Consider the following 242316-nt stretch of genomic DNA (forward strand, 5'->3'; position numbering starts at 1 on the left):
TATTTCCTTTTTATGTATAATATGCTAATTAACATTGATTGTTGTTGTTGTTTAGTCGTGTCTGACTCTTCGTGACCCAATGGACCAGAGCATGCCAGGCACTCCTGTCTTCCACTGCCTCCCGCAGTTTGGTCAGACTCATGTTTGTAGCTTCGAGAACACTGTCCAACCATCTTGTCCTCTGTCGTCCCCTTCTCCTTGTGCACTCAATCTTTCCCAACATCAGGGTCTTTTCAAGGGAGTCTTCTCTTCTCATGAGGTGGCCAAAGTATTGGAGCCTCAGCTTCATGATCTGTCCTTCCAGTGAGCATAGAATCATAGAATCATAGAATCATAGAGTTGGAAGAGACCACAAGGGCCATCGAGTCCAACCCCCTGCCAAGCAGGAAACACCATCAGAGCACTCCTGACATATGGTTGTCAAGCCTCTGCTTAAAGACCTCCAAAGAAGGAGACTCCACCACACTCCTTGGCAGCAAATTCCACTGTCGAACAGCTCTTACTGTCAGGGAGTTCTTCCTAATGTTTAGGTGGAATCTTTTTTCTTGTAGTTTGGAACCATTGCTCCGTGTCCGCTTCTCTGGAGCAGCAGAAAACAACCTTTCTCCCTCCTCTATGTGATATCCTTTTATATATTTGAACATGGCTATCATATCACCCCTTAACCTCCTCTTCTCCAGGCTAAACATGCCCAACTCCCTTAGCCGTTCTTCATAAGGCATCGTTTCCAGGCCTTTGACCATTTTGGTTGCCCTCCTCTGGACACGTTCCAGTTTGTCAGTGTCCTTCTTGAACTGTGGTGCCCAGAACTGGACACAGTACTCCAGGTGAGGTCTGACCAGAGCAGAATACAGTGGCACTATTACTTCCCTTGATCTAGATGCAAGAGCACTCAGATCTAGATCTAGAGCACTCAGGACTGATATCCTTAAGAATGGATAGGTTTGATCTTCTTGCAGTCCATAGGACTCTCAAGAGTCTCCTCCAGCACCATAATTCAAAAGCATCAATTCTTTGGCGATCAGCCATCTTTATGGTCCAACTCTCACTTCCATACATCACTACTGGGAAAACCATGGCTTTAACATTGATATTGATGCTAATTAACAAGAACAAGATAAAACTAGAATGACTACCCAGTCTTCTGTCCACCCTGTTTTTAATTTTTTTTCCTGTTCAGAGAGTTGTAGTGAACACATAGCAGGTTTCCCCCACTTTTTCATTTTCTGAAGAGCATCGCTTATTCTTCCCCCCCCCCCCATGTTTCTTTTGCTAGTTCTGTTTTAATTCTGGGGAAATTGAAAAGCAATGTGCAATGCAGCACATTCAGGGGGGAGCTGTTTTGCTCATAAAAGAAAACAAGTGTTCATCCTGTCTTTGCATTTCCTTAGATCAAAGTTCATATTTCTTATAAAGCATTTTCTGATGGCCTTTATTGTCAGTCAACAGCTACCATTTAGGGATGGCATGGCACTGGTGACATTTTTGTCTCCCGTCTAGTGCAGGATATTTACCAAAATAAACAAACAAAACCAAAAATTCCTAACTCATTACAGCAGGACCTCTGATGCGTTGGATGGTATTAATTATATCTTTACAACTTTCTGCCTGCCTAGCATAAACGGTATCTAAACATTGATCATCTTGTGTAATTGATCTCAGACTGCCTTTTCCACTCACATAGCAAGCTTGACTGATCAGATTGGACCTGTGGAGCCACAATGTCTGTTCTGTGAAGTATTATGGATCCGAAATGTTTTGAAATTAAAAAACAAACAAACCAAAAAACCAGTCTGTAATGCTATAAAAGGAATAAAGAAGGGTCCTTTAAATAATGTCCTTTGCTTCAGGGAATATGCGGCAATCTTAAGCAATAAATGAATGTGCCATTGCCACCCAAATATTTTTAGCCATTCCAAACACCTGCTTGTCTTTATACAGGTGATGCACCTGCTGTTCACCTGCTCCTTCGAATGGAATTATCTCCGCTGCAGTCAGCATCACTGCAGGAAACAGCAGCCCTATAGGGTCAAACCTGGCCCATGCTTCAGAGGCAGAGAACAGACTTCCAGGCAAAAAATAGCAAGTTTGCAAGAAGGTGCCATTTGCGATTCATTAAAAATAAGATTTCTTTCATTCTCATGTGGCTTCACAGAACCTTCCTGGCGTCACTGCCACAAAAGAAAGCTTTTATAATGACCTCAAGGCTGAGATGTGCCTGGAACCTGCCCTCTTGAAAGCATTCTACACGCTTTCTAATCAAAACCTGATTTGAACCTTGCCTAGCTACCCAGTGAGTGGGACTGAGCATATCTCACTTCATGCGCTGAGCTGATCATTACTACATGAAAATTGGAAAGCCCTTTTCTGTAGGAAATAATAAGCACCAAATATTGTCAGCTGTGTGTTTTTAAAATGGAATTTATTCATCCTATCGTATTATTTTATATTGTTGTCCTTCTTTTCCACAGATGATATCCAATTTTATTTCATTATGTTTGTGGGCTGCTGCGGTTTTTGGGGGGATGGGAGGGGTTGAACATGCGCAAAAAGCTGCATAGAAAGATGTATCTATAGTAAGAACATAAAAAGAGCCTACTGGATCAGGTCAATGGCCCATCAAGTCCAGCATCCTGTTCTCACAGTGGCTGAACAGATGGCTCTGAGAAGTCCACAAGAAGGACCTGAAAGGAATAGCACTCTGTTGTTGTTGTTGTTGTTGTTGTTGTTTAGTCATCTAGTCATGTCCGACTCTTTGTAACCCCATGGACCAGAGCATGCCAGGCACTCCTGTCTTCCACTGCCTCCCGCAGTTTGGTCAAACTCATGCTGGTAGCTTCGAGAACACTGTCCAACCATCTGGTCCTCTGTCGTCCCCTTCTCCTTGTGCCCTCCATCTTTCCCAACATCAGGGTCTTTTCCAGGGAGTCTTCTCTTCTCATGAGGTGGCCAAAGTATTGGAGCCTCAGCTTCACGATCTGTCCTTCCAGTGAGCACTCAGGGCTGATTTCCTTCAGAATGGAGAGGTTTGATCTTCTTGCAGTCCATGGGACTCTCAAGAGTCTCCTCCAGCACCAGAATTCAAAAGCATCAATTCTTCGGCGATCAGCCTTCTTTATGGTCCAGCTCCCACTTCCATACATCACTACTGGGAAAACCATAGCTTTAACTATACGGACCTTTGTTGGCAAGGTGATGTCTCGGCTTTTTAAGATGCTGTCTAGGTTTGCCATTGCCTTTCTCCCAAGGAGCAGGCATCTTTTAATTTTGTGACTGCTGTCACCATCTGCAATGATCATGGAGCCCAAGAAAGTAAAATCTCTCACTGCCTCCATTTCTTCCCCTTCTATGTGCCAGGAGGTGATACTGAGCTTCAGCCCATATTTTGCGCTCTCCTCTTTCACCCTCAATAAAAGGTTCTTTAATTCCTCCTCACTTTCTGCCATCAAGGTTGTGTCATCTGCATATCTGCATAGCACTCTCCTCTCCTGTAAATTCCAGCCATTCAGAAGCATACTGTCTCCAGCATGGAGGCAGAACAAAGCTGTTTTGGCTAGTAACTATTGGCAGCCTTGTCTTCAGTGGTTTTGTCTAATCCTCTTTCAGAGCCATCCAAATTGGTGGCCATGACTGCCTCCTGCAGGAATAAATTCCATAGTTTTAATTCTTCACTGACTGAAGAAGTACTTTCTTCAGCCTCTCTTGAATCCTCCAACATTCAGCTTCATTTGAAGCCCACAAGTTGTAGTGTTATTTGAGGGCGGTTTATTTTATTTTTTTGCATGGAATTGTGTGGCAAGAAAGGGTTTTGCATATCAAGCTGTACATTTGAATCATCCAGAATCCCAATATGCTGTAGTTTCGCCAGTGATGTATAGGGATTTTCTCAGCAGCTTGAGAACAAAGGTGAGTGAAGTTATTCTTGTTAAGTATTCCTCTCATATTTCTCAGACTGCTACTTCTGAAATCAGCAACTTAAAAAACAACAACACAGCCATATGATGTGCTGCGACGCTCTTCCACGGAGCCTTGATTAAACCTAAAGTTGCTCAGAAAGTTTTCCGCTGTGCAAATGCTTCTGTAATTTTCATTTACTCCTGTACGCGACTTTGCATATATTTGCCTGGTCAGAGATGTCGAGTTTATAGAACAAAGGCAGTCTCAGAAGGGATCCTAAAAGTGTTGCTACAGGCATGTTACATTTCTACCAATAATTCATTTCTCCACAAATATAACACAAGGAGAATCTGCACCAAAGTTGTAGTGTGGAGCCCTCCTGTTCAGGGTCCCAGCTAGCTGCACCCTCTCCCAGGATACTCCATTCTATTTCCCTCCCCTGGTTTTTATTTCCCTCCCAAAGCAGTTCTCCAGCTTCTCAGGAGGTTGTCCTTCCCGTCTCTTGCTAGCTGCTTGCTTCTATTTAAATGTCAGAGGGATAATGTATGGAGATGTCTGGGGTATTGCAGATGGGACTGGCAAAGGGGGCAAAGAGAGGAATATTCTACCTAGAGGAAATACTTGGCTTGAACAACGGCTGGAAGCACTCCTTTTCTGGAGGGAGGATATACTGCAACATTTTGATGAAGGCTTCACTTGCTATGGGCTAATTTCAAAGGTTTGTGCATGCATGAGCCATCCCGTTTACTGGAGCCTACTGGAGTTGTCCTTTGCTTGATAGGTAAAAAGGTAAAGGACCCCTGGACGGTTAAGTCCAGTCAAAGGCGACTATGGGGTTGCGGCGCTCATCTCGCTTTCAGGCCAAGGGAGCCAGTGTTCGCTCACAGAGAGCTTTCTGAGTCATTTGGCCAGTATGACTAAACCGCTTCTGGCACAACAGGACACCATGACTGAAGCCAGAGCACACAGAAACGCCGTTTACCTTCCTGCCGCAGCAGTACCTATTTATCTATGTGCACTTATTCGGAATGCGTTATTTCGAACTGCTAGGTTGGCAGGAGCTGGGACAGAGCAACAGGAGCTCACTCCGTCACTGGGATTCGAACCGCCGACCTTCCGATCGGCAAGCCCAAGAAGCTCAGTGGTTTAGACCACAGCGCCACTCTCTGTGTGGTGGCATCACACTGCCCCTGGTTGCTGTCTCACGGGAGCATATGATCACTAGGGATCACTTATTTGCCATGTTCATTTGTTTGAAAGAAAGGCAATGTAGTTTGCTGTAGTCAAGGTAAAGTTATCAATGGAGTAGGATCCGTTTACTCCCTAAGAGCAGGAGGAGAAGAAACAACTTTTAAGACAGAGGGGAAAAGATCCAATCTTAGGATTAATCAGACAGTGGAGCAAATGAGCAAAGCAAGTTACAGTGTTCTGCACAGTGGGTGTTCAAGCAACCAAACCAAAGCTGGATTAGATGTAATATCATAAATTCTGCCTCATGGCAGATGACCTTTAAAGATCATTTGAAGGTCTGGAGATCTATACTTCTAGGAAGATAATGCAGATACATAATATTTTTTGTGTTTTGTTTTTAAGGGGCGGGATCAGGGCTGCCTGGGAGTGGGGCCCCAGCCAACACGATGGCTGGGACAAGTTCCACAGGGGGGGAAGCACTGGGACATCCGATCTCGGTGATCATGGGCAAGAGGCGGAGTTACGCTAAGACCAGACCATGTCATTACCGAGGAGGCAGGTTTAGTCGTTGTTTGAAGACTATCCCTGCCTCCGGGTCTGGCCTTGACCGGATGGATACTGGAATCAACAGGGAAAACCCACATGACCTGAAGGTGTTGCTGTGTAATGCCAGGTCAGTGATGAATAAAACCACTGCCATCCACGACCTGATTGTGGATGGAGGATTTGACCTGGCATGTGTGACAGAGACCTGGTTGGAGGAAGCAGATGGGCCTGTCCTTGCCGCTGCTTGTCCACCAGTTTTCTCTTACGCACAGCAACCCAGGTCATGTGGGCGGGGAGGGGGGGTTGAAGTGATTTTTAGGAAGTCATTAGTTTGCACCAGGCGTCCTACTGGGAAGATCCAGTTTTCTGAGTGCATGTTCTGGAAGTTGGGCAATAGGGGCAGTACAGGATTCCTTTTGGTGTACCGACCTCCCCGCTACACCAAGAATTCCCTGTCCGAGCTGCTTCAGGTCGTGGCGGATTTTCTCCTGGAGACACCTAGTTTGGTTGTCCTAGGGGATTTTAACATCCATGCCGACACGACCTTACAAGGGGTTGCTCGGGACTTCGTGGAAAGCATGGCCTCCATGGGGCTGTCCCTGAATAAGTCTGGCCCAACCCATAGCCGCGGACATGCCTTGGACCTGGTGTTTACCTCTATGGATGTTGGTGATCTGACACTAACTAAAAGCGAAACGAAAGAAGTGCCATGGTCAGATCACTTCCTGGTGCAACTGGACTTCTCTGCGACCCATCCCCTCTGCAGGGAGGTGGGACCAATTCGGATGGTCCGCCCCCGCCACTTAATGGATCCAAATGGTTTCCAGAGAGTGGTAGGGGATGCTTTATCCCATGTTGATGGCCTTTCAGCTGATTCCCTGGTGGCCCGCTGGAATGTGGAGTTAACCAGGGCTATTGACTGTTTGGCTCCGAAGCGTCCTCTCCGATTGCATGGAGCCCGGACAGCCCCGTGGTTTTCCACGGATCTGAGGGCAATGAAACAATCGTTGAGACGGCTAGAGCGCCGGTGGCGGATAACTCATTCCGAATCTGACCAGACACAGGTTAGAGCTCAACGTCGAGCCTACCAAGTGGCGATAGCGACGGCGAAGAAGACTTTCTTCACCGCCTCTATTGCATCTGCAGAAAATAGTAGCAGGAGACTCTTTCAGGTGGTTCACAATTTAACGGAACCACCTTTACCACCGGGGCCTTGTAAAGACCCCAAGATCTCCTGCAACGATTTTGCAAAGTTTTTTGCAGATAAAATCACTCATATTCGAAAGGAGCTAGACACCACCGTGGGAGCAGGGCTGGGGCAGGAGAGTGCTAGAGCTCTGTCTGGTCAAGTTGCATGGAATCAGTTTCAATCCATTACCCCCGAGGATGTGGACAGGTTGCTTGGACGCGTGAAACCAACCACCTGTCTCCTGGATCCTTGCCCATCCTGGCTAATAAAAGCAAGCCGGGAAGGGCTGGGCAATGGGCTCTGCGGGGTGGTGAATGCTTCCCTCTGTGAGGGAACATTCCCAGATCCGCTGAAAGAGGCGGTCATTAAACCGCTTCTTAAAAAAAACATCTTTAGACCCGGCCAGTATGGCCAACTATCGTCCAGTCTCAAATCTTCCATTCTTGGGCAAGGTGATTGAGCGCGTGGTTGCTGAACAACTCCAGGCACACCTGGAGGATGCGGACCATTTGGATCCCTTCCAGTCGGGATTCTGGCCTCATCATGGGACTGAAACTGCCTTGGTCACGCTGGTTGATGATCTCTGGCAAGCTAGGGACAAAGGTGAGAGTTGTTTCCTAGTTCTGCTGGATCTCTCAGCGGCCTTTGATACAATCAACCATAACATCCTTCTGGACCGTCTAGAAGGGCTGGGAGCTGGGGGCACTGTTATACAGTGGTTTCGCTCCTTCCTCCTGGGCCGTGTTCAGAAAGTGGTGGTGGGGGATGAGTGTTCAGACTCCTGGGCCCTCACTTGTAGGGTGCCTCAGGGTTCCGTCCTCTCCCCCATGCTTTTCAACAACTATATGAAGCCGCTGGGAGAGATCATCAGGGGGTTTGGACTGGGTGTCCATCAATATGCAGATGATACTCAGCTCTACCTCTCTTTCAAATCAGAACCAGTGAAGGCAGTGAAGGTCCTGTGTGAGTGCCTGGAGGCGGTTGGAGGATGGATGGCGGCTAATGGATTGAAGTTGAATCCTGACAAGACAGAAGTACTGTTTTTGGGGGACAGGGGGCGGGCTGGTGTGGAGGACTCCCTGGTCCTGAATAGGGTAACTGTGCCCCTGAAGGACCAGGTGCGCAGCCTGGGAGTCATTTTGGACTCACAGCTGTCCATGGAGGCGCAGGTCAATTCTGTATCCAGGGCAGCTGTCTACCAACTCCACCTGGTACGCAGGCTGAGACCCTATCTGCCTGTGGACTGTCTCGCCAGAGTGGTGCATGCTCTAGTTATCTCCCGCTTGGACTACTGCAATGCGCTCTACGTGGGGCTACCTTTGAAAGTGACTCGGAAGCTACAACTAATCCAGAATGCGGCAGCTAGACTGGTGACTGGGGGCGGCCGCCGAGACCACATAACACCGGTCTTGAAAGACCTACATTGGCTCCCAGTACGTTTCCGAGCACAATTCAAAGTGTTGGTGCTGACCTTTAAAGCCCTAAACGGCCTCGGCCCAGTATACCTGAAGGAGCGTCTCCACCCCCATCGTTCTGCCCGGATGCTGAGGTCCAGCGCCGAGGGCCTTCTGGCGGTTCCCTCATTGCGAGAAGCAAAGCTACAGGGAACCAGGCAGAGGGCCTTCTCGGTAGTGGCACCCGCCCTGTGGAACGCCCTCCCATCAGATGTCAAAGCGATAAATAACTACCTGACATTCAGAAGACATCTTAAGGCAGCCCGGTTCAGGGAAGTTTTTAATGTATAGACCCAGCCAGATGGGTGAGGTATAAATTATTATTATTATTATTATTATTATTATTATTATTATTATTATTGCTACAGAGCTTGTTTCAAACAATAACACAAATTCACTGAGGGAAATGCACAACCATCAAATATTGTTGTTGCCTAGGATGTAACTAGGACAAACATTTCATTTGTGTTTGAGCTGCCTTCTCTTAAACCAGCGATGGGGAACCTCCTGCCAATTTTGCCCAGCTGTCAACCGTCTGATGCCACTGGTGAAGTTTAGTCCTGCTGGCTGCTGTTTCACCAGCGTGATCCCTGTGGGGAATGTACATGCAAGCCTCACTGTCCAAACACAATGCCTTCTCCGGAAATAGTTTGTTAGGCGAGTGTTTGTATAACAAGTCCATGATTTCTATTGATTCCTATGGGGATTTTTCTAATGTGTTTCTAAGCACTGAATTTTGACTCCACAAAATCTTCACCCTGTCTTAAACTGAGAAGCACACTTCTAAAACATTCCTATATATAGGACATAGTCATTTTGTAAGTATTATTTTGGTCCTCTATCCAGCTCATGGGGAGGGGGTTGTCTTCCATTATACAGATCTTTTCAGATTGGTGGTTTTCCAAACGTCTTTCCTCTATCCCACCCCACTTTGGCAGCTTCAAGTTGCCACACATATCCTCCCTCAGACTCAGAGCTCAAAGTCTGCCATTTGCTATACCTTAAAAAACTTCTTCAGAATAAATACATTTTACAAAATGTGTGAGCTGATGGGGACTGGCCAGGCTCTTGTAGGACTGACCAGGCTGACTCAATACTTTTCCTCTTTTACCTTTTTAATAAATGAGGATCATATGCTTTCAACTGAGATGGAAAAAAACCTCACAATTGTTTTCATCTTAGGGGAAAACAAGAAAGAAAGCGAAGATGATTCTTTTGTACTGTCAAAACAATGCTGATTATTCCACAAACCGTTTTTGCTGTTTATTCGTTTAGTCGTGTCCGACTCTTCGTGACCCCATGGACCAGAGCACTGCCTCCCACAGTTTGGTCAAACTCATGCTGGTAGCTTTGAGAACACTGTCCAACCATCTCGTCCTCTGTCGTCCCCTTCTCCTTGTGCCCTCCATCTTTCCCAACATCAGGGTCTTTTCCAGGGAGTCTTCTCTTCTCATGAGGTGGCCAAAGTATTTTGCAAAATGTGTTTGTGAAATGCTTGCACTTGAAAGCATTAATACTACTTGGAAACTTTATCCTTCTGCATTACTTAGAAATTCTTATCACATTCATCATCTTCTATCCTGACTACGGGGAAATGAGATTGACAGCAGCTTGCCCAGTACTGTACAGTGGTACCTCGGGTTAAGTACTTAATTCGTTCCGGAGGTCCGTACGTAACCTGAAACTGTTAACTGTTAGCACCACTTTAGCTAATGGGGCCTCCCGCTGCCGCCGCACCGCCAGAGCATGATTTCTGTTCTAACATATCCCACATACCCTATCAAAGAAAAGGGAAAAGATAAGAGGCAGCAGGAACCAACCATGTGCACATACTATTTGTGGAGCTTTCAAGGACTCAGTTGCTTCATAAACGTATTTTGCACCTCAATGTAAGCTTTTTATACTATTCTTAGGCCCCATCTGCACTATGCGCTGAAAGCAGTATCATGCCACTTTAAACAGCCATGGGTTCCCCCAATGAATCCTGGGAACAGTTAAGGGTGTTGAGAGTTGTTAGGACACCCCTGTTCCACTCTCAGAGCTACAATTCCCCAAGTTACTTGACTCAGAAAATTGTAGCTCAGTGAAGCTGCCCCCTCATTTCCCCACTGCATGTTGTATACAACAGACAGCCTTGCAACAGACAGCCTTGCAATAAGGAACCTAACTAACGCAGACCCTGAAATTTTAGTTACAGATAGGTAGCCGTGTTGGTCTGCCATAGTCAAAACAAAATAAAAAAATTCCTTCCAGTAGCACGAAAGCTCATACCAAGAACTAACTTAGTTGGTCTTTAAGGTGCTACTGGAAGGAATTTTTTTATTTTGTCCTGAAATGTTATTTTACCAGAAGTAATAGTGCCATCTACAGGGTACTTTTGGCATAATCCTTTGCAGCCAAGCTGTGGCTAGTGCAGACATAGCTTGTGTGCCAGAGGAGGTTAAAGCCCTCAAGCAACTCTTTATGTTTTGATTCCAGTGAGTCCAACCTGCAGCAAGACTGACTGGAGGCAGGGATCATAGTAACAAGCAGGCTCATCGAGAAGTGGGTACAGAGAGTACTGCTGTATCAGGGCCAGCGAGGAGTTCAGGCATTTGTTTATTTTGTTTTTAAAGTATTTAGTCTGCCTTGCAGGACTTAAGAGTTATGAAACAAGAGGTGCAGGCACCGTTCACATCAGCTGCTTTGTGAGAAATGAGCCTGCTCCCCCTTGTCAGTGTTTTTTAAACCCATGACTGCGATCGATGAAATTACAGTGGTGCCTCGGGTTACATACGCTTCAGGTTACATACGCTTCAGGTTACAGACTCTGTTAACCCAGAAATAGTGCTTCAGGTTAAGCACTTTGCTTCAGGATGAGAACAGAAATTGTGCTCCGGCGGCGCAGCAGCACCAGGAGGCCCAATTAACTAAAGTGGTGCTTCAGGTTAAGAACAGTTTCAGGTTAAGTACAGACCTCCGGAACGAATTAAGTACTTAATCTGAGGTACCAATGTATAGAGAATTTTAGGAGCACCCACCAACATGTCTTTGTGACTTCTTGCTGGTTACTTGGCGATTCATATCTGCTGGCTCAGGTAGGTTGTTCATTTGGTCAGTGTCATTTGGCTCTGTGCCTCTTTCTTGAGGTGTAAAATTTTCCACTAGAGTCAGAAGTAGCCCATTTGTTAGAAATTTTTTCATGCTGGAGAGGTCCGGCATATCAAGTGGAACTGGTCCTGAAGATAGCCGTCTCTCTCTGTTTGAGTACATTTGGAAGTAACCTGTTGACTTTGAAAGTTTTTTCCAAGCTCAGAAGGTGGCCTCTGGGTTGTTATATCAGTTATACAGTGGTACCTCGGGTTAAGTACTTAATTCGTTCCGGAGGTCTGTTCTTAACCTGAAACTGTTCTTAACCTGAAGCACCACTTTAGCTAATGGGGCCTCCTGCTGCCGCCGTGCCACCGGAGCACGATTTCTGTTCTCATCCTGAAGCAAAGTTCTTAACCCGAGGTAATACGTCTATTCAGGCCTATTTGCAATGACATCTAGAATCTCCATGTTGGTCCGATCCATCAAGACAACCCCTATACCCTGCCCTTCAGCATTTTTACCCTGCCCTTCAGCCAAAAAGATTTCCAGAGCGGCTTACAAAATGTCAGTAAATACAAGGCACTTTCCAATGGCATGTTCTGCAGTCATTTCCTTTACTGAAGAAAAAAAGGAATTGAGGGGTAAAGAGAAAAACAAGCAAACACAGGCACCACTTTTTAGAAGTCACTTTCAAGTACTTAGTTTATTCTTTCCCCGTAATCCCAATTCATTACTTGTCTCGAAACATCATTAATCTGCCAGATGGATATGACACCTGGCATCTTGCCTAGTGTATATTTTTTTAACTTGCACATAATAAACAAATAAAGCAAATACGATGGTTCCTCTTTGAATCCTCTTTTTCTTTTCTTGTGCTGCCAGCATCGTTTTGACCAGGAGGTGGCAGTAGGGCTACTAATTGCACCAATATTACAGCATTTCCAGCGTCCCTGCCAAACATGCAAGCACACGCACACTTAAAATGTCATCCACACAACATATGGCTGTCAGGTTTATTTTGTGTGATGTACAAGCAAGACAAAGAGCTGAAAAAAAGAGCTGCAAAGCACAAGGGAAGAAAAAAACCATCTTCAAAGAAGGCCGTTGGTTTTCAGAATTCCACCCCATCCTTACCACTGTAGCTGTTTTTAGAATGTTTTTAACTGTTTGAGAATGCTTCTTAATATTGTTCACTGTTGATGTGTCTGCTGCCCTGGGTACTGTTGGAAGGAAGGACCGGATATAAATTCAATATAATAATAATAATAATAATAATAATAATAATAATAACAACGGTGTTATGTGAACTGCAGCTCTTGCTGTGCCATGGATTACTTCCATGTAGTATTTAAGTCCAAAGGAACAAAATTATAACGTTCTCTTTGAAGCACCCTAAACCATCTTTCATCCCAACCACACTACATTTCTGACGTGATTATACCATGGGCAGCCAACCTGTGCCTTCCAGATATTGTGGGCCACAACTTCCATGAGCCCAAGCCAGGTTGAGTTGTAGTTCATAACATGGAGGACACTGACCAGACTGGCTGAACCAAGGGAGGCAGAACTTGAGGCCTGGAGCCAGGTCCCATATATTCTGAGCCATATATCCTTCATCAGCACTGCTTGTGTGTTTTTGCCTGACTGGAATGTGCCCTTGAACTGCAATCATGCTTCTTGCTTGCCTGGGTAGGGTATGTGAGAGTGAAGAACATAGCCTACTGCACAATAGGTAATATTCACATATATTGTTTTGCTCCACACACTTGTGCCTATGACATATTCTCCAACATGTCCAGGCCAAAAACTGGGACCGTGTTTCTCCCAGGTCATGCTCCTGGGGCAAGTCATGAGACAGCAGCCCCCCAAAAGCACTTTTTCCAGCGAAAGAACACAGCACGAGACCACAATGTCCAAAAAGGAGGCAGTGCTCTCACATGGGGGGCAGGGATATGACTCAGTTTTCCCGGGACAGTTGAGGGATATGCTCTGACCTCGCTCCCCTCTGTCATGTGGCCCTCAGAAGGTTGTCCAGAAAAGAATGTGGCCCTCAGAATGAAAACGTTCCCCATTCCATTAAGATTCCATACCCTCCAACATTTCTCCAACGAAAACAGAGCCATCCGATTGAATAAGAATAAGAATACCCTGTCCATCTGACTGGGTTGCCCCAGCCACTCTGGACAGCTTCCAACATATATAAAAACATAATAAAACAACATCAAAAAAGCTTCCCTATACAGGGTTGCCTTCAGATGTCTTCTAAAGTATAAATTACTTATCTCCATGGCTTGGGGCGGGGGGTCACATAACTCCATGCCCTCCAACATTTCTCTGGTGAAAATAGGAATATCCTAAGGAAAAGCAGGACATTCCAGGATCAAATCAGAAACCAGGATGCCTTCTGTAAATCTGGGACTTTCTCTAGAAAATAGGGACACTTGGAAGGTCTGGCATTCATGTGAAATAAGGAAGCTGTGGCACAAAGATTGTAACCCTAAGATAATTAGCCATTGGAAGTCAGAATTATTAACATTTAGGTCTATAAGCAGGGCTTTTTTTTCAGCCGGAACTGAGTTCCACGACCTCTTTGGTGCGTTCCGACACCTCAACTTAGGGTTATCCATCAAAAGAAGTGTGAGTTCCTGCACCTCTTTTTCTAGGGAAAAAAACCCACTGGCTGTAAGTAACTCTGAGTCCCTGGGATAGATATAAATCAGATAAATAAAATCCAGACCAAACAAAGCTGCTCTGGTGATAGAAAAGTGTCAGAGTTATTCTAATCAATTTAGAATCACAGATTTGGAAGGGAGTTGGAAGGGACCACAAGGATCATCTAGTCCAACTCCCGGCAGTGCAGGAATCTTTCACCCAACATGGGGCTCAAACTCACAACCTTGAGATTAAGAGTCTCATGCTCTACCAACTAAGCTATCCCTCAGGGCTCACTGCAGACTTGTGACCACAGTTCTGAAAACAGCAACGATGGACTCTTCCTAGTCTACCACCAAAACAGTAGTTTCTCTTAATCCAGGCAGTCAGCAGGGGTAGGCAATATGGTCCCCTCCAGATGAATAACAGAACTGTAGAGCTGGAAGAGAACCCAGCGGTGATCTAATCAGACCCTGCTGCAATGCATGAATCACAGCTAAAGGTGTTCTCCTTAGGAATGTGGTTGTTATGGGGTCTCTCACAACATGCTCCTCCACTTTGAAATTCCCTACTGCACGGCTGACATGACAGCAGCTTTCCTGAAATATTCATAGAGCAGAATTCAGTACTCAAGGCATGGGCGTGCTTGTTTGGAGACACAATCTTTTACGGTGTCCAAAAATGTAAACTCCTCAGCATTCCTAGAGATAACAGTTACACAATCAATATGAAGAGAACTGCAGTCAGACACTTTGACTCCACATACCGCTCTTGTAGTTTCTCAATATGGCTTTGGGGGCCATTGCATAAGTATCCTTGAGGAGGCTTCATTGCTAACATGGTCTGTTGAGAACATTAAGCCCATTTGACTCTGTGCCATCTTTCACACATAATCTCATATTCTCTTGAGCCTGCCCAACTCTCCTCTGTTGTGACCTGTCCCTTGCTGTTGCAGCGTCAGGTTTCAAAGATTTCAGGTCTGTCAATATTTTCTTTGAATATCAGACCATCAGGTTTTCTACTTGGGGGAGGTCTGCAGCGCAGTGATAAGAGCATCTACATCAATTCCCAGCATCCCGACTCCCGAGGCAGGGCTGGAAGAGACCCTTGTCTGAAAGGACAAGGAGACTTGAAAGCATTTTCAGCTGAATGCCTTTACAAGCCCTTTTCCTACTCAATGCAGGATGTTCTCCAGCAGGGAGAGGGCTTGTGTGTACAGCCCTGCGACTCTCTTCATACATTTGCACTGAACACCTGAAGAAGGCTGCAACCATCGCTTTTCAAAAGATGGATGTCTTATGCTTGTTGTTTTAAAGTAATGATTCCATGGCTGAAGGCAGTTCCTTCACTGTTCTGGTTGAAATAATTATCTGTATATTCATATACACTGGTACCTCAGGTTACAGATGCTTCAGGTTACAGACTCCGCCAACCCAGAAATAGTACCTTGGGTTAAGAACTTTGCTTCAGGATGAGAACAGAAATCGTGTGGTGGTGGTGTGGCGGCAGTGGGAGGCCCCATTATTTAAAGTGGTACCTCAGGTTAAGAACAGTTTCAGGTTAAGAACGGACCTCCAGAACGAATTAAGTTCTTAAACCGAGGTACCACTGTACCTAAGTGGAGACCCAAATGCATTCTGTTTGCTTGAGCCTTGTAGAGTTTTATTATCAATGTGAGCACATCAGCTGGTTCTCAAATTTTGTTTGTTCACAACACTTACAAACCACTTTTGAATCAAAGAATGTTCAAATCGGTATTCAAAAAGGAATATAAAATAGCACTTGTTTTCCAGTGGCAGCACCAGGGGGGGAAATTGGCGGGGGTGGGGGGGAGGCACAGAAGGGACAAAGTATATTTCTTGGTGGGCTAGTTGTCTCCCAAATTAAAATCGCTGAAGCAAGGGGGGAGGGGCTGAGCTTTTGGTTTTGGAGAATGCATGCCCTTCCTGTCCCCCCATTGGTGCCACCCAATATTGTAGCAGAATAAACACTGTTATGTACTGGGTTGAATAGGATCCAAACTGCAGCAGTCTGATTGGCCCTAGAACAATAGGATCCAAAAGGCAGCAGCCTGATTGGTCCTAGAACAATAGGATTCAGAATGCAGCAGTCTGATTGGTCCTAGAACAATGCAGCAGTATGATTGGTTGGCAGGAACTACCCAATCATGCTCCAGATAGAAGTGAATCCACAACCTGATTGGCTTACAGTAGAATTCCGGAATTAGCCAATCATGTTCAGCCCATTGTGTAAATAATGTATATAAAGCAGATACCTTGAGGGGACTTTCATTCATTCCTCCTCACCACTATGAGCTGAATAAAGAGCATGAAATCACTTGCGACTCTGAGTATATTTCACTGGCGACGAGGATGGGATCCCGCTGAGCTGACTGCCACACACAGCACCGCAGCACCGCCACCTGCCGCACCGCTGCCTCGCACCGTGTATCCAGGCTTCAGCTCCGGGACACAAGGAACTCAGAATGGCAACCGACAGCAGCTTCTCACCGTTCAACCCAGCATCCGGAGACTGGGAAGCGTACGCCTCCCGTTTCACCTTCCTCCTAGAAGCCAAAGGGGTCACCGATGAAGAAGACGCCAAGAAGAGGGCAATATTCTTCAGCGTTTGCGGAGAGGAGACATTTGAAATTGCCCGGGCTCTCCTTGCGCCTGAAGACGTTGCTACTGTTCCATACAAAACAATAATGGAACAGCTGAAGGGGCACTTTTCGCCACAGCCCTCAGTGGTGGCTCGTCGAAATGCCTTCTATGCAAAGCGGCAAGCCCCTGGGGAAACCATAACTGGGTTTGTGACCTCTCTCCGCCAAGCCGCCCGGTTCTGCAACTTCTCAGAGCTGGAGAACATGCTTCGTGACCGCCTCGTCGGTGGCCTGAGGGATGAGAAGCTGCAACGACGCCTCTACGCTAAGAAGGACCTAACGTTCCAGGTCGCTCTGGAGGAGGCCCTGGCAACGGAAGCTGCCGAGAGGTCGACGCAAGAGGCACGGCCGAGCCAGCCATCCCAACCGAGGGTCCACCATGAAGACCTCACCGACGACTCAGGATCCAACAGGGAGGAGGTGCACCGAGTACAGCAGCGCACTCAAGCAGCCCACATACCACAGCTGCCTCGACGAGAAGGAGGGAACTGCGCAAGTTGCGGAGAAAGTCACGAGAGGAGGACCTGCCGTTTCCGCAACGCAGAGTGCAGGCAGTGCAGAAAATCGGGACACATCGCCCGGGTGTGTCGGGCTCGGCCCACCCGACGCCAGGCATCAGATGACCAATCCAAGAGCCCCAGGTCCCGGGGCCCAACGCACCAAGGCAACTCGACGGAGCTCACGGACTTCCAGGTATACCAGTTGCCCCACCCCAACGTAGAGAAAATTTATGTTGACGTACAGATAGAGGGGGCCCCATGCCGCATGGAGCTTGACACGGGTTCAACTCTATCCATAATCTCGGCAAGGACCTTAAGGAAACTGTGTCCTACTGGGGGTCCCAAACTCAGGCCGGCCCCATTCACCCTCCGGGACTTCCAGAAACGTAAGGTCCCCACAATGGGGGTGGGGACCTTCAGGGTGCAATACCGAGGGCGGACGCGGCAACTGGAATTGCTGGTGGTCAAGGGCCCCTACATTAGCTTACTGGGATTGGCATGGTTTGGACCACTGGGGCTAGCCGTCACCGGGGTGAACCACACTAGCTTACAAGTGGACGTGGACGCCATATGCAAGGAATTTCCGGGGGTTTTTGATGGGAAATTGGGACAGTATACGGGCCCCCCAATTGCTCTACAGCTTGACCCCGCAGTACGACCGGTCAGGCTCAAGGCCCGCCGGGTCCCGTTTGCCCTGAAACCCCGTATAGACGAGGAATTGGACCGGCTTGTGGAGCAAGGAGTGCTGGAGCCGGTGCCTAATGCCCCCTGGGAAACCCCAATTGTCACACCCGTCAAGCCTAATGGTTCGGTCCGCATCTGCGCAGACTACAAATGTACCATAAACAAGGCCCTTACGGCCCATGCATACCCAGTGCCAGTGGTCAGCCATGTTCTTGCCACCCTGGCTGGGTCGAAAATTTTTGGCAAGCTGGACTTGGCCCAAGCATATCAACAGCTGCCAGTAGATGAGGCCACAGCAGAGGCACAGACGATTGTGACGCACAGAGGAGCATTCAGGGTAAAGCGGCTGCAATTCGGTATCAGCGTGGCACCAGGCATATTCCAGAATCTAATGGACTCTCTACTTAAAGGGATTCCTGGCGTCACCCCCTTCTTCGATGATGTGTTGATTGCCGGGCCCACACCAGAGGAGTTTGAGGACCGCCTCCGCACCGTTCTGCACCGTTTCCAGACGGCGGGTCTCAAGGTGAAGCGGGAAAAATGTCTACTAGGAGTGCCTCAGGTGGACTTTCTTGGATTTATGGTGGACGCAGAAGGGGTCCACCCGACTGGAGACAAGGTACGGGCCATTTGTGATGCCCCAGCGCCCAAGAACAAGACTGAACTTCAGGCCTTCTTGGGACTATTGAACTTTTACCATTCCTTCCTTCCCCACAAGGCGGCGGTAGCGGAGCCCCTACACAGACTCCTGGACAAGCGGGCCCCTTGGGTGTGGGGCCAGCGCCAGGAGGCCGCATTCCAGGCAGTCAAGGACTTGCTTGTCTCAAACTCGGTCTTGGCACACTTCGACGAGAGGCTGCCGGTGGTGCTAGCATGCGACGCCTCGCCCTATGGCATTGGCGCTGTCCTGGGACACCAACTCCCGGATGGAAGAGAGGTACCAGTGGCATACTTTTCCCAGACACTCAACGCAACCGAGCGGAACTACTCGCAAATCGACAAGGAGGGTCTGGCAATCGTGAAGGGAGTAAAAAAATTCCATGATTTCTTGTACGGGCGGCCCTTCACCGTGGTGACTGACCACAAGCCGTTGCTTGGCTTGTTTGCCCCTGAAAAGCAGACCCCCCAAGTGCTGTCTCCTCGCGTCCTCAGGTGGTCAATTTTCCTTGCCAGCTACCAGTATGCACTGATTCACCGTCCGGGGAAGGCGATGGGCCATGCGGACGCCCTCAGCAGGCTACCACTACCGGAAACAGGCCCCGACCCAGCACCTGCACAAGAGGTTATGAGCCTGGAGCTGCTTCCTGACCGCCCCATTCAGGCACAAGAAGTTGCACACCATTCCAAGAAAGATTGGGTCATCTCCCGGGTCCTGGACTGGGTGTGGAGGGGATGGCCCAGCAGCAGCCCCGGGCCAGAATTCGCCGGCTACACAACCCGCAAACATGAACTGTCAGCCCACAAGGGGTGCCTGTTATGGGGAAGCAGGGTCGTTGTTCCCCAGCCCCTCCGCAAAAGGGTCCTCACAGCCCTACACGAGACACACCCAGGGGTAGTAAGAATGAAGGCCCTTGCCAGGAGTTATGTGTGGTGGCCGGGGATCGACGGAGAGATAGAGGCCTGGGTCAAACACTGCCAGGCCTGCCAAGAATCCCGCCCAGATCCCCCAAGGGCCCCAGTCCAGTCCTGGGAGTCCGCCCGAGCACCATGGTCACGCCTGCATGTGGACTTCGCTGGCCCCTTTCAGGGGAAAACATTCTTCATAGTGGTGGACTCCTACACCAAATGGCTGGAAGTCGCACTGGTACCGTCCACTTCTACGTCCGCAGCCATCCGGGTACTACGCAGGCTGTTTGCAACCCACGGGCTCCCTGACACTCTCGTCTCAGACAACGGGACTGCATTTACGTCAGGAGAATTCCAAACCTTCACAACGCAGAACGCCATCCGCCACATCCGTTCGGCGCCATTCCACCCTGCCACCAATGGCCAAGCAGAACGCATGGTGCGGACCACCAAGGACACCCTTCGCCGTATGACACAAGGGGATTGGGAGTACCGCCTTGCCACATTCCTTCTAGCACAGCACAGCACCCCCAGCTCAACGACTGGCCGGAGCCCCGCTGAACTACTAATGGGTCGGCGCCTTGCAATCAGATTGGACCGCCTTCACCCCGATAGAGCTCAGGATGAGGCAGTGGTGGGGGAAGGCAAGAACCCCCGGACCTTCGAGGCTCAGGACCCAGTGTACGCAAAGAATTTTGGGGCAGGCCCAGCATGGGTACCCGCCACAGTCACCAGGGTCACTGGCCCCGTGTCGTATGAGGTGCTAACGGATGGGGGGCAATGCTGGCGCCGCCACTGCGACCAGATACGGCGACGATTCCCAGGAGAAAACCAGGAGGAGGAAAGGGCAGAGGAGTCCCAAGGGAACAGAGGGGCAGTGAGGCCCATAGAGCACGAGGGGCCAGCAGGAGAGGCAGAATCAGTAAATACAGAGAGGACCTGCGAGGCCGAAAGGACACCGGAACCAGAACCACGACTGAGTGAGCCGGTTGCGCCAGACCAAACAGCCCCATCACAGCCAGCATCCTTGGAACACGAGCCAGAACCTGAACCCCGGACCAGGGAACACCCCAGGCCGCAACGCACACGTAGGCCGCCAGCGTACCTTGAGGACTATGAATGCGACCTCCCGGGCAGGACTGGAACTTAGAGGGGAGGGGTGTTATGTACTGGGTTGAATAGGATCCAAACTGCAGCAGTCTGATTGGCCCTAGAACAATAGGATCCAAAAGGCAGCAGCCTGATTGGTCCTAGAACAATAGGATTCAGAATGCAGCAGTCTGATTGGTCCTAGAACAATGCAGCAGTATGATTGGTTGGCAGGAACTACCCAATCATGCTCCAGATAGAAGTGAATCCACAACCTGATTGGCTTACAGTAGAATTCCGGAATTAGCCAATCATGTTCAGCCCATTGTGTAAATAATGTATATAAAGCAGATACCTTGAGGGGACTTTCATTCATTCCTCCTCACCACTATGAGCTGAATAAAGAGCATGAAATCACTTGCGACTCTGAGTATATTTCAAACACACATATATATATCATGTTCTAAAACACCAATGCTTCTTTGCAAAGTATCGCTAATCTAAATTCTTTGCAATGTTGCAAGCTCATTTTGTGAGTCACTCTGGGAGAAAATAAGCAAGTCTCCATGGTGACTAACTCCTGCAGGATGGAGGCAACATGAGTAAAACCAGCTTTCCCTCCACTTCCAATCATTTTTTGCCTCCTGTTTTGACAAAGCTTAGTTCTGGAGAATTTCTCCACTTTCCCCATCCCTGTGGTTTGAATGTTTGGTGTAAATAATCTTACCCTTCCCTGCTATAACATCATTCTTCTTACTCAACATCTGCCATAAACCACAATCAAGGATCTGCCTGATGAGCATTCATTTAAATGACAGGTCTCCAAGTAGGTTAAACTAACATAAGCTCTAGCAGACTCGCCCCATGCAAGAATTTCCATGGTGGAAAAAAACCAGGTTGTTGTCTTAAACTTTTCTCAGACAGAATTTCTACTGAAGAGGATGGGCTCCCTTGTGATCCAGCGTTGCAGCGTTAGAAAGCTCCTTATAAACTTAACGGAGTACTAGTACAAGTGAAAACAAACCTTGTGTGACAGAAGACATCAATTCTGCAGCAACTTTCATTCCAAGGAAACCAAACCTAAGATGTGTACTGAGACCCCTAAAATCTCTCACAGCTGAGATTGTGGTGGGTGTAACAATACAAGGATGATATAATGTAGTGATCTACACACACACACACACAGAGAGAGAGAGAGAGAGAGAGAGAGAGAGAGAGAGAGAGAGTCTTCCTCATGGCTTCTTGTTGTTTTGATGTGTGAGAAGGAGTTATTAATTGGAGAAAGCTTTCTCCAATGAGATGCTACAGTAGGACAAAGCCAACAAAATCATCTGGCCCTTAGTGTGCACTGAAACTCTGAGATCGCAGCATCAGTAGGATGCCAGAAAAGTAAGAACATTGTTTGTACAGTATATTTTAAGCCCATGGCATATATTTCACCTTAATTTGAGTGGAATTTTATTTGCCTTCCATTGCCACAAGGCAGTTCAGCCATGTGCCACAATAAATGTGTGCTACAAGACTCTATTTATTTATTTTTATCTTAGGATATTTTTCTCTGTACAGGTCTGGATTCTGTATGTGAAGCGGCTTCAGAATTCTGCATTTTCATTGAACACTTGCTTCCACTTCCAGATGGCGACAACATTCTGTTAGGTAAAGGTAAAGGTAAAGGTAAAGGGACCCCTGACCATTAGATTCAGTCGTGACTGACTCTGGGGTTGCGGTGCTCATCTCGCTTTATTAGCCGAGGGAGCCGGCGTACAGCTTCCGGGTCATGTGGCCACATGACTAAGCCGCTTCTGGCGAACCAGAGCAGCGCACGGATATGCCATTTACCTTCCCCGTAGCAGTACCTATTTATCTACTTGCACATTGACGTGCTTTCGAACTGCTAGGTTGGCAGGAGCAGGGACCGAGCAACGGGAGCTCACCCCGTCGCAGGGATTCGAACCGCCGACCTTCTGATCGGCAAGTCCTAGGCTCTGTGGTTTAACCCACAGCGCCACCCGCGTCCCTCGTAACATTCTGTTACAGATGCACAATTAGATGCATGTAAGACAGGCACATCGCGTCAGTGCTTGTGTTTTCTCTGCCTTGTTTTAAAGCAAATTGATAGGACTTGGACTGAATATTCCTATTTCAAATGCACGCACAAAAAATTAGAGAGATCAAATCTGTACCACAGATCTAGGATTTCTAGGCTTTCTCAAGGTTTCTGCCTTTGGAGACCGTTATCTCAAATGGAAAGTATTTCAGTTCTTGAATGTACAGCTCCCTCATCCCCACCTAGCAGCACACACTCATTCTCCTTCATTCACACAATTTGGTCACATAGGTGAATGTTTCGTCCATAAATGGATCTCAGCCAAGAAGATGAGATCAGTTCTGCTGCAAATGTATCTGTGGTAATTCATATCAGAGAGAGCATGTGCACAAATTTCTATAGCTATAATACCAAAAGGGCCACTCATTTCTGGACATGCTATTCCAATTTGCAGTAACTGAAGACAAGCTGAGGTTTCACTAAAATAAACTTCTTATTCTGCACCCTGAGAGTTTTGCAACAAATGTTCTACAAACTGTCAAAACAACTCTGGAAACGTAGCAAGTCATTTCATAAAACTCCCGTGATACAAATGTTTGACACAGTGATTCCTGTAATGATTGTGAAATTTTTGTTTAGTCTATTTTTATCCAGCCCTTTCTTTTCCCCTTTTTGGTTGAATTTCTTTTACTAAGATACTGGAAGAACTAGTTTATCCAAGCCCCTTTTTTCAAGGAGCTCACGAAAGCATTCAGGGTTCTTCCCTTCTATCTACAATTTTATTATAGAATGGATCGGGCTCTTATACATAAAAAATGCTTTTATTAAAACATTTATATGCAATGTGGATTTCTGGGTGACATGCAACGTATGATGAATACACTAAAATAGAAGCAGCTTTTGGATTTGATATCCCACCTTTCACTCCCTTTAAGGAGTCTCAAAGCGGCTAACATTCTCCTTTCTCTTCCTCCCCCACAACAAACACTCTGTGAGGTGAGTGGGGCTGAGAGACTTCAAAGAAATGTGACTGGCCCAAGGTCACCCAGCAGCTGCATGTGGAGGAGCGGAGACGCGAACCCGGTTCCCCAGATTATGAGACTACCGCTCTTAACCACTACACCACACTGGCTTTTTTAAAAAGCAGATTTTAATTTAGAGTATAGGAGGTGGGTCTGGTGCAAAAGCGTGCACACACACACACACATACTGAAGAGTGTTAAAGAGCAGCTATTCCATCAGGTTGCAGCGAGGGTTAGAAGGGAAGCAGCAGAAGGCAAGCTAACAACTCTGCTGAGAAGTCAGCTCCAGCAGGTTTCTCCCTCTCTTTCACCTAGCAATTTCCATTCTATCAGGCTACAGCTGCAAACTCTCTGTGGGCAGTTTGCAGGTGGGACATAAGGACATAAGTTGCTTGTCCCATCTGGAACTCAGAAAGAGCATGGCTGTTGTGCTATAATCTCTTAGCCTTTTTAAAGAAAACATGTTAACATCTATTAAGTTGTACATTCCCAGCTAATAGACAGATTTTTTTTTGGAATATCTTCTGTATGCTTAATATAATTAGGGTGCCCATGTGCCCTACTTTACAGAGGACAGAACTCTGTTTGAAGGTGTCCTCTCTTTGAAAGAGCTGCTGTCCAGTCTCAGTCCACTTTTAAGATGAAGAACCTAAACATAGCAATAGCAGCACGAAGGGACTTAAATTCCCCATCAATGGTTAGTACCTGAACAGCAAAGGAAGCAGGCACCTGGTTAACTTTGCCCCTATGGGGCAATTACTGGTAATCTTATTTCTATTAATGTTATTGCAAATATTTCCAAACAAACTTCTATGCATAAAAAGTAGCACGTGCAGATTGTAAATAAATCTGTGTCCTGTTTTGGGTGAGGCATTTCCTCTTTTTCAACAAACCAAAAGTGGTGGCTTGGCCAGCTTTCTGGAGTTATTTGATTTGTGCATGGGGCATTTCCCTGCTTTCCAGTTGTGGCATTGGTTGTATTGATCTCTGGTTGCTGGATATCATGGGTGGATACTATTGACTGGTGAAAAGGGACTTGTAGATCAGCATATAATCAAAGTTTGTGCAGATTTGTGTCAACAGGCTTTTGGGAACCAACTGCTTTTAATGGAAGGCGCTGTGCTGTTTTTATTGTAATTCTTTGTGTGGTTTTAAAAGATGTTGTATGTTATACGGTTTGAATTCTACCACTGTTCTTTTCCCCCCCAAGCTGCCTTGAGTCCTGTTAGGGGGAAAGAGGCAGGGTATAAATAAATATATTTGGCACCTATCTGTCTCAGGAGCAGGGCTGGATTTAGGTTTGATGAGGCCCTAAACTAATGAAGGTAATGTGGCCCTTTATATGTCCAGGTGTCCTTTGTCAAAAACAAATTATCACTTTTTTGTGTTGAATATATGCTATATGGCAATTTATGGACCTAATAGGTATCTAAAGCCATTTGCCACTGTTGCTGTATGCTTGTTTTATTTTATTTGTTTTTTATCTTATATTTTGGAAATGTACATCCCGGTTTTTTTTTCTTTAAATTTTTTGGGGGGCTCCAAGAGAGTGGGGCCCTAAGCTACAGCTTGTTTCGGAGGCAATGGAGGAGTGCGCCAACAAGGCCTGCTGTTGCTGCAGAGCCCCACAGAGGAGAGACAGGTTTTATTGCAGCCGGGGGCTGGGGCAAAGGAAGGCGTCCAGTTGTGCTGCTGCAGACAATAATAACCCCCCCATAAGAAGCGCGCCGCTGGCGGCTTCCAAAGGCCACATTGGAGTCCGTGACTCCCAGAGGGGAAAGAGACGGAGAGGGCGGACAGCCGATTGCTCACCGCTGCTTTGCTCGGCCAAGTTTGCAGGCCAAGGCCGCCTAAACTCTGCAGATTTTGCCCCCAGGCGGGGAGGCGCCTGCCGCTGCCGTCGGCCCTTCGCTCCGCCTCCCTTTCGCTCCCCGGCGGCTCGGAGGCGGAGCTGCACCGAAGGAAGCGCTTTTCTCGCCCGCGCGGACGCCGCTCGCTAGCAGTGCCTTGCAGAGTCCGTCGCTGCTGCGTTCGCCCCCGCCGCCCGTTTGCTGCTCCTCAGCCGCCATGGCCGTCTGGAGCGGGTCCGACTCGTGCAACTCGGTCCGGCCCAGCTTGACCTCGGTCTCGTCGGGGGAGCTGCAGAGCCTGCGGACGTGCAACTGCGAGATGGCTGTGCTGCCTCTGCAACAGCTGGCGCTGCTGCAGCCGGAGTCCTTCCAGCTGTCGGGGGGCGCCTGGACCGTGCGGAGCCCGCCGAGCCGGCGGCTGGGAGGCGGCTTCACGGTGATCAGCGACGGCTCCGTCCACGTGGACGGGCAGTACCATTGCAAGCTCACCGACTACTTCAAGAGGTAATAATAATAATAATAATAAATTTTATTTATATCCCGCCCTCCCCAGCCGAAGCCGGGCTCAGGGCGGCTAACAACACTAAAACAGTATGACATTATAAAACATTATAAAAATGAATTAAAATCAAAATTGATGGCAACCATAAACTAAAGTTTTGTAAAGATTGCCAGAGGAGGGGGTCAGGCTGGCCCTGACCAAATGCCAGGTGGAACAGCTCTGTCTTGCAGGCCCTGCGGAAAGATGTCAAGTCCTGCAGGGCACTTGTCTCTTGTGACAGAGTGTTCCACCAGATCGGAGCCACAGCCGAAAAAGCCCTGGCTCTAGTTGAGGCCAGCCTAACCTCTCTGAGGCCTGGGACCCTCAAGGTGTTTTTATTTGAAGATCGTAAGTTCCTCTGTGGGGCATACCAGGAGAGACGGTCCCGTAGGTACGAGGGCCCTAGGCCGTATAGGGCTTTGAAGGTTAAAACCAGCACCTTAAACCTGATCCTGTACTCCACCGGGAGCCAGTGCAGCTGGTATAGCACCGGATGAATGTGATCTCTAAGCGAAGACCCCGTAAGGAGTCTCGCTGCGGCATTCTGCACCCGCTGGAGTTTCTGGGTCAGTCTCAAGGGCAGCCCCACGTAGAGCGAGTTACAATAATCCAGTCTGGAGGTGACCGTCGCGTGGATCACAGTGGCTAGGTCAGGGCGAGAGAGATAAGGAGCTCACCTCCTTCTCGTTCCCGGATGAGGGGGGAGGGAGGCACCCACTATCTTCTCCTAGCATCATTTTGGGGCAGTGGGTGTGATGCCTCCAGCGAGTCTAGCAGATCTAGGCTTCCGCCCTGCTAGCTAGGAAACTACACCTGTTGAATTGTTACATGCCATGCAGGCTTGTGGGGAGGGAGCGAGAATAAAGAGAGACTTATTTGCAGGTCCAACCCCCTATAGCTCATCTTAGACCAGAAGCAGGATTGGTACTTTGTGAGGTTGCCGGAACCTAGATGAAAAGTATAAAAGCTCTGGATTTATGGCGGGTGGTATGAAACTATTGCAGTATAGTAAGTAGTCTTTGGGGGGTGTTTGTGCTGATCTGGTTGGTTTGTTGTGAAAATGGGCTGGAAAGAGATGAAATAGGGTGGGTTCGTAGGAAGCTGCCTTATACCAAGTCAAACCATTTGTCCATCTAGCTCCCTGTTGTCTACACTGACTGGTAGCTGCTCCCCAGGGTTTCAGGCAGGGGTCTTCTGCATGGAAAGCAAATACTCTTATCATTTAGCTGGGAGGGCCATTCCCCATTAAGCCCTAGCCCAGGGGTTATGGAAACTGCTTAGAGGGTTTTATATAGATAGCTATCTTCTACTGCCTGCTCTTTCAAACAGCAATAGTATCTTACTCCTATACCAACTTCATTTTCCATCTTGTTCTTATTGTCACCTAACTGGGTATTTGAAGCTCCTTTGCTCTCTTTTCTCTGGATGGAAATTTTTCAGCACTATGGCTTAGCTCTGGAACATGTGAAATGTTAATGAATGAGTGCACCTGAGCATGAGGAATATGCCTTTCCCTTTCCTGCTCCCAGCCTGAACATATGAAGACTGATACAGTAATGGCAATTACTAAAGGTGTGTCATCATACAAAGGTCGGAAGGTCAATTCGTAAAAAATGAAGTATTGAGAAGGTCATTGGGTATTGGATAAGCGTGAATGCCAGGCAGCGTCTTGGAAAAGAGTATCCAAGGGACTTAAGGCTTTGGGGATCCAAAGGGTCCATTAGTGGTTAACTGGGCGCCACCACTTTTCCACTGTGGGGTGCATTAGAAAAGACATCAGGCTTGGTTTTTCATACTAGAACTCTCAAGGTTCACCAACCGGAACCAGATGGGAAATTTCAGGAGGACATAAACTTAGGCCCCATTCATCCCATGCATATGTGCATTTTGCTACCACTTTAAACAGTCATGCCTTTCCCCCAAAGAATCCTGGGAGCTGTAGTTTGTTAAAGGTGCTGAGAGTTGTTAGGAGACCCATGTTCCTTCACAGCCAGGATTCTCAGAGTAATTTATCAATCAATTCCTCTTTGCAGGGAACTCAGGGAGAGGACTTTAGTAGGGGTCTTCTAACAACTCTTAGCAACAGGGCCCATAATTATTTATGGGGAGCCATGACCATTTAAAGTGGTATCATAGTGGTTTAAACGTAGGTGGGTCGAATGTGGCCTTAGAACTGAGGGAAAGGGGCATTTCCCCTGAGTTTTCGGGAGAGACCAAGGTCTGATACTATCATCGGCTGTCTCCCAGGACCTAGAGATCCCTTCAGCCACCCACAACCCCTCCAAGGCTACAGTGCTTCACTCCCTTTAAGTTTTTCCTTTTTAACTTGGTTTCTGCTGAACATTAAAAAGAAAATCTAAGGAACAGGATGCCTCTGAACACATGTTGAGCCCAGGGATTTCTTTCCTTGATCTGAAAATGCCAAAGCAGACAGAGAAGGGATTAGCACAAGGCCAGTTATTGTAGAGGACCCTTTTCCCCCCTCTTTGTTGTTTCAGCTGTTTCTGTTAAGCTGCTGAGTCAAAAACACTTGCTGAGCCACTACAGACCACCAGAGGTCTTGCAGAACTCAGTCTGCATGGTTCTCTGCCCCCTACTGCTTCGGGAATTTCCAGTGCTAACTTGACAACAGGGTTCAGAAGGCCAACCCTACAGTAATAGTAATATCTTTCATGCCTTGTTTCTGAACTTCTTGGCAGCATCTAAGCTGGTCATCACCATGGAAGCCTAGTTACCAAGGCCGGAGTGGGGGGGAAAGTCGTAGCCTGGCACCTAAAAAACTGATATAATGACACCAGGCATATTACCCTGGGAAGAGCTGTTTGCATTTGGGGGGTGGGCGGTGAATGCACCCTAAAGAAAAGGCCCTTTCTTGTTTAGTCACCCTCAGGTGAGGTACATGGAAGAAGGCCTCTGATGAAGACCACAAGGTCTGGGTTGGTTCATATGGGGAGAGATGGTCCTTTAGGTATCGTGAGCCACATAAGACTTTATAGGTTGAAACCAGCTTTTTGAATTGAGTCCAGAAACTAGTCAGTAGCCAGTGCTGTCAGGCCAGGATTGATGTCATGTGCTCAGACTTTCTAGTCCCAGTTCATAATCTGGCTGCTAAATTCTGCCCTAGTTATAGTTTCCAAGCTGTCATCAAAGGAAGCCTCATGTCTAAGAGACATGACACATAAGGAGAAAGGGAATGAGGAGGCAAGAGGAAAAACATGGGACATTTCAGGGACCAGCTTTTTCCTTCTGTTACGTAGAGTGTGGTGCTGATAACGCCAAATTTGCAGGTTCGATCCCCGTTTGGGACAGCTGCATATTCCTGCATTGCAGGGGGTGATCGTCGGGTTCCCTTCCAACTCTGCTGTACAATTCTTATGATCATTTCAGGGTAGCAACTCTCAAATGGGAGACTCCATATCAGACTTCCTCCCAACTCTACAATTCTATGAGCCTAGGACACTTTGTCCCATCCGAGCAGATGGAGAGGGCCTTGCAGCCTGGAGAAATAGGCATATGAACAGCGGAAGCTGCCCTATACAGAGTCGTACCATCTTGCTCAGTATTGCATACACTGACTGGCAGGGGCTCCCAGTGTTTCAGATTGATGTCTGAAAGGGATTAAACCTTGGGCCTTTCTGCTTATGAAGCCCCCGTTCTACCAAATAACTACAGCCCCTTCCTCAAGAGCATGCAGTGGTGGGCATGCTGCCACATAGGCTAAGTTCATAATTTTTTCATATTGTTGCTTTCCTCAATTAGAGGCTTAAAAAAAATTATTTCCTTATTGTGGGGCAACTACCTTCTCTTATGTGTAACCTCTTTGTTATTTAGACTTGTTCTCTTTCAATGAAAACTACAGGGTGTGGCAGCTTATCCTTTTATTCTTATTTACTCTGGTTGTTTGTTTAAAAGAACAAGTTGAAATCCTGTTTGGTTCTTTTGTTTTGTCAGGCCTACAATGCAATGATTTGGCCTCTCTAAAACCAATGTTGTGGGGATGAAACTCTTCCTTTGCTAAAACCTGGCTCTGTGAAGCTGTTCTTGCTGAAAATCCGGACGGCAAAGAAAAGAATGCATCATAGCCTTTGGGAATCTTCAGCTGCAACTTTTGCCTTGTGATCTGAGCACTTGGGCACTCTGCAGTGTTACTGTATACAAGAACAGAAAAAGACTGGCTGGGTGTGAGACACTATTTGGAATGTCTCTAGAGGGTCTGGCTCAGTTAACATTACATTATTGAGAAAACGAATCTGAGCGGTTATTTAAAACTGATGGTTGCTAGGCCTGGCTAACACTCTTTGAATTTGTGGCAGTGAGTTTAAATGACAGTTTTCCAGTATTTAGAATCTAAAGGTGAAATAGTTATGCATTTCTTTATTATCCCAAATTTGGTTATTCATTCCATGTTTAGGAATCCCAAAGCTTTCTGTAGGGATTGCTATCCAGTTTGAGTGCCCTAAATTCCTTTTACAGAGGAGGAGGCAAGTACCAGTATGGTACAATTCTTTCTGTCCCCCCCCCCCATCTGCCCCCAGCTCAGTACTAAAAAAATCCCAGGGGCTTTTCCAGATGACCTGTTTGTTGGCATTCAAACTCAAAGCTTTTAGTCTTTATCGTCCAGACTTCATTGAGCATTCATTCCAACTTGCTTGTGGAGTGTTTGCAGGTCTTTCCATTGACAATTTGTTCATCCCACAATTTTCAGTGGATTTCAACTTTCCAAACCACACAAAGTTCCATTTTAAAAAATTACTGTAAGTGGTTTTGTTGCACTAGGACAATAAAGCACTTTAATCGTGCCAAGCTTAAAGTTGCAATATGCTCTTGAGTCCCCTGTCCCAGAGGTGCCCCAAATTTAATCTTTCTAGCCATTTCTGGAAGATGTCAGGAATGTGTATATTGACACCTAAAAGCAGCCATTTATCCTTTTTCTCAGTGGCTATAACTGCTGTGTGTCCCACAGCTCTTTGATATTTGTACCTCCCAAGATCTTCCACTGGTCTACATGGGTGATATACAGTAATGCCCCTCCTGTCTTTGCACCAATTTAAATACTAGCACTGGTGCACTGGGAAGAGGGGCAGAATAATTAGGTGTGGAGAAGGGCCAATCTGTCAAAATCCTTTAAAAATATACATAAAACAATCAGAGTAATAATAATTTTTTTATTTATTTATACCCCGCCCTTCCCGATTCAGAAAACCGGGCTCAGGGTGGCTAACAACAGATTTAAAACATTTAATTGTGATACAACAAAAAAAGCATAAAATACAGTATAAAAGCGTGAATAACAATAAATTCACAGTTCAAGGGATGGTGTGGGCATGAAAAGCGACACTTTATAAATATGCATTTTATGGCAGAATTTGCTATAAGTTCTTCTTTACAAAATCCAACTAGACATGAGCTACCAACTCTGAAAGGGACACGCGTGGTGCTGTGGTCTAAACCACTGAGCCTAGGGCTTGTCGATCAGAAGGTAGGCGGTTCGAATCCCCGTGACGGGGTGAGCTCCCGTTGCTCAGTCCCAGCTCCTGCCAACATAGCAGTTCGAAAGCACATCAAAGTGCAAATAGATAAATAGGTACCGCTGTGGTGGAAAGGTAAATGGTGTTTCCGTGCGCTGCTCTGGTTTTGCCAGAAGCGGCTTAGTCGTGCTGGCCACATGACCCGGAAAAACTGTCTGCGGACAAACATTGGCTCCCTCGGCCAGTAAAGCGAGATGAGCGCCACAACCCCAGAGTCATTTGCGACTAGACTTAACTGTCAGGGGGCCCTTTACCTTTTTACCAACTCTGAAAGATTTAAGATTCTGGTATATGTATATTATATGGGCAAATATTTGTGAAAACGAGCATAAATTAAAATGAAATAGTGGTTAGAAACATCTGCTTGGTTACCAGCTACGCTGATTTTCAGCGGTGGAAAATTAGGCCCATTTGTCTTGGTAGATGATGTTTTCAAAAGGATGTAGTGACTTGCGTCTTTTCCAGTGCCTTGCAATTGGCATTTAAGAAATGGAGTACAATTTTTGCACGGACTAACTTGTATCTAGCACATTTCAAATTAATCACTTTCAGGGGGATAAACAGCATGACTGTGGTTCAGCCAGAACACTGACTCATGGGAGCATGTGTATTTCCTTACTGTACCACCCATCCAACTTTTCCTGTGTCTGACTGGTATCATGCATTACCACCTTACACAGTCCAACAACCACATTATAAGCTGAAGTGGGGAAATGAATCTGGCTTGTCTATTGTACAGTCTCTGTACTTCCAATGCATTAACAATTTTAGTTTTAAACTGTAGCTGGGGAGATACAAGCTGGGAAGATGTGTCTATATCGTATGGCGAGCCATTAAGAGGAATATATTCCTCCAAATAGCTGAACCCATGCAGGATTAGCGGTTTATATGGTGTAAAATCGAGTAAAATTGGCCTGCCTGGGGAAAAACAAACCACTTTGCCTTAACAAATGTGATGATGTGTTTACAGAAGCAGCAGTAATGGTGTACTGTATTCCGTATTTAACTGGTCTAGTAATATAAAGCAGAAAAAGTTTGCTTTTTGTTTTTGTTACCATATCCCCCTCTGCCTCCCACATCTCTCTCTCTCTCTCTCTCTCTCTCTCTCTCTCTCTCTCTCTCTCGCCCCCCCCCCTCCCCAGTCTACACTATCTTTATTCCTGTTTGGGGACTTATTAAATAATAAAATGACTCTAAACCACAGTTTCCATAGAAGGCAACCACATGGATCTATCCAAGCATTTGACTGAAATAAAGCTGAGCCCCAGGGTATTGGAATTTTAAATAGTTCTGCTTGACTTCTGTGGGGCTAATGCATTTTCCCCTATGGGGCTTCCATGGTTTGTGCTTAATAATGTACAGACTGATCACTAAGCATTCTAGCGAAAGCTAACATGTCCTTACATCCAGCTGCTCCCTGCCCTGTGAGCACAGTGGAATGCAAGAGGCTTAAATGTGTTTATCTCTTTTAGAAAGAAAGAAAGGATTCCTTCTAACCAAATAACTCTGGTTAAACTAGTTTGGTCAGGCTCATCAAACTTCAACTTGGTGCACAAACAGATCAATCGATCAATCAAACCTCCTTTGATGTCTGTAACCTAAAAGTGTTTGTTTGTTTTTAAAGTTTAAAACCATGAAAGGGACTTCGTATCTGCTTCATGCACGAGTTGCAAACCTTTTTGCATCAGTTTCAAATTCTGAGGAAGTGCTTTGGGCACCTGTCACACAATGGCTGTCATGGAGCTTGTGGTATATAACACAAAATGGCTGCAGTGGGTAGCATGGTAGAATGTAACATGGCTGCCATGGGGCTGTGACATTAGGGAGAGGACAGTCGTTGCAGCTCCCTACATCCTGGACAACCTCAAACTTGCTGTAGGAAGCCAGTTGTTACGTGCTGGTCCTGACTGTGGAAATCACACAATATTGGTTTTCTCCTGCTCCCCACCCCAAATACTGTTTCTGTCTAACAACCGGGGCAATTCCCCAGTACCAGAAAAATATATATAATGTGTTCACAGACACACATACTTCACATAAACACAACCACACATACCTCTTTCTCTGAAACTTGCACACACATCAAATACATCTCTCTCCCTCCCTCCCTCTTCCCAAGTGCATCTCTCTCAATCACACATGCAGAACAAGTTTTAACCACAACCCCCTTCAGAAAAACCCGTCAAGGGCAATCGAAGTGTCTGCCACCCCCCAATCCTATTAAGAATAATAATAGTTTCAGAAAATACACAAGTGTCAGCAAACCAGCATCCAGGGCCCCTGGTGCCCAGGGGTGATGCACAAGGCCCCAGAGGGTGGCTGTGGTGCCCTCATGTTCTGGGTTGGTCATCCCTGATGTGTGATTAATGGATGCCAACTCTCATAGCTTCAGAAACCAGCATCTTAGTCCTGGCATGTAGGCACTAGATCCAATTTCCAGAGATGTTTAAACCTGTGCTTTTTAAAGGGTTTTTTGTTTTTTTTACTTATCCTTCTTTTTACTTCACTGGACCTACGCCAGAGTACGTGGTTTGAAGACTGTGGTCTAAGTAAAGTTCCAATTCAACTCTCTCATGGTTGAAGAGGAAGGTTAAAAACGCCAGAAGCCTGGCTTCATAAAGGGAAAAGGTGACACATCCTTAACCACATGTCCTACTCTCTCCTTTTTATGATGCTGTTTTTGCTTTAACAAACAGTCACATTGAAAGGATAGCCTTCAAAACAGGAGATGTGGTAATTCCTGCCTAATTAAGTATACTGGGTGCTTCAAAAATAATAGTTTCCTAACCAAGAGTGGTTCTACTTCACAGTCACTTTAAATTTGTTTGTGGGGTGGGGTCCTTCTGTACAGCTCCATTTTCTCCTCTCGGTCTACATAAATGGTCTTTGGTGGCATAGCTGTCACCGTTTCCCTTTTTTAAAGGGAAATTCCCTTATTCTAAATAGGATCCCTCGCAAGAAAAGGGAAAAGTTGACAGCTATGTTTGGTGGCTGAATAACAGAAACATTTTATCGTGACTTGTTTCATTTTATTTCTATGCTTCCTGCAAAGTTTGCTTTAATCCTTTACCTTAACTGGAACTTTCTGTATCCTGCTTTTCAATTAAGTTGCGTTAATGCAGCTTTCTTCTCCCAACAGATATGTAGAACTCAACACCCACTATGACTATAAAAACTACAGAGAAACTATACTGGGTCGCCCATTGGTATTCTTCTTCAACGTCAGAACAAAATATAATTCTTCGAAAGGTAAACCTATGAGTGAACCTTTTTTTTTAAAGGGCATATTTTGGATCTAAATAAACTCTGTGTGAAGAGCCATGGTTGAATTTGAATCCAGTATGTTTAAATTCAGTTCAGCGATGCCTTTTTAAAAATGAAACTGTCACTGCGCTGCGACATCCCTGTAAGATTGGCAACTTTGATTTATAACGTAGTCTTAAGCATGTAAAAATATTGTTTGGTTTTATATCAGTGAAACATGCCTCCTGCTGTGGCACAGTTATGCTTGCACAGTGGCAGAACCGGTTTTGGTCGCTGCTGGTTTCCCAAATTGCTATTTGGTTGGATAAGGATGTTTCTGCTGGACCTTCCATGGATGAGTACTCTGATTAATTTGAAAACTTGATCACAATTAGGTCCACCTCTCTGTGGACTACAAGAACTGCAAAACTTACTGAAATACCTTAAAAGCACATAAAGCTGGATCTGGGGCTTTTTGCCTGTTAAAATGTTTAAAGAGTACCAAAATTAAATAGATCATGGGCTGAGCTTGTTGTGCCAGCAAGGATGTGGTTTCAGAGTGGCTACCTTAGGATAAGGAAAGTGATTGGGGCTGGCCTTTAATCTCTGAAAACCAGCGACATAGATTCCAAGAAGATACTGCTAAATAAGTCATGATTAATAAATCAGATTGGAACAAAGCATAATCAGAGGACTACTCTTGTACATTTCATGGGGTTTTGAGAATCTCAACTTTCACTTAAATAAGCTGGACCAGGCGGCTTTACTTTAAAGAGGAAGTTGAGGTTCACAGAGCCTGTCAAATGCATAAATGCTTTAGAGGACACAAGCAGCCCACTGGTTTTGCTTCCAGTCTAGTATTTAATCATGGCAAGTTTAGCAGTGTTCTCTTCAGATCTATGGAATCTGAATTTAATACTTATATCTCTCCTCCCTAAAACATAAGGCAGTTTAACCTCAAATGGCAATAAAACGTTTTAAAAGAGGAATAGGAACTCAGATTTTTTCAGTGAACCAAAATAAATTTAGAGACTATGGGGAACAGCTCAAAATGGTGTTGAACTAGGCTCTCCTGTGAGCAGAGACCTTCTGGAAGGTGTAATTTCAAGTGGCTTAATTCCTGTATACAGCCACTGGAGGTCCATGTGCAGTACTCTTTTAATTAACGATAAGAGACTATGGGATCTATAACAGCAGCAGCGGTTATACATCCACTCAAATGTAACTATCAAAGGATTGCTTTGCATCCTACAAGATTAGCAGGCAAACAAGACGTATGTTTGATGCACTTAGTAATGTGAGAAAATGACACACGTTAGATGGTGTATAATACATACTGTGTGATCCATAACAGTGCCTCCCTAAAGCAAATTCACAGATTCAAAAAATATTCCCTTTACATATTAAGATGTGTGCCATGCTCACACATGTTGCTAACTTAGTAGTGTGTGGGTGTGCAGCAGCAGTCTACAGAAGAGAAGAGAACTCTAGCAAAACTTTGTGTATAGGTTTCAGAGCAACATCTGTAATACAAGTAAGGCCTGGCTTTAATAAATAACAATAATTTCTAATCTATCCTTAGAAAAAACATATGCTTTGCTTGTGAACACCCGCCACCCGAAGATGAGAAGACAGATTGAGAATGGAATGAACAATATAATATCTTCAGTGATTGGAGAAAGTTACAAACTTCAGGTGAGTTAGACAGAGAGGTTGCCCTACATATGGCTGTTATCTTTCTGTCTGTACCTGTGTGATTGCTCTGTGACTGGTACAAATGTAACTTTTTATGACGGGTAAAAGGCAAGTTCCTTGAACAATCTTGGAATCTCGTCTGACACATAAATTCCAAAGGATATTGACACTGAATATTATATATCACATTTGTCCCTCTTGGCTATTGCTTTCTTGACCTGGTGTTGTGTACAAAGATTACTTGGTTCTCAGTGGTGTAGCTAAGGGCTGTTTAGCTAAAGGGGCTCCCAAATGACTACCCAGAGTGCAGGTGATGATGGATATAGCAGCAAACGGGTTCCACGTTGGGTCATCACAGCATCCTTTCTTATTTTTTCAAAATATTGTACAGTCGAGTGGCCTACTGGGCACATACATGGTTACAGATGCTTTCTTATTTTTACTGTAAAATCTAGTGTAATTACTTTTCTACAACAAAATGGTGCATATTACCAAGTAAATGTGGTTAGCATCAGAGCAGCAGAAGCAAATTCCATTTTATTTCTATAGCTGTGCTGGTGCTGTGCTTTTAAGGAAGTTTAAAATGCAAAGCTGCACGTGCTTAGAGGTTTCCCCCCTCCAGGGCTCTTCCTTTGTTTTTGCTCTAACATTTCAGGAATGTGGAAGCAATTATAAAGTATAAAACATGGTTGTTTAAAGGGCTCTCCCAGTTAGACTACTAAGTCCAGGGTCTAAAATGACCTAGCTGCACCACTGTTTGCTTTTGGGGTAGGATTAATCTTAACCTGATTCTAAAACTTTTATATAAGTGGATTTTATAACTAGAGGTTTAAGAGGTACAAAATTTGGTAATATGCCTTCTTTTTCTTTGTACAGTTTGATTTCCAAGATGTTGTAAAGAAATTTTTTCCTCCTGGAGCCCATTTGGTCAATAAAGAGAGCCTGAGTTTTTCCTACGAGTTCAAATGCGACGCCTTATTTGACTTCTTTTATTGGTTTGGGATCAGCAAACGGACAGTTATGGTGAATGGGAAAGTTCTGAATTTGTCCAGTACCAATCCACAGAAGAAAGAGATGATAACAAAGTTTCTGGATAAAATGAGTGAACCAAACATGCGGTCAAACAGCTTTTCAGACAGAAAGTTTAGTGTTACATCCAGGGGTAAGTAGGTGTCGTGTTTTTAAGTGAGATTTTTAAAATCTGTATCTCCACATACAGTGGTACCTCGGGTTAAGTACTTAATTCGTTCTGGAGATCCATTCTTAACCTGAAACTGTACTTAACCTGAAGCACCACTTTAGCTAATGGGGCCTCCTGCTGCTGCTGCTGCGCCGCCGGAGCATGATTTCTGTTCTCATCCTGAAGCAAAGTTCTTAACCTGAAGCACTATTTCTGGGTTAGCGGAGTCTGTAACCTGGAGTGTATGTAACCTGAAGCGTATGTAACCTGAGGTACCACTGTACTGTTCACAGGTCACAATGATTGAACTGCTCCTGGATCCTTTGATTTGAAGAAACCCAAACCTTGAGTACTAAAATGGAGGTTTGGTTTGAGTCCCAAATACTAATCTGGGGTACTCTGGGAAGTGTGAGGGAAGTAGGAATCACCTCACAACTCTCAGCACCCTTAACAAACAACTGATTCCATGATAATAGTGTCCACATCAAGGGAAGTAATAGTACTGCTGTATTCTGCCTTGGTCAGACCCCACCTGGACTACTGTGTCCAGTTCTAGGAACTACAGTTTAAGAAGGATATTGACAACTGGAATGTGTGTGCAGAGGAGGGCGACCAAGAGGATAAAGGGTCTGGAAACCAAGCCTTATGAGGAACGGTTGAGGGTATTGGGTATGCTTAGTCTGGAGAAGAGAAGACTGAGAGGTGAAAAGATAGTCATCTTTAACTATCTGAAGGGCTGTCACATGGAAAATAGAGCAAGCTTGTTTTCTGCTGCTCCAGAGGGTAGGACCCAAACCAATTGATTCAAATTACAATAAAGGAGATTCCAACCAAAAATTAGGAAGAACTTTCTGACAGTAAGAGCTGCCCAACAGTGGAACAGACTCCTTCAGAAGCCGGTGGACTCTCTTTCAGTGGAGGCTTTTAAAGAGAGGTTGGAGGGCCCTGTCAAGGATTCTTTAGTTGTGATTCCCGCATTTCAGGAGGTTGGACTAGGCAACCCTTGGGGTCCCTTCCAGCTCTACAGAGCTATGATTTTATGAGCCTTTGGGAGAAGTCCTGACTGTTTAAAGTGGTGTGATACTGCTTTTAAGGCAGAGTGCAGATGAGGCCTAAAAATAAGTTTTGACTCTTCCAGAATTACCAGACTAAGATATTTTTTTGCCTACTGGGTTATATGCATTAGAAAGTTTCTCAGTTTTGTAGGCAAAAGGATTACAGTGGCCTATTTCCTTAGATGTGTTGTAATTCTCCTTCTTGTGCTTTCTTGCAGCTTCAGTAGATGATGTGTTTAATGGCAACCTCACACCACAATCACCTTGGATGGAGTCACCTTTTGTAGTTTGGACACTTCCAGGGGCTCAGGAATCGGAAGAAGGATCAAATACATTAATCAGGTTTTCATGAAGGAAGAAATCCACCAAAGTGGAATTGTCTTAATTACAGAATGAAAGAAGTTAATGTAAGAAGACTTCTGTTTTCATTTGCATTTTGCCCAGAAGAATAGGGAACTCTTTCATTCCTGCTGCGTTTGTTGGTTCAGGAAAAGCCACTTTTGGTTCTTAAAATAGTACTTGCCGAGTTTGTCTTTCAACATTATGAGCTTTCTGGAGGATAGGGTTTTCTTGTAATTGCAGTCAGAATGCATATAGCTAGAGTCATTTCAGTGATTTTAAATCTAGATTATCCAAGTGGTTTGAAATTACAAGTTTTTTAAACACCACTAAAATCCTGTGTAGTATGTTGCTAGCTTCATTATTGCTCCAGCTTAGCACTGTTTCCAGTGGAAAAAATTAATGGGATACAGAACGGCTTTTGAGGCTCATAAAATGCAGCTACACTTCCTGCAGTTTAAAAAAAAATGGCTAATGGTGACCTTAAAGAACTAGCAGAGGGAATACTTGAACCCAAAAGCTTTTAGATGATGATCAAAAGTCAATGGGTGCCCAGATTTGTAGTTCTGTTCTGGCTTGGAAAGATGAAACACCCTAGATAAATGTGACTGCAATTCGGAATGCTTGAGAGACTATTCTCAGCTCCATTACACGCTTCCTAGATCTCCCCAAGTCAAAATAGCTTATTTTGTCCTTCATCTTCCCGTAGGCCAAAAGGAGAGCTAATCTACACCATAAACTGTTCATTTCTTTTCTTCCAAAGCACTTAAAGGAATCCACTGGGAAAATCTGGCACTATGTTTTTTAAATTACTTTTTTTTTCTTGCATTCCCTCAAGTAATGATCACGGAAGTCTCTGAAGTTCTGATGCAGCCTCTGTAAAATGCCATATTCCTTTGATACTGCTATTTTGTATTAAATGCTGCATTTTATCACTAGCATGCCAATCATGGTAGGTTTTAAAGGTTGTGCTTTTTAAAAACGCTGCATCAGTTCTGAAGATAAATGCATTACCGGTTTTTTTAAGTAACTTGTAAGAAAATCGTCACACGTGGAGGCAGATGGAATGTGCATTGCTTTCTACATTAAAGCCTAGTTCGGTCATTCAACCTGCAGGATACTATATCTTCTACTCAATCTTTAACTTGCCTTCATAACATACCTTAAACAGATGACATAGCAGCAGGGTTTTCTTCTCGGGAGCTTCGCCAGTTGATGTAAATGGTGCACAACTGTTCTTAACTTTTCTGCAACCCCACTGTTGATGGCAAAAGCCATTTTACACATACAGTGGATCACTGTATACCAGAGAAATATGTAGGTTTTCAGCCATAGCAAGTAGACATTGGGCCACCATGTCCACATAATTCCGTATCATGCAAAGACCATATCAACCACATCTTCAATTTCTCATTTGGTTCTACATATTCAATACCATGTGGGTGCGTTTACTGTCAAGGTGGCATACGATTGCCTGACTGAGAATCTCCAGATTTGTTCTTCACTTGTATTTGAAGATTTTACGGATGTGGGAACGCATATTGTTCCTGAAGATTTTTCCAAAAAAAACCACAAACTGAAAATTGGTCCAAATAGCACTTGGCTAGAGTTTCAAGGACTCTGATAACTTACCCAAGAGCTTAACGGTCCCTTTCCTTCTGAGGAAGACTCTCTTATTTACCTTCTGTAGATGGGGCATCACACTACACCCAGAGCAGTGGCTTCATAGTAATATGGGTGACCTGCACTGGGATATAGATTAGGGAAAATGTCTGTTCCCTTCAGACACTAATGGAACTAATGAATACAATATATGACATGCAGACTCTCCCTTGGAGGTTTATCATGAGGCATCCCATAGTAAAGCAGGCTACTTTTTAAGAACGGTGTACTTTTCATCTTTCAATCAGCAGTGGACAACATGACAGTGTTAGGTCTTTCTCTGGTGAATATTTTACCTCCTCCCCCACTCCATAGCATGATATTTGAAAACCAGTTTTATATTGCTAAAGTATAATGTCTTCCAACAATGGAAATGCTGTCTGACTGATTTAAACTGGTACTGTATGGGACTTCAATAACTATCGTTTTTGTCTTGTTTGCTTGGAAAAGGGAATCATATGAATTTCTACCCCCCCAAAAGCAGGCTTTTGTTGTTATCATATTGAATCTGTACACCCAAAAAGTGTGTTTTCAATGATTGCCTATTCAGTGCCTTTGTATATTTTCCATTTACAATAAAGGGAGATTTTTAAATAGGTGTCTTCAGTTTTCGTTCCCGTGTATCTGTACATGCCACATACCAAGTCATAAGAAGCAGGATTCGTCGAAATGACAGGAGTAGGTAGAAGGAATCTACTGGTGGTGGCTTCCTGGATGACTTGCAGTAGATCAGCAAGGGATTTTCGCTCCCAGCTGTTCAGCAGTAGCAACAACAAAAAGCAGCCTGTTCTGAACTGGATTCTGACAAACTCCTGTGGTAACTATGGTATTTAGGAACTCCACTGTAGAATTGTATGTGTATATGCAGGTGAAGTGGTGTATGTCTGATTGTGTGCTGTAGACACTCAGCTCCAACTCTTGTGTCACTATTTGTATCTGGCTCCAGCTAGTGAATGTATAACAAAGTTGATATAACGAACTTGCCCATGACTGTGACAATGGTTGATAAATTCATTACTGGCCCTTCAACAGCATGTCCCAGGGTGCAAGTTACAACAATTTAAAATTGAGAAATAAAGGCAATGAAAACAGGTAAGTCACAGGGATAAGATGGGCCCTGAAAAAAAACACATCTCAGGTGTCAAAGGCAAAGAGGTATGTCTTTAGCATTTGCTGAGGACTGTATAGTGAAGAAGCAAGATGAACCTCTGTCCACCTAAGTAACAGATTCCTCCAGAAGAGCTATGTTACCTGGAGCCAATCGGAGCAATAAAACTGCTGTAAACTAGAGTCTAAAAGTCATGAGCTGAGACCCAGAGTTGTAACAATTACTTGCACATATCCATAGGGGCTTTAGGCTTGTTTCTTGAATGGTAAACCTCCAGTTCAGATGACATCTTAGTTTTTGAAACTGACAGCTTTCAAAAGCTAGCTAGCTCTGGTGTGTGTGTGTGTGTGTGTGTGCGCGCATGTGTGTGTGTGCATGCATACCCTGTGTTTCAAAGTGAAAAGGCAATGTTCAAATATGACCCTGTGTTAGCAACTGTAAGTCTATGCACAAAGTAGTTCTTTGGATCCAAACAACTTGAGTGATATTGTTCCCCATCCCACCCACATGGAACAACTTAAAAGAAAATTCAGCCTGAAAGTGATTGGGGCTGGTGCAGAGGAGCCCCAAAAGAACCCAGGTGAAAAGCACAGGTTCCGGGAACAATGTACAAGCCCAGCAGCAAAGGAAGAGGGCATAGAATAGAGCCTTCAGTCCATGGTTCCATGATGATGTCTAGGTTTGACTAGGAAGGGGCAACCATGTCTCATATAACTGGCCATACAACAGCCCTGTCCCTGCAGCTTTGCACCAAACTAGTGGGCTGTTGCCAAAACAGATGTGTGGCAGCTTTGCATGCTGCAAGAAAAGAATACAGAAGCTTGAGCTTATACTTTCAATGAAGATCAGTCGAAGTCTTTGAACCAAAGCAAAGTGTAAGAGATGCCCTTTTCATAAACTGTTTCAGACAGTTGCATCATGCTCGCTTGTGTTAGCAGATGAGTGACTATGACACAAGAAGCTAAATTTAAATAATGAATTCAATTCTGTCTGCAGTGTGAAAAGCACAGCTTTTATTTAGCAGTACTGGGCAAGAACCTTGACATGTTATCACAATGATTTGAGATTAATGTAGTGGCGGATCAAATGTATTATGCAACCAAGTGCTGTTGTTCTATTTGCTGTTCAGTGATATAATACACTGTGGACCTTAAAAAAACATGTTTTTACCATGGTGAGATGAAAAATTGCAAGAGCTAGCTGAATCACCTCTTCAAAGGGATTACTCAGATATTAGTCATGCTTTCTGACCTAAAACTATCCAACTCATCCCACTACTATATTCCATTACCACCACAGCTTCTTCAAATTAATGTTAAAGCACCAATGATTTATACTGGATACATGAAAACATCCCCCAGACTAAATAATGGTAAGGTAAAACTGAACCTTACCAGAGGCATGATAATTCTCATCTACACAGAGTCTTGGTGGCTCTGTTCAGTTAGATAATGTAACTGCTTGCGCTGTCATACTAGATAAAAATTCCAATTAATTTTGGTATTAGCTGTTTTTGAGAGGGGTAGTACAAGTCAATGTGACTTGCCAGTCTCAAAGCAGAAAGTTGACTGGAGAATGTTCTAGATGGCTGGAGAGGCCAGGGTTTCCACACCACCCAAAGCCATTGTTGTCTCCAGTATATTATGGGACTTGCAACGCTGTGTCTGTTTGGGGCAATTTGTAGGATGTTGCTTCTGACATGGAGGAAGTGGAATGGGATAGACTGGTTGACTTTTGTGAGAGTCTAAAGATGATGCAATCCCACACCACTTTAACTTAGGTCTGGTGTGAATGATAGCAGTTACAGTACGTCGGGTGTCAAGGTGACAAGGGAAAATCACTGGCGCACTGGTAACTTCACCAAGACACTTGTAGGTGGTCTATGGGTGGCTTGAGAGGGAAGTACGGGAAGAAGTTGCAATTGGAGTCTCCTCTGAGCATTCTGAGCAAAACCTGAAACTCATATGCATCAGGCATGGACATTCCAACTGAGCTGGCAACATTGGCTTGAGCACAATTTTTTCCTAACACTCCTGGGAATTCTCTAAGCTACAATAGGCCTTTGCCACATTGGCCTTGCTTATTTACAAAGAAATGGACTAATTCCTTCACTCGGCCATACTGCAAATAGAGCTGTATGGAAGCAAAACAGTAATGGGGGAGGCATACTGAACACAAATTAGTAATAATGATAATATTACAACTAATTTATTAATTGCCTTCTAAACCACTTTCTCAAGGGTATGGAATCATTCAAAGGGTATGTGGAAGGGGAATAATATGAATAAAAGATGAGACACAATGCTTTGATGGTTTAGTTGAAGCGAACCCTTACAAAATGGGATAAAGCGCTAGCATTTGGGAAGCATGTACATTTGCTAGTGATTGGGAGGAAATATGCTGAAATCCCTTTCAAAGGCAATTATGCTGAACACTGATTTGATCCATGGTTTCTGCCATAAATATGCATACTGAATCGGATTAAAACTTTGATTGCTTGTTTGAAATCGCAATCAATCCTACATACATTTTATTGAAATTCATTGAGACCGTCTTCATGCATTGGAGCCAACTGTATGATTTGCAACCACTGAGAAATCCGAAGGTTTTTATCTACATATAAAAGCCAGTAACATGACTGGGTTCCCTTTAAAGACCAATACTTGACTGAGCAGGTGGCGCTGTGGTCTAAACCACTGAGCCTCTTGGATTTGCCAATCAGAAAGTCGGTGGTTCGAGTCCAAGCAATGAGGTGAGCTTCCCGTTGCTCTTTCCCAGCTCCTGCCAACCTTGCAGTTCGAAAGCATACCAGTGCGAGTAGATAAATAGCTTCCGCTGTGGCAGGAAGGTAAATGGCGTTTCCGTGTGCTCTGACAGTCGTCACAGTGTCCTGTTGGGCCAGAAGCAGTTTAGTCATGCTGGCTACATGACCTGGAAAGCTGTTTGTGGACAAATGCTGGCTCCCTTGGCCTGAAGTGAGATGAGCGCCGCACCCCATAGCCGCCTTTGACTGGACTTAACTGTCCAGGGTCCTTTTACCTTCACCTTTACATGGTTGAGAATATAAACTCTGCAACAAAACATTCCAGGGCAAAGATCTATTTGACGTTGCAGCCAGCCATGTCCTCTATTTGAGATATTAGATTCACCCTGTCCCCCAGTTTCCCACCACTCTGCAACAGACACTAAATGTTCTATGGTAAACACCAATTGAACATGCACCATTCTCATTCGACACTTTCTGGGTTTTCTTGCACCTTTAGTGTTCATTCCTGAGGGTTTTTTCTGTATTTCTGCAAACCTTGTTCCACCAAGTATGCTGACAGTGCTCACTCTTAATTTCTCAGTGCACCCATTTTGTAATGCTGTTGGCCCTCACCAGCTGTGTTCACTATTAGAAGGAGTGACTTCTGGTTACACTTTCCACCAGGCACACCTCCTTAACAACAATTCCCAGTTAGTAATGATGGATATCAGAATTTATGTATAATTATGCCACTTTTCCTCAAAGTTTGTCAGACAATCCAGCCTGGGATTGGTCTAATAATATCTGGCAGGAATTCCCACAAGAAAGCTCTTAAAAAGATGAACTCATTACGTTTACTACTCTGCAAAACTTGTTGAAATCAGATGGCCCAGAGAGTGGTATGCTAGAACATTGAATAAGATTTGGCAGAATAAAAAGTTTTCATGAATATGAACGGCTCCAAAATCAGCTCAATGGATTCTGTAACTAGAATGTTGCTTAAAAGCTTTTCTGTGCTACATGACCTTTTTAGCAGAAGAATGACTGAAAATGTATTACTATTTTATGTCCTCAACGCCCTCATTCCTCCTTCTTCTTTTCAAGTCCCCAAACAACAAATTAAGGTGCAACATTAATATGTCTTCAATGCAAAGCAGCACCAACAGGTGAGATCCATTTTCCCTGAAAGTTTAGTCTGATGCTGTACCACAAATGACTATTTGCAACATAAATTCTCAAAATGTGTAACATTGTCAAGCAAGGTAATTAGTGGGGGGAAACAAGAGCAGGCAAAGGCAAACTCGCCCCTCCAGATGTTTTGGGACTACAACTCCCATGATCCTTAGCTAACAGGACCAGTGGTCAGGGATGATGGGAATTGTAGTTCCAAAACATCTGGAGGGCCGAGTTTGCCTGTGCCTGGCTTATATGAATAAAATAATGCTAACTGCATGCATGCTTATATGATTACATCGCAGCAAGGGGAAAATTACGAAAGACTTGGCTTTTTCAACCCTTTGGAATGTTGCAACTAAAACGCAGTGAATAGAGTTTTAATACAGCTGCCAGCATTCCAGCAGAGAAAGACATTTCCAACATTTTTTTTAAAAAAACCTAAAGCCAAAGTTAGGGGCTTAAGAAGCTCTTGGGCAATAATATATTCCCCATATACAGTATATATATATAGGCAGGGATAGGGGACCTGTGTCCCTCCAGATGTGCCCTAATGGCAACTTACAACAATGGATGCAATATATACAATAAATACCAACCAGGCTTAGTAGCCATGCCAGCCTTATCCTCCATGAATTTATCTAATCCTCTTTTAAAGCTATCCTGGTTGGTGGCTATCACTGCCCCTTGTGGGAGCAAATTCCATAGTTTAACTATAGAATAACTATAGAGTACCTGTATGTGTCAACTACACTTTATATTTTCAGGAAGAGAATGTCATACACACATACCATGACCATGTACTATGAAATAACAAAGTTTGTGTTTATTACTTGATAGGAAGCTCCAAGCAATCATGCTTTTAAAAAATAAAATAAGTGCAGCTATGTAATACATGCACTTTTGAACATGTTAGTCTCATTCACAGGGTAACATGAATTCTGGGATGTGGAATGGTCCATCTGGTACATGATAATTTTTACTATTTTTTTACAAACAAGGAATTAAGGGATAGTGATGATAGCAGGCACATGAATGACAGGACAATGCTGACACATGCCTAGTTTCTTGCAGTCCATGTTTGAAATGCTAGGGTGGGTAACTACAAATATCCAGATATTCACGTGTGCCGCAGTTCTACTTAGCCTTCACTCCAAAACCAGCAATTGCCATTGTTTGACATGCTCCACCAGGATTCAGATTCTTTTAGGAGAAGTACAACCCCCCCCCCCCGAAAAAAATTCAGACAAAACTTTCCCTATCATTGCATCTTCATGCCCAGCAAAGAAAAAGTGAAGCTCTTAAAAGTTATTTCCGGCAAGCAGCTATTAATGTAGCAGGAGTCCTGCATAAAAAGAAGTTGGCAACCCTAGTCTGCCTGCAGACTAACCAAATATATAATCAGTCCATTTGGCATGGCTGGGGGCAAAAGGCAGTCTAGACTCCTGAGCAGAAAACCCCCCCAAACATTTAGCAAGGGTGTGTGAGAGAGCAAGTGGGATAACTAACTCAATTATACAGTTGCAGATAAAACGTTTTAAGTGTGCTTTATGTGCAATATACAAAGTGACTCAACGATGCAATATAGAACATAATGGCGATGGAAAATTCAATGTATTTTTAAAAACGCTTTTTAAAAAAAGAATTTTCAGAACGGTTTTTATGTGTGTGTAGATCCCACCGTGGAAATTATCCAAAAACTCCAAAATTCAAAAAGAACAGGAATGCCCATCTACTACAAAATAATAATAATAATAATAATAATAATAATAATAATACGATTATTAAACCATGGACTTGCTGTGGTGGACTTTAAAAGGACCACTTTCTCTGGCCACCCCAGAGGCGACCTCCCTCTCTGCCCTCCTGCCTGCTGTGAAACCTCACCCTGGTGAGGCAGGAAAGGGTGTAAAGTCACCGGCTCCCTCCCTTGGTCACAATAACAAGCCCGGCGCCGGGGCAACCGAGCGGCCAGCAGCGCCCAGGGTGTCCCCCGCCGCCTCCCGACAGCTCCGCCGCCCGTCTCGGCGCGGCATCCTCCCTTCGCCATCTCGCCCCGCGTCTCTTCTGCGCCCCCCTCGCCGGCAGCGGAATACAGCGCTCGGGTGGGTTGGAGCTAACCCGGCCCGCATGGAGCCCCCAGAGCGCGAGGCCGGCCCTCTCCTGCCGCCCATCCATGGCACCGCCATGCCGCCGCCACCGGCCTCCATTCCCTTTGTCCCCCCGTGGAGACCCAGGTCAGCGCGGCCGGCGCCCCCGGGTGAGAAAACTTTCCGCGCTTCGCTCAGAGGGTTAGAACGCGGGCGGGAGCGGGGGGGGGGGGGGAATCCAGAACGGCCAGGACGCGCAAGCGCGAGGAAAGGAGCTTGCGCATTAGCCACCGTGAAGTTCTTTGCCCTTAGCTCCTTGCCAGATACTGTAACTTTGCTATGGGGGCGGGGGTAGGGGGTAGGGGTAGCAGGAATTAGGTTGGATTTGAGTCGGGGCGGGAGCCATATATTGGTTTGATTATGTTATGCATGGTTAGGGTCACAATATTATGCATGCCTGGAAGACTTTAATAAACTATGCAAGCTAGTCATCAAGGCAGGTCCAAGAGATTTTGGCACTTGAGGCGCACCACAAAATGGCGTCCTTCCCCCCGTCTTCCGCCAGGGAAAAAGGGATGAGTGAAGATCTACATCAGGGACAAGACGGGAATAAAGAGCTACATCTGGATCTGCTGCCCCTGTGGATCCTGCCACCTGAGGGGGTTGCCTCACCTTGCCTCATAGGTGGGCCGGCCCTTCATCTTTCTTCGGCACTTCATCTACCTCAAATTATAACTAGTCATTTCATGGTTCGCCTCAGGTGCCAAAATTTCTTGAGCAGGCCCTGCTGGTAACTCTCCTGCTGGTAACCAGCCACATGGTTAGAGTGTTGGTCTTGGACTGGTAAAAATCCAGGTTCAAATCCCCACTCAGCCATGAAGGTCACAGTGTGACTTTGGACCTTTTCTCTCTCAAGCTAATCTACCTCACAGGCTTGTTGTGAAGATATGATAAGGAAAGGCCACCATGAGCTCCTGAGACAAAAGGAAAAATAAATATGAATTATGGAAGTTTTTTTTTTTTTTTAAAAATGCATATTAGTACAGTATATGTAATTAATATAAATGTACAAAGTATCACATGGAAGAATGATTTTCTTTGAGCTGAGGCTAAAGATATATCAACATGAAGTCACAAAGCCCTTTTAGTGGTAGAAATCAGGGGTACCATGAGACTTGGGGGGGGGGGAATAAAACTTATCCACTGGCATTCAAGCCTGGTGCTTTCCAGAAAAAAATGTACCAGTTGAATTCCTGCAAGTCATGTATTCCTGCAAGGCTTAGCAAATTTGGAAATAATATTCAAACAACTGGATGAGTAACCCAGAACTTTTGTTTTACTCATTCACATATCTTTTCTTGCAGGCAACATTGCTCAAAGAAGTAAATTTAGTAAAATAATATTTTTTTAAAAATTTTTTTGAAGTGTATTAACTGTACCTAATTGGCACATAGGCTGTCTAAGGACACCGTCTGGTCAAAATTAAGCTTTTAAAAATCCAATTGATTCTTTTTTTTTTTTTAAATCCAATTGATTCTGAGGATGAGACTAATTTTTATTTTTATTTAGTTTGGAATACACACAAGAAGATTTCTTATTTTTTTATTTTACCATTCTTACAGTTTATGTTCACTGTTACATGGATGGTTGTTGTGAGTATAATTCTACAACTCACATTATGAGAACAGTATATGAGAACACTTTGATAAGTGGCAGAAAGTTCTTAAAAGGGATAGTGTACTGTCTCTTTAAATCAAATCAGAATGGATCCTGAATGTTGCTTTGTAAAAGTTCTTTGCAAAGGTAGAGTGCCAGTTGGCTGGTTCTGAGAGAGAGAAAAGGCAATGCAGAATCGTCAGTTTCGTGAACTGGCTAAAATGTAAGGCTGTTTTCTATATCTGTAGCTTAAGTGATCACCTCAGTGTGACAATAACCATGCAACTAACTGCTGCATGGTTATATTTTTTTAAAGGAAATAATATGCTTTGGGAAGGGGAATCTCAATCAGGTTCACCTCATGGGAAAAGGAGGACCCTGTGGTCCTGATCCAGATTACCCCCTTCCCAAAGGCTGTTATTTGCATTGAGAAACAAGCTTCCATTGGTGCCAAGACACTTCAAATAGTTTTTGGGAAAATAGTTCACCCACTGTTTTTCTCATGACTGATTAGTAAAAAGAAATTACACTAGTAAGTGTTTAGAATTTACAGTTGCTGTTTTTAGTAGGCAGACTAAAGTGGGATCCTTATGAAACGACAATGAGACACGATTTTGTCTTTAATCCTGCAACAGATCCTGGTGCAGATTGGTAAGATGATACCGATTTAACTTATTCAAACCATTCAAGCATTCTTTTCAAAAGCCTTTGCTGTTTGGCTCCTTTTATTAGCATGTATCTTAAAACATTACCTTCCCCATTCTGTATCTGATCAGCACCACTAGAAAAGGAAAGTGAAGATAAAAGATTGTGTAAAGTACCAAGTACCAGTAGTTTGTCCCTATAACTATCATGTAGAAATAATATTTTAAATGCTTCACTTTGGAGACTATATAGAATGCTCTGCCCTGAATACAACTAGAAATTGAGCCCCTGTTACCTTTTGGGCTGGAGTACACATGTTGTTTAAGGCTGTGAAATTCTGGACTGGAGAGGCTCTGTGCACTTTTAATGTCCATATAGAGACATTTGGCAGGTGGGAGCTCCTGCTGTCTTCTAGAGGTTGCCTTGCCACATGCAATATGCCACCAAAAGTAGCACAAGGAGCTGGCAGAGCAGAGTTGGCCCTCCAGATGTGGTTGGACTCCCATTTCCAACAACCCCAGCCAGCATAGCCAATGGTCAGGGATGATGGGACTTGTAGTCAAGCAACATCTGGAAGACCAACTCCCCCACCCATCTTATGAAACCATCACAGCTAGCAAATTTTGCTTTCACTGCTCCCTTTCCTTCACAGTTCCTTCCTTTAGAACACTTCCTCTCTGAAATGTCCAGTTGTCTACTCAGACTGGCAGCAGCTCTCCAGTGTGCAAGTCTTTAACATACTCTGATCCTTAAACTGGAGAGTCCAATAACTGAATCTGGAACCTTCTGCATGCAAAGCATATGTTCTCGATCACTGAGCTATGGTCTCTTTTTTACCTCTCCCTTGTCTCTGGTTCAGTCGCATCTGCTTCCTCCTGTCCTTCCCAATGGAGGCAAGGCCTCAGCACAGTGGCAGAGCATATGTTCTGCATGCAGTCAGTCCCAGGTTCAAGTCAAGTAGGGCTGGAAATGACCCACATCTGAAACCCTGGTGATCTGCTGCCAATTTTGTGTGAAGACCAGTGGCGGAGCAAGCCAATCGGGTGCCTGGGGTGGCACATGTGCCCTGTGTCCAGGGGCCTGATCGGCTTGCTCCATCACTGGTCTTCACACAAAATTGGCAGCAGATCATCAGGGTTTCAGATGTAGGTCATTTCCAGCCCTACCTGGGCGGGATGCTCTGCGGGGCCTCTGAGGAGTCTGCCTGCCTCCTCCTCAGCTGCTCTACAGCTGAGGGGGAGGAGGCGGGCGGACCGTTTGGGGCAGTGCGGAGCCTGCGGGCACCCAAGCCACCGCGTCACTCCTAGGAGAGATGCGTGGCTCAGGCACGCTGCAGGCCTCACGGTGAGTGCCCCCTGCATTTTGTCACCCCCCCCAGTGGTGATACCCGGGGTGACCTGCCCCCACTGCACCCCCTTCCTCCACCCCTGGTGAAGACAATACAGTCATACCTCTTGATATGTTCGGTTCAGGTTACGTTCTTTCAGGATATGTCCTGCGGTGACCCGGAAGTAATGGAATGGGTTACTTCCGGGTTTCGCCACTCACACATGCGCAGACGCTCAAAATGACATCATGCGCATATGCAGAAGCGGCGCATCATGACCCGCGCATGCGCAGACGCGGGTTGCGTTCTGCTCATGTTGGGAATGGGACTCCGGAACGGATCCTGTTCGCAACCAGAGGTACCACTGTACTCAGCTAGATGATCCAACTAGGATAAGACAGTTCTTAAGTACAGTCATACCTTGGGTTACAGATGCTTCAGGTTGCATTTTTTCGGGTTACGGACCACGGGTTTCAGTGGTCGCGCATGTGCAGAAGTGCTAAATTGCGTTTTGTGCATGCACTGAAGCGCCGAATCGCAACCCACGCGTGCACAGACGCACAGATGCATGGATCACGTTCACAACCCGAGCGTCCACTGTACTGTACTTAAAACAGGAGCAGTTGAAAGGTAGCAGCCATGATTGTATTTCATTAACATCTCAATTGTTTCCTGCAGTGCCAGAGCAGGCAAAGGACATGTCATTCCCTTTCAAGTAGATGAGCCTACTGGAAGGAATAACTACAGAGATGAGTTCTGTTGGAAGCCTTATTCCAAGGCTGAACCTATAAGGGCTGGCTCTGCAAGGAGAAACAATCCTCAGCCTGGAGAAGTAAGGAATGCACTTGTTCTACCCAAGGTTTTACATGTGCTTTGCATTTTACTTTTATATGAAATGACCTATTGGAGGATATCTGGTTTTGGAAACACCAAATCGTCAAAGAGGATTGTCAGTTGAAAGGAAAGACTTAGCAACCAGAAGCATGCAGCCCAACTCTATGCGTGTTTACTCAGAAGCAAGTTTCACTTGAGTTGAATGAGACGCCAAGTAAACATGCTAAGAGCCACTTTGCTTCTGGGGCAGGTAGCAGCTGTGGGGAATCCAATCTGGATTTAAAAGACTGTCAAGGCAAAAGGTTAGATCTGTTCTTTCCCCAAGCCGCAACCCCACTCTGGGTTGGGCTGAGGGGGTTGCAGTGCCTGAGATTTAGTAAACAAAAGCCAAGCACACAGGAACCCATTGTATGCTTAATGTCACATCTAGTTTGGCCTCAGCAGAATTTGGGACAGTCATGCACAAAGCATAGGGTTGTAGCTCAATAGCAGAGCATGTGCATTGCATGCAGAAGGTCCTGATTCAACCCCCAAGAACTTGAGGTAGGACTGGGAAAGAATCCTATCTGAAACCTTGAAGAGTTGCTGCCCATCAATGTGATATATCATTGTTGCGGGGGGGGGGGGGGGACATATTTGCCTAGCACTGAAATAATCACATGGTTGGCTCAGGCAGGTTTCCTTGGGGAGAGCATTCCATCATAAATGGGGAGCTACTGCAGAGAAGACTTGTCACTGCTCTCTAGACCTCCATTGAACGTGGTGTTTAAAGAGGACTCAGATGGCAATCTCTGGGTCTGGGTGGGTACCTATCAGGAAAGGTGGTCCTTTAAACCCATCTAAGGCTTTAAAGCTCAAAACCAACACTTTGAATTGGGCCCGGAAACTAATTGGCAACCAGTGTGGTTGTGCCAGGACCAGCATTATATGTTCATAGTTTCTTGTTTCAGTTAACAGTCTAGCTTCTATGTTCTGCACTAAAACTAGATGGACCGATGGTTGCCCAAGGAGGAACTCAGCGAGAACTTCTGAGCATTTTGCTTATTCACTGTGGTTATTAAACCACAGTTTGTTCTTAACTGTGGTTTAATCTGACATGTTTATAGGTATTTTCCTTAGAAATAGGAAAAATGATTATTGAACAACAGAGCATAATAAAGTAGAAGACCGGTTTATATGAAATGCATTTTTAATCAGCATTTTCATATTCAGTCTCTCTCCTCCCCCTCCCCACTTTCTACATTGTTAGCGGTTCCTGATTTGGCAAATGCCTCGAGAGGAAACACCACTATCTATAGAAAGTTATTCACCTTGGACAAAACCTATTAGTAAGCAAGAGATCGAGGATGTATTAAAAAAACAGTATAAAACAGCTTACGCAAGAGATTATTTAGGAATACAACCAGGTGAGGACTTTGGCTTCCCTTCCTTCTTTGACAGTATTATTATTGAGGTCAAGTTGAGGTTTACGGCTGCATCTATAGTTGAAAGCCAAAGAGGCATGTTTCAGTCAGAAACATCTCCAGTCTGTCATGGAAGATAGCATTTAACTTAGATTCTGTATGTCCTAGAATCAAAGAATCATGGAATTGTAGAGTTGGAAGGAACACCCTGCAGTGCTGGAATCTTTTGCCTAATGTGGGGCTTGAACACACGATCCTGAGATTAAGAGTCTCATGTTTGGTAAAGAAATCATATGCATATGTCCAAAATGACTGGAAACCAAGCTTTATGAGGAATGGCTGAAAGAACTGGGTATGTTTAGCCTGGAAAAGAGGAGATTGAGAGGAGATATGATCGCCACCTTCAAATATCTAAAGGGCTGTCACATGGAAAATGGAGCAAGCTTGTCTTATGTCCTGGAGGGTAGGACTTGAATCAATGGCTTCAAGTTAGAAGAAAAGAGATTTTGACTCAACATTAGGAAGAACTTTATGGCTGTTCAACCGTGTAAGAGAATCCCTTGGAAGGTTATGGACTCTCCTTCCTTGGAGGTTTTTAAGCAGAGGTTGGATGGCCATCTGTCATAGATGCTTTAGTCGAGATTCATGCATTGCAGAGGGTTGGACTAGATGAGCCCTTGGGGTCCCTTCCAACTTTTTAAGAAGTAAGTCTCATTAAGTTCCATGGGACTTAATTCCCATGAAAGTGTGTATAGGACTGCAGCTTAACTGGCTTTCTGTCATTTGCTTTTTGTGTGATTTCTCCACGTTTTTTATAAAAAGAAATTTATTTGCTCTTTACATTTGCCGCATCATTACTCTTTCATTTCAGGTGCTCCAAGAGATGGTGCTCCTGCTCCTTCAGACTGGAAAATGTTAGTCCCCAAGCCACCAGATACTGAATTCAGGCATAATTACCAGCCCCAAGCCAATAATCCAGATTTAAGGGACTATACTTGGAAATATGGATGTAATGCGAAGCGCCATATTCCAGTGAAAGGCGCTGGTAAGGATATTTTTGGGTGCAATAAAATAGATGAAACTCTGGGTTTGAAGCCCAGTTTTGGAATTTGGTTCACTGAACCCCATTTTCTTGCAAATGTAGGCAGATAATACATATTTGAGCAGTGATGCTGAGGTTTCCAAAGAAAATGAGAGAAAGAGGATTTCTTCTGCCAAGAGCCACTTAGACCCAGTAGGTTGCATAGGAGAATTGCTCTTACTATGGAATAGGCAATGGTCTTGGCATCCACCACAACAAAACCACGGCACCAAGTATAGGGGGCAGTGGGGGCCAAGGCCTCTCCCAAAATTTCAAATCAGAGGGCCGGGGGCCCCAAACTTTTCCATCGGCATGCATGGCATGCATGGACAAGGTTTGCACACGGCCGGGGGTGCTGACATCATGCAGCCCTGGGCCCCCTCAATCACAGGGGCAAGGCGACACATGTGGTTAGCTTGAAGGAAACTCGCCACTAAATTATTCTGTCATTGCTTTATTTTTAAAGAACTTTTTAATTTTAATTTTATTTTTAAACGATATTTCCAAGAAAAATATCTAAGGTGGCTTACATCAGTATAATTAAGCATTACAGAAACCCAATCCACCATATAACCTAAAATAGGTTCCCTCCCACTCCAGTATTCTCCCTGACTAAAAAGAGGAAAAGAAAATATAGTTTCTTCTTTATATCCCTTAAAGCGGCATTGCAGGCAATATTGAATAGAGAATATGTTGACTACTTTTCACAAAGTGCTAATAATTATTACATGCTATTATAGGGAAGTTGTATTTTCACAGCTATCAATTATGTGCTGTTTGAGTGCCTGAAAAAGGCAAACAAAGTACTATCTCACGGAAATAATTCTAGACTCCATATAACTGAAAAACAAGTGCACATTTGGAAAAGTACTTGTGCTTTGGAAATTGTAGATCATTATTAACTAAGTCCCTGCCTTTGTGAAATGTTAGGTCCTGCATATTGCTTTGTGATTTTATTTACACTTGTGCTTGTTATCAGCAAAGGTGTCATTGGTTACATTAATCTTTGAGTTCCATCAGTAGAAATCACAGCATATGAGTTATTGACCTATAAGGGAAAAGTGTTGAATTTGCAGTGTCCCAAGCACAGCGGAATGATGAGGAGTACGTGCCACATACTCTATATTACTTTATTTACACTTCAAAGCTGGTAGATTACAGAAAAACATCTTGCCTCTGCCGGAGCAGAGAAAGCATCCTCTCTCCTCTAAAGCACGGAGAGAACACAGTGTGAACAGTGAAAAACAGGAAACCAGTGTACGTCACATCCAGTCTCCTTTCCCGTGGGAAAACCCAACAGCAACTCTGACTGGAATGTAAACATTGTCTTGTGACAAGCATTTCGCTGCACAGTGAAGAGAGCAGAAACCAACATTCCATCAGAATCATGCACTGCCATTGTGGGTACTCCTGAACAGCAGATCACCTGAGAGGCATCCTTTGTCATTATTATGGCAAAACTTGGATTTGGAAAGCCAGAGCATTCCAGAGGAAGGGGCGGGGGAACAGTGGTGTAGTTTCTTTATTTCATGGTTTCACTTCTCTCTTTTTGGCTTCTCTTCACAGTTCCTTCAGTATCTTTTGCTCAGATCTGGAATCATGAACATACCAAACATCTTACCACATACCAGAGAGATTTTGGGAAAGATTATAATGAGATCCTGTCTGTTTTGAATTCTTTAGACCCAGAAGAAATTAAAGCATATGTGGACAGAGCTCCTCATCCAGGTAGGTGAGGGTGGAGGATAATAAACTGCAATAGGCGTTGGGGGAGCCAAAAGCAGCGAAGACTTCCTGAATGACAAAATATTCTAAGTGTTCTCATTTTTCCATTTGTAGAGCTGATCTGATTCTGTTTGCTCAGCCAAATGAATTACTTGACAGTTTTGAGACTTAAAATCATGCAGTTTCAACTACTATAGATTCTGTGCCTGTGTTTGTCTGCAGGGAAGATTGCAGGACCAGGATAGTTTGAACAATGTACATGATCAAATTAGTCATAATATTTATCTCCTGCCCTATGTCCCAGAAGATTAAAATGATGCAAGTGGGGCTCTGCAACAAAATGTTGCAGTGTATCTTGGGTGTGTGTAGCCATCCATGGCTGAGCAGGTAGAAAACTCCCCCAAAAGTTAGCATGAAAGACAGGAGTCTCTGCTGTTATTTGGGTCCATGTCCACAATTTTGGTTTTCTAGTATTTCCAAGGGTCACCAGTTTGCATGGCAGTCAGTAGAGCATAAGGCTCCTGCATGCTATTGAGTACTTGAATTGACCTGGGAGGAAGTATGAGAGGGAAATTAAGTAGATTGACCTAAGAGGGGATTTCTCACTGGAGGAAGCCAACTCTACTCTCTCAGCACAGCCCTCCAACTTGTAATAGGAATATATAACATAACACAATACTTCCTCAGCCCAACATGCAATGTGGGGATAAAAACAGTGGATTAACATTGCAGGATTGTTGTATATTACAGACAGCCTCTGCCTAATTCCCAACTGCAGTAGTGGTCTAATACATCTGGACAACACTCCAGTTGTAAACCACTTGCAGTGTTTAGTGTGATCTACACTGCAAAGCTGTCATAAACTGCCTTGTCCCAAGTACAGCCTCTCCAGCTTCCAGTATCGGGACAATTGACATCATTTGCTTTGGAATTTGCATTAGCTGGTTATGTTTTTTAAATGCATGTTTCACCTGAAATATTAACTGAGTTAAAACAGCAGGAGCTTTTCTCTTTGCTGCTACTGCTACCTTTTGTTTTTTGTTTTTTTTTAGGGTGGGTGGGGTACTAGTGCCCAAATCCAACTACATTAAGAATTTAGATTTGTCCATTGATGTCTATGGGCAGTTCTCACTTCTATCCATGAGGTCATGCTCAATGCAAAGCAGGACATGACCTATCCAGATAATGTGATAATTCTCCCCTTTTTAAATCTATGTGTCTCTTCCTCCATCTTCCTTTTACAGGATACTCCATTCTCCCTCCTGTGGTCCCACCCTTAAACTGTCAGTCAGCACTCAAATGCAACTGAACATTGCTCAGTCTTCGTCGGGATGTTTGGTTTTATTTTCTACTTCCCCATGGGGTTTTCCCCTAAAGATCTTTCCTACTTCTGCTGACCTCTAGATTCCTCTGAGTTTGCTGATATATCTTTCTGTTTGTGATATTGTTTTGGCTGTGCGGTTTTTTTGACTGAAGGTGGGAAAGAATGGGGACAAGTTGGGGGTCTTGCAAGAAAATGTTGTGTGTACGTGTATGTTTGGAGAGGGGAGCCTTCAAAGCTCTCCCTACTCCAAGTAAACGAGTGAGCGGCAGCTGCCAAGAGAACAAGTGAACAGGTAGGCAGGTTGCTGGCGAGAGAACAAGTGAATGGCTTGTGAGAGGTGGAACAGCTGAGAGCCTATGGGTGAATGAATACGTGAATGGGTGGCTTGCTGACTAGTGAGTGAGTGAGCAAGTGAACGGGCAGGTGCTGGCTGATGCAAGAGTGAATGAATGAGCAGGAGCCCATAGGGGGGAGCAAGGCTGCATACACACCAGACATTTCAAGTTGCTGGCTGCTGAGAGAGAATGGGCAGTGGCTGGCTACTACCAAGAGAGCAAGTGTGTGTGTCTTTATATCTATGTGTCTCCTCTTCTGCCTTTCCACCATCTCTCTGTTCCATTCCCCTTTCCTCCCATCTTTCAGGGTTTCTTCTTTAACTCATCCGGCAGAAAGCATTCTGTGGGCACTGGGTATGCTCAGCCCTCATTGGGCTGTTTGAAGGTGGGATCTTCTTCTCCTCCATTTCTCTCTCTCTTAAAACCTCAAGGTTACCCCTGGTTTGCTGATACCTCCATCTTGTGCATGACTATTGTCATTTTGGCTACAAAAGTAATGGCACTCAGAGAACTGAATCATATTTGGGATATTGGATGATGCATCACTAGAATGATATCCTAGCTGTTCCCATCCAGGTGGCTGACTAGATCCAGGTCTACTTAGTGACAGAAGCACACCAGGCATCTTTGTTTCCTCCTATTAAGTTTGATGTGATGGCCGAATTATCTGTGCTGTTTTGGTGACTATATACGAAGCCAGTGAGTTATTTTCTCCACCTTCCCTCCCGCTTTGTAGGGTTTTTCTGGGGCTTTTCTCTCTGAAGGGTTACAGGGCAGTGCTCTTTCTCTTTTCCTTTGCTCTGTGATGATTGCCATATACTCTTTTTTCTTGAAAGAGGCTCTGTGCATGGCAGAGATTCAGCAGGCTCCATTTTCCTCCAGATGGAGCCGCAGTAACACAGAGATAAGGGAACCTATGGCACTCCAACTCCCATCAGCTCCAGCCAGCATGGCCAATGTGCTAGGGATTCTGGGAGTTGTAGTCCAGCAACACTGGGAGGGCCACAGGTTCCTCATCCCTGCAGTAAGAGGTGGAAAGCTGCACCTTTTGAATTTCTGTTTCTCATGCAGCCGCCAAAGGCACAGACCCTCTGTCAAGGAAAAACAACAACATATTCCTAGCCTATTTTTTATTTTCCAGGTATTTCCTATAGGAAGCCCAGAAGGATTTCCTCTGAAAAATATAGGTAATGCCCAATGCTGATGCAATGATTTTCACAACTGCTGCCTCCTGCCCTGGTCCTCCTCTGCTCCTGTTACTGACCATCCCCTTCGTTTGTCACATCCTTTGGCCATTTGGAGAAAACCGGATTCTCACATTGCCTCATAGCAGGCTGTGTGTGTGGCAGGACCTGAGAAGTAACAAGGAAGGAGAAACTGTAGAGCGGCTCAGGGTGCATATGCTTGGGCATAATTTTACAAGTGAGCCCGCTAAAGGCTCACTCACCTCATTTATCACAAAAAATATATCTCGCTGCCTAGTCGGAGTCACAGGAAACATATTCTTGTTTTCAGCAGAAACCAGAGGAAGGGTCAGGACAGGAGGCTCTAGGGATTGGTAGTGGGCATGGGCCTAGACCAGGGCTTTTTTTCAGCCGGAACTCAGTTCTGGCACTTCTCAGGTGGGTGCCATTACCAATTCAGAGGTTCGGAGGGTGGCAACACGAGAATGGGCCTTCTCTGCAGTGGCTTCCCGTCTGTGGAATCCTCTCCCCAGGGAAGTTTGCCTGGTGCCCTCATTATACACTTTTAGGTGCCAGGCAAAAACGTTCCTTTTTAACCAGGCCATTGGTTGATCCAATTTACAGCCTATGCCCTTTTAAAATGTGTTCTTTGTGGGGGGCTGTTGGGTTGTTGTTTTTATTTTTATTAGGTATCTTGTGGTTTTATATCTTAGTTTTATTCTGTGAACCACCCTGAGACCCCTGGGTAAAGGGCAGTATATAAATTCAATAAGTAATAATAGTAATAGTAGTAGTAGTAGTAGTAGTAGTAGTAATACTACTACTACTACTACTAATAATAATAATAATAGAAGAACAAGGGAGGCCTTCATAGTAAGTTCCAGCACCCCTTTTTCTAGAAAAATAGCACTGGTCTAGACAGGTGCCTGATTATGCCAATCCCTAACATCAACCCTCCAGTTTATATCAGGGGTGGGGAGATGGTAGGCCAGGATCTATGGGCAATCTCTGCATGATTCCCAGTACATTGGCAAGGATTTCTGACTCCCACTTGTTTAACAGTGACAGCAACAAAATGACTCCCTGTCCGCCCAAATTATGTAGCTGAAATAAAGAAAATAGGTGTGGGGTGGTAACAAAGAGTGGAATTGTGTGTGGAAGCACTATGAGATCAGTTTCAGTTCTGATACTTGGAACAATTTCCTCATCACAACATTATTTAATTCTAAGGGTATGCTTGCAACTGATGAACCTCTGGGTTCCTGTAGGGAGGGAAAAACAAACTTGCATGAGCCTGGTCTGTATGACAAAAGTATTTCTGGTTAGAAGGATTGATTTTGTTACAGGCTAACTAGACAGAGTTTGGGGCAAACTGGACACAGCATTAAGTTTGTCTTTGCATCTAATGTGCACATGACTGGCCTACGGGGTTTTGGTGCCTAAGGTTTATCTCACTGAGTTCAGCTACTACTTGAGCTACTTACTGCTTCCAGGTAGTTGGTGTGTTGCTTTTATGTTCTCCTGGTGTAGCAGGTGACTAGGTGCCCTAGGTAGCTGGTGGGCTGGCACACTGGAAGGCCTAGACAGGTGGACACTTCTGCTGTCACCAATAGCTTAACCACCCAAAAGCCCTAGCTAATCAAAAGCGGGCAAGTGAATGAGTGGGTGGGGGAATGACTGGCTGAGTGAGTGAATTAGTGAATGTGTGTGTTTGTACTATTTACAGGCCACTTTTCTGAGCAAAGCTGCAGAATTACAAAATATAAATACGAAATATTTTTTACAGGTATCCCGGTAAGTAAGTCAGTGAGCAAATGGATGAGCGAGTGAATGGGTGAAGTGTAAATAAAAGTGAGTGACTGTGAATGGGCAAGAGAGCTTAGAAACTCAAAGACTGGAGCAGCTGCGGGAACATTGGGGAAAGTGGGAGGAATATCAGTGCCTTTGCCAAACTATCTCAATTTTTGCCCGCCCCTGCCCCCCAGCTGCTTTTGGCCCATAGCTATGCCCAGCAAAGTAGAGAAAGCAAACAGTTGCAGGCCCAGCAAGTTCCAAGGGAGACCAGTGAGGTGTCACACAAGGGTCCAACCATGGGACTGGGCCACACTGGAAGGAGATTTTCTACCTCTTATACATTAATGGCTTCCTTTGAACTAATTGTAAGGGAGAATTCCTGTTGTTTCCCTCAGTACACTAAAATCCATCCCACACAATCATTGACATACTGTACCAAAAGGCAGTGGAAAAACTGGAGAGTAATTGACCCCTTGTAGTCCAGTCCATTCAGCTCTTTCTGATTCAGCAAGGGAACAAGTTGCTTGAAAAAGAAAAGCCCAATGTAAAACAAACAGAACATATACAAAAAAGCAAAGATACGGTAATGTCATATCGGATTTGACCCTTTGATATCCCACCTATTTCCTGTTCTAATGTGAAATCATTATTGATGTTGCGTAGGTCTGGTTATTCTAGCTTTAGTGATACATTTTCTTTCACTTGTTTGTTCAGAAAAAACCATCCTTCAGAACTTCCTTGAAAGGGTCAGCGGCGACAAGAAATTCCAAAGGCCTTCCTCATCGAAGAAGCCAGAAGAAAACCCAGTCAAATGTGTCTAATAGCTTTTAGGAGAAAATTCAGCAATATTCTAGGAGGCTGAATTACACTTGAATACCCTTGTGGTCTTTCTTTATAGTAAACCATTTGAAGAGCTACATCAAACTTTCTTATACTTTAGGTTCTCTTTTGAAATTGTAAAAGACTGCAGTGCTACCATTGCATTGACCTTGGAAATATAGTATGGATTCAGGAACTTTCATTCCAATCAGAGAAGATCTTACATATTCCATATATTTGCAAATCAAATATTTTTCCCCATCCTATTATCATTTCCTTGTTATAATGCTACTGCAATTTAAATAAAAAATAATTACGATAATCTTCTTTTTAAAAAATAGATTAGAAAAAGAGAACATTTATTCTATCTTTAATTTGTTCTTCTACTAGATTAGATTGGTTTCTGGATCTCAGAAATTTTAATTGGGACTATGACCTTTAAGTTAATTAATAATATGAGTTTTACACTACATGGATTTTTACAGTGCAAGCCTTTATATGTCTACGCAGAAAGAAGTCCCATTGAGTTCAGTGAGATTCACTCCCAGGAAAGGGGTAATGGGTTTGCTGCCTTTAGTCAGTGAACTAAACATTTAAATTTGGAAATGAGTGAAAATAATAGTTTTGAGGGCAAAGTATTCCCTTTGTTTTTAGATTATGTACACATGTGTTATAGAAAAAGAATGATCTTCTAACACAGCGATGTCCAACCGGTCGACCATGATCAACAGGTAGATCCCCGGATGATTGTGGTTGATCGCAGGATCTTTATCGATCGCGGGATTAAAAGCAATGTATAATGAATGTTCCCACCCCTGCCCCCTCTCTCTGTCCCTACGTAGTGTCAAAATGGCGATCTTTTATAGTCTTCTTGTTAGTGTCGTAGTTAATGGTTAGCCTCCCCCCCCCCCGCCCGCAGTAAAAAAAGATCAACAAGCTCAGGAACTCTGTGCAATCCTCCTCTTAAACACATGCACACACCCACGCATGCTCCTCCTCCCTCTAATGGCAATGGGTAAGATCACTGCCAGTTTTATTATACTGGGAGTAGATCTCAGTCTCTTGGGAGTTGGACGTGCCTGTTCTAACAGATTAGCAACTAAATATCGTAGCCCTAGTTTTAATTCCTTGAGTTCCCTTCCTCAGCATAAAGCTGTTTTATTCCTCTGAAGTTGCACCTTCCCATGTTGGTCAGATTAAGAGTCTGTATTTCGTTATGTATAAATTATGTTTGCTGCTTTGTAAACTGATCAATTTAGGAACAGAACCCAAATAAATCTGTTAAGGCTGTGTACACGCAACATTTTATTTTATTCCAGAATCAATGGAGACTGAGTACTCCCCCCCCTCCAATCCACACATGAATTGCATTCACACATCTATTGCATATTTTTTTTTGTCCCTGAAAAGTACTTATTGCCACAGGTAACCTGTATGGCTAGGAGTGCCTTATTGTAGGTCCAGCTGGTTCTGTTAGGATATTTCCGTTCCACCTTAAAAGGGAGCAGGCTTTGTGAGTCACAGAGTCTGTGTATTTCCTGTTCACAGGATGTTTCTGTTGTGTCTATGCTTTCGTTTCTCTCTCTGTGCCTGAACACGCAAGCAGGCAGTCATGTTTTTTCCTTTGTTCTGACCAATGCTGAATAAACTTCTAAATAATGCTCTCCTGCGTGCACCTTTCGCTGTGCGAATTCTGCTGATAGAGCGTGCATCAGCTCTGGAATGTGGCAAGCTATTTTCTGGAGCTCGTGTCGCTAATTGCTGATACTGTATCTACGGGAGATCGATGGATCGTCCGGAGGCGACGTGGGGGCCATGATGGGCTTTATCTCCCTGGCAGTATCCCAACAGGTTCACCATCTGTGGCCCCCTTCAGACTGCCAGATTAGATTATTGCAATGTGCTCTTCAAAATGATTTGAAAGCTACAACTAGTGCCATCTACTCTGAGAACCCATGCAACACTTCTAAAGTAACCACACTGGTTGCCTATTAGCTCTAAACCCACTTCAAAATGCTTACACTGATGTTTAAAGCCCTAAATGACTCCCTCTTGGTGGCTTCTCTACTTTCAGAGTTTCTGTGGGCCATGACTTGTGAGAGGGCCTTCTTGGTGTTGGCCCCAGTAATGTGGAACTCCCTACTCACAGAGATGCATTTGGCATCATCTCTACAGCTTTCGTCAATGGCTGAAGATGCATCTCTTTTACCGTGGCCTTTGAAAGCTGAAGAATTTATTTGTGTCCTCCATGTATTATGGGTGTGTGTGTGTGTTGGGGATTGGTTGTTTGTTACTGTATTAATTGCATCTATATATCCTGTAACCCACGCTAGGACTTTTTGATGAAAATACAATCAAGAACAATAATACATGTATAAAATTATGTCTGATGCAGAGAAAAGGGGCTTGGAGCAATTCATTGATGAAAAGGCTACCAGTCATAGTGGCTGTGCACTACCTCCAGAATCAGGCCCTTGGAATACCAGCTGCTGTGAAACACAAGTAGTAGGTCTCATAGGGCTTCCCACAGACATCTGGCTGGCCACTGTGCTGGACTAGACAGTCCTTTGGTCGGACTGAGCAGGGTTCTTCTTGTGGTCTTAGCTCAGAATTCAGCAACAAGCTAACCAGCAAAGTAATTGACACCATAAAAAGAAGTAACACACTTACTGTTCATATTGAGATGACTGTGCAATTCAAGAAAAATAGCTGATGATTTACAGTTGGCAGTGAGAGGTCATAGCAGAAATATCGCCAAGGCAAGAATGCAAATGGCATGCATCAACCAAAATGAGGACTTGTTTGGAGGGCTGATTACAGGAGCAGTAGGTGCGGTTATTTTTCAGATGTAAAACGATGACTTTCAAGTCTTATTATGGCTTCAGTGTGTTGGTTTTGCCTGAGGGAGGAGGCAGGAATATTGTGCATTAAATTACGGTATTATGAAGTGCGTGTCTCTCTCTCTCTGTGTGTGTGTGTATTTGTGTGTGTCCTGTATGTATTCTGCTATATCACAACTATCAAACATAGTCAAACTACCTTTACACGCTGTTATCAGCTATCTACTGTTGATATCTCTCTCCATCTATTTTCCCTTTGAGATTTGATGAATAAATATCTGGCAGATGGAGTGCTGCCTATTATCAGCCTGCCTGCACAGGCCTGAGCCAAGTTTAGCTCTCCCCTGAAATAATTTTCATTCTCAGAAAAAACAATTAAGCACTGATAGATAAAACACAGATTATGACCAATAAAAACAGCACTGCGCTAGCCGCTGCTGAAGCACTGTAACCCCGTTCTGTTCCTGAGGTTATTACACAACTTCTTTAGTTTTTTAATATGTGCCACAAGCCTTCAGATTGAGGTAGTTGTGGTTTTCTTACATTTCACTTACAATGCGAAATGTACTAACTGGAGCACTCTGAATCATAATGGAATTTGCTGGCTGGTGCTATTAATTGAGGATGAAAAAAAATCTAAAAACCAAGACTTGTGCTTTGTATAACATAATGCAGAACAGGACATTCTGGATTCACTTAGGGCTGTTTGCACATTCTTCCTCTCCTTTTTTTGTAAACTGTGTGGTGTTCCTCACCAGGCAAAGAAGTGATTGTGCAAAAGTGTATGTCATGTGATTTTTCTCCCTCTCTCATCATTTCAGTTTTTCAGCACCAGAAGAAATTGTGGGGTGAGTCAGAAGCAGGGAGATGTTGCTTCCTGCCATAATTCTCTTTTGATGTGCCTTCTTCCCTGCTGTAAGTTCACAGCTGTTTTCTATCAGAACAGGTTAAGTAGCCATTTGCCTTGCTTTCATTTTGGGTAATAATCCGGGCTGAGCCAATATGACAATATTTGGAGTTGAACCGTTAACATCTAAGAAATTCCATACCATGTTCCACCATCATAGCATGGGCCCAGCTTCTGGGTTCTAGGTACCTGATCATTTAAAAAAACATTATCAGTGAATATTCCCTCCTGAACTAGCAGCTCTTGCACAAAATTGATGTTTGGAGCCATCAGGGACAAAGCCTTTTGGATTGTAAGTGGCATGTAAATAAATAAATAAAAATAAAAGGATGTGGGGATACCTTGTCCTGTCACTCTTAGGCTAACCTATACTTAGCAAAGTTGTGGTGTGCATAAAATGGAGGGGGGAGAACCACAATGAATGCCAATCTGAGCTACCTGGTGGAAATGGGATTTTAAATATTGAATTTATACAAGTTCTGGCTTGACATTAAAGGACAGCTCGAGGCTGCCTAACACACCGTATGCATTTAAAGCGTAATTTTACCGTCAAAACAATATGCTCTGACATAAGGTCTTACTCCTACAGTGCCTCAGACCTTGCTTCTATCAGGCTTGGTGGCAGAACTAGATACAGTGGTACCTCGGGTTAAGTACTTAATTTGTTCCGGAGGTCCGTTCTTAACCTGAAACTGTTCTTAACCTGAAGCACCACTTTAGCTAATGGGGCCTCCCGCTGCTGCCGCACCACCAGAGCACGATTTCTATTCTCATCCTGAAGCAAAGTTCTTAACCCGAGGTACTATTTCTGGTTTAGCAGAGTCTGTAACCTGAAGCGTCTGTAACCTGAAGCATATGTAACCCGAGGTACAACTGTACAGAAGCTTGAGCTCTTATAACAGTGAGGATTCAAATATAATACAGTGGTACCTCGCGTTACATAATACTCTTGGATTTCTCAAGGTTTCTGCCTTTGGAGACCGTTATCTCAAATGGAAAGTATTTCAGTTCTTGAATATACAGCTCCCTCATCCCCACCTAGCAGCACACACTTATTCTCCTTCATTCACACAATTTGGTCACATAGGTGAATGTTTCGTCCATAAATGGATCTCAGCCAGAAATATGAGATTGGTTCTGCTGCAAATGTATCTGTGGTAATTCATATCAGAGGGAGAGTGTGCACAAATTTCTATAGCTATACAGTATACTCAGGTAGGTAGAGGGAGTTTTATTGTGGTACAGGTGGCACCTTTGAGAATCACAGCTCAGGGCCCTTCTACATGTCACTTATAGTGCTGCAGCTGCTCTCCCCCTCCTAATTTTCCCCTCAATGCATATATATTAGCAAAGGGTATACAAATGTGCACATGTTCCCCAAGACTCTTAAGCACCTAGCAACACCCCTGCCCTGAGGGTGCTGCAATGCATAATCCCCAAGCTGTGATGCTGTGGGACTTGGAGGAGGTGCTAAGTAACCTGAGCTGTGGCAAACTGTGGACAGACAAGCTCTAACCAGCAGGCTCCAATCTTAGGAACAAAGTGGGCACTCACTGCTGCCTCAGGGGAGTGGAAACAGCAGTGGCATTGTGAGATTCAGTTGCTGGCACTGGGAAGGGTGGTGTTCTGGTATGATTTCTGGTGCCAGAATGCCTCTGGGGAGAAAAGTGAGGCCAAGTTCTGCTTCAGGACACTTAGAAACATCCACACTTAGCAGGTAAGAGGTGGGGGGGCGGGGAGGATTTGTTTTAAAAACCTCTCAATGCATATAAATTAAAAAAAACAATTGCTGGCTTTAAAAAATAATAATAAAAGGAGTTTGGGTGCAGACTGAGTCCAAGAGTGACTGCAGTGCTGATCAGTATTGTTTGGAAGCTATTTGCTTGTTGTCGGGGAACCAAATGCTGTTCTTTTGCTTTCTTATAAATTGTCAAAATTTTCAAACCCTAACAAGAACAGTTCCTTCCCTGAGACATGACCACTTCACATTCTATCTCCTTGGTGAATTCTATATCACTAGTGCAGATTCTTACTGTGAAAATCCTTTTTTGTTTGTTTGCTTGTTTTGTTTGCTCAGTCTGCTTTGCTTGGGAACGTGCAACGGATTATAATTAGCTGCTCTCAGACACCAGTACTGCCTGAGAAGGAGAGTTCCTTGACTTGGTTTCTTAGAACAAGAAAGATAAAACAAGACTTAACTTTTGCCATACAAAAAGCCAAGAAATAAATAATAGCAATTTTGGGAGGGAGGGGGTGATAGCAAAGGAACAGTATTTCTTTTGTCAAACTATCAATCATATGCAATTAGACTCATGGCATGCACTTTGTGGAACATATAGCCCTGTGATGGCCTGGGACTTGGGCTCAGACTTGGAACCAGACGAGTCTCAGTCTGCACCGGATCCTTTGCCTCAGGCATCATCTGAACCAAGTCTGGGGCCTGATCCTCAAGAGTCCCAATCTGTACAGGTTCCCCTGCAACAGACCCCAGCTGGGCTGAGTCAGGGGCCTGAGCCTGCCCTGGCTCCAGATGCGGGGATTACCTCATTGCCTCCAGCTGGGCCATCACTTACAGCTGCTCCACTACCAGTTGGGTCAGGAGAGGCTGAGGCAGCCCCTGGGTCTAGTAACCCACGGAAGTCTCCTGAGCTGCAGAGACTAAAGTCTGAGAGAAGGAGAGACCTGAGTACTCGCAGGAGGAGTGCTCACCTTTGGGCGAAACAGGGAGGTGAGTCGCAGGGGAATCAGGACTGGCCGCTACCCCGACAAAGATAAAAGGCTGTCGGACCCTGCCCCAGGTTGCAGGAGCAACATTGCTGTATGCTAGATCCTGCCTGAGATCCTGTACCTGTCCTTCCCTGGTTTCCTGCCTCATGTCCTGCCTTGGCCCTGTCGGACTGACTCCTAGCAGAACCTTCAGATTCTGGTCCGGTCCTGGACTGCGTTTCATGGGTTACCCCCTGGGCCCAGCACAAGCCCAACACCCTGCAAACAAAAGAGACCCTAGAATTATAGAGTTGGAAGGGGCCTTGAGGGTCATCTAGTCCAACCCCCTGCAAAGCGGAAATCTCAACTAGATCATAAATGGCAGATGGCCATCCAACCTCTGCTTAGAAACCTCCAAAGAAGAAGAGTCTACCACCTCTCACGGGAGTCTGCTCCACTGTATAACAACTCTTACTGTCAGAAAGTTCTTCTTTCAGAATCTCCTTTCTTGTAAATTGAATCCATTAGTTTCAGTCCTACCCCCCCTAACAGAAGCATGGGGGGGGGAATACAAATCCTGTTCCCGTTTCCTCTTGATTATATTAAGGTTTGAAGTATTCCTAAGAGAAGAGCCAGCTATTCATCAAGCATCATGGATCGAGTGTTCATAAACCAGTTTTAACAGTGTTATACAATTGTTTTCTATATGCAACTGTTTTATATCTAAAAAAAATTATAAAAATTATAAAAAAGCAGTTTAAAACAGCAGCACATGCATAAAATCAATTCAGTTCCAAGACAGGTGCTGAGATGAAGATTTTAGAAGGTGTGTTAATTTTGCTATGGGCATTTGATGCGGTTTGAATCTCTCTCTGTGTCTCTGCTGCTTGCATTGTTTCTCAGTTCTTTTCTAGGAGGTAGGAACAGAACAGTAGCACACTATTTTTATGTTTGTTTTTGTAGAAGCATAGTTTTGACATGTAATTTGTGCCCCATTGCAACACATGATCACTTTGACAACCTCCCATTATTACCCTTCTCATCAGCTTCCTTTTAGCAGCATTTGGGGGGGGGGGTACAAATGGCAACAACACACTTTTTCACCTACTTAATTTTATTTTGCAAATGTTTTCAAATGAATAAGTGTCCCTAGTATTTTTTTTAAGCACACTGCTAAAATGGCATGGTTAGGCACACATTTACTCCTGTAGCCTCACAACTTTGCTACGCCCACTAATATAACTATAACAGCAGGATATTCGCACACAAATAGCGCCATGCTCATAGAACGATGGAGAGTCGCTTGTAATTATTTTTGTAGCTTATAGTGGAAAATCAATGACTAGGTAGCACTAAAACTGCACATTCTAGAAGCACTCCCAATTTATTGCCTAGCCTTTGTCCAATGCTGCCTCCTTGTGAATTTAAATAGATTAGCATTTATTGTTTTCGTCTCTGGGAGAGTCGTCGCACATAAGGCAGCTAGCCGTACAACACTATACACTAGTTTCCAAGTTGGCCGTCTCTTATGGTACCCAACCCAGGAAATTAGGGTTGTATTAAATGATGCTGCTTACCTGACATTAAGGCTCCCAACCCCATTGGACACCAGCCAAGACCAGTTTGTTGTTGACGCGTCCATTTACATTTAATCTTCTCCAGCACATGTTATGGAGGCTGACAATAAGCAGAAATATTTGTATGACTCACCCACCCTGCCCCTGCAATCCTATTGTTTATGCCCAACCAGTCACTCTAGGTGTAGTTTAATACAGGAAATGTCCAGATTGGAGACATGTTAATGTGTCTTCTCTTTTCTGTGGTGCCATTGTGCAGGTTCTTTGAGAATCTGAGTGAGTCACTTCACCTCGTTATGCCCTCCATTTCCCTCCCCATCCCATTTAATCACATGATAACTGAAAATTGTGAGGGTTATAGATAGAGTTGTGTCCCTGTGTTCGCACTACAGTGGTATCTCGGGTTACATACGCTTCAGGTTACATACGCTTCAGGTTACATAAGCTCCAGGTTACATATGCTTCAGGTTACAGACTCCACTAACCCAGAAATGTTACCTCGGGTTAAGAACTTTGCTTCAGGATGAGAACAGAAATCGTGCTCCGGCGGCACAGCAGCAGCGGGAGGCCCCATTAGCTAAAGTGGTGCTTCAGGTTAAGAACTGTTTCAGGTTAAGAATGGACCTCCGGAATGAATTAAGTACTTAACCTGAGGTACCACTGTATACCTTTCAAGTACATTTCCACCCTCAAATACTTCTGGGCACTGTAGTTTACCCCTCACAGAGTTACAATTCCCAGCAATGCTTAAAAAAAATGACGGTGTCCAGAATTCTTTGAGGTGAAAAAATGTGATTTAAAGTAAGGTTACCAGACATCCCTGTTTCCCGGGGACAGTCCCTGGATTTACTCATCAGTCCCCATGCAAAATCCATTGCACTTGAAAAGTGTCCCCGGATTCACTGAAAAAAATCTGGTAACCTTGATTTAAAGGAATTGTGCGTGTGCATAAGCTGTAACTTGTAAAGGAAGCTGTTACCTCAATCTGGAAACAATCTACTTTTGTTTCTACTGTTACTACTGCTACCGCCAGCAACTAATAATTAATGATAGGTAATTTATTATTAAGAGATAGTTAGTTCATTAATAATAATAATAGCAATGTCCATGCCTGCCTTCTGGTGTTTGTGCTCTGACAGCATTCTGAATGAGTTGAGAGAGACGACAGATACAACAGACCTTCTGTTTCGACGTGCGCAGACTTCATTAGGAGGGCGCAGGTTGCCAGCTGCGTCTCCAGTTTCCCTTAGCAGTTTTTCAGAAGCTCGGGAGGAGGAGATAGAGCAGCTTCCAGAATGGCTGCTGAGGGAGCTGCTGAAAGGGCAGCAGAGGAGTCACTCCATTGGACTCATGGAAAATATACTGGAGAGCGAAAGCGTTCGCCATCGCGTTGACTCATCCAGAAGCCAGTGGAAAGGAAAGGTATAGTGAATTCTCTTGCTGGGCTCCGAAGGGCTTTTCGAAGTGGTAAATGCTATGAGAGGACGAGGAGAATCTGAATTTGTTGGGTGACAATGGGCTCGCTGGCTTTCCATGATGTCAGAGAGCAGTTCCCTCTATAGAGTCAGTTAGAACTGCACAGCACACATTGCAATCTCCACTGAAAGCCACTTTGCAGACACACACCCAACAACCACCTGGAACATGAAACAAAGAGACAGAGATTCATACACCATGGTTCCAACTACTTGCAAACATTATGGACAAGGTAGGAATCGCTTGGCATGGGGAAGCCTTTTCCCCCACAGCATCCTGATAGCATATGCTCCGGGTCTGGTCCTATCATTAGGCAGAATGAGGCAGCTGCCTCAGGTAGCGGAAGATGCAAGGCGTCATCTAGTGGTAGTGAGGTTTTGGAGGACTGGGCTGTGTGCCAAAGTGGTTCACTGGGCGGGGTGGAGCTGTTACACTAGCTTCCTGGCAGGTGAGTCTCAGTGATTTACTGGGGGGGGGGGGGGACAAGGCTGCGGGAACATAGGTTGCAATGAATTGAAAGGTGTCCTCGCGTAACATTAAATCCATAAGCATCTCCCAAGTCTTAAAAGGGGCCCATGTGCATCATCATTTAATTATTCCATTTTTATTTATTTTTTGTCTTGGCAAGATTGAGCAGCAAGTAACCCTGGAACAGCTTCAAAAGCTACATGTGGCCTTTCAGGTACGACCATCCCAATGAAATCATATCAGTGTATATTATTTCACTCATAATGTATATCATTTCACTGTATATTGTTTCGCTGTTAGCATATTGGCTGTTCTCTCATACCAATTACAGAAGGGCACCTATTTAACTTGCATTTATGTTTGGAGTAAGTTTGGAGTAAGAAAGTATTGAGAAAGTGTGTTCATGAATTTTGTTAAGAGATTTGTGTCTGCAAGAGAGCAATGTAATCATTACTGATGTAATGCAATGCAAGATAAATATCAGTTCTGATCATAGCTGTCAACATTTTCCTTTTTTTAAGGGAAATTCCCTTGTTCCGAATAGGATTCCTCGCAAGAAAAGGGAAAAGTTGACAGCTATGGTTCTGATATGTTAGCTTGCAAAGATATCTCAAGCAGGGCTTTGTGGGCCCTGTGTTCAGCCCTCACCTGCATTCATATCCTTGTCCTCTCCTCTCTTCCTCATGCACTGTAGTCAACCAGGTGGTGTGGAGTCTCCTGGACCAGGTCAAAGGCTCATCTAGTCCAGCATCCTGTTGTCACAGAGGCTAGCCAGACGCCTCCTGGAACCTCTCAAGTAGGACCTTAAGTCAGGTCTTAAGGTCCAATGCATCTTAAGGTCCAATCACATCCTTAGGGTTAGATGCATCAAACTTTTCTTGGGAGTTCTGGTTTCATGGACTTCCAAGGGTTCCCTGTGAGCAAAGTACTGACAAGTGTCCTTGACATGGAGTAGAGAGAGGCTTTCAGCAAAGTCTGTTAATAGCCACTTCTAAATGAGTGAGAAGCATAATGAGTTTTTGTTTGGCTTGCTTATGTGCCTTTAATAAAAGAAGCAGTGATCAGCAGGCAAATTGTATTATGATGACCTGGCACTAAATGTTATTACTTGCTAATTACTGAACATCAAACTGCTGTTAAAGTGACAACCACAGAGCAGGATCAAAAACCGACAAACCTAGAAGTGAATCAGGTCTGCCTTGTGACATCAAAAGCAGCTCAGGGACAGGGTCCCTAGGAACCCCAATACGCTGGGAGTGTCTACCCAATTTTGGGCAAAGACATGAGATATAAAATATCTTTGTGCTTTATGTTTGCATTCAGGTTTTATCACAAATTTGATCTTCCCAGGGAGAAAGAAATAGTACTAGAATGAGGCTCTCTTGGCAAGTCTGCTGCTTCACAATAGCACACTATATTTCCTGTTGCTTTATCTGCTTCCAGGACTTAGAAATTAACGGACACAAGTATTTGGATGTGGAAAACTTCAAGCGCACGTTGAAGAAATGCATGGGGTCACAAAATGCAGTAAGCAAAGCACAGTTTGAAAACCATACTGCAATGACATAATACCGTAGATGAGATGGAATGGGGAGGGGGGAGGGGAGCACTTTCTGTCCTGTATTTAGGCTCCAGTGCTCTACACACTTACCTGGGAGTAAGTCAGTGTTGCTTGCATCAGTGTAGATATGCATAGGATTCTACTGTTAGCCTCTGGCTTCCATGCCCTTAATCTTTCTTGGTGCCACCATTTGGGGCAGTTCATGTTTGCTGGATTGAAGCTAGAAACTACCTCATGTAACCTTGACCGTTTGTGTGTTGAAGGTTGTTGTGTACATCCTTTGCTCCTACAGACTGATGAACAAATAGAAAAGCTTTTCATGAAAATTGACTGTTCTGCAACTGGCAGAATTCATTGGGTAAGTGTGTATTGGAAACCCCAGTAAGCAACAATTAATTAATTGCTTAAAATAGGATGTATCTATGAATGAGTACAATGCTTATTGGAATGAGTGAAAAGATGATGCCAAGTCAAGGAATATGCCTCTGAAAGAAAGATGTTAATGTGTTTCTCTATAAAACAGGGCACTAAATAAGTCCAGCCTTTCTCAACCTTGCATCCCCAGATGTTGCTGAACTACAATTCCCATCATCCCCAACCACTGGTCCTGCTAGCTAGGGATGGGAGTTGTAGTCCAACAACAATTAGAAAGGCTAAAGTATGCTACGATTTCCCTTGCCGCACGAGGTGTTAAGGTTTGGCAGGTGGAGGGGCTGGTTCTCAGAACACAAACAAAACCAAATTTCTCCTCCAACCTTACACATGTATAAGATTGCATTATCAATGTGAAGTTTCATCCTTAAAGTGTGGACACTGAACTTCTTAGTGATACAACAAGGGTCTTGCTTTCTCCTATAGTTGGTGTCTCACAATGCATACATTACCAACATTAGTTGGCTCCATTTTGGCAGCTATGTGTTTACGATGGCATTGTTCCTATGCATAGTTTCTTAGCAGTAAGCCCCATTGAACACAGCAGGACTCACTTTCAAGTACATACGCATGGGATCTGGCCTCTTGAGCGCTGAGACAATGACTGTCACTTTTTTCCGCCCCAGCATGACTTCTGCACATACATGCAGCTGGAATATGCTGAACAACATGAGTCATCTGCCCGGTTGAAAGAGGTCTCTTTTGCACTACCTGCCACCATAAAGGAGATCCCACATGGAGAGCCTGTGCTGAAAATTTGCTCGCTGTTGGATAGCACATTGATAACAGCTCGAGAAGACGGACATATTTCCTTCTGGTCACCACAGCTCAAGCTGATACGAAGCAAGATGGTGTTTGTATGTCACATTTCCTCATGTCATAGGTTCTAGGATGGCCGGTTTTACTTATTTATTCATTCATTTTCCAAGGACCTCAAAATGGCAAACATGGTTCTCCCTCTCCTCATTTATTCCTCACAAAAGCCCTGTGGGGTGGGTTATGCTGAGAGGCAGTGACTGGCACAAGGCCTGCTTATTTATTTCAGTTTATATTGCACCCTAAGCCCTAAGTTCTGGCAAGATTACATTTTAAAAGTTCCTCCTCATTCACCTGAACTTCCTTAACATAAAACCAGGAGGTTTGTGTCCTCCTGTCTTCTACCCAGGACTGTCTGTCCCTCAGTTACTTTTAATTCAATTTTCCTTTGAAAAGATGAGAGCCAAAGTATTCATGATTCAGGAATGATTGCTTATTTCCCTACCCCCACCCCTTACGTTTAAGTCCTGCCTGTTTTTCATCATGGAACCCAAGGCAGCATATTTGTGTGTGACTCCAATGCAGTCTCCCATCCAAACCCAGATCTACATTGCTTCAGCAAGATGGTGGCCTCATGTTCCTTCAGACCATACCTTGGAGTTGGCAGGCAATACTTAACTTCTTGCCTTTTCTCTTTTTTAAGGAGAAAGCCTACAGAAAATCTAAGTGGTTGATGGATTTCACTGTCATGACACCATATAATAAGTTGATATTGGGAACTGGGTAAGTGCCCTATGTGCAAAAGCTCAAATAAAAGCCTGTTACCAATATTTCTTTCGTCCAAAGCTTAGGGGTTGACTGGAGAAAGCTGCATAAACAAAGTAGTTTGTGATCTTGGCCAGCATTACAGGGTTGGCATAGCGGACAGGGCATTGGCTTCGGGGCTAACTTGATGGGATAATGGAGATCAGAAACGGAATCTCTTGTCTCTTTGAATGTTATCAAATAGAAGCTGCAAAGGTCCCTCAGTTAGGGTCACAACTTGGGAGAAGGTTTTGAACCCTTTCCCCAACACTGTTTTTGGAATGAAAATCCCTCCTTCAAATGCTAATTGCCTCCTTATTATGGGAAACCAGTTCATATAACCCATGATGGTAAAATATATAATATTTCAACTTTGTGTCAGGGATCGCGAACTTCAGCTCTATGAAAGCTCCAACTTTGAACCCTACCTTCAAATTAGTGGTTTAGAAGCTATACCTTTGAATGTGGATTACTGGTAAGGCACTCAAAATTCAGGTCTTATGTCAATTATCTGCTAATAATCATGGCATACTTCTGTGTGTGGCTATATCTATTATTACACTTATATCCTCTTCTTCAAGCTCAGGTTGGTTTACTTGGAACTCCCAAGCAGGCCCAGAATCAGGACCCAAAACCCTCTAGTCACTGGCGGAGGAAGAGGAGTGCATGGAGGGCGCGCCACCCCCGGCAGCGCGATCTCCAGTGTGCCATCACTGCTGCACCCCCCGCACTGGGCGCCCCACCCCCGGGACGCGCACCAACCTCGCCTCCGCCTGCTCTCCGCCCCCCGGTGCCGGAGCATGAAGCTTCGCCACTACATCTAGTAGCTACCAAGGCCCCAGAACCTGTTCTGAGTCTCCTTGGGCTGAATGCCAGCCTGTGTTAAGTTGTCATTTTAATTTCCCTATGACATTAAATGCCATTTTGATTTTTCATGATGAATGCCCTGAGTGCTGATGCTTTAAGCATGACTGCAGGAAACCACAGGGAGGGAGAGTGCCATGGTTTTATATACTTATGAACTTCTGAAGATATATTTCATGTTTGAAACCTTAGAATTCTTATAACAATTGGTTAACTGTGCACTGCATGAAGACAAGCTGGTAAAATCAATAATAATAATAATAAAAGGTAAAGGACCCCTGATAGTTAAGTCCAGTCGCAGACGACTCTGGGGTTGCGGCACTTGTCTCGCTTTACAGGCCGAGGGAGCCGGCGTTTGTCCACAGGCAGTTTCATGTGGCCGGGTCATGTGGCCAGCATGACTAAGCCGCTTCTGGCACAATGGAACACCGAAACCAGAGCAGCACACGGAAACACCGTTTACCTTCCTGCCAGAGCGGTACCTATTTATCTACTTGCACTGGTGTGCTTTCAAACTGCTAGGTTGGCAGGAACTGGGACCGAGCAACGGGAGCTCATCCCATCGTGGGGATTTGAACCACCGACCTTCTGATCAGCAAGCCCAAGAGGCTCAGTAATTTAGACCACAGTGCCACCTGTGTCCCATTGGCAAAATCAATAGTTTGTGCTAAAACCTTGGGTGTTAACATAATCTCCTTTAGATATGTCTTCAGGTTTGTCTTGAAAGTTATTGTGCAATCCAAAATATTAATTTGGCTCAGAACACTGATTTTAAGCAATACTTAATTTTTCTTCCTCTTTGTTTTCCCCCTCCAATTCAGCTACACAGATCATGATGAATGCATGATTCTTTATGGAGATGACAAGGTGTGTATTGGGAAAAACACTTGCTAGGGAAACTGTAGGCCTTAAAACTCAGTGGGTGAGGAACCCAGCATGCCACAGCTGCTGTTTAATTCCTCGGATTATGGAGTAGATATGTAGGGAAAGTACAACAGATAGCAAGAGAATGCCAGAGGTTGTACAGTATTGGCTAGATGCAGCATGTATGGGAAAGTAGAGGACTTTCAGATAAGCAAGGTTGAACTATGGGAGATCCCTCTTGTACATAATTTTCTAATGGGAAATCTCCCTTGCAACCATGCCTGTGTCCATGTTGTTGTTTAGTCGTTTAGTCATGTCCGACTCCTCGTGACCCCATGGACCAGAGCACGCCAGGCACTCCTGTCTTCCACTGCTTCCCGCAGTTTGGTCAAACTCATGCTAGTAGCTTCGAGAACACTGTCCAACTATCTCGTCCTCTGTCGTCCCCTTCTCCTTGTGCCCTCCATCTTTCCCCACATCAGGGTCTTTTCCAGGGAGTCTTCTCTTCTCATGAGGTGGCCAAAGTATTGGAGTCTCAGCTTCAGGATCTGTCCTTCCAGTGAGCACTCAGGGCTGATTTCCTTCAGAATGGAGAGGTTTGATCTTCTTGCAGTCCATGGGACTCTCAAGAGTCTCCTCCAGCACCAGAATTGAAAAGCATCAATTCTTCGGCGATCAGCCTTCTTTATGGTCCAGCTCTCACTTCCATACATCACTACTGGCAAAACCATGGCTTTAACTATACGGCCTGTGTCCATAACTACATGCAAAGCAGGCAATCGGTACAGATTCCCTATCAATAAGAACAGCTGCTAAAAGATACTCATCCTATTAATCTCAGGGTTTTTGTCTTCAAAAGCCTGAAAGCCGCCCGATTGTGACCTTTCCTGCAGTTTGTTTTCAGCATGTTTCAAGTGTGCACCTTCTTTGTGATTGCAGGGCTGTGTCAATATCTTGCTCATCTGTTCTGTGGGAGAGGTCCTAAGGCAAGTATTTGAAAGTGTCTGTTGAGAACTAAAGTAGACATTTCGTTAATCATTCCACAAAAGGTGTGCTTCCAGTTGCCAACTTCCCTGAGCAACGGTAGCCACAAACCTGGAAACAGAAAACAATTCCTAGAAGAGGCCCCGTTATCTTGGGAGGTTTGGAACTGCTATTGCTGTGTTTCTACAGTGGTGGCTGTTTAACACGGCTGATGCAGCTAGTAAGTTTGGATTCTGGAAAGCAACTTTTCTGGGTACAGTAAGCAGTACACATTCAACTTGTGCGCATTCAGCTTTACGCATTTGGCAAAAAATGAATGAATGAATGAATGAATGAATGAATGAATGAATGAATGAATGAAAAGGGGATGGAAAGTAGGCAGGGTTCAGGGGAAAATGACTTTGTCAATCCCACCTCCCATTGAACCCAATGGGTTTTGATTACCTGGGTTTGCATATGTCTTGGTTTGCATACGTTTTGGATTACAAACACGTCAAACCCGGAAGTGCGTGTCCCAGTTTGCAACCTTTTTTAAGATTACAACCCATTTTATTTTATTTTTTGATTACGAACAAAAAAAATTTGGAGGCCCCACTGGCGAAAGCGCGTCTTGGGTTACAACCTGTTTTGGTTTACAAACGGACCTCCGGAACGGATTATGGTTGTAAACCAAGGTACCACTGTATATGTGATTTTGGCTTTAGGCATGGTCCCTGGAATGTAACCCCCGTATAAGTTGGCGGTTTACTGTACAGGGCCTAAGCTCTTCTGCAATACACATGACCATGTGGCAACTCTAGTGCAGAGGAGCATTATTTCACTGCTTCCCTGTCTCTGCTCTGCTGCAGATAGAAATACAAAACTAACAAAAGGTTAGGGTGGCATCTGGGAGGACATTTTCCAGCTGAACAGAAGGGGAAGAGGAGCATCTACTCTTCTTAACAAAGGGAGATAACTTGACTCAGTGTTTCAGTACTTAATTGGAAGGTCATGCAAGAACTCAGGGCTCTCTCTAGCCAGTTGTGCAGTGTCCTCTTCAGTCAATTATGAAGGTGCTGCAATTGGCTTTAGAGCCCACAGATGAGAAAGGTTAGGGACCTACGAGGTGAACTCTGAAACAACACGCTGGGGCTCTGAGAGCTTCCACTAATAAACTCACAACATTTTGCAAATCACAAAACAAAGGTCAGGTGCTTCCTATGACGATAAATGGCCAAATTAGGAACTCGATAGCATGGACAAGCTTAATTATTTTTCTTTAATGTTATTATGTTCTCTGAACATGTTTCAGAACGTGGAAAAAGCTGCCCAAATCAGAAAACCTTCCAAATATTAGCCTTGAGAATGCAGCTCTTTCTCCTAATATTACTTACATCCGTTGGAAAGTTCACGGAGACTGGGTTACTCAGGTAAACATTGTAAATTTGGGCCAAATACAATGATAAAACAATCTCAACAACACAACATTATTTAACCAATATTTTGTAGCATTTTGATAATGTATTTTTGTTTTCTGTCTTTTTAGCTGAAATACCATGATTCTATTAAAGCAGTCATTTCTACTTCAAGCCATGAGCCTACAGCCATAGTAATAGGTAATTATATTTCGGCTTTTGAATCCAGGAAGTTGTTCTTACATATTTCCATTTGCTTGGCTTATATACAATTTCTTTTCCTTCCCATGTTACAGTGTTGTAGTCACGTTGCAAGTACCATCCATGTGATCAGTCAGGATGAAAAGTTTAGAGCAGGATGAGGAACCTCTGGCCTCCAGAGGTTTGATTTTCGATCTGATTTAATAGTTGTACTCTGCCTTTCAATTGTTGAGCTGAAAGTGGCTCACAATAATCACAGTAGTGTTAAAAAAGCAACAAGCATTGCAGTCACAATAATATCAAACACACTAGTGTATAAATAAAGCAAACAACAATAAATTCATCAAAAAGAATTAAAAGTCGTGTGGCATATACCAATAGGGAAAGGTTTTGAGCTTTTTTTGGGAAAATCACAAAAATCCAGACATCTTGCCAATTTAGAAGTAATAGACATTTTGGGGGCCCAAAATTACCTAACTGGCTGGAGCAGACAGATCCAACAGGACTCTGCTTATGTACTTCTATTGGCATCTTCTACTTGTGGTAGATTCGCGGGTGGTGCTGTGGGTTAAACCACAGAGCCTAGGACTTGCCGATCAGAAGGTTGGCGGTTTGAATCCCCAAGAATGAGATAGGTTTTAGGTTATGTTATGCTTCTAATAGGTTGTGTTATATTCTGGATTATGTATGTTTTAATAGATTATGTCTGAATAGGATGAGTGTGTTGGAGATACGTGCAAATGTGTATGTGAATCCGGTCTTGGGTGTTTGATTTTCGTTGTTGTGTATACTGTGTATATACGGACAATGACAATAAATTTATCTAAATCTAAAATGCAAGTAGATAAACAGGCACCACTCCGGCGGGAAGGTAAACGGTGTTTCCGTGCGCTGCTCTGGTTTGCCAGAAGCGGCTTAGTCATGCTGGCCACATGACCCGGAAGCTGTACGCCGGCTCCCTCGGCCAATAAAGCGAGATGAGTGTCGCAACCCCAGAGTCAGCCATGACTGGACCTAATGGTCAGGGGTCCCTTTACCTTTACCTTTACCTTTACTTGTGGTAGATTTCACACAGCAGAAATATTCCCTTCAACATTTGGTTTTGGCATAGAGCTGTGATGTGTTGGGAAGTGAGAAAATGGAGGTAGGCAGATGTGTGGATTACATGATTGGATGTTGAGGCCTTTTGTGTCTTTTACTGTCATCTCCATTATGAAGGTGAAATATACTCAGAAGTGAAATATACTCAGAGTCGCAAAGTGATTTCATGCTCTTTATTCAGCTCATAGTGGTGAGGAGGAATGAATGAATGTCCCCGCAAAGTATCTGCTTTATATACATTATTTACACAATAGGCTGCACGTGATTGGCTGATTCTGGAATTCTACTGTAAGCCAATCAGGTTGTGGATTCACTTATATCTGGAGCATGATTGGGTGGTTCCTGCCAACCAATCATACTGCTGCATTGTTCTAGGACCAATCAGACTGCTGCATTCTGAATCCTATTGTTCTAGGACCAATCAGACTGCTGCAGTTTGGATCCTATTCAACTCAGTACATAACAGAAGGCAATTTCTCTTATCTCCAGTGCCTTTCAACCAGACCCCACACACCCCATTTCCTATAACTATCTGCCGATCTGAGCAGTGTCTGAAACCATCTTTCCCTGAGAGCAGTTTCTTGATGCCTAAATGGTCTTATCTGTCAGACCTGTCTGTAGAGTTCAGTGGTGACCACTGAAGACCATATTTACATGTTCTTTCCTTTTACCTAGAATGTGGGAAACCGTGCAGCTTCAAGCACTGCAAGAATCTCCCTCCTGTTTTCTTAAATGTTAAAATGGTCTGCATTTTCCAATCCCAAAATGTAAGGCTGTTTATTGTGTATTATCAGTCGTGTCAAAGTCTACTTGAGGCCTGACGGTTGATTCAGGAACATTTGCCCTTCTACAGGTTGCGTTGTGGGAGCAACCAATGTTGAGCAAAAGATGAAGGAAATAAAAGAACACAGGAAAGATTCCAAAGCAAGGAAAGCACAGTTGGTCCTAGGATCTCCCTCCCATAGAGCTGAGGGGGATCAGATTGTTTTTCGAGTCCACAAAGGAGTGAAAACATTTGCACTTAGTAAAAAGAATAACCTTCTTGTAACTGGTGGGATGGATCGAATCATTCGGATGTGGAATCCCTATATGCCTGGGTAAGATTTTATTGCATTGATGCAGCTGTTCTTATAAGGTTTTGTTAAACTCTTTGTGCCATTAGTTATAAACTATTACCATTTAGAACAAATATTGCTGTGATTTGTCTTCTGAAATATTGCATAGATAAACCACAGCTAGATCAATAAACTCTTAATGAATCCTAGAGTTTCCTGGGACGAGGGATGGATTGCTAAACCACTCTAAGAACTGTAACTCTGTGAGGGGGTCTCCTAGCAACACTCAGCACCCCTTAACAAACTATACAGGATGAGTTAGGAGGAGCCATGACTTTTTAAAGCGGTATGATACTGCTTTAAATGTTTAATGCCTTTGTATTGACATCCAGCCTTGTCTGCCAGAGGGCTATTGACCGTTACGGTGATTGAATCCAACTGGTGTCTTAACATTGCATGAAAATCTGAGGCAGGTAGAATCAAGAACAAAAGAATCACAGGTCATGCCCACACGATACATGTAAAGCTCTCTTATACCACCTCAACAGTCAGGGCTTCCTGCAAAAGAATCCTGAGAACTGTAGTTGGTGAGTGTTCTACCCACTCCCAGCACTATTCACAAACTACAGTTCCCATTATTCTTTATTTTTTTGGTGGGGGGGGTGAATCCCTGACTGTTGAAGTGGTTTAAGAATGCTTTAAATGTATGGTGTGTCCCCCCCTCCACCTCTTCACCCCCTTTTATTCCTAATGTAACCCTAATGTCTCAGCAAATGAAACTGACCTATGGAAAATGTAACTTGAAAAAATAGACATTGCGCATACCTGTGTAAACCATGAAAACTTTAATAATTTTTTTTTTTAAAAAAAAAGTACGGTGTGGATGTGGCCACACTGCGCTAGCTCATCCGTCTTTCTCACTTGGTACTACAATTCTCCCTCATTTGTATGTGTTTCAGTTACAGTAGGGCCAATGTTAATCCATCTCTTTTGTTTCATTATATGTTTGAAGCTACTCAGTCTTTAATGTTCTGGTCCAATTGCAGAAGGCCAACAGGTATGCTCAGAGGCCACATGGCCCCTGTCTTCTATGTCCACATATCTGAAGAGGATAAAATATTCTCCATGTCAACGGACAACACAGTGAAGGTCTGTCTCTGTTTTTTGCATATGTTGAGTTACACTTGTTACGTCTTCAGTACTTTCTCTTTAGCGTGTCTCAATTATTATTTTTGCAGATTTGGGATGTTGAGGACCAGACTTGCTTATTCACAGCCTGTTCAAAAAACAGTGGAATTAAAGGAGAGATTAGTGCTTGCCACTACATACCAGGCATAAGATCGCTCTGCGTTGCCACGGATACACTGGCTATTCTCCATTTAAGACTACGGTAAAAGAAGAAAGCAAACAGACCAGAACTCATGGTCTTAGAGCCAAACTATGTGTTTAAATGAGTGTTCATGGATATGTTTATTTTGGAGAAAAAATGCCATTGAGTCCCCAATCTGGAAAGTGTTTCTAATCTGGATTGGGGTCCCTTGCCAGTTTTCTGCTGAAAATCAGCCCATGCTTGACTTAGAATAAAAGAATAATAGAATCTTAGAGTTGGAAGGGACCTTGAGGATCATCTAGTCCAACCCCCCGCAATGCAGGAATCTCAGCTAAAGCATCCAGGAGAGATGGCCATCCAAACTCTGCTTAAAAACCTCCAAGGAAGCAGAGTCCACCACTTCTCGTGGGAGTCTGTTCCACTGCTAAACAGCGCTTACTGTCACAAAGTTTCCCCAAATGTTTAGTAGGAATCTCCTTTCTTCCAACTTGAAGCCATTGGTTCGAGTCCTACCCTCCAGAGCAGGAGAAAGGAGTGAATGAGATGTTAGCAGTAAGCCATGAATTTGGGGTGGGAGGGAGTGGCCAGGAAAAAATAATTTGACACCAGGAAACTAGTTTGAGGCCCAATCCAAATTGGGGTCATTGGGAAAACTCTGGTTGCTTTTTCTCTAAAAGAAAAGCAGCATGATTATTCACGTTTGTTTAATCACATGATGAACAACACATAGTACAGTAGTACCTCAGGTAAAAGACGCTTCAGGTTACAGACTCCGCTAACCCAGAAATAGTACCTCGGGTTAAGAACTTTGCTTCAGGGTGAGAACAGAAATCGCACGGCGGCAGCAGTGGGAGGCCTTATTAGCTAAAGTGGTATCTCAGGTTAAGAACAGTTTCAGGTTAAGAACGGACCTCCGGAGCGAATTAAGTTCTTAACCTGAGGTACCACTATAGTTTGGCCCTTAAACATCTAAGATCTGAATTTATGCAGGGGTGTAGCTAGCTGCTCTGGCACCTGGAGCAGCGGGGGCAGGACAATCCGTCCACAGGGACGCCACGACGATCCGTCCGGGGGGTGCCACGGTGAGCTGCCCACAGCATCTGCCTGGCAGACACAAGCCCTACGCTGCTATTTCGGGCAGCGTGGGGTCCTGAGCCACCCTGTCACTCCCAGGAAAGCCGCGTGCCTCGGGCGCGCTGCAGGCCAGGCCCCGCGGCAAGTGCCATCCCCCGTGGCGTGCCATTTTGTCACCCCCTCAGGGATGACGCCCTGGGGTAGACCGCACCCCCCGCTTCCCTCTTCCTACGCCCCTGTATTTATGGGGAATGGAATACTAGAAACTGATGCCAACAAGGGTTAATTTACAGAGATGAAAACATTACAAAACCACAAAATGTTAAATTCCATGTTTAATTCAAACCTTTTAAAATTTTCTTTTTGAAAATAATCTTGACGAGATCCCAGGGTGTTGTTGGACTGCAAAATATGGAGCACTGAGTTTAGGACTGGAAAAATGGAGAGAACTGACATTGACAGATCCTTCCGCCCCTAATCTTAATGCAAATTTTTATAATGGGCTAGTGCCTCAAGCCCTTTAAGTAGTCAACAGCACCCCTGCCAGCCCCAGATGAGGATATTTAGCTCAGCAGACACACCCCTGAACTTCAACTACCGTATATTCACATCAGCTGTGCATACACACCTCCCTTGCTGTATAAGGAACAGGTGTCAGAACCTGATTTTTTCCAGGCTGGTTCTCACTTAACATTAAGCAGCAAGACTTAATTAAGAAAAAAACCTCCCCACATTTCCCACATACTGCAATTCTAAATCATTTCTGGAGAGGCTGCCATCCAGACAAGCTCCATACAGGTGTACTTACTGCTGTATTGATGGTTTGATCCTCACTTCTTTTGTTTTTTATTCTCCATAAGGAAGATTGCCTCCAGATCCTCACTTGGTTACTTCCCATAAGAAGCCAGTTTTGTGCTGCAAGTTCAACGAAGTGTTCAGGCATGTTGTGAGCTGCTGTGAGGGTTCTGTAAGTGAAATGATACTGTAAAATAGAACCAACTCCATGTATTTCCCAATGTGCCAATGCGTAGCTGTTCCATTTTGACACATGTGGTTGAGTTTTTTGCATTTGCCCTCTATGCATAAAAAGGTAAAGGGACCCCAGTCGCAGACGACTCTGGGGTTGCGGCGCTCATCTCACTTTATTGGCTGAGGGAGCTTCCGGGTCATGTGGCCAGCATGACTAAGCCGCTTCTGGCGAACCAGAGCAGCACACGGAAACGCTGTTTACCTTCCTGCCGGAGTGGTACCTATTTATCTACTTGCACTTTGACGTGCTTTTGAACTGCTAGGTTGGCAGGAGCAGGGACTGAGCAATGGGAGCTCACCCCGTCTTGGGGATTCGAACCGCTGACCTTCTGATCAGCAAGCCCTAGGCTCTGTGGTTTAACCCACAGCACCACCCATGTCCCATTTTCTATGCATAGAACTAGACTAATTTTTACTTCTCTTTCAAATGTGAGCCATTGAATCCTGACGATGGTGTTTATTCAGATGCTTTCCTATGTATGTATGTATGTATGTATGTATGTATGTATGTGTGTGTGTTTTTTTTTAAGGTGGTCAAGGTGTGGGATTTTGATAGCGGAAAGCACTTATTTGAATTTGGCAATGCTCATGGTGGTTCTGCGGTAACCTGCCTCACCTTCGATCCTAGCAGAAGAAGGTATGTTTCTAAATACGCCTTTTTTGGGGGGGGAACCCCCACTCTATATGAATTTTAGTTGTGTGTTCCCACCCCTGGCACACAAGTATCTACGCAGGTGGAATAAATGATGCATTTATTTCATTCACGTTCTAGACTAATCACAGGAGGACGAGATGGTTGTTTGAATGTATGGAATTACAATAATGGGCATTGCTTGCACACGTTGAAAAGAGGTAAGCAGCATGCTGACGCAAACGGCCAGAAAAATGTTATGTCTGTTGAAAACTCATACGACTTGGATGTAGCAATGCTGCTGTGTTTTTCTTACCTGCAGAAGACAAAAGTGACGAAGTCTGTGACTGCACCTATGTGGAAGTCAACAAAAACAAGTAAGCAATGCAGACCATAACTAGATCTTGCCATTGAAGGGTGACATCTTAGGGAAGAGGTGGTTAATTTATTTATATTCAGGTGCATTTCTCTTCTCCATATGGCATTCTGAGAATCTGACATGTATCGTATCTTTGTCACCTAAATTGCTCCTCCCCCATGAGCGTTCCACAAAATATCCTTGCTGTAAGGATGAAATATACTCGGAGTCCTGTAGTGATTTCATGCTCTTTATTGCAGCTTGTAAGAAAGACAGTGATTGAATTGCCCGGCAAACCTCAGGCTTTTATATACATTATTTACACAATGAGTCCCGTCTGACTGGCTGATTCTGCTTCCCTCCTGGAGCCTGATTAGTCTTCTCCTGCAAGCCAATCCGTTGTTGCATTCTACGATCCTACCAGCCTAATAGGCTGATTAACGTCCTCCTGGAGCCTGATTGGTCTTTTCCTGCAAGCCAATCAGTTGTTGCATTCTAGGATCCTACTTGCCTATTGTTTTAGGATCCAAGCTTAGTACATAACAAAGGACTTCTTCGCCTTATATTGAGTGAGACCATTGATGGTGGATCCTCTGCCTTTCTGGGTTGGCCTTTCCCACGTTCCTGCTACCTCAAATGCTTTTCAGTTTTTAGGCAAGGAATGCTAAGGGTTGAATGTGCGGCTTAGTCATGCTGGCCACATGACCCAGAAGCTGTATGCCGGCTCCCTCGGCCAGTAAAGCGAGATGAGCGCTGTAACCCCAGAGTCGGTCACGACTAGACCTAACGGTCAGGGGTACCTTTACCTTTACCTTCACCTTCACCTTTACCTTGCTAGTGGGTATATGCTATGCAACTGTAAAAAAAAAAAGTACTTCCAATTCCTATCCCATCCCAGAAGGATACCATGGTCACTGATATCAAAAGGCCAGCAGAACCATCACGCTCCCCCTATCCAATTCTCAGCACAAATCATTCACCAAGGTGACCAAAGCTATCTCTGTCCCATAATCAGGCCTGAAATGGATCTAGATCCATCTATCTCCTCCAAAAAAACACACCTGGAGCTGAGATATTAGAAACTGGCCGATAATTATCCCATAATTCAGGATTCAGGTCTGGATTTTTCAATAGAGGCCTTGCAACTGCCTCCTTTAGGCATGCCTTGTTCTAAGGAGCCACTGACCCTTCACTCACTTAGCCAGTCCCCCGCTGCCCCTTTTTTAAGAGCCAGGAAGGGCAAGGATTTAGTACACATGTTATGTACTGAGTTGAATAGGATCCAAATGCAGCAGTCTGATTGGCCCTAGAACAATAGGATTCAGAATGCAGCAGTCTGATTGGTCCACAGGAGCCACCCAATCCAGCTCCAGGTGGAAGTGATCCTCAACCTGATTGGCCTACAGGAGAATCCCGGAATTAGCCAATCACGTGGGGCCCATTGTGTAAATAATGTATATAAAGCAGACATTCTGGGGGAACTTCCATTCCTCCTCACCACTATGAACTGAATAAAGAGCATGTAATCCACTCTCGACTCCAAGTATATTTCAACACGTTTGGTAGCTCTCACTTTTTCAAGGATTCTGTCCACATCCTCATGTTAAAATATTTATGAAACAGACCTTTTCATGGGAAATATAATTTGGGGGAGGGGGGTGTCGTATAATGCATGCAGAAAGTCCCAGGTTCAAATCCAAACATCTCCGGGTAAGGCTCTCCGGGAGACACCCCAGCCCGAAAAAACCTGGGAAGCTGCTGCCAGTCAGTGCAGACAATACTAAGCTGCATGGACAAATGATCTGACTTAGTTTAAGGGAGTTTCCTCTGTTCCTGTGCCTTGAAACCAAATTGGGTTGTGCTATTTCTAGAATATGATCTAATTATATATGTAGGGTTGTCATATTCCCCAAAGTGAAAGTCAGGACAAAGTTGAGCTTGGGGGGAGGGGGTGCTTTTCAAAAAGGTTTTTTTTTAAAAAAAAGAAATCTGGGTTTTCCCGAACATTTTGCCGATTCAGCAAAAATCCGCCTGGACATATGGCAGCCCTAAATATACGTGTAACATTTGTTTGCTCACTCTTCTTCCAGGTATATCGTAGGTGTTGGATGGGATCGAAGGATAAACTTGTTTTATGTAAGTAGCAAAATTGCATATGAAAAGCATTTTGATACGGTATCATGATTCATTATTGAAATTTCACATTGTGCCAAAGCCCTGGGGTAGAAAATAGGTGGGGAAGATACTGAGCCTGGCCAATGGGATGGTAGAATTAAGGCCAAACTCTCTTTTTGCACATCTGGCTAACAACATTGGTGTCAGAGTCAAAAAGGGGAGGAACAAGCAGAAACAGACTTTTTGTCACAGACTTATAAAACACATATATATCCTTATGTTCACACATATGTATCTTTTTGTTTGGATGTATGTATGTTGCAGGATTCCACAGAAAACTTTCATCACTTTCAGAAACCTCAAGCCCATTGGCAGGATGATATAGTAAGATTCCATCTTGGCCTTTTTCAAATCTAAATGATTTTTTTGTATACTTCGAAAACTCTTTATTGATGCTGAGCACATATATGGTATTTGATATGTAGAATTTCATATAGGTGGTATGCAGTGCAGTCTGAAGCAGGTAGAGTTCTGTTCAGCTCACTGGAACTTAACCTCTGCCTTAGTAAGTCCAGAATGGCTGGGGAGGCCCGGCCAGATGGGCAGGGTATAAGTAAGTAAGTAAGTAAGTAAGTAAGTAAGTAAGTAAGTAAGTATTTATTTATTTATTTATTTATTTATTTATGATGCCTTTGAATAGTATGCATGGAGCTAGTTATGCCAGATTATAAAACTGTAAGGACTCAGCTACATTAGTCAAAAACAGTGTTTTGAATGCATTATAAACATGCAACACCAGATGGAGCTGTAGAGCGCAAAATTTTTCTTTTTTTTTTTTTTTTATAATAATTTTTATTATTTTTCCACACAGATAATAAACAGCAATATAACACAATATAACTTCATACTCATCGGTTCATAACCTTTTTTTCTTTGACTTCCCCATACCTCCCCATCCCTGCATCCTTGTTTAATAATTCTTTAGCAACCCTTAAGTCCATTGTCTTAATTCCTTTTCGTAAGTATTTCTTGAGTTTTTTTTTTTTTTGTTTACTGCTGCAATTCTTTACTTCTTACCCCCTGACATCTTAACATTCCTCAATTTTACAATTATTTTTAAGATATATTTTAAAATTCTTCCAGTCCTCTTCCACTGTCTCTTTCCCCTGGTCCCGGATTCTGCCCGTCATCTCGGCCAGTCCCATAAAGTCAATCACCTTTGTTTGCCATTCTTCCAGAGTAGGTAATTCTTGCGTCTTCCAATACTTTGCCAGTAGAATTCTTGCTGCTGTAGTGGCATACATAAAAAAAGTCCTATCCTTTCTTAACACCACTTGGCCCACCATACCCAAAAGGAAAGCCTCTGGTTTCTTAGGAAAAGTCCACTTAAGGACCTTCTTAATTTCATTATAGATCATTTCCCAGAAAGCTTTAACCTTTGGGCAGGTCCACCAAAGGTGGTAGAAAGTGCCTTCAGTCTCATTACATTTCCAACACTTATTGTTAGGCAAATGATAAATCTTTGCTAGCTTGACTGGGGTCATGTACCACCGGTAGATCATTTTCATAATATTTTCTTTTAAAGCATTACATGCAGTAAATTTAATACCGGTGGTCCATAATTGTTCCCAGTCAGCAAACATAATATCATGACCTATATCTTGTGCCCATTTGATCATAGCTGATTTCACCGTTTCATCCTGTGTATTCCATTTTAACAGCAAGTTATACATTCTTGATAAATTCTTAGTATTGGGTTCCAACAATTCTGTTTCTAATTTTGACTTCTCTTTCTGAAATCCTATTTTCCTGTCCTGTTTAAACGTCTCATTTATCTGATAGTAATGCAACCAATCTCGAACCTTAGGTTTTAGTTTCTCATAACTCTGAAGTTTCACCCTTTCACCATCGTAATCTATGATCTCATGATATTTTGGCCATTTAGAATCCATATTAAGCTTTTTTACTTCCCTAGCTTCCATTGGTGACACCCACCTAGGGGTTTTACTTTCCAACATGTCTTTGTATCTAATCCAAACGTTGTACAATGCTTTCCTTACAATATGGTTTTTAAAACTTTTATACACCTTTACCTTGTCATACCATAAATATGCGTGCCAACCAAAACTGTTGTCATACCCTTCCAGATCCAAAATGTCAGTATTCTCAAGAAGTAGCCAGTGTTTCAACCAGCAGAAAGCTGCTGATTCATAATAAAGTCTTAAGTCCGGCAGGGCAAACCCCCCTCTATCCTTTGCATCAGTTAAAATCTTAAATTTAATTCTGGGCTTTTTGCCCTGCCAGACAAATTTTGATATGTCTTTCTGCCACTTCTTGAAACAGTCCATCTTGTCCACAATCTGCAACGTCTGGAATAAAAACAGCATTCTAGGCAATACATTCATCTTAATAGTAGCGATTCGGCCTAACAAGGAAAGTTTCAGCCTTGACCATATTTCCAGATCCTTTTTAACTTCTGACCAACATTTTTCATAATTATCCTTAAATAAGTTCACATTCTTGGATGTTAAGTTTACCCCCAGGTATTTTACCCTTTTTGTAATTTCCAAACCTGTTTCATTCTGAAAACTCTCTCTTTCTTCCATTGTTAAATTTTTTTCCAACACTTTCGTTTTTTGTCTATTCAATTTAAAACCTGCTACTCGACCAAATGTTTCAATTAGTTCTAATACTCTTTTAGTACTAGTGTCTGGCTGTTGCAAAGTCAATACTAGGTCATCTGCAAATGCTCTTAATTTATAATGTCTAACTCCGACCTGAACTCCTTTAACCAACTGGTCCTTTCTAATCATGTTTAACAAAACCTCCAGGACCGATATAAAAAGCAAAGGGGATATTGGGCAGCCCTGTCGTGTACCTTTTTCTATAGGTATTTCTTCTGTTACCACATTATTTACAATTAATTTGGCCTTTTGTTGAGAGTATATTGCACCTATACCGTTTTCAAAACCTTGTCCTACCCCCATCCCTTGGAGATTCTTTTTCATAAAAGTCCAACAAATGTTGTCAAAGGCTTTCTCCGCGTCCACAAAAATCAAAACTGCTTTCCTATTAATGTCAACGTCCAGCAGCTCCAAAATGTCTATAATGTTCCTCACATTGTCTGACATATGTCTACCTGGGAGAAAGCCTGTTTGGTCCTTATGAATCTCATCTGCCAACACTCTTTTCAGTCTTTTTGCCAAAATGTCTGCAAAAATTTTATAATCCACATTGAGTAAAGATATAGGGCGGTAGTTTTTAACTTGGTTCTTCTCAGTCTCTATTTTCGGTATAAGTGAGATGAAAGCCTCTTTCCACGATTCAGGTGCCTTTTTCCCCTTCAAAATTTCATTGCAAACTTCCTTCAATGGTTGTATCAGCCATTCTTTCAGCATTTTGTAGTATTTGGCCGTCAGGCCATCTGGTCCTGGTGATTTTCCCAATTTCATATTTTGAATGGCACCCTCTATTTCTTGTTCTGTTATTTCCTCGTTTAAGATCCTTTTACTTTGTTCTGAGATTTTTGGTAAGCCGTATTTTCTAATGAATTCTTCTATTTCTTGCTCGTTGGTTGGCCCTTGTGCATACAATTTCTTAAAAAAGCTTTGAAAACAATTGTTAATCTCGTTGGGTTTGTGGATAATCTTTCCATCCATTTCTAAACTTGTTACCGTATTCATTTTCTGCCTTTTTTTCAATTGCCATGACAGAAGTTTCCCACATTTATCCGCTGATTCAAAAGTTTTTTGTCTCATTTGCTTTATCTTCCATTCTATTTGTTGGTTCATGAGTTCCATGTATTGCATCTGATGAAACTTTATTTCTCTCAAAATCTCATGAGACTTTGGTTTGGACCTCAACTTCTTCTCTCCTTCTTTTATTTTTTCTAGAATTTTTTCCTTCTTTTCATTTTGTTGCTTCCTCTTAATAGAATTTTGTTGAATTAGGAAACCTCGCATCACGGCTTTGCTTGCGTCCCAAACTATTCTTTTTTCCACATCTGTTTTCTTGTTGATCTCAAAGTAATCTTTTAATGTTTTAAGGGCCTTCTTATGGATCTCTTCGTCCTTGAATAGGGTGTCATTCATTCTCCATCTAAAGGAACCAGTTGTTGTTAGTTTCATCTCCATCTTGACCGCATTATGGTCGGAGCACGTTTTTGGGCAGATTTCTACTTTTTTTGTTCTTGACGCCAGACTGCTAGAAATCCAAATTTGGTCTATTCTTGTCCATGTCATTTTTGCTTCTGAGAAGAAAGTTCCCTCTCTCTCTAAAGGATTCTTAGTTCTCCAAATGTCAATCAAGTCCATTGTTTCAGTCATTTCAAAAAAGATCTTTGGTAGTCTCCCTTCTTTCGAGATCACTTGTCTCTGTGCTTTGTCCATGTTTGTTGAGACAACTCCGTTCATATCTCCCATCATTAGGATTTTATAATCTAAAAAGTCAACTAATGTCTCATGCAACTTCCTAAAAAATTCAGCCTTCCCTTCATTTGGGGCATAAACTCCCACAATTAATATCTTTTCTCCTTGAATTTGTATTTCAATTGCCAGGTATCTTCCTTGTTCATCTTTAAATATTAATTTTGGAGCCAACTTTTCCTTTACATAGATCACCACACCTCTTTTCTTTACTTTGTCTGATGAGATGAATTCTTGACCGAGTCTCTTATTTATTAATAATTTCCTGTGTATCCTGGCAATATGGGTTTCTTGCAAACATATTATGTCTAATTGTTCTTTCTTCAAAATGTGAAAAACCTGTCTTCTTTTCCGAGGAAGGTTCAAACCATTACAGTTCCAACTAAGGAGTTGCAGAGACATTTTGTATTTAGGTAGCTGTTCCTCCAACTGCTCCAAGCTTCTGCTCTTCCTCCGATGGTGGTAGTGAAAGTCCAAATGACAAATTTGCTATATCGGGTGGTTCCCTCTCCTCCACGGTTCCTTTCTGCAGATCCTCCAGATACTTCTCTAGAAATAGTTCTTTGTCCTGAATTGTTTTTATTTTAATCTTCCTTCCATTAAAGTTAAAGGACAATCCTTGTGGAAATTCCCATCTGAATGGTATAGTGTTTTTCTTCAGCAGGTCTACTAAACTCTTGTAATATGTTCTCACCTCTAAAATGTATTTAGGAATGTCCTTAAAAATCTGTATCTGACAATTTTGGATCACCAATGCCTTTTGATAGTGCAAATTCAATATTCTATCTCTTTCTTCTTTTGATCTCAATGTAATTAAGCAGTCCCTTGGTTTTTTGTCCTGCCTTCTACCCAGTCGAAAGGCTGATATTATCTCAAGTTCCTCATCTTCCTCCCATTCCTCCCGCCAAAAAGTTATGATGTTCTCTGTGAGAAATTTCACAAGGTTGTCCCCTTCCCCTTCAGGCACCAATCTAAATTTTAAATTCTTCTCTTTACGTTGAAGTTCCAGTAAGGAGAGGGCTGCATCATGCTCATTCACTTTTTTAATAATAGGCCCAAATTTTTCCCTTGTCTCTTCAGCCGTTATTTTTGCACTTTCTGCAATCTTTCGTGTTTCTGAACTTTCCTGAATTAATCTATTTATAGAATCTGTGTTCGATGCAACACTAGCCGTATTCACATCCAACCTTGTTGTCAACTCTGTTAATTTTTTAGAATTCTCTGTCGAAAGTTTTGTCAATGCTTCCAGGGATTGATTTATTTTAAGTAGAGCCTGAGTCATAGGATCCATAGAAGCTGGTGTTTTTTCCTGCACAGCTGCAGTTCCTGATATAGAGGCCCTTTTCTTGTGAGATTGTTTTGCTTTCTGCCTTGTTACTATCTCTTCTGTAGGGGCACTCATATCCTCAAGGTCGTTTTCACAGAGTTGATTCCCAAGTGGAAAATCCCACTGTTACTTTTTCAAGTGCAACAGTTTCAGATAGAGCCCTCTAGAGGGAGCATTCAATTGTATCCAAATGGCAGAGATGAAGAAAACAAAGAAGCAAGGGAGTATAACAGTAGCCAAAAGTTTCCAATGTCCAAATTGTAATGTCTCTATTTTTCTATGTGACCAAAATGCAGCAAAGTACATCTAAGGTCCGATAACTTTTTTGCAAACAAGTCCCCACTTCTCAAAGTTTGACAGTCCACATCCCGGTGTCTTGTTTGGGCAGCCCGACCCCAGGGGATTTGGCAATGGAAGGTCTTAATTTTCCATTAATTTTCCAGCAGATTAACAACGTTCCAATCCCTTCCCCCCTTCTCCTGCCAATCTGGGGGGAGGTTTTAAGTCCGATGTCAGTTTGACAGCTTAAAAAAATTAGAAAGGTTCCCTTTAAGTGCAGCTTGATTTTCGTTGCTTTATTCCTTCTGCAGTTCCGGGGAGGCAGACTTCCTTAATTTTTGCCTTTCCCGTTTTCAGCCAATTTTTTTTTTTTTTAAAGTCCCGTTACTTTTCCAATCTTACTCACGGGTGTTGTGGTCAAATTCCAATTGCAGGAAGGAATCGGCGCTCTCCGCTCATGGCGACGCGGCTTCACTCCGCTAGCTGGGTGACGACTCTCAGCACCGCGCTTACCCCGATGCCGCTCAGAAGCCTTTAAAAAGGCTCCCTCACAGTACCGGGGGGCGCAAAGGGTGCCCACCGAATCTCCTTTGTTCACAGGCTCCGCGCCTGTGATTTTAGGGGTCCCCCGCTTGCCGTAGCGGGTAAGACCCGAACTAACGGAGCAGTCCTGCCTCGGAGCTCGAGGCTCGGACCGCCATTAAGCGCTGGCGCCGACCGGAAGTCCAGCGCAAAATTTTTCTATGCAATTTTATATAGCGGTTTTTCCCTTTTTTCTATGATTTATGACTTTTTATAGTGTTTCCCCCCCTGTGTGCAGATCCACTCTAAAACTAGCACTGGATAAACTGGACAATTTCAGTTTTTGCCTGGTTCTCTTTTTTCCAGCCTTTAAGTTCAGTTCTCCCCATTTCCTATCAGTTTGCATTAAAAAAAAAAAAAAAAGTATGCATGAAAATTCAAATGTCTTTTGAATGCATTTCATTTAATATATGCATTTCTGTATGGAATTTTCTCTATAATATACACACATTTTTGCAAACAATTGCCTGTAACATAAAGCTTTTTAAACTTTATTTTCACTAATATCATCATTTTTTATGAGCACTTTCCCATTTGCATTGCAAAATCAGGAGACTTGCAAACTAGGAAGTATGCCTGTATTTTAGTTTGCACATCTGTTCGGGAAGTGCAAAATGATTTCTCTCACATCCCTAGTAGAGACCAAATGACTACTGTTGGTTTTTCTGTGAAGGAGGGCCCAATAAGGGGGATATTCTGTAGTTTACTATTTTCTGTGAATGTGCATGAGCTGCTGAGCTTCAGCAAATTCCTAGCGTATATTATGAGCTCAATATAACCCAGAAGTCCTGTACATTCTAAGGGGTAAAAGTTGGTCTGCTAAAAGTTTCTACCTTATCTTTTATGAAGACTTGTTCTCAATGGGGGGGGGGAATGGATATATAGCAGCAATATTGACATTTGAGGCTTTGTGGTTGACCACAGTTCAGTCTTATGTGGTGCCAGTTTGCAGGGCTTGAACTGCCCATTGATTGATACATGAAATACAGCTCCGAAGCGACAAGCACAAAGGACAACCAGCACTGTTTTTTTCACTCCCTCTCTCCCAGAACCGGGGACACAAAGAAGATATTTTGTGCATTGCTCAGTGCCCACCTACTCTCCTTGCAACCTCAAGTTATGATGGTGAAATTATTGTTTGGAATATGATCTCTGGTCACATATGTCATAAATTCCACACTTCGGTTGCCGCTGCCTCTGTTAGTACCAAACGTAAGTTTCACTTGTCTAAAAAAGATACTGCAGAAAACAGATTCACCCTTTATCCAGGACTACTATGTCTGAATGAATCATTCTGTATGAATCATTGCCTGTGGAACTGAATAGACATGAAAAACATGGAAGTTGAAAGGTGAAGCCCATCCCAAGTTGTTTTATTGGCTAACAGGCCTGTTATGGTTGAGAGAGACACCATTTTCTACCCCACAAGGATGTGACGTAGCCAGCTCAATATAATGACAGTTGCTGTTTTTTACAACTTTCCACATCAGCTCCCAATTTGCGGATGGGTGGGCAGGAAGTGACCCTGCATCTTCAGTTAAGGTCTGAAGTCTCTAATATAGTACTAGTCCCACACACACCCCTCCCTTGCAAATAGTATTGTGATTGTGAGCAGATGTCTTGGTATACAGCTCTTATTATCTTGAAATAAGGACTTTTAAACAACCATCCCTGTCCCATTTGTCATGCATATGTTATTTGAGTTGCTATAGTACAAACAACTGTTTGGTCTGTGGCAACTCTGCATGCATTCATAGGGTCAGGTTGAAAGCCATAAGGAAATAAACACTGCTACATTTCGGTGACCCCCCTGGAGCAGATTTTGGGGGCATGCAAGGAGAGAAAGGGCAACTCCAGTTGTGTGAATGAAATGCAACTTGCATATTGTCAGATGCAACACTTAGATTATTATTTTTTTAGATTACTTTTAGTTTTTAGTCAGTTGGCAGACTGAAAGCCTGACAAAACAGCCAGGTATTTACAGTGATACCTCGGGTTACATACGCTTCTTGTTACAGACTCCGCTAACCCACAAATATTACCTCGGGTTAAGAACTTTGCTTCAGGATGAGAACAGAAACCGTGCTCTGGCGGCACGGCGGCAGCAGGAGGCCCCATTAGCTAAAGTGGTGCTTCAGGTTAAGAACAGTTTCAGATTAAGAACAGGCCTCCAGAATGAATTTAGTTCTTAACCTGAGGTACCACTGTACATTGCATTAGAAAGCTAACTGTGAGGGAGTGAGGCAGGCCTCCCTTGGAAGGGAATTCCAAAGTCTCGGCATGGCAACAGAGGAGGCCCAATCCCCCATCCTAGTTAACTGAAGTGAGACAAAGAGTTTTTATTCTTTGATTTGGCACTTAATAAATTTATACCATACAGACACAAAAATCTAGCAAGTCTTATACAGTGGTACCTTGGGTTACATAAGCTTCAGGTTACATACGCTTCAGGTTACAGACTCCGCTAACCCAGAAATAGTACCTCAGCTTAAGAACTTTGCTTCAGGATGAGAACAGAAATTGTTCTCTAGCGGCGCAGCGGTAGCAGGAGGCCCCAGGAGTTTCAGGTTAAGAACAGACCTCTAGAACGAATTAAGTACTTAACCCGAGGTACCACTGTATACATTTCAGAGTTCAACCTAGCAAAACACCTTTTATCTACTCAATAGTAAGAGGGGGTTTGGAATGAAGCATCTGAAATCCACGGGAGTGGAAATGTAAATGTAAACATCAGGAAAGTTAATGGCAGGAGTGCTTGCATGCAAATTGTGCCTTTTGACTGTAGCTTAATGAAAGTATTTGAATATTTAATGCTGTTTCCTTTAAAGGAGCAAGTCTTCTCTTTTTGCCCTCCCCAGCTGTCGATACAAGTGTTAGCCGCATAATCTTTCTAAAGACCCGGGCGGTGAAATTTGAATCGGCTGCAGCCTCGCTTGTTTCCAATGGGCCACAAGGTAAGATGGGTGAAATGTGGCTGGTGTTGTAAAAGGTAAAGGTAAAGGTACCCCTGCCTGTACGGGCCAGTCTTGCCAGACTCTAGGGTTGTGCACTCATATCACTCTATAGGCCGGGAGCCAGCACTGTCCGCAGACACTTCCGGGTCACGTGGCCAGCGTGACAAGCTGCATCTGGTGAGCCAGCGCAGCACACGGAAACGCCGTTTACCTTCCCGCTAGTAAGTGGTCCCTACTTATCTACTTGCACCCGGGGGTGCTTTTGAACTGCTAGGTTGGCAGGCGCTGGGACCGAGCAACGGGAGCGCACCCCGCCGTGGGGATTCGAACCACCGACCTGATGATTGGCAAGTCCTAGGCGCTGAGGTTTTACCCACAGCGCCACCCGCGTCCCTGTACAACCCGCTGGTGTTGTAGCCTACCAAAACTCAAGGCAACCAAACTAACCTAGTCATTCAAAATCATCAAGGGGTTGGAGCAACTCCCCTATGGGGAAAGGGCTTGTGCAGCCTCCTGTACAAGTGGAAGCATATAGAACAGGGGTGGGGGTCCTTTGGCCCTCCAGATGTGGCTCAACTGCTACTCCTGTCAGCCCCAGCGAGCATGGCCCATGGCCAGGGACGATGGGAGCTTTGGTTCAGCGACATCCGCAGGGCCAAAGGTTTGTCTGTCAACAACACTGCAGAAGCCCTTGCACATGCCTTTGCAGAGCAGGAAGTAATTGCCATGCTGATTTCTAAGGTAACAAAGTTGCGCATGCTGCTAGGATCATGAAGGAGGGGTACCTGCAAGAGATAAGAGGCCTGAGGCTTAGGGACAGTGGAGCAGGGGCCATGGAGGACATAAGGTCTGGGCCTTGGCATCCTGCGCCTTTTAAACATTGTATAGGAGTGTGATCTACCAACTGTATTTTGTCATTACTGTTGTACTATCATGGAGTGCTGAATTTCAGGCATCGATTTCATTTACTACATTCTCCTGGTTTAGTTCTAATGCAACCAAGACGGACAGACTGGATTTCCTTCATTGTTATTTCCAGTTGGTGTAAATTGTTGGTCTCAAAAATTCACCAGAGATTCTCCCTGTGTCCCATAATCCAGTGGTCTCTCATTTGGAGAGCTGTTATGTAGGACCGCTTGTAATCATCATTACAAATCCCGCTGGTTACATGATGATTACTCAAATGTTAAGAGCCACTTCAAGCCACACGTTCAGTTATGTGAACTGGCCTTCAGACATTTCTGCTCTCATGAATGCTTTGTTGCCACAAAAGTATGCTTCTGCTTTGATACTGGCTTGGTACTGGTTTGTCCCCTGTTGTTACAAATTTTTCAGGCCATCTGTATTTCTGGAGCCTGCGCACTGGAGATCCACTTATAGCAACTTTTGCACCTGTAAGTTTCGCGGATGGAAAGTTGCCGAAATGTTTGCTGGGGTGGGGGTTCTGTGTTTAATTGCAGCAAAGGCTTAACATTCTCTGTTTGAATGTACTGTGAGCTGAAATGTTTGTGTGATATATGTAGCCCAAAGCCACAACCATGTTAGTTAATCACATATGACCCCATGTACAAATTGCAATTAACACCTGCTTCCCAGGTGGTGTAAATCAGGGGCAGTGATTTGGCAGCCCATGGGCTAGGTGTAACTCAAGGCTGGCTTGCTGCAATGCACTTTATGTGGGGCTGCCCTTGGGTGGCACAATTGTGGTGACTGTGGTTGATGGGAGTTGTAGTCCAAAACATCTGGAGGGTGCAAGGTTGGGGAAAGCTGTGCTAGATGATGACAACTTCAGGACACCTTGATTGTTCTGGCATGGAGATTGAAGTTTTCCTCCCATTAGAATAGAGAAGTTATGTAACTGTGTTAACTAACAACGTGGTTTGCATCAATGTGTGATCCAGTCAAGAGGGAAATCCTTGATTACCAGCATTGCCGCGACTGCTGATGATTCATATTTGTATGCTGCCGATGAGGATGGATACGTGTATGTCCATGACATCAAAGATTATGCTCTTCAGGATCCAGAACAAGAAGCCCCAAAGTGTATGTCTACATGTACATTTTACTTACAGTAGAGATGTTTAGCATCTTTGCTTTTGGGTTATAGATTGGAAAAGCCAAACAGGATGTTGATGTTTGTGACTGTACCGTGGGAGCAAAGGGACAGTCTATTCACTGTACTGAGCACCGGATGTTAGCTCAGAGTGTCACCTGACATGTACTGGAAGTACAGGGGTGGAGTTTCTCTCTCTGCTGTTGGTGTTTGGAGAGTACAGACGTGTTTCTCTGTACTGCTGCATAGACAGAAATAAAGGCATGTAAATACATTTCTGTCTGTCTCTTTCCCCCTCCTGGGGAAGATAGGGAGGAGGGAAGAGTGGTGTGTTCTTCTCACGTTTGAGGAGGATCGCCGATAGAGACCCCGCCTGTCTCCTGCCGGGAGTCGCAGACAGGGAGGTCAATAAGTAATTTGAGCCGGGTGCCTGGAGAATGGCACATTCCTCTGACTAGGCTTGAAGATTACAACACATTTTACTTAAAGTAGAGATGTTTAGCATCTTTGCTTTTGGGTTATAGATTGACAGCACAAATGCACATGTGTACTTAAAAGCAAGTCCAGTTGGACTCAGTGAGTTGCAATATCATTTAAGGTAAAGGGACCCCTGACCATTAGGTCCAGTCATGACCGACTCTGGGGTTGCGGCGCTCATCTTGCTTTATTGGCCAAGGGAGCCGGCGTACAGCTTTCGGGTCATGTGGCCAGCATGACTAAGCTGCTTCTGGCAAACCAGAGCAGCGCATGGAAACGCCGTTTACCTTCCTGCCGGAGCGGTACCTATTTATCTACTTGCACTTTGACGTGCTTTCGTACTGCTAGGTTGGCAGAAGCAGGGACCGAACAACAGGAGCTCACTCCGTCGCGGGGATTCGAACCGCCGACCTTCTGATCGGCAAGTCCTAGGCTCTGTGGTTTAACCCACAGCGCCACCTGTGTCCCTGCAATATCATTTACCTGGGAATTAATCCAATTGAAATCAATGGTGTTTACTTCTGAGTAGACATGTATAGGATTGCCCTTCATGTGACTTCAAACACACCTTACTGTTTTTGTATGTTAGTACATACTGTAATGTATGTTTTATCCATGAACTGAGGCTGGATCTAGAGACATCAAAAAAGTGTTTCAGAAAAACATGTTGTGAACTTCATAAAGGGAAAACACGTTGCCGAAGGACAGGACTCCACAGCTCCATCTGGTGACATGGTGTTATAATGCACATAAAACTCTTTTTCTTTACTAATGTAGCTGAGTCCTATGTTCTGTTCCTTTCTGTTGCCACAGATGTGAACCACTGGAGAGCTCATTTGAATCTGGTTCCATCGTAAGTATTGGCTTAACCTTTAACAAAAATAAGTTGTGCACATGGGTTTCTAACTGGTTGTCATTTCTGGCTTGACAAATAGGCTAGAAGTTATAGATGAAGAGAACATCCTGCTATCCTGTTCAACTGACCGTACTGTTCGGTTGTGGAGCCTGGATGGAGAATACATTGGTAAATGGCACATGCACAAAACACAAGGACCATATTACTCATTTAAGAGGAACTGACAGCTTTGTGTAGGAATGCAACCTAACATAGACGGTTGACACATTAACATTTACTAGGACTCCAGTGAGCACCCACTGCTGGTGTTTAAAGCTGTGCACATGCAAATCTAGCTGCATCTGCCCTGTAGTTTATTGAGAAATACTGCTGTTTGATATGTTTTCTCCTCGAACCAGCTTCTGTCTGATTTGAAAACTTAAGCCATATGTCCGTTGCAATTAAGCCAAGGTGTGTACATTTGAGACAGTAATAATAACAATAACAATAACAATAACAATAATTTATTATCTATATCCTGCCCATCTGGCTGGGTTTCCACAGCCACTCTGGGCGGCTTCCAACTGAATATTAAAAATAATACAGCATCAGGCATTAAAAAGTTCCCATGACAGGACATGCACAGGTGACAGCTTCCTGAATTAGAGTTTGGAAGGGATGCAGCTGCATCTCTGTGTGTGCATCACCGGAGAAGACCAAAGAGCTTGCAATAAAAGAGAAATGGAAGCTACTGCTATTTGACCAACATCCTGTTTAAGAAATACAATGGCCCTGGGTTCATAAGTAATATTTCTTTTTAGAAATGCTCTCTGCAGCCTCAAGTTACTGAAGGAGCTACTTCCATCACATGCTGTTTCTTCAGTTACACTTGTTTAGGGGTTCCTTTCCTTTCTCTCCCCATAGGAACCTTTGGCCAAGCAGAACCTTGGGAAATTTGTACCCCATCCTCCTGGAAACATCCCATGGTTCCTTATGAAATCCTGATCGATCCTCAAAGTATGCCCATTCACCCTGTGCTAGAAGGCAAGCCCTCCGATTTGCAGCTCACAGAGCAAGAGAAGATAACTCAGGATCCTGCCACACCTCAGGTTCGTAAGTCAACTGCAGTGGCGCAGTTAATAGGGGGAGGCCATGAGCTACATCCTGCCCCCACCAGTTTCTTAGGTATGCCTTTGTCTGTGTTATGAAAGCACCGCTAGTCAATGCAAAATGAGCAAGATGAATCATTTTATTTTCCTGCATCTCCAGCAATTGTTTCTGTTAAGGTCCTGCTTTTTTCCTTTAAAGGGAGCAATCCTATGCTCCTTGGGATGGTTCTCTGGGCCCAGAGGATTTTGCAGATTTCCCTTTCTGGTGGCAGAGAGAGTGAGAGCGAGCAAAGAATTCTGGGAGCATATAAGGTACAGTAAGATTAGCACAAAGAACTCCTAAAGCAGCCACAAGCACACCTTGCCATTCAGTAGATGCTAAATGCACCTCTCTGGCCTATTAAAATTAATATGTAAATCCAGGAGGGAGGAAAAACCTGTTAACTGTGTACCATGCTGAAAGAGCAACTTAAAAGGCAGATTTTGGCAATGAAACCTTGAGCAAAAGGAGAATGATTTAACAGCGTGCAAAGTACAGAATGGAAATGGCTGCCATCTGATTGGGTACCAGCCTTATGCCATCTGTTTCAGTATGGATTCTCCAACATAGCAGCTCCCAAAACTTCCATAGCGGAAGATTCAAGAGCAGCAGCATCACCGGCTGCTATTGCTATTCTAACAGCAGTTAAGGTGTATGAATAATGCAGTGGCTGTTCTTCTGCTTTTGGCAGGAAGCAGTCTCTAATCCCCGGCTCTCCCCGGCTCCAGTTACCAGCGAGGAAATCCAAGATGAAATTAGCAAGCGTCTTTATGCAAACACTTCAAGCAGGAGGTAAGCAGGAAGCCCAGGCTGGCAAGTAAATTGACGGCATTTCCAAAGCGTTTTCTCTTCCCACCTGCAACTTCCTTTCCCCACCCCCTAGGTTGAAGCATGAGCGATCCAAGCTTTTAAACAGACGGGTTAGCCATGGGGGACCCAACACTTACCGCACAATCAACTATTATGAAATTGACAGTTTCCCGGGAAATGGTCGGAAGCCTGATTTGTCTGTTCTTGGTACAGACATTTTCAGTGCTAATTACAAAGGAGCAGCTGAGTAGCAAGAAACTGAGCCCAAGTCACTGGAACCAAGGCATGCTTAAAAGTCCTGGGGTAATTTCTTCTGTTGGACTATTCCCCACCCTTCAGCTAAACTTGCAAAGAATTTTCCTGACCACAATCCTCCTCTTTAAAGCTAACAGTGTTGCTGTTCTGTTGTCTCATCTCATGGATCTCATCTCATCTCTGCTCAAATGGACGACAAAAACATTGATAGCCCGTATGGCGCAAACTAGAGTTTAGCACGTATGTTTCACTTTTCTTTTTACCGTGAGAGACTTAAAGGCACATGCTTAATTCTTCCACTGAAAACTGTTGGCTTTGGGTCTAGGTTCAAGTCATAATTTGAGTAGATGCATGGAAAATCAGTGAGACTTAAGTTAGACATGGCTAATTTACACTCTAGTGGTTTCCTACTTGAACTGGAAGCTACATCCAGTCCACTGAGCCGTAAATGTTTAATTTTTTATTCAGAAAGTATTTATGTGCTACTAACAGTTAGTTTCCGAGACCAAGGCTATGGTAGAAACGGAGTAATACAACACACACAAAACCAAGACTGTAAAGAACCACACCATTTCAATGAACTTTATTAAAGCTCACTAAAGGCACCACAAGAACTTACAACAGGATCAGTTTAACCTTCATTCAGCTTTTTCACACATGAAAGCGACTTGTTGAGCGAGAGACTGAACTTAAGCAATTCTGCATGCTGCTTCACATATTCCTTCTAATTTTTTAGTCTAGCAAATATTATGGACAATGGGTACAAAGAACATTTTCTTTTAAGTTTTGGTTTTCGTGTATGCCTTTGACTGAATGTCTTTTGCCAGTGGAAGAAACGTATCAAAAATGGAGAAGAAAGGAAAACCACCTTGGTGTCTACAAAAGCTCTAGCTGCAACCCTTTCAAAAGGAGCAATACCTTTTGTAACATTCCCTTGATATTAAGTAGCCTTAACTGATTACAAAAGGTTAAATTCCCGCACAGAAGATTTTGTTAAGTGTTCACAATTCCACAGGAATCTGTAAGTTACCAAGGCAATTTTCCTTTTAGGATTATCATGATCTCAACTTCTACCGTTTCAATATATTCGTTCCCCAAATAATATAACAGAACTCAAAACTCTTTAAAACAAATTATAAATACCTCCCCTCAAACATTACATTCCCCCCATATCACATAATACACCTGAAGTCTTTTCTCATGATGAAACTGCTCACTGAAATGCATTGGGTCTAGTCGAGGTCCATGTTAACTGGGCTCTCGTTTATGTGACAGTCGCCATTTTGCTGCACTGTCTCAATGTTCTTAATCTCTTCCAGCTCTTCGTTTTTATGATTAGGCGATGGTTCTGGTGGCACTTCCTGTTTGGGAGAGTCTACCTTTGGCTTGGGTTGGGTTACAATGGGCTCACACAAGCTGTGCAGCTCCTGAAACAGAAAATAAAACAACAAAAAATTATATTGATGCAGTTGACCAATATGTATAAACTACTGCCTTATTTTAGCTCAGTCAACCTGACGTGCTTGAAAAGCAAGCGCTCTGTTTAGGCCAGAAACTAATTTACTGCGATAACCTGGCTGATGGCAGAAACATGCAGCCCTGCATCTCCTCTCCTGCTCCCCGTAACATCTAGTAATACAAAGTGCATCAAAGATGTCACCATGTTCAAAACCTTCCCACTCCCAGAAATGGCAGCCAATAAGTGCAGAGAGGAAAGGATGTATCTTTAATCCTATGCCATGTACCAGCAATGAGGAACCTATGGCCCTCATGATTCTGTTGGATCTTCCATCAGCTGCCAGCCAACATGGCCAATAGCCAGGGATGATGGAAGTTGTAATCCAGCGACGTCTGGAAAGCCCTAAGCCCTGCAATATCTCAACATCTATGCCTGCATTGTAGTTCACCCTGCTCTGCCCCTTTGTCTTCAAAATGAACTTCACCTAGGCTCATCTATCCTGGGAGATGAACCATCAGAAAGTGTTTCTGTGCCATGATTAACACTTACCCTCAGCTTTCCTTTGATCTCATTCACACACACGACAGGATCCTGATCTAGACTTTGCTTTGCTTGGGCGTTCCGAATGTTGTGTAGCCATTCCATTGTGTCACGGACACATTTTTCTACTTTGTTGATCTCAGTTTCGTCAATATGGAGGTACTTCTCATCCTGAAACACAGAATAATGCAGTACATTGGAGATTATGTTTTCCCTGGCATCCTCAAGCTGATGAACAAGTAATATCCTATATCTGATGCTTAACCTAGGATGTCAGTTATGAACCTTGGTTCCCGAACACCAAAAACACGAAAGTAAGTGTTCCGGTTTTCAAACGCTTTTCGGAAGCTGAACGTCTGATGCGGCTGTCAGCTATTGTCTTGCCAACCCCTGAACTAAGAGCGGAATAATTCTGCTGGGGGGAAGCTTTTAAGATTAATTATCTCCCAAATAAAAAGGAATTCGTATTGCATTAAAATTAGTTTGTGATAATGACAGTTTTGGAAGGAAGATATGGGGAATTTGCTTTATGACTAAACGCGATGTCTTCATGAAGCTGGAAAATTTTGATGGGACATGGAAATTAAATAAAAATGCTTATCTGGCCTTAAAACCATGCTGAATTTGTGGCCATTATCAAATAAAATCAAATATATTATTAATGTGGAAGACTGGCCACTAGCCCACCAAAAACTGCAGAGTTGTCTTCAACTCTGCAGTTTTTGGTGGGCTAGTGGCTGAATGAAAATCACCATATAAGAAAAGTATCTCCCCAAATCTTTTGGACTACAACTCCCATCAGTTGTGGGCCCAACTTTCTCTTATTAGATATCAGGCAGCTGCCATTCTCACTAAGTTTCAGATAGCAGGCTAAAATGGTTTTATTTCATGAGACCTTTTGCACCACAAATGCTGCTCTAATAGCTTATTTTTTAAATGTTTTAATCTACGTCTTAATTGTTGTGCATTGCAGCTTTTAATTCTTGCATCCAGCTTTGTGGGTGTACATTTTTACAAACATATTTATAATTCTAAGCTATTAGCTGCTTTGATGATTAGTCAAAAAGTGGGATATAAATCAACTGAACAAGTAGCAACAACACATCAAATTCGTTCTCAGTGATATCACACACACCTTCTTCCTGTATTCATCCGTAATCTTGGCATAGTTTTGCGCTTTATGCTGCAACTCATCCAGCAACCTTGGTCGTTCCTCTGCTTCTTGATATCTTGCTTCAATGGGAGTCCCAAATTTCTAGAGAGACCAGAATGATTCACCATACATTCAAGGAAACATTTAGATGGCTTATCTACCACCTAAAACGCCTAGGAAAAGGTCTTTGGCCCCTTGCACTGGATCTTCCTGCCCTCTAAAGTCTCTTCTAACCCCCCCCCTACAAAAAAAACCAATAAATCAAATGCTTATTATGGTTGACTAACCATTAAATAAATGGCAAAATATAAAGTAATACAGAAATCACAGCCGTAGGAGGACCAGCTGTAAAGGCGGATAGTGATGAATTAATCAAAGCAGGTTTGAGAGATGCAGACTATTGAAATGTGGTTTTTTGGTTATTATATTTTTTGATTGGCTATGTTATTATGAAATTGTTTTTGTAGTGTTTGGTTGAAATGCATCCCTGCTTCTTTGTTGTAAGCCGCTTTGAGCAGGATTTGTGTGTGTGTGTGTGTGTGTGTGTGTGTGTGTGTGTATAAAAGCAAATTTACAATAAAATGAGTGAATGAATGTTTCAACGTTCGGATATATTGCTACCTATCCCAGTAATAGAATTATTAGACAGCCCCTGAACCCAGGAAGATATTCATATGGTCTCTTAAGGATTGACCAAAACACCACCTCATAATGGGATAAATTGTACTTTCTCTAATAAACTGGGTTTTCAACTGGTGGGCTGAGACCACCATGCAAATATATGGTAAAAGATTAAAAAATAGTTCCCCAAATGCACGTCTGGGTTAAAAGTGGGGCCTGGGTCTGAAAAAATTACCTGCTGTAACCCACTGATAAAATCTAGAGCAGAAGAATACATGGGAGGCTGTACTGAGCTTTACATAGTTGCAAAGGTTGTTCTGACCCCTGAACCTACATCATGAAAGTAACCATACCTTTAACTCAGCCAGTTTGTCCATATAGACCTGTTTAGGCTGGTCCTCTCCTTCCTCGTATAGCCAGTCCTCTACCTCTGACAGCAGCGCCGAGAAGCGGTGGCGATCCTAAGCAAAAGTCCCAAGAATACGTTTTCGAGATTGTGCCAACCTACCCCCCTGCTACCGGGGAAACTTTACAAAACAAGTCAAAATGTTAACTGGTGCAAAATAAAGCTACACAATCTTGACGGATTGTTGTTGAGGAGAGAAAGGAGCTCCGAGGGAAACCTAACAATGGAGTCCTAAGTGTTCTGGGAAAACTTAAGAGGTTTTCCAGTAAATGTGGAAGCCAGCTCACACGCAGTGTATTTGGGGAAAGGCTTGACACAATACAACCCTCCTGCAGTGAATGACTTCTCAAGGCAAAAAGATCCTCTGAGTTTCAATAGAAGAGCTTGGATTTGATATCCCACTTTATCACTACCCGAAAGGAGTCTCAAAGCGGCTAACATTCTCCTTTCCCTTCCTCCCCCACAACAAACACTCTGTGAGGTGAGTGGGGCTGAGAGACTTCAAAGAAGTGTGACTGGCCCAAGGTCACCCAGCAGCTGCATGTGGAGGAGCGGAGACGCGAACCCGGTTCACCAGATTACGAGTCCACCGCTCTTAACCACTACACCACACTGGCTCTCTAAACCAGTGTTTCCCAACCTTTTTTTGGCCCTGCCCCACCTAAGCATCTCTAAAATCCTGGTGCCCCCCCGGTGACATATAATTCAGATTATTCAAAAAGTAAACTCCTATTCAGGTGGAGGAAGCCTTAAAGGCCATTAACTTGGTCTAAACAAGCTTCCAAATTACCCCCCTTAAAAATCAAATTGCCCCCCTGTGGGGCGTGTGCCTCACATTGGGAACCACGGCTCTAGACGGAATGGAGTGTGGTGGGCTGAGCCCCTTTCACCCCACAAGTAGATTAACACTCCATGTCCCTACCTCACTAGCTTCTACATTCATAACCAGAGTCCTGCTAGGGACCATTCCTTAAAGACTGGCTTGGGCTCCAATTGCTGATCTCCTTTCCCTACTGGGCCTTTAAGCCCCATCTGCACCACCTTAAACTCTTGATGCGCCAGAGCAGACCCAGGGGCTGAATGCAACCCAGCAGGCCCCTCTCTCTGACCCACACAACTCTCCCCAAGCCACCCCCCGCCCATGAGCCATGCCACACCCTTTGAGTACCTGTGCTGCTTAACGAACTACAACAATGCCCCTTGCTTGCCTGGATGGAGAACCATGGGGGTGGGGGGCTGGAAAAACACTGACTATTATGTGGGGACATCTGTTGCCTCCCCCAACCACCATTGGGCATATACCGCCCCCCAGGACAGAAGGCAGCCCTTGGATTTGAAGAGTTTCCTCACCTTGATGTGAAGGCAGCCAACATAAAGGAAGGAGATTTTGATTGCCAAGTAATAGCAAGATTTAAAAATCAACCACCTTGAATTTGAGGGAAACTCTGACAAACCAACTATCAAAAAGCTTCCTAGAAATAATTTTACACACGTGTTGATACTGGTACCAACTAATCTACTTGGTACATTTGACTGTAAAAGTAACAAGAGCTGCTGAAATCCACCCTGTTTGTGGAATTTACATAGCTGTCAATGTACAGATTTGAAAATAAGGGACCAGCAGCCTCAAAAATAAGGGATCAGCAGCCAAAATAAGGGATTTTGCTATTGTAAAGAGTTACATACATTGGTAGGATTGACAGATGCTGTCAATCCGGCATGAGGTGGTTGTGGCGCCGCGCCGGCCGCTGAAGCGCCGCCCTTCTGCGTCCCTCCCCATCCCCTCCTCTTCCTCCTCCCTCAGGCTGCCTCCTCAGCTGCCACCACCGCTGCCACCTCCGGGCTCACGGGTGGTGTGGGCGAGAGTCTCTCTCCCCCCCTCTCGGGCGGGGAAGGGCCAATGGAACTCCTTGCACCAGGACGACGGTGCCAACGCACGCTCTCTCGCGCGGAGGAGGACCCCAAGCCGCTGCTTCCCTCCCAAGCTGGACGAGCATGAAACCCAGGAAATTTAAGGGACATCATCAATAAGGGACAGCAGCGGGACACGGCGCTGGGATAAGGGAGTTTCCTGTCAAATAAGGGACAGTTGACAGCTATGAATTTATAATATTTTGAAAACTAGTTGGGATAGGCATTACGATACGCTAAATATTTGAAGCCACTGTTTGATGAATATCTACGGTACTTAACTTCCATTTTGCTAACTATCTTAGAGGCATTCTTGATTAAGGGTGGTACAGAAATATGCTGAATAAATGAAGTAAGTACCTGCTCACACACAAATTTCTCATATGGTCCGGATAACTTGTCTCTGAAATCATAAACATATTCTTCAACCGCATTCTTTGCATCATTCCTTTCCTTCTCCAGTTTGTCTTGCATAATCATCTTGCCCTATTGGATTAACAAAAACAATTACATTAATACATCAGATTCTGAAGACCAGGTAACTATACTTGGCGAAATGAAACACAAAGGCCCTTCAAAGACTTTGTTTACAATACTGTAAATATTAGTGAAACAAATGCAGTACTGTAAAGCTTTAAATTTATTCACATTTTTAAAATAGCCACCAATATAATATTCATCTTTTATTGCAAGAATTTCTATTATAAAGAAATAGTGAAAGAGAAAAAGGTGGGAAAGTGGGGGGGGGGGGGGGGGAGAAAGAGAACAAAGATGTGTCACACACACATACACAAAATGTAATATACTCCCATACATTCTTATAGACATTGATATAAGAATTTTCCAAAGAATCCTGGGAACTGAGTTTGTTAGGAGACTTCTATTCCCCCTCACAGAGCTACAATTCTCAGAGTTTCCTGGGAAGAGGGACTAATCGCTAAAGCCACTCTGAGAATTTGGAGCTCTGTGAGGGGGAACAGGACTTTCCCAGCAGCTCTCAGAATCCTTAACAAACGAGAGTTCCCAAGATTTTTTTGGGGAAGCCCAAAGTGGTATGACCGAGCCTTAAACGTATAATGCAGATGGGGCCTGAGATTAAGACAAGTGGGACCTGCAACAACAAAAAAGGATGTGTGGAGTGCTTCTGGCCAGTGCCCATTCCACCACTACCACCAACCTCGCTATGGTGCCCACTGAGCATGCACAACCCTCATAGGGTTGTTTAAAGATTTTGCCCTCTTAGGTTTCTTTGAGCATGCCAATACCTCCTCCCCACTCTGTGCGTGGGTGGTACCATCTTAGCAACTTAAGGTCTACCATTCAGAAGTTGTGACTGCTATCTGTATATACAATGCCTGACCCTCATTTCACACACCTCCGTTTCAATGTACATGTTGAGCAGGTCTCTTCCAAGCTGCCAAACCAAGTTCGCCTCAATAGGCAGCTCGACATTTTTCACTTTTATCTTGGGCTTTTTCGCTTCGGGAGGCTGGTCGTTCTTCTTTTCGTTTCCCTGAGGCGGACAGCAGAGAAAGAACATTGGCACATGCCAGATTGGCAGGCGTTTCTCAGAAAGTCTGTTTTTAAAGTTCTTGCGCAATCTCGAGCGACCTTGATCCTGCCAACACACGTTGCCAGGAGCACCAGGTTGCTTATAGTCTTTTGATGGGAGATTACTTTTATACCAAGTTAATTGAATTTCTACTTTTCCTTCGGCGGAAGGCATTAAAGGGTCACTCACTTTTCTGGCATCTGGGATTTTGTTTTCTTCAGAGGGAGTCTCAGGAGAAGGGGAAGATTGTGACGTCTGCAGACCATCTGTTTGTACCTGGGGCTGAGCTCCAGCCTCATGATTGCCCTGCTGGATAAAGTTCTGAAATGGGAGCCCAGGCACAAATGATGTGAACAGGACATGTACATGGATTCAGTAAGAATCTACAACAAATTTAATGCTCGATAACACACAGGCTGTAAACAAGATACCGCAAGAAGCTTTCCAAACATATGATTATGATTATTATAAAAAGTAAATTTGCCACTTGTGAGTGCATCACAAATAAACATTTTGTCAGAGATAAATCATTTGCAGTCGTCCAGATGTTGTTACACTAAAATGCCCAGCATCCCTGACGGAGGCTGATGGAAATTCAAATCCAAGTAGCCATCCCAATTATTAGAACAACTCCAAAGAGATGATCCATTCTGATAGGTGAATTGTGTACTATATCACAATTTATAATAATTATTAATATGAATATATTAGTTACTGAATCTGTATATCGCCCTTCATCCAAAGATCACAGGGCAGTTCACAACATAATTCAAAATGAGAACATGCAATACACACTAAAACAAAATCCAATAACACTCCCTTCCCACAAACATATTTAAAAGGCCATAGAATGTTCATCAGCCCAAAGGCCTGGTTGTAGAGAAACATTTTCCCCTGGAGCCGAAAGGTAAGTATTGAAGCTGCCAGGTGAGCCTTCCTGGGAAGAGCGTTCGACAACTGGGAAACCATCATGGAAAAGGCCCATTCTTGTGTTGCTGTCTTCTGGATCTCTTCAGGAGGCGGCACACAAAGAGGGGCCTCAGGTGATGATCGCAGTGTCATACGGGGAGAGGTGGCTCTTGAGATATTGTGGTTCTGAGTCATTTAAAGCTTTCTAGGTCAAAAGAAGCGCTTTGAATTGGGCCCGAAACTAACTGGCAGCTGGTGCTGTTGGGCCAGGATTGGTATAATAGGTTCAAACCATTTTGTGCCCGTGAGAAAGCTGGCTGCCAAGTTCTGCACAGGCTGAAGTTTCTGAAGCATCTTCAAAGGCAGCCCTACATATAACACATTGCAGTAATCTAACCTAGAGGTTACTAGAGTGTAGGCAACAGTAGTTGGGCTATCCAGACAGGGGCACAGCTGGGCCACCAGCCGAAGATGATGGGAGGCATTCCACATCATTGCTATGGCTGCATACACATTATACCTTTGAACGACATTCTTTCCCTTGAAGAATTCACTTCTCACATAGTTAAATTTCCTTAAACTACAGTGCCCAGAATTCTCAGGGTGTGTGTTTGTGTGCTTTAAAGGTACAGTGTTTACACAGCCTAATTCTCCCCATAAGGCTGTAGAATTACCTCCCTTCCCACCTTATAGAAAAAGAAAATAGAACAAAAAAAAAGCTTCTTTCCTCTTAAGTAATTTTAAAGTATTCCAACCAGATGTACACAGGAATCTGCCATATATATAATCTGTTCTGACTGGCAATGGTTCTCCAGGGTCACATAAAGGGAACAGCTATCTGAGCTATTTAATTGGGGGTGTCAGGGACTGAACCCCAGCCCTTCTGCATGGAAAGAAATGTGCCCTACCACTGAAGGATGGCCGTGTATTCCAGGTGAAGAAACCAACTTACATTAATGTCCTCCTCTGAAGGTTTTTGATTCTGAGCATCTACTACAGCCTCAACACTGTGATTTTCATTCTCTTCCTCTTTCATTTGCTCCACCATAGACGCAGTAGAGACACTAAATATGCCATGAGTATTGATGCGAACTTTGACCTTGACTTTAGTTTTCTCCCCATCATTCTGGGCTGCGATATTCTGAATAACGTATTTGCCTTTAAACAAGAGAGTGGTCCCAAAGTTAAGCACGGGAGTTGTAAATTATCCCCCAAACCATGCCATTTCTAGAAGGCCCTCAACTATCGAGAGACGCAAGACTAAAAAAGGATGGAAAATTTTCAAACTGTCTAGGACTTTAATGCTTAAGAGCTGAAGCCAACATTACTAGATCCAATGAAATGAATGGGCATGAAACTCCATTGCAATTATTGTTATTGTTTCAACAACGCTGACACAACCAGTCGGCGCTGCAATGTTAAAAATAATACTGGGTGTGTACACAAAACCCCAGTGCTACTTTTTCTTTTTTTAAAAAAAAGGAACTTTGTGCAACATTTCTTCAGTATACCACACAGCCAACTCTGCATGTAGTGCAGAGATACAAAACTGCCAATGCCCTGGTTTGTGCAAAGCATTAAACCATAGTTAAAAATGGTTTAATGTAAACCTGCATGTTGGCACATGTTGCTGAAAAGCTCCCACTCCTGCTGTTGCCATGCTAAGGAGCAAACAAACCAGAGCAAGGCTTGGTGCTACATGCAAACCAGGGCTGGTGGTTTGTTTCAGCCAAAAAAATGATGAACAATAAGCCAAGAACAAATCTTGGTTTCCAGTCATGGTTGGTTTGGCGGGAAACTGCAAATAATGCCAAGTGAGGCTCTGATTTTGCCTTTCTATCATGACATAGCAAGGGAGGAATGAAATTGCACAGTTATATTAACCAGAGTTTAACATTATGTGTGTACCAGGCCATTATCAGACTAGCAATGCCAATTTTATACGGCTAAACACTGCCAAGGATTGAAATGTTAAGAACTTGGTGGATCAGGCCAGTGGCCTGTCTAGTCCAGCATCCTGTCCTCAGAGTGACCAACCAGATTGCAAGATTTGACCACAACAGCCCTCTCCCCTTCTGTGTTTTCCAGCAACCAGTATATTGGCTGAGAAGGGAACATTCACTTACCAATCATTTTCTCAGGGTAGGGGGTGCCACCGGGATCAGAATAGAAAGCTTGGAGCTCAAATGGGCCCTTTCTGTAAAAAGTCAAGACTTTGGAAAAAGGTGCTGCATGATGCCTGCTGAACACTTCATGAATTCTAGTCAAAACAAAAGAGAGGGAGAACAAGGCAGACATCCGTATTATTTTGGAGCCAACCTTACAGTAGATTGCAACTGGCACACCACATCTGACCTGCTATAAAATGTGGATTGCATGTAATATTAATATTAATATTAATATTAATATTAATTATTATTATTATTATTATTATTATTATTATTATTATTATTATTAATAATTATTTATATCCCACCCTCCCCAGCCAAAGCTGGGCTCAGAGTGGCTAACAACAGTAAAAGTAACACCATTTATATAAAATCACAATCAATTAATTGAAATACATTCTAAAATCAATTCATCCTAAAATCAAATCAGAATCAAATTAATGGCAACCGTTGGGCTAGAGTTCTATGAGGATTACCAAAGGAGGGGGTCAGACTGTGCCCTGGACAAAAGCCTGGTGGAACAGCTCTGTCTTGCAGGCCCTGCAGAAAGATGTCAAGTCCCGCAGGGCCCTAGTCTCTTGTGACAGGGTGTTCCACCAGATCGGGGCCAGAGCCGAAAAAGCCCTGGCTCTGGTTGAGGCCAGCCTAACCTCCCTGTGGCCTGGAACCTCCAAGATGTTTTTGTTTGAAGACTGTAAGGTCCTCCGTGGGACATACCAGGAGAGGCAGTCCCGTAGGTACGTAGGTAAGACTTTAATATCTAGGAGCTATTATTTCAGGACTTGATTGGGCCAGATTACCTCTCTCACCAATATCATCTAAAGTATATCTTCCTATCCAGGAACATAGGAAGTTGCCTTATACAGAGTCAGACCACTGGTCCATCTAACTCAACACTGTCTACTGACCGGCAGCAGCTCTCCAGAGTTTCAGACAGTATCTCTCCCAGCCCTACCTGAAGACTGAACAGGGGACCTTCCGCACAAAACCAGATGCTCTATCAATGAGGTACAGCGCTTCCCAAATCCCAACAGAGCTGCCCTGCCTTCTACATCACCAGCTGTACCCATGTACAACATACAATGAGGTCTTATCTGTAAAATCCAAGGTACGCAGGCTCCAATTGTGCAGCTGGCTAGCCCCAACCGGAGTTGCATGTTAACATTAGGAGGTCAGTTGTGCAAGAAGAGGATTTTGGGTGGGGTGGGGTGGTGGTTTCTTACCCATCAGTATCTTCAGACTCTGTGCTCCACAGCAGCGATATTGGGAACGGAACGGATTCAGTGATGGAGAATTCTCGAACTTTAAAAGCTGGAGACAGAATTGCACACTAAGAGATAAAAAGACGGAATTAGAAACCTCCCCCCAGTTAAAGTCTATCCATTAGCTCAGAGAAAGCAAGATGTGAGGAAGAAAGAATGGGATGTGCTACTGGTTTAGCCAAACAAAAGTGACTAAACATCAGAGACAAGGAAGCATCTTCGTGTGCAGAAGTTATAACGGCAAAACCAATTTACGATGTAATCCTAGTGAGACATGTTACCTGGAATTAAGTTATTATATAACAACAAAAAAGGACCAGCTTATCTGGAGGACAAAAGTAGAAACAGCATCTTCTACACAAACAAGTCACCCGTTTCATTTTATTTGAACTTTTTTTTCCAAAAAGAAAAAGTAATGCTTATTTTTGTGTCAATCTCAGTAAAATTACTCTGAGGTCTGCCTGAAAAACGGTGCATAAATAGCATTAAATAAACAATAAATATACTCATGAGGTAGTACGTTAAAACAGAAGCTACAGATTTGCCATACAACTCGAGGATAACCAGTGAGGTAGGATGGGGAAAAAATTTCCCAGGACTTTTTTAGTTTTTCCGCATAAAAATTTTCCTTTTGCAAGCTCAAGAGCAACAATAAATGGATGCCAACCACAAATGCCACGTAACGCAAGCTTGGAACCATCAAACATTTGAAGTTTCATTTACTAAAGATAGGAGCGACAAGTTTCCCAATGAGGCTAATTTGCATAGGGATCTTTTTTTTTTCTGGGAAACTCACATCACTTGAGATGCGTGCCTGTTTACAAGTGAGAAAGTGGGTGACCATTAAAGGAAACAGAATTACATCATTCAAACAAAACCAGACAACACTAAAATCAGTTGCCAGGTACATATATCCAGACAGATTCAACATGATATCAAGACTTGTTTTGGTAGCATACATATAATTAAGAAGTACTTGTTTTTAACCTGTGGGGGGAAAGCTGCCGGCAGGGTGGGGGATATTTAGAGCAGATCGATGCTGGGTGGGTTAAAGCCCCACCACCCGCCACTTCTCCAGCAGAAATGCTCCCTTCCAAAGGCACCCCAAAGTGTGGACCAGCTGAAGCCAAGAGACCCATCTCCCAGAAGGAAGGTGTTGCCCACACACCTGCAAGGCACAGCCTCTTGCGACAGCTTCGTCGGCGTTCAGGGTGGTGCTCACGTCCATGCCAAAGAACTTCCCGATCTTCTCTTTGACAGCTGGCATGCGTGTGGCCCCGCCGACAATTTCCACAGCATGCACATCCTCCACTTTGAGCTGAGTCTGGTCCATCAAGGAACGAAGGGGAAGCTCTATTTTTTGCAAGAGGTCAGCACACATTTCTTCAAACTGGGATCTAGGCAGAAAAAAACACAAAGAGAAACCGAGGGCTGAGGCTTCCTTGGAGTTCAGCCAAGGCGGTCTATGGCAATTGCTCAACCCTGATCGCCTTAGTCGGTTCAAAAGCAAGAGAATGCCGACTTCCGCACCCGTGAACTAGGGACAAAATGGAAAGGAAGGGGCTCCCCCAAAGCAGGTGTTTGATGGCAAACGCACGTTCACATATTGTGGCTGGAGACAGAGTCTTCAGAGCTTTCACTTGAAAGGGGAGAAAGACAGGGGTGCTACTGTTAAGATTAGACTTAATGGCAGTTACTTCCACTTAACAGGAGGAAGGGTGGGGCAAGGAGGCTGGAGTTGTGCAGTGAAGTTGATCCGGAGCTCCTGTGGGCGCGCTAGCACCCCCACAAACTTCTCTCCTCCTCGGTAAGCAAAACCATTGCCAGGAAGCTAGCACTGCAGCTCCACCTCACTGGGCACGACACTCCTGTGCCCGGCCAAGACAAGGATAAGGACAGTTCACTGGTGCCTCCATTAGCAGCTCCTGGGTATGCCTAGAAAGGGCTACTTCACACATTTTACAAAGGATGGCCTTCAGCTACCGCATCCTGCAAGTGCGAAGACTTCCGCTTGCACCATTTCCTCTCCTCTTCCTGCCACTGTGTGCACCCTGCACCTTCCCCAAATCTGCTCCAGAGGGTTGGGAAAACCCCTAGGACAGATTTAGGGGGTGTGCAGGGGGAGCAGAGGGGAAGAACGCCCCACAGGGCAAGCAGAAATCCTTGTGGTGACAGAACGGTAACGTAGAGCTATATCTGACGTGCTTCTTATAAAGTATAAACCTTCTCTTGTTTGTCTTTTTGTTCAAAGGTTTCCATGCAATCTATTCTTTCCAGTACAATTTAACCGCATCAGAAGGATCTCTCACCTATTCATCTTTCCAGACACGTCTATATCATTCATAAAGCATTCAATATTAAGTGGGATATCTGTGCTGTTTGAGCTCATTAGTTTTTTCAGCTTCTCACACTCCTGGTATAAACGAAGAAGGGCCCGTACTTTAGATTTGGGGTCCAGTTTGTACTTGGCTTTTATTTCAGCACAGAAGTGATCCACTAGTTTTTCATCAAAGCTTTTTCCACCCAGAAAAGGATCAAAAGCTGTGCCAAGCACCTGGTTGGAAGAAAAAAAAGGCAATGTTAGCTGCCCTACATAGCACCGTCATTCAAACCTGGAATGAAATGACTATTGATACGAAGGCTAAGCAAACGGCACTACCAACCAGTGTTGTTTAATCATAACATTGACATCCATGTACAAACATACACAGAGCTCCCAGTGCATGCTAAATCAACACAGGCAGTACCAGTTTAGGGCCAGCTTGGGAGAACATACTCAAATCAAGCAGGCATAATTTATGGGTAAGGTTCCGTCATTCCGTCTATTTCCGAAGTTCCGTTGTGAGCGCAGTTGCTCATGTGGCCGAAACGATACCACAATACAGATACACAAAAGACCCACAAAATTTATAGAAGCACAACTAAAGCAAAGAGGTGGAAGGAACCCCAGGACTGTTCAATGGGAGTGGAGTGTGCTCATTGGCCACATCATGCTGAACACTGGGGACAGGTAACTCGGCGGAAGGATGAATGGAAAGGACAGGAGTGGATCACCAGATGGGGTGGAGCTGTAGCAATAAATAGCCCATCAGTGATGTCACTGCCATTCCCTGGGAGAGAGGGAGGTTGGAGTTGTGCAGGTACACCAACAGAGCCCATCTGGCACTCCCGTCAACACGCCCACTGTTAGCGACTTGTGCAAGCCAGTTGGTAGTTCACCACACCGCAACCCGTGTGATGTATCGTCCCAGTATGCAGAGCCTCAGTAGAGTCTTCAGGGTTTTCCTGCTCCCAGAGTCCCTAGTTGAGGGGGAAACTCCTCTCCCACACAGTGCAAAGCAACAAACTGATCACTGTCTTCGGGAGCAAGACAAAGCTAAAGACAGCTATCTACTATATACAGTTCTTCTGGTTTCTGAATTAAATACAGTGGTACCTCGGGTTAAGTACTTAATTCGTTCCAGAGGCCCGCTCTTAACCTGAAACTGTTCTTAACCTGAAACACCACTTTAGCTAATGGGCCTCCTGCCGCCGCCACGCAATTTCTGTTCAAACCCTGAAGCAAAGTTCTTAACCTGAAGCACTATTTCTGGGTTAGCAGAGTCTGTAACCCGAAGCGTATGTAACCCGAGGTACCACTGTATACATATGTACAGAGAGATCTGCTAACACAATTGCCATGCTAGCCAACGCTGCTGTGCAAAACCCGCAGCCTTTTCCTGACTCTCACAGATTCAGAGTCAGACCAGGACAGCACCAGGAGATGTAATTGGACCCAATGAAAGCAATGCCCCAGAGACTATTATACCTGTCTCTACATCCCTGAGCCAGTGGGAGGGTGAATGACTCAGCAGTCACACACCCGACCTCTGTTGCTATGGTAACCCAGTGCACCTGGTCTCTTATCTCAGAACATCCAGATATGGGGGGGGTGTGCTCCTCAAGACACAAGACTAAGCATTGTGTTATTTATCCCATTGTTCACATTACGATACAAAGGCAGCCCTGACCTCACTTGTCACCTCCCTCTCCCCTTCGTGGGAAGTAGCAGCAGCACTGCAGCCAGGACGCTCCTGCTGCGGCTTAGCCCTGCCTGATGCACCACTCCTAGCTGAACCACTCAGACCTCTGGCCCCAGTTGACCACATGCTGCTTGCTTTCTGTCCTGTTTGCAACACTCTGCATAGAGCTTTTCTCCTCGCCTTCCCAGTTTTCGCCGTTCTGGATCCACATTCCCGGAAATGAGTTTGCCAACAGGTCTGCTCATATTGGCCCCTCAGGCTCCGCCTACCTTCACTTTACCCTTGTTAAAAGCACAGGCGGAGACTTGAAATGCCGAGTAGCCCATATCTATGAACACCACCAATCGTGGTTTCTCTTCCGGAGCTGGAAGGTCCTGCTTGTAAATCCCGTAGTTCAGGGCCACTGGGAAAAGACAAACCATTGATGTTAAGTCAAAGCTGCTTACGACAGCTAGAAAGTCAATGGCACTTCCAGCTGGGGAGGTGACGCTGCATTCAACCCTGGCATACACTTGAGACAGCCAAGTTTGCTTACTCAGAAATGTAGCAGAAAAGATGGAGAATAGTTGCACCCTGCCTTTTCCCTTCACCATCCCCAACCATGCGGCCTTGATAAATTGGTTAACAAGCTGACACCTAATGCCCTTATGAACTCCAGAAGCAGTTTTCTGAGCTTACACATCTGCTGGGAAAATTTACATGCCCGGACAGCACATTTTCACAATATGCTTTCGCATCGACGGTAGGCGTGGCTATAATCGTGAGAAGAGACACTTTGTTCTACGTAAACAGGAAGTAAATTTCATTGGCCCACCTGCTGTCATATCATTCATGAGCCTGAGACAATTCAAGCCCACAACCTGAGCAGCATCCAGCAGAGACCTCCTTTCAGGATCAGTGAAGAAAGTTGGAACCTAGGGGAAGCGATCACATAGAGGTATGGAGGGTTACCAAAAGTCCTGCTAATTTGTTTTTAAAATACAATCTCTCTGGGCTTCTTTTGCAGTAATTTAAAGGCACATTGTTTCAGCCCTGGCTACTAAGTTGGCTTCTCATTCGCCGCCCCAGTGCAACCCTGACGGCTGATTTCAGCAAGGACATTGCATTGAGTAACATGTTGAGAAGACTGATTGATTTTACTAAGGTGTGACTTTTCCTCAACTAGCTGTGCCCATAGTGGATTACAGCACACATTCAAAGCATCAAAATAGAGAACATTGGAAACACAAATATACAAGATACAAAACACGTCAGTAAATTCAAAATAATGAAAGTCAACAATTTAGCAAACACAGAATAAATTCAATATTACCAAACAAAAAAACACTTCACCCCAACCTATGCTTAAGTACATAAATACCAAGCAAATAAAAGTTAGCACACAATAGGATGGGATATAAATGTTTTAAAATGCATATTCTCACACTTCTGCAGTTATTTTAAAATGAATGGCACACTGTAGCAACATGCAATATAATACATTTACATAACACGTTTGCATAAATTCATGGAAAGCTGGCAAAAATCAGCTCCCTTTAAGTCTTCAACATAAGCAACCCAATTTTAAAACACACGTTGGTGATTTATGATGTAGAATTCATTTTTTTTTTTTTGCCAACTATCCATGCGAATGTATAATTAATTAAAAGCCTTATATTAGGAATTCATAATCATTGTGTATATGTTTACTGTATGATTTTTTTATGTCTTGGTTGTATCCAATGCTCCACAGGCAGAACTCACCTTGTACAACGGAATTTTCCCCTCCTCTTCTCCTACAGGCCTGTCCCGAAACTGCTTCAGAAAGTCCCCCTGCCCCAATATAGCTGATTTTGAGGGTGCGGGGGGGGGCAGGGAAGAGTAGAGGAGGGGAAGTTTCATTCCACAAGTGGAACTCTCTTACACTGGCAGAAAAGGAACGCTGGATACTGCCCACAGTATTTCACACCACTTTGCACTAATACATGATATATGTGCTATTAGTACTTGTCATTATCTCTTGCCTATTTCAATTACACTCATATATTACTCTTATAGATCTATAAGTAACCAAATGCAATGTTTTCTTTTCACATCTTAACAATGTCTCCACATTTACGTGGGTGTCCCAGAGAGGTTTCTGTTTCATTCTCCACCTGCTTAGCTTCACCGATGCTGCAGCATCAGATACCCCCACATCACTCGCTGGGTCCAGTTATATTCAATATTCAAAGTTGCTTAGACACCTGCACAACAAAATATTGAAAAGCTTCTACAGGGTCAGCACAAGAGGAGACAAATACAAACCCAAGGTTAAATGGAGCTAACTTACTGAAATAACGCAATCGGAGACAGGCTTTTTGAGGTTATTCTCTGCCGTCTCCTTCAGTTTCGTCAGCAGCATAGCTGTTATCTGCTCCACACTAAATAAATGCTCCTCGTCCATGTACATAACCTGAAGAAACAAAACAAGAGTAAAGCAACTATTGCAGCAATTCCAACCAGGCCCAAGCCAGGTCAGTCCCCTATTATTCTTAGATTCTAATCACCAAACATTCGTTCTACAAAACAATTATTCCAAAAACATTTCCTATTGCACATCTGAAAGTCAAAGCTATCTGTAAATGAGCAACACGCACACACAGAGAGACACCCCAAGAATGTGAGAAAACTGACAGAAGGCCAAGATCTGAGGAAAAGGCTGAAGTATGAGGGGCGGGGAAAAAGCCACAACAACCACATTCAGGTGTAAAGATAAACTATGGTTAATCATGACATGAGTAGCAGGGAGCTTTGGCCATGAGAAGCTTTTGCTTTCAATTAAGCACAGCTTAAGGGACGCGGGTGGCGCTGTGGGTTAAACCACAGAGCCTAGGACTTGCAGATCAGAAGGTCGGTGGTTCCAATCCCCGCGACAGGGTGAGCTCCCGTTGCTCAGTCCCTGCTCCTGCCAACCTAGCAGTTCAAAAGCACATCAAAGTGCAAGTAGATAAATAGGTACCGCTCTGGTGGGAAGGTAAACGGCATTTCCGTGCGCTGCTCTGGTTCACGAGAAGCGGCTTGGTCATGCTGGCCACATGACCCAGAAGCTGTACACCGGCTCCCTCAGCCAATAAAGCGATATGAGCGCCACAACCCCAGAGTTGGCCACGACTGGACCTAATGGTCAGGGGTCCCTTTACCTTTAAGCACAGCTTAATATTTCATCCAAACCCTAACAGTCGTAAACCTTAACAATGTTTTGCTGAAATAAGCCAGCTTCATAATTATGATCTGAGGTTGGTTTGTTCCAAACAAAACACACATTAAAGCTTAACCACCGTTTATCCGATTCAGATAACACATTACAGCTGACTGGTGGTGCCTACAAACCCCTTTACCTCCCTCATGACACCAAGTGTAAGATGGGCAGACATGGCTGGGCCTAGAAGACCTAATGAGGTGAGCAGGCCAGAGATTCTCTACCCCTGACTCGACATTACCATCAAATGAAAGGTCATGGTTTATCTTGCTCCAGACAAAACATGAGCTGCAGTCAAGGTTGGCATAGTGTGAGGTACTCCCATTTATCTTACGAAAGGAGATTGACAAAAAAAAAAGAAGTAAAATCATAGAAGCGATGAATTCGTCTTACCTTTATTCCAACATTTCCATTTTTCATTGGAACAACAGAGTAGCTCAAGTGCTCTTTCTCCTTCTGGATAAAAGGATCGTTACATGTACGACCGTGGAATCTCTTGAAGTTAAACACCGTGTTCTTTGCATGGGTAATTAACTGCAAATTGGGGGGGGGGGGGAGAGAGAAAACCCTGATGACTGGCCATCTTGTCAAAGAAGATGCCAGAAGCAAACTGAGATCTATTGTCAGCAAAGGCACATTTCAAGTATAGGCATGTTTCAAGTTCTGTTTATTGCTTCAAGTTTCATTTATCATTACTAGTTAAAGCTGGGGTGGGCAACCTTTTCTTACTGGCTCCTTCTTGTGGGCCAACTTTTACAGGTGGGAGGGACACAATAATTTATTTAACTCATTAGTATTATTTTTTAGAGTAGCTCAAAGCATCTTGCAACATTAAAAATATAGCATTAAAACTAGCATAAAACTAAAGCAGAGTAAAATCTGTAATTCATTCATATTTTTAAAGGGCAGGACTAAAACATACCACCCACTGAAGGAAGAAGCCAGAGATAATGAAAAGTCAATAGCCTGGTAGAAACACTTTTTCCTGGTGCCTAAAGGTAAGTTACAAAAGTGCAAGGTAGGCCTCCCTGAAGAGGATCTGTTCTTGTGTCAACACTCTCTGCTCCTCCCTTGGAGGGGGCACATGGATGGTGAGCACAGGATCCAGGTTGGTCCATGTGGGGAGAGACTGTCCTTGGGGTATTGGGGGTTTAAGCCACATAAGGGTCTATGGGTCAAAACCAGCACTTTGAACTGAGCACAGAAACAAAATTGGTGACAGAATTGATTTTATATGCTCAGACCATCTTAACGTCAGTCATCTGGCTCTCGAATTCTGCACCAGTTGCAGTTTCTGAATCAACTTCAAAGGAAGCCCCGTGTATATGGCATTAAAATAATCTAACCTAGAGGCTACCAGAGAAAGGATAACTGAAATGAGGCTGTTTCTGTTCAGAGAGGGGTGCAGCTGGGCACTCTGCACCACCAAGGCCACTTGAGCCTCAAGCGACAGTCCAGCTATGCGCCTGCTTCTTTGGAGGGAGTGTAGCTCCATCAAGAACAGGGGATCATACTCTAACAGTGCCTCAGTCTTGTTGGGATTGAGCTTCAGTTTATTGGATCCCATCTGGTCCGCAACCCAAGGAAAAACATATCCATTGTCACACTTGGACAATGCACTCCAAAACTCTGGATGAGCTCCCTCAGCAGTTTCATGTAGACGTTGAAGAGCATGAGGTCACGCTAAAATGTCCAGCCAGTGGGCTCATCTTGGCATGCCAGAGGGTCCAATTTGACCTGAGGGGATATTTCCCCCAACCAACCCTACCTGTCAATCAACTGACCCAACATCATGTTTGATCCTGGCAGTGGGGCTCAGCCTTGCTGCGTTTTGATCCACCAGTGTGCTTCCTTGTGAGGAACATTCTGGTGAAGCAGACCCCCGAGCAGTGGTGTAGCTAGCTGCTCAGGTGCCCAGTGCAGCGCGCGTGTCCTGCAGCCAGGGGCAGGGCACGCTGCGTGGTGCCTCTCCGCCGCCTCCCCCTCAGCTGTAGAGCAGCTGAGGGAGAGGCGGTGGGCAGACGCAAGCCCCACGCTGCCATTTCAGGCAGTGCGGAGCCTGCAAGCGCCCAAGCCACCACATCACTCCCAGGTAAGTGCCGGCCCCTGCGGTGTGGCACCCAGTGCCAGCCGCATTTCATTACGTTTGTTGACTGAACTAAAAAGTTTTGTGAGTCTATTTTTAAATTATTTTAAAAAACTCATATTTTTGTCATTTTGTCACACACCCCCTCAGTGATGATGATGATGATGATGATGATGAAGTAGAGGAGAAGGAGTTTGGACTTGATACCCCGCCTTTCACTCCCTTTAAGGAGTCTCAAAGCGGCTAACATTCTCCTTTCCCTTCCTCCCCCACAACAAACACTCTGTGAGGTGAGTGAGGCTGAGAGACTTCAGAGAAGTGTGACTGGCCCAAGGTCACCCAGCAGCTGCATGTGGAGGAGCGGAGACGCGAACCCGGTTCACCAGATTACGAGTCCACTATACCCATGATGACACCCGGGGCAGACCGCACCCCCCTTCTGCTGCCACTGCCCCCGACCCCAATCCCTGCAGGTCATGATGTTTGATGATTGATAGGTGAGTGGCCTCCATCTACAATTCAGATTTAGCTTTGATAGATAGATGAATAATATATGTAGCACCATCTGTTTACCTGGTACTTTAAAAAGCAGCAGCCAAAGGGGGACAGGCCATTGGCCCATCTGATGAGTTTCTGGGTCACTGGAAAGCCCAAGCAGTGTAGAAAACAGCTGCTTGAAGGGCTACACTCAGCATTTGCCTCTCTGCCCAGTATAGGAACATGAGAAAAGATCTACTGGATTAGGAAAAAGTCCAGCGTCTAGTCTAGCATCCTGTTTTCACAGTGGCCAACCCGATGCCTTTGGAAATCTCTAAGCAGAGCATGAATTTGGAAATCTCTTAGCAGAGCATGAGTGTAATAGTCCTCTCCCCATCTGACAGGTCTAGCAGCAGTTATTAGTATAATTTCAGCAACCTACATTCTGAGAAGCAGCATGGGCAATTTATTTTTTTTCTATTCCCAGTGTCTTATTTTCAAAACAGCAACTTTACTATTTTCCCAATGTAATTTCCCTTGCTGTTATTCAGAAAATGACTCACTTGGTTCTTAGCAGACACTCCAATTGCCCTGTTCTTGGACCCAAACGACACCACCGATCTGAAAAGAAAGTAATCCACCAGTGATTATAATATACACAGTAAATTGCCATTGGTTGAGAGGCTGGTGGGCTTCTCTGATATCATTCGATGAATCTAAAAGCATGCACTTGTGAACATTTCCTTCTGCACCTTACATTTAAAGTGCTCTCTGGCAGTCATTGCTTCCCCCAAAGAAACATGGGTACTGTAGTTTGTTGAGGGTGCTGGGAATTGTAGCTCTGTGAAGCATCTCCCAGTGACTCTGTTGGGAGCTGCCCAGAGTGGCTGGGGAAACTCAGCCAGATGGATAGGGTCCAAATAATAAATTATTATTATATTATTATAACCGCTAAAGTGGTATATGAGTGCTTTAAATGGATGGTGTGGATGTGGCCAGGAAACAGCATTTTTTAAAGCAGTGCATTACAACAGCATAAGTTCATGCCTACCTAATAGTGACTGCCTGTGTCAGCACAGTGAAGATACTAAAAAAGTAATTTCTGCCCAAAACTATAGAAATACTTCATTTCTACAAAGATTTACATATTTGCTGCTGCAGGTAAATGTGTTGAAATGACCTAAGTCCCAATAGAACTGCACCATATGGCACAGTTAAGATCTGACAGTGCTGATAATTTAAAATATGCAAGGGCTGGAATTTTCCACATTTGATGTTGAATCACAGGTCAATTGGTCAGGGGGTCAAGATTGCTTGAAGGAAATCCCTGAGCTGCCCCCCAGCTTGTTATGAAAGGAAGAGCTGTACAAAACCGGTAATTTAGTCAGAGTGGAAACAAAACTCAGGGCAGTGGAGCTCTCTGCAAGGCAAAGGACGGTAACAGGTATTATGAAAACAGCAATTCATTCCCTCCATAATGGGCAGTGAAACTTTATTCTGTCCTGGTGCCGTTGTGCTCTGAGCTTCCATGCCCATGGGTCATCTACTTGAACCGCCTGAAATGCAGGAATATGCACCCATACGGGTTTCAAACCCATGGCCTTGGCATTATCAACACCATGCTCTAACCCAGGGGTTGGCAAAGTTTTTGTGGTTTGGGCCAGTTCATGGTCCTGCAGACGCCATGGTGGGCCAGAGTGTGTGTGTGCGCGCGCAAGCACTATTTCCGGCGTGGAAGAGGCATGCGCAGCTTCCCATTGACTGCAGGAGCTTCCTGCAGCCAATGGGAAGCCAGCCAGCATCGCGGAATATGGACTCTGCTCTGCGCCAGTTTAGGACACAGCAGCTGACTGATTGGGCAGCAGGGGTCCATGGGCCAGTTAAACAACCCCCATGGGCCGCTTTTGGCCCATAGGCCTTAGGTTGCCAACCCCTGCTCTAACCAACTGAGCTAAGCAGCAAAACAAGGTTGGGGAAAGAAACCATGTGATGATATCAGGATTGTTTTTTTTTTTTTTAAAAAAAAAGATATATTGTAAAGTTATTTTGGTAAAATTACAAAGCAGGGTTCACCATCCTTTTTGAACCAACAAGCACATTCTGAATTTTTAGAAAGTGGGGCGGGCACCTCTCACGAAATGGCTGTTATGGGGGATGGCAGAACACTAAATTAGTCACTGCTGCTTCCTCAACCCAGGGAAAACCAGCCATAGGAAGTCAGCTATGTCCTGCTGGTCCTTAGTGTAGAAATCATACAATATTGAATTCTACTCCCCACTCCACCCGGACACACAATGATGCTATTGCTGTAAAATAACAAGAGGAAGGATTTTATAGTACCAAGAAAAATAAACAAGGTGACCACATCACACACTTTGCATATGCAGCTCTCAATTTCCCCTACAGACCACTCATACCGCACATTCATACAAACCTCCCCTTCTCTCTCTTACACACCTACCTCTCCCCCTCTCAGAGGCAGCAAATACATACGGTACTTCTTCCTCTCTCACACACATATGTGGGCATCCACAGGAATTTTTAAAGGAGGGAGGGAGGCAAAACAAAACCCTGAAACGGCAAAGCAGGCTACTTTTGCACAAAACTGAGAAGAATGGTGTCTGTACATTTTTGCCTCACACCTTGGGTTCTAAAAGTGCTGGAAACTTGCTACTGCTTTTTTAAAATGAAAGTTGGGAATCTGGGGGTTGTAGTTGACCCTTTGAGGGGGTCTGGTCTAAAGGAAATAATTACACTTACAACGTCTTTAAAAATTACCCGTCAAACATAGTTGTACAATTCATACACAAGTGATCCTAGTCTGATAAACCAAGATCTATCGGATTGGGAATGACCTTTCCTTCCTCACCCCTTCTTCCCTTGAACACTTGACTTAGATGAAGGTTTCTTACACGACTGCTTTCCACATCATCCAAATTGGGGGAATTATGCATTAAGAGCTCCCTCTGTACTGGGATACTGACAAGACAAGAACACTTCCGATTAGTCCAATAAACGATAGTTTTAGAGATTAGGATCACTATGCTTGAACTGGGCAACTGGGTGATTTTCTATGAAAATAAATAACAGGGAAATACCTTTTTGAGGCAAGGTATTAAAAATACGGCACAATACATCAGATACTCCATTGCTCTGATAAACACAAGACAGGGGGTCTGGGGCTTGTGCCAAGTCAACAAAGGCACTGGAATTGGGCCTCTGTCTCAAAGATATGTCACCATATAGCAGGCACAGGCAAACTCTGGCCCTACAATTCCCATGATCCCTAGCTAACAGGACCAGGGGTCAGGGATGATGGGAATTGTAGTCCCAAACATCTGGAGGGCCGGAGTTTGCCTATGCCTGCTGTATAGCTTGTATAAACAAGTGCAAAGTGATGCATGTTGGGGCCAATTTTAATTTTTTTTTACATACAGTATGCTTGTGTGGTCTGAACGGACAGTGAATGACCAGGAATGAGACTTTTGGATCATACCACATAGCTCAATGAAGATATTGACACAGTGTGTGGCATCTGTGAAAACTGTATATTTCTGTTAGCCTCGCTGCGAAAAGGCTATTATAGAGGTGGAAAGGTTTCTGAAAAGGGCAACCACAATGATCAAAGGGATGAAGCAACTTACCTATGCGGAAAGTTTGCAGCATTTGGGCCTTTAGATAACAGGCAAACAAAAGACCAAATGATAGGAGTGTATAAAATCATTCATAGCATTGAGAAAGTGGATAGAGCAAAGTTTTTCTCCCTGTCTCATAAATTACTATAATTATTATTTATTAAAATTCTATACCACGCTCCGTTCAAGGATTACAAGGTGATTTACAATATAAAAACACAAGCCGGAAGCCACTGAAGAAAAGGCCGTTCTTGTGTTGCCACCCTCTGGACCTCCCCAAGAGGCACACAAAGAAGGGCCTTGAATGATGAATGCAGGGTCCAGGTTGGTTCACATGGGAAGAGGCGGTCCTTGAGGTATTGTGGTCCTGAGCACTAGAACCTGTGGGCATCCAATGAAGCTGGATGTTGGATGATTCAGGACAGACAAAATAAAGTACTTCTTCACATGATGTATGGTTAAACTATGGAATTTGCTCTCAGAAGCAAACGGAGGGGAAGAAGAGGAGTTGGGGGAAATGCCAAGTTCTACACAAATTGTGAAATATACTCTGCTGGATCAGGCCAAAGTTCAATCTAGATCAGTGTTTCCCAACCTTTGGTCTCCAGCTCTTTTTGGACTACAATTCCCATCATCCCTGACCTTTGGTCTTGCTAGCTAGGGATGATGGGTGTTGTAGTCCAAAAACAGCTGGAGACCAAAGGTTGGGAAGCACTGATCTAGATCACTTTTCTGTTCTCTGTTCACAGTGATCAGCCAAGTGCTTGTTAGGAAGTCCACATGCAAGATCTGAGTGCAACAGTGCTCTCTTCACCTGATATTCAGAGACATATTGCTTCCAACAGAGAACGCAGGACATACAGTGGTACCTCGGGTTACATACGCTTCAGGTTACAACTCCGCTAACACAGAAATAGTACCTCAGGTTAAGAACTTTGCTTCAGGATGAGAACAGAAATCGTGCTCTGGTGGTGCGGCGGCAGCGGGAGGCCCCATTAGCTAAAGTGGTGCTTCAGGTTAAGAACAGTTTCAGGTTAAGAACGGACCTCCGGAAAGGATTAAGTACTTAACCCGAGGTACCACTGTATTCCACTCAGATGCAATACATTCTAGGGATTGCAATCTAAATAAAAATGTTGCTTATTTACAAATAGCTTTTATGAACAATTTCATACCCCGTATAATGGAATCCTGAACATCTGGGGAAAGGGTGTGGTACAAAAAATGGCTTTAAAGTAGAGCTTTCCAAACTTTTCATGTTGGTGACACACTTTTTAGACATGCATCGTTTTGCAACACAGTAATTCCATTTTACTAGCAAACAGGAGATTAAATAAAATCATTTTGATGAATGCAAAACAACAGTGTTTTTATGGCATTAAAAGATTAATAAGCTTTCACTTAGGCAGCTTTGGGTGTGGGAATGGGCGCTTGTCCATGGTCTCCCATCCCTATGGCATCTCAACTTTCTAGAGTTTACCAGTCTAACCTTCATCTCAAAGGCCCACTCTGGGTTGATGCTCCAGCCTATTGAGATAGGCAGAAAATACAGTTTATTCTCTTGCTTGCATCCTCTGCCTCTATCCGGAGGAGAGAAAACTCCAGAAGCTTCTAGATCCTGGTCTAAGCTTCTTGAATATTAGTCCATCTCCCCATAGCTGCACAGGATTCAGCAAGCTCTTCTTTCCAACTGCATCATCACTCTCCCTCTCCTGCTTCCTTAGTGCCTAAGCATTAAGTAGGTGGAAACTGCTTGGGGATAGGGAGTGAAGGGGACACAGATTGTGAGGAGGCAACTGCAGCATCATCTCTGCCCCTCTCTCTTCAATCAAGAATCCAAGAAAAAGGCAATACTCAACATCTTCTCCCTATATACACGCCCACCACAGGCTAAGGGAAGCGTGAGAGTTCATTTGCTTCTATGATGCACTCTTAAATTTCCATGCATGAGATGTCGGAAGCGGCAAGTGTGAGAGGAATGCAACAAAATTGAGCTTTCCAAGTGGGATATATACACACACGTGTGAAATAAGAACCGTTTGTCACGTTCTGGGCAGCTCACATATCTTGGAAAGAATTAAATATCACTCCTAGCCCCCCCCCCCATTTAATTCAACACAGCTTGATCCGCTTCTAAGAAAGAGCTGCAGCCCTGGGCACAGTTACTTGAGAGCAACCACCGCTAAACTCAACGGGACTCAGTTACAAGGAAACGTGCTTACTTGCAAGTAAATGCCACTGATGTCTCCGTGGTTAGAATTGGGGATGTAAAAAAAAAAAAATGCCAGCGGATGTCTGCCTTCATCGTGCGTGGGGAACCACCAAGCCTACTCCCGAGTAAGCCCTATATACACTCAACGGGGTTTGCGTGAGAGCAAAGGTGCTGAGGATCAATGCAGGCATTGTCGCCTTCAGTTTGACACAGGTGCATCGCACGTCTGCATTTGCAAAACCCGCAATCTTCTCTCCCTTCATGGCAGGGAGGGCGACCCTCTTTCTGCCCCGGACCCTTTGGCAGGGAGATCTCGCCTGCTTGCCTGCCTCTGACAACCCCCCACCCCACCCCACCCTCCGGATCCGTTACTCACGGGGTGCACCGGTCACTGAACTCGTTGGCCACGGTCTCTATACCCCCGGCTCTGGCCACCGCCACGTAGCAGCTCTGCGAGCCCAAGTCAAAGCCCACCACGGCCATGGCGGGGCTCCCTGCGCCGGACGCTGCTGGGGAAGGTGTGGATCCGCTCGGCTCTCCCCCGCTGCAGGTGCAACCCTCGCCCAGCCGCCGCCGCCGCTGCAGCCAAAGCCGCGCCCTGCCTGCCTTCCTGCCTGCCTGCGCGCGAAAATCTCTGCCTCCGGCGAGGAGGCTGAAATGTGACAATGGGCAGAAGTTTCCAGAAACTGCGACAAGCTCCTTCGCCGGCTCCACGTGCGGCTTCCGCTTCCGCCTTTCTCCGGCGAGCTCGAGCCCTCCCAGCCAATGCAGAAGCCGGGAACCCGGTGACGTCCGCCGTTGCCCGGGCGACGGCGGACGCCGCGCGGCCTGCCTCCGCCCGGCTGCTCGCGAACGTTCCAGACTGACGCAGGTAAGAGGCGTGGACCGGGGAAGTTGGCGTGAAGGCATGCGCAGCCGGGCCGTGGGTGGCGCTTTCCTTGCGCCGGGAAATGGGACGGGAAATGGAATGAGCCGGAGTTGTTGTTAAAAGGCGCTCTCGGCTTTTCTTGGCGGGTGTGCTATATAGAGTGGGCTCTTTAAGCGGGAAAGTGATGCGTGTTTGCTAAAAGAGTGACAGTTCTAGTTCTGCGTCATTTGTAACCTACGAGCTTGTTTAATTCATCGGGTTGTCATGATGACTGTTTTTTCACCCTCTGAAACTCCGCTATCGCCACTCCCGAACATAGCTGTCAACTTTCAGATTTGAAAATAAGGGATCAGCAGCCCTACCTGTCCAGGGGACAGTCTACGGGATATCTAAGAATCCGGGATAGCAGCGGGAAGCAGCGCTGGAATAAGGGGATTTCCCGCAAAAAAAGGGAAGGTTGACAGCTATGCTCCTGAAGTACTATAAAATTGTCATTATGCAGAGCAGTGCATAATGACAATTTTACCTGCAAGGTACAGCCCGCTGAATTCAATGGCAATTATTTCCTAGATTCGTGGGATTTTAGAGTTGGTAGGTATCCCTGTACCCTCTCGCCCTCCCACAAACACATTTAAAACATATTGGATGTTAGTCAGCCCAAGGCCTGGCTGATGAGAAACGTTTTCACCTTGCGCCTGAAGATGTATAGTGCCAGGTGAACCTTTCCTGGGAAGAGCATTCCACAAATGGGGAGCCACTGCAGAAAAGGCTCATTCTTGTGTTGCCACCTGCCAGACCTCTCCTGCAGAGGGCACTTGAAGAAGGGCCTCATTTGATGACAGCAAGATCTGGGTCAGTTCATATATGGAGAGGCAGGCCTTGAGTTATCTGGACGTTGTGTAGAAATAAATGAGCTTTCCACCCTAATACATAGTAAATTTCAAAGCTTTACCACAATACAGTCTTAAATACTAGTTACAAAAAAATTAAACATTATACAGAACATAAACATTATACAGAAACAAAGTAGCATTGCTTTCAAGTAGTAGGCAACGCCATTCAGTCTTTTATGCAGTTCAGTAAATTTTCCTTTCTGGTCACAGAGATCCTAAGCTTGTTCATTACGGAGATTAGCTTTGACTGCTGCTACTGGTAGCTGTCACTGACTTCTTAAGTTTCTCTCCTGTGAGAGATCTGCAATTTCCACCAATGAGTCATCATCAGGTAGCTTAACCCTCTGAAATGGAAAAACACCAGCTTTCTACTTTCACCCAGAGTGAAACCTCTGGCTTAATGTAAACATCTCTGCTTTGCAAATGCAAAGCTTTACATAAGCTTTAACCTCGATGCATACAAGTATTACATTTTATGTGTATTTAACATCAGAGTGGCTTACAAAAATCAGTGTAAGATGCTCACAGTCTAAAAAAGATACAGCACTAGAAAAAGGAAGGGGAGGGAAGAGGAAAAAGCAAGCTCAGGTTCTTAATGTTACACATCTTATAACATAGTTACAAAGCTCAGTCTATTCAAGTTACAGGTAGGTAGCCGTGTTGGTCTGCTGTAGTTGAAACAAAAAAACCCAAAAACCTTCCAGTAGCACCTTAGAGACCAACTAAGTTTGTTATTGGTATGAGCTTTCGTGTGCATGCACACTTCTTCAGATACACACTTATCCGAATAAGTATTGCATGCACACGAAAGCTCATACCAATAACAAACTTAGTTGGTCTCTAAGTTGCTACTGGAAGGATTATTATTTTTATTTTGCTCAGTCTATTCAAGTTATGGTGTGTAGAAGAGCAGCAGCTCCTTACCAATGTTACTGCAAATCTGGCTGTCTTGCCCTGCAGGCCCCCTAAAATATGTGGGCCCCGTGGGCCAGTGCCTACTCTGCCTCTTTGGTAATCCACCGATTCCTCCAGACACATTATCCCTACTGATAATACTGACAAGTCATAGGAGCACAGGAGTTAGACTTTCTTGAAACTTTACAAACGTAATATTCTTACTAGCCACCCTAATCTCTGCCAAGCGGTGCAAGTGAGTCCAAGGAGTCTTGGCACTCAACCAGAGTCTGTGTTCCTTTGGGAAAAATGAGGTGCAGCAGTGTCTTTGAAATGAGATTTATCTACACATATTTACACTAGAAGATTTCAATGGGAGACACTTCACAGCATTTGCATCTCAGGAGGAGCCAGTCTTTCAGAGCAGGCCAACGTAGGATTCCCATACATCTCTGTGCCTCTCTCCCAGGTTCCTTCAGGCAGCTTGCCAAAATGATTCTGGCCTTCACAGCAGCTCATGAAGCTCATCTCAACAACCTGGTCAGGTAGATTTGGCTGAAAATTAGCCCCAAGCCACTCAATTGCTAGAGTCTTTCAACCCAAGTCTCCCTGGTACCAAATCCATCACTTTATCTGCTACACCACACTGCTTATTTATACATTGAAACCACATATCCTCATCCAAATTATAAATGGCATGTGAGTGTATCTGACTGTGTGTAAGGAGACTTTACAAAACATAACTTATTCGACTATAAAACTATTATGCTATTTCACACTCAGCTTATTGATTTCAGTAATATACTTTCACAAAATATGTTTTGACTCCAGTCCAACTGGAGTCTCTTACTTAAGTGGTTTTTTAATTAGGTTGACATTTTGTAAACTTGTTCGCTTCTTTTTTTACATGGAAGAGAACATTTTTAGACCACTTCAATTAGCAGGACAACACGTAGTATGTGTTACAATTTCAAATGTGCTTTTTCTGAAAAATACTAGATAAAAACAACAGAACATTATTTCAGAAAAATTTCTTTGCAAAATGCAAACATTAGTGATTGAAAGTTGTAATGACTGAGTGTTGGTGACTATCTGGAAAAAAAACCTTAATGAATGTTTAGAAGGGCTCTATTTTGATATTTATTTTACTATGTTACTATTTCATTATTTTTGTTTGGGGGAAAAACAAAGGTTGTTGGTGTCTAATAACAGCATCAAATCAGGGAAAAACTCTTTTAAACATAATCAGAATACTAGGGGGAGCTCTAACCACATGGAAAACACTGGTGTTCTTCACTTTTATAGGCAGAACAAGCTTGTCCCTATTATGATTTTTAGGAAATCATATTCCATTGCTTGGATGGGCAGTAATCCTTCTTTAGTGCTCAGCTGTAGAATTTGTTTGCAGTCCTGGAGAAAGGAATGATAATGACTTTGAGCATGTGCAGAGTGCCTTTGTTTTCTTGCTAGCCATATCAAGCACACCAACATCTGGGATAGAAAGACTGGATATGGCTATAAGGAAACATGAGTAATGCACCCTTTTATTTTTTGACCCCCGCTAAGCAGTTTATCCAATGGCAGAGAGACAGTAATGCTGACATACAGTAGTATCCATTTTTTTTGTTCTTTTAAGATCACATTCTTCTATTTATTTATTTATTTATTCACTACATTTTTTATTTCACTCATTAACAATACACTCTGGACTGTGTAAAATTAAAAAAATGAAAACAAAACCCATGAAATATACAAATACACCATATTGAAGTAGTTAAAACACGAGAATAAAACAGACAGTACCGATAAATGTCTAAACAGCACTAATATGTATTTTTAAAACTGAAAATCCTGGGGAAATAAAATGACATTCACAGAGCAATAAATAAACTACAAAGTAAGTGCCCTCTTTAGTGAGGATATTCCACAGTAGAAGTGCCACCACTGAAAAGGCTCACCGCAGGGGCCACCTACTGTATCTCATTTGTCAGAGGAGCCTACAGAAGGGCCTTTGGAGAATGCTTACTGCTATATGATGATGATGATGATGATGATGATGATGATCACACACACACATGCTTTCTTTGGAAAGTTTTTAGGTCACATCAATGCCAGAATTGCACTTCACTCAGAATTGCATTGCACTTCACTCTTGTCCTCAGTCTTGGTACGCTACTCTTTTTGCTTTTCTCATATGCATGTGTTTCCTGCTTTTGGAATTGCTATAGACTCAGCTACATTGGCAAAGAAAATGCACTTTATGTGTGTTCTTTTTGCATTCTAACACTGTGACACCAGATTGCGCTGTGGAGTTCTGTTTTTGCTAACCTAGTTTCTCATACAAAGTTTGCAACGCATTTAACTGAAACGCTTCTTCGTGTCTAGATCCAGCCTAGGTCCACACTAATATCCTTGGTAATCTTTCATTTCACTTTTGACCTTTTGTGGTCCTGGAAATAGTATCTGCATTCACTCACTATTCTATTTTCTTAAGTTGAATGCAGTGCAAACAGGGGTGGGGGGGAGCAAATCTTGTATTCACACACTCATTCCCAAACAGATAACTTGATAAAGTTTGTTGGGGTAAACAAAAACAATGGAACAGTGTGAGACTTCTGCCAATGCAGTAACACAAAAGCATGTATCTCCTCAACATGGCTCAAGCTTTTTCATGAAACTACCTAGATATTATGTATAGACAGCCATAATCACGAAGCATGCCGACTAAACTGCACAGCTACATTTATAAGGCAGTGTTTGTATGTAAGTCTATGGTTTCCTGCAATTCTATAAATAAATCTGTAACATCTGAAGATATGCAGAAAATTAATATCTGGAAGAGTCGTTAACTTGTCAAGTAATTCCTGCATGTTTGGAACTCTTCAAAAATATTAGTGAAGCAGTGAACTGCTCTGGTCAAGCTCTGAAAACTATTTCCCCACAAACTCAGAAAACAGCTTGGTGTGTTCTAAAACCAAAACACTGAAAATAGCTTGGTTTATGCCAATTCTACGTCCTGTTCCACCCCAAAGGTCCCTAGGAGTACAACAGGGTCTGATCCTTCAGTAACCTCCTCCCCCTCACCCACCTATCTGCCTGCCCTCTCCCCTTCCTCCAAACTCTCACTCCCATCCACCTCCTTATTTGCTTTGCTGCTTTAATGTCAGCCATGGCAGGGTGGAGAAGTTGCGCAGCAGTGCTGGGAAACTAGATGGTTCAGGGCTTCTGATATCTGGCTTTCAACTGCAGCAGTGTGCCAGACACCTTGCAGGCTGTGGGTGAGGAAAGGGTCTCCATCCCACCACACTGCTGGAGTGGCAATGAATGCAGAAGGAAAGTGGGTGGGACGAAAGACTTGATTTCTCCAGCTCAGTTTTAAATCTCAGCCGGAGAAGAATTTTCTGGACACTTCAGAAGATCATACAAAGAGCCTGCTGGATCAGGCCAGTGGACCATCTAGTCCAGCACCTTGTTCTCACATTGGTCACATAGATGTTTGTGGGAAACCCTGGTTTCCAGCAACTGGTATACAGAAGCATTACTGCCCCAACCATGGCCAGCATTATGAGCCACCAAGATTCAGATTTCCATGCCTGGCAATATGCGTTTCTGTGATATTGCTAGAAAATATTATCAGTGCCCTGTGGCAAACATGAGAACTATTTTTAGTGTATTTAGTTTAGTTTGCTCTTTAGTGTATTTCTTCCAAATAGCAGCTGTACTGAAGTTTTCCAGACCATAACCATGATTATAGCATCCATTTCCAATTGAATACATTTTAAATCACCGAAAACAATGTGCCCCACACCTGCATTGCCTTTTTATTACAACTGCTGTATGCAATGCTTAAACAATTTAAACACCACTGCATTTTCAGTACCCATAATATATGCTCTTGCCCTTGCCTGTAGGATCAATCAGACTGCCGTGCTTGCAGAAGGACCTTCCTATTCAAAAGGTAATATTTTACCTTTATCTCTTGTAGGCAGAGCTGAGTATGGAAGGTGTTTGAAGCATGAGAGCTTGATTGCTGCAGCAAGCAACATAGTGGTATTTCATGTCCAGAGTGTATCTTGGTGAGGGGGAGAAGGGAGTGTAGACTTGCTATATCCATTTCCCGGGGGGCATATGAATATCAAATCAATATTTATTGTTTCTAATCTGAAAGTGCTTACTGTAGTTGTTGTTTTAGGAGGAAGGGCATTTTCAGCTGTTTGTCTCATAATGATATGAATGCATGCTTGCACAAGGTAGCAGATGGCTGCTCAGAAAGTCCAGGGCAGGCTGCTAGAGCAGGATTACAACCATCCTGCATATAACAGAGGGATAAATGGAGTCCAATCATGCACAAGCGCTGAAAAATTCTGATGCATCTTGCCTCTAAGAGTTTGGCATTAGAAAGATGGGACCTGAATAGATTGCCTCTGCAGAAAGCTAAAACAGGGGGGAAAGTGACTTGTAGGGTTACCACTTATTCACTTCCCCAAATAAGGAAATGCACCATCAAAAAAAGAGGACACAGAGTTCCATAAAATGTACCCAGGTGTAAATTTAGAAATTAGTATAATTTAAATAGAAATACCGTACATCTCACCATGGGGGGCGGGATGTGATCAGGTAACTTATGTGCTAGCTCAGTCTGCTGTCAAGGTGCTAACTGTTGGTTGGCAGCTTCAAGGCCCCTACTACTCTCCTTTCATATAGGTCTTTATCTTTGAACCAGACTTGGACTAGACATTCCCCTGTAAAATGGAAGACATAGGTACCCTAGCACCTGGAGGTGGGGACCTAGGATCATGAAGTCCAACCAGGCCAGAGGCTAAGTGGCAGAGATGGGCTGTCAAGTCTAATGTATCATGAGATAACTTTGGTTAGTGCTATAGTTAAAGGTGCTTGGGCCTTATGAATCCCTTTCCCTACCAAAATTATTTTGAAATTTTCTGATGGGCTAAAGCTCTGAAATGTGATCCATGTGTAATATAGGTAAAGGTAAAGGGACCCCTGACCATTAGGTCCAGTCGTGGCCGACTCTGGGGTTGCAGCACTCATCTCACTTTATTGGCCAAGGGAGCCAGCGTACAGCTTCCGGGTCATGTGGCCAGCATGACTAAGCCGCTTCTGGTGAACCAGAGCAGCGCACGGAAACACCGTTTACCTTCCCGCCGGAGCGGTACCTATTTACTGTATCTACTTGCACTTTGACATGCTTTTGAACTGCTAGGTTGGCAGGAGCAGGGACCGAGCAACAGGAGCTCACCCCGTCGCAGGGATTTGAACTGCCGACCTTCTGATCGGCAAGTCCTAGCCTCTGTGGTTTAACCCACAGCGCCACCCACGTCCCATGTGTAATATAGGACTCTTCCATTTTGGAAAAATATGAAAATGGGGCCATCAAATTCATCCCTCAAAATGTCAGACCCCAAAGCCCCTTTTGAGTGTTATATGGCTTTGGGGATGGGGCGGGACTGTGCACATCTGACATCCATATGTTCATTGTAAGTTTTGAAAAGCCCTCTGCACAAGACTTCACAGTGTACTTGGAAGCTCAATAACATTTTTTCAATAACTAGTGTTGTAGTATCACATTATAATACAAAAATAACATTATGTTATATTGCTATACTCCTCCTTTATTATATATATGTGTGTGTGTGTGTTAACGTGTGTGTATGTGTGAAAACAATGATCCCGGTCTGGTGCTGATGCACACAGGGGAAGGCAGGTCTGAAGGTGCAGAACCACAGATTGCTCCAAGTGAACAGCTTGCTTCCTTGAAGATCAAAAGTTCACCCAGCCTTTTTAAACCTTTGTCCCTTGTAGAGATCTTAAAAGCCCAGTGTCCCTGGCCTGAAGACAGGTGTTCCCCCCTATGTTCTGTAGCCACCTGTCTGGTGTGCTTTCTGTGCCAGTGAGTAGTGTGGGGGACATTTGGTTTCTCAAGCCCTGGTGGTATGCAAGGTCCTTCTAACAGCCTCAGGCACACTGGTCTCCTGACCTACAGCAACAAGCTCTGAACTTGATCTGGCTCCTTAGCTGGAGACTTTGCAGCCTCCACCTTTGTGTCGTTATTGCTGCAGGATTTAGGACAGTAATCACTTTAATGATAATTAAAAGATTGATTTAAAAAAATGGAACAAAGGTAAGAGTGAATGTGTGCTGAGATACAAATGGTGTCACCCATGGCAGGTATGTCACTGCTGACTGGTGTGGATGGAATGTAGCAGGATGTTAACATAGGAAAAGTTAGTGTGGAGTAGTGTGGAGTCCTGATAGTGTGGAAAATTCATTGTAACTTACAACAGAACAATAAATAGTTCGTGTTAGGCTGGAAGCAACCTTAGAGTATACAAACAGCTGAATACTGAGTCCCACTCATTCTAACCTGGCAGCCACAGGCAATACATTAAAAGGATTTTTAAAAACTGAAAATGTTGTCTCTTTTTTGGTACCAATTAGATATTTTTTCCTTGGGCTAATAGTAGCAGGTGGCAGTTGTAAATGGAATCATAGCAGGGCAGAAAGGGTCAAAACCTTCGCTCTTATGTGCTGCACTTCCAATGAATATTTTGCCCTGTATGTTGCAGACCCCACAGGTACTATTAATTAAAAAACAAATAAACTGATAGCCTTAGTGATAAGCCTTAGTATAAGTCTAAGGGGCTGCTGAACTTACTAGGCAACCCTGTGGTGGTTGTATCTTTGGCATCGTAGGACTTCGTCCTTAAAAGTATAGCAGAGGAAAGTTTGTGGAATCTAGAAGAAAAAAGAAAACTATTGCTTTTTTGATTCAGGATAGACAAAAGAAATTCAATTAAGTAAATTGGCCTGCTCTGCTTTCGGTATCATTGTATTTTACTGCTCAGTTGTAAATCCAGCTAATTAGGCATACTTCTAATTGATTTCTGCCTGATGTGTGTGCAGGGAGAAGAGTCAAAAGAAAGTGGAAAAAAAATCCTGTGCTGAATCCTTTGAAAGAGTTCAGATAATCCATTCTTATCTTACATCATGTTTCTTCTTTATGTGCTCTTAAATGATTTTGAATTTGTATTGAGCATTATTGCTGATACAAGCACGTTATCGAAGTTTTTAGGATTAAAACGTGAACTGCTTAGAAATCTGTTGTTGCACCTTATTGGTAAAAATTAACAATCCAGTACAGTGGTACCTCAGGTTAAGTACTTAATTCATTCCGGAGGTCCGTTCTTAACCTGAAACTGTTCTTAACCCGAAGCACCACTTTAGCTAATGGGGCCTTCTGCTGCTGCCGCACTGCCGGAGCACGATTTCTGTTCTCATCCTGAAGCAAAGTTCTTAACCCGAGGTACTATTTCTGGGTTAGCGGAGTCTGTAACCTGAAGCGTATGTAACCTGAAGCGTATGTAACCCGAGGTACCACTGTATAGGCAGGAAGTCCCATGTAAACTGGAATCAGCAGGGGACAAATAGAAAACATAAAAACCTGCCTACGTGTTCATCTACAGTATCTCAGCATTCTCTACTGCAGTGGGGGGGGGGCTTTCCAGCACAAGAGCCAAATTCCTTCAGCATAGCCTTCCAGGGGCCACATGCCACTGGCAGGTGAGGGCAGACGCAAAAGTAGGCAGAGCTCATTTTACCTTTGTACGGGGGCTCGTTTTTACACTCGCACACAAGGCTCTCTCTATCTTCCATCCAGGCAAGGAAGACACAATTTCAGACTTTAAGGGCACACTGCAGCCAGGGGAAAACACAAAAGAATGGCACAAAGGAAGGCTGGTGGGGTGTGTGGCCCTGGGGCCAGATAGAGAGGCCTGGAAGGGCCATGTTTGGCCCTTGGGCCTAAGGTTCCCCACCCTTGGTCTACTGTGATCAGCAGCAGCTCTAGTGTACTGGGCAGAGGTGTTTCCTGGCTCTGCTCTGCTCTGAGATTGGCAGTGTCTGTTACTAATGGTGGGAACTTCTGCTTTGCCATCTTCGGATAATTGGAGAAAGAGCAAAAAACCAGCAAATGCTTTTTGTTGACACAGAACACCTTTTCCGGGTGTTTTATTTAAATAAAAAAATTGTCCTTGGCATTATTTTTCAACTGGGAAATATCAAAATATTCACAAACTATACCCCAACTTCTTCATTCCCAGATGTGATGGCTAATAACAGCAGCAGCAGCAACAACAACTGGTCTTTTTTTAAAGAAAACCTTCAACTTTTAAAAAACGATACTTGCCTGTAGCCATGTAGCCTCGAAGGATTTAAATTATATCGTGTTTTCTTTGTCCTGGCAACCTGTATTACAAATAGGACACATGAATAATTTACAAATGGAAATCTCAGCAATATAATATAAAGCTATACAATGTCAGACAGGCATTTATTGCTGAGAGATAAATGTTTGTTATTATTATCCTTCACATAGGTAATGTTCCCAGAATTCAGAGCAAGGCTAGAAAAAATATTGTGATTCCTACATTTTTAAAAATAATGACTTCGTAGAACAACTCTGCCATAAGAAATGCTGTGTCCAGCAAGTAAGCTATAGAATCTCAATCATAGAAAATTATCATGTGAGAATTATTCTTTCAGGGCTAATAAATTCATTTTTTTGGATGTGCTTGATTTCAAAATTATAATGAGTGCTATAAAAGGATATTTAACAGACATGCCCTGTGAGTCTATATATGTTTACTCAGAAGCAAATTTTATCTGTCTCAACGGGACACGGGACTAAGAAACTGTGCATTACATCCATTGCTCAATGAGATTTAGGCCCAAGTAAAAGACCTAGATCCAACTTCTCAAGCAACACATGAGTTCCTTCAAAGAGTGATAAACAAACAAACAATCTCACCGGGCATGTCCAAACGTAGGTCTTTGCACTCCAATCAGAACGCTGTCTTACAGGGGAAAGTATGGTAAATTGCTATAGTTTAAATGGACTGGCATGACATCAAGACAGTCTGGGGAAGGGATTTGACATTCAGGGCGTCTTGAGGTTGCTAAAATTAAAATAGCACAATCTGTTGTAGCGGTATGTGTTGTTTTGAAAATTATTGAAAAGTAAAGTCAACAGATTATATTCCTCCATATAAAATGTTTCCATGTTATGTGGCGGTAATATTTCATTTCTGTTGACTACACAGTTATCTCCAGGTACATTGAACTTGTCATTTGAAAAACAGTTAAATTTCTTGATGGAAACCCTTGGTTCATTTCACTTCTAAGACATTGAATTACACAATGAATCAGTGCAGATGTCCTTCAGCTATATATAGTTATAATTAGAAGATGGATTTTGTGCAGCATACATCAGGTAAGGAGGATATTTTCTGTATAAGTCTGTTTGAGGACTGCAGCCTTGAAATTCTTACGTAACTTTGTAATGGTGCTTGTTTTCTAATGGTTTGCATTATTTGTTTCCAGTTGAAAGGTAAAAACTGGTGTATCATTAGAATGTGTCTTAAAAGGCACTAATACAGTATTTACCAATATAAAATCTGTTTAACCATTTTACTGCATTGCTAATATAGGGGTTTCATTAATATTTTAACACCTGCTTGCTCTGTTTACAAGCTGTTGCTTGACAGTTAATGGCATTCTGTTTTCTGTGAAGAGGAAAAGTGCTTGAAACGTAATAAAGTGAGGAATGCATGCTGACCCTGATCCATTAAAAAACCACATGAAGCAAATGGCAAATCTCACTCATGCAGGATTGTTGCGATTGTTGGCACATCATCATACCGCGGTATGCCCCGTGGAGGACCTTAAGGTCCATAGATAGGAACACCCTAGAGGTCCTGGGCCCTAAGGAAGTCAGATTAGCCTCAACCAAAGCCAGGGCCTTTTCAACACTGGCTCCAGCCTGGTGGAATGCTCTGTCTCATGAGACCAGGGCCCTGCAGGGTCTGATTTCTTTCCGCAGGGCCTGTAAGACAGAGTTGTTCTGCCTGGCCTTTGTCTTGGAATCAACTTGATCCCCTCCCCCTCTTTCCTTTTTCCTTCTGTAATGGAACTCCTATTTGGGGACTTCCCCGGCTTTTTTCTGGTCCACGTAGGACCAGTCTGCATAGTTGGCCTTGGTGAAGATTTGACATTTTCATCCTCAAAATGTTTTTGATTTGAGTTTCTACTGAAATGAGGCTGCATTTTAATGTTGTACTTAATCTTGTTTTTAAGTTGTATTTTGAGCAATTGTTTTTACCTGAAGTTAGCTGCCCCGAGCCCGGTCTTGCCTGGGGAGGGCGGGGTATAAATAAAAGTTGTTGTTGTTGTTATATCATAATATTTTTTTTCTGTTACCAAATATTTAAAGTGTTAAAGTGTTAAAGAAAGTTGGCTTTAAAAAACACAGTCCTGTGCATGTATACTCACAAGTCCATCCTACTGAGTTCAATGGGAGTTACTTCAAAGTAAATGTGCATAGGATTGCAGTTCTAACAGCATAAAAAAGTACAAGGTTAAATCCCCACCACAACAACTAATTGTTATGGCTGCTGCTTTCAAGGGGCAACATTATCTGTCTGTTGCAGTTTTAACCTTCATGAAATGTTATTAAAGTATCTGTTTTTAACTGGGGGGTTTTATTATTATCCTCGCTGTTTAATTTTCTGAGCTTTTGCTCAGACTATAATACTATTTAAAATCCATGAATTATTTTCCCTTAAGTGATAAGTTTAAAAATGTATTCTATAGTTCTCCTTAGAGAACTGAATAGCCTGAAGATGTTTGCTATATTTATCGCTCTTCCTAGATGGGATGGTGTGTTTGGAAAGTATGTATAGTGTTTGCAGCAGAATATCTTAAGTTTTTAAGTGTGTGCAGAACAAGTTATTTTCTAAATGAATTAATGTTGATTAACCACAGCTTCTGGGTCTGTATGCAATAGTTTAAAATGGCATTTTGATTACCATTTCACGTGTGTATGCATTAAAAAGAAATTCATCTCTAAAGACTTCTTAGTCAATGCTTACAACAAAATAAACACTCATTTTTTTGTTTTTCGTCTAGGAATACTGCTCTGGAAACCATTCCTAAATGAACCAGGTAACCATGATTTTTGGTAATTCCTTTCCAAGCTGCACCATTAACGTGGAATGGAACCTTAGCACCCTGACTAGAAGTTTGACAGGTAACTACTACATAAGAAAAGTGGTTGCGTGTATGTCTCAAGGAAAGCGAAAAACATAAACTGGTAAAAGTTGCTGCATGTTGAAAATTTGTGTGGACATGAATAATGTGAAGGTTATCTTGTTAAAAGGGTTGTAGCTAAATATTTATTGGAGTTTTGTAGAGGTTGTACCTTCTAACCTAAGCACAGCTAGCTGTAATTAGTTTATTGTTGATTTAGTAAGCCCTCAGCATGAAAGTCTGACTTAGGAAGTGGTAAAATGTCATAAGCCCCACTGCATTTCACAAGATTTGCGCTAGTCTTTGTTGCCAGATCTAAACAAACAAAAACAGCTGGAACAGAACAGCATAGAGTTCATGCTCCAGGTTGTCTATGATGGATTTGATCCTCAGCAGAGATACCCAGAGGCGAAGCCAATTTTAAAGTGGATCAAATACGGCTTGGGGCTTCCTTGGATTCTTGGGGCGCAATGAATGCTAAAACTGAGCCAGCAAGGCCCTTCTTAGGCCCTTAATTATGTCCAGCCGCCATTTAACACAAGTGAGTTACGCCTTGATATTTTTCAGAGACCCGAGTATGCAGTCTTTGTTTATGTTCATTAAAAATCAATGGGAGGCCTTGAGGACGCTGGCTGTTTTTTCTCTCCTGCCTTAAGATTGCACAAGACAGAAGTCAGCCCACACCTGAATTAGCTTCCCCTGAATTCCCTTCTCCTGTCAGGTTCTGTTCGGCCTCACTTCATTGAGCATTAACGGGCATGTCTTGTGCCCGGGAGATGAGGGAGGTGACTCTTCCCGGCGCCTGTTTTGAGAGCACCCAAGCAGGCGGGTCGTGAGGCGGGTCAGGGGGCGCCCTGGGGTGGGGGCTGCGGGTCTCCACACACACACACAGCCCAAGCTGCCCCGGTGAAGGAAGAAGAAGCCCCTGAGCAGCCGTCGAAGAAGAGCCGAGGCGCAGCTCCAGACGGTTGGCGTCGGTTATCTTGAGGAGGAGAAGCGAGCGGCGGCCGTTTCGGCCCGCGAGATGGCGCCGCTGAGCCTCCAACTCTTTCCCTCTCTCTCTCCCTCTCTCTCTCTCCCCTCACAGGCTTCCCGGCGCCCGGTTCTGCTGGGCGGCGATACCTCCTCTGAGGCCGCTCGGAGTCGCCTCCGCTCCTGCCAGCAGAGGCGGAACAGCGGCCAGTGGCGAAGTCCCGGGAAGAGAGGACGGGCTCCCCGCCGCGAGGAACAGGAGTGGAGCCGAAGCTGCTGCTGCTGCCGCCTCCTGCTCCTCCTCCTCCTCGCCATGCCCCGCGCTTTAGCCGCCTGCCTTTTCCTGCTCCCGCTCTGCGCCCGGGGTGAGTGGGGCGGACGGAGAGGGGACATTTTGTGGCGCGCGGACGGCGGTTGGGAGGAGACGCCGCGGCGCCGCTTCCCCTCTCGGGCAGGCGGGGGAAAGAGAGGTCGAGAAGCAGCCGCCGCCGCCGCCGCCGCCGAGCCGCCCTGTGGCTGCCCGCCGCCGCGTCGTGAGGGGAACCGGATACGCGAGGGAGCCTCTCTGCCCCGCTTCCTTGAAGTTTGTTCGTGGGATGGGCGGGCGTCCCCTTCGCGTGTAGTCGAGCGGCAGCCGCTCCGTCCGTCCGTTTCCCTCTCCCTTCAAGATTTAAACCGCTGCCGTCGCCGCACAGAGACAGCCCTGAGAAAGCGCTTGTTTTCCTGAGGTGGCGCTGGCGGTGGGTGGGCGCTGAGCCCCGGGCGAAAGAGCCCGAGCAGCTCATCTTCAGAAGGGCAGCCGCAAACCCCGGGGGGGGGGGGGAGAGCCTTGTGGCACCGACGGCACGGCTTGGTGTGGCAGAAGCGGCTTTCGTGGGCTAAGGTAGCCCGCCGTTGCCTCGGAGGAAGCGGCGTTTTAAATCCACAGAAAGCTCCTACCAATAGGTCAGGAACCTTATTTTTTTTTGGGGGGGGGGGGGTTGTGTGGGGCGCTGCCGAGAAAGCTCATGGCATAAGACGGCACAGAGCATAATAAGATCGCCACCTTCTGCGTTAGGGAGATTTAGTCCAAGGCAAACAGCCAAGCCGTTCCCGATTCCACCTGTAAAGCCAGCAATAGTGGGCTATTATAGGGCAGGTATTTTCAACCTGTTCGGACTCACTTTTAATCCGACCGTGTGTTTGGGGACCCATTTCTTCACCCTTTTGCCATATATTTGCATGGGAGTGGTAGTGCTCCTGTTGCGACCCCCCCTCAACCCACTAGCCTAGATCAGTGGGCTAGGGAAAAATCCACCCTTTTAGCTGTGTTTCTGAGCATGACAGGGTGCATGAAGGCTTCACTCCTTAAAACACTGAAAGGTCTAAGGTCTGCCAGAACACAGCTGGGCTGTTTTTATTCCCCCTGAGGAAATGTGCACTGAGTAGTTTGCTTGTATTTAAAAGGGTGGCTGATTAATATGTGTTAAGTGATGGGGAGTGTGTGCTGACGATGGTGTTCACAAAGAAGGACCTTTAACCATTATACTGATCCGCTGATAAAAATTACTGCTTCCCAGTGAGCTACATCAATTCCCCTTTCTAATTCCTCCTCACTGGAACTGGTTTTTCAAAGGAGGACCTTCTGATTGAATTGGCTGCACCTTCCATTTATTTGTTTAATATCCTGCCTTTTCCCCAGAACCAGAACTTAAGGCGGCCCACAAAAATTAAAATAACACGGATAAAACATAGTTAGCTAAAAACATATATGAAGATAATAGTTAAAAAATAACTAAACTGTGATGGAATTAAAACAGTGTGGAAAAAATCTATTAAAATATAAATATTTAAAACAGCCCAGCACTATTGAGAGCCCTTTCCTTAAAAGCAGTTCTCAAAGCATGTTGGAATAAAACAGTCTTCACCTGCCAGTGGAAGATCAACAAGGAGAGAGCCAGTTTAGAACTCCCTAGACAGAGAGGCTAAAGCCTGGGAGCAGCCCATGAGAAGGCTGCACACCCACAGAATGTGCTGTGAGGATGGTGGGACTGAGAGAAGGGCTTCCTCAGAAGTTCTCAGAGCCTGGACAGGTTTGTATAGCAGAAACCCTTATAGGGCTTTATAGGTCATAACTAGCACTTTGAATTGTGCCCAGATATAGATTGGGAGCCAGTGGAGCTGTTAAAGCAAGGGGAGTTATACTTCATTTTCAGCTGCGGAAGCTAGCTGGGGCTATACGTATACAACAGCCTAGCGAAGGAGCCTGCTTCATGAGCAAGAGGGAAGCCCCAGCTGATGCAGCATCTCTGCCTCAGTGACAAAATGTCAAGCCAAGATAACAAGTGAGTTAAGCATGCAGTTAGAATGACAGGAGCAGTGTGGGAGCTATCCAGTATATTTTACAGAATGTCTCATGCACAATTATGTGCCTATTGGATAGAAGTCATGATTGCGTACTCAGTGCAATGAACTCCTGGCCCTTAGGGAACAAGTTCATTCCCTTCAGGCCAAGGTAGCAGAACTGGAGAAGCTGAGAGAGACAGGTTGGTGGATGAAACTCTTGTAGATGCCATAGTTGCATCCTGTTCCCAGGGTAGCAACCCCTTTGCTGCCATGGAGAATGAGAGTCTTGAGGAAGGAGAGCATCTCTCTGAGGAAGAGGGAACAGTAATTTAGAATGGATGTCATTTTGGGAGATGAGTAGTTTTCCTCTTGTGTCAAGGATAGTCCTCCAAGTTGGAGGTTGGGTGATCCTGGTAGTGCCTGATTAAATCATTAGGGGTGCAGATAGTTAGTTTTGTGATGGGCATGCTGACTACATGTCAACTTGCCTGACTAAAAGGAGCAGACTCTTCCTCAGAATTGCTATGGGTGATGATACTAGGCCCTAAGAGTAATTTACTACCTGACCAAATGGTCCAGGGTGATGGAGAATGAAATCAATGAGGCAACCAAATGAGGATGTGTTTTAGTAATGGGTCACTTCAGTTATTTTCACATAGACTGGGTTCATATGTTTTCCAGTGATGACAAAGAGCTAAATTTTCTAAGTACTGTTAATGATCACGCCCTACAGCAGTTGGTCCTGTAACTGACCAGAGGGATGTCACCCAGGACCTGGGGCAAGATGTGTTGTTGAACTGATTAGGAACAGTAACCACAGTGCTATCAAATTCAATATGTATGTAAGAAAATTGGAACACAATCACATTTGACTTAAAAAGATGAAACTTCCCAAAAATGAGGAGATTGGTAAAAAGGAAAGGGAAAGGGAAGATAGATGTCTCTAGAATGCTTGAGGGTTGTTCACCACAACAGAAGTTCAGTCTGATTGCATCTTTCTTGACTGCAGGTCAAGAAAGGTACCACCAGGGACAAGCGGAGTAAAGGAAGCTGTTGAAGGCAAAAAGGTCTTCACAGCAGTCTTTGCATCTGTATTCACAGTGGAATATACAATTAGTCTCTAGGATTAGCCTTTGTGCCAGAGGACTGGAAGTGGCATCAATTTTTAAAAAGGCATCCAAAGAAGATCTGGGCAAGTCTGTTGTGGGAAAACTGGCAGAAAGTGTTATTAAAGATAGAATTACCAACCATGTAGTATAACAGGTCTTGCTGAAGCAGAACTGGTATGGCATCTGCAAGGATGTCTTCTCTCACTAACCTTTTAGAGTTCTTTGAGAGTCAAAAAGCATATACATGGAAATGATTCAGTCAACAGTGTGTATTTTGACTTTCAAAAAGCTTTTGATAGTTCCGCACGAAAGACACTTGAGTAAGCTTAGCTGTCATTGAATATGAGGAAATCACCAGTTATGGATCAGTAACTGCTTTAAAGAACAGGAAGCAGAGAGTAGGAATAAATGGCCAGTTCTTCCAATGGAGGGATATAGAGATTGAGACCTTTGTTTTTTAATTTGCTATCCTAAGTGATTTAGAGTTAGGGGTGAGCAGTTAGGTAGTCAAGCTTGCTAATGATACCAAATTGTTTATGGTGGTTAAAGCAAAAAAGGGATTGATAGGAAATCTCAAAGGATCTCTCCAAACTGGGTGCAATATGGCAAATGTGTTTCAGTGAATACAAGTGTAAAGTGTGAACCAGCTGTGATTGCCCAGGAATGAGATCTTAGCGGTGGAGAGCTCAATTAAGGTGTTGACCTAGTGTGTGACAGCTGTAAAAAAGGCAACTTCCTAGCTAGGGGAAAGGGCTGAAAATAAAACTGTTGATATCTTAGTGCCATTATACAAACCTATGGTAAGACCACACTTGGAATACTGTGTATACTTGTGGTCATCTCATGAGATACCATAGAGCTGGAAAAGGTTTGTAAAAGGGCAACCATATGAGGAAAGGTTATATTATTATTATTATTATTTATTTATTTATTTATTTATACCCCGCCCATCTGGCTGGGCCTCTCCTGCCACTCTGGGCGGCTTCTATAGAAGCCAAAAATACAGTAAAATATCACTCGTTAAAAACTTCCCTGAACAGGGCTGCCTTAAGATGTCTTCTGAATGTTAGGTAGTTGTTTATCGCTTTGACATCTGCTGGAAGGGCGTTCCACAGGGCAGGCGCCACTACTGAGAAGGCCCTCTGCCTGGTTCCCTGTAGCTTTGCTTCTCGCAATGAGGGAACCGCCAGAAGGCCCTCGGCGCTGGACCTCAGCGTCCGGGCAGAACAATGGGGGTGGAGACGCTCTTTCAGATATACTGGAATGAGGCCGTTTAGGGCTTTAAAGGTCAGCACCAACACTTTGAATTGTGCTCGGAAACGTACTGGGAGGTCTGGGAGCCAATGTAGGTCTTTCAAGACCGGTGTTATATGGTCTCGGCGGCCGCCCCCAGTCACCAGTCTAGCTGCCGCATTCTGGATTAGTTGTAGTTTCCGAGTCACCTTCAAAGGTAGCCCCACGTAGAGTGCATTGCAGTAGTCCAAGCGGGAGATAACCAGAGCATGCACCACTCTGGCGAGACAGTCCGCAGGCAGATAGGGTCTCAGCCTACGTACCAGATGGAGCTGGTAAACAGCTGCCCTGGACACAGATTTGACCTGTGCCACCATGGACAGCTGTGAGTCCAAAATGACTCCCAGGCTGCACACCTGGTCCTTCAGGGGCACAGTTACCCCATTCAGGACCAGGGAATCCTCCACACCTGCCCGCCTCCTGTCCCCCCAAAACAGTACTTCTGTCTTGTCAGGATTCAACCTCAATCTGTTAGCCGCCATCCATCCTCCAACCGCCTCCAGACACTCACACAGGACCTTCACCGCCTTCACTGGTTCTGATTTAAAAGAGAGGTAGAGCTGGGTATCATCCACATACTGATGAACACCCAGCCCAAAAATCCTGATGATCTCTCCCAGCAGCTGCATGTAAATGTTGAAAAGCATGGGGGAGAGGACAGAACCCTGAGGCACCCCACAAGTGAGAGCCCAGGGGTCTGAACACTCATCCCCTACCACCACTTTCTGAACACGGCCCAGGAGGAAGGAGCGGAACCACTGTATGACAGTGCCCCCAGCTCCCAGCCCCTCAAGACGGTCCAGAAGGATGTTATGGTCGAGGGTATCAAACGCCGCTGAGAGATCCAGCAGAACTAGGAAACAGCTCTCACCTTTGTCCCTAGCCCGCCGGAGATCATCAGCCAGTGCGACCAAGGCAGTTTCAGTCCCATGATGAGGCCTGAATCCCGACTGGAAGGGATCCAAATGGTCCACTTCTTCCAGGCGTGCCTGGAGTTGTTCAGCAACCGCTTGCTCAATCACCTTGCCCAAGAATGGAAGATTTGAGACTGGGCGATAGTTGGCCATTGTGGCCGCATCTAAAGATGGTTTTTTAAGAAGCGGTTTAATAACCGCCTCTTTCAGCGGGTCTGGGAAGGCTCCCTCACGGAGGGAAGCATTCACCACCCCACGAAGCCCATCGCCCAGTCCTTCCCGGCTAGCTTTTATAAGCCAGGATGGGCAAGGATCCAGGAGACAGGTGGTTGGTTTCACTCGTCCAAGCAGCCTGTCCACATCCTCGGAGGTAACAGATTGGAATTGATCCCACTCAACTTGACTAGACAAAACTCTAGCACTCTCCCGCCCCGGCCCTGCTCCCACGGTGGAATCTACTTCTTCCCGAATCTGAGCGATTTTATCTGCAAAAAACTTTGCAAAATCATTGCAGGAGAACATGTGGCCCATACTGGGCCCCGATGTTGCAGGTGGTTCCGCTAAATTGTGAACCACCTGAAAAAGTCTCCTGCTGCTGTTTTCTGCAGATGCAATAGAGGCGGTGAAGAAATTCTTCTTCGCCGTCGCTATCGCCACTTGGTAGGCTCGACGTTGAGCTCTAACCTGTGTCTGGTCAGATTCGGAATGAGTTATCCGCCACCGGCGCTCTAGCCGTCTCAACGATTGTTTCATTGCCCTCAGATCTGTGGAAAACCACGGGGCTGTCCGGGCTCCATGCAATCGGAGAGGGCGCTTCGGAGCCAAACAGTCAATAGCCCTGGTTAACTCCACATTCCAGCGGGCCACCAGGGAATCAGCTGAAAGGCCATCAACATGGGATAAAGCATCCCCTACCACTCTCTGGAAACCATTTGGATCCATTAAGTGGCAGGGGCGGACCATCCGAATTGGTCCCACCTCCCTGCAAAGGGGATGGGTCGCAGAGAAGTCCAGTTGCACCAGGAAGTGATCTGACCATAGCACTTCTTTCGTTTCGCTTTTACTTAGTGTCAGATCACCAACATCCATAGAGGTAAACACCAGGTCCAAGGCATGTCCGCGGCTATGGGTTGGGCCAGACTTATTCAGGGACAGCCCCATGGAGGCCATGCTTTCCACGAAGTGCCGAGTGGCCCCTTGTAAGGTCGTGTCGGCATGGATCTTATAATCCCCTAGGACGACCAAGCTAGGTGTCTCCAGGAGAACATCCGCCACGACCTGAAGCAGCTCGGGCAGGGAATCCTTGGTGCAGCGGGGAGGTCGGTACACCAAAAGGAATCCTGTACTGCCCCTATTGCCCAACTTCCAGAACATGCACTCGGAAAACTGGGTCTTCCCAGTAGGACGCCTGGTGCAAACTAATGACTTCCTAAAAATCACTGCAACCCCCCCTCCCCACCCACATGACCTGGGTTGCTGTGCGTAAGAGAAACCTGGTGGACAAGCAGCGGCAAGGACAGGCCCATCTGCTTCATCCAACCAAGTCTCTGTTACACATGCCAGGTCAAGTCCTCCATCCATGATCAAGTCATGGATGGCAGTGGTCTTATGAATCATTGACCTGGCATTGCACAGCAGCACCTTCAGGTCATGTGGGTATCCCTTGCTGATTCTAATATCCATCCGGTCAGGACCATACCCGGAGGCAGGAATAGTCCTCAGACAACGACTAAACCTGCCCCCTCTGTAATGACATGGTCTGGTCTTAGCGTAACTCCTCCTACCCGTGATCACTGAGATCGGTTGTCCCAGTGCATCCCCCCCTGTGGAACATGCCCCAGCCATTTTGTGGGCTGGGGCCCACTCCCCGGCAGCCCTGACCCCTCCCCTTAAGAACAAAATAACACCTTAAACAAAACCAATAAAGCAATACAAACAAAAAACTGTAAAAATTACAAAAACATCAAAATCAAAAAAATTCCCCAAGCCCAACCAAACATCCATCCCACCCCCACCCCCCACATACAAAAAATCCAAAAGAAATTTTTAAAAACATTTTAAAAACACTCTGTGCCCCTCCGGCAGTAACAGCAACTGCCCTAGTGAGGCCTGTCAGGCCCCGCCCTGGGCCAGGTGGTAAGTGGCAAGAGCAGGGCCCTCAGGCACTTACTCAGGGGAGTCCTCCCGGGCAGCAAGCAGCAAGCAGTCCTTGTGAGGCTTCAGGCCCCGCCCCAGGCCAGATGGTAAGTGGTACAGGTTACAATGTTTGGTTCTTTTTAGTTTAGAAAAAAGTACAGTAAAGGGGGGGGGGCATGTTAGCAGGAATAAGCAAACAGTATACATGATACGCAGGAAGTAGAAAAGGAGAACTCTTTCACTTATATTGCTAGAACTCGGGGCCATCCAATGAAGCTGATTGATGGAAGATTCAGGACAGACCAAAGAAAATACTTATTTACATAGTACATGGTAAAAACTATGGAATTCCTGCCACATGATGTAGTGATGTCCGCTAGCTTGGGTTGGCTTTAAAAGGGAATCAGACAAATTCATGGTGGATAAAGCTATCAGTGGCTGCTAGTCATTATTACTATGTTCTACCTCCATTGTTGGAGTCAGTATGCCTCTGTATACCAGTTTCTGGGAATCACAAATAGGGAGAGTGTGATTGAGCTCATGTACTGCTTGTGGCCTTCCCTAGACATCTGGTTGAGCATTGTGAAAACAGGATGCTGAACATGACAAGCCTTTGACCTAGCTCCACAGGTCTTTTCTTATGTTCCTAACACCCTTGGCTATTTAGAATCATTGGACACAAATTACTGACAGGTGTTTGAGCAAAAAGGGTTCTTGTGCCCTTTTCAGTGTGGATCAAATCACACATTGCTCTTTTCCTAGATGCTGAAGTGAAAACCATAGTATTACATGTGGCATCAACTGATTAATTCTCCCCTAGCATATGTTACACACAGAGATTGCATGTGGCATTAATCCATGGCATTCATATGTGAAGTATGAATATGATATAATATTTAGATTTCTGAGTTTAGTTCTTTCAATTCAGTTATAGTGCTAGCAGATCTTTTTTGGCTAGGTTACAGGCTGTTGCAGTTTTGTGCAGCAGCAGTCAGGAGAATTGATATTAAAACTTCACAGTAAAAGAATGATTTATTTTGCTGTTTTACTGCTCCTGGCTGCCTCTGTATCAAAGATCTTGAACTTTCTGAGTAATAACAGCAGGGAAGAAGTAAATTGTGAAAATATATCAGTAATAGGTTTTGGGTGTTGTGAAAGTAGATTAAAAAATGTACTACTGGACAGGCAGGTGAGCTTTCATTAAATGATAAATGCCATAGAATCTCCCAAGATTGCATTTGTAAAAATCAGAATTCCAGCTATAGGGAATAAAAATAAATTAAAATTTTGGAGCAAATACTTTGCAGTCCCAGTTTGCCTGACTCATTATAGGAAAGAAAAGTGTCTGCAGATGAACAGATTCTATGTTATGGGCATTCTCAAATTTTGTATTTTTTATTTTATTTTATTTTTTGTCTTAAGGGTTCAATCCTATACCAGCTTACTTGGGACTAAGCCCCATTGAACTCAGGGAGACTTTGAGTGTATAGGATTAAGCTGTAAATTAAGAAGCTCCTCTCTATATTTGGACATCTATCTGGCTGGATAACCCCATGTTCTGGTAGACAATAAGAAAGAAAAGGAGCAGGGTATGCTTTCTTAAGTTAAGAGGTTTTTCTTTCTTTTTCTCTCTTTCTTTCTTTAAAAATATTGCCATTATTAGGTCTGCAGCACCAAGGAATGGAAGTGCTGATGCAAAGGTCTTTTCATTAGTGGTATCTCAGTCTATTTATAACGTTTATATCCTGCCCTTCAAAAAGATTTCTCCCAGGGTGTCTGCATTCTTAAAGCAAGAAATACCAGGTAATGCAGTTTTCACACATGAAACACCCTTCCCAGAGAGATACACTAGGCTTGGTATCTTCAACCTTTTCAGACCCAGGACCCAATTTTAACTGAAACATGCATTTAGGGACCCATTTCTTAATCTTTTACTATATAGTTGCACGGTGGCAGTGCTCCTGTTGCAAACCTACTAGTGGGTCCTGATCCACCAGCTGAAGACTAGGCTGTCCAGCACCTCAGTTGCAAATGGGTTCAAATTTGTCAGCAGCAGCTGTTGTAGGTAGATGCTTTCTAAAACAGTATTAATATTTCTTAAAACTTTTGACTAAAGGCAACTAATACATTTTAAACAATAAAAATAATAAAATCATGAACCTCTTGTATAAGATTTCATCCCTGCAGCAGAAGGCAGAGTTCTTTCTAGAACTTTGCACTGGGTCAGCTATTCTGATCCTTTTGGGAGTAATTTTGATAAGCATGGGAATTGTGGCAGTCTTCATGTGGCTTGTGCTTGTTGGTTGCATTGAAGTAATATGTCTGATACTTGAACAGTTCTGTTTCAGAGTGCATCCTTTCGAGCAGGGGTTAGTACCTCTGCCCCTGTCCGTTCTGAAGAGGCCCGCTGCCCTATAGCCAAAGTTTTGAGCAGAGCCTCTCAGAGGAATGGTAGGCAGATAGTAAGGATGGTGCATACTCATCCATGACATCTTCAGAGCAGCCGCCCTTCCAATATAACAAAAGTGACTTACTGATACGTGGTTTTTCTGCTTGTAATTTTCTTTCTTTGCATGCATCATCATGACATTGCTGAGACATGCCTTTCCTCGTTCTAACAGACTAACTCTTCTGGTGTATTGTGATATTACATTACTTTTTAGCAGAGAGATCTGCAATCCAGCCTGCAGTTGATAAAGGTGAAGACTAAAAAGGTTGTGCAAAACACTTCAGTGAGATACAGGAAGGCGAACTGGTCACCTCAGTCACCTTAGCTGGTCTGGCATTAGTATTTGTTAGAGCTGTATTGTGTGTGAACTGGACTCTCAAGTAAGAAAGGTTCTATTTATTAAGAAATGCCACCTGTACATTGTCTTAAAACAAGAATTTAATAGAAATGTTTTTGAATGTTTGAGTGGTATGATAGCAGCCTTTTCGTTTCAAAGGAGAATGTTTAAAACAGCTTTTCTCTGTCACTGCAGAATGAGACTGTATTATAGTCTTCTTCTGGTACTTACAAGATGGCACTTTGAAAATGATTTTTTACTTATTGAACATTGAAAAGTAGTTTTCATTTCCCTTTCCATCTCCTAGTGGCATTTCCCACCCCAGTTCCTGCACTGAAAATAGCTTAAGCATAAAAAGGGAAAAAAAACTTACTGGAAATGGCTGAGCTTAAAGCATTATCCGTCGGTGGGTGAAAATTGGCAAGGCTGATCTCTACTTTTGATTCTTATTTCTATTTCTGCTATCTGATGAAACAGACAGCATATGAGTAAAAGTGGAGACAGGTTTAAATGCAGCACATCTGTAAGGAATGTTTTCCTTTATCTTTAGCTGCATGTTATCTGCTGGTATCAGAATGGCTGCTGATACTTTGCTAGTTAAGGTAAGGATTTCTCCCTAACAGCATGTATTTAGCTATTCTGTGTTGTGCTGCATTAAGCAGCTAGTGTTGTCAGCTGATAAAATCCAAATTACAGCTTCCATATACATCTCGAAAACAGGGATAAGTAAGAAAAACTCAAATTTGTTGTTTTTCAAGGCTGGTCCCCAAGCATAAATTAAGATTCAAGGGCTCCTGCCCATGGAAGATGCTTTTGCCTGAATTTTGAGGACCACCCATTTCCGCTCAGCCCTTGTACCATGTCAGCTGATTCACCAGGAATCCTAACCTCTGGGAGAGGCTTTTTAGTGGGGGATGATGGGGGAAGGAGAAGGCAGGAATGCCAGGTTCTGCATGCTCCCTTCCATGAACTTTCCTTTGGGTTCTAAGGCCCACTGCTCAGACTGAATGCCAGTTGTTGAGGAACACAAACAGGAGGGTTCCTGTAGGCATCTGGGTCTCCATTGTGGGAACAGATAGGCCTTGTCTGATCCAGCAGGGCTGGTCTTATGTTATTATTATCTTATGGAAGACATTCATCGAAAGGAAGGTTGATGTACTGTGGGTATTAGTTTAGAGTATTCTTGCAGCAGATTGCACCCTCTGTTTACAATCTGCAATCAACTGACATGTCTGTGAACCTCAAATTTTAAATACATTTCATAAAATTTATATACTGCTATTTGATTGTACAACAATTGCCTGGAATCAGACGTTAAAATATTACTTATTTGAAATTACTACTTCCTTTTATTGAGTCCTGGAGTATGTGTTGTGAAGCTGGACCTAATAAAGGGGAACTGGTTTACTGCTTGATTGTAAAAAAAAAAAAGCCCCCAGAGTGGTTGAAAAAATATATGTGGGTAGAGTATCTTCTTCAGATTTTAGACACCCCTAGTGTTGAATGAAGTGCTGCACTACAATTGTCAAAGGATTTTTGATCCAGCAGAGGCGTCTGCTAATGGAAGGAGAGGGAAGCTGTCTTCCACCAATTTGCACTACAGACCTTTGCTCTAGAGCAGTGGTTCCCAATTTGTGGTCTGTGGACCCCAGGGGGTAAGTGTAACCCACCCAGGGGGTCTATGGCACATACCAGTCAACTGTCCAGGCCATCCCATTGTGTGTGTTTTTTTGCTGTGCTGTTGCATGCATGGGAGAATGGCGCTGCCAAATGTGTAAGACTGTGGCTGAATGTGTGACTTGCACAAGATTGTGATGCCCAAAAGGCATGTTTTTGGTCACTGTGTTCTAGTGTAGGTCACGTGACTTATACAGGAGTGTGACCCAGAAGACACATGGCCTGGTTTCTCACTGGGGTATGTTGAAGGGTGTGTTGGGACCATACACATAACAGCAATTACCACTGGAATATCAACATTTTCAAAAGTAGGGGGTCCGTGGCTTGACTTTTGAAAAACAGGGGATCCGTAGTACTTAGCTAATTGGGAACCACTGCTCTGGAGAATTAGGGGACTAGCTCTAGACTATTGCAGAAGGTTGTGCAGGCAAGGGGAAGGGGAATGTGACAAAATTTGCTGTTTGCATCTCTTCCACTACTAGAGGGCTCTGCTAGATCAGAGAGACTCCTTCCATTTGCAGAAAGGTGCAACTGGAAACAATGGGTGGTATTCAATCACATATTTTTAAGTGTAGACCCATTGAAATTAATGGATTCAGGTTAGTCATATTCATGAAGTAGGTCTATTTTGAGTCAACCTGTAGGGTTTTTTCCTCATTCCTGACAAAAGCAGGGGCAAGTGCTTCACTGGTAAGTCATTTGCTTAAATGGAACTGGTAATTTCAAATATACGAAATAAATAAATACAATTCCCTCTATTTCCAGTGTTCAAGCTTGAATGCATTTATGTATTTAGCCATTATGGCACCACTCATGCACAAGAGGGCAGTATCAACAGGACTATTAAAACAGCTGGACTATTAAAATCTTCGGGAAAAGCCACTGGAAATGACCTAATAAGAACTGAATGTGTTCTGTGGCCTGTTGGGTGATGGTGGAAAATTGAATAGGAGGGGAAATGAATGGAGTGCCCTAAAAGACAACATGGCTAACTATCTGGAACACTTAACAGGAGCACTCTGTATTGGATTTTTTTTGTTACACTGGTGTGTAATATTTGTGAATTTAATCCCTGAACTGCTGATGATTTAGTAAAATATTTGAAACATCTCAGACTATTTCAGTTCTAAAACTGGGCTCATTTGCCAAGCGGACAGAAGCTTCCACCTCAACAATCTTCAAATATTTTTATTGTTAATTAGGTAGAACTCCGAGTTTGAAAGGCTGAAAACAGGTGCCTATTTTAGGAAGTAACAACTATTTGGGGTCAATATTTTGGATTTTTTGCTTTGAATATATCTTACTGAAATTTGGAAGAGAATACAAAGATTAATACCAGATCAGATCAGAAAGAAAAAGGGAAAAACAAGATGACAAGAAAAGAAGAAAGGGGAAAAAAGAAAGAAAGGAAAAAGAAGAGAAAAAGAGAACTTCAAATTCTTCATCTGTCACCCATATGTAGAAAATTATTCAACACATCCACTCCAAGATAACTCCCAACAAATCTACCAATATTATTTTCGATCATAAAATGGGTCAATATTTGAATCCAAACATTGGAGCAGCAAGTGTGAGAATTGCTCTGGGCTTATAGTTAAAGGAATGACAGATAAGTACTGTCTGAAACAAGGAGGAAAAGGCCCACAAGTTCTTATTGAAAAGTTGTCACATGCAAGATGGAGCAAGCTTGTTTTCTTCTGCTCCAGTGGGTAGGACCCGAACCAATAGCTTCAACATATAAGAAACAAGATTCTGACTAAACACCAGGAAGAATTTTCTGACAGTAGGAGCTGTTCAACAGTGGAATGAACTTCATCGGAAGGTGGCAGACTCTTCTTCCTTTTAAAGCAGAGGTTGGATGGCTGTCATAGATGCTTTAGTTGAGATTCCTGTTGCACTAGATCAGGGGTCGGCAACCTAAGGCCCATGGGCCACAAGCGGCCCATGGAGGTCATTTAACTGGCCCATGGACCCCCGCTGCCTGCTCGGGGACCTCCGCTGCCCGCTCAGCCGGCTCCTGTGCGCCACGCTAAACCAGCGCAGAGCAGAGCGGGGACTGGTTTCCCATTGGCTGCAGGAAGCTGCACACGCCTCCTCCGTGCCGGAAGGAGCGCTGGAAATAGCATTTGTGCATGTGTGCACACACACACACTCGGACCCACCGTGGTGTCTGCAGGACTGAACCAGCCCAAGCCACAAAAACTTTGCCAACCCCTGGACAAGGGACTCTGAGTCCCTTCCAACTTTAAAATTCTATGATTCAAACCTGGCAAGCTACAGTCTTTTACCCAGTTACCTGGGAACAAGCCCCACTGAACTCAAGTGATACGCGCTGCTTTCTATATGTAAATAAGATTGTGCTTTGAGAGGGAGAAGTTATAAATAATTCCTTACAGGATTTTTCTGTATTGTGGAGTGGAAAAAAGTTGTCCTCCTATGCAGACTAGTATGTGATCCTTGATTTGTTTCAGGGTTCATGTGTATTAATATTTTATAAATTATAGACTCTGTGCTTGCATGAGATATTTAAACGTTATGATGAGCCAGGCAGCATTTCTGCTGCATATTTTAATTCACATCTCCCTATGTGGCCTCTCACCTGCGTGCAAAGGCAAGGAACTGTGAATACCATGTTTATGTAGAGGCTTTGCACTGAAATACATTTTGCAATGTAATATATTATTTTCTAAGTAATACAAGGTTTGTACAAAACAGCATTTGTGTGTTGACCTTGAAAATAGAGGCCATAGAGGTGCCTTGCAGTTTACATGTGCAAAGTGTTTAATTTGTTAAGTTCAAAACACAATTAAGACTCTTTTAACCTTATTCAAAGCTTGTTAACTCTGAAGTAAGTCCCATTTATTTTTAGTATGACTGAACAGTAAGTGTATTTAGGATTGCACCCCTAAATTCTAAAATAGCATTTCAAATTATTTCATGGTAGATAGAATTAAGGTGTAACGAATGTGCTTGGGTGGTAATTGACAGGATATGGAGGCTTTCCACATGATCTCCTGAGTTTCGTTTCTCTGCTCCTATTATCTAAACTGCTTTCTTACTCTATTTAGGTATAATTTGTTAAAACCAAAATGAGCAACCTACTGAGTTATACCATAACATTGTTGAGAGACATCTAGGAGGTCTTTGTATTTCCAAGTTTGACTTTAGAGATGTGTACTGGGGCTAGGTATCTACTTATTGTAAGTGTAGAACCTTGATTTCTCTTAGACTGTTTAATTGCTAATATTTTTATTTCATTTGATGATGGTGATGATGTTGTTATTATTATATTTCCTCACAAAAGTGACCCCAAGCTATTTACAAAGACATTCAGAGGCGTGAATATTGACATTTGTTTTCAGTAGTGATGGTGGCTTTAGCGTGTAGTGACTGTTAGGTAGCTTTTTACTTCATTTTAAAGGACAGATTTATGTGGGATGTCAGCATTGTGAATCTTTTATATGGAATTACTTATTTGTCAGGCATAATATAAACTGTGACAGATCTGTTATAGATTTGCTCCCAGAATGCTTAAAGGCACAGCAACCATATGCTGATAATTTCTGATAAATTGACATACTGTATTGAGACACAAGTTATATTTTTATGCATAGTATATATCTTAAATATGAATAATAAAGTATGAAAGCTTATATTGCGCCTGTCTTCATGGCTACAAAAAGCTATAGCATGAAACTAGTAAGTTATGGTGGGACGTGGGTGACACTGTGGGTTAAATCACAGAGCCTAGGGCTTGCTGATCAGAAGGTTGGCAGTTCGAATCCTGCGACGGGGTGAGCTCCTGTTGCTCGGTCCCTGCTCCTGCCAACCTAGCAGTTCGAAAGTACATCAAAGCGCAAGTAGATAAATAGGTACCGCTCCAGCGGGAAGGTAAACGGCATTTCTGTGCGCTGCTCTGGTTCGCCACAAGCGGCTTAGTTATGCTGGCCACATGACCCGGAAGCTGTACGCCGGCTCCCTTGGCCAATAAAACGAGATGAGCGCCACAACCCCAGAGTCAGCCACGACTGGACCTAATGGTCAGGGGTCCCTTTGCCCTTTACCTAATAAGTTATGGTGCAGAGGAAGAGCAAGTGTGGGCTGCTTTCTGTGTCTAGCAACTTCCATCCAGCAATCTAATCTCTCTTGCTTTCAGTCAGCTGGGAAAGTGTTAGCAGTTATCCCCAGGCTCTAGTCTAAACACCTTTTTTTTTTAATTACTTGCCCACCCTCTTCATCATACTTTTGACTCCTGCCTCTTTATCCATCATTTGGAGAGCAATATTGGGAACAGCTGTAATTACCATGGAAAGAGGACCCAGACCAGCCAAATATGCTAAGGGGGGGATATAAGAGCAGACACTTACTAAATATTTCTGTTCTTCTCTCTTGATCAGTCTCCTGTAATGCTGAAATTGTCTGATACACAACAGCAGGAATTTACGCAGAACATTTCTGAAGTTGCTTTGGAGATCTTTCAGAAGTTAAAAAATGGTCCCTACTTATTTAGCATGTTAATAAATTTAAAGGATACCAAACTTGAAATGGTTAATTCCCCAAAGAACTTTTCTGCATAACACAGCTCATCCCTTTCATGGACTCCATTCTCACTAAAATCAACCTATCACCACTGTTAATTCTCAGACTGTTACTAGTCAGTGAGTTGCAGTGTGCATGCAAATCCCTTTCCAAACACTGAGGATGAATATAGTGGAGAATCAAGCACTTCTCAGAGCAGATGGCTCCTTTCCTCGTGCATGTTAATATTATGTCGTTGGCCATTCTCTCCTCATGGATACAGGCTGAAGATTGCATTCAGTATTTTAAAAGTCGGGTGGGAAAGAAAGAAACATAGCAGGTAAACAATTATGGGGATGGGGGCAGAATCAACCAGTTGGCTAGTAGCCTTATCTTACATGAATTTGTCTAATCCTCTTAAAGTCATTCAGGTTGGTGGCCTGTCCCTTGTGGGAGGGAATTCTATAGTTTGTGTTGTGAGGAAAAAGTACTTTTCTTTGTCTGTCCTGAATCTTCCAAGGTTCAGCTTCATGACCCCCGAGCTCTAGCATTATGAGAGGAGAAAAATATTCCGCTATTTGCTTTCTTCACACTATGCATTATCATATACAACTCAAGCATGCAGTGGGCCTGCTAGAGGGTTTTGTTCAGGGGTTCTGTGTTCAAAGGCAAAATGGGGCAAAGTCAGGAATCAGCAAAAACATCTCTCTGTTAGGGCTGCTTACTGGGGTGTGGTCTCAGGGCCCTCCCATGACCTTCCCAGAGGAGAAGCGAGAAGGAAGCCCCTTCCCCACTGGCTTCTGGGACTCTCCTAGACCCCTTACATCTCCTTCCCAGAGGCTATTAAGGAAGGCGCTATCATGATTACTGGGCTTTGGGAAGATGTCACAGGCCTCTGGGACACTGCCAGAGCCCTCCTGCTCCCTTCCCAAAGCCCAGTAAGTGAGGAAAACCCACTGGGTGTGTGAGTGGGAAGGGAGAATAAATGGGGAGAGGAGAGTGATAAGTTTCCCTGGCTCTCCAATAATTCCTAATCCCCAAACACCTAAGGTTGCAATCGCACAAGTAAAGTGAACACAAGTTGCAGGCTTACTGTATCTCCTCTTGGCTTTCCTGTAAACAAAAAAGTCTCAGATGTTGTAACCTATCCTCCTAGATGATCCAGCACCTTAATCATTTTTGTTGCCCTTTTCTGAACCTTTTCCAACTCTGCAGGATCGTTTTTGAAATTAGATGATTAGAACGGTATGCAGTATTCCAAGCATGGTTGCCCCATGGATTATGATACTGGCATTTTTAATCTTCATTTCTTTTTCTAATGATCCCCAATATGAAATTCACCTTTTTCACAGTTGCTATACCCTGGGGCAAACACCACTATGGAGCTCTCCACTATAACCCCCTTCAGGATCAGTAGGGGAGATGGGCTTGGCTGAAGCAGACCGAGTAGCAGGGCAGGCTACCTACTCACTCCTCATAAACATCCAAGAAAGCACACTTCACTTCGAGCCCAGGCATGTGATCTTGGCTTGTGATCTGGCAGGTGAAGGGAAGACTACATCTACTTAGATCTTTCAACCAGCCAACATTTATTATTTATTTGATTTATATACCACCCTTAATCAAAAGATCTCAGGGCAGTTCATAAGATAAAAATGCTAGATAAAAGCACAAATAAATGATTAAAACAGAAACAACAAATCAATAACCCCCACTCTCACAAATACATTTAAAAGGCTGTAGAATACTAATCAGCCAAAGGCCTGGTTGAAGAACGTTTTCCCTTGGTGCCTATTTGTTGCTCCCTAAGATGGGAGTCAGTTTGGGCTCCTATCTTTGTTGATGGAGTTTCTCTCCATACATATAGGCAAGCCACTTTCTGCCTTTCATATTTGCCTTGTTTAATATTGAAATTTTTCTAGAACTGAAATTTGTGCCACCTGTCAACCACCCCCAATCTATTCTAATTGTGACGAGATTACAAACCTGTTTTCAGCATGTGAGATAGTGTAAGCTTAGTCTCTAGTTTCTGAGCTGTTGCTGTCTACTTTTAACTGTGACAATTCATTTTACGTTACCTTGATGAATTAGTGGCACTTGTGCTGCTGTTCAGCTAGCACCCAGGAATAATAGCAGCTCTTTCAAAGTTTAACAGTGCCTCACTGCTAGTATTGTTTCTGGAAAACTGGAGCATGAACTCACCCTGTATTCGAAGGAAGTTTTGTCTGATAATGGCAGACTTTATCCTAAGGGTAAAGAGGAATTCAGATCCCCCATGTGCTACCATGTTGTTATTTATTATTATTATTCTGAAGTGCTGGAGTGCCCAGATGTTATTTCTGTGTAGGATTTGTTTTGACTTGAAGCCAAAATAAATTGGCTCCACATCAAAGAACGATTTTCTGTCCAGAGATGCATGAGAGTAAAATTGTCAGGCTACAGCAAATGATACTACTTTTGAAAACAGCAGAATTGTCTCGTGGTTGAATAAGATTATTACAGGCATTCTATGCATTTAAGAGATACTATTATCTAAATTGCTTTTTAAAAATCCTGTTTAGACATAATTTGTCAAATTTGAAAATGAGATACCACTTTGAGAAAAAAGGTAGATAACATTTTCCCTCCCATGTTCCAGCTTTAGCTCTAAACGTTGCTGCAGAAGATGTAAAGGACAGGACTGAGCAGCTGTCACAGGTACTACATTTTGTGTTCCAGCTCTAGGAAGCTAGCATTTTTGGAGGAGATGTTGTCCATGCCATATTGATATGTCTCCTTGAAGTGAAAGAGGCATGTATAGGAGCTCTGCTTGGAGGATTGTGTCCTATGTGTTGTTTTGTGAACTGCCGTGTATACCCTCATTTTATATGCTTCCATTGCGGGACAGGTGACCTTTCTAATTTAGAGGTAGCAAAGGATCAGAGTTTTTAAAGAGAAGTTTGCCAAGCTATAGCCTCAGTTATATTGTACTGTGATGTTATTGTGTCACATCTTGTGTACAGGTATTGCAGGGTCAGTTGAATGGGTAGCATTTTTCAGACACATCTGTATAGTTAGTTTCTGATCCCACTCAGATTGAAAGACAAACGAAAAAGCAGCCTATGGTGCCTTATTCTCATTTCCGCTCAGATATTCAATTAAGTCTATTTACTTCAAGATCCACCCGCCCTCTGTGCAATAACCCATTCATTTTTCTTGATAACATCTTGTTCCCAGTTATAACAACTATATAGGTTGCATATTGGAGATTGCAAGCACCACCTTCTGCTGAAAGTTTCAACTTTTGCAGTCTCAGAAGAGGCTTCAGTCTTTGCCTGAAGTGCTGCTGTGTTGGTTTGCATGGGAGGTTCTTCATACACCTAAACAGTTGGGAGCTTCTGATTTAGTGTAGGGAAGGGAAAGGAAAGGAAAGGAAAGGGTATGGGGCAGAGTGAAAGAAGAAAGCAGGGTGATAATATGTCAACAGAAGTGACTCCACTAACTGGATTTGGCTCGTACATCATGCTCTGAGTATTGGGGCATACATGTACCGTATTTTTCCATGTATAAGATGAAGTTTTTTTGGTCTTAAAAAATAGTAAAACATTGGGGGTCATCTTGTGCACCGAACGTGGGCATCTGGGGGAATTTTAAAAATATTTAAGCCTATGTCTGGGATTTTGGCTTGGACAGGCTGAGGCGGTCCCTCCTGCTGCCGTCCCCCCTTTCTTCCCCCCTCCCCTCCGGGCTGCATGCTGATGACTGGCTCGCCTCCTGAAGCCCATGCTGGTTTGACCACCAGATCGAGAGCAGCTGCCACCGCCGCCGCTGAGAGCTGCCTCAGCTACCTCTCCTTGCCCTTCTTTCCTTTTTCCCCTCTTCCCCTATCAAACTCCCACCCTGCCCCCAGCCCGCTCATCACCTACCTCAGCCCAGTTTGCTCGACTGCATGACCCGGCACAGAGCAGCCACTGCCTTCCCCTGGCTCTTCCTTGGCATCCTGCTTTGGGAGCCTGCTTCCCTGCAGCAGCAGCAGCAGCCACCTAGGGGGAGTGTGTGGTGCCCCAGTCGCTGCCTTTGCTTCTGCAAACTGCTTCTGCTACAAACTGCTTCTGCTGGAAACTTTGAGGGTGATCGCCCCCCAAAAGATCAACAACTTGCCGCCGCCAATCATCCAGATTTTCACTTCTATTTTAGGGTTTCATTTTCTTAATTTTGGGTTTTAAAAAATAGGGGTTGTCTTATACATGGGGATGTCTTATACATGGAAAAATATGGTAACTTCTTTAGGGCAGAAACATGGACTAGTTGTTCCATTGGGTTTCTTCAAATGTTATGATTCTGTAGGTGGAATTCAGAAAAATGCTTCCTCTTTACTTTTACTATGTGGCCAGTTTGTCAACACAATTCACAGACAATCCTGAGAAACACACTCCATTTCAGTTTGTTTGGTAGCTGCTGAATAGCAGCTGAGATATTTTTAGAACGTGGTTTCCTGGGTGATGGGACTGTGAACCCTTTGCTTTTAAGTGCAAAGCTTAAATTCTGACACAAATGTACATATCTTAGATTTACTGGGTTTTATTTTGGGCTCTTCAGGAACCTTTCTTCATATTTATTTAGGTTGCAATATAATTTGGATAGAGGGTTTTCCCATAGATTAATATTCTCATTAAATGATGAGATTACTTGTATATCACATAAGAGTGTGACGCTTCTAAGTGTGTGCATTTTAGTCATCTTTATTTCATGGCTTTTTATTTGGTGCTTAGTTCAAATTAATTGTTATCATGGCTTTTTATTAGGTATTTAGTCCAAATTAATTGTTATAAAACAACATTTTAGAATGGTAGCACTGATAACATGTTTATGCAATTAAATTTCTAATAAAAATTAAGTCATATAAACTAATTTCTACATTACATAAGCTTAGTTACTTGGAGGAGGTATAACGTAGCAGCTAAAAATGTGAGTATAGAATTTTAATGTTAACCTGAGCTGGAAACTCATCAGATGGTCTTATGCAAGATTCTGGTCTCTGGCCTAGTTGACATGTAATGGTAAACCAGAGTTAAACTAACTGCGGCTTACCGGTAACAGGGAAGTATGCTGGTGCATGCCACTAAAATCATGCCCCCTACTCACTTTGCCACACCAGGAGAAAACAAACCAGAATGCTGTCTTAGTATTATGTACGAACCAGCATTCATGGTTGCAGAGAAACAGTTTGCTGGTTTGCACATGACAGTAAACCAGTGCTCTGGTCTCTTTCCTTCTGGTACAGCAAGGGAAGGAGGGGGCTGGTGTGATTTGAAGAGCATGGACCAGCACAACTGCGCATTCCCAGTAAACCATAGTTTGTTTTACCCTGGCTTACCATTATATGTCTTATGGTTTAGCTCTTTTCATACAACATAGGGATAATAATACTTCCCTTAGGGATTTAGTATGGCTTATTGAGATTGCACAGCTATTTGAGTGGGGTTGTGACAAGCTAGTTAGCAAGTTTTAAGCAAACCATTGCATTTTATTTTAATGTATGGTTATATTGTTTGTATTATCTTAATACAGACATCAGAAAGAAGTGGAAACTCGACTAAAATAAGCAAGGGTAAGTAAGTCTTTTCAGTATTTCAATCTGCAGTCTGTCTGTTAGACTGAATCATGTATATCTCATACATTGTCAGGTTATTCTGTATAGCATGTTCTTGGGCCATTGGAGACATTACTATTGTCACTCCTGAGCCCTCCTGGATCAGATCAACTGGTTCACCTAGTCCAGGCATCCCCAACTTGCGGCCCTCCAGATGTTTTGGCCTACAACTCCCATGATCCCTAGCTAACAGGACCAGTGGTCAGGAATGATGGGAATTGTAGTCCAAAACATCTGGAGGGCCGAAGGTTGGGGATGCCTGACCTAGTCCTTTATCATGTTTCCCAACCACATGGCTTTGGGCAGCCCACAAGCAGGACACAAAGGCAAGAGCCTCTCTCCAGTTACTGCTCCCCAGTAGTTGATTCTCAGTGGCATTGGGGGTGGGGTGTCCTTCCTGCCTAGTTACGGTATTTTAAAAGGTGGTCCCAACATACTTATATCGCGGTATCAGCATTTAACGTTTCACTTGTGTTGGGTTAAGAGAAAACAGTGGGGGGAAATAGAAAATTAGTTTTAACTTTTTATTTATTTTAATCAAAAGCCCACCACTGTCACTCATTAACAGAGCATGCATGTTTACTCAGGAATAAGTTGCATTGAGTTCAAGGGGGCTTACTCCTAGGTAAATTACAAGATTACAGCCTAAGAAGATTAAAGCGGTTTCCAGATCTTCTCAGACTTTTTTTCCAGTGTTTGCTTGAATTGCCTCTTGTCCTGGGTTCTCAATGCTGAATGAAGGTCTGTGGAGAGCCACAGTTCAGCAATGTATTGGGTGCCTCATATCTGTGGGGGCCTATACAGTCCTGCTGCTGGTGGTGTAGTGCCTCAGATGGTGATATAGCCATTGTGACTAGTTAGAATATATATATATTCTATTTCCCTTTAAAAGTCGTCTAAAGCTGTGGGTTTTTATATAAGAAGTTAGCTGTCTTATACAAGGACAGACTCACCCACCCATCCAACTAAGTATTGTCTACTACTCCAACTGGAGGCAGCTGTCCATGGTCTCAAACAGCAATATTTCCCATAACCTGCTACCTGATAGCAGGGACTGAATCTGGGCTTTGGCATAGCATGTTCTCTAGCACTGAACTATAGCCCCTCCATGTTTCTTTCCTCTATTTCTTCTAGCAGCAGTTAAAGCTTTATTAATTTTTTTGGGTGGGGGGAATGTTCACAACTTCACCTCCAGTCTACACTGTTATTTGCCACTCTTACAAATGTGATCATGTAAAAATTATAGCATTGCTGATAGCGTTGCCAGCTGATTACTGATTAAACATGAAGACGATAATAAGCTAGAATTAATCCATTTAGTTCTTCAGCCCCTCAAAATGATTTGTACAGAGTTGCTAGTTAATCAGTCTTTTTGGAACATCCTTTAATCTCAAGATTATTTTTAGTGGATTTTGGCACTGGCTGGTTTGTTCATAAGCATGAGCACTATCATGACTAAGAAATGCAGCAAACATTGCAGGTGTGGTATTTGGCAAATATGGGATAATCAAGAATAACCAATGCGGTCCCCTCCAGAAGTTGTGGACTACAACTCTCCTTAGCACCAGCCACCATGGCTAATTGGCAGGGGTGCTGAGAGCCTTAGCTTTCAAAAAGACTATTGCTAAGTCATCAACTAGATTGCCTTTGATTTCTATAAGAGGCACACAGATACTTGAAATTTAACATTATGTTAGATTTTTCAAATATAATATTATATTAGAAGATCAGTTTGAGGGCAGTTTAAGCTTTTATTAAAACCAAATTCAGAAACCTAGAAAGCCTCCTAAAGCCTGTTTCTAGTGTGAGAATTATAAATGTTGAGATTCATGTTTGCTCATACGCTGTTTCTTTAACATATATAAAATTATTTGAAGTAAATTTCCTATAGTATATAGTAATCTTACTCTTTTATTCATATTTGTGATTTTACAAATGTATGTTAACAGTTAAAAAAAGGTTGTATTTACAGCTGTGAAAGTGTTTTTCTTTCCATTGTAGAAGGACCAACACATCGCAGTCACAGATGCCACTCTTTAGTAAAGTGCTATTTTTTGTTGTTTGTTAGTTTTAATTTTTGTATTATTATGCTTTATTTTGTAAACTTCTTTGTGAGTTAGCCTGAAAAGCAGTATATAATACTATAATTTCTGTATTGCAAACTTTAGCATTTTTGTCCATTGGTTCTTAGGAAATTTTCAAAGATTACAATGAGGTGGTGAGCATAATGAGGAAAGATCTACAGAACACCTGTAATTCAACGTATTACAATACTACAGGAATTATGGAAAGGAGTGGGTTAACTAAAGTGGAGTTGTACTTTACACTCAAGTTTCAGAAAAGGAACAAATAGATTTTTTAATGAGAAAAAGGTTTCACACCTAACACCTAAGCAAAGAAAATCCTATGTTTAGGTAATAGAGTTTTATACACACCCCAATACGTATGCCTGTTGGTTTATGATACCATAAGTAGCTATACAAACTTGTATGTAATAGCGTATGTAGTTACATTGACTTTAAGATCTCTGCTACTAAGTACGAGCAAACAACCAGCTAGAGTAGCTAACCATATATCACTAGACAACTTTTCAATTAGAAGGTATTTTATTCAACATACTTGTAAACTATGTGAACAACCAGTGATTACCAGGCAGCTGTGAACCAGGGAGGAGATGGGTCATTGTAAGAAATTGCAATAGATTATGTTATGTATGCTTAGTAGAGCATCAGATATTTTGAGAATGTTATGTGAACTCTTTTTGCATTTATGAGACAAATTTAGATTTGTTTTCAGTGGGGCTTGATGCATCCTCGGCAGAAATGACTGACTGATGGAAACTGTTTGCTTTAGGTTAAAGTGTAATTGCTTTTAGTCTCAATATAGAAACAATTTTTGAATTGGATTGAATTTGTGTGACCAGCTTACACTTACAGCGAGTCTTGTTTTTCACACCACACTGTTTGTGAATTGAAATCTCTGTGGCAAGCTAATGAACATTTTCAGCCTGGTTCAGAAACAAATGAGACAATACTATCCTTAAATTGAAAGCTTTTATTTCATGTTGTCTCCACAAGTTTTATTAAGGTCAATAGATCCTTATTTCGGCAAGTTAATTATTTGAATAAATTTTAAAAAGTATTATCTGCAATAACCTTGAAACTCACTGTCTCCCCCCCTCCTTTAACGATTATTACTTATTTTTGATTCACAGAACTAAAAGAAATAGTATTTGTCATCCAGAGTCAAAGGAATTCTTTTCATTTGAAGAAAGCAGATGATTTAAAACAAAGTATTTTCAAACAAGCTGCAGTTCTTGGAAAGGTATGAATAGATAGCCTCTGTCTAAAAAACCATCAAGTTATAGTTCTGGAATATGTTACACACATTTTATTTAAGTAGGCACAGAATTCCATTTCATAAAACTTTTAAGGGTTGATTAAGATGGTTGGAGGCCTCCTCCCCCCCCAAAAAGGAATGCATGGAATGAAGTACCGCAAAAGAAGTTTTGTTAGAAAGCAAAACCATGAGCATATGCCGTTTCACAGCAGTCAGCAAACAACAAACATTACCACTCCCCAAACCGTGAAAAACATAAAGTACTCAGAATATGTGCACTTATCTCATCATTGCTTCGGCTCACTTCCTGCTTTAGTCCAGTCACCAATGTCCTAACCTATTTTACATGGCTGTTGTGAAGATATGGAAGGAGGTAACAAATGTCTGCGAATGGGAACTTCCTGCTTGTATTATAGACATGAGATTTCGATTCCTTTACTGAACATAGATGCATCAGTCTGTTTAGAGGGTCATGTTCTGCTGCACCGCCGCTCAAATTAATACAGCTCCAAGGCTTCAACTAACCTTAATCTGGGTTGGGTTGCCTTAATCTGGCATGATTATTGTGTATGTTAGGTCCCTACATTCCATTAAAAAAATAAAACATGCTCCCACTTTCCAATGTTCTGCCCTGGAAATAAAGCTGCTTAATCAAAATCATCTTAGTCAAAGAAAATTTAAAACCACATTTAGCACTGAGTTGCACTGGGCATTCTGGTACATTCATTCTTCCTGCGCCCCGCCCCCCGGCTACGGACAAATAGAGTAGAATTTTGCCCCTCTCCACAGCAAACAATAAAACGTTTCCATTGCACTGCACAACAGCAGGAGAAAGATCACCTGGGCAGGCAGGTGGGCAAGTGAGCACATGTTATTTTAGTTGCTCCAGCAGCTCTATCTTCAACCAAAAGTTGCATACTTGCTTGCTTCATTCTGCTGAATTATACTTTTTTTGTTGTAGGCCAGGAGTCAGCAACTTTTTTCCTGTCAAGAGTTGCATTTCCTCAGAGGTAATTTCTTGGGAGGCATGTGCTGCTGGTAGGTGGGCTATAGCTACTCCACATTGTTTCTCTCTTTGTTTTTCTCTCGTAAGAATCTCAAGAGAGAAAAAGGAAACACTGTGGAGTGGTGATGATCTTGAGAGTCTGTGTAGGGAGGCTAGGGAGTTGTGATGTTCCTAAGTTAACATCACTGCCACCCATATTCTTCACCTCTCTTTTCACATACCCCTCTATTAATTCACACACTCATTCATTTGCCATAACCGTCTGCATGTCTCTTTCTGCCACCCCACTTCCTATGATACCATGGTTGCAGTAAAGAAAAGAAGCACATTTTTGCCACAGTGTTTCTGCTCAATGATCCTGTTGTTTCCCGCTATTCCTTCCCAGTGATCCAGCTGTCAGGAGACAGACAGAGAAGCAGGCTCAGAGGTGTAGCCACAAAGTGTAGTGGCTAGAGCATCTTTCCAGTGGATGCTATACCACTCTAGCCCAAACACTTTGCGCTTGCACCTCCCAGTTTGTATCTACCCCATTGTTATTCTACTGGGACAGGAGCATCTTTAGGAAACCCCTGGAGGGCAGGGGTGAAGCAAAAATTCTTTTGGAGAGGCTGGATCATTGGGAAGGAACTGGATTACTGAAGAGGCAGGAAGGGACAGAAGACACTGGGTGGGCAGAGCATCAAGGGTTGTATAACACAAGGCAGGCCATATGTGAATGCGATCCAACTCTATTGTCACTGTAAAAAGCATGCAGCTGGTTTTAAAATTAATGGGGAATTATTTTCTGTGGGATATGCATTAACATAGACGCTAAAAGTCCAGATGTTTCTTTTGGATTGATGTGATTGTATACAGCATTTGCTAAAACAAACAAATGAAATTCTCTTGTTTCAATTCATCAGATGAGGGAAAGAAACAAAAAGCTGCGGCGATATCATACTGCATGTATTCAGGGCCCCTGACAAATTCTGGCACTTTAAGCCAGAAGCTTAAAGCAAATACGTTGGAGTTTTGATACCAGGGCGAAATAAATGGGAAATGCTAAATCTGTAAGTGGGGGGTGGGGGTGGGAGTTGGAGGGAGGGAGGGAGGGAAGCTACAAAGCATCCCAAGCTATGTGAAATGTTCTGAGAGTAATACAGTCATGCTCCTTGAGTAGCTAGAAAAAAATGTTCGACTTTCTGATAGCGCTGTGAGATTTTAATCTTGATTGCAGTATAACATAATTGAAACAAAAAGCTTTTTATGTGGGTGGAAACCTATTTTAAAACAATAAAATAGTATTGAACAAGTAATTTATTGCATCCATCTGTTAATTTCATTGTTACACAGACTTCATAAATACTACTGTGTAACATATTGAACTCCTACATTATTTCCCAGTACGCCAGTAATTCTCAAAGTGTGGGGCGGGCTGCTTTGTGGGAGGTGTATGGAACACCTGTGAGAGCAGTACAAAGTTTCAGGAGGCAAGTGAGGTCTTCCACCAGTAACCAAAACACAGTTGGGTTGAATGACCCCTAGTAAAATACCTTTATTAATCCACTTAACGCTTGTAGTGGGAATCTCCCTGTCATTTGCTTCACCGTCCCAACCTGATTTGGGAGATTGGGATGACATTACTCACCTACAGAAAAGTTAGCTGTTCCTGAATTGTGGGTTTATTTGAGAAATACTGCCTAAAAGCAATGGGAAGATGCCCATTTTGTATTCTTTGAAAAGCCTTTTTAATGCAAAATGCTTTGCTTCTGTTTGAAGTACCCTATTTTTTGCACCATAACACTCACTTTCCTCCCCCTAAAAAGTAAGGGGAAATGTCTGTGTGTGTTACGGAGGGAATGCCTACGGGTGGCATGCCTACAGATTTTCCTCCTTTAAAAACTACGTGCGTGTTATGGTCGGGTGCGTGTTATAGAGCGAAAAATACGGTATTTTTCTTTGCTTCAGTGAATGTTCTGTCATCAGTTTACATTGCAGAATGTTTTAAAAATTATAATTCCAGGCGGATAAAGACTATCTTAGGGTAAAGGTTATTGTAGTAGAGATTTTTAAAGAAACCTTTTTAAAAAAAACACTGAATGAAGTTTATTTTTGATCAGAGTTTTAATGTAAAATGATGTAGAACACTTAAAAAAGTCTCATATGAAATACCTGGGCACATGCTTCCAGGCTGAAGAATTGAATTTCTGACACACTTTAATCTGTTGCTTTTCTGTGTCCAAATTAATCATCATTAAAATTACACACAAGATTTACTAGCTACAAGCTCCTAAAATATACATTTTTGGTCAGGTTGCAGAAGGCTGTGGTAAGCAGACATTATGGGACTGAAACATTTCTGGCTTGCCTGATGGTGGCTACTGATACTACTAACTCATCTGAGGTGGTGGTGTTCATGCCCAAGTTTTACATTATGACTCTTTGGAAAACAAGTTTGGGCATGCTCGGCATGGAAGAGAATGTTCCTTTTGAAGTCAGAATTTAACAGATTGCCCACCAATTAGTCTAAAGAAAGGGTGATAGCTATAATGTCAGGTTCACCATTCTCCTAAATTAATTAAAACTTTACTTAGGCAGGTAGGGTACCGCTAGAGGTCAGTACTATGCACAGTTTTAAACGTATGTGTATTTTTTTGCTACACAACTTTCATGCAAATTATTCTCACCACCACCACCTCAAGTGATGGTTATGACAATAGAACCTGATCCTGCAACTTTTAACCCTAAACTGTTTTGTTTCTCTTGTATTCTAGGGCTAATTAAATATTTATTATTTATTACACTCCCCCTTTTTCTTTGATGGAGCTCAGAGTGGTATACATAAACATTTCTCCTCCACTTCACCCCAATTTTATTTTAGCAACAACACTAAGCTAGTTTAGGCCAGAAGATATTAACTGATCCAAGGTCATCCAGTGAACCGTGTAGCTGACTGTGGCTTTCATCCTGGGTCTTCCTGGTCCTAATCTGATATACTCACTGTTGTACGAACCTAGCCATATAGCAGGATTAGACTGCATTATTATTATTATTAATTGAATTTATATACATCCCCATAGCCAGAGGTCTCAGGGCAGTTGGTTAAGACTGCAGGGGCTATTGGAACAAAACCTTAACTGGATAAATATGGCAATTCGACATTACATTGCATATTTGTCAGGAACCAGACTGAAGGGTATTGCTCTGAGGAAGAATGGTGGGAGCCCCGCTCTCCCTCTGCTCAAGGGCCTGATCCTGAAGCTCCTCTGGAGCAGGAGGATAGTATCGACCTAGAGCAATGGTTTGTGGAAGGACACAGTTCGGAAACTGACAGTTGGGCTGAGCTGGGAGAAGAGCAACCAAGGGGAGAGGAATGGGAAGAGAGAGAGCTGCTTGAGTCTCCCTCACTAGAAAGTGTGCAGCCCATGAGCCCTAGAGCCAGACGTCTGGATATGGTAGCCTCTCAGAAGGCTCAGTGGTGGAGGGATCATGTGGTGAGGAGATGGAAGTAACTAGAGGGAAGTGGGAGGAACTCAGTTGGGAGCACCTACACGGTGAGAATGGATGCTGAATGTTTGTGATGTGTTCAATAAACCTCTCTGTTGCTGCAAATGACTACTTTTGCTTCATGCTGTTATCTACAGAGAGGGGGACGATAAGCCTTGCCTGGCAACCTGACACTATTCCATGCAGTATCCATTTTTTCCCTAGCCATACTTGGGAAAACTTGGGTTGTATGATCTTTTAATCCTTTCAGCTGCTAAAAATGTGCATCTAGTTCTATGTGGGCTCAGCCCAGTTAACTGTATAAGAGACCTTTATTTCTTAATTTTTTTCCTCCTCAGGATTCAGCACAAACTCTGTGTTCCTTGTATTGTAGCATCATTGCAGCTATGTAGGGATATAGTTTCTGGCATTGGTTGGCTAACATTCACTAGGGCTGAATGACATTCACTTGAGATGCTCAACATAAATTTGACATTGTGTTTCTTTTAATGAAAACATTTAAATAGTTTATATATTGCCTTTATATAACTCCATTCAACCAATCAGGTCCCAGGTTGGGTTTAAATCAATATAAAATCACACATCAACAGACACCAAAAGGACAGCAATAAAACAGCAGATTTCATACTTTAAAAGTACTTTTGCAAAGGACATTTCCATAACCCCACTGCTGTCATGTGAGACTCTGGAGGTTCATACAGGAGTGTGGGGGCTTGCTTAAAGCCCTTTGCAAACAGCAAAGGGGCTTTGAAGCCATTGCAGGCTCCCAAGCATCTCCTTTGCTAAGTTCAGTACCATGCCCAAGGAATGCAGTGAGATAAATCACAAACTAAACAACTCTGTATGTGGTTTACAAAAACCAATTAACAAAAATTGACAGCATTTCAACACCTATTACATGAAAATTTAAATAATATATACAGTGCCAAAATAATAATGACATGCGCAATCTCAAAGCCAAGCATCTGGCAGTCATGTTGGAAGCCCTGCATAGAGGACTTTGATAAATGTGATGTCATAATAACATTTGATTGACAGGTGAGTTACCCCCCCTTTCTGTCAAATTTGGCCCATGAGACCGATCCTCGTAAAGATCCAGTGCAGGCAGTCCAAAAGTTTGCTTATCCCTCCCTTAGAGGAAGAGCAGGATATAAATGAAGCAAGCAAAGAAAAAGGAAATAACTGATAGCAACCATTAAAAATTGTTCAGAGGGCAGTCAAATTACAGAGTAAAACACTGTAACTGGTGTTATAGGTGAATGTTCTGTTTGAATTAGATTTTATTACCTGTCCTAATGAGCTTTCCAATGCTGGTTTGTTATGCTTGCCAAAACATAATTACAGGATATGTAGTTTCCATCTGTCTTGCTAGTGGATTGTTAATTTTTCTACATTCATTTTTTTACTGCTGCATGTATGCATTTATTTTGATGTGAAGTGGTGTTAATAAGACATTCTGCTTCCTACTAGCATTTGGAGATGTTAATTGGCATACACAGTATAGTTTAGTGGAGAAGAAAAATGTGATGCATTATTCTGAAACGAACCACTTTAATAAAAGAAAACATCTTTTATTCACATGAAATGAAAAAGGCACACTTAAATAAATCGCTTGTACAAGATTCCAAAGGATTGTGCCTTCCAGGGCCCCATTTACAGCAACCTTCACCTCCACAAACTGTTTATGCAGTGGACAAAGTGCTAGCAACAATTTAATTTTTGTGCTGTTCTTATTATACTTTGATTATTGTTAGGGTTGCTTTTGTGCCTGGATTTTTACTTCTTGAAATATGGCAACCCTAATTCTTGTAGACTCTTTGATATAGTTCATGAAACTGCAATATACATATACTTTTATAAATAAATCATGCAGCCAACCATGTGTTCCGTCAACACCTGTTCCTCTTGGCTAATTAAAGCTTGCTGAAACAAAATAAAAAAATTCCTTCCAGTAGCACCTTAAAGACCAACTAAGTTAGTTCTTGGTATGAGCTTTTGTGTGCATGCACACTGTGTATCTGAAGAAGTGTGCATCCACACGAAAGTTCATACCAAGAACTAACTTAGTTGGTCTTTAAGGTGCTACTGGAAGGAATTTTTTTATTTTGTTTTGACTATGGCAGACCAACACGGCTACCTATCTGTAACTAAAGCTTGCTGAGTGAGTATAACCGAATGGGTCGAGGATGTAATCAATATGCATCCTGGTTCTGGCCACTTAGAAAGCGGAGGTGAATCAACCACTCCTGAAAACATCCACCATGGAACCATTGTTTTGTGACAACTACCACCTGTCATAAATCCCCCCTTCTGGGTGATTAAGATGATTGTGGTGTAACAGTTGCAAATAATCTTGGACGAAACCAGTTCTCTTGACCCACTGCAGTTGCGGTTCTTGCCTGGTTATGGGGCTGAATTGCTTTTGGTCACCCTGATGGTATTGGAGGCACTGTTTTCCAGTATTTTTGGTCCTGTCTTCAGCATCAGTTGCAGAGAATAGAATGGGGTGATTATATCTTGCATCCCTGACAGTTGTGCTGTGTGGTGCTCCAGAGCACCATCCTCTCCCTGATGCAACGTAACATCTACATGGGAGCGGTTATTAGGCAATTTGGGCCAAGGTGTCATCAGTAGCTCTAGTTCACTGTAACATCTGAATCGGGAGAGACCATGCAAGCCTAGGACCAGTGCTTGGACTTAGTGATGGGACCATCCTATCAGGAGGTCCATTCTTCATGATTTCAGAATTGGGCTTTTTGTGTGGCAGCACTTCCCTTTTGGAACTCCCTCCCATTACAAATCAGACTGGGGCCTTCTCTATTGTCTTTTCAGCATCTGCTAAAGGTGTCCCCCTATCAACAATCCTTTTAAAATCTTTATCCCAGTTTGTATTGGGCTTGGATTTGAATGGATGTTATGTATGTTCTGCTGTTTTAAAATGTTTTATAGTTATTATTGCATTTTAACTTTTTATATATGTAACTTTTATATATATTGTAAATCACTTTGGGGTGCCTTATGGAAAGAGATTAATAAACAATTGTTTAATGGTAACCAAGATCTCCATGCTGGCAAGAAACAAGGGATGGACGAAAGAGAAGAAAGAGCCTATGGCCACAGCACTCATCAACAGCTTCATAAAGCATGGTTTATGAAATTATGAAAAATCATTCAAACATGGCCGTTGTCTGCACTGTCATGATCTGTGGCATCATGATAATGCATTTTTATATAGGATGGGGCTTGCTGCTGAATTGCGAATCATGCCAACCATTGTCAGAAGCTGTGTAGTGGAATGGGTTTTTCAAAAAACAACAACACCTGCCACATGGTTCAGAATTACTGATTGATGAGTATAGGAGGAATTCTGGAATGTAAGATGGTCCATCCTCAAAGGTATATTGGCCATAATGGAGCCTCTACATTGACACAACACAATCCAAATGCTGAGTATGGTGTATTATATTAGAATATAATAATGTATCAGGATGGATTTGCCCCACTTCCCTTTCAGTGGGACCATTGTAGTTATAGTGACATTCAATATTCGGTGTGCTACGGAAGCTACTCATAGCTTTAGGACTGTCGTAACTCTAGCTTACTATTCTTTCAAAATGGCGGTTTATCATGCATATCCAAATACTGTGGCTTAGAAAGGTGTTCTACTTGGTATTTCAAAAAATTGGTTGAATCTGCTTTCAGATGACAAAATACATATGAGACTTTTTTATTTAGGGATAAATGGAAATGGGAAGGAAATAGGCATTTATGTGAAATTTGTAAATGGACTTTAATTTCCTTAATATTTGTGACTTCAAAGCTTTTGCTTTTTGATTTTTCTGTGTGGAAAACATCTAAGTCATCAAGATAATAAAATTGTTAAATTACCTAAGAGATCCATGTGAATTAGTTGCTTAAGGCTTATGAAACTCATTTTGCTTTTTGGAGCTTGGGCTAATTCTCTTGGGCTCCTTTGGGATGCTAAGACTATCATTGGATTAAAGCCAGTGACCGAGAGTATAAAATGATTAGGTTGCTATAAATTCCACTTATTACTTGCTGTTTGCTGCAGGCTGTACAGACAATTTGGCAGCATGCCTGCAATTATGCTGTTCATTTAAATTTTGAGTATAGCGGTAGGACTAAATGCATTTCTATTTATGCTGTTTTGAATATAAAGTCCATTACTAGAATTATGTTCTAATGGAATTCTGTCTCTACAAAAATAGCATGCAGTTGACAACCTTGTATTTTGAACACATGGAAGATTTTCATATTATAAAGCTGCACTTCACTTGTAAAACCTGATATGAAATATCTAATAAACTTCAGAATTTTAAATTATGAGAACAGATTGTTCCATTCATGTGAAAATTGCAAGGGTGCTATTATCTTGCTTAGTGCTGGTCATGAATAAATAATGCAACATTAGTATAATTGTGGTCTTTAAATGGTGATAAAAGCATGCAAAATTTTAAAATATAAACTTGTGATATTAAATGATAATATCAGAAAATAAGAGTACTGTGCAAGTTATAATGTTCATTGCCAATTAAAGGGTTACCTATAAATAATTTTAAAGTAAAACTACTAGAGTGATAATTGTAAAATTATCCCAGATACATGGGCTTGATTCAGATCATCATTGTTTGTGTTACCTTATTTATTTTGGGTTGGATCCAAACTTGGCCATGTTTAAAAGAGACCCACTGCAAATTGTATATATTTTAATGGCTCTTCTCCAAGCATGACTTAATTTTGGATCTAGTCCCACAATAAATATGAGAATATGCACTCTTAAGAATCCACAATTATCAAAAGATACTCACTGAGCATTCATATTGATTATTGCCATTGCCATTGTAGCCTAAAATAGATGAGAATTGTTTACCCCACCCCAATTCTTCAGAGTGGTGCTTCCCTTGCAGCATGAGGGTCGGCACTTTGAGAAGCCCTTCAAAAAAGTCTTATTCTCAGGGGATAACTTGTATAGCCTTTTTAATCCTGGCTCTGTTATAGAATTAGATGGGCAAGAAAGCTTGATTGCTGCCTGGTCTACTTGATTGCTGCCTAGCAGAGTGCAGTCCATGGGTAGGAATAAAATTTTCAAAAGGGCCGTTATCTAAAAGCACATGAAGCAGTTCTTCTAACTGAAGCTATGCAAGTTTGATGCTTGTTTAATCCAGTGAGTATTGGGAAACCATATGTAATTTTTAGGAAGAAGTGTAGGTAAAATTATTGGGTTTATTACAGAATAACAAAGTATGGTGAAGAGGGGTAATCTTGATGTGCTAAAACAACAGATAAAGTTGCAGAATATATATTCTTAGCAGTTATAATGGCAAAATTGAAAGGCAACATTCTGAGGCCCGAGTGTGTAAATGAAGCTTGCAAGAATACTTGAAATTGTTTTTTTAAAGACCAAAATCCAGCCAGCTATTCTCAAAGAAAATCAAAGCATTTGTTGAAGGTTGCTCAGGCAGCTCTCCATTTTTCCTTTCTTAAAAGGCTGCTGAGATAAGCCCGTCTTCTTCTACTTGAAGGGAAATGTTTGACATGGAACCTAACTTGTGAGCTTCCTCAGCTATAAATAGATTTACCCCCTTCATTCATCCTAGTAGAAAGCCTGCATTTGGTGATAGAAATAGCTGGCATTTTAGGAGAGAGACAAAAGTGTTTATGGTAGGACTGCTAAGGAAGTAAAATAGTTGCAATAAATGCCCAGTTTTTGAAAGAATTATGCATACTTGATTTATTGTCATTCAAACAGAATCCCAGAGTAGTCAAAAAAAAAACCAAAACTGCACAAGGTATCTGATACTTATTTCTTCTTCTTCAGTGTTGAATATATTAAATTCAGATATCCCGAGATTAATTATAAAAGTGCAAGGAGCCGACATATATTTGCCCTGTGTTTGTTCCTTAGCATTCTATGGCAGGCTAATTCAGAAGTTGCAAGTTCAGGTCAATGAACCATAGTTTATTGCACCAGGAAAGACCATTGGAACCACATTTTTGTCTTGCCCATTGCATGCCAGCTTCAGCACTTGTATACTGCTTAGCTTACCATAGTTCCTATTACATCTGAACTGTGGCTTAAACTCAAGGTGTCCTGGTTACTAAACCTTGATTTATGCTAAAATATGCCAGTTTGGGTATAATGGGAAACACTGATTCAAATTAACCAGTATCCAAGGCACTGCATGGGGAAATGTGAGGGGAGTGCATGGCCCAACCTTGTTCTCTGTTTAATAAAGAATGGTAGATTAAGCTGAGTTTGTCACTTCTAAACTGGCTCATGTATTGGTCAGTGTTTTCTCCCATTTAGCAAATATTTATGGCATGCAATATTATAATATCACAATTAAACCCTATAAAAATCAGATAAGAGCAGATAAAATAAAATTAAGCCAGTTATAAACACAATTAAAGTAAAAATAAATATTAAAACACAGAGCAGTAGAGAATTGTTTTGTTAAAAAGAGTACAGCGGAAATGGGAAATTGTAGTGAACACGTTTTGCAGGAAAAGCTGAAACCAAAATGTTTAAAACAATGTACAGTACTAATGTTTTATTAACATGAAAGATATAAAAATGTTTACCCTTTTCTTAAAGGAGATGCCCACAGTTTTGCTTATTCATCAGATGGACAAGCATGAAGGTGCATGGACCATTCTACCGTTAATGCACGAGTAAGTGTGATACTGGGGTATAATTTGTGAGGCGCAGTTCAGGCCAGTTCAAATGGTTTTTGTCTGGTAGAACCAAAACCATTTGCAGTGAAAATGTGGCAGAAAGGAGTAGCTCACTCACCACCAATATTTGTTTTGAGCTAAAGATTTCCATTTTTTTGTTCTCTCCTGTCTGCACACATTCCTTCTACTTCTCCTTGCCTTTGGGAATGCTCTCCCTACACGTCCATCTTACTGTGTGCATCATATCTGCAATACTCAACTGAAGGCCATTTCTTTGGAAGAGGACTTTGATTTATAACCAATAGTGAGATAAAGGCAAGGCAATAAAGGTTCAAGAAGCTTTATGGAAGAAGTGAGTATCGGAAGTGTGCGATGTTTTGCAGATATTTACTGCGAGTGGATGTGGGAAAACGTAGGGCTCTTGGAGCCAGTATAAAAGGGTTAGAAGAAGAGTTTGGATTTGATATCCCGCTTTATCACTACCTGAAGGAGTCTCAAAGCGGCTAACATTCTCCTTTCCCTTCCTCCCCCACAACAAACACTCTGTGAGGTGAGTGGGGCTGAGAGACTTCAGAGAAGTATGACTAGCCCAAGGTCACCCAGCAGCTGCATGTGGAGGAGCGGGGAAGCGAACCCGGTTCCCCAGATTACGAGTGTACTGCTCTTAACCACTACACTGGCTCTCCTAGAGGTCATCTGTGGCGCACCTAGGATATGCCTTTCCCCTTTATTTATAATGTTTTTTTCCTGTTTTTTCCAGCTCATATCAGCTATCCAAAGCTCTTTACAATTGCACATTTAAAAAAATCAGAACAATAATTGGGAGGGCATTATATGAAACAGTCCAAAAATTGAAGGAAGAAACCAAGGGGCAAAAGACAGATTTGACGAGTGATTTAAAAACAAAAAACCAACATTCCTTTCCTCTGGTGTGTGAAAGGGACAAGTGTGCAAGCTCGAGGTTTGCTGTTCATGTAATGCTCATGGGCCTAACTTGGCCCAGCACAGGTCCAAATTTGACCTGCAAAACCATTCTCCCCCTCCCAAATAAGGATGCAGTTACAAAGGAAGAATTGAGTGAGCTCACAGTTGGTTTTTTGCATGATAGGCTGCCTGACAGCGAACCCCAGTGGGATTGGTTGCAGTAAACAGTCCATCCCTGAGATCTCTGCAGTGTAGTCACAGGGGCTCACTGTCAGGGCCAGTCAGGTGATTGGTGCTGACAGCAAGCATAGCCTTGTCCCTTTGAAGGCACAGCTACACCTGTAAAAGACTTCAAAGGCGCTTGCTGTAACAACTGATCATATGATTGTTGGTTACGGTGAGTTTTGACAGGTAAGGGAGGCTGCACACCTGTCCGGTTTCCTGTTCTGTCTGTGCAGGGCAGTAACACTGCTATTTGTTGCCTGATGTAGCCATCACTATATTGCTGATGAAAATCAATTCATATGACTCTTTAAATGTTCTTTATTTTTGCATTTAAGATACAAGGCATATATTATTAGCATACTTACCTGGGAATAAGTCTCATTGAACTACTTTGGAGTAGATGTGTCTAGGGTCACACTGTTAAGTCTTTCCCAGTCTTCTCAATAATCTAATCTTCTTTTGTCAGGTTTTCTGTTACATACAGCCGAAATTCTTCATGGTTTTTCTTCTGTGAAGAAGATACAAGAATACATCTTGTAAAGCTACTGAAAATACTTGAAGGATATGACAAGTCTAAGGTGAAGTTAAATTCATTGACTACTTGCATTTTGAGGTAAAAATGGGAAATTTAGATTACTAGCTTAGAAATAGAGATGTTGATTAATTTGCTTTTATATAATGCTCTAAGAATAAAGAAAGCTTTAATGAATAAATAAATTCCCACTCCTGATAGGAGCACTTAATGACTAAAAGTTATGCTGCAGTGGGAACTGAAGGTAATTGATGAACGTAGGTCAAAGAGACTACATGGCATTACGCATTTTTGTACTGACATCCTAAGAATCTTATTCCTCTACTTATCACTGTACTCAAGATCAAACCTTGGAGATGTCCAAGAACAAAACTACCCATGTGCTGTGCTTGAATAGCAGTGGTATTAACAACCAGTTTTTTAAAATAGAGGTATTCACAGTAAGTGGCCATCTAGAAAATTACATACTAGTAGCCTAAATCAATTTGGGGGAAATTGGTAGAAAGCATTATAAAGACCAAAATTTGTAAGCAGTTTTGAACAAGCCTTGCTGAAGAATCAGTCCAGCTTCTACAAAGGTAAGGTTGCCTAATCTAAATGTATAAAAAGGTAAAGGGACCCCTGACCATTAGGTCCAATTGTGGCCGACTCTGGGGTTGCGGCGCTCATCTCGCTTTATTGGCTGAGGGAGCCGGCGTACAGCTTCCGGGTCATGTGGCCAGCATGACTAAGCCGCTTCTGGCGAACCAGAGCAGCACATGAAAACGCCGCCGGAACGGTACCTATTTATCTACTTGCACTTTGACATACTTTCGAACTGCTAGGTTGGCAGGAGCTGGGACCAAGCAACGGGAGCTCAGCCCGCCTCAGGGATTCGAACCACCGACCTTCTGATCGGCAAGTCCTAGGCTCTGTGGTTTAACCCACAGCACTACCTGCGTCCCAATCTAAATGTATAGAATGATTTAAATACATCATCAAGCCTCTAGACATGAATGAACCTTGAAAACGGTGGCAAAAATTTTGCTCCCTCTATTACACTTCATCACTCTTCTTGCATTCACAAAATATTGTGGTATTGTTTCTAAATGGTTTCCAGTGTGTGGCTAAGATAAAGTAATTACCGCATTTGGTCATGGAAAGGTTCTTCCATTAATTGCAGCTAACAACTGTTAATTATATAAACAAGCAGCAGATTAGTGTACACTTACTCATGTTGCTTAGTTGACAAGTTGGTGAATAGAAATTTTAGTGTACGATTAAGATTCAGTATCTGTTCTAATGCCATGCATAGATGAAGACCTGTGATTTATTGGCTAATGACCTATCACTTCCTGGGCCAATGAATAAAACTTTTTACCACTGCTTGAGTGGTATGGGGAAGAAAGTTTGCATATAGACTAACCTTTTCTTGATTCACTAAGGTATGGTAAAAAGTGCTGTCAGACGTGTGTGTGTGTGTGTGTGTGTGTGTGTGTTGCAACTGCGTCAGACCAACACAACTACCTACCTGAATCTGTTCCACCTACAAATATAAAACAGTAAATGACATATATCAACAATGAGTGAAAGACCTCTAGTTATATGAGGAGTAGTTTGCCTATCAAAGTACTGTCTGCTGGTATATATTTATCAATTCACGTGGAAGCTGCATAACACTGATAGACAAAAGTGTCAGTGATGTATCATCAAAAAGGGCATGCAGCATTCCATATTGGGGATTTTTGAAGGAAATGAAAAGTTTATCTGGCCTTACATTTGACTACACAGCTTTGTAAAAAGTATGCACCAGATACTCAACAGTGTCTCTAAAAAAATGAATATCATTAGGGACAAATGTAAGGTTCTACATTGAGGCACAAATAATCAGCTGCACAAATATAGGGGACAGCAGGCTTGCGAAAATGATTGAGGGGGTCTTGGTAGACCACAAACTTAACATGAGTCAACAGTGTGATGAAGCAGTAAAAAAAGTTATTGCTATTGTAGGCTGCATCTACAGTAGTGTCCCGGTCAAGGGAAGTAATACTACCGCTCTATTCTACCTTGGTCAGACCATACCTGGAGTACTGTGTCCAGTTCTGGGCACCACAGTTTAAGAAGGCTGTTGACAAGCTGGAACGTGTGCAGAGGAGGGCAATCAGGGTGACCAGGGGTCTGGAAACCAAGCCTTATGAGGAATGGTTGAGGGTATGTACAGCCTGGAAAAGAGGAGACCAAGAGGAGGTATGATAGCTATCTTCAAATATCTAAAAGTCTGTCACATGGAAGATGGAACAAGCTTGTTTTTTCCTGGGCTGAACCAACAGATATAAGCTACAAGAAAGGAGATTCCAACTAAACATCAGGAAAAGCTTTCTGACGGTAAGAGCTGTTTGACAGTGGAACAGACTCAGAAGGTGGGGGGCTTTCCTTTGTTTGAGGTTTTTAAGCAGAGGTTGGATGACCATCTGTCATGGATACTTCTATTGAGATTTCTGCATTGCAGGTGTTTGGACTAGACCCTTGGGGTCCCTTCCAACTCTACAGTTCTATGATTCTATTATTTTCTCCCACAGGAATATTTTTTAGGAAAAGCGTTACATGATGATGAATCTACAATTATTCACCATTATGCATTTGCAGAAAACCCTACAATTTTTAAATTTCCAGATTTTGCTGCTGGCTGGGCACTTAGTATTCCACTTGTCAAGAAGTAAGAATTTAGTTTTGTGATCTTTCTAAATTTGTTTACTAAATGGTTGGTGTTTGTAAAATGCTCTGGAGAAGTAAAATATTTATGTTAAACATTAAATGTCGCTGTGTTTACATGTATATAAATTGAGATTAGACTCTTTGATCACAAATGAGCTTTTATCCAATGTTAAGTAACTGTAAACACTCTGTTCCCTTTTACTGCATGCACTATCTCACAAGGGTATTATAAAGCACATTAATAAGCAATTACTTCTTCATAAATGTACATGTTGGGAAATAGGTATTTGCATTTAACTTTGTTTTATTACCATATGGGCAAAATTAAATGCTAGCCAAGTATCTTCTAGGGTTTCTTAGTAAAATACCTGGGCAAAAGTTGAGAATATTTAAATGCTACAGATGGGGAACATAAGAAAGCAAGAAATAATTGGCTGCTGAACTGTGGATCTTCTTTGTACGTCTGGAAACAAGTTGCCACAAGACTTACGCTCTTTTTGCTGCAGCAGACTAAAAAGTTGAAACTAGAAGCAAAAATATTTCTTATGGAACTATTTTTAAAATCTCAAAGACTAATCTTCATGTTTAGTTGTGGAGAAATTGACAGTGTGAAAATACTGAATAATGAGCCTTTCTATTACCTAAGCATATGCTTCCATTTAAAAAATAGAACATAGGATTATGTCCTTGGCTGGAGTGGCTGATCCACAGGCCATATCCAACCCCCAGCAGTTTTTTATGCCCCCCACAACACCTGCCAATTTTAAATATTTTTAAAAACTTACTATTTCTTTATTCCTTCTACTGACCATCATTCTTGGTTGTGCCAACAAAGTCCACAAGTCTAGGTGAAAATTTAAAGCCACCTCTGTCTTAGGTATTCAGAATTTATTTTTTCTGTTCACGTGGCAATTGCCTCTAGACATGTAAGCATGTGGCAGAACCTCTTCCCAGTGCAGAAATATTCTTGAAAGAGCACTGCAGCTGCCTCTGCTAGCTCTCTATATCTGGGAGCTGTGATAGGATGGTGCGTATAAAGGCAGTAAAAGGAGGAAGGAAATACATGAAGCAAGGAAAGTGAAAAGTGGAGAAGAGTGGATTGGAATTGAAGTGTACAGTACATGTGCATTGTGCATTGTCTTTTAGGATATTATGTATTCATGCTTCTAGGTAATGGCATGATTGCTGAAAGCATCTAGTTTGTATGTATCCGATTTGTATATGATGTGTGTGTGTGTGTGTGTGTGATGTATAAAAATAACTCATTTTATTTTTATTATGTATTTTACTGCACAGGCTTGCAAAGAGGCTGAAGAATGAACCTTTGAAGTCAGATTTTACAATAGATTTAAAATACGAGGTAAGACCATTCTGTTACACTGAAAATTTTGCTTTTGCTGTTACCTCTCTTGGGTCCATATGATAGGAGGAGGGAAATGATACAAGTGTTTATTTCCTTCCTTTGTTCATTATATGGAATAGTGAAGACCAATATGATACACTAGTAGTGAACTTATTCTCTGAGTGCCAATCCTTATGTATCCAAAACACCATAGCAGGCTCAGGGAGAATCCAAAATATTTTGGGGTGATGGGGATTTAAAGAGGTGAAAAATAGCAACATCCCCAGAACAGCTCACCAACAACTGAGCATGTTTTAACAGCCACAGAATGTATATTGACTGTTGGGAGAAGAAAAATGGGGTGGGGGTGGTAATGGATGGAACGGAGTATACTGAAAATGAGCATTAATGCCTAGCTGGAACTCTGAATATGAGCACTCCATGTTGCAACATTTTCTTTCAGGCTCCACATAGTATTGTTTTAGCCTATGCGGATAATAGGGGACAGGATTCAAAAAGCTACTCATGCAAGGAGCTTGTGCAAACACAATGACTTTTTACTTCTTCGTTTTTGAACAGCAAGTTCCTCCATATCACACACCATTTTTGAAACTCCATGCAGTTTCCAAGGCAGTTTACCATGCTGCTTATGCCTGGCTGGCAAAACAACTCCAAAGCAACCATGAACGCATGGAACTAGACTACTTGTATGGTTCTTTGTATCCTAGCTTGTATTCTGCTCTCCTTGAAATCTGTGTGAAATGCATGGTAAGATACATGTGCACAAACATGTACAGAAGCATTATAAACCTTGGGAATATCTAATTGACATGAATCCAGCTGTGTTAATTGTCACCCAACAAAGCTGATGCAGTCTGCCATCTGTATTCCAGCTGAAATCCATTTTGCTAATGTCCAGAAGAGAATCTAATCATGTCATGTATGCCAAACTTTCCCACTAACTCATGCAATATTGCAGAGACCGTCTTCCACAGTTGTCTGAAAAATAATTGCTGGTAGCAGGGGGAAGGTTCATAAATACTGTATATTCCACATGTTCTCTCCTCTGCAAGATGCCAGTCAGTAGTCCATTTTGGTGCAATGCCTTATTCATGAGCTTTTCAAAGGTGACCCCATATCATCATATCAACAATACAGTGTGGTATCATACAGTACAACCCTTTTAAAAATAGCACATTACATCTTTCATTTATTAGCAAACGGTATAATGAGTTGCAATAGCACTCTTCGTAGGCTGGCAAACTAATTCAGACCTTTTCGGGAGCTCTGGTGCATGCATGGACATGACAAAAAGACTTCTACATTCACCTGAGTGCTGGGATGCACCTGGGAAATGGTTTCAATTCTTCAGGTTTTATTTTTAACCCATCCAGGACTTGCCTGATTCAAATCCAGTCGAGCACCAAAACAGAAAGGACAGGAAAGACTCGTTCAATAACATGGGTAGCACAGTTGTTAAAGCAGAAGTTCTTATTTGATAGCTGTTCACTGCAAGATGTCCTGATTAAAAAGAAAGAAAAGAAAAGATTAAATATGGGACATTTTTATATCTCTCTCCTTCAAAACACAGGACATGAATTCTGACTAACCACAATTAGCACAGATGTGCTGGATGTTAAGAAGTGAAAATTTCATCTCTAGTAGCCTCAGATTGCAAGAGGGGCTTATCTGTCCTATTAGCCAGGAATATATGTCTGAAAATGGAGCAACACATATATGTGTAGGTCTTCCTTCTTCACTTGATTTAATAATGTTCAGATTGGGGACAAGGGCACTTCTAGTGGCAGCTGGGAATCTACGCTTGTAGAATTGCAAGCTACATTTAATAGTAATGTGATATATATTTAAAGGTTAGCATTCTTTTTCCTTTTCCTGTGACAATTTATAGTAACACTAGGCATTATTGAAAGTGAAGGGAGTTGTGATCTGCTCCTGGGCACTCAAAAGCATCTGATGCCTTGGGTCATTATTTCATTCCTGTTCCTTTCAACCACATTCAGTATGCTGCTGTGCCTTTCCAGATGGAATATAATTCATTTTTACTATATTCTTTTACAGCTCTTCTTTTGGGTGTATTAATTCTTCCTTTTAAGGATACATGCTGAGCCTATTGTGGATTTTTTTTACAATTAATCTTTCCAGGGTTCCTTCCCCCCCTACCCAGTATGAATCATAAGATGTCCTATTCCCATTGCTTTCTAACTTTTAACAAGCCATGAGCGTCATGAGTTCTTTGCTCGTTACTGTTAAAGACTGGAAATTATCTAGGTCTTAGGACGTCTGTGGGACAAAAGCACTTGATATAAAAATTACAAAGCAGTCAGCTCAGTCCTTAAAATTTTCCACAGGTGCAAAAGAAGATTGCACACCTATTTATCTTATGAAGTTCTCTCTGTGTTACATTGCCACATTGTGAAGTAGTATCACGAAAGCACACTAATGCAGTAGTCAAAATACACATAGTTTTAAAATGTGTCTCTTACAAATGTCTTTTTCTATTTGATTGATTTCCCACAAATTCAAATGTTCAAATGTTAGAAGTAGCTGCAGGGAAGAATGCGTGTCTGCACAGCTGTGAACATTTGCCAACCTTCCCAGACATCTGTTCTTGTCAGTCTTAACTAAACTTATTTTCAGTTTGTGTTTTCCTCTTCCCAAGCTGGGAATAAACAATAGTCACTGAACATATGTGATGTCTCATGAGATGGCAGATACATTGGTTGGATGTAGGGATCTGTGAAAAGATTAGTGATGCAGGTGAATTTGCAGTTGGTGGAGTTTGAATTAGAAACTCCCCCAATTTGAAAAGCCTCACTCTGCTTTGAGCTGAGCTGGACACCTGTAAATGAGGGTCCAGTTCAAAATTGAATTTGCTCCTGCCCCAGCACTAGCCATTAGGGTTGGGTGCTATATCGTCCAAAACGGGTTTGAAGTCCATATTGTGATAACTGGTTTCATAATTTTTTGACCTGGCAATATATCATGAATCATTGTGTATGTGTTATGCAAAAATCACAGTGTGGGAAAAGCCATGAAGCAAGATATTGCCCATCCCTACTAACCATCCCTCCATCTCTAACCAAAATTTGTACTCTTCTCTGAGAAGAGAACTGTTAGGGTCCTCTTTGGAACAGATTTTGAGAGTTGTCAGGGGAGAATGGAGACAGGCAAAGCCTCATTGCACAAATAGAACTTTACTAACAGAGTGTTGGATACAGCACTCTGTCTCCAGCAAGCCCTCTCCAAGGGCCTGTTAGCCCTTATTAGATGCATAGGAAGGCTCCTAGAACAGTACAGTCTGCACTGAATAGCAGCACCGCTCCAGTGTTATTTATCAAAATTTATTTGAAAATAAATAAATATATCTCATAAAATATAACAAGGCAGCTTACAACATATAAATCACAATAAAATCAGCCTATAGATATCTGTAAAACATAATTAAAAACATCAGTAGATGCTGGAAATCTTTCCTAGTTCTTCCTGGAGATGTCAGGTATTAAACCTGAGGCCATCTGCATGCAAAGCATGTGCTGTAACACTGAGCTATAGACCTTATTCTTCTTAAAGAGACCTTTTTTTTGCTTGGGATAGGAATGGAGGCACAATGAATAAATCTAGGGTGATTGAAAGGAGAGGTTCCTGGTGCTTGACATGATATATCTGTGGTTTTATTGGGAGGAGAGCAAGTAGTTTATCAGTAGTATACTACTGTACACCTGCACACATATAATTATTCACATAAGCTCTGGTTTAAAACTTCAAAACTCTTTTATACCACAAGATAATATATCTTAGTGTAGTTCTCCCATCTTTTTTCTAACTTATTATACCGAAAGCCATTTGCATTGAATTTTAATAGAATGAATATATTTCAGCATTAATTATACTTTTTTGTGTATTTTGAAAGATTGCGCTTTATATCTGGGAGAAAGGCAGTGGACCACATCTCACCCCAGTGCCTGAGTTCTGTACAGAAGACTTTGACTCTCCTAATGCTGCTCACTGTGCCACTACATTTGCTAATTTCCTCCCACTTTGTGTAAGTATTTTCTGACTGTCTTTTTCCTGTAAAAAGATGTAAAGAGATCTTGGCTTGGGCTGGAAGTTTGCAAAAATAACTCTATTTTCTTTTTGCCATTCCTGGCAGTGTTGTGATCTTGTTTATGGAACGAACATTGCTATTTACAGCTACTGTTATTGATCTATTTGCATACCCCTATGGGTATTGTAATTTGCCTGTCTAGGCATTTTAATTAATTCTTTTATTTTGAGTCCTATCCTACCTTTCTGCCAAAGCATCCAAAGCAGCCACAATTTTAAAATACTAAAACAAATGCATTATGTAAACAAAGAGTAACAAAGTCCTCTCAGGCCAACTGGGAGCTGTTGATGCAAGAGTTTACTTCCCTCGGCTCCCACACTTCTGCCTTTCCTGAGGGCACACAGATCTCTCTTAAGCACCGCTAGGGAAGGTAGGGAAGGAGCTGCCCCAACAATATAATATGGTAATGAGGTTGGGTGGCCATCTGTCATGGATGCTTTAGATGAAATCCCTGCATAGCAGATGGTTGGACTAGGTGGCCCTTTGGATCCCTTCTGAGTCTACGAATATATATGTTTTTGAAAGAAGAAGCGCAAAGAAAGTGGGGTGGTGGTGAGAAGGGCAGAGAGTTAGATAAATTTTAATATAACAACAAAACAGTAAAAATCACATATTTTATAAAATAGTTTATTACAATATTAGTTGCTTGGATGGGGATGGGGTCAGAATTCCATATACAAACTCCAGAAGTCATGAAGCCTCTTCTAAAAAAAACTACACTAGCACTATATGTCTACTCTGCTCCTTATTTATTCGTGGCGGGGAGAAAAAAATTAAAAACCGTATAATTTTATATTTGAGTGGGGCACATACGGGTACATGAACAAAAAACGTGGCTGGCTGCCCTGGTACATCTAGTGTGAGTGGAGAGGGGAAATGAAAAAGTGTGTGTATACTTTATGTGGAGTCACAGGCAGACTGAGATTTTTCAAAACGGGAAACATCTGAAGATATAAGAAGCTAAAAGGGTGGGTACTTTGGACTCTTGAGAAGAGCTGGGGAAGATGGCTGGAAGCAGCAAACAGAAGGAGAAAGGGAAAGAAAGCTGGCTTCTGTAAAGGATTAGCTATTTTGGCCCATGATTTTCTGTTGTTTTGCTGTTATTTAATACTGAACTGTTCACTGTTGGTTGTAAGGATTGCAAGAATGCAGTGTATGAGAAACTCTTTGAACAGTGGAAAGGGCTAAGTATTTATTATTTATTCACTGGCTGGCTTACATTTCTTTCCCCTTCACTATTTATTGATTTATTTCCCACAAGCCTTTCAACCTCTGTGCCCTCAATTTCATTGTTCTCTAAGCAAGTCCATAGTCCTTTGGAAAATAGTTTGGTATGTGTGTGTTATTAACTCATAATGAAAGTCCATCCATTTTATTAAGCTCTTAAGAGAAAATGAAGACCAGTTCCATTTTTTTATTATTGTCTTGATTTAAGGAAGGCAAATGCCAATTATTATTTCCTGTTCATTCTTTACCTACTGTGAGGCTGTTTTATTAAAGACTGTAAATGTGTGATGTCCTATGTTCATAGGACTGTGTGGAAGTGAGCTAACAAGTGGACCATTAACAAACATTTTGCAGAATGGCATTCTGCAGCATTTGTCAGTCAGCTAGGCGTTCCTCCACAATGCTGCATTTTCCATTCCTCCCCCCTTGTCCTATTTTTTATTTACCCCCAGCATTCTCTAGCCACTGAACACACTGTCCTCAATGAGCTGCTTTGGAAGTGCCTCCCCCTCATTTAGGTTCCTTGCCTCCAAATATTTTTGAACTTCTGCAAACCATAGGGTTTCCCTGGGCTTACCGATACTGTCCCCTTGTGCATGTATAGTGCCATTGGCCATGTAAGCCCCAGCAGTCACCTCTAAAGTTAAGAAATAGAGGAAATGATTATGACAATTTCCATCTTAGTCTGTCACAGCAAAACCAACAAAGTGTCTTCTGACACTTTCTATCTGTTGGGTGCCACACAAACTCCTTATTTTGGGGTTAATAGTGTGTGTGTGTGTGTGTGTGTGTGTGTGTGTGTGTGGCGCTGAGGTCAAAGTGATGTTAGGCCACATCCTTAGCAAGAACCTGACAAACAGCTTCTATCAATTGCTGCTGTGGACCTAGACCCCATAGGAGTGCCACTAGAACTGTGCTGCTAGTTTCCTATGACCATTAAAAAGCCCTCTTGCCATGTGCCAAACATCTGCTGGAACTGGGGACATCCAGTTAGTACAGATGTTGGCTGATCAAAGGAAAAGGGCTAAGCCCCCACTGGGTTTCTTGAAATCCCTTGGGCTTGCCTTAAAGTAGCTGTTTTGACTCCACCAGTCATATGAATGATTGGATGATCCAGCCAAAGAAAAGTACATCAAAATCACACCAATTTCCATGGGAAAGTTAATCACATGCTTATATCCCTCCTATTGAAATAGTGGGACTTTTCAATACCACCATTCATACCTTTGGGCTGTATTATGCCTTCAACCTTCACAACCCTACAGTTAAATATTTCCTTTTGTTCATTTGCTTTCCTTATGTGTTGCAACCGACTTCAGTCAGAATTTCAATTAGAATTTTAGTGGATAATGCTGCTAGGCAACATTGATAATTTTGAATTTTGAAAGTATATCTTTTTATGTTGCCTTAAACTGCTTTTTAATGTAGATTTTAGAGCTATATCTTGAGGGTCTCTTTACAACAGCTTGTTCATTCAATATAAACCTGAATGTTGAAAAATGTAGTTGACATTTTATTTTTAGGGAGATCCTGTGAAGAAAACAGATATCTTTGTTGCTGTAAAAACATGCAGGAAATTCCATGGAGACAGAAGTAAGTTCCATATTTAAGGATATCTTTATATAATTTCTGCAACTAATTTAAGCTAAATAAAATTTTGAATGCAGTATGGCCCCTTTTTGGTTTTGAATATTCATTTGTTGAAATTTTAATGTTGGAAATAACTTGTGGAGAGATTATGTGAAGTAGAGGGAAGTAAGTAAAAATATCATTTCCACTGAAAGTAATTAGTCAGTGAAGTTTTCAAAACTATGTTGTAAATCACATATGCTAGAATTATTGGTCTGGCTTCTAAAATGTGTTCCCATTGCTTTTCATGACCTATTTAGAATGTTTTATCTGAGCAACAATGAGGAAATGTTCACTTTTTAAGAATTTAGCATGTTTCTGAAGACATTTGGTCTTTGAATCTACCTTCAGATTGCTACCAGGAACTAACTGAATATAATGGGGAAAGCCTTTTTATTTCCTAGGCTTATTTTGAGGCTATTGGTATGAAAGTTGCAAAGCCTTCTTCAAACTTAAAAATACTAAACGTATGTGTCAGGGACTCAGCGGGAGCGCAGGGAGGAGAGGAGATGGAAAGCGAGGGGGAGCAATCCGAGGGCAGCGTAGGAGAATATGACAGCAGCCCGATAGATTCCATGAGCCTCTCCAGCGAATCGGAAGATTCACAGAAGGGGGCGCCGATGGGCAGGGCAAGGGGCGACCCAAGGGGGACACCCCAGAAGCAAGGGGCCAGCGGGGACTCCCAGAGCACCAGTTGCAAATCAGGACCAGCTTCCCCACCAGAGCGTAGTGGGGGGGAGGAGTCCCAGGTGTCAGAGCCCACATATGCACCACCAGCGAGAGAAGATGAGTCAGGGTGGACCACGCCTCCATCGGAGAGCGAGTTAACGGTTAAGAGGAAAGTTGCAGGCTGGGCGCGCGCGCCAAGTTCAAAGGTACAGGCGAGCGGCACAGAAGGTAGCCCGGATAGGGAACCAGGTCCTAAAGCCCGCCGGAAGGAGGGGCAAGAATCGTCAGGGTCAGCGTCAGAGGAGTCGAGGAAGGATGAGACCCTAGCGGGCAGGAGGGCCCAGAGGAGAAAGGAATTTAGGAAGAGGTGGAGCAAAGCGAGAGTCTTAAACTGGTGTGGAGGGGGAGGAGACTCAGACAGGACTTCGCCGGTCTAAGCTTGGGACGTAGAGCTGCACGCTGCGGCTTTGAAATGGAGACTGAATCTCAATAAAGACTTTTGTACATAACTACAGCCTAGCGTTGGTCCTCTGTGAGCTGGGACCTGGAGGCAGCTCTGACAGTATGCGTTAGAAGTATTGGTTGGTTGCTCGAGAGCAATCAGGCAATATGCTTCAATAGCCTGCTTTAAAGGTTTCTTATTGATGATAAAAACCATTAGAATGCAGAGCGCCTCTATTCCGTGTCTTGCTCATTCACTGGCAGAATCTGAGAGTGGGCGGTCCTTAAACCTTCCCCAGCAGAGTAGTTTTTTGATCCCCAGTCAGCGCCTCCCCTCTCAGCACAGAAGCCTACTGCACAAGGAAGGCGTGGGTAACGGAGGACCTCTCTCCTCCCCGCTTTGCTCAGGCAAGGTGTCCTGGCACTGCCTTGCCTCCTCCGAGCCCTGCATCTCCTCTCCACTAGAGGTGTGGCTGCCTGCCTCCGCTGAGGAAGTGCTGCTTCCCACGATCTTTGGGGGCTCTCTGTAATCCATACGGCTTTTCCCCTCTCGCCCCTGCGCCAATGGCAGTTCCCTGACAGTATGGTAATTTTAAAAGCAGCTACTAAGACTGGACAGAAGTTTTACATTTTATGTCTTCCATAAAAAAACCCAAAGAATATTTACATCTGTGGTTCCATTCAGGTTCCTTGTAAATGTAAGACAGAGCAAAACCAAGTTGGTGACTATATCCCCAGAGTATTTCAAAGGCATATATATGTATCTGAATACACACCAGGGAAGCTTATTCTAAGCTGCAGCCTTTCCTAAGAAGTCGGTTTCTTTTTCCCTGGCCCACAAAAAGTACTCTGTGCCTCTTGGGTATGATTTGACAGTAAATCCTGGGATAAAATTTGTCTTGCTGTATTTATTCATTGCCTTCCAAACTGAAAGGGGGGTTCATATTTGGGTTAGCGTTTGAGGCTTGGTTCTAAACATTGTATTCAATTCAGTTCAGTGATCTTGAATGTGATAATTGGTCACATTGATACTGAAAGATATTGGATGTCATAAAGCCAGGCCACCTGCCTTGGTCTCTCCTAGTCAGAAAATGAGAACCTTGATTAATATATACTCTAGTTGTTAGAATATTCTTTTTCCCTTTACCCATTAGTCAGTGGGATATTCCATAAAGTATATTTTATTGCAGTGGGGAGTAGAGAATTTGTGACAAAAGCTGGAAGATATATTGGTTAAAACTGGGCGAAGCGTGACATGGAGTGAATGCATGGACTAAAAAGCCTTTAAATGTGTTGTCTGGTGGATGGTCTTGGTGTTTCTTTGAAATTCAATATTCCTTATTTGTGAATAGAGAGAGCCACAACCTTGAGCTATTCAACATTCAATAAGATGGTGGGAAGGCATTATCTTTTCATCCATTAGCTATTTTTATATCTTCTTAGCCACCTGTAGAGGATAGAGTTGTCTGAAAAGCAGGGGGGAAGTACATTTCAGACATTCTGCATCAATCTGTATGTGAAAGTGATGATGGTTTACATCTACAAAATAGAGATGTTTCATTTTTGAGATGCATTGAACATGTGACACTGAAAGAAAACCGTAGGGGACCAGCATACCTAAAAAACAAACCTTGGAAAATTCACCATATATTTTTTTTTCTAATATACATTTGTACTTTATTGCCATCCTTCAAAAAAAAAAAGTAATAACAGGATTTCCCTAACAATTTCAGAGGAAAATATTTACTAGTGACATTGTATTGCTAGTTGAATGATTTTTTCTTTCACAATTACTGATATACGTAAGTTAATGTTGTTGGCCTCTGTCTGCCTCGAGAGGCAATGGACTGCGCCTGTGGGGTTGAAGTCAAACTGCTGGAGGATCACAGAGCCTGGTGTGGCTGCAGAGACTGGTAACTCGTAACTGCTGCCTCCTGTATTGTTGCTGTGTTAGCTGCACTGAAGTGCATATGGAGGTCCTGGGCTGCCCAGGCAACCAATTCCCCCCCCCCCTGCCCCCAGTCTCACCAATGTAATCCAAAGGAAAACAGAGCAATACATTTGGTACCTGCTTGGCCGCAGGAGTTTTCGGAAGGAGGTGTAAAGTCTCCAACCAACTATTCTAGAAAGTCCAGATTTGTGTAGGGTGTATTCCTAGGCCTTTTCTTCTATATGTTAGGATTCTTGCTCCGTGTTTGCAGTCATGGGATTGTTGTCTATCACATGATGGTGCATGTTTTCATTCCACGTAGTGGGAAGTGACGGAGACAGGATGTTTGTGTTACTGTGTTCCATGAAGTGGGACTATTGGCCTTTGTTCTTTTTCTCTTTGCTGTCTGATGAGAAAGAGGAAGGAGCTAAGTCAGAATGCTCCGAGTGTATTATATTTAAATAAATGTAGATTAGCCAAAATGCTGTGCTACTGAGTTCTGTTACGCAAACTGCGAATACTCTGCTGATCCCTAAGTGTGCTGATGCTTCTTGGTATCAGTCGCTGTGATGTTCAGGCTGAAGAAAGCTTTAGAAGCTCCCGAATGATCGACCAGGAGGGAGAGAACATGCCAGTCGGGCATGTGTCTCTACCAGGGTCCTACACAAGAGTAGGACGATCCTAACAGTATTCATATATAGAAGTGTGTTATAGAACCAAGCTGTATAAACATTAAAGATTTCACTTTAGCAAGTGTTGGGATTGAAGAACAGCTTTGGACCAGATGGCATTTCTTATTGATGGCAGCTGCATAAATTTTTCCTTCATCACATTTGTCATGTATTTCATGCATCCTTTGGATGTCAAACAGTGACTAGTTTGGTAGGGTGTAAGGCAAACTAATCCAGCTGTGTCCCATTTTGAGGGAAATCAGCCTTTGGTGTTTTTCTCTGCCCTCAGTGATATTCTTACTTACATCCCTCTTCTTCATATAATCTCATCACAAGTCATTTCCAACATTAACATTTCAACAAACGAATATTCAAAACCAAAAAAGGGGCTGGCTATAGAGATGATGATACATCTTCAGAAATCAAATTTTGAAGTTATGTTGGCTCACAGAAGTTGTTCTGTGCACTCACTGATTTAGCTGAATGCAGCCCTTGGTAGTTTGGCCATGAATCCGTAACTTGAATGTTTTTCACTGTGGTAGCTGGTACACTTTCCTGAGCAATGAATTGCATGCACTCCAACATGTTTACCTTAGAATCTGGGACATGACCCTGCTTCTGGATGAGTCACATGACCCATGTGAGATGAAGGAGCCTCAAAATGTGTGTTTTGGGCAAGACATGTAGGGTCGCAACCTCATGCAATATCACAGCCCTTTGTGTTTTGGGGCTCTGTGATCATGCATTTTTGGGAGCCGTGCTTAGAACATGGTGCCCCAAACCATAAAGATAAAGAATCCCACAATGGCCTAGTTCACACATCATAGTAAACAATAGTGAATGATTTGCCGTAAATGTTCCAAGCTAGGAGGTTCTGCTCCTCCCTGTTTGTGCTGGGGCCAACCACAATCCGTAGCTTACTCTGTTTTGTCCAAACCAGGAACTGTGATTTGCTTCACTCCTAACAAATCACAATCTATAGCCAAGGGTTGTTCTTGACTTGCAGATCGTAGTTTGCAGAGGTGCCAGCTTCTCAGCTTGACTGAGGCGCCCCAATGCAACATCCTGATGTCATGTGACATCCTAAGGAGCCAGGGGGCGAAGCCAAATGCCTTCTGAACATTGAAGGGGTATGGCCCCCTCAAAGAAACACATTGGGGGCCCCTCGAAGGGCTTCATTCCCTAGGAGTTGGCGCCTATGGTAGTTTGATAGAAGTGAAACAAATAGTAATCCCTTGTTTGATGTTGCCAGGGATAATTTGCTTCCTCCCAGCACAAGACATGGGGCAAAGCAAAACTGGAGCAATTAACTAATGCACAGCAAGCCATGCTTTATATTTTACCATGACATGCAAACAAGGCCACTAAACCCAGAATAAAACAGCAGTCCAGGGTAATAAAGGCAAGCCATAAAAGGTCATAGAAGCCGGGGTTTGTTTGTTTTTTGGTGTTTTTTTTAAAGACAGATAACCTGGCAGCTAAATGATAACATGATAATAGCACAAAATGATAAATTATAATGTGTGTACAAGGCAAACAGAACCAGTGTGGTTACAATCACTGGAGTAGGACTGGGAAGGCCCAATTTCAAGTGGTGATCCAGTCATGAAGGTCACAGAGTGACTTTGGGCCAACTATTTCTCAGCCTGACCTAACTCAGACAGCAAATGTGAAGATAAATTTGGGGGTGGGTTAAAACCATGTACTCTCTTGGGAGGAAAGGGTGGGATATAAATATAAATAAATGAACAAACATTCCCAAGTTGCAGGTTCCAGAACCTTGCAGTGGGGAATTAAATTTTACAACATCCACACAACATTCTAGTTTGAATGTAAAGATCCATTCCTAGATGAAATTATACGAAATCAGAAATAAATGAATAGCAGTCCTGAAAGTACTTGTATAAAATGTGTACTCAAGATGGATGATCTTCTAGAAGAAAAGTCTAAAAATTGTCCTTGCTAAATAGCTTTTGTTGCCTGGTCTGCATGCAAGCAAATTTCCTGCTATCAAATTTGCTATGTTACCAAGCGGTATGCAAAATACATAGTCAACAAAAGCATAAAATCTAGCCAAAATCTGTAAATATAATTAAAACTAATAGTGCAGTTTAATCTAGCTGTAATAAATTACGAAAGCAACTTAAAAAAATTACAGTACTACTGCTTCATTAAAATACCATTGCAATCTTAAAACATCCCTAAACTTTATACATTTATAACTCCTAGTTGGTTAAACATATTAGTGGTTATTATTTAAGCAAAATAAGGGACAGCAACAAATCTGTTTACTTAAGGTTCTGCTTCATGCTCATGCGTAATACTGAATCTGCTGTAGAAAAACCACCATTATGCTTTGGTACCTAGTCTTTGGCTCATTTGAGGCATTGCACCAAACAGTGGTTTCCACTAACCAATGTATTTAGAACTCAAGCAAAGTTTGAGCTTCCAAATATACAGGTAAATTTAAAGGTGCTTGTTTGCTTCTGTTTTCTGTGGGGTTTTTTTAAAACTCAAGTCTTTGAGTATAGTAGCTCCAAGTTTGCTGAGAGAAGGCAACAGTTGTAACTGTGGTTTGCCTATTAATACAAAAAAATAATATTGTAGCACAAACCAGGGTTTTCAGAATTATTTTTTGAGTTTGATTTTCTGGCCAGAGTTTACTTTTCTGGCTAATTGCAAACCATCTGTAGTCAAATCAGACATCATTCTAAACCATAGCTCAGTTTCTTTAATCATTGCCCATATTAATTCAGACAATCCTAAGCAATGTGATTGGGGAAAGTGCAAGGTTTTGTAATATTTTCAGAATTTTATTTTATTTTATTTATACCAGTTTATATACTGCCCTCTTATGCTGTGCAGCAATATAAGAACATAACTCAAGAAGGTTAAGTGTTCAACTAATTTTGTGGCTTATTTTAATGAAGCATTGTTTAATAACCTTTCTAAATGCTTACCAATAATCAAACTTTAAAGTTGCATGGGTTTAACTTTTGCATACAATTTGTCTTTTTGATGCAAGAAAATGAGCATCCTACAACTGGAGTGTTCATGTTCTTGTGGTTTTTTAAAAAAATGATGCTGATTAAAACAAGACAAAAAATAAACTGCTATGTTACAGCTAGCCAAAATGATAAAGGCAAGTTGAAAACGAAGCTATAGATTCACAGTCTTTCACTATCATGTAACACCTTGAAGACTGAGGAAAATACTTGAACTTTCCTCATAGTTTCCAGTGTTACCCAGTGGAGGGTAATCTTTCTCAGGAAAGTGAAAAATTAATGGATGCTAGCTTTCAAGAGCTCCTTTTGAAAAAGGAGCTCTTCTGGTAAGCCATTTTTCCTTTTTTAGCTGCTCAAAATTATATCCATGCAGCATGCCGGTTGGGCATTTATTTCTATGAAAATACAGGGATTGGGGTTTTTTCTGCTGTATGTTTTGACATGCCCTTGAATTTTGGTAGATGTATTGAATGATCAAGACTGAATGTGCCAGGAGTCTCCTTCCTTTTTTGTGAGGGAGAAATTGTTTGCACCTGCTTAGGATTTTACATGGTACATACAGTGTATTTCATTGCTCAAGGAAAAACAGAATCTCTCCTCACCTCCAAGAAAAGCCTTGGTGAGTGGGCGGGAGACTGTGAGACATACTTATCCAACAGAAGGTGCTACACAGACATAGTGGTTCCTAGGACAAGGGGGCAAAGCAGGAAAAAAAGCTCAGCCCTGGTTGGTAACAAATCTGTCTCCAGTATGTTGGCAGGGAGGAGGGTAGGGCCATTCCCATCATCTAAGCTTAAAACTAGACATATGGCTGGCAGCTGACAAAGCAGCCCATCTCTCTCTCCCTGCTTATCCTCTGATGGTCACTAGTAATGCAAAATGCATTACAGATTTCTTTGCCCACAGGTGTCAACCAATGAAAGGGAACCTTGTGACACCATCACGTCATGAGATGCATTTGATATTCCTAGGTGTTTGGGGTAGCAGAAATGGGGATGCTGCTTTCAGTAGCAGCCACATGTGCCGTAACATCTAATTTTGGCCTAACAGGGCTGCCTCCAGTTACCCTATTACTTTAATAACCTGGTTCAGATATACAAGTCTCAGCATATTAAGCCCATATATGAATCTTGTGCCTGCATGAGCCATCATTGTGCCATCCTTTCCCTCCTCTCTTCTGAGATTGAAGGCTTTTTGGATTACTTAACCATAATTTCCTGTTTTGTTTGTCTCATCACATCTGAACAGTTTAGTTAGCTTCAGATCCTTCCCCCCACCCCCCAAAAAACTGGTAACCATAGTGCACTGAGAAGGGAGGAGAGAAGATTGGTGAATATCAGTTGTTGGTAAGCTGAGAAACATCCTAATGTCCAATTTCAGTTTGGACTATAAGCACTGTTTTGCCAGCGTGTCAGTATGCTTGTTTTCCCCCCCAGTACCTATTGTAAAGCAGACCTGGGAAAAAGAGGCCGCTCTTATTGAATACTACAGTGATTATGCAGAAAGTTCAATACCCACTGTTGATTTAGGAGTGCCAAATACTGATAGAGGTAAGTTTTAACACGATGTGATATTATTTTGCATGAGTTATACAGTGTTTTCATAACAGAATTTGCACAAGATGATGAGCTGCCTAATTTATTTCCCATGAGGTGGCCTGTGAGTCTGCCAATGAGATAAGGAGGCACAAAGACAAGACTCTTTTCGTGGGACTGATTACAGTGCGATTCAGTTGGAGGCAGCACCAGCAGGTGCTCTACCAGTTTGGGAGTGCAGAGGAGGAAATTCCTCCTACTTTTGCTGCTGCTGCTGCATACATTCATCATGAATCAGTGCAGTGTGAAAATAGCAGCCCTCTATTCTGCTCATCTGCCTGCCTTTGCGAAATCAGCATTCAGGACACCAGTTTCCTCCTTCTTCCCATACCTGTTTGCATGATTGCAAATTCTGCCTTCTGACTGAACAAGACTAAGGAGAAAGGTGGAAGGAGGCAGGTGCTTGGAAGAAAGAAGGAGAGAAATCAGCTGATAGGTGTAAAGAGGCTGAGAGAGGAAGAAGCCAAGGACCAAGGAAAAAACAAATTTGGAAAGGATTGAGGAAAGAAAGGGAGACCTAAGAACCACCGTGATTTGAGCCTAGTTTTAGATGCCCGTTTGAAATTGCTGGATATCAAAAGTGAGCAAGAATGGTCAGCTTTGCATACACACCTACTCCATGGCATAGAGTCCTCCTGGGCCCACTCCCTGCATGCCTCAAGCCCTCCATGCCCACTGCTGAAGGGGCATGGTAGGGTGCAGCAGGCAAGGTCCAACCCAGTATGTAAGAGTTTGACAGGCTGGGGTGCCTCCAAATTATGTCATACTCTTTATTGCAGGAAATCCATATATTTATATATCTGAATGATGGGGATAAAGGTGCATCCCAGCCCTAATCTGAACACATGACAAAGATTATTTTGAAGAGTGTTAAGATTGCTTTTTATAATCATCACACTATATGTCTAATTATTGAATTCCTTTACTTTTTTGTGTTTCGTGTCTAGGTCATTGTGGGAAGACTTTTGCCATTTTGGAAAGGTTTCTAAAGCACAGCCCTGCTGCAACACCTTGGTTAGTCATTGTGGATGATGACACTTTAATAAGGTATGCATTTCAGAATTAGATGAAGCTAAACCGTACGTTGCTTTACAAGTCAACTTGTTCAAAAGTCACTATTGCAGAGCTAACAGGCAGTGTGCAGTTTCCAAGTGAAACAAAAAGCATGAACATTTATGAGTCAATGCAATATTTTCCTGTCGTACAGGAAATCCAAGCAACGTAACAGTAAATTAAAAGCATCTCTCAAATGGTAGATTAAAAAAACAATTGGATACATGAAATGCTCATTGTGGCAGAAAATTGGATTCGTGTCTTGCAGGATGGTAAATTGGCAACATTTTTCCATCGCTGGGATTTGTTACTCCAAATGAACTAGAAGTTATGACTGGGAGACAACAGCAGCAGTACAGGAAAATACCATATGTTTTAATTCCTGGTGTATTTTGAGTAAAACTCTTGTTCAAGTTGAAGAGTTTTCCGAATTCTTTTGGTGTCCACAGCCAAAAAACATCTTTGTGTCTCTGAAGATAAGACAGCTGACCTGTTCAAAACTACTTTGCAAAAGGGTAACTTTTGCATAACATAGTGAATGGCAAGTTGTACAAGGAGAAGCCTCCATCTTCTGTTCCCTCTGCTCTGCCTCCCAGGCCTTTCTGGAAGATATGGGGATGTTCCTGAACAGGTTGGGGAGGACCTTTTCCACTCTTGCAACTTGGGATCCAACTTGCAACTGTCTTTTCCCCACATAGTTGCTGTTTTTTCTCCTTACATATTTTTGAAGCTTTTTTTATCCTGGGTGATCAGATTCTGTTACACTGAAATATTGAAATAAATAAAATAGTACTATCCTCAAAGGTCAGGATTATAATATTAAAAATTGAGTCCAAGTTAAAAGATGAGAAACTTAAAGCTAACAATGTACGACTGACAGTTGAATTTTCTCGTTAATTTAAGGGAAAGTATACCATTTACTGATTGCATGAGAGCAAAAAAACACACAAATGGGTATACAGAAATAACCAATAGTGAGAAATAGAAACTCTGACATATGTTTAAAACTGAACAATTTTTTTTCATATTTGCTGAATTGAAGATTCAGTATTGCAAGCAGTAATTTTATCTTTTGCAAAGGAAGCACTGGCCTAGAAATGACAAATTGTAGCGCGAAAAGGTATGCCTAATAGGCTGGTTTCTGTAAGTCTCTCCGATGCCTGCTAATTTAATCCACTTCCAATACAAGCTATTTTTATATAATCTACCACAATGTGTTATAGAAATGTCAACATATTATCCTATGTATTCTCTGTAAAACCTCTAAAAATTCATGCTCATTCTTACTGAGAAAAGATCACATCATCTTGCCTCTTTGATTTGTTTTATTTTCTTTGAATAGCTCTATCTGTTTGCACTTAGAGGCTATTACAAAAGAGTACTTCTTTCTTATCGTTGGAAATGGCATAGTAAGTAGAGCATGTGCTACACTTTAGCCGGCAACAGCCGCAATCGGGGAAGTTGTCACTGTCAGGTTCTGAATTTGGAGGGCTAGCAGTAGGAGTGTTGGGCTTCTTGGAATTCTTTTCTAGCATTAGTCTAGTGTGGGTCTCAGAAAACAACAATTCATTAATGTCTTGATGGATTAGTTGATGACAAAGTCAGATGAACTATCAGAAGCATCACTTTAAAACATGATTCCGTAAATTCTTGAGATGCATAGTTTTCTACCCACTGTGACAGCAAAGTCAGTAGGAAATCAGTCACACAACAGATACTTACATATAAATAAATGGCAGTTGAAGAAAAAAGGGGTCAAGCCCATGCTGGCTGAAATGTTGGACTTTTCATTCAGTCTTGGCCCTTCTATCCCCCCAGAACGGATATTTTGTTGTTGTTGTTACAAATATATCAATCATAATAAATCCAACAAATATAAAAGCATAATAAAACATCAAACATTAAAAACTTCCCTATACAGGGCTGCCTTCAGATGTCTTCTAAAAGTTGTATAGTTATTTATCACCTTGACATCAAATGGGATGGCTTTCCACAGGGTAGGTGCCACTACCAAGAAGGCCCTCTGCCTGGTTCCCTGTAACTTCACTTATCACAGTGAAGGAACCGCCAGAAGGCCCTTGAAGCTGGACCTCAGTTTCCGGGCTGAACGATGGGGGTGGAGATGCTCCTTCAGGTATATGGGGCAGAGGCTGTTTAGGGCTTTAAATGCGAGCACCAACACTTTGAATTGTGCTCAGAAACAAAAAGGAACACGACAAGGCTGCCCGATTTCCCCTTTGTTATTTATATCAGTTCTGGAGGTGCTCTTGAATATGATTAGAGGGGACCGGTTGGTGGAAGGGATTCAGGTCGGAGCGAAACAATATAAACTTAAAGCCTATGCAGATGACCTAGTTCTGACCCTGCAGGAGCCAGAATCTAGTACAAAAAGAGTATTACAACTGATTCAAGATTTTGGTCGGGTGGCGGGATTTAAACTAAATAAACAGAAAACTAAGGTGTTGGGGAAAAATCTGACAGATACAGAGTCGGAACAGTTTCAGAGAGAAACAGAACTAATTGTGGTTAAAAAAGTAAAGTACCTAGGGGTAAACATAACAGCAAAAAATCTGAGTCTATTTAAGGATAACTACGAAAAATGTTGGTTTGAAATTAAGAGAGATTTGGATAGTTGGACAAAATTGAAGCTTTCTTTGTTAGGCCGAATTGCTGCTATTAAGATGAATGTATTGCCAAAGATGTTGTTTTTGTTTCAAACATTGCAGATTGTGGACAAGACAGAGTGCTTCCGGAAGTGGCAGAGAGATATATCTAAATTTGTCTGGCAGGGCAAAAAGCCCAGAATTAAGTTTAAGATACTAACTGATGCGAAAGAAAGAGGGGGCTTTGCCCTGCCGGACTTAAAGTTGTACTATGAAGCCGCAGCTTTTTGCTGGCTAAAAGACTGGCTACTTCTTGAAGACACTGACGTATTGGATTTGGAAGGGTTTAACAATGCTGTTGGTTGGCATGCATACCTATGGTACGACAAGGTTAAGATCAATAAGGTCTTTAAGAACCATATTGTCAGGAAAGCAGTTTTTAATGTCTGGACAAAATACAAAGACTTATTGGAAAACAAAACTCCGAGGTGGCTTTCACCTCTGGAAGCTAAGGCCCGAAAAAGACCCAATATGGAGGCCAAATGGCCAAAATATTGGGAAATATTAGAAAAAGAAGGAGACAATTGGAAATTGCAGAGTTTGGAGAAAATGAAGGATAAAGTGCGAGTTTTTAAAAATGACAAAAAGGTAGGGTTCCAGGTGGAGAAATCGAAGTTGGAAACAGAATTGTTAGAACCAAAAAATAAGGTACTATCAAGAATGTATAACTTGCTGTTGAAATGGAATACACAAGACGAAATGGTTAAATCGGTTATGATAAAGTGGGCTCAGGATATTGGGCATAATATCCTGTTTGAGGACTGGGAAAGGTTGTGGACCACAGGGCTGAACTTCACTGCATGTAATGCTTTGAAGGAAAATGTAATGAAAATGATATATAGATGGTACATGACCCCAGTTAAACTTGCCAAAATATACCATTTGTCTGATAATAAATGTTGGAAATGTAAAGAACATGAAGGAACATTCTTTCACCTCTGGTGGACTTGCCCTAGAGTGAAGGCCTTCTGGGAAATGATATATAATGAGTTGAAAAAGGTATTTAAGTATACCTTCACTAAGAAACCAGAGGCCTTCCTTCTGGGCATTGTCGGCCAGAAGGTGTTAAAGAAGGACCGAACATTCTTTATGTATGCGACAACGGCAGCAAGGATACTCATCGCTAAGAGTTGGAAAACTCAAGATCTACCCACACTGGAAGAGTGGCAGATGCAGCTGATGGACTATATGCAACTGGCCGAGATGACTGGTAGAATTCGAGACCCGGGAGAAGAGAGGGTTGAAGAAGACTGGAAGAAATTCAAGATTTATTTACAAAAGTATTGTAATTTGGCAGAAGACTAAGAAGGATGCTAGATCATAAATAACTGCCTACCATTGAATTAGACTTGAATTTGACGATAAGTGAGATTGAGGAAAATATAAAATTTCTGGAGAATTATTAGATTAAATTAATTGAACGAGATTTAAGGATGTAAACAAAATGATAAATTGCTGGAAGAAGGTTATAATGATGTAAGTGGGAGCGGGAGACGTGAGGGAGTCCAAAGAAGTTCTGAAAAAACGTGTTATGATCCATGTTATATTGTTTATCATTTTTGCATTTTGTATTTATTTAAAAAACTTCAATAAATATTTATTAAAAAAAAAAATGAATTGTGCTCAGAAACATACTGGGAGCCAATATAGATCCTTTAGGACTGGTATTATGTGGTCCTGGCGGCTGCTCCCAGTCACCACTCTAGCTGCTACATTGTGGATTGGTTGTAGTTTCCAAGTCACCTTCAAAGGTAGCCCCTTGTAGAGTGCATTGCATTAATCCAAGCAGGAGATAACCAAAGTGTGCATGGCTTTGGTGAGACAGTGCACAGGCAGGTAGGAGTTCAGCCTGCATACTAGATGGAATTGGTAGCCAGCACTCCTAGACACAGAATTAACCTGTGCCTCCATGGACAGCTGTGAGTCCAAAATGACCCCCAGCCTGGATACCTGGTCCTTTAGGGGCACAGTTACCCCATTCAGGACTAGGGAATCCTCCACACCTGCCCACCCCATGTTCCCCAGAAACAATACTTCTGTCTTGTCAGGATTCAATATATATCTGTTAGCTGCCATCTACCCTCCAACTGCCTCCAGACACTCACACAGGGCATTCACCGCCCTCACTGGTTCCAATTTAAATGATTTAAATCTGGATTGGGAAGCACCCCAACTCTAATAAATCATGAGTAGATGCTTTTGGCCTCTCCTTTTTTTTGCAATTTTTCAGTCTGTGTCGTACATCTAATTTGAGCCTCTGTTCCAGTTACTTTTAAGTAATCTCCAGGCTCCCTGTTGATCCTCCTAATGGCATGCTGTAGCTTTTCCTCAACTTTTCTTTTTCCTTTTATGTATCTATGCTAGACAGTGGTTGACAAATTGGTTCCAAATAAATATACCCTGTTGATTAATATTTGCTGTTTGAATGCTAAATACTTTTATAGACCACCCTTGAATGCAAATGTAATAAAATGTAACTAGCTGTCCTCTAAATATCCTTGAAACCAGCTATCCTTCCACTGTATTCTCCCAGAAAACTGTTCTGTGTAACTCAAAAGTCTTGATATTTATTTTGGCACATGCATACACATCTCTTGTAAAAGAGAAAAGTACTGTGGTTTTGAGGGGGAAATATTGTTTCACTATGAATCATTTGCATAATAAACATTTTCCCAAGTACTGTATGGAAAATATCCTACTGATGCCTGTTTGATAAAGCATGGAAATAGCAAAAACTATAAAATATATCAAATAAGAAGAGGTCCTCTGTAAGTGGAAGCATAACTATTTTTAATTTGTATTTAATCATATATTACAGTCCTGGGAATTCTTACAGCATGTAATGAGGCTACCTGTGGAGCAAAATCTAAGCCATTCATAAACCATTTCTTGAGGGGGAAACTAGCTTAAAAGAAAGACATCATAGAGTCAGAGAATTCCAACTCTAGAGTTGGAAGGGACCCTGAGGGTCATCTAGTCCAACCCCTTGCATGGCAGGAGTCTCATATAAAGCATCTATGACAGATGACCATTCAACCTCTGCTTAAAAACCTCAAATGAAGAAGACCCCACCACCTTCCAAAGGAGCCTTTTCCACTGTTCAACAGCTATTATTATCAGAAAGTTCTTCTGGTATTTAGTCTGAATCTTCTTTCTTGTAGCTTGAATCCATTGGTTCAGGTCCTACCCTTCAGAGCTAGAGAAAAGCTTGCTCCATCTGCCCTGTGACAACCTTTTAGATATATGAAGGTGGCTATCGTATCTCCTCTTAGTCTCCTCTTTTCCAGGGTGTACATACCCAACTCTCCCTCAACTGTTGTGCTTGGTTTTCAGACTTTTATCATCTCAGTCACCCTTCCCTACACACATTCCTGATTGTCAATATCCTTCTTAAATTGTGGAGTCCATAACTGGACACAGTACTCCAGGTGTAGTCTGACCAAGGCAGAAAAGAGCAGTACTATTACTTCTCTTGGTCTGGGCACTATACTTCTGTTGATACAATCTAGAATGCCATTAGCTTTTTCTGTTGCTGTGAAGCTTGTGGTCTACTATGAGACCCCTGGATCCTTTTCACATGGACTACTGGCAAACCAGGTGTCGCTCTCCCCCATCTTATATTTGTACAGCTGGCTGTTCCTGCCTTACATTTCTCCCTATTGAAATTCATTTTGTTAGTTTTTTTTTTTTTTTTTTTTAATAAAAGATTTTTATTAATTTCCAATTTTTTAACAGAAACAAAAAACAACAAAAGAAACAGACAAACAAAAAAACTCATGTTTTCATAACCTTATTTTCATAACCCTCTTTTCCCGGACTTCCCCATACCTTTCCCTTTTTGCATCCTTAATTTAGTACCATTATTCAGCAACCTATCTTGCCCAATTAAATATAAATTTATCCTCTTTCTCTATTCCACCCTTAATTTTAAACCCAATTATCGCTGCAATTCTACGTCTTCTTTTCCCTCAGCATTTTAACACTCCTCAGTTTTATAATAATTCTTAAGATACATCTTAAATTTCTTCCAATCTTCTTCCACAGTCTCTTTCTCTTGTTCGCGGATTCTGCCGGTCATTTCTGCCAATCCCATAAAGTCAATCACTTTCGCCTGCCATTCCTCCAGCGTGGGTAGCTCTTGTGTCTTCCAATACTTTGCTAGAAGGATCCTTGCTGCCGTAGTAGCGTACAAAAAGAAATTCTTATCCTTCTTCGGCACCAACTGGCCGACCATACCCAAGAGAAATGCCTCTGGTTTCTTGTTAAAGGTGCACTTAAGCACTTTCTTAATTTCATTATAAATCATTTCCCAGAAGGCCTTAATCTTTGGGCAGGTCCACCAGAGGTGGAAAAAGGTACCCTCAGTCTCTTTACATTTCCAGCATTTATTATTGGGCAAATGATAAATCTTCGCAAGCTTGACTGGGGTCATGTACCACCTATAGATCATTTTCATAATGTTTTCTCGTAAGGCATTGCATGCCGTGAATTTAATACCTGTGGTCCATAACTGCTCCCAGTCAGCAAACATAATGTCATGACCTATGTCCTGTGCCCATTTAACCATAGCAGACTTCACAGTCTCATCTATTGTATTCCACTTCAACAGCAAGTTGTACATTCTTGATAAATTCTTAGTATTGGGTTCTAACAATTCTGTTTCCAATTTCGATTTCTCCACCTGGAAACCAATTTTCCTGTCTTGTTTGAAAGCCTCCATTATTTGAAAATAATGGAGCCAATCTCGTACCTTGGACTTTATTTTCTCATAACTTTGTAATTTAAATTCACCACCTTCTTGTTCTAAGATCTCAGAGTATTTCGGCCAATTGGTTGTCATATTAAGTTTCTTTACTTCCTTAGCCTCCATAGGTGAAAGCCACCTGGGAGTTCTGTTTTCCAGTAAATCTTTATACCGTATCCATACATTATATAGTGCTTTCCTGACAATATGATTTTTGAAACCCTTATACACTTTAACCTTGTCATACCAGATATATGCATGCCAACCAAAATTATTGTCAAATCCTTCCAAATCTAGAATGTCTGCATTTTCAAGAAGTAGCCAATCTTTTAACCAGCAGAAAGCTGCCGATTCATAGTAAAGTCTTAAGTCCGGCAGGGCAAACCCCCCTCTTTCTTTAGAGTCGGTAAGTATCTTAAACTTAATTCTGGGCTTTTTGCCCTGCCAGACAAATTTAGATATGTCTTTCTGCCACTTCTTGAAACAGTCCAGTTTATCAACAATTTGTAATGTCTGAAACAAAAATAACATTCTAGGCAATACATTCATTTTGATCACAGCAATTCGACCTAACAAGGAAAGCTTCAGGTTTGACCATATTTCTAAATCTTTCTTTATCTCAGTCCAGCACTTGTCATAATTGTCCTTAAATAAGTTCACATTCTTAGATGTCATGTTAATCCCCAGGTATTTTACACTCTTTGCCACCACTAACCCAGTTTCCTCTTGGAATCTTTCCCTTTCAACATTTGTTAAGTTCTTTTCCAATACCTTAGTTTTTTGTTTATTCAACTTAAATCCTGCGACCTGGCCAAATACTTGAATTAATTCCAAGGCTCTTTTGGTACTAGTGTCTGGCTCTTGCAAGGTCAGTACTAAGTCATCTGCAAAAGCCTTTAATTTGTAATGTCTGGCTCCGACCTGAATCCCTTTTACCAGCTGATCTCCCCTAATCATATTTAACAGGACCTCCAGGACCGATATAAAAAGTAATGGGGATATTGGGCACCCCTGACGTGCCCCTTTTTCTATAGGTAGTTCATCCATAACCACATTATTTACAATTAACTTCGCCTTTTGCTCAGAATAAATTGCACTTATACCATTTTCAAACCTTTGACCTACCCCCATCCCATGGAGATTCTTTTTCATAAATTTCCAAGATATATTGTCAAAGGCTTTCTCCGCGTCCACAAAAATTAGAACTGCCTTCGTATTAATGTTCACTGTCAGCATTTCTATAATGTCAATTATATTCCTTACATTAGTAGATATATGCCTACCCGGGAGAAAGCCTGCCTGGTCTCTATGAATCTCCTCCACCAGCACCTTCTTTAGTCTTTTTGCCAAAATGTCTGCAAAAATTTTGTAATCCACATTAAGTAGTGATATAGGGCGGTAATTCTTGATCTGTTTTTTATCGACCTCAGTCTTTGGTATAAGTGTGATGAAGGCTTCTTTCCACGTCTCAGGTGCCCTTTTCCCCTCTAATATCTCGTTGCAAACCTCCTTAAGTGGCTGAATTATCCAGTCTTTCAAGGCTTTGTAATATCTGGAGGTTAGTCCATCTGGCCCTGGAGATTTCCCCAGTTGCATGTTTTGAATGGCACCCTCGATTTCTTGTTCAGTTATTTTCTCATTTAAAAACGCTATACTTTGTTGCGAAATTTTTTGTAATCCATATTTCTTAAGAAATTCTTCAATGTCTCTTTCATTTTCCGGCCCTTGTGCATACAATCTTCTGAAATAGCTCTGAAAGCAGTTGCTGATCTCATTTGGTTTCGAAATATTCTTTCCATCTACCTCCAAACTTGTAACTGTGTTCAATTTCAGTCTCTTCTTCAGTTGCCATGACAGGAGTTTCCCACATTTATCTGCCGATTCAAATGTCTTTTGTCTCATTCGTTTGATTTTCCATTCAATCTCCTGGTTCATCAATTCCATATATTGCTTCTGATACAATTTGATTTGTCTCAAGATCTCATGTGACTTTGGGTTGGATCTCAGTTTCTTTTCACTGTCTTTTATCTTTTCCAGAATTTTATCTTTCTTCTCCTGTTGTTTCCTCCTTTTCAAGGAATTCTGCTGTATCAGGAAACCCCTCATCACGGCCTTGCTTGCGTCCCAGATCACTCGTTTCTCCACTTCTGTCCTTAGATTTATCTCAAAATAGTCCTTCAAAGTCTTTTGGGCCTTTTGGTACACCTCTGGATCTTTAAATAGGGTGTCATTCATTCTCCATCTGAAAGAGCCAGCTGTTGTTATTTTCATTTCCATCTTTACTGCATTGTGGTCGGAGCATGTCTTTGGGCAGATTTCCACTTTCTTTATCTTAGGAGCCATCCCACTAGTAATCCATATTTGATCTATTCTTGTCCAGGTCATCTGTGATTCTGAAAAGAATGTTCCCTCCCTCTCGAGGGGGTTTCTTATTCTCCAAATGTCGATCAGGTCCAAGTTGTCAGTCATTTCAAAAAAAGTCTTAGGTAGTCTCCCGTCCTTGGAGATCACCTGTCTTTGTGCTTTGTCCATATTTGTAGAGACAACCCCGTTCATATCGCCTAATAAAATCACCTTATAATCCAGATAATTTGTTAGTGTCTCATGTAATTTCTTATAAAATTCTGCCTTCCCTTCATTTGGTGCATAAATTCCAAATATCAAAATTTTTTCTCCTTGAATCTGTATCTCAATTGCCAAGATTCTGCCCTGTTCATCTTTAAAAATCTGTCTTGGAGCCAATTTTTCTTTTGCGTATATCACCACTCCTCTTTTCTTAACTTTATCTGATGAAATAAATTCTTGTCCCAATCTTTTATTTATAAGTAATCTTCTGTGTGCTCTTGTCACATGGGTTTCTTGTAAACAAATCAGATCCAATTGTTCTTTCTTCAAAATGTGAAAAACCTCACGCCTTTTTCTGGGAAGGTTCAGTCCATTACAGTTCCAAGTTAAAATTCTCAGAGACATTGTTAGTTAGTTACCTCCAACTGCACCCTGCAGCTGTTCTTCGTCCGTTGGTGATTTGAGTCCAAATGTCAAATTCCCCAAGTCTGTGTCTGCAGTTGAGTTGAGGACCCCTTTCACCAGGTCTTCTCCGTGTTTATGTAGGAACTGTTCTTTATCTTGTACAGTTTTTATCTTGACTTTCTTTCCTCTGAAGTTGAAGGACAAACCCTGTGGAAACTCCCACCTGAAAGGTATGTTGTTCTTCTTCAGCAGGTCCACCAAAGTCTTAAACTGAGTTCTCACCTCCAAAATATATTTTGGGATATCCCTGTAGATTTGCACAGAGACGTTTTGAATCTGAAGCGTTTTCTGGTAATGCAAACTAAGTATCTTGTCTCTCTCCTCTTTCGACCTCAATGTAATCAGGCAGTCCCTTGGAATCTTCCTGCCTTGCCTTCTACCCAATCTGAAGGCGGTTGTAATCTCAAATTCTGTTCCCTCTAGGTTTTCCTGCCAGAAGTCTGAAATTTCTTTTGTGAGAAAGTCCACTAGGTTGTCCCCCTCACTCTCAGGAACCAACCTAAGTCTCAAGTTCTTCTCCTTACGCTGCATGTCCCATAAAGAAAGGGTCGCCTCATGCTGGTCAAGCCTCCTACAAACAGGAACTAAATTTTCCTGTGTAGATTCCGCAGTAGATTTAGCCTCTTCTGCAATTTTCCTTATTGTGGCGTTCTCCTCTACCAACTGTTGTATAATCTGTGTATTAGACGTTACGCTCTTCGTGTTTAAATCCAATTTTGCCGTTAGATCTGCCAGTTGCTTAGTATTTTCTGTACTCTGTTTGTTCAATCTTTCTAAAGATTCATTTATCTTCAATAATGCCTGCGTCACTGACTCCATGAATGCACTTATTCCCTTTTCCTGTCCACCTGGGCCTGTTGGCAATAGTCCTGATAAGGAGCCCCTTTTCTTATGTGCTGCCTTGGACTTGGATCTTGTTGCTATTTCATCTCCAGGGCCGCTCATGTCCCAAGGTCGTTCTCACAGGAACAGGTTTGAATGGAAAAAACCAGTGACTAACAATCGTGTTGCAACTGTTACTTCCAGCCCTCTAGAGGGAGCTGAAATCTTCAGTATAGCAAGGAAACAATGAATCCAAAAGCCCTCAGAGGGAAAAGTTACTAAAAACTTCTCTCAGTCTTTTTAGTTGCAACCGTATAATTTTTACAAAGTCTCAATAAATTGTATCAAATAAAGTCTCCTCTTTGCAATGTCTTTGACAGCTCCCTGTCAAAGTGTATCACTCAGGCAGTCCGCTCCCAGAGACAGAGTCTGCGGTAGATTGTCCCTTAAAAAATTTCCCTGCAGGTTTCCTTTCTTCTTCACCCCCCCCCCCCCGTTCCTGCTCCCTAGGGGGGAGGACTTAAGTCAATGCTGGGGTTAATCCTTTTTTTAAAAATTTCCCTTAAAAGATGTCAATTGCAGCTTACCAAGTCCGTTGCTTTAGCAGTCATGCAATCTGGGGAAGGCAGACTTCCTTTGTTAACCAACCCCACTTTCGGCCAAATTTTGAAGAAGTTAAATTTAAAGTCCCGAAAGGGTTGCCAATCCTACTCACGGGAATCTCTTTCAGTCCAAATAACAGGAAGAAGTCGGCGCTCTCCGCTAATGGCGATGCGGCTTCACTCCACGAGCTGGGTAGCGACTCTCAGCTCTGCGCTCCCCCGATGCTCCTCCGGAGCCTTTAAAAAGGCTCTTTCGCAGTAAAAGGGGGCGCAAACGATGCCCACCGAGTCTCCTTGCTCACAGGCTTCCGCGCCTGTGATTTTAGGGGTCCCCGCTTCGCCGTAGCGGTCAGACCCGAACTCGCGGAGCAGCTCTCTCTCCGGAGAACGGAGAGCGAGCCGCCATTAGCGCCGGCGCCAACCGGAAGTCGAAATTCATTTTGTTAGTTTGGACCCAGTTCTCCAATCTGCTAAGGTCACGTTGAATCCCACGTCTGTCTTCTGTGACATTAGTTACCCTTCTTGCTTTGGCATCATCTGCAAATTTGATGAATGTCCCCTCAATTCCTTCATTCAAGTCATTTATAAAGACATTGGAAGAACAACTGGTCCAGGACAGAACCCTGCAGCACCCCACCTTTTCTGAAATTTGCTTTCGTTGTAACATTTTTATGTTCCCCCATTCAGTTGGAGCTTATACTGTAGCACACGTTCCCAGTGCCTTTAGTGATACCAAAGTAATTTGCATGTTTGAATAATTTACCTTAAAACACATGTTCATAGACAGTAGATTTCAAGATGATGGACTATTTCTCAGCCTAGCTTGGGGCCCCAACATGATACAAGATTTGATGATGTTCTGGTACAATGTACCTTTCACTAATGCAGTATATTTAGGAAGGTCTCAGAGCTGGTTCAACAGCTCTATGGGGGAGTGTTAGCTGAGTCTGGCACTAGCATTCCAATTGCTGTGGAAGCACCATCTGGAAGCTCCCTAATTTTCCAGCACAACAGCTCATAGGATTTGGATGGTGAGATCTAGTTATACATTTTGAGACAAGAAATACCTCTTTCATAACGTGAAATACAATAGTTCTCTGAACCTGCTTAATTTTGTTTGAGGTTGCTCTGAAATATAAATGCATTAAAATGATATACACTGACATGAAAGATTTTTTATGAAGATCTATTTGTCTTTTGAACTCCGAAATCATTCCTGCTTGCCATCCTTAGGGAATAGTCTGGGGAAAACTATGGCTATTTATTATGAAGTAAAGACACTGTGTGTCAGACAAACTTAAATATTCCTTTTAAAGTAATATTTCATTAAATATATAGATCTGACTTTGAAGCAAAGCCAAGAGGATTTTTTATATTATTATTGGGGGGCGGGGTGGAGAAACAACTTCTTAAAATAATCAGAAGACATTCGTTTTAGTCTTCAATGTCAACAATTAATCTGCACGTTTTGTTTAGGCTGACAGCTTAAGAGCTTTGGAACTGCTTAAAGGAATTAAGTGTATTTGAATATGCTGCTTCATCTTTTAGCATTTCTAGGCTCCAGAAATTTCTCAGCTGCTACAACCCAACCGAGCCAGTGATTATTGGAGAACGCTATGGCTATGGATTGGGGTCAGGAGGCTATAGTTATATCACTGGTGGAGGAGGGTAAGTTGTTTAATTTAATCAGAAATGGGACTTATTTATTTATTTTACAAAAACATTTCTGTACCACTGTATCATAAAAAATATATCACAGTCACTTACAACAACATAAAACCAAGCTATAAAATCATAGAAAGTTAAAGCAAGTTAGAAGCAAAAAGAAATGAAAAACAATCACTGATAGACCACTGTGGGTGATGTACTCTTAATTGCCTGTGTGGGCCTGGCAGAAGAGAAAAGTTTTTGGCAGGCATTTCACTACCTTTGCTTTTTAATGTTTTATAAATGATTAAGGGTGAGCCATGAGGTAGCCAAGCTTGTTGATGAGGCCACATTGTTCAAGGTGATTAAAAGAAAAAAGGAGTTGTGATGAGCTCCCAAAGGATTCCTTGCAACTGAACGAATGGGTAGTAAAATGGTAAATACAATTCAGTGGGTGCAAATGTAAAGTGATGTGCATTAGGGCAAAATAAAATGATCATTTCACATGGGAGCAGTGAATAAGTTCCATGCACAGGAGAGGCAGGTAAAATCATGTATTGAGGTGGCTGCCGCACCTTTTCACTCAAGACTGCTGATGCAGTGCTGCATTCTTCTGTTGGGAAAGAAAGTTCTTTGCATCTGCAGCCCTCTCTCATCTCAGGCAAGGTGCTTCAGGGTGCTTTGTTTCCAACAAGAGGAGGCATCTGCAGTGGAATACCCAGCCAAATGACTGCAGCATAACAGCATTAGAGTCTCTGCTCTGCTCAGGAGACATGTACATTAACAACATTCTACACATTCACAGTGCGTTGAGCCTCTTTTTGATGCACAGTTGTCTTGGCTGTTACCCTGCTAAGAAAAATCAGTTGAGGGAGAAATGCTGTTCTTATCATCTTATGAAATAACTTACAGCGTCAAAAGGAGTGACTATAAGACTCCAGTAATCTTAAAGGACATGGTTAGTGGCTTGGGTAAATATTTTCACAAGCAACTGGATACCCTTCTTAACTTTCTCCGGTTGTGATGAGCCTCGCTTTTAAGCACATTACTTTTAAGCACAGAGGTGAGATAGGAATATGTTTCTAATATCAAAGGAGCCACTGACTGTAATATATAGTTACAATTGACACCATGAGCTGGTTCACGTGTAATGCTAATCCAAACCATAGTTTAGGGCTAATGTGAGGTTTCACAAAGAGAAGATTGCAGTGGTTGGTATCCTTCCCTGCTTCTCCTGCTGCTGCACTGATGTGTACTAAGCCATGAACTGTAAACTCAAGTTGACTGGAGAAAGACAAACCATTAGCCCAGGTTTCGATGACGTCGTAAGCCAAACCATTGCTTAGCTCGTAGCAGCAACATGACCAGAGGAGGAACAAAGCAGGTGAGATCTCTATAGGATCACACACACTCACCTGTTAACTAAAAACCATGGTTTAACTTACCAATTCATGTGAACCAGCTCTAGATCACTAGTGATATTCACCATATAAAGGAGTGTCCACAACCAATCTTCATTCATTCCTATGAGTACCATGACCCAAGTGTTAATTTTACCAAACACCTTTTGTGCTAGTAGACTGTTTGTATTTGGTGCTGTCATTTTGTAATTGCCATAATTTGCACCTTTTTGCAGTGATATAACAGTTAAAACTTTTCTTGTTAACTTTGTCATTTAAGGATGGTTTTCAGTAGAGCAGCAATCCAAAGATTATTTGCTAGTAAATGCCGGTGTTACAGTAATGATGCCCCTGATGATATGGTGATTGGAATGTGTTTCAGTGGTTTAGGAATTCCAATAACACACAGCCCTCTCTTCCATCAGGTGAGTATAATTTATTAAATTTTTATTACTCATAGGCCCCAGGGCAGATAGCAGCATTAAAGCATAATATTAAAAACGGTTTATGGTAACAAAAATAAGATGGGTTCTAAAAACATAAACCTCAAGTTCTGCAAGCCAGGGTAAAGAGAAGTTTGTGATTTTGGGGCAAGATCCAACATCACACCAGTTGATGTGGCAGAACTTCCCCTTGCTCTCTGGACTCCTGCACCCCACCCCCATCCATCTCCTCTGGAGCTGATGGAGGGTGGAAGGGAAAGCCCCATTCCCATAAGCAGAAGTTTGTTGTGCAAGCCAGCTGACACTATTAGATCTCACCCTTAAGCTGCTTACATAACAGAAACACAATTTCGGGGGGGGGGGAATATTTATTAAATTCTGAAATGGGAAATAATATTAGGAAAATCTTGTTGCGCCTGCATAGTGTCTTCTCTTGTCAGTGAACCTGGGATACACAGACAATTGCAAACTGAAAAGGGTGTGCTGACCCTCTGGAAGTGGTATAAATAAATTATAAAGGCTTCAGTCTTACGCACACATACCCACTGAAAAAATGGAACTTTTGAGTATTGTGTTATAACTCAAAAACGAACAAACAAAACCTGCTTTTTAAAAAAAATTTTTTTTTTTTTGCTAGAGAACAGATGTAAAACCTTTCAGAATAACAGGGAAGGAAGGAAATGTTAGCTGAACAGGCCATTAATATTGCAGTGCTTAAAAGTGTACCGCATTTCTAAAAATAGGTATATCACCACATCTTACTTGGTTCTTACTTTGTTCTGGCAAGAATATATATAAAAAATAGTGTCTTGCCTTAGTCACTTTATAACCTATAATTAAAAACCTATCAAAGAATTGTAGAGTTGGAAGGGATCCTGAGGGTCATCTAGTCCAACCCCCTGCAAAGGAAGTCTGCCAACTTGCAAAGGAGTCTGTTCCACTGTCAGCAGCTCTTATACCAGAGGGTTCTCTCACAGCTATTCTCCTGTTTCATAGAATGCTACTATCATAACACTCCACAGCTTTTATATTTAGCTCTTATGGTTAATGAGAATGAATTGGTTAACGATGAATTTGTACTACGGTTTAGCTTTTTAGGCAAGGTTTGTTTTGTTTAGTTTCTGCTACGTATAGCTACGTATTTAGTTTTCTCACACAAAACATGCTTTATTGGTTTGTCAAACCTATTCATTTCCCAAAAGGCAATGCATGTTTCTATCTGTATTTTAATACAAGATGTAAATACTTGTTTTGAGTACATATATCTAGAACCTGATTGTAAATGTAATATGAAAACAGTAACAAGTGTGACCAGGTAAAGTTGAAATGTGATTTAAATAACAAAGTATGTTTCAGTGTTGGATTAATTTCATAGGCTGATGCAGACGTTCTAGCTTCCAATAGAACATGTGCATATTCCTTCTACTTCCTTGTTCACATTAAACAACCATCTTCCTTCTGAAGGATGGCTTTAGCCTCTATTTAACACACTCTGTTAGAAGGACCAAGGACAATTTCATTTGAGATTTGTATGTCCTTCTGGAAGATGTGGATTACAGGGAATTAATATACATCCTCAGATCTCAGATGAGGTCAGCATATAGTTTATCTAATGGAATTTTCTCTTTGAACATGGAATCAACAGTTTAAGATAGGAAACTCAAGTCATGATTGGTCCTTTGTTCTGGGGCATTCGTCGCCATTATCCTCACTGACTGGTTAATACAGTAATAAGGTAGGCAGAACCTGACATACTAGGTGATTTATTCCAGCCAGAGGAATTCTGTCTCCCTTGAGCCCAGAAGTCACCCAGTTTTTCTCAACTAAATTGCAGTTTAGCCTTCATTTCCAGAGGGGGAGCTGAAAGGGGTATTTCTTGCAGCAAAAAAACCAACATATATTGTGACATCTTAAAAACACTGAATTGGCTTAGCGTGTCATCCGAGTGGTTTGTCTTGCTCCAGGCAAGTTTTACAGCTCATGACTTTGTTTTCAGCAGTGCAGTAGCAGCAGCAGCCAGACCAGCAGAGAAACAAAGCAGTTGTGATCTCCTCTCTGGGAGCTTGCATACTTGTCTGTTCACTCTAAATTATACTTTGGTTTAACATTTTGTGCGAACCAGCTCTCTCACTAGTGATATTAACTATGTGAGGGACTGTCCACAACTAATCTTTTTTAAATTTCCGCTAGCATTGTGATACCTTAAAGACTAACATATTTATTATGGCATCAACTTTAAAACAAACAAGGCCACATGTTTCACCCAGTGCAATGTTATCTACTCTGACAGGCAACAGATTTCTAGGGCTCCAAGCAGAGATCTTTCACATCACTTCCTCTTACCTGGTTCATAAAGAGAGAGAGAGAGAGATGGGTCACAGATTGAGCCTAAGACCTTTTGCATGTAAAATAGGCATCTAACCCCTGGACTATGGTCTGTCCCCTCATAGTCCCCTGTCCAAACCATAAAAGTTAGAGAGTTAAACAAACAGCATGGAATTAAGCATAAAACCAAATTAGTTAAAGTTTGTATTTGCCATTGATGCTAATACTTACGATAAGATTTTGTCCAGGAATCTAGTTATATTCTGATTTCAATCTCAACAACATAGCAGAAGCAATGAAGCAGAAAACAGACTTTCTCTAGGTATCTTCTCTATTGCAACAACAACAGCAATCCATGTCAGGGCCTTGTGCAATAATAGCCCATTCATTTTTATGCAATCCGGGTTGCTTTTCTTTCCTGGGGTTCAATTACATATTTAAATTTCAATTCCATAAGAACATGAAAACAAGAGTTGAAGGGGAGACATCTCTTTAGAATAAGCTGCCCTTTTAAAATAACTGCCTGATTACAATGCTGAAGTGTTGCTGAGGTATAATTAATTATTTTGTCATCTAAAATCCCTTTTATTTCCTTCACTAGATTTACAGAGGCAAATTTAAATATTTAATGGCAACCAGTGTGTGTAAATTTGTTTGCTTTGGCATGAATACTTCACTAATGTGCACTGTTGTATTATGAGACAGTGAAAAGTAGATCCTGTTGGGATGCTGAAAAGGCTTTCATGAACAAATTGCTTTTAATTGTCTCATTCTGTTGGCCTGATCCTCAATAGACTTTGCAGATTAGCAAGAGCCCCAGATGCTTGATTTGTATTATGGTAATAATGTCACCTATTGATCATTCAGCACCATGATTGTGTTGGCAATCAGATTCTGGTACTGGAACAAAAGTGGAATTTGATTTCATTTCAGGAAGTTCAAGCAAGGATGGAAGGCTTCAATGATTTCAATGCAAACTTGAGTAATGTGGAATACAATAAATGCTAATTAATTAATTACATCCAAAAAAAGTATATACCATCCTTCAGCAGAGCTTTCAGGGTGGCTTACAGAAACAAGATAAAATGCATAAATAACAACTGGTTAAAATAAAATGTTATATAATAGAAACCCTGGGAGAATTTTTTTAAAAAAAATTGCCTAGCACTGAAGTGATTACAGTGGTGGTATCATGCAAACTTCCCCCAAGAGGGAATTCCACAAACAGGGTAGAACTCACTGCGAAGGCTCTTAGTCTTACCTTGGATGGTGGAAGTCCTGGGAGGAGGAACTCCAGTGGTGAACCATATAGGGCTTTAAAGGTGAAGACTTGCACTCACAAACTTTAGTTACAGGTAGGTAGCCGTGTTGGTATGCCGTAGTCAAAACAAACAAAAAAAATCCTTTCAGTAGCACCTTAGAGACCAACTAAGTTTGTTATTGGTATGAGCTGAAGGGTGCATGCACAAACTCTCATACCAATAACAAACTTTGTTGGTCTCTAAGGTGCTACTGGAAGGAATTTTTAAACTGGAAGCTTGTGAAGTTCTTTGAGTACTTCCAAAATATGCTCCCACCAACTGACTCCAGTGAAAAGCCTGGCTAATTACACAGTGGCATTTAATAAATATATTGCATGGGAACTCCAACCCTGTGTTGCTTAGAAATCTTGGGAACAGTGATGTTTAATAACAATGATTCTTGCCACATTAGGTTTTTATGTAGTTAAGAACTGCTCCACAGGTTTTTCTGTAGCTAACGTTATGGTCACATGATTCAACCCAAAAATCTATGGAGGAGTCTACTAAAAATGTGTCTAATCTCCCCCTACACAAGATAAGAGAAGTGTGGATATCTATTTTTCAGAGGAATATTTTTGGATCATTACTTCATCAGTTTTTGCTTGGGTTTGATGTGTTTCTTTTATCTAGTTGACATCTTCCCTTGTTTATCTTGACTAGAGTAGGCATTTATCTTAATTGCACCCTTCATTTTCATTATGCTATACTCTCAACTCTAAACCAGATCTCTCTCTCAGTGCAAAATATGCAATATGTAACAATAAAACAACTTGCATCTGTTTCTCTTTCCTTCAGATCATAACCTATCAACAAAATGGTTTTATAGTTAATGGATTATATGTGAATGAAGTGGTTATGGTTCTAAAAATCTCTGTATGTATTAAGCTAGGTATATCCGAGTTGTTTAACATACATACAGAAAGAAACAGTGTGGCAGTTTTATTAGCTGTATGTGGACATTCAGATCCTGTCTGTTGGAAACATGCCAGACCAATTCCACTTAGTGTGTTGGATCCACATTGGCACCCAGTCTTACATGCATAAAGCCCAATGTTCACACATACTCTGTATATGCAACCCCTACCATGCGTATGGTCCAATTGTCTTCACTGGGCTTGACCTTACTGCATAAAGGCATCTTTATGTGTGATTCTAGTAAAAGCTTTCATGCCACATGAAACTCATTGACTCTCTTTCCACCTTTTTTAGGCTCGGCCAATGGATTACCCAAAGGACTATCTTTCCCATCAAGTTCCAATATCATTTCACAAACACTGGAACGTCGATCCGGTGAAAGTATACTTCACATGGTTGGCACCAGAACAGAAAGATCTTCAAGATGGACGTAAACACGTCCGGGAGGACTTATAATTTTTAATAAATATATATTATATAATATATAAATATTGCTGTAGGTTTAATATTAGAGCACCGCCTGAATTTTGTTGTTGTATTTATAATGATTTGTTGCCCACATGGTTCTGAACACTTAGGGCATGATCCGGTCCTGCTTTTGGCACACCTTCCTGTTTTCTCCCTCTGGTGTACTAGTGACATGCATCACATAACTAGGGAAGGCTGGGCAGGGGCGTGGGGAGGGCGCACAGACCCCTCTTCCCTTGCAGTGCTTCAGCATTCCTTTGTGTATGTACCAATGGTGAGAGAGGGAAAACAAATATATATTGAGCCCTATGGGACTCCTCCACACACAGGCACACACTAATACTGCGTCCCTCCTTAAATATCCCCGTCCAGAATGAATTAAAATACATATCACACGCTCACATATTCATACATAAACTCAGTAAATCTACACACACACATATATGTTTGTTGGGCTACAGGTCTTTTACTGTTAAATAACATTTACTTTTCGAATTTTGTAAACATCCATAATATGTCAAATACTAAGTTTTTTAAAAAAAAATTTTTTTAAAAATTCAATGATCAGCCCCCTGTCTTCCTTGGTTCTGTCTCCCCACCCTGGTTGTTAGTAGCATATTAGGGGCCTCATGATAAAGTATGTTGAACTCCTTTGAGGGCTTATCCACACTTAACCTTTTCCCCTATTCTCTCCAGGCATAGGTCCGGGCTTTACAGCTCTCTCTCTCTCTGCCTCAGAACTTTCTCCGCAAAAACCAGCTCTTTAAAGCTGAAGTGTTACAAACTGCAACTTGGAGTTTCCATGGATTACCATTTGCTCTGGACATGGAGCTTTAAAGTGCTGGCCATGCCTGGGAAGTGCAGAGGAGTCCTGAGTTGCAAAGGATTTTGTGGATCTTTTTTCTGTTGGTATGTAAACAGAAGGGAGGTTGGAATTAGTCTGACTATCAGACTAGAGATTTTCTGTATTGTCATAACCCTCTCTGTCTGTATGAACATGCACTGTTCAAAACACACACACAATTTATAGATCATTTAAAATGCAAAGGCTTGGTGTTACTAAACCGGCCACAAGGTGTCAGTACTTAGACTCCAAAAACCTGGTTACACTTCCGTTAACAAATGTATCTCAATGAATCTTGGAAACTTACCGTTGTGATACTTACCTTCCTTACATGGCATTATGTAGTTTGTACGCACAAGACTGAACTCTAGTTTACATCCATAACTGAATGTCATCTACCACTTCCTTTTATTGAAGGGATACTATACATGTAATTGTGACATGCTGAAAGCAGCTTTTTTAATTCAGTTTAAGTAAGGCCAAGAGTAAGGCCAAGCCAAAAGCAAGGCGGGTGGGATGAGTAATTGTGAAAAACTTCACCGCCATCCATGAAACACACATAAATGTTTTCAGCAATTACCTATTGTAAGAATTGCAAATGGGACAAAAATGCTGGCTAATTCAGATTGGTAACAAGAAACATTGCACTCACTCTGGTTTTGCTTCATAATACCATAACGTGCCCTAATACGATCAACTACAAGATCTCTGAATGGCTGGGATTACCTCATGATAAGAAACCACTGATTTTGTTTGTTCTTCAAGACCCTGAAGTTACAGATCATGGAAAGAAGCAGTTGTGAGTATGGGCTAAATAAGGAGTATTAAAAAGACAAACAAGGACTCCCTTTGTGAATCTTCCATACCTTCACTCACCAAAATTTTGTGGTTGAAAATTAATTGCAGTCCTCCTAGAAAAGATTTGTATAGTATCTATCATAATAGTCCTAACATTTATAACAAAACTCGTTTTGTTGAAGGCCAATTGAGGTTGCCTAACCTAATGTTGCTTGCTGTATTTTAACCAAATACAGGGTCTTAAAGCCATATTGTATAATTGTTTTAATATATGTTTAAACATGGTTAGCACAGCACTTCATTATGTTCCAAAGCAAAGCAGTTTCTTACCACTGACAAAAATGGGACAGGATTTTTTTCTGTCAGGAATTATTGAAGCAGTATGCGCACGCCCATGAATGTAGCTTGGGTATTTTTAAGCGTGCGTACGGTGAGCACATTCGAGATGGACAAGTGCTTGAATTGGAGGAACCAGCATCTTAAATGCTTTCTATTTCTTCCCTCTCTCAGTGCCTTAAACAATAGATATTTCTACTGATAATCAGATCTTCTATGTTTTTGAACTGTATGGCGTATATTGTTATTTATGTTGTTTCAAACTGTGTAAATCTAAAATGGAATAAAACACAACTGTTTAAAAACCTGGAATGTATTATACTAGGACTTTTTCTTGGCAACAGAGTCATGAACCAATAACCCCTAGCAGTTTTTATGTTTAAATAAGTAGGGGTATCATATGAGAAAATGATGCATGATGAATTTGTGTGGCCTGATCCTTTGCTTGTTTACTCAATGTGAATGCTACTGGATCTGAAGAGACTCACTTCCAGTTATGTGCGCTTATGATTGCAGACCTAATAGGGTCTGGAAGGTTGGTGTCCCTGAACAATTTGGATTGAAAGCCTTTGCAGTGAAGTGGAACACCTTTGCCTCCTAAGTCATAAAGGAAAGGAAAAGATAGGTGATTGCAAGAATGAAAACTGTCATGTATCCATAAAAACCATTTCCTAGTGAAGATTCAAAACTTCAACCATCTTGTTGCATTTTTCGCATATGTCTGTCAGAGCAGTTCAAGTAGCCTTGAACCGGCTATTCCAGTTGGCAGGGTCTCCAAAGTATCAGACAGAGGTCTTTGCCAGCTCTGCTACATTCAGTGTTTTAAATTGAGATATCAGGAATAGAACTTGGGACCTTCTGCATGCAAAGAATTTGTTGTACCATTCATAGTGACAAAGATTCACAAGGCAAGTGATGACACTTCTTAAGTTTGGGGGAAGCGTTCTGTGGTTGAAAGGTTTTAAAAAAAACATTTTTCATTACAAAGCAGAAGTCATTTGTTTATTAGGAGTGTCTTTTGATGCTGCATTTTCATTGCCTGTACTATGATTCACATATTTTTTCAAGGCAAAGTCTTGGAGGTACATTGCCTGTGATTATGGGGAAGCAGAGTGGGATTTACAGAGAAGAATAGGTGAGCAGCAAAGGCGTTCTGACATCACTCGTGCACACAGTGGAGCGTGGGGCCATGTTGTATGGACACCCTATAGCATGTGTGCACAGCTACTGCAGAACATGGAGGGGGCCTGGCACCTCCATTAAACTTTTTTGGGTGTGGCTCCCAACCCCCCCCCCAACTTGGCATACCTGGCTGGTGCAACTTAGGAATCACCTTATGCCAAGCTAGACCACAGGTCCATTTAACTCAGTGTTGTATACACACACAGGCAGCAACTCTTCAGGGTTTCAGACACGACTGTCTCCCAGCCCTACCCAGAGATGTCAGGGAGTGAACCTGGGACCTTCTGCATTCAAAGCAGATACTTCAGAAAATGTGGGAAGGGTCAGAAAAGTGTCAGCCCTCATCACCAGCAATTGTCAAGAGTGACAGCTTCAGACCTTCACTGTAACATACCGTATTGGCCTGAATATAAGCCTCACACACAAACACCCCCGGCAAAAAAATCTGACCTTGAAAAGTTAAAGTGCGGCTTAAATTTGCAACCTTACAAAAATTGGCTTTTATGATATCGCTGCTGAAACAGACATACAGTAAAATGGAACAGGTGTGAGTGCCTGTGGAATTTTAAGGGAGCGGCTTATATTCGGGTATTGTCTTTTCTTCTTTTCCCCCCTTGAATTTTAAAGGTGTGGCTTATATTTGGGCCAATACGGTATATTGCATTTAATAATTAATTCTACTTCCTGTGAAAATGGGAGACAGATTATTATTCCGCTTCCCTTCACATTCAAATGACCCTGAGTCGACTTACTTAGAAGTTAGACTGGTGTGTGCTTGCTCTGCTGTATGGAAATGGCAACCGGAAAATGTAATCAGGAGCAAACATTTAATGAGATATTAGATGAAGCACCTGAGATTATACATTTGTGATTATAATGTGAGCTCTCTCCTTAGCTTGCTATGTGCTGTCTTAAAATATTATTCTGGATGTCATGCAGTTTTACCAGAGCTCTGTCCAAATATTGCTACAAGTTAATATGTTGTTAATGCAGCTAGATTCATGGATTAAAATGGAGGCATACAGAATACCTATGTAATGTTTGCCGATTACTTTCTTTTAGTCATTTTAGGACAACCTTCTCCCATGTGAACCTGTCCAGATATTAGCAGGGGGAGAGCTAATCTATGGTCCTCTGATACTGCTGAACGCCAACTCCCACCAGCCCAAGCCAGTATGGCCAATGATCAGAGATGATGGAAGCTGTATTTCAACAGCATCTGAATAGCGACAGATAGCAACCCCTGTATAAAAATAATCCTCAGCTCTGGGATGCTCCCTACATCCCAAGGGACGCTCACCTGGCTCTGAGTCCCACCTCTCTTTTCTTCAGTGCTGGGTGAAGCCTTTTTATTTTCTCAGTGTTTTAGCTTTTCAGATTGTATTAGTACCTTTTAACTGTTCTGTTTTTCAGTTGTTATGTGATTTTAATTATTGGCTGTTTCAAAAGTGGGATAGGAAATCTTTAAACATAGGCAGTGTGATTAGCATCTCAGACTAGGGAGACCCGGGTTGAGGTGCAAAATGTAATTTTAAACTACTATTAGATCTACCATATTTGTGTTTAAAAATTAAACTGTGTGGGCAAAGGACCTGTTTTAAGCACAATATAAGCAGATAAGATGCTGCTACAGTACAGAGAAGATTAATTTTGATGCATAACCCCCTTAGGTGCTAATTTACATGGTGAATATTGCCAAGCCAAGACCTTTTGCTGTCACCACGAAGCAGAGCAAACCTGTGCTTACCTGAGAGCTGGAAATTAAAAAACAAAACCTAAATGTGACACGACAATTTAATGAAGAGCAGAATATTTTCTCCATACCTGCGATCAGAGAGTATTATTTCAGAAAATGACATTTACATCTTCCAGCTTATTGCAGTTTGAGAAATTCCTCCCTCAGAAGATTCCTGTAGGGCATAATATTGTGATTATGCGAACAGCTGTATGAAAACAACCTCCAGTAATTAAACTGCTGCTTTTAAGACACTGTATTCAGCTTGGACAGTTTAATTATGCCCACCGTAATTCCAATAGTACACTAACTTTCTTTCAATGTGCCCGTCTTGAGGGGAGCGATCCTCACAACTTCAGTGGCATTTATTTCAGTGATATGTTATTGGCTTCCATCGGTAGCCAAATCTCTTGTTTTCTCTGGACAACGGGCAGTATCCAATTACAGAGAACAGCTAGTGCAAGGGTTTCTGCTCCTGCAATACAACTGCCCCTCCCTCTCCCCACACCCTCCTGAAATCTGCTCCAGAGGGTTGGCCAGGAAAGCCCAGAAAAGATTTATGAGAGCACATGGAGAGAGGAGAGGGAGGAAAAGTTTATTTGAGCAGCTAAAGGTTCTTGCGCTAGTGGATCTAGTCAATTGGATCCAGTCCAATGTTTTGGTCATTACAATCAAACACCATCAAAGTGACATCAGGACATTGGATCTAATGTTCCCATGAGTTGAGCTTCACACGGGAAACTCACTTGAGATATTGTGTGGGGGTTGTTTTTGCTGCTTTCTACTTTCCCCCTTAGAAAACCTGCTCTGCGGACTTGGAGAACAGTGTGGATGGTTATATTAGGGGGTTCTAGAGGGGAGTGGATAAAAAAATCACCTTGCCACCACTTCCACTATTGGGAACTTCTTCCGGATTAGAGTCCCTTTCACCATTTGTGTAAGTGCAGCTCCATTAAAAAATAATTAGCACTGCAAAAAGTATTGAAACTGGGTATCAAAAGCATGAATAGCAAAGTGTCTAAAAGTATGCTATTTGGTAATCTGATTTTGAAATGTCAGTACTCAAGGTGGGCCTGGTTTAACATTTTGGAGTATGACAAAGAAGAAGGAATATGCAACCACTACAGTATTGGTATAGAGTTATTGTCCTAGTACTTATGTAAATGCTAATAGCCTACTTCATTTTGTATAAACTCATTCCAAATGTTATTGTATTTATGCATACAAAGTCTGCGCCTGAAAGCAGACCATTCATAAATTGCCAGTCATGTCATATCATCAGTCCATTAATTGGAGGGTATCATATCTTTATTTTCCCAATTCCTCCCAATTCATCCAAACTATTTGACAATTTCATTAGGCCTGGGAGCTGTTCAGAAGCACATGGGGATGTGGGGATAGCAGAGAGAGATCAACATATATCCCTTAATGGATGTCAACACATGCTTTTTTAAAACTGAAATTGTGGATTCCGTTCTGGCCATCTGCAAGGCAGCGTAAAAAAACCCAACAGCCATATAGTAGCATGAAAACACACCAAAATAACTTCCCTGAAAACTGGAGCATATCAGCATCAGCAACAGAAACAGAAGAATCTGGATAAAGCTCAAGTGAAAAGGAGAGACGAAAAACTACAGCACCAGAATATAAAATGCAACAGAGTACAGAGGCTTGGAAACATCCAAAGGCAACTCGTGCAAGAAGGCAGCCTTGGATTTCTGCCCGTTTGCCACCCACACAGCAGCGGCTCCTCCAACCCTCTGGAACAACACAGCAGAGAAACAAGGGCGGGGGGGGGGGGTGAAGAAGGAAGTCAAGGAGATGCCATTTTATGAATGGTCCCACTTGAGGTTCTTAGGCAGAATTAGCCATATCTAATTCCACTTGATTACAATGGAACACAAGCTTCCCTAAGAGCACACTGGAATGCAACACAAAACTGTAATCAACAAAATGAAGTGATCTCATTAAGTAAAAGATATGCAATTTGGCCTAATTTTTCCCTTCACAGAACTAGGTTGACCTGGCTGCATAATTTGACATATTTACAAACCAACTGCCTGCAACTCCCTTAGATTTAGTTGGACATCCCCACCCCCAGTAGCATCCTGCATGTAAAGCTCAAACTACTTTAAATTACTAAATATCTGGTCTAGCTTATTTCACGTGTGTACAAGAGAGGTTTTCATTCTTACGCTGGGTTCTGCCCACATACATTCTCTAAGCAAAGCCAACGATGACATTCATGTTGCAATAAAAACAGATGAATATTCAGGCAATTCTAATATCAAGTGTGAAAGTCAAACTCCTGCCAACACATGCAACAGGACAATTGTCTCTGTAATTATTATCCTGTTGTTGATTTGCTGCTTGGGCATTTGATGGGCTTCCAGAACACCTCTGGGGTCTTGCAATTTCACGAAAATAAGCAAAGAAAATGTGCCATTGGAAATGAAATGGATCAAAACAGACAGTGCTGTTTTTAATTGGGTTTTTGGATCAGGTCTTATTAGCAGCTACTCAAAATGAGGACTTGTCTGCGCTGGGTGAGGACATGAATCAAATTCAGAGGGCATGAGGCATTTCTGTGGCAATCGGGAGGGCAGAAATGTACATTTCTGACACAACCTTGTGTCTTCAATGACTGGTCGCTGCTTCTTGGTATGCTGGATCAAAGGGGAGGCTCAATTGCCACAATTTGCCTGTTTTGTTTATTTAATAAATGTATAAACCTCTGAATAATAATAATAATAATAATGTCTCTGAGCAATTTGCAAAATAAAAACCATAAAATCACAAAGCTAAAACACAAATAAAACAATATATAAAAATGTCACAATAAAAATCCAGGCTCAAAATACTGAAACAAAATCATGAGCAATGTGATCGGAGATGATGAATATGTTTATACAAACTTTATTTGCTTGTATTTATGTGAAGTCTGTCTGGAGCTTGTGTCATTTGCCAGTGCCAAGTAGAAGCAGTGTTGGTAAAGAACAAGGAACATCCTGAAAAATGACACTCTTGGACACTGTTTGAAAGACAGCACCCTGTTACAAGCTCTCTATCTCAAAAGCCAAAAGAGTTTCTGCCCGAGTTTACTGATGCACAGGCAAGAGAAGCCAACAGGGTATGGTAGCCCCTCCATGCTGGACAAAGGGAAAGGCAGATGCCATGGCAATCTTTGAGATCCTTGGATTCCCAAAACTCAGTGCACACTGGAGTGAGTTAAGCCTCTGATCACCATGCTGTGCAGAGAAATACTGACACAAGACCCAGAGACATGGAGAGAACAGTATTTAAAGGGCATGTGTCAGTGCACTCATTTATCTGATGATAAACACAGATGAGGCATCAAGAAACACTAAGGACATGAATCCCTCAGGATTTTCACTTTTCTTTTTCAAAACAGGAAAGGCTGCCTCATGGGCTGGGAGCGGAAGAATGAAGCCAGCCCATGCTGCAGATTTGTGCTGGGCTCAGAGAAATTTTGCTTTAGTGCAGAGTGCAGCCAGAAGAATGTGACTTCAGTGGGGAGGTGGGGGGGCGGAACTTAGTCCATTATTTGCTTGCTAGTTGCACACACAAACACATAATCATCATCATGTGTGCCAGTGTGGTGTAGTGGTTAAGAGCGGTGGACTCGTAATCTGGTGAACCGGGTTCGTGTCTCCGCTCCTCCACATGCAGCTGCTGGGTGACTTGGGCTAGTAACACTTCTCTGAAGTCTCTCAGCCCCACTCACCTCACAGAGCGTTTGTTGTGGGGGGAGGAAGGGAAAGGAGAATGTTAGCCACTTTGAGACTCCTTTGGGTAGTGATAAAGCGGGATATTAAATCCAAACTCTTCTCTTCTAATAATAATAACTCCGCTCATCTGACTGGGTTTCCCCAGCCATTCTGGGTGATTCCCAACAGAATATTAAAAACACGCTAAAACATCAAACATTAAAAACTTTCCTAAACAGGGCCACCTTCAGATGTCTTCTAAAAGTCAGATGGTTGTTTATTTTCTTGACTTGATGGGAGGGCGTTCCACAGGGTGGACGCCACTACCAAGAAGGTCCCCTGCCTGGTTCCCTGTAATGTTGTTTCTTGCAGTGAAGGAACCACCAGAAGGCCCTTGGTGTTGGATCTCAGTGTCTGGGTTGAATGATGGGGGTGGAGATGCTCCTTCAGGTATACTGGGCCAAGGCTGTTGAGGGCTTTAAAGGTCAGCACCAACACTGAATTATGCTCGGAACGTACTGGGAGCCAATGTAGGTCTTTCAGGACCGGTGTTATATGGTCTCAGTGGCCACTTCCGGTCACCAGTCTAGCTGCCGCATTCTGGATTAGTTGTAGTTTCTGGGTCACCTTCAAAGGTAGCCCCACCTAAAAGCTTTTCTCTCCCACCACCAAGTTCCAGATCTAGATTTGAAATGGATACCTGGGCCACAAATTATTCCAGCAGGTGGTGGGAAGTATCTAGGGAGTGGGGAAAGTTGAGTCATTGAGGGGGAATGACTGGTCCCTTTGAGGTGTGCACAAATGCAACATGAAAATCAGAAGACAGAGAGGAGTGGGGGCACATACAAGGCTTTCCACCAGTTGACGGCATGTCTGCCCAGCACCCAGTGGCTGCTGGTGCATTTGAGCAAATAAGCTCATGCCCTCCCACCTCAGCAAACCCCAACCAGTTCTCTGTGGAAAGGAATATTTTCTTTGTGTATTAATAACACAACATACAAATGCACTATAATAGGGAATGCCACTTCGAGGGAGGGGGGAATGTAATTAGACAAATTGCACTTAAAAATGCATATATGAGGTGAAAATTGCACCAAAATGCCTATGAATTTTCATGAGGATCGAAAAGAAATTGCAAACTGATGTGGAAATGTGTGTGGAGAACTGAACTTAAGAATGGAAAAACGAGAAGCTAAAAGAAATTAATACTGACAGATTTGCCCATGGCTAGTCTCAGGTCATCGTCAAATAATTTCCCCAAGTTTGCTTACCTCTTTGCTGTTTCTGTACCATCTGTTCACAGAGCGGTTACATCTGGTACATTTCTCGCTCTTCTGTCATTTGGACACAACTTGGTCTCTCATTTGTTACAACTTCTCATCCTGATTACACTCTTCATGTTCACCTCTGCACTTCCCCTGTGTAAAGGTCTACTTGCAATCGTCATAGCAACCCTTTCTTGGCCCAGAAGCATTATTTAATGAGAAGGGATCTGAGCCACCCTAAGATAGTGGCACAGACTTTGTTAAGGAAAAACAGGTGGTGGCCATCACTTCAGAACATTTTTTTTATCTTGTTGCTGCTTTAAAAAAATAAAATAAAACCAACTGGTAAGCAGAAGACAAATGTAAGCTAAGTGGGTAGCAGAGAAGAAAACAACATTTTCTCTGCAATACAAAATTTTGCAAATTGAGTCAAGGAGAAACCAAACAACCCAGCAACAGCAGTACATCTATGATAATGGCAATGGTGCAAAGCCATCTTTCCCCCTTTCCCATTAAAATGAAGACAACAGAAAGTCTGAAGGACAATCACTATGCTGGATGATATCCAGAATTCGTCACACTCAAAGTAGACGCATTAATTTAATCAGCCTTTTCTTAAAGAGAGAGAGAGAACGAGAGAATACTCAGCCATTTAAGAAACTGTCTAATAATAATAATTTTGTCATTTATACCCCACCCATTTGGCTAGGCTGCCCCAGCCACTCTGGGCAGTCTAGGACTGTAGCTCAGTGGTACAGTCAAACCTCAGCTCCCAAACGCCTCCATTTTGGAACGTTTCGGCTCCCAAACGTCGAAAATCCAGAAGTAAATGTTCTGATTTCCAAACACTTTTCAGAACCCAAACATCTGACGTAGCTTCTGCTTGAGTGCAGGAAGTTCCTGCAACCAATCGGAAGCCGCACCTCGGTTGTCAAACAGTTTGAAAGCCGAATGCGCTTCCGGAACAGATTACGTTCGACAACCGAGGTTTGCCTGTAGAGCATTTGTTTGCATGCAGAAGGTGTCAGGTTCAATCCCTGGCAACTCCAGATAGTCAAAACAAAATAAAAAAAATTCCTTCCAGTAGCACCTTAAAGACCAACTAAGTTAGTTCTAGGTATGAGCTTTCGTGTGCATGCACACTTCTTCAGATACACTGAAACAGAAGTCACCAGACCCTTCTAAATAGTGGGAAGGTGGGGAGGGGTATTACTCAGAAGGATGGTGGGAATGGGTGATTGGCAGATAGCTGTAATGAGCCTGTTGATGACTCTTAACGACTGCAATAGGTCTTACAGGAAAAAGCAAGGGGTGAGAAGGTGAAAAATGGCTTTGTCATGTATAATGAGATAAGAATCCAATGTCTTTGTTAAGACCAGGTCTCTCCATGGTTTTAAGTTTGGTAATAAGTTGCAATTCAGCAGCTTCTCTTTCCAGTCTATTTCTGAAATTCCTTTGTAATAGAACAGCTACTTTGAGATCTTGTATAGAATGTCCTGGGAGATTGAAGTGTTCTCCTACTGGTTTCTCTGTCTTGTGATTCCTGATGTCAGATTTATGTCCGTTTATCCTTTGGCGTAAGGTTTGGCCTGTTTGTCCAATATAGAGAGCTGAAGGACACTGTTGGCATTTGATGGCATACACAATGTTAGACGATGAGCAATTAAATAGTCCCGAGATGGTATGTGTGAGGTTGTTGGGGCCAGTAATGGTGTTGTCCGGGTGTATGTGGCAGCAAAGTTGGCATCTGGGTTTATTGCAGGCTCTGGTGCCAGTGTCCGTGTTAAGTCTGGTAGTAGTATTATTGTGGGTTAGGAGTTGTTTAAGATTGGGTGGCTGTCTGTAGGCAATGAAAGGTCTTCCTCCCAGAGCTTGAGAAAGAGAAATGTCATTGTCCAGGAGAGGTTGTAGATCTCTGATGATGCGTTGTACTGTTTTAACTTGGGAGCTGTATGTGATGACTAGAGGTTATTTTCTTTTTTGGGTCTGTCTTGCAGCAAGTTCTCTCTGGGTATCAGTCTGGCTCTGTTGATCTGTTGTCTAACTTCATCTGCTGGGTATTTTAGTTCTAAAAAGGTTTGCTGTAGATCTCTTAGGTGAGAGTCTCTGTCTGTAGAATTGGAACAGATGCGGCTGTAACATAGTGCCTGTCCAGATAGGACAGGGAATCTCCCGTGTCTGAAATTCCCAGAGAGCCGCTGTCAGTTAATGCAGGCAATGCTGAGCTGGGTAGATCAGAAAGCTGACTCAGTATAAGGCAGCGTCTATGTTCCTAAGAAAGTAGCCGAGAACATCTGCCATTCATCACAGTCAGGGTATGTTGGCTTTAGGATCATCATAATTAATTACATCAGGGATGGGGAACTTTGGCTCTTGCTGGACTACATATCCCATCAGTCTTGACCATTAGCCATGCTGGTGGAGGCAGAGGAGAATCGAGAGTCCAACACATCTGGTGGGCCACAAAGCCTCTCCTCCTCCAAGAGGGGAGGTGTTGTGGGCGGGACGCGATTTCTGCATCATGCAGGGGGTGTTATGCCCCCTGCCCCACTCTCCTGGCTGGCGCACCACGCCCACACAGGTAAGCGCCCAACCGGGCGGCTTGGAGGGGCGTGGTTTGTGGTTTAAGGTACTGCTGCGCCAGCCATTCCGCCTCACTTTTCACCTTCTCCTCGACCACAAGTTCCCCTCCCCTTAAACCCGCATTTATATTGTCCTTCCTACAAGGAGCTAAAGATGGCAAACATGGCTGTAATCCTATGCCCACTTACCTGAGAGTAAGTCCCATTAAACTAAGCTAAACCTAAACTAAGCTAAACTAAAAACAGGACTTTTTGTTCTGGGAATGGGTCAGGGTTTCCACACTGGTTGGCAAAAGTGTTGAAGTATGTTTTTCATCCATATTTCACATATTTGTTGTATCATCTGGCTTTGCTCCGTGAAGGGCAGCTCTCCCTGGGGGTAGTAGCCTAACATCCGACCCAATGTACTTTTGACTCAAGCATGCCTCACTGTTTCTTACTCCCAGATAAGAATACGTAAGATTGCAGCATTAGTGAATCACTGATCTGGGCGCTCACCGCGTAAGACACAACTGAGGGAATAAATCAGGATCAGGGCAATGTGTATAAAAGCTATTTATGCCTGCAAAGCTGATTGATCTTCTGTGAGGTCAGATCACCTTGGAAACCACAGATGTGTCCTCTGAAGCTAGCAGGAAAGTGATTTACTCTGAATGATGTTTGAGTCCGTAGGATACTGCGATGCTCATGCAGCAGCGGCAAGACATAAGCATTGTGCGACCTTTCCACACCCTTGTTCAGATTCAAAGAGCACAGTGTCATTCCATTAATTCATTAACTGAGGAACAACATCACCCTCTTCATTTTATGGAAAGTACTGCCTTCAGGTTTTTTTAAAAAAGTTGGTTCTGCCAAATAAAGCTACATATAGCATTAAATCTATTAATGCAAATAAGTGATTTGCAACTGGGCATCTTAATACTTCTGAAAGGAAACATTAGGACCATTTACATATGTGAATATTATGAGAATAATGGTTATAGCTACCCCAGTTTTATTTCTAATAACAGTATATTGGAGCTTGTGTGTGTGTTGCTCAGGTTTAAGGCAAGCGTTTGTAGCCTTTATTTCAGCCCCACAATATGGCTTACCAGCTACCATTTTTCTTAATAGGGTTGAAGGAACAATCTGACAGTTTTGACATCATTGGAAACCTGCCACTCAGTCTGTCTTCAACTTTGCAGTATCCCCAACATCTGTTTCACAGTAGCTCTCTGCCAGTAGCTGTTATCTTGCCTGTGCTTTTGAGGGTGTTTTGACTGCTTCCACCGATGGTGCTACTTTAATCTGACATTTGAAAAACCCTGCACATTTCCTTAAAAAAAAAAAAATTAAAATCCCCCAAAATCTGGTCTTTAAATAAATGAGCTAAAGTTCTGGAAGCTTTGACATCACAGAATTGGTGCTGAGTTCTAGGAGCTGAGAGAAGTTGTAGCAGCAGCTGCTTCTTTTGTTAAAATACTTTGTTTGTTGTTGGCAAAGCAGCTGTCCCAGTTATAATCAAGAAGAACAAAGTGATGTTTAGGTAGCTTCCTAAAAGAGAATAAAAGGAACAGCTTGCTTTCATGTGACAGTTAATTTCAGATAAAGAATAATGGAAGGCAGTTGTCTGCAACATCAGCACGAACTAATCAGGTACAAATTCCAGAGGGGTAGACAAGCTGATCTGTTGCAGCAACAACAAGGATGTTTTCCCTGCCTGAGGAGAAGGCCAAGATAGGAAAACAGAAAGCTGCCAAGTTAGACCATTGGTCTATTTAGCTCAGTACTGCCTACCCTGGCAGCAGCTTGCCAGGATTTGAGGATTCGAACTGTACCTGGAGACTGAACCTGGGACCTTCTGCTTGCAAGGCTAACACTCTACTAGTGAGCTATGGCCCTTCCCCATGATGTAAAGGTAAAGGTAAAGGGACCCCTGACCATTAGGTCCAGTCGTGGCCGACTCTGGGGTTGTGGCGCTCATCTCGCTTTATTGGCCAAGGGAGCTGGCGTACAGCTTCCAGGTCATGTGGCCAGCATGACTAAGCCGCTTCTGGCGAACCAGAGCAGCACACGGAAATGCCGTTTACCTTCCCGCCAGAGTGGTACCTAGTTATCTACTTGCACTTTGATGTGCTTTCAAACTGCTAGGTTGGCAGGAGCTGGGACCGAGCAACGGGAGCTCATCCCGCCGCGGGGATTTGAACCGCCAACCTTCTGATCAGCAAGTTCTAGGCTCTGTGGTTTAACCCACAGTGCCACCCGCGTCCCCCTGATGACATACAGTTAAATCATACTTCTGCGCTGCTTATTGGTTTGGCATTGATGAAACAACCAGCTTAGGGAATACAACACAGACCATGCGATGCATAAACACTTTCTCTAGAGCAAGAGGGCTTCCCTCCTCTCTTCCCCTTCCCCCTCTCCCAAATCAGTTGGGGGGGTCGGGAGAACCCCCCAGTACAGCCTGGGGGTGGTGGGGAGGGTAACTCATTCTGTCTGGCAAGCGGAAGTGCTTGCACTGATGGAACGATCACATGGGTATGATGTTGAATTCCTGCCACAAAATCTCTTGATGTATTTATTGGTTCAGCAGTGGCGGGTGGCCCACCATAGGCACCAACTCTATGTGGCTGAGCCCTCCAGGAAGTATGTGGGGATGTGGCTGAGCCCTCTCCAATCTTGAGGGGCCCGGCCGCGGCAGCGGCAGAAGGCCCTGCCAGAACTTGTGGCTTCCTCCCATGATGTCACGTGTGTATGTTGCACAGGACAAGTCCCCCCAGTGTTGGGGAGAACTTGTTGCGTATGGTGCCCACTGTGGCTGATTGAGAGGAAGACAGGGGAGCTACACTGTAGTTGGAGCCAGAGCCAGTGACAGGCAGAGCCCGCTAGAGTGCTGTTGCATTCAAGTTCTGCTTGCGAGTTTCCCACAGGCATCCAGCGGCCACAGTGGGAGCAGAATGCTGGACTTGATGGGCCATTGGCAGGCTCTTTCTAGGTTCTTAACTAATTCTAGTTTTATCCCTATCCTCTTCCCTGCTGAGTTTTGCAAGGGCAACACTGAAAATGAGGTCTGACAGGTAGTGCTGCTTCTACCTGCACTGGTTGTAAAAAGGAAGGCCGAAAGGTAGGGGCTGACTGAGGGCAGACTGAGTTTGCTTGGGCAGTGCTCCCTAGTGGACCAACCTCCACTATGTTCCTCTCTGTCCAGTCTAAGTCCGGCACCCTAAGCGTTGTATCACACTGGTCCTTCACACTAGCTGAGCTAAAATTATTATGCTGTGGAAGAGGAGCAGCAGTTTTCATTGAGAGAATTCTTGAAAACAGAGCTGCCTCCCATCTCACTCCCAGTCTGATGGCAAAGGTTTGACCATAAAGATTGTATTAGAACCAGCCAAACACATTTTGCTATCCAGGATGACACTTGCATATTACTTCAATACAGAGGATTGGACAGCTTCCTCCACTGGACCAGAATGCCATCACTTCCGGACCCCCAGCATCTGCTACCTGAACAGCTGCCTCACTCTGTCTAATGGTAGGGCCGTGCAGACATTAAATTATTACTGAGGTTTGAGTTTTTTTAGTTCAGAAAGGCATATGCATATACTTTTTGTTAACTGTCTTGACAAAATTAATTAAAATATCCACAAGAAACCTTCTCCCACCAAACAGCTCCAGTAGGAGCAAGACCCTGATTTCTAGAGCTACAGAGGCCCTGACCCAATTAAAATAACTATGAGAACAGCAGAATGTTACATGTTAATTGACCACAAGCATTATGGTTTCATTCGCATTATCTCAAGCAATATTGCACACACATAACAGTTATTTGACATTCAGGGAAATGGCCAAGATTGCTTCATCTAAACATAAAAACTGGAGCAAATATTAACCCCATATCTAACATAGCTGTTGGAAGTTCATATAAATGATTCTTTGTAATAATAGCAACATTGGTGAATGCAGTTCTCATTCACTAGGCATCCTCTGGCAAATTTTAACCCTAAAAATAACAGGGTATTATTATTTCAAAATACTTGCTGAAATAAAAAGCAGTTTAAGGCACATTGCTGTGTTAGATCAGCATCAGGTTATCCTGATATTGTGGGTGGGAAGGGGCAAAGTGGCAGTGGTTTGCTCAAAACCACCTAGGGCAGAGATAAAGAACCTGTGGCCTCCAGATATTGTTGGACTCCAACTCCCATCAGCCCCAGCCAGCACAGCCAGTTGCCAGGGATGATGGCAGTTAGAGTCCAACAACATATGAAGGGCCACAGGGGCCCATCATTAGACCTAGACTTACCCATTGAGGCTAGTGGCATGGGGCACCAAGTTCTGGAGGGTGCCATGCGAGAGTCCAGGGAACACCGAACAAGCACGCTGAGTGAGCGAGGGTGCATGTGCCACTCTCGCTGAGCGCCAGCTCGGTTTTTTCCCTTTTAGCCCACAGATGCTAAATCCTACGGGGTGTCAGAAGGCTAAAAGGGAAAAAAAACGAGCCGACGCTTGGCAGGAGTGGCTCACTCAGTGTGTTGCCTGTTGTGGCCACCACGGCACGAAGCAGCCAGATGAGCCAGGAGGTGC

The 242316-nt window shown here is 42.8% G+C and overlaps 6 protein-coding genes and 1 long non-coding RNA gene across 20 annotated transcripts; 5 read left to right on the forward strand and 2 right to left on the reverse strand.

Annotated features, from left to right (window-relative positions):
- Positions 1 to 16486: 16486 nt before the first annotated feature.
- On the forward strand, positions 16487 to 18431 carry LOC307214992 (uncharacterized protein; the record flags this gene model as incomplete). The annotated part of the gene is made up of 2 exons (XM_079974112.1): positions 16487 to 17356; positions 18258 to 18431. 2 exons carry the CDS (start codon positions 16487 to 16489, stop codon positions 18294 to 18296), a joined length of 909 nt encoding a protein of 302 aa, XP_079830238.1. The 3' UTR covers positions 18297 to 18431.
- Positions 18432 to 25597: 7166 nt separating this feature from the next.
- On the forward strand, positions 25598 to 41258 carry MEDAG (mesenteric estrogen dependent adipogenesis). The gene is made up of 5 exons (XM_079974101.1): positions 25598 to 25925; positions 34630 to 34739; positions 36316 to 36428; positions 37305 to 37590; positions 38882 to 41258. The coding sequence occupies exons 1-5, from the start codon at positions 25639 to 25641 to the stop codon at positions 39013 to 39015; spliced, it is 930 nt and encodes a 309-aa protein (XP_079830227.1). The 5' UTR covers positions 25598 to 25638; the 3' UTR covers positions 39016 to 41258.
- A 6220-nt stretch (positions 41259 to 47478) lies between these two features.
- TEX26 (testis expressed 26) lies at positions 47479 to 63209 on the forward strand. Of its 6 annotated transcripts, none has more exons than XR_013838502.1 (8): positions 47479 to 47951; positions 50004 to 50088; positions 52088 to 52241; positions 53493 to 53649; positions 54518 to 54691; positions 56294 to 56455; positions 58688 to 58810; positions 61804 to 63209. XR_013838502.1 is itself a non-coding variant. In XM_079974632.1 (8 exons), the coding sequence occupies exons 1-8, from the start codon at positions 47483 to 47485 to the stop codon at positions 61829 to 61831; spliced, it is 1275 nt and encodes a 424-aa protein (XP_079830758.1). In that variant the 5' UTR covers positions 47479 to 47482; the 3' UTR covers positions 61832 to 63209. The 6 variants fall into 6 exon arrangements, 4 of the variants coding, with proteins under 4 accessions (XP_079830758.1, XP_079830756.1, XP_079830757.1 ...); XR_013838503.1 differs by lacking the exon at positions 61804 to 63209 and adding an exon at positions 59253 to 59298; XM_079974632.1 differs by lacking the exon at positions 58688 to 58810 and adding an exon at positions 59253 to 59298.
- A 3937-nt stretch (positions 63210 to 67146) lies between these two features.
- On the forward strand, positions 67147 to 104043 carry LOC307214655 (cilia- and flagella-associated protein 337-like). Its single transcript, XM_079973422.1, has 30 exons — positions 67147 to 67372; positions 71078 to 71360; positions 72043 to 72096; positions 73326 to 73409; positions 73736 to 73801; positions 74502 to 74732; positions 75335 to 75414; positions 75818 to 75910; positions 77121 to 77166; positions 78103 to 78149; positions 79439 to 79556; positions 79673 to 79742; positions 81697 to 81940; positions 82945 to 83047; positions 83137 to 83288; positions 85167 to 85269; positions 85862 to 85968; positions 86104 to 86183; positions 86285 to 86339; positions 88411 to 88456; positions 88760 to 88819; positions 96097 to 96259; positions 97906 to 98001; positions 99337 to 99395; positions 99903 to 100044; positions 101345 to 101384; positions 101467 to 101555; positions 102291 to 102475; positions 103207 to 103307; positions 103399 to 104043. Exons 1-30 carry the CDS (start codon positions 67287 to 67289, stop codon positions 103574 to 103576), a joined length of 3261 nt encoding a protein of 1086 aa, XP_079829548.1. The 5' UTR covers positions 67147 to 67286; the 3' UTR covers positions 103577 to 104043.
- Positions 104044 to 104147: 104 nt separating this feature from the next.
- On the reverse strand, positions 104148 to 146255 carry HSPH1 (heat shock protein family H (Hsp110) member 1; the record flags this gene model as incomplete). Of its 3 annotated transcripts, none has more annotated exons than XM_079973552.1 (19): positions 104148 to 105007; positions 105589 to 105750; positions 106715 to 106834; positions 107707 to 107814; positions 110031 to 110156; positions 111046 to 111183; positions 111412 to 111531; positions 113084 to 113289; positions 114258 to 114391; positions 115523 to 115629; positions 116730 to 116958; positions 117871 to 118115; positions 119853 to 119986; positions 120398 to 120497; positions 121895 to 122017; positions 123197 to 123337; positions 125930 to 125987; positions 142072 to 142130; positions 146091 to 146255. In XM_079973552.1, the coding sequence occupies 19 exons, from the start codon at positions 146253 to 146255 to the stop codon at positions 104813 to 104815; spliced, it is 2670 nt and encodes an 889-aa protein (XP_079829678.1). In that variant the 3' UTR covers positions 104148 to 104812. The 3 variants fall into 3 exon arrangements, with proteins under 3 accessions (XP_079829678.1, XP_079829677.1, XP_079829679.1); XM_079973551.1 differs by having other exon boundaries at positions 111412 to 111543; XM_079973553.1 differs by lacking the exons at positions 142072 to 142130; positions 146091 to 146255 and adding an exon at positions 131590 to 131912 and having other exon boundaries at positions 111412 to 111543.
- LOC307215202 lies at positions 137694 to 140499 on the reverse strand. Its single transcript, XR_013838378.1, has 2 exons — positions 139335 to 140499; positions 137694 to 138553 (listed from the first exon to the last, which is right to left on the reverse strand). It is a non-coding gene; the product is annotated as an uncharacterized lncRNA (long non-coding RNA).
- On the forward strand, positions 146158 to 227570 carry B3GLCT (beta 3-glucosyltransferase). 7 transcript variants are annotated; one of them, XM_079973864.1, is made up of 16 exons: positions 146456 to 146523; positions 148136 to 148264; positions 165337 to 165395; positions 168249 to 168288; positions 171545 to 171654; positions 182778 to 182854; positions 184473 to 184584; positions 187097 to 187233; positions 188529 to 188592; positions 192506 to 192637; positions 195451 to 195520; positions 203709 to 203822; positions 204815 to 204914; positions 218330 to 218449; positions 220109 to 220253; positions 225107 to 227570. In XM_079973864.1, the coding sequence occupies exons 6-16, from the start codon at positions 182781 to 182783 to the stop codon at positions 225266 to 225268; spliced, it is 1230 nt and encodes a 409-aa protein (XP_079829990.1). In that variant the 5' UTR covers positions 146456 to 146523; positions 148136 to 148264; positions 165337 to 165395; positions 168249 to 168288; positions 171545 to 171654; positions 182778 to 182780; the 3' UTR covers positions 225269 to 227570. The 7 variants fall into 7 exon arrangements, with proteins under 7 accessions (XP_079829988.1, XP_079829992.1, XP_079829991.1 ...); XM_079973862.1 differs by lacking the exons at positions 146456 to 146523; positions 148136 to 148264 and adding an exon at positions 146158 to 146305; XM_079973865.1 differs by lacking the exon at positions 148136 to 148264 and having other exon boundaries at positions 146369 to 146523.
- Positions 227571 to 242316: the final 14746 nt, after the last annotated feature.

Source organism: Podarcis cretensis (genome assembly GCF_951804945.1).
Source record: "Podarcis cretensis genome assembly, chromosome: 4".
Lineage (NCBI taxonomy): Eukaryota > Metazoa > Chordata > Lepidosauria > Squamata > Lacertidae > Podarcis > Podarcis cretensis.

Excerpts from the sequence above, each read along its gene's own strand:
- LOC307214655 (XM_079973422.1), top strand. The coding sequence starts at position 67,287 with ATGATTTCTGGTGCCAGAATGCCTCTGGGGAGAAAAGTGAGGCCAAGT. Across the intron at positions 79,743-81,696 it reads GCCTACAGCCATAGTAATAG|GTTGCGTTGTGGGAGCAACC; the intron begins GTAATTATATTT and ends GCCCTTCTACAG. Across the intron at positions 86,340-88,410 it reads GTGGAAGTCAACAAAAACAA|GTATATCGTAGGTGTTGGAT; the intron begins GTAAGCAATGCA and ends CTCTTCTTCCAG.
- MEDAG (XM_079974101.1), top strand. The coding sequence starts at position 25,639 with ATGGCCGTCTGGAGCGGGTCCGACTCGTGCAACTCGGTCCGGCCCAGC. Across the intron at positions 34,740-36,315 it reads AAAATATAATTCTTCGAAAG|AAAAAACATATGCTTTGCTT; the intron begins GTAAACCTATGA and ends ATCTATCCTTAG. Across the intron at positions 36,429-37,304 it reads GAGAAAGTTACAAACTTCAG|TTTGATTTCCAAGATGTTGT; the intron begins GTGAGTTAGACA and ends TTCTTTGTACAG.
- B3GLCT (XM_079973861.1), top strand. The coding sequence starts at position 147,925 with ATGAGAAGGCTGCACACCCACAGAATGTGCTGTGAGGATGGTGGGACT. Across the intron at positions 187,234-188,528 it reads AGTATTCCACTTGTCAAGAA|GCTTGCAAAGAGGCTGAAGA; the intron begins GTAAGAATTTAG and ends TTTACTGCACAG. Across the intron at positions 220,254-225,106 it reads ACAGCCCTCTCTTCCATCAG|GCTCGGCCAATGGATTACCC; the intron begins GTGAGTATAATT and ends CACCTTTTTTAG.
- TEX26 (XM_079974630.1), top strand. The coding sequence starts at position 47,483 with ATGGACTTGCTGTGGTGGACTTTAAAAGGACCACTTTCTCTGGCCACC. Across the intron at positions 53,650-54,517 it reads TTATTTAGGAATACAACCAG|GTGCTCCAAGAGATGGTGCT; the intron begins GTGAGGACTTTG and ends CTTTCATTTCAG. Across the intron at positions 54,692-56,293 it reads TATTCCAGTGAAAGGCGCTG|TTCCTTCAGTATCTTTTGCT; the intron begins GTAAGGATATTT and ends TTCTCTTCACAG.